Source organism: Anas acuta, chromosome 1 (genome assembly GCF_963932015.1).
Source record: "Anas acuta chromosome 1, bAnaAcu1.1, whole genome shotgun sequence".
In the NCBI taxonomy this organism is placed as follows: domain Eukaryota; kingdom Metazoa; phylum Chordata; class Aves; order Anseriformes; family Anatidae; genus Anas; species Anas acuta.
Window position 1 is genome coordinate 80987818 of NC_088979.1, and position 246496 is coordinate 81234313.

The following is a 246496-nucleotide window of genomic DNA, read 5'->3' on the forward strand; positions in this document are numbered from 1 at the left end:
CACAGCAGTTTGATACTGGCAACTCTAATATCTTTAAAGCACATGGTAAAACTTGTTTTGCATTTTAGACAACTTTTATTTAAACAACTTTTATGGTAAAATGTATGGCAAGGTGAATTAGAGATAAGTTTGCCCTTGGGGCATAAATTGTCACAGGTATAAAAACTGTGGAATCCAGGCTGCCTAACAGGGAAGCTTATTTTTGCCTTGGTTCTGGCAACAGGCTGTGATGAAACAAATAGCTTGTCTACTTTAACTAGCTCACAAAGAATAGATCCTATTTATTTATTTATTTATTTATTTTGTTAAGGTAATATCCTGTTTGCTTTATAGCAGTAAAAATTGGCCTATACTACTGAATCTAAACTTGGTTTGTTCTTTTGGTTCATGAAGAACTTCCCTTTTAAACAGGTCAAGTGTTGTTGTATACGAAAAAAAAAGCAGTGTTTCTTCTAAGATAATTAAAAACCTGTTTTTAATAGATAGACCTTTCAGCCGGTTTTCTATGTCTCATTTCATTACACAGATGGTGACCTTGGCTAGGTAATGAGGGTAATCTTGCCCTTTCCTCAAAAGGACCAGAGGGCTTGTTCACAGATAAGTAGGACCTGCAGAGGGCACGGGAGGTTAGGTACAAAAACTACCCTTGCATGTGGAGTGGTACTACCATAAATGTCCAAACAGAGCATGAGCTGAAGAGTGGTGTGAGGCTAGTGGGAGTTCAAAAGAGAGAAGAGCCTGAAGACATTGGACTCCTGGGCAAGAGGAAGATGGAATTTCCAATGATTTCTGCAAGAGAAAATAGCTCGTATGCATTCTTTAAGCATTTCCGTTGAAACTGTAAACAAGTGATTGCTAAGAAAACATCTGACTGCGTCAGGAGTTCCTACATCAAACAAAGCACAAAAGTGAAACCTGCTGCCTTGCACCAAAGAGCAACAATACATTTTTCTGGGTTCATTTCAAGGACTATTTGCCTTGATCTCACCTGCCAGTCAAAGGGAAACCTAAATGAAACTAAGTTTAAAAAGCATATCTTCTAGAGCAAAATCTAGGATTAATGTAGTTATAGATGTTCTCGGTCTTGAAAAGTTGACAGATCCTCAGGTAGGTGATGGTCTTTCATCAAGTCTGTGATCCTAACATAGAGTATTTTCAGTGGAAAGCCAGAGTGAATGTCCCAATAACAGTGAAACAGATTCTGCTACTTTCATTTCCTCACTCTCTCTTAACAAATGTTGAGAAAGCAGGAGAATCAGTGTCCTAGTTTGTGTGACTAGGAAAACAGGACCCATATAGTTCTAAAGAAACAAGATGATGAAACAGAGTGAAATCCACCCAGGAAAATGTAGGAGAGAAAAAAGACACAGGATAATACTTTTTGTAATGGAGGCACAGGAGGTTATCAATTAAAAACTAACTAATACAAGTATATATATAATACAAGAATCTCCACTCCAGACAGGGACTGCAGGAAATTCAAGTACTCCTGCTGTGCCAGCACAGGCAGCAGCCCCCAGAAGGTGGGTATTAAGACCCTCTGAGCTGCAGAGTAAGAGGGAACCATTTCCCCTTGTGAAGCTCCCCAAGTGCTCTATCTGTTTAGCAGCCCAAGTATTTTGTGACTGAAAGCAAACCTGAGGCAGGAAAGACTATTAAAAATATGAGATAATGTAAGTGTTTAGGTCATTGATGAGCTCCCAGGCACAGAGATGTCTGGGGTTTCTGTCATTATCGGTCACTGAAGAGAAGGAAGGTGGGTGAAGATGTGACCCTGGACAGGTGGCAAGCTGTGTCTGTCAGTATCAACTGCCTATAGTTAGAGGGTGCTTACTTGCTAAAGAAAACACGGACAAACTCAGGTAAGAATGAGAGACCTGGTTATCAACTATTTTCCACCTAGTCCAAAGAGGTGAACTAGCAGAGATTTGTGGCTGCTACAATCCCTTTATAGTATTGGAAAAAACAAAGGTTGATACATTTGGTGCATTTGTAGCAATTTGGCATTCTAATCCAATAAAAATACATGTTAGAACTGAATACTTCAACATCTACTCTTAAATAATTCAAAATATTGCAAAATGTGGTTGGGGAAAAAGTTGTATCTTTTGATTAGAGCAAGGCTTTTGAACTCAAAACAACAAGGTCTGCATCTTAATCATGAATTACCCAGCCCCAAGATTGCTAAAATACCCTCCTGTTCAAATATCAAACAGTGTTCAGGTGTGATGCATTACCCAATGAATTCTGCAAGTCTTTCCTTTTGACTCACTAGACTTTGAATCACGTTCAGACTTTGTTCAGCTAAAGAAAAGCAAGCATACTTCAACAGGAAACTTCAGAATTTATTATAGTACGAGTCAGGTGTGAGAATTTCATTACATTGGCTGTGATCCCACCTGTGTAAGGGATTAGCTGAGGCTGAGACGTAACAATGCAGCCTCACCCTGTTTAAATTACTGACTCCTTCAATACAAAATGTCAGTTTTACAAATGGAAAGAGTACAGTAAGGAGGAGAAAACTTATCATGGGGACTCGGAGTTACCTTTGGCACTTCGTTTTCTCTCTTCTGTGTAAGTTAAAATCTTACTATTTACTCTCGTGATATATTTTGAGGTCCTGGAGATAGATTTGAAACAATAATCTTGAGAGTGGGGGGGTGGTGGTTAAAAATCAACATAAAATAAATGCACATAATATTTACAGTTACAATTTATTTTTAAATTTCTATTGAATATGTATATTTCAGTAGGTATTTTAGTGGGGACATAAAGCTACAAGTAAATAAAATAGTGAGAGCAAAGTATGTGGAAGACTCATCTAAAAAGATGAAACACAGCATTTGACCAGATTTTCTGACGCCTTTTGTTCTTAAATTTCGTAGTTATGAGACCATTGAACACTGTTTTGCTAATCTTTCTTCCCTGAAAGACTCTTTGGGAAAAAAATGATAAGAAAATGTGGACAGGGTTATATTAATCGTGCTGTTCACTCACTGTAATGGAAGATCTGTTTGAAATACCTAGAAACTAAGAGTCCTCCCTTATTTTACTATTTCTGTCTAGCTCCATGTCATTCAATACAGATGAGTGTAAGTTTCTTTAGTGATTATCAGTAGTTGCTATTAAGAATCCAAGGGATACATACAGAGAGTTGTACAACTTAAGCTGTATTGGGATGCAGAAAATTTATTGGTCTGTAGGAGGAATTTTGCAAAATAATTTAACTTCTTTACTGAAAGGGTTGTTAGACACTGGAACAGGATGCCCAGGGAGGTGGTGGAGTCACCATCCCTGGAAGTCTTTAAAAGACGTTTAGATGTAGAGCTTAGGGATATGGTTTAGTGGGGACTGTTAGTGTTAGGTTAGAGGTTGGACTCGATGATCTTGAGGTCTCTTCCAACCTAGAAATTCTGTGATTCTGTGAAATATGTCTAAATTACACACTGTTAAGGATATACTAAATGATAAAATAAATGCCAGTTTGGTTATACAGGCATATTAGCCAAAAGAAGTTAACTAGTATAGTTCTTTGATTTAGCTACTTTAGTACACATGGTGCATGTATCCTTTATGATACACACAGCTGAAAATAAAGAAATAGCATATTAACTAGGTGTTGCTAAGGAGTGATATTACATTGAGGAAAAAAACAAAACACACAACTGTATCCATGTTTTAGAAGGGGGAAAAATAAAAGACACCACTCAAAATCAAGATAGAATAAATAGGGCAAGTAAATGAAATAAGTCTGAACTAGTCTGTATATAATCACAACAGAAAAAAGATTTGATTTTCCCTTTAAAGAAATATGAGGAGGGTAATAAATGTTACAGTCTTCATGCAAACAACAGTAGTTACTATTGATTAATAATCAGAGATACAGGTAAACAAAACAACAACAAAAAAAGAATTTTCTCCAAAGACAATTAATGATTTTGGTAATATAAAAAAACAGATTCAGGATAAATGCTCTACCATACCTGAGATGAACAGTATAGTGAAGACATTAATGCCATACAAAGGAAAAAAAAAAAAAAAAAGACTAAAAAAGACAGAATTATACTAAAAATTGCCATATTTGAAAAACATATTTTCCTAATTATTTCTCTAAAATAAAAAAAGATTTAGATTTTCTACAAGAAAAAATAAATTCTCAAAAAAAAAAAAAAAGAAAAACAGCGCACACAGAAAGCTGGTTAAAATCTATTAAATGATGTAGAATAAAAATAAACGTTTGGAAATCGATAAAATAAAAAACCTTTAAATATATATAAAAAAAGAGAAGGATGATAAAAATAGAAGGATGATTAGAGAGAATAAATGAAAATATCAGAGAAAAGAAAATGGAGAAAGTTAGTCCAAACTTAAAATAAAATAAAAGATTATGAAGTTTATTGCAGTATAGGAAAGTCAAAATTAAGTATAAAAACATGACTGCAAAGCAAAACTGTAGAGTAACTAAAACAGCCATTTAACATGGAACATGCATTATATGTACATCAATAACAAAATGAAAGGAGGAAACTGGTGAAAGGCATTATGTCCAATGGGCAAGAAATCATTTAAAATTCTCTCCCTCACACATCTTTGTCAACTGCTTCCATAGACATGACGGCAACTCGAGAAGTCAAGGCGTACACGACGACGATTACAACATCTAGGCTGGGGAGCTCGCTTGGGGTGTCTGGCAGGAGCGAGGCCACCAGCGTCGCCTACACGTCCATGAGTGGCAACTCCAGTACAACCAACATGGGAACAGCGAGTGGCAATAACAGTTCTGTCTCCCTGACAGCCAGATCGACAGCAGATAGTGACTCCCCTGCCCTTGCTGGCTCCTCAGCTGCGCCGTCCAGCAGCGGGCCAAGCAGAAGCAGCAGTAGTGCTGAGTCGAGCTTGGCAGCCACGTCTCAGCCATCCAAGATTCTCACGTCCCCCGTACCCTGGTCCCCCTCTAGAGCTACGAGCGTTGGACAGGGAACTGTGACAGTGCTCACCACGACCGCCCTCAACCAGGAGCAGGCCACAGCAGGGGTGGGGTCCACATCATCTTCCACAGCCAGCCCGTTGCCCTCTACACCTCTGGCCTCTGCTGCTAGCCCTGCCACCACTGGTACTGGCTTAGGCGAAAGTTCCACCATGGCCCATGTGAGTGGAACTACATCTGACGCACGTGACGAGACTTCCATTTCCCTCCCTTTGACATCTTTGTCGGCTGTTTCTGTGGGCACCATGGCAGCTGGAGAAGTGAAGACAGAGAAGTCGCCCACTACGCCAATTAGTATGGGGAGCTCGCTCTGGGTATCTGGCAGTAGTGAGGCCACCACCATCACCTACACATCTGTGAGTCACGACTCCAGTATGACCAGTGTAGACACAATGAGTGGCAGTGCCAGCTCTGTGTCCGTGACAGCCAGATCAACAGCAATTAGTGACTCCCCTTCCCTTGCTGGCTCCTCAGCTGCGCCGTCCAGCAGCGGGCCAAGCAGCAGCAGGAGCAGTAGCACGGAGCCGAGCTTGGTAGCCACATCCCAGCCTTCCGCAGGCCTCACGTCCCCCGTACCCTGGTCCACTGCTGGAGATACGAGCGTTGGACCGGGAACTGTGACAGTGCTCACCACGACCGCCCTCAACCAGGAGCAGGCCACAGAAGGTGTGGGGTCCACATCATCTTCCACTGCCAGCCCGTTGCCTTCTACATCTCTGGCATCTGCTGCTAGCCCTACCAGCTCTCATACTGGCCTAGGGGAAAGTCCAAGTTCGGCCCAGGTGAGCGGCACTACCTCTGATGCACGTGACGTGACTTCCATTTCCCCGCCTTCCACGACTTTGTCAGCTGATTCCATGGTTACCATGGGAGCCGGAGAAGTGAGGACGCAGACGGTACCCACTACGCCATTGAGTGCGGGGAGCTCACTAGGGGTGTCTGTTGGTAGCAAGGCACCCAACGTCGCCTACACAACCTTGAGTCGGGACACAAATGCAACCAGCGTAGGCACAGCGAGTGGCATTGCCAGCTCCATGTCACCAATGACTAGCTCGGCAACAGGCAGTGACTCTCCTTCCCTTGCTGGCTCCTCAGCTGCGCCGTCCAGCAGCGGGCCAAGCAGCAGCAGGAGCAGTAGCACAGAGCCGAGCTTGGTAGCCACATCCCAGCCTTCCACAGGCCTCACGTCCTCTGCTCCCTGGTCCACTGCTGGCACTATGAGCGCTGAGCATGGTGCTGTGACAGTGCTCACCACAACCGGCCTTAACCAAGAGCAGGCCACAACAGGTGTGGGATCCACGTCATCTTCCACAGCTATCCCGTTACTTTCTACGTCTCTGGCCTCTGCTGCTAGCCCTGCCACCACTGGTACTGGCTTAGGCGAAAGTTCCACCGTGGCCCATGTGAGTGGAACTACATCTGACGCACGTGACGAGACTTCCATTTCCCTCCCTTTGACATCTTTGTTGGCTGTTTCTGTGGGCACCATGGCAGCTGGAGAAGTGAGGACGCAGACTGTGCCAACTACGCCATCTAGTATGGGGATTTCACTTGGGGTGTCTGGCAGTAGTGAGGCCACCAATGTCGCCTACACATCTGTGAGTCACGACTCCAGTATGACCAGTGTAGACACAATGAGTGGCAGTGCCAGCTCTGTGTCTGGGACAGCCAGATCAACAGCAATTAGTGACTCCCCTTCCCTTGCTGGCTCCTCAGCTGCGCCGTCCAGCAGCGGGCCAAGCAGCAGCAGGAGCAGTAGCATGGAGCCGAGCTTGGTAGCCACATCCCAGCCTTCCGCAGGCCTCACGTCCCCCGTACCCTGGTCCACTGCTGGAGATACGAGCGTTGGACCGGGAACTGTGACAGTGCTCACCACGACCGCCCTCAACCAGGAGCAGGCCACAGCAGGGGTGGGGTCCACATCATCTTCCACAGCCAGCCCGTTGCCTTCTACATCTCTGGCCTCTGCTGCTAGCCCTGCCACCACTGGTACTGGCTTAGGCGAAAGTTCCACCATGGCCCATGTGAGTGGAACTACATCTGACGCACGTGACGAGACTTCCATTTCCCTCCCTTTGACATCTTTGTCGGCTGTTTCTGTGGGCACCATGGCAGCTGGAGAAGTGAGGACGCAGACTGTGCCAACTACGCCATCTAGTATGGGGATTTCACTTGGGGTGTCTGGCAGTAGTGAGGCCACCAATGTCGCCTACACATCTGTGAGTCACGACTCCAGTATGACCAGTGTAGACACAATGAGTGGCAGTGCCAGCTCTGTGTCTGGGACAGCCAGATCAACAGCAATTAGTGACTCCCCTTCCCTTGCTGGCTCCTCAGCTGCGCCGTCCAGCAGCGGGCCAAGCAGCAGCAGGAGCAGTAGCATGGAGCCGAGCTTGGTAGCCACATCCCAGCCTTCCGCAGGCCTCACGTCCTCTGCTCCCTGGTCCACTGCTGGAGATACGAGCGTTGGACCGGGAACTGTGACAGTGCTCACCACGACCGCCCTCAACCAGGAGCAGGCCACAGCAGGGGTGGGGTCCACATCATCTTCCACAGCCAGCCCGTTGCCTTCTACATCTCTGGCCTCTGCTGCTAGCCCTGCCACCACTGGTACTGGCTTAGGCGAAAGTTCCACCATGGCCCATGTGAGTGGAACTACATCTGATGCACGTGACGAGACTTCCATTTCCCTCCCTTTGACATCTTTGTCGGCTGTTTCTGTGGGCACCATGGCAGCTGGAGAAGTGAGGACGCAGACTGTGCCAACTACGCCATCTAGTATGGGGATTTCACTTGGGGTGTCTGGCAGTAGTGAGGCCACCAATGTCGCCTACACATCCTTGAGTCACGACTCCAGTATGACCAGTGTAGACACAATGAGTGGCAGTGCCAGCTCTGTGTCCGTGACAGCCAGATCAACAGCAATTAGTGACTCCCCTTCCCTTGCTGGCTCCTCAGCTGCGCCGTCCAGCAGCGGGCCAAGCAGCAGCAGGAGCAGTAGCACGGAGCCGAGCTTGGTAGCCACATCCCAGCCTTCCGCAGGCCTCACGTCCCCTGTACCCTGGTCCACTGCTGGAGATACGAGCGTTGGACCGGGAACTGTGACAGTGCTCACCACGACCGCCCTCAACCAGGAGCAGGCCACAGCAGGGGTGGGGTCCACATCATCTTCCACTGCCAGCCCGTTGCCTTCTACATCTCTGGCATCTGCTGCTAGCCCTACCAGCTCTCGTACTGGCCTAGGGGAAAGTCCAAGTTCGGCCCAGGTGAGCGGCACTACCTCTGATGCACGTGACGTGACTTCCATTTCCCCGCCTTCCACGACTTTGTCAGCTGCTTCCATGGTTACCATGGGAGCCGGAGAAGTGAGGACGCAGACGGTACCCACTACGCCATTGAGTGCGGGGAGCTCACTAGGGGTGTCTGATGGTAGCAAGGCACCCAACGTCGCCTACACAACCTTGAGTCGGGACACAAATGCAACCAGCGTAGGCACAGCGAGTGGCATTGCCAGCTCCATGTCACCAATGACTAGCTCGGCAACAGGCAGTGACTCTCCTTCCCTTGCTGGCTCCTCAGCTGCGCCGTCCAGCAGCGGGCCAAGCAGCAGCAGGAGCAGTAGCACAGAGCCGAGCTTGGTAGCCACATCCCAGCCTTCCGCAGGCCTCACGTCCTCTGCTCCCTGGTCCACTGCTGGCACTATGAGCGCTGAGCATGGTGCTGTGACAGTGCTCACCACAACCGGCCTTAACCAAGAGCAGGCCACAGCAGGTGTGGGATCCACGTCATCTTCCACAGCTACCCCGTTACTTTCTACGTCTCTGGCCTCTGCTGCTAGCCCTGCCACCACTGGTACTGGCTTAGGCGAAAGTTCCACCGTGGCCCATGTGGGTGGAACTACATCTGACGCACGTGACGAGACTTCCATTTCCCTCCCTTTGACATCTTTGTCGGCTGTTTCTGTGGGCACCATGGCAGCTGGAGAAGTGAGGACGCAGACTGTGCCAACTACGCCATCTAGTATGGGGATTTCACTTGGGGTGTCTGGCAGTAGTGAGGCCACCAATGTCGCCTACACATCTGTGAGTCACGACTCCAGTATGACCAGTGTAGACACAATGAGTGGCAGTGCCAGCTCTGTGTCTGGGACAGCCAGATCAACAGCAATTAGTGACTCCCCTTCCCTTGCTGGCTCCTCAGCTGCGCCGTCCAGCAGCGGGCCAAGCAGCAGCAGGAGCAGTAGCACGGAGCCGAGCTTGGTAGCCACATCCCAGCCTTCCGCAGGCCTCACGTCCCCCGTACCCTGGTCCACTGCTGGAGATACGAGCGTTGGACCGGGAACTGTGACAGTGCTCACCACGACCGCCCTCAACCAGGAGCAGGCCACAGCAGGGGTGGGGTCCACATCATCTTCCACAGCCAGCCCGTTGCCTTCTACATCTCTGGCCTCTGCTGCTAGCCCTACCAGCTCTCGTACTGGCCTAGGGGAAAGTCCAAGTTCGGCCCAGGTGAGCGGCACTACCTCTGATGCACGTGACGTGACTTCCATTTCCCCGCCTTCCACGACTTTGTCAGCTGCTTCCATGGTTACCATGGGAGCCGGAGAAGTGAGGACGCAGACGGTACCCACTACGCCATTGAGTGCGGGGAGCTCACTAGGGGTGTCTGATGGTAGCAAGGCACCCAACGTCGCCTACACAACCTTGAGTCGGGACACAAATGCAACCAGCGTAGGCACAGCGAGTGGCATTGCCAGCTCCATGTCACCAATGACTAGCTCGGCAACAGGCAGTGACTCTCCTTCCCTTGCTGGCTCCTCAGCTGCGCCGTCCAGCAGCGGGCCAAGCAGCAGCAGGAGCAGTAGCACAGAGCCGAGCTTGGTAGCCACATCCCAGCCTTCCGCAGGCCTCACGTCCTCTGCTCCCTGGTCCACTGCTGGCACTATGAGCGCTGAGCATGGTGCTGTGACAGTGCTCACCACAACCGGCCTTAACCAAGAGCAGGCCACAGCAGGTGTGGGATCCACGTCATCTTCCACAGCTACCCCGTTACTTTCTACGTCTCTGGCCTCTGCTGCTAGCCCTGCCACCACTGGTACTGGCTTAGGCGAAAGTTCCACCGTGGCCCATGTGAGTGGAACTACATCTGACGCACGTGACGAGACTTCCATGTCCCTCCCTTTGACATCTTTGTCGGCTGTTTCTGTGGGCACCATGGCAGCTGGAGAAGTGAGGACGCAGACTGTGCCAACTACGCCATCTAGTATGGGGATTTCACTTGGGGTGTCTGGCAGTAGTGAGGCCACCAATGTCGCCTACACATCTGTGAGTCACGACTCCAGTATGACCAGTGTAGACACAATGAGTGGCAGTGCCAGCTCTGTGTCTGGGACAGCCAGATCAACAGCAATTAGTGACTCCCCTTCCCTTGCTGGCTCCTCAGCTGCGCCGTCCAGCAGCGGGCCAAGCAGCAGCAGGAGCAGTAGCATGGAGCCGAGCTTGGTAGCCACATCCCAGCCTTCCGCAGGCCTCACGTCCTCTGCTCCCTGGTCCACTGCTGGAGATACGAGCGTTGGACCGGGAACTGTGACAGTGCTCACCACGACCGCCCTCAACCAGGAGCAGGCCACAGCAGGGGTGGGGTCCACATCATCTTCCACTGCCAGCCCGTTGCCTTCTACATCTCTGGCCTCTGCTGCTAGCCCTGCCACCACTGGTACTGGCTTAGGCGAAAGTTCCACCATGGCCCATGTGAGTGGAACTACATCTGACGCACGTGACGAGACTTCCATTTCCCTCCCTTTGACATCTTTGTCGGCTGTTTCTGTGGGCACCATGGCAGCTGGAGAAGTGAAGACAGAGAAGTCGCCTACTACACCAACTAGTATGGGGAGCTCGCTCTGGGTATCTGGCAGTAGTGAGGCCACCACCATCACCTACACATCTGTGAGTCACGACTCCAGTATGACCAGTGTAGACACAATGAGTGGCAGTGCCAGCTCTGTGTCTGGGACAGCCAGATCAACAGCAATTAGTGACTCCCCTTCCCTTGCTGGCTCCTCAGCTGCGCCGTCCAGCAGCGGGCCAAGCAGCAGCAGGAGCAGTAGCACGGAGCCGAGCTTGGTAGCCACATCCCAGCCTTCCACAGGCCTCACGTCCTCTGCTCCCTGGTCCACTGCTGGAGATACGAGCGTTGGACCGGGAACTGTGACAGTGCTCACCACGACCGCCCTCAACCAGGAGCAGGCCACAGCAGGGGTGGGGTCCACATCATCTTCCACTGCCAGCCCGTTGCCTTCTACATCTCTGGCATCTGCTGCTAGCCCTACCAGCTCTCGTACTGGCCTAGGGGAAAGTCCAAGTTCGGCCCAGGTGAGCGGCACTACCTCTGATGCACGTGACGTGACTTCCATTTCCCCGCCTTCCACGACTTTGTCAGCTGCTTCCATGGTTACCATGGGAGCCGGAGAAGTGAGGACGCAGACGGTACCCACTACGCCATTGAGTGCGGGGAGCTCACTAGGGGTGTCTGATGGTAGCAAGGCACCCAACGTCGCCTACACAACCTTGAGTCGGGACACAAATGCAACCAGCGTAGGCACAGCGAGTGGCATTGCCAGCTCCATGTCACCAATGACTAGCTCGGCAACAGGCAGTGACTCTCCTTCCCTTGCTGGCTCCTCAGCTGCGCCGTCCAGCAGTGGGCCAAGCAGCAGCAGGAGCAGTAGCACTGAGCCGAGCTTGGTAGCCACATCCCAGCCTTCCGCAGGCCTCACGTCCTCTGCTCCCTGGTCCACTGCTGGCACTATGAGCGCTGAGCATGGTGCTGTGACAGTGCTCACCACAACCGGCCTTAACCAAGAGCAGGCCACAGCAGGTGTGGGATCCACGTCATCTTCCACAGCTACCCCGTTGCCTTCTACACCTCTGGCCTCTGCTGCTAGCCCTGCCACCACTGGTACTGGCTTAGGCGAAAGTTCCACCGTGGCCCATGTGAGTGGAACTACATCTGACGCACGTGACGAGACTTCCATGTCCCTCCCTTTGACATCTTTGTTGGCTGTTTCTGTGGGCACCATGGCAGCTGGAGAAGTGAGGACGCAGACTGTGCCAACTACGCCATCTAGTATGGGGATTTCACTTGGGGTGTCTGGCAGTAGTGAGGCCACCAATGTCGCCTACACATCTGTGAGTCACGACTCCAGTATGACCAGTGTAGACACAATGAGTGGCAGTGCCAGCTCTGTGTCCGTGACAGCCAGATCAACAGCAATTAGTGACTCCCCTTCCCTTGCTGGCTCCTCAGCTGCGCCGTCCAGCAGCGGGCCAAGCAGCAGCAGGAGCAGTAGCACGGAGCCGAGCTTGGTAGCCACATCCCAGCCTTCCGCAGGCCTCACGTCCTCTGCTCCCTGGTCCACTGCTGGAGATACGAGCGTTGGACCGGGAACTGTGACAGTGCTCACCACGACCACCCTCAACCAGGAGCAGGCCACAGCAGGGGTGGGGTCCACATCATCTTCCACTGCCAGCCCGTTGCCTTCTACATCTCTGGCATCTGCTGCTAGCCCTACCAGCTCTCGTACTGGCCTAGGGGAAAGTCCAAGTTCGGCCCAGGTGAGCGGCACTACCTCTGATGCACGTGACGTGACTTCCATTTCCCCGCCTTCCACGACTTTGTCAGCTGCTTCCATGGTTACCATGGGAGCCGGAGAAGTGAGGACGCAGACGGTACCCACTACGCCATCGAGTGCGGGGAGCTCACTAGGGGTGTCTGATGGTAGCAAGGCACCCAACGTCGCCTACACAACCTTGAGTCGGGACACAAATGCAACCAGCGTAGGCACAGCGAGTGGCATTGCCAGCTCCATGTCACCAATGACTAGCTCGGCAACAGGCAGTGACTCTCCTTCCCTTGCTGGCTCCTCAGCTGCGCCGTCCAGCAGCGGGCCAAGCAGCAGCAGGAGCAGTAGCACTGAGCCGAGCTTGGTAGCCACATCCCAGCCTTCCGCAGGCCTCACGTCCTCTGCTCCCTGGTCCACTGCTGGCACTATGAGCGCTGAGCATGGTGCTGTGACAGTGCTCACCACAACCGGCCTTAACCAAGAGCAGGCCACAACAGGTGTGGGATCCACGTCATCTTCCACAGCTACCCCGTTACTTTCTACGTCTCTGGCCTCTGCTGCTAGCCCTGCCACCACTGGTACTGGCTTAGGCGAAAGTTCCACCGTGGCCCATGTGAGTGGAACTACATCTGACGCACGTGACGAGACTTCCATTTCCCTCCCTTTGACATCTTTGTCGGCTGTTTCTGTGGGCACCATGGCAGCTGGAGAAGTGAGGACGCAGACTGTGCCAACTACGCCATCTAGTATGGGGATTTCACTTGGGGTGTCTGGCAGTAGTGAGGCCACCAATGTCGCCTACACATCCTTGAGTCACGACTCCAGTATGACCAGTGTAGACACAATGAGTGGCAGTGCCAGCTCTGTGTCCGTGACAGCCAGATCAACAGCAATTAGTGACTCCCCTTCCCTTGCTGGCTCCTCAGCTGCGCTGTCCAGCAGCGGGCCAAGCAGCAGCAGGAGCAGTAGCATGGAGCCGAGCTTGGTAGCCACATCCCAGCCTTCCGCAGGCCTCACGTCCCCCGTACCCTGGTCCACTGCTGGAGATACGAGCGTTGGACCGGGAACTGTGACAGTGCTCACCACGACCGCCCTCAACCAGGAGCAGGCCACAGCAGGGGTGGGGTCCACATCATCTTCCACAGCCAGCCCGTTGCCTTCTACATCTCTGGCCTCTGCTGCTAGCCCTGCCACCACTGGTACTGGCTTAGGCGAAAGTTCCACCATGGCCCATGTGAGTGGAACTACATCTGATGCACGTGACGAGACTTCCATTTCCCTCCCTTTGACATCTTTGTCGGCTGTTTCTGTGGGCACCATGGCAGCTGGAGAAGTGAAGACAGAGAAGTCGCCCACTACGCCAACTAGTATGGGGAGCTCGCTCTGGGTATCTGGCAGTAGTGAGGCCACCACCATCACCTACACATCTGTGAGTCACGACTCCAGTATGACCAGTGTAGACACAATGAGTGGCAGTGCCAGCTCTGTGTCCGTGACAGCCAGATCAACAGCAATTAGTGACTCCCCTTCCCTTCCTGGCTCCTCAGCTGCGCCGTCCAGCAGCGGGCCAAGCAGCAGCAGGAGCAGTAGCACGGAGCCGAGCTTGGTAGCCACATCCCAGCCTTCCGCAGGCCTCACGTCCTCTGCTCCCTGGTCCACTGCTGGAGATACGAGCGTTGGACCGGGAACTGTGACAGTGCTCACCACGACCGCCCTCAACCAGGAGCAGGCCACAGCAGGGGTGGGGTCCACATCATCTTCCACTGCCAGCCCGTTGCCTTCTACATCTCTGGCATCTGCTGCTAGCCCTACCAGCTCTCGTACTGGCCTAGGGGAAAGTCCAAGTTCGGCCCAGGTGAGCGGCACTACCTCTGATGCACGTGACGTGACTTCCATTTCCCCGCCTTCCACGACTTTGTCAGCTGCTTCCATGGTTACCATGGGAGCCGGAGAAGTGAGGACGCAGACGGTACCCACTACGCCATCGAGTGCGGGGAGCTCACTAGGGGTGTCTGATGGTAGCAAGGCACCCAACGTCGCCTACACAACCTTGAGTCGGGACACAAATGCAACCAGCGTAGGCACAGCGAGTGGCATTGCCAGCTCCATGTCACCAATGACTAGCTCGGCAACAGGCAGTGACTCTCCTTCCCTTGCTGGCTCCTCAGCTGCGCCGTCCAGCAGCGGGCCAAGCAGCAGCAGGAGCAGTAGCACTGAGCCGAGCTTGGTAGCCACATCCCAGCCTTCCGCAGGCCTCACGTCCTCTGCTCCCTGGTCCACTGCTGGCACTATGAGCGCTGAGCATGGTGCTGTGACAGTGCTCACCACAACCGGCCTTAACCAAGAGCAGGCCACAACAGGTGTGGGATCCACGTCATCTTCCACAGCTACCCCGTTACTTTCTACGTCTCTGGCCTCTGCTGCTAGCCCTGCCACCACTGGTACTGGCTTAGGCGAAAGTTCCACCGTGGCCCATGTGAGTGGAACTACATCTGACGCACGTGACGAGACTTCCATTTCCCTCCCTTTGACATCTTTGTTGGCTGTTTCTGTGGGCACCATGGCAGCTGGAGAAGTGAGGACGCAGACTGTGCCAACTACGCCATCTAGTATGGGGATTTCACTTGGGGTGTCTGGCAGTAGTGAGGCCACCAATGTCGCCTACACATCCTTGAGTCACGACTCCAGTATGACCAGTGTAGACACAATGAGTGGCAGTGCCAGCTCTGTGTCTGGGACAGCCAGATCAACAGCAATTAGTGACTTCCCTTCCCTTGCTGGCTCCTCAGCTGCGCCGTCCAGCAGCGGGCCAAGCAGCAGCAGGAGCAGTAGCATGGAGCCGAGCTTGGTAGCCACATCCCAGCCTTCCGCAGGCCTCACGTCCCCCGTACCCTGGTCCACTGCTGGAGATACGAGCGTTGGACCGGGAACTGTGACAGTGCTCACCACGACCGCCCTCAACCAGGAGCAGGCCACAGCAGGGGTGGGGTCCACATCATCTTCCACTGCCAGCCCGTTGCCTTCTACATCTCTGGCCTCTGCTGCTAGCCCTGCCACCACTGGTACTGGCTTAGGCGAAAGTTCCACCATGGCCCATGTGAGTGGAACTACATCTGACGCACGTGATGAGACTTCCATTTCTCTCCCTTTGACATCTTTGTCGGCTGTTTCTGTGGGCACCATGGCAGCTGGAGAAGTGAAGACAGAGAAGTCGCCCACTACGCCAACTAGTATGGGGAGCTCGCTCTGGGTATCTGGCAGTAGTGAGGCCACCACCATCACCTACACATCTGTGAGTCACGACTCCAGTATGACCAGTGTAGACACAATGAGTGGCAGTGCCAGCTCTGTGTCCGTGACAGCCAGATCAACAGCAATTAGTGACTCCCCTTCCCTTGCTGGCTCCTCAGCTGCGCCGTCCAGCAGCGGGCCAAGCAGCAGCAGGAGCAGTAGCACGGAGCCGAGCTTGGTAGCCACATCCCAGCCTTCCGCAGGCCTCACGTCCTCTGCTCCCTGGTCCACTGCTGGAGATACGAGCGTTGGACCGGGAACTGTGACAGTGCTCACCACGACCGCCCTCAACCAGGAGCAGGCCACAGCAGGGGTGGGGTCCACATCATCTTCCACTGCCAGCCCGTTGCCTTCTACATCTCTGGCATCTGCTGCTAGCCCTACCAGCTCTCGTACTGGCCTAGGGGAAAGTCCAAGTTCGGCCCAGGTGAGCGGCACTACCTCTGATGCACGTGACGTGACTTCCATTTCCCCGCCTTCCACGACTTTGTCAGCTGCTTCCATGGTTACCATGGGAGCCGGAGAAGTGAGGACGCAGACGGTACCCACTACGCCATCGAGTGCGGGGAGCTCACTAGGGGTGTCTGATGGTAGCAAGGCACCCAACGTCGCCTACACAACCTTGAGTCGGGACACAAATGCAACCAGCGTAGGCACAGCGAGTGGCATTGCCAGCTCCATGTCACCAATGACTAGCTCGGCAACAGGCAGTGACTCCCCTTCCCTTGCTGGCTCCTCAGCTGCGCCGTCCAGCAGCGGGCCAAGCAGCAGCAAGAGCAGTAGCACTGAGCCGAGCTTGGTAGCCACATCCCAGCCTTCCGCAGGCCTCACGTCCTCTGCTCCCTGGTCCACTGCTGGCACTACGAGCGTTGAGCATGGTGCTGTGACAGTGCTCACCACAACCGGCCTTAACCAAGAGCAGGCCACAGCAGGTGTGGGATCCACGTCATCTTCCACAGCTACCCCGTTACTTTCTACGTCTCTGGCCTCTGCTGCTAGCCCTGCCACCACTGGTACTGGCTTAGGCGAAAGTTCCACCGTGGCCCATGTGAGTGGAACTACATCTGACGCACGTGACGAGACTTCCATTTCCCTCCCTTTGACAACTTTGTCAGCTGTTTCTGTGGGCACCATGGCAGCTGGAGAAGTGAGGACGCAGACTGTGCCAACTACGCCATCTAGTATGGGGATTTCACTTGGGGTGTCTGGCAGTAGTGAGGCCACCAATGTCGCCTACACATCTGTGAGTCACGACTCCAGTATGACCAGTGTAGACACAATGAGTGGCAGTGCCAGCTCTGTGTCCGTGACAGCCAGATCAACAGCAATTAGTGACTCCCCTTCCCTTGCTGGCTCCTCAGCTGTGCCGTCCAGCAGCGGGCCAAGCAGCAGCAGGAGCAGTAGCACAGAGTCGAGCGTGGTAGCCACATCCCAGCCTCCCATTTCCCTGCCTTCCACAACTTTGTCAGCTGCTTCTATGGTCACAGCTGGAGGTGGAGAAGAAAGCATGCGGACTACTATCTACATGGCTAAATTAAGTCCACCTGCATCCGTTCATCCATCTTTGTCTGGATCTTGTGGTAAGTGTTTTTTATTTTAACTGTGAATTTTTGCATCTTTTTCTATTATGTTTGAATTTGGTTATGTTTTTGCTTATTTTAATTCTTTTTTTAAATTGCATGTTTTTTCTTTTTTTTTTATTTCATTTTTTTTCCTGCATTGTGAAATATATTGTAACATATAATTCCAGTTTGTTTATTTTCCAATCTTCATTGTATTTCTTTTTTAGTACTGCTTTCTCTTTTTCATATTTATTCAATTTTTAATATATTCTTTAACTTTATTCCATGTTTATATTTTGTGTTATATAATAGTGTTTCCTTTCACTTTACTTCAGTTCTCTTTTTATTGTTTTATACTCTGTCTGTAATCCCATTCTTGCTGAAATTTGTCAAAAATATTTTTGTCTTTTCACAGCTCTTTTTTCTTTCATTTTTTCCCCATGCAAATATTGTTGTAGTTTTTATTTATTGTTTTCCAAACGTTTACTGTTCTGCTTCACAGAATATGCCATAATTAATCTCTTTTTGATTCTAATGGATGGAAAGGTAATCGTGGAATGAAAAGTGGAGAATACTGACCTTTTCTCCTTCAGAAATTAAATATATATTGTGTTTTGGGTATTATTTGTTTTTAATTTTTTTTTGTAAAATTATAATCTTCTTGTTTGAAAACAAAGCTATTGGGTTAATCCTACCCTAACTTTTTTTCATAATGTTGTCATGGTATTCATGATGGCATATGCATGTGTATGATGAATATGATGAAGAACTTGGTTTTTCATACCTTTATAAAAGCATTTTAGAGGTGTTTGTTTGTTTGTTTGTTTTCCTGTAGACTACGAGTTTTGCATTTATACAACATTCCTAGCAACACACATACTATAAGAACATGTGTTACAGGGATTTCCTTTTTCCTTTTTAGTTCCTGTCTCTCTCTCCATACGGCTGGAGAATGTAACAAGCACAACGATACAGTTCAGCTGGAAACCTCAAGGTGGCTCAAGAGACACTCCTTATCGCGTGCGTCTGTGGGAGGGATCCAGAGAGATTGAGAGCAAGAACATAAATGAAACCAGTATTGCATTTGGAAGCCTGCTTTCTGATCACGAATACAAAATATCTGTGGATGTTTTAACTTGCTCTATGAGTATCAATACCTCGATGACAGTTCGGACAGGTATTTTATCAGGATCTTTTCCATTTTTTTCATTAGACTGACAGTATACTGACATACACATGGCCTGACAATGAAGCCCTTTTCCATTGTGCACCTTCCTGGACATGAATAAGCTATAAACTGAAACGAATAGGAAGAGGAAGGCCAAACTTTCAGACACTAAAAAACAATCTTCAGATTTTAAATGGAGCTAAGATCCAAAGCTTCCTTTATCTTTCTGCCATATTCAAAACATTGCTGAACTAGAAACACTGTTCAACAAGTCTGTCGCTCATAGCTCCCTACTCAACAAGCCTGCCCTGCTCTTATATCTTCACATGCAAGCTGTGTCCTCTTTTGAGTTCCTGGTTACGTGGTAGACAACAGGTTCAAACACACAGTTGTCCTGTAGCCATGTAGCCTAGGAAATCCTGGAGTCCTGCAGCTCCTACTTCTCACTTCTCAGCTTCTTCTTGTGAGCAGCAGCTCTATGGCAAATGCTTTCAGTAAGATCTGCCAGTGCAGTTAGGTTCCCAGCTGAAATACCTGGAGTCTCTACCTTGCTCTGTCTTCCCATGGGACAGCATGATTTGTGATTCTAGGATTAACTGTCTGGTACATGAATCAGCATCTTGGAAGGTGCAGAGTCAGTGGGGTGCAGGTCAAAGGGATGCCTCTTGCATTTTATTCAAAGCTGCCTTGCTGTGAGACACACAGCCCAAGGGTATGGTGTATCATCCTTTCTCATAATGTCTTCTTGTCCTCTTCTCTCAGAGACGCGTTGAATAAAAGGTGAGGAATACAGTGGTCAGTGAATGGCAAAAAGTGTTTAAGAGTTATGCTTTGGCCAGCTGGTGTGTAGGGAATTAACCTGTCCACATACACCTCAGGTTTGCACTTTTCCTTAGAGGTGTTTATCTGAGGACACATTTTTAAACAGTACCTATACTTTGGCTGGTTATTCTGTTTTTAATATCTTCACAGCTGCAAAAGTCTTAAATGGAGCCACTAGGATTACTAATGAAGTTTTCTCGCCTGAATATGAGAACAAATCAAGTAAAGCATTTAAGAAGTTTGAAACTCGCTTCATTAATGAGGTATTTTCCTTAGGAATTTTAACTCCAAATTTATTTTCTGTTGGGCTCTTTCTCATGTCAACAATCACAAGGGTCCAGGTATGAATAATCTTAAGTATGGTTGTGAAAGAAGGTATGATGGTTAGAAACAAAGCAGTACTTATTGAGGTCTTACATCTCATTTATGTTGTTGTTGTCCTCTGAAGCCCTGATTTAAATGAAATTCTGTCTGGCAGTTACACGTACTCCCACCCTATCAGAGGTGCTTCTAAATGAATTATAGGCAGCATATTGCTGTAACAATTCTTAGTTTTAAAGGAGAAAAAAGATAATAACTTAAACTTTTTACCTTGCAGATAAAACAACATCTGCCAGAGGAGATGCGAAAACTAATAAATGAAGGAAAAATGCGTATTGTAATTAATAGCATCAGGAATGGAAGTGTGGTTGTGTTCTTCGACGTTGTGTTGAATGTAGGAGAAAACGTAACAGTGACAGAGATTTCAGATGCTTTTACGAAGTCCCTTAACATGAGTACAGTATTCAAAGCTGACCTTAAAAGGACTGTTATAGAAGGTATGAATGCATGCAAGACTACGAATTCAAATAGTGGTGTATCTTTAATTAATGATAACATCCAGTGAAATGGGATTTAGGTGGGATTAGGCAATTGCAAATAATGTTCTATTTATCTCTTTTTCATAGCTGATTTAAATTTTTTCTTTCTCTTCTATTTTATCTAACTGTACTGTAGCAAGGAATAGTTGTCAGCCAGGACTAAATGACTGTTCGCGATATGCTACCTGCACTGCTGAAGGAGCAAGTTATTCCTGTCAATGCAACAAAGGATTCACAGATAACAGTCCACAAGTTCCAGGGAGAGTGTGTCAACAAAAGAAGAATCCACCTTCACGTAACTATTTTTATCATATATGAAAAATAATATTAAAAAAAAAGCTTAAAAATTTGCATATAATGTCTTTTCCCTTCCTGACCCTCTCTCAGATAATAGTTTATTATGTTTCCTTATACTGGCCTTTGATGGATGGAATTTTATATGAGAATAGGTGCTATAGCTAACTATTTAGACAAACAATGGAAGCATATTTTCTGGGCTTGTTTTTTGAAAGTTGTTTATGAAAATAAATCACATAAACATGGTGAAACTAAAAGAAATTCTAGTCATTGCCTCCAAATTGCTATTTTACAGAACAGATGACTACAGTCCCTCCAAAAAGTGCTCCAGGTAGATTTACAGGATCCACAGCTAATTCTATTTTTTCTACCGCATTTGCATCAGGAGCTTGCAGTAAGTAAATATTTAATATTGAACGCCAGTATAAAAATGTTCTGAGATTAGTTATTAAAATCAGATATGATAATCTTTTTCATCAGTCATATCAGCTGTGATGTAAATTTTCCAGATATAACTTCAGAAAGAGAAACCTAAGATAACCGCTGAAAACATATAGTTACACAAATATTAGCCGACGAAGTTTCTACATCTTGGCAAAACCATTCTGGACCCAGTGAGGTTCCAAAAGGTCAAAAACGCCTACTACTACCTCTAGTGGTTTATCACTGTGTTGTCTGATTTTTGTAATGTTATTATGAAGCACAGTTGTTATATTTCTGTCTACTTCTTCAAACTTAGGGTTTCATGGTAGCTTTTTAGTGAGTCCATCCTCCTGGTTATATAAAAAATCACTATGAGTCAAATAGCAGTCTACCTCAGAACACTCATCACAGCAGCTGCCTTGCTATGGTGAAAAAGACAGAAGCAAGCAGAATGCCACCCATTTATGCTTTGGAGGCATCAAATAATGTACATTAAAGTATAATTTATCTTTATAGAGCCAACAGTTTCTTTCTGCTCTTGCAGGAGAATGGGATGAAAAGCTGAAATTAGCCCACAGAAAACCAACAAAAATTTATACTGGTTAAACTTGTTCTTTTTTTTTTTTTTATTAGATATTAAATGTTTAGAATTACATAAGTGAAATTAAGTCCCTCTCAGCTGCGTGAAACATTTTCACTTTGCAGTGCCAGTATCCATAAAAGTTGAGAATGTGACTGGGGAAGCAATACAATTCAGCTGGACCACATCAGGTGGCAAGAGAGGCATCCTCTACACCATCTCCCTCATGGATGGAATCCAAGAGATAAATAAAATCACCAACGAGACAACAACTATATTTAAACATTTGCTTCCTGGTCATGTATATACAATATCTGTAAAAGTATTATCTTGTGCTGAGAATAGCAGGACTTCAGTGAGTGTCCGAACAGGTAATTCCTTGGTCATACTGTCATTTCTTTTTAATGAATATACTCTCAGAATATCTTTTTATAGTATGGTTTGGATTTGATATCATAGACTACTGTTCCTGTAAGTTGTCTTTATTTATCTGATTCATCCCCTTACTTGGATAGAACTGCTTGGATCAAACAGGAGTTTGCAAGACAAAGTGCTTATTCTGTAAAATTTCTGTCCATGCTGTATTATTGGACCAGGTAATTTTGTACAAAAGTCAAGATATTTTGGTGGCAAATTTAACAGTAAACATTGTGGTAATGCAAAGCTTAGATTGCACATTCTTTTATGAATGCAGGAAGTCCTGAATTGCTATTTTTATCTTTTCAATTTCATCCTAGGATATAGATGTTAAAACAAACTGTTTAGTTTTGTCGCTGTACTATATCACAAAAAGTAGAACATATGCTGTATATTTTTTCCCCGAAATTTGAGATACGCCTGGAAAGCATCTTTTGGGAAGTGTGCAATCCTGACTGCTTACATCCTTTCCCTACATCTAATGCTTTGACTAAACTTTTCATATTATGCGTACAGCCTCCCAAATGACACTGCCTTTCTTATGAATCACTTAGGGACTGTATGTATTATCTGGATCCAACAGTTTAGCTTCCAGGGCATTCAGAAGGACCATCTTCACTGTCTGTACACTGATAGTTATCACGTCGTAGGTACCTCTGCAAAAAAAAGTTGCAGGCAGACAGGAACGTGCTTTAATTGAAAAATACTCCTCTGTCTGCCTGTGACCACACAACAGCTGTGTAGTGCCCTTAGAGCAATGCTGAGCCATATGTGTCTCTTAATAAAATTTGGAACAAGTGGTCTGTTAAGTATAGGTATGTATTTATAAGGTAAAAGCTATCGAGGTTTCTCATCAACTCATTTATCAGTTGTCTTGAAAGGCATTGGGCATTTTTCCTATACTATTACAAATAGCAAGCAGTTCCAGGGTTGTAATGCTCTGATGTTCTGAAAACACTACCACCTTGCCAGCCTAAAAGTCCAGGACAAATCCATATCAATGTGCTTTTATGCCAGCATTGTCCTCTAATTTAAATAGTTCCTCTTTCTTCCTTTATGGTCCTTCCCATATGGTGCTCTCCTTCCCTGCCATATTAATAAACTTTTCTGTGGACAGTGCTCTCAACCTTTGTTTGCTAGGCAAGCTGTTCTTTTACAGTTTTCTTTCCTAAGAAGAGTTCTTCTTTCCCTTGGAGGGCCACATCATTCTTCATTTCTTTGAAATGGAGGTCACCTTTCTTGAATGTGAGCAACTGGGATTACACATAGCAGTCCGGACAAGGTTGTATGAGTGCGCTTACCACGTCGTTAACATTCTCATCTCTACTGGAATTGTATTGAGCAATGCATCAGAGGGTGACATAGCTGTGATCGGCTCAGGAACTGAACCCCTTTTCTTTTCAATGCCTATAATCCCAGGTTAGAGGATTTCTATTATTAGTCCCCAAATGCCCAACCTTCAGGGAATTTTATCCCAGTTTTCAGGAAATGTCATTCCATTGCTCTTAGCTTCATCCAGTTCTTTCTGGAAGGTATCTCAATTCTCCCACGTCAATGACGCCTGCTAACCTTATGCCATCATCACATCTTATGAGCAAACTCCTGTATTTTCTGGCAAGATCTATAATGGAAATGCAAAGCAAGTTCTATGCCTGCACTGATTCTCAAGGAACAGCACATGTAATACCCCTTTAGAACAAGATTTCTTCTTTTAAAGCTACCCATTTACATCTTCCCATTAGCCTATTCCTTTAGGCACATTTTTTCCACTAAAAAAAAATATTACTTGGCACTGTATTGGGAAAGATTGGAAGATATCTTAGCCAGCTCGTCAAAGGAAGCTATTAGGTTAGCACAGTCCCCTTTTGATAAAATTATATTGTACTTTATCATACCTTATCAGTGGCTGAGAAAATTCTCATGATTTCTTTTAATAACTTTTGAAATATCTAATTTTGATTTTTTGCATTTCTTACTTTCTTCCAGTATTTCTTGACATCTAAATGTAACTCTCTTTCTAGCAACCTTTTTTTTCAGTTCTCTCATAGGTTGTCTGATTATTTTCAAAACCCTTCTAGGGCTATTATTCTAGCAGTTAACTGTGAGGTCCCATCTTATAGACTTCCCTTCTATCATCAGCTTTAGGAACACAGAGCCAAGAAATTGTCAACATAATTTTCATCCATTTTTTTTCAATGCTTCAGTCCAGTGGCTTTCATTTATTAGCTCCCCTATTTTCTAAACAACAACAACAAAACTGCTTCCTTTTGCAGTCTGAAGCCATCTGCCTTACTAGAAATATGTTTGTGAGGCAATTGAAAAGATTCATCTTGCCAATAAAGACCGAGTCATCTGAATTTTATGTGGAGTTACGGATTACATTACACAGTTCTGTGAGGGGAGCTAGAGTTGCACCGTATGAGCTAACCATATAAAAACCGCAGTACCAGCCTTTACTGCTATTTTGAACCATTATAAGTAATTCTTATTAGCCAATCTAGATAAGCATTCTGGGGTTTCGAGTCTCCTTGGTGCATATTGTTTTCAAATGAAATCGCAAATGATTTTTACTTCTGAAAATTCTGTCTACAGCTTACCCAAGTAGTACAAGCACATAGCAAAACATGTATCTTTATATCCCATAAGAATTTAGAGTTCTCAGTGTTATCTCAGTGAAGTTCTCAACTACCACCTACCCACCCACCACCTGCCTCTTTTCTGATATGCTCCATTTTTATAGTCTGCAGTTCTAAATTCTCACAGGGCAAAGGGCCTGCTACTTCAGTGATTCCTTGGTTATGATCAAATCTCTTTCACCTATTTCACTTCAGATGTGTGATGCACTAGGTAGAGTGAAGAGAGGGTTTTTCAACCCATCATTTTCTTACTAGCAATAATCACCCATGCACAGAGGCAATTCTCTTTTATTTATTTATTTATTTATTTTACAGATCCGGTTTCCTGTTTCAACAGAACTGGGTTTTGCTTATCACAGAATCGTGACTGTCCTGACTTAAAATATGTCATATGCTCAAGTAAGTTTTACAGAGTTTTACAATTTATTTGTTCATAAATATAGCATATCGTTTCACAATATAGTATCTTTCATGAGTATTTCATCATCTGTTTTGTTATCTCAATTCACATAGCATCTGAAGTTCACACTTCTTTGGTAAGAAAGCTGCCTTCATCAAACTTCAGTGTCAACTTCCATGTCTATTTTTAGACTGGACTTTTCTATGTAAAGAATACTTCTTTTGATTTAGGGCTTATCCACCTACTCAGGAGGATAGAAACATACTAAGTGTTTTGCAGAATCTAATATACTGTTCTTGCTTCTGCTGAGATCAGTGGGAGAATGGCTGTTGAATTAGGGAGTAGGATGTGCCCTAAATTATAACAGGAATGACTAAGAAGTCATAAGGATTGCGATGGCGGACAAATTTGAAGAGGAAAAGGATTCAACTCTGAAGGTTCAGAAGCCAGTACATTAGACACATTTACATGATATACTTCTTTCCTTCTATTTGATTAGTTTCTGTTTCTATCGATTAGTATTATAAGCTGATAACATGAGATAGTGAAGTCCATAAAGCAATTATAAAGTGATATCTCAAGATTCACCTAATATACATATTTTTTTCAGATTACCAAGTATTTGCCTGCAGTGCTTTGTTAAAAAGCCAGACATTTAATCATACACTTTATGACTCTGACAGTGAAGACTACAAAGCAATGTCTGAAAGTATCAAAACAGAAGTAAGTTCCTGTAATCTCCTTTGCCACTTTAAATGTGCTAAGAATTTTTTTTCAATTAGCAGCATCAGTCACTTAGATTAATTATTAAATCAAAGTTGTGACAGGAGAAAAGATAATACCACCTTGATAAAACAGCAAATGAATCACTTGCTCAACAAGGACAATCTTGACCAAAGCATGTTGTCTGATGAGGATTATATTACTTACCTAGTACTGAAAAATAAAATATTTGATGAGAAGCAATTTAAAATTATTTTCTTATAAGCACAAAGAACTTCCCATTATCTGTCAAAATTTTATTTCGTATTTTCAGTCACAGACTGCATTGTTCCCAAATCCTCCTTCTGTAAATATTGTAGTGGTACAGACAAAAATTACTGTCATTATTCAGTTGTTTGTTATTCCAAAGAGATAGCCCTGAAGAAATGATAAATGCAGAAAGTGAATATCCTGATGTGTGTATGCAATAATTCTTGCTCTGGCTCATTTTACTGACACAATGGAACAAATATCAATTCCCATTTACACAGATTGTTAGAGAAATGCGCATCAAACTTAAAGATGACCACTTTGATATTGTGATGGTTGGATTCAGACCTGGGAGTGTGATTGCTTATTTTATTTCCCTACTGCAAAAGCAAGAGCCTGTTGATGTGAACGTTGTGCAGAAATACCTAAGTCAAATATTAAAGAGAAAGTTTGGTGACCAAGTTGAAGTAACTGTACAATGTAAGTGATGTTAAAACATCTTTTCCTTGATGGTGTGGGGATTAGAGTCAGATCTCCTACCCTGCATAAAAACTGATAAATTAACTTCTTCCTTTTAAGAGATTCACATATTTCAGATAACGTATTTAAACATTCACAGAAAACATATTCCAGCTATCCATGTAGTTTATAGAGCTATCTTAATGAGCCAGTGCATGTACCTAGTTCCAGACTTAAGGGATGGATTCTCATCACATAGAAGGAGGGCTAAGAGAGCTTCTTGTCATAGTGTGTAGTCATTTTTGTACTATCCAAATGGATCCTAAATGATGGGCTTTTGGTGGAGAAGGGGATGAGGAGAATCCATATTTCTTCTCTAGTGGCAACTGCAATACTGCTCTCTGGTACAGATTTCTTCTTGTCTGATGGACAGCCCTCAAAAACCATTGGCACCTGCTTCCCTAACCAGAGGCAGTGTGTATTTACCAACTCAGAGTACTGCAGAGCTGCTGAGAGGCAGAGAGAGAAAGTAGAAAGTGTGCAGAAGGATATTTATCCAAAATACAGTATTTGTCATGCTCAAAGATAATAAGGTAAAACACTTATTACCTTGAGCTGCTATGAGCTGGGGGGTGTCATACAACATTTCTACCTAAGTTAATATACTCTCTTTGTACCAGGCTGGCTAGCACTTTTAGTCTAGCACTGTTAATCTGTGTGTCTTTCCACCATTACTACATGCATCTTTACTACAGTGATGAGATACGCTTACATGGGCTACAGGCCTTTCATTGCCTTTATCTGGAGCCTTTATCCTGGAGTAAGAAGTGCAGGTATTAGTATGGATGGCAGACTAGGTCCCAATTAATTTTACAAAGTTGCTTGTGCATGTATAAGGAGTACTGTGAGGATTACATTATGTACAGCTTCATTTCACGCTCCTTTTTCACACTGTAGAGAGACTTTTTACTGAGATATAGACTGGAGTTCTCCCAGAACCTTCCAGACACTTTCTACCAAACAAATCCACAGATCGGCTGATACTGAATGTCACTAAGAGAGCTCAAGGACCATCAGAGAGAGAGACATCCATGAAATTTCATAGTTAGCAAATCTTTACTACATACATTATTTACTACATACATTATTATATTATTCAAAAACTTCAAAGCTATCCAAAAGTGAAATGCAGCTGTCACTCAGGTCTCCAGGCTGTCTTATGCCTACTTTTTATTGTTTCTACCTAACTTACATGTAATATGCTTTACATTTTCAGCTCTGCCTTCTCAGTCATCGACTGAAAAAAGTTCCGCCTGGAGAGTGGCAGTGATTGTCCTTGGAGTTTTACTTGGAGTTGCATTGCTGCTAATTTTTGTGGTAATATCAGCTTATATTTGGATGAAGAGAAGATCGGGTAAATACATAGTTGAACCTAAAGAACTCCTAGGAAATTTTGTCTACAGGCACTTGTAATATAAGCCACCAGTTTGACTTACATATTTTGGATGGGGTGGGGTGGGGGGAATTAATATATTTGTCTTAAAATCCTTTTGTCTTTGTTAATGGTTTATGTTAACTTAAGAAAACTCTGCCCTTTCCTTCTCAACGTCCATTCCCGATCTCCTAACAACCTCTGATGAATTAGCCTTTTGACATTGCTCTTGGGTGTGGAATGGGGAATTTTCCTCGTTGAATGTGTGGGGGACTGAGGCACACAGAAACTTCTGTTCAGATGATCCCCTGTAAGTATTGCAAAGATCCCTAACCATTGGCTGTAAAGAGAGAATCTGAACTGCTCAGTACTCTCTTATGTATATTTAGGTGACACAGCAAACTGACTGATCCTAATACCTATAGCACGTCACTTGATTACACATCTAAGCCCAGAGTCATTGTGTTGAGATTTATGCACTTAGCCAAAGGTGATTCACCTCACCTGAGATTTTTATCACCATATGAAGATGCCTCTTTCTCTCCAGTTAGCAGAATGAGCCAGCCCGGGACAATTCAGCAAACGCAGCTTAGTTTTGAGTCTGAAAGGAAGAGGGATAGATCTGGGCTATACGGACTCACCATAGGAGTCTCTGGGAGAACAGACACCTGATCCAGAGGCTGCTAAATTCAAGGCTGGTTCCTTAATTCCTGGGCTGTGAAGAAACAAATGCCCATGTGTGACAAATATATGGCATGTTAGATACAGGTGTGGTTCAATAGGTAAACCAGTAATTTTATAGCCTTAACATGTTACCAAAAGATGGTACCTTCATCTAGTTTTGTCTGTCAAAAACAGCTGAGCAAGTGTGTGTCACATAGAGCCATTTTGCCTTGCTCCTTGTAATCCCAATGTGGAGTCCACTGAAAGCAGCCCAAGGGATCCTGTGGCATGGCTTGAGACCCTGTGTACTAGAGAAATGGGGAGAAACTTAGTCTGCTTTCACCGCTCTCAGCTGCAGTCCCAATGAGGTTACAGACTATTTCTTCTATGGAGTATTTTTCTCCTTGGAACACGTTGAACAAATAATAAATGGCAGTATTTTGCTGTACGTATTTTCAGTAGTATTTATGTATTTCATCTCAAAGCAGTTCTCCCTGTGTCTGTGTATTTTGTCTGTATGCCAATGCTCACCGTTCACACTGAAGCACTGAATATCCTGTGGTCTTCTGAGACCCTGCCTCATGCCCCTGAATAGTTTGTGCCCCTTGTCTTTTCAGGTTATGTTATGTTTAGTTAGCATGGCTTAGAGTAAGGAAATGCCCAGAACAGGACATCAGCACACAAAGAGCATCAGTAGAGCAGTGGCACACTGGTTACACTGCTCTCCTCAGGGTGCAGCCAGGTATTTATACTTCCTTTCCTGAGCTTGGCACCTGGATGAACCCTGTCAAGGGCCCTGGTTAAGCAGAAAGGTGAAGCCGTCCATGTGCTGGCCTCACTGCACGTAGGCTGGTTTAGTTCAGGTTGTATCAGCACCCAGATGAGGGAAGTCACACCCAGCCATGCTCCTCTCTCCTTGGCTTAGCAGCACTGTCAGTGTCTGAGGCCAATGGACACCGCTGGCTGAGAAGGGAAGGCTCTGTGTGTACCTAGGGGGTCTTTGCACACAAGGCTGTGTTGATGATTTATACTCCTGGCTGGATTTTGCATTATTTTATTTATTTTTATTTTATTTTATTTTATTGTGTTGTAGGGATCTGTGAAACAGGGTTGTTGCATGAATTGTAATCCCTTATCCTTCCACATAGTATCAGCTTGGCTCTCCTTTTGCTTAGATTTGGGATATGAAGGCATGGCCCAGCTCTGATGGAAATTCAGTATGCTTAATATTTGTTAAAATTCTTTCCTGTAGGTTTTAAACATAGCTGGCTTTGCTGTTATACTCACTGAGCAGTCACTTGACAATGCATTCTGTCAGCAAATACAGGTTCTCTGGTGAGCTGTGTGTTGAAAATACAAATGAACACTCTTGCTTATGTTAATACTTTTTTTTTCCTTATTTTTTGAGGGGTGTATTTTGAGCAGCAATCTCTCATTGTTAATAAACCTTTCAGATGTCTTTGCAAATAATGTTGAACTAAAGACCATGTACAGCAGGGTTGTACTATGGAACTCTGGGACTTGCTCCTGCAAAAATATCTTTATATCTGAACATTTTTCAAAAATGTTGTACAAATAAAACCTCTATTTTTACAATTTTGTATTTTGAAAGTATCTCTTCTTTCTGCTCTTTTCTCCTCTTCTAGCTGCAGGAGGGGAGGGTGGCCAGTACTATCAACAGCTCTTGAGCTTTTCCCTAGTGCAAGCAGTATTAAAAACCTTTGATTTTCACCAAACTTCAGTAACCTTGGTGTACTTGAGCCTGTCTTTAGAGGCATCAGCACAGCTTCAAGTTTGACCATGAGCTGCAACATTTTTGGAGGAGAAACAACTGGATAGACAGATCGGCTGGTAAGCTGATGGTCAGCCCAGTCACACAGGTCTCATCTTCTTAGAAATTTATATTAAACAACACCTGGCTAAACATTATTTTGGGAGTTACACTCTATTTCCAAACATTTCAAATGCAGCTCCCATGCTGGGGATCTCTCGTGTGACTGACAGTAGGGCTGCTGTGAAGGCTGCTGGGCAGCCTGGCTAACCCTAACAGGGGTTATTGGGGCCATCATCTTCTGGGATGTAGCACCATTCTTGGCCCTGGAGCTCTCCTGCCTCATGTCTCACTGAAGGCTGGCTGGCACAAGCAGCTCAGTCCTCTTATTACTTCACTTTGATGAAGTCAGGGTGGTGAGGCACTGGCACAGGCTGCCCAGAGAAGCTGTGGGTGCCCCATCCCTGGAGGTGCTCAAGGCCAGGCTTTGGGCAGCCTGCTCTAGTGAAACATGTTCCTCGCCATGGCAGGGGGGGTATAATTAGATGATCATTAAGGTTGCTTCCAACTCAAGTCATACTACGATTCTGTGATGAAATTTGTCCCCCTCTATGATACAGGTGGTTGGAGTGTCTCACCACTGTTGTACACAGTCTGTCACACAGGAGGAGAGAAAATATTTTCACACAAAGGAGTTCTGCAGATTGTGGTGCAGAGGGAGAAAGTTTCTGGGACAACTCATCTGTGGTACTGACAGGATTTCCAGCCCAAAGGGATTCTCTGCAACAGTAAAAATTAGAAGTAAAATACTTAAGGTTATAAATGTGGAAAAAAATAAACTAAGCAGTGAGTGAAAACTTAACAGTGTTAGAAAACAAATGTTGTAGGACATCATGAAATATGTTAGTAGAAAGATGAAAATAGAACACTGCCCCAGCACACACCAACCATCACTTAATGTATCACACCTTTTTTTTGTAGATATAGAAGAAATGTACCCAGATAATGATAATACACGTTTTACTCATGTGAACCTCTGTAAGTTGTGCCCTCTGAAGTTTTTGGAGTGGCATTCAAATGAGAGAATTAGAGAAGGTTCACCACAATCATCAAGACGCTACACTTTTTTACAACAGTTGCAAGATTTGGATGCTCCCCTTTTCAGCAGCATTTGCCCTCTGGCCTCTAAAGAGGCTCATGACATGGTATTTTTCCCATGGGTGTCAGTACTGTAAGTATCTGGAGATTTTTTTCAGCTTCCTGTGTGAGATTTGCTATGTTGCCTTAGAAGATGAGGCCCACCGAACCCAGTATTCCATCCACAACAGCTTGCAGGTAGAAGGCCATCTCTCTCTCTCTTTGGTGGGTCTTATCCTATGGTGGGTGGTATTAGCCTCGGTTAAAAGTTTGCCCTGAGCGGCTGAAGCTGCTTTGTGCTGTGCGGCCCCAATCACACCTCTCTTCAGTAGCTCTTGCTAGCAGGGGGAGAGCTGAACTTTGCATGGTCAGATATAAGTGAAATTATGCTAGAATGTGTAGTGATATACGAAATACATAGAAATAAGAGCTTTCTTTACTTGTGCGGAAAATACCCTTTTCTAAGCTTGCAGTGATCCTTTGCTGACAGCAGTGATGCAGGTTAGGTGGGATTCTAAAAAGATCATGATCCTTTTAGGAGCTCTCGGTCCTTCCACAGAACTAATTTATTGCCTACGTAGTCACTGAGGTTACTTTAGCCAAGTCCAGCTTATGTTTTTTTTCTGCAGTTCTGTGTTCTTCCAGTTTGGTTCCAGTTGTTGCAGTGCGTCGGTGTAGCTGTGTGGTTCCATGGCAGATGTGCACGGTCAAGCAAACAATGTAAAAAAATCCGAGGTTAATGAAAAAAGGGAATGGGGGGGGGACCAACTTCAAAGTTACTTTAGTGGCAATTATCCCTTCTCCTACTTCAATAAAGAAACTTCCAACTTCATAAAAAAAAGGTGTTTATTGCTTGTTTTTGAGACTGGATGAGCATAACACTACATCTGCACTTCTAAACATCATACAAAATCAAATACATTGATTAGACCTGAACAGAAAACTCTATTCGTGGAGAAACCGAGGAAATGCTGCACAGTGCAGCCGTGCCCACCAGATGGTGCTCCCTGCACCCGTCAAATCTTTCAAGAATTACAGAATTATTGCATGCAGGCTCTCCTTTTCTCCACTTCCCGGTGCCGATGTGCAGATGTGCTGAGCAGGCAGTTCGGAGAGGCTGAGCTGCCCGTGCTGAGCCCCACAAACACCGCAGGAACAGCAGTGAAAGGACACAAAGTTGATGCCCGGAGTGGGAGTGGGTGGTGGGTGGCACTTCCCTGGTAGCCCTCTGCACAGAGGGAGATGCTACCTGCACTTTTTGTAAGTCTGTTGTCTAAAGGCTAGCATATCCCCAGCAGAGCCAAATGTGCAGCCTGTATTTGGGAGGGTGGCTGGCACAACCTGGTGAGCTGCTGTCCCACCTATGATGCCATTGCCTGTGTCTCAGGTATTCCCCTGCCAGCCAAAGGGACCTGGGACATGAATACGTTTCATCATTCTGTGATGAAGACTCTGTGGCCGGGCCATCACAGGCACGAAGAGCCATTTACACAAGTAGTCACTAGATTACACTAGTTAAACTGTGGAATTGCAGTCCAAAAAGCAAGAGATGAAGGTGTCTGTGGGAATCTCAGTGTGATCCTACCTGTCTCCTTGAGTGCCTAAATACCAATTTAAAGCCTGGCCCCGAAACCCATGAAAAGATTCAAAGAAAAAGGGTTTGATTTGCTTCCTCCACTTTCTACTCTTCCGCATGTTCTGGGTTGGTGCAAGGTGCCATATCAGCAGCACGTGAAGGACTCACTTGCAGCCTGAGGCAGGGACTGATGCGTTTGCTGAACTTTGCCACTGCTGTTGAGGCATCGTCTCTGTGCTCTGATAGCAGCTCTAAACTTCAGTTCGCCTCATTTCACCATTAAACATCCTGTTCTCCCTATTAAAATGTTAATTGTACATCAAGTACATTCAAAATGTTAATTTGTTTTCTGCTCTCACATTCAGAAGCCTCACAGAACTAAATGGGTCTTTACAGCTGTTTCTCATGGGGATTTTTGCATTGGATTCACTGAGTCAGCACCTTAAGTAAATAACTATTAAAAAGATATAATTTTAAGAGCGTGGCCAAATTATCTGTTTAAAAAAAAAAATAATCCTACAAATCAAAAATGTAATTAAATATTAGCTCTCAGCTAATTAAAACGTCTGATATTCCAAGTGTCACTTTCCTTAACTATTATACTAAGGTCATTTCATCTGGTTAATCACTCCTCTTGTCTAGGGAAATGGATGGCCGCAGAGTGCCAGCTATCAGTAAGTTCACTTGCTCTTCAGTGTCACGTAGAAGAGCCTGAATATTGTGCTTTGGTTTCTAAACCCTAATCGGTGTTTAAAGAAAAGATCATTTTCACTCCCTCCTGTTGACCGGTGTGTAAACCCATGGGGCACAGCTCCCCCAAGAGCTGCCAGGATCAGGGGCAGCAGGTCTGATGTCCCCAACAGGTGGCAGGGATTTGTTGTGTGATGTTGTGATGGGTATGAGGGCATTTGTGGTGGTCAGCAGAGAAAAGTGAGCATCTTTGGGACATGTCTCATCCACCCTTGTTTTAGGCGTCTGTTTTAGATGAGCTGAAACCACCCAGAAATGGCTCTTTGTCTCCATTGACTGTGGAGAGAAACTAGACCAACGCTAACTCATGGACCTCCACATTAGGAGACAGTGGCAGGTCTCAGAGGAAACCCCTCCCCAGCTTGCATGCCTCAGCAGAAGGAAGGTCCCAGCCTTGCCCATCATGCCAGCACCTGGTGGGCTGGGTTAGCAGGTCTGTGGTGGTATAGGCCTGGGCAGGGCCTATATTGGGTGATGGAGAAAAAAAAGCAATTTTTACAGGCTTGGGGAGTTCAGTCACAGCAGCATCTGACTGGGAGCCTGCAGCTCTAAGAGGCACCACTGGCACAAGACTTTTTTTTACTCTGCTGCAGGATTTAGCCAGTAATGGCCCACAGGTCTGTTTTCCTTCCTTCTCCTCTTCAAGTGCAACCAGGATGGAGGGCTTACTGAGAAGGCTTGGGCTTTGAAGAAAGACAGGTGGGATAGGATGTATATCCCTCACATCTTTCTGTCCCATACCCCTCTCACCATGCCCGTCAGGATTCATCCTGACCCCAACACACCTGCGCTGGAGAAGATGTGCAGAGGCACCAGGGCATTACTGCACATGCCCTCGTCTCCATCGCTGTGCCTCCCACCCTATGTGTCCTGCATGTAGAGCTGCAGCTAGGCCATGTGTATCAGCAAAGACCGGGCAATCCAGAGCCTAAAGAAAGTATGTGTGTATGCGGATCATGCAGGAGGACTGGGGAAGACAGGGAAATAAATAAATAAATACATAGATAGATAAATAAATAAATAAATAAGATTACAGCAAGGACAAGCTGAAAACTCCTTTAGTCGTAAATCCAGGACTTGTCAGCGTGTACTGACAGAGCTAAGGAAAGTGGTAAAGGAGAATTGTGACTGCTTCACTCCTCTTCATGACAAATCACCACCCAGGCTTGCAAGCTCATTTTGCCTACTGCACGGGGCTCTCAGAGAGGCGAGGAAGCAGGGACGTGCTATTGCTGTGTAAGCCTGGCAGGAGACGCCTGCTCTGATTCTGGCTGCTAGCAACCCGCCTGCCTCAGACCAACAAGCTGGCAGCAGTGGATGTCTCATCCGATAGCATAATGGAAACTGGACAAACCCCTCCGCCCCTTCTTTCATATTTTTTATGGTCAGGAGCCTTGAGGTTGACCTGCCATTAATAATGAGTGTGGTCACAGTGCTCTGTGAACAATTGCCTTTATTCTTGCAGAAAGTGCTGAAAGTCCTGTTTCGAGGAGAGGGAGCGTTTCCAGCTTATGCCATGCTTGAATTCTCCATTCGCCTCGAGTTGTTCAGTCTCGTGCTAATACCTGGTACCTGCTTCGCTATGATAGCTCAGTACTTGCTGGGATGTCCTTAATGCCTTTTGCTACACAGTGGTGCAAATGTATGGAAGGTGTATTCACAGCTCAGGAAAACAAGGGCCAGGCTGTCACTGCTGAAAAAAAAATCTAGCAAAGGAAGCTCTTGGGTCACTGTAAAGGGTAATCCGATTTTATTTCACTTGTGCAATGTCAGAAGTGATCGGTATCTTAAATATGAGGAAATAGGGTTTCCTGCTTTGTCCTACAGCCTGTATTGCAATTGTCTCATTCCTTTTTATTAAATGATGTCTCCATGGGTAGCTGGGAACAGTCTCCCTTTTCATTCTTTATGTCGTACAATGCAGCATGTAATTATTTCATGATGACTTTAATTAGTCATTCTTTCATTAAGGTTACAAGCACAATATTTAGTGATTTCTTTTTTATTTTAGTTGATTTCTTGGCTCTTAAGAGAGGGGGGGAGTTGAGGGGCTTAAAAGAGAGTGAAATGGCTATTCAATTTTGGAATTACCTTTGACACAGACTCAAAGTACAAAATTGCTTGTCATTTTTTCAGCCCAAAAGCATTACACTGGAAAACTGCCAGAGTCAAACAGCTCTGCAGGAACCTGCTTGTTTTCCTGTCAGCCTGCTCAGGCTCTGGCTGGGGAGGCTGCAGGTGCTGGCCTTCAATCCACCGCACCAGCCAGGCTGGAGGGAGCTGGGAAGTGAAAGCTTCCATCCATGACTTGTCTGTGGGCTCCTTCTTTCCCTCTCTTCTCCTCACCTTCCTTTCCCAACAAAAAGCTGCTAGGCTGCCACAATCCCGGAGGGACATCTTCAATGAAAGGATGCTCAATTTTCATCAGGCATTTTCATTTACCTTGTCACATCCCTCCTGCCCGTCTTCTCCTTCTCAGAACAGTGATCTGAGTTCAAGGAATTGCAATGTCAGTGCAGGGTGTTTGGGCATGTGGTCCTGCCCCTACTGACACATCCTTCTGCCACTGAGCACCGGTTATACCGGGGGCATGTGTGTGCGTGGTTGCAAGGAGCTTCTCACCAAGGCTGCTCTACATCTGGAAGCTCCAGATGTCCACAGTGTGTGCACTGATGATGTGGAAAGCAGATCTGAATAATTGAATTCAGAAAAGGAAGAAAAGAAGAAGAAAAAAAAAAAAAGAGGGATGTTTACTGTTCATGCAGAGTGCAGCTCGATGGAAATAAAAGTAGTTTTTAACATGAGAGAAGCATCAGTAGTGAACCATTGCTGCAGATCTACAGTTACCAGTTTGGTAATGTTTAAAGCACTGTGCCTAACACAGGGACTGCTATGAACCTGACATGCCTGAAAACACTGCAGAAAACAGCAGAGTAATTTAACAAATATTTCCGTTTAGTGTTCAGAAAGGAGCTGCATGCCACGAGTAAGTCAATAAGTTCAAAGAAGTGCTTTCCAGACCCCTAGGGTGGAGCGAGATGCTACACAGCACTTGCTGGCACTAAACTTTTAAATCACTGGCCTGGACAGTTTACATTCATTTACATGAATGTATAAAATATCTCATTAGAGAACTTCTATGAAGTCGTTCAAAACTTGGAATCCTGAAGAAATTTCATTATTCTTAAAAATGTTGCACCAGAATTTAAAAAAAGGCCAGAGCAATGGCTAGACTGGGTTTGGGAGTGTGACAGCAGCTTGAGGCAAAAAATAATGATTTAATGGCTTTAACAATGATCTGTGCCATCGACCATAATACATAACACTACACATTGATAATACTGCCCTTTTTGGAGCCTGCCCTAGACAGAACGTGGCTCCCTTTTTTTATGAGCAGGCATCACAATGATTTATGACAATATATGCAGGCTCACACATGATGCAGCTACTTTCTTGTGAGGTTTAACTTGGTGTCTTATGAGAACCTGTCCAGTACTGGACAGTATCAAAAAATAAGCAAAATAGTTTACCAACTGGTAAACTAACATACCTTAAGGCAGTCATCACTGGAGAAACTTCTAATGGATATGTTTTGATTAAGATTCCTCTGGTGGTAGGCTTGAAGTGATTAAATATTTGCATCAGTGATTCGGAAGTAAATATAACTCCTTTACTGATTAAGGTGTGTGACTTATGCAGAATGGTAAACAAAGAGGCTAGGACTGTTGCACGCAATGATCTTGACTTCTTGATAAGCTTGGCCCATTTCAGTGAAATGTATTTCAGTAGCTGGCTGCACAGATGCACTTTTAGGAAGAAGAAAGAAAGAAAGAAAGAAAGAAAGAAAGAAAGAAAGAAAGAAAGGAAGAAAGGAAGAAAGGAAGAAAGGAAGAAAGGAAGAAAGGAAGAAAGGAAGAAAGGAAGAAAGGAAGAAAGGAAGAAAGGAAGAAAGGAAGAAAGGAAGAAAGGAAGAAAGGAAGAAAGGAAGAAAGGAAGAAAGGAAGAAAGGAAGAAAGGAAGAAAGGAAGAAAGGAAGAAAGGAAGAAAGGAAGAAGGAAGGAAGGAAGGAAGGAAGGAAGGAAGGAAGGAAGGAAGGAAGGAAGGAAGGAAGGAAGGAAGGAAGGAAGGAAGGAAGGAAGGAAGGAAGGAAGGAAGGAAGGAAGAAAGAAAGAAAGAAAGAAAGAAAGAAAGAAAGAAAGAAAGAAAGAAAGAAAGAAAGAAAGAAAGAAAGAAAGAAAGAAAGAAAGAAAGAAGGCCATACCCACAGGATAGGATGCTGCATCCCAACAGGAATGGACTCAGAAAAGGATTTGGTAATCAAAGGATAAGCAAAGCAGTGTAATCTCCCACAGTTATGCTGTGGCCAAAAAAGGTTAATGGGATGCTTGGATTAGCAGTGCATGAACAGGGCCGTGAGGTAATGCTACCTCTGGGTATCGCATTAGTGAGATTGCCGGTGGAGTGCTGCAAGTTTTGACATCAGCTGTTTTAAAGAGATGCTGAAAAGGTGTAAAAAAGCACCCCAAAGATTAGATAGCTGGAGAAACTGCCTCACACAGAGCTCTAAAGAGTTCAGTCTGTTTAGCTGGTCAAAAAGAAGATTGGATGCAACTTATTATGTCTAAATATCCATCTTTTGGGGATCAGGGAGGGAAAAATAAGAAACTGTAAAGTATTTTTTTAACCTGATTACACATGTAAGCAAACAGCTTGAAACCGTGGTAGACACACAAATACTGTACAAATTATTTTACAGCAAATGCCAAAATGGTGGAATAAACTATAAAAGATAACCTTCTCCTTCTTTGATTTCATTACCTTCAAATCAAACCAGAGTGCTTGTCCAGAAGGCAGCTCACATTGCTGTTTTATACAGGGTCACCGAGTGTGGCTGAAGGACTGGTGATGGACAAGGGGTCAGACCAGCAGATACAGCCACTTAATTTGACGTTTATCTGTCTATCAGTTAATTAGCAAATGCTCATCATGAAAGGCTTTCATGTCAAGCCTGTGGGATGACCACTACTGAATGCTATGGCCGTGAGGTCTGTGACGGTGACAAATTACCAGTGGGTCCCCAAGTGCACCATCCTTGAGGCTCTGCCAGGGACTCCAAAGAGCTCGTTTCTCCAAACTGACACAAGCTCTCTCTGCTAACCATGACAAACCTGAGTGTAGTTCAGGGCCTGCAGTTTGGCTGACTTACAGGTAACGACAGCTCTGCTTCCCTGGGAGGCTTCCCAGAGATCAAGCACCTCTTGTAGAGCGAGTGCCTCACGTGCTTGTCTTGTTCTGAGACGTAATCTTGGACAAAAGCATTGCCAAGTGCATGTAGCAAGCAAATAAACTTGTACTAAGCTTCCCAGCTCCTGCTATGCTCCTTTCTTCAACCATCCTGGTAGGTGGATGATATAAGTGCTCTGGCTCTTTGTTCCCCTGTCAGTCTCATGTGGGCTACTGGGAGTGAGTGGGACAACTTTCTCAATACGTCATGGGTTTTGAGGTGTTTTTCTTTTCTTTCTTTCTTTCTTCTTTCTTTCTTTCTTTCTTTCTTTCTTTCTTTCTTTCTTTCTTTCTTTCTTTCTTTCTTTCTTTCTTTCTTTCTTCTTCCTTCCTTCCTTCCTTCCTTCCTTCCTTCCTTCCTTCCTTCCTTCCTTCCTTCCTTTCTTTCCTTTCTTTCTCTCTCTCTCTCTTTCTTTCTTTCTTTCTCTCTCTCTTTCTTTTTCTTTCTTTCTTTCTTTCTTTCTCTCTCTCTTTTTCTTTCTCTCTCTCTTTCTTTCTCTCTCTTTCTTTCTTTCTTTCTTTCTTTCTTTCTTTCTTTCTTTCTTTCTTTCTTTCTTTCTTTCTTTCTTTCTTTCTTTCTTTCTTTCTTTTCTTCTTTCTTTCTTTCTTTCCCCTTCCTTCCTTCCTTCCTTCCTTCCTTCCTTCCTTCCTTCCTTCCTTCCTTCCTTCCTTCCTTCCTTCCTTCCTTCCTTCCTTCCTTCCTTCCTTTCCTTTCCTTTCCTTTCCTTTCCTTTCCTTTCCTTTCCTTTCCTTTCCTTTCCTTTCCTTTCCTTTCCTTTCCTTTCCTTTCCTTTCCTTTCCTTTCCTTTCCTTTCCTTTCCTTTCCTTTCCTTTCCTTTCCTTTCCTTTCCTTTCCTTTCCTTTCTTTCCTTTCCTTTCCTTTCCTTTCCTTTCCTTTCACTACATCAGAACTTGCAACTTCTCCCTGAGGCTGAGACTCCAACAGCCTGGTTTTCTTGCCTGGGAATCATGCTTATTATCTCCCAGGGCCTTCAGTTCTGCAGGAAATAAATGTATACATTTCCATTGATAAGGGAGGGAGCTTTATGTCACTTATTAAATGATCTTTGAGATGTGCCAGGTGCCATGGCCTTGCAGAATAATTAATATTTGTCCACCGAGTCTCGTGTGTCTCAGGAAGAGTCTGCAACCCCATATCTCCTGTGCTTCTGCTGCCAAGCATGTACAAAACCAGGTGAGGCTGACAGGGCTGGGAAAAGGGCTGTGTCTCCTTAGGATGTCCATGGCTGGAGTGTTTTTCTAGCAGGCACCCCATCTGCTCCACCTAACCTAGAGCAGGGAGTTTGAATCTGAGTCTCCTGTCCTTCGTAGAAAAGCTCTGTATGTATGCTCTGGGGTGAAAGCCCTGACTTCTTGAAGTTTTTTCCACTTCACGCTGGAAGCAAAGGGGAGGATGGCACTCAGTTAGTGTTTAGCGACATTTTCAAAGCAGAACAACAGCAGTGGGAGGGACACCTACTGCTTTCCCTGGAGAACACTTATTTAAGTGACTCAGACCTCGTCCAGTCCCACAGGCCTGTCCATAACCTTTCTTGAAACTGAGCAGAGGCTGAATGTGAGATTTGCTTTTCAGCACCAAGATGAAGGCGCAGCAGCAGGATAATTGGGTGTAGTGGGATAGGCGCTAGTTGGAGCTTTCTGTCAGACAAACACGAGGCAGTACCATGGCTGAGAATCCCCTTTGGAAACAGCTTTCAGAGACTAATCCAAGTCCTCCAGGCATGCGTCTTTCCTTGGCATTTCCTTTTGTCTAACGTTTGCTGCTGACTTCTGTGCATGCCTTTCCCAGGTGCCTGACACTCTCTTTAGGCATGGTACAGGGAGCTTAAGCTGGAGAAAAAGAGTTTCAGAAGACTTGTGCCATGTCTAATTGCTGAGTTGCCTTGTGAATTGAGTCTGCAGCCTTTTCATCAGGCTGTGAGAATATTATTTTCACCCAATCTGCTCATGACAGTGTTGCTGAAGTTTCTCCCCATGGCCATTACTGCGTGAGTACTGTCACTTGCTCCTCCCTAGTGCTCAAACCCTGAGGCTACCTATGGTCTGTGCTGCCTGACCCTAAAGGTAGGCAATTCCACCTCTTATCCCATTTCCTTTCTGAGGAGAACTAGCACGTGGGGCAGCACTGTAGGGTTGCAAAGATATGTCTGGGAACTTTTTCCCTAGAGGTATTTAGCCCTTATCTGCTTCCAGCACGATGTGTGGGAGACATTTTGCTATTTCTCCTCTCATGAAAACTACAGGAGTGTACTATGTTGACATCAACTGAAAGCACTGAGTTCATATAAATTATGCTCAGTCTCTGACAAGATAACTATTTGTTTGAGCAGGAAGAATGACGATGTGCTTTCTTGTTCCCTCCTAGCATGTCTTGGGATGAAATGGCTGTGGTAACTGAGGGCTACTTAGATGCAGAGTAATGGATCACCGTCTTCTGCAGGGCTGAGCTAATCCGTTGCTCTCAGTGTTACTTTTTTTCCAGTGTTCACCTCCGTTTGCTTGAAAGAAAAAGCTCAGACAAACAAAAGCAAGTGCTGAATGCCCTACTGATTCCATCAGCACAATAGACTGTAGAAACAGACACAGAAATGAATTTCAACTGGAAATGTTAAGAAATAAGCTGGTGTTCTGCTCTTGAATCTGTTGCCCTTGAATTTCAGAAGAAGGATGTTGGAGTACTCAGACAGAAAAACAGGAATAAAACCTCACGTACAACAAACATGTGAAGTTTCATTTGTTATTCCTGGAAATATTAGGTGAAGACAAAAGAGGACTAAGAACACAGCATCCATCTCTATAGCACTGGCCATGGATATTCCAGGTTAGCTGTCTGGAGCCTTTCCCAGTTGACTGGGAAGCCAAGATGTATCTGGAAGCCAATTAATCCCAAATCAAGGCAAATATTTAAGAAGGAAAGACTGAATTTTCCTTTGGGGATGCCATTTCTCTCCACTGACTGAAAGAGTCTGCATGACTAGCTTAGATACCAATTTTCTAGGCAGCTAAAATTAGAGACAAATCCCACCCATTATACAGAGTATACCTAACATGAAAGGAATGACTGATTATGTTCTTCAATATTAAACAGATCTGAAGGAAGATCTGTTTAAACTGACTGACTGCATTCTTCCCAAATAGCATTATGTGAGTATTTCCAGTATAGATAGGGAAGTATTAATGTCATTTACAAAAAGACATGAAAAAAAAATGAGAGGGTTTATGACGATGTTCCACTAAATAGGAAAGATAAACAACAGAAAGGGAAAAGAAAAAATCTGGTCTAGGTCATGGCTTTACTCTGTTTTTGTAAGATCCTTCTTCCAGCTCACTTCCAAAAAAGTACTGGAACTTTTTAGTTGGATACTTGCTGTAGAGCTCCTAATAATTTCTTAGCGTTACAGGAAAACTTATTATGTCACTGGTGTTTTGCTTGATTTATCATCTGAAAGTAATATATGCGTTGATGTCTTCCAAGTCTTATCACACGGAAACTTAAATAGAAAATTATCTCTTTAGTTCATATAACTCCCTTCCAGTGTGACTTTTTTTTTTTTTTTTTTTTTCCCTTTTAGACTATATTTTGCATCCCAGGTTCACTGACAGCATAGTGAAGACTCCCAGTTCCCAGCTTCCAGAAATCCAGGCCCTCAGCCTTTCTCAGAATTGGACCATAAGCTTTTTCTCAACTTCATCTTCAGGTTGCTCAAACCTACTGATATTCTTTCCACTCGTATTTCACTAGACCTACCAAAATATTTGGGGCAGGGCACAGGAAGAGAGGAAGCATAATTCATAAATCATCCAAAACAATGCATATTTTGAAGTGGCAAAGTGACACACTGTCTGGGATAAACTGTTGTTATTGGGTTTTAATTTGGGTCAATAGTTGTGTTAGCATTTTACATTGGGATATGTTTCTTTGTGCTCTCAGATACTTTGATTTTTAGGTACATTTAGAAACAGTTCTAAAAGGAAAATCCCAAATGTTTTTTCTCCAACACATATTAAAACAAACAAAAATCTGAAAAAGTTCTCAAAAACTCCCTAAGTCTTTTCCTCAGAGTTCCTTACACTCCGGCCAAACCACTTAAAATCAACAGGTTGCAAATTGTTAAAGTCAAGGAATTTTTTAAAAATGAAAACGTGAAATATTTTGCCTTTTGCATTTTACACTTTCTTTTTCTCCTCTGCCTACTCCACATTTCTCGGTTGAACTTTTCCTACATGTTGTATCTTAGCAGCTACATCCATGCTGGCCGCTGTGTTCCCCCAGGCTGTACTGCTTCGCCATGTGAACTAGTTCTTGCACAGAGATACCAGAGCTATCTATAATACACTGAAAATACTCCTGTGAATGTGCTGTAGATCTGCCCTCTCCTGCTGCTCGTATGCTTCCACTTTGGCCTGCCCTTCCCAGCTCATTTCTTCTTGTGCTGTCCTTTTTCTTTCCTGTGGGTTGCACCAATCCACCGCCTGTAATGCTTAGCCTGCTGTAAAGCCTGGAAGCTACTACTGTTTCCTTGTCTATTTTAGGAGTGAGAGTTTTGTCCCTGCCTGCTTGTCCTCACCTTCATCTGTAGCTGCCTTTTTTTTTTTTTTTTTTTTTTTTTTTTTTTTTTGTCCTGGATTTTTTTACTCTCTCTCTCCCTCTCTCTCAATGTGTGTCTTTTTTCTTCTCAGAGTTGTATGCTTGGTATTTTTTGTCTGCAGGGACCAGGGGATCACCTGTAAAGTTAATGGAAGAGTTAATGAGGGAATGTAGGAATGCAGGAGACTGCTATTTTTAGCAGTCTTATGTAATCTTTTTTTTTCCCCGTGTGATATCAAAATAGATACCAAATTTAGTTGGTAAGTAGAATTTAGTTTCTGTGAAACCTGTTTTTACGTCTCAGTGTTTTACAAGTAGCTCTGTTAGATACTGATCCAGCAGCCACTGTGAAAAAATAATTCCCTGCGATGGGATTGTGTACTCGTGCCCAGGCTAAAGCCCTGTGGGCAGTAACAGGAGTGGTGCTTGACTAAAGGCTGCAGGTCTGAGTCCTACGTTGTTTTCATCCTATGCCTCACCTGAGGAGGGTTTGTGTCTCCTTGCTACCTCATATGAAATAATGCGACCTGTCTGTCCATGTTGGGGTGGCCCAGGTGGCAGCATGGCCAGTCCCAAAGCTGGCAAGCTACACGTGCCTTTCTCTGCGGGACCCTATTGTGAAAGGCACAGTTCAGTCCTTAGTACCATAAGCTGCTTACAGCCTGAGCTAAAACTTTTGTTTGTGCAGCAGATTCCAGCACTGTCAACTGTGCTTTACTGTAACGTTGCGTTACAGCCTTCTTTCTTTTTATCTTGCTTCTTCCCAAGCCTTTAAGAAGTTGAAACAGATGAGAAACAGAGGAGAGCAAGCATTGTGCTGGGTCTGTATCGCATGTGCAGTAAGATGAGGATATTTCATGCACCTTTTCTTTGTCTCCCTCTACTTGGCAGTTAAAACATCTGACGTCTTTAAGCAGTTCGTTTAACCCCATAAGTGTCTTAAATGTAGTATTTCACAGCCCTTTTCAGGTATTGTGGGAGATAATTCAGCTTAAGGGAAAATAGAGGAAATAAAGTTTGAATAAATTTTAGATGCTATGGATATGTGTTCCCAATCAAGTAAAGTAAAACCCTGGACCCTCACTGGAATAATAGTTCATAATTTCTCTTTATTTCAAAAATTAGTGTTAATTTTATTTCTTCTCAAACACAGTTCAGGTCTCCGGTGAAGACTTCTGGACGGGCCTATCTGTGTTTTGTCTGGTACTCCACAACAGGTAGAGATTTCTTCCCCACTACATGAGTAACAAGTAAATGATTTTCTGCAATATCTGGTGATTGAATCCAAGGTGAAGAGCAGTGAGTCTCAATGCTCTACTCCTCGGCAACAAGATGTAGTGGATGTAAGAGATCACGGCTGTTCAAGGGGAAACCTGGTGTAGTTCATGTTAAGAGACATCTACTGAAGTTTATTAGCACATTCAGGAGTGACAACTATATGTCAGGAAGTCCTTGAGCCCAGAATGTCTGTGGGTTGGCAGAGTATCAAGGAGACATCTGACACACACTAGCCTTGTGCTTGTGCTCTTCTTTGATCATCCATCTCCTGGCCCTGCTACACTGGGTGGCCTGTGCTAGGCACCTATCTCCTCACAGCTCAAGAAGGATAAAATACTTTCCAGTCTTTCAGGGGCTTTGTGAGGATTATTACCTCGCTATCTGTACAATGCTACGTGAGTGCCAAGCATTATGGCAAGCTCCCTTTAGCAGACTCCTCAGGGGTAATGAATTCATGTATAAAATGTTCTGTAGATGTTCTGAATCTATTTCTCAGATCCCTGGTATGATTTATCTACCCATATATTCCTTCTAGTGCTCCCTGAGGAAAGGGAATCCCTTAGCATATGGAAAACAGGCCCAGCGGGCACACTTCAGAGGCCCTGGAGAACTGGAGAAGGTTGGTTGATGTTTCAGCATTCAGCTTCTTGGCATGGTGAAGTGCCTGGGCAGAGCTTCCTGCCGCTGGGTAGCGAGGCTAATTAAACTGACTTGAAATCTAGCTATGGATCTATACTCATCGCAGGAGTGCCAATGCAACTCTTAACAGCATCCATTGCACTTAATGGGCAAGAGAAGGCTCAGGGACAACCTTATCGCACTCTACGAGTACCTTAAAGGAGGCTGTAGCGAGGTGGGGTTGGTCTATTCTCCCACGTGCCTGGTGACAGGACGAGGGGGAATGGGCTAAAGTTGTGCCAGGGGAAGTTTAGGTTGGATATTAGGAAGAACTTATTTACTGAAAGGCTTGTTAGGCACTGGAATAAGCTGCCTAGGGAAGTGGTTGAGTCACCATCCCTGGAAGTCTTTAAAAGACATTTAGATGTAGAGCTTAGAGGTATGGTTTAGTGGAGGACTTGTTAGTGTTAGGTCAGAGGTTGGACGAGGTGATCTTGGAGGTCTCTTCCAACCTAGATGGTTCTGTGATACGTTGTTCTGGCCCCACCGTTGCTGCAAGGTAGGTCTTAGACTTGAGGAGAAAACGATGAGAGAAGAAAACTTGGTGACAACCTTCTGTTTTCTCAGAGCCTGCACCCAAACAGCTTGCTCAGTTTACAAATCACACAGAAGTCCTAGGGCCGAGAGAGGAGATTTTTGTCATCCCCGGTCCCTCCGGGAGCTCACGAGCAAGCCACCTTGCCCACGGCAGCGCCACCCCTGCCCCGCCACATGGCGGCCGCCCCGCTCCCCCATCCCCTCAGCGCGATGGCGGCGGGCGGGGCCGCGTTCAACGCGGCGGGGCGGCCCCCATCTCGGCGGAGCCGCCCTCCCTCCGTCCTTCCCTCCCTCCCTCCATCCTCTCCGCCGCCGAGCCGGCCGGGGAGGCGACACCCGAGGGCTCGGCACGGTGCTGGCGGAGCGGGAGCCGCCGCCAGCAGCAGCAACAGCAGCAGCAGCAGCGGGGCACATGGCATGCCTGATGGCGGCTTTCTCCCTGGGCACCGCTCTGGTAAGGGCGCCCTGCTCGCCCTTCCTTCGCGGCCGGGACGAGGGGGGAAAGGAGGGGTCCGTGGGGCTCCGTGAGGGCAGGGTGGGCGGCTGGGGGTGCCCGGGGGTGCCCGGTGATGCTTCCCGGTGCCCGGTGGCGGTGCTTGACCGGCAGTAACCTCCCGGCTTGAGCTGCTGCTGGGATTAGGGGGTTGTGGCAGCACGCTCCCTGCCCCGCCGCCGGTGCTTTCTGGAAACGGATTTACCAGGGGGGACCGTAACCTCTGTTTCTGGCGTAAAAAAGCTTGGGTGAAAGGCAGGCAGGCTGCGGGAGGAGGAAGGGATGGCGCGGGGAAGTTGCTTGGGGGAAAGGGCGCAGGGCGTGAGGGAGCATCGCGGTGTGGGGTAAACAGCAGCAGGCAGTTCAGCCCCTCACGGCAAGCCGGGGAATGAAACTGTGTGAAATCGGCCGAGGTGTAAGCCTCATAGGTGTGTTTGAGGTGGACACCGGTGCGAAAGACACGGCTGCACGCATACATCAGTGGAGGAGCACACGGCTTGTGCTCGTAGATCCGTGAAATCCCTCAGGCGCTCTCTGGTGCCACTTTATACAGGCTGGCGGCTGTACCAGCCACCAGAACTGCCCACCTGGTGGGGAATTTCAAGCAAAGACCCCACAGCACAGTGGCATTTCGGTCATCCCAGGTGGCAGGGGACATCCTCACCCCAGTGAGGGGACCCTGGTGAGGCTGGCGTCTGACCCAGGGCTGTGTCACGGTCTGCTGAGGAGAGGCGTTTCAGTCCGACGGGTGACTGAAATGCTTTGCTTATGTCCCAGGAACAAAAGTCTCTGGCCTCCTACTCGTGGCTGATTAAGTCGTACTGCAAGGAGCTTGTCCAGAGGATGTTTCTTTTTGAAACCATCTAAATTGGAGAAACCCCGACTGTCCCTTGAGTAGCGATGGTGGCCTGCTCATTGCTAGTTTTCGGATATTCCCTCTGGCACGTGAAGCTGCTCGGTAGTTTCTGTGAACCAATGACTTTGAGAGTGTCAAAGTAAGCCTTGAAAACATTCAGGAACATTATCAAATCACCTTATGTTAATTTTTTAAGGGAAGAAGGAGGTCCCCGTTCCTTAACTGTTCAGGTCTAAGGTGTTTCACATTACGCTTGTTATGTTCAAATTACGTGCTATTACAGTCATCTGTTTAAGAAATTGGGAGTAAGTGTTACTGGATACTTGACCTCTGAGCAACTTGAGAGCATGGTTAAAATCTCTTGCTTGAGAAAATGTGGCAAGCAGAGCAGATTTTCACATCCAGAGCTACGTGCTTGTGCAGGAAGAACTGGAAGACGCTTGGTAACCAGTGGTTTTGAAGGACTGTATTTTAGGGTTTTTCATCAGAAGTAACTGGCCTGAAAAGCACATACATAGGGAGACCACTCCCCATGACAGAGGATGATTTTGGAGGCAGTGTGACTTAGTTGCACTGGAGAGTGAGTAGGGAGAAACAGTGTCACGACCTACAGCTCCTTATTTGAGAGTGTTCAACGCTGGTGCCTTGGAAAGCAGTGCAGCAGATCTGCTTTTCAGTGGGTATCTTTTGGAGACATGTAGGTTGTTGGATACGGGTGACAGGATGGAAAGCCTGGCATATGTTACCTACAGAATTAGTTTCTGATGCAGATCTGCATTAAAAATATAAGATTTTATTATAGACAACTGTACAGATGTTAGGCGTTGCTTATGGCATACTCCAAACAACAGATGACAAAGGATGTCCTCCGAACTCTTCAAAATTCTGTTTAGCTGAAGAAGATTCACGGTTGTTTTCATTTAGGCCTTGAACATATCCTGTCAATACTGGTCCAAAGTGCCCGTGCAGGTAAAAGGGATCGAAAAAGTTCAGATTTTGTGTGCGTAAATAAAAAAGAAGGGAAAGGCAGACAGCAAGCTGCTGTCACAGTCAGGAGAGGAGGGGAAAGAGCCTCCATCCAAAAAAAGCCAAGTGGAATTGCACTGGGCACTACACTGGGCAAAGCATGGTAGGAGGCATGGCTGTGAGCAGAGAGCATTGACCTTGCAGTGTCAGCAGTGCTGTACTGAGCAGGGTTTAGTATGTTTATGTAGCTGATAAGATTTCCATTAGGGAATAGCAAGGAAGGATTTTGGATGGAAATCGCTGTGCTTTCCTAACAAACCTCTAGGAGAGAAGTTGTACTGCTGCAGGTCTCAGTCTCCAGAACTATTGCTGCCGGAGCAGATAAAGCAGAAAACAGTACATTTCAAAATTTGCAGAAGTGTAACTTGTGCGATTTCACATTTACAGAAGTATCTTCTGATCTAAAGGCGTAAGAGCTCTTGGACTTTTTGAGAGGCTGTCTTTTGACATGTCTGCGTAAACAATTGTTCAGCTAGCTCCCTTCCCCCTTCAGCTCTGTCCTAATACAAGCCCTGGAATCAGGGCAACTAGAGCCTAATTCTTGGAGGGAATGAGGAACTGAATACACCGTGACTGTACTTAGAAATTGTATTCTTCTGCTGTATTATTCTGGTGCAAGAGCCATTCTGTTCTGAAGTTAGATACTGATGTGCTGTATATACCCACTGAGAGGAAAGTGGTGCGAAAGGAACTGCTCTTTGTGTGTGACAAGCTCTTTTACCTCTCCTATCAAGACACTGGCAGAACAAACAAAAGATTACTTTTCCCTCTTTCACCTTTCAACACATTTCTGTGCTGGATTCTGTGCTTGGATTTTATTTTATATAATAACTCTTCTCATGCAGAAGGTTTTGAAATGTGTTCCTAAGGGGAAGTCTGTGAACTTTGTCCTTTCTCCAACTTTTTCCCTCTAGAACGCCAGCAGTTCTGCCTGCACGATGGCCGAGCCGAAGTCAGTGTGCGTTTCGGTGGATGAGGTGGTCTCCAATGGCACAGATAACCAAGACGTTCGACTGATGAATGGACACTTAAAAAAGGTGGACAATACTCTGACAGAAGCTCATCGTTTCTCCTACCTGCCACGCAGACCAGCTGTAAACATTGAATTTAAAGAACTCTCATATTCCATCCAAGAAGGGCCATGGTGGAGGAAGAAAGGTGAGGAAAATGTAATGCTTTAACACCTTATAGCTGAAAAGAGTATAAAGAAGCTGCCCCGGGGCTAATTGAAAGGCTAGGTGCAGGATTTGTCCCTGCTCTGGAAGCAGACACCACTTCGTTCTGAGGAACGTGGAGAGTCCCCCAAGCAGACAGCTGGGAACTTCCCAGGAGCCTGACGCTTGCGCTCCAAGAAACTGTAGATGCAGTAATTTGTACAACTGTTTATTTTTGCCTCCCAATTCTGAAGTATCTGAAGCACATACAGTGCTCCTGTGCTGCCAAGTATGTGTCCTGTGATCCTGCGTGTTTACAATTTGTTGTTTGAGTGCTGGGGGAGGACAGGTTGAGCATGCAGTAGTTTAAAGATAGGGGTCGGGGAAAAGGGTATGCTTTTTTTAACTTTTACAATACGTTGTTTTGTCAAATGGCTGTTTTTTTTCAGTACCCTTGCAGAACAGCAAGCATCTCCGAATTTCAGAAGGCATTTGAAACCAAGATAGTTATTCTCTTAAAATGCTGTGTTTTAAAGTCAGTGCTGTGGGCTATTGGCATGTCAGCACATCCGTGTCTCTTGGTTTTCTCAGATGGGTGTCTTTAAGTTTACCATTTCTTTTAACTGATGAAATGACTGCCTATTGCTAGGTCTAAATCCTGAGATTTAGTCAAGGACCAACGTGCTTTTTTGCTAGTCACTTTGCTAATACACAACAAACTGTTCACAGCCTGCAACACAGGGCCCACCAAAATGATGTGGATATTGGATGCGTGTCAAGGGAAGTCAAACATTACCACTTTATTTTCACAATACAATCTCACTTATAGCTCTGAAACATTGCTTCTGGTGCTGATTTATTGATGGGAGTTAGGAGGGCATATTCAGCTCTGTTCCTTATATACTCTTGGTCTATTCCAGTTCCGAAAGGTGGGTGTAACATGGCTCTGCCCTTTTTCATCTGCTTTGTATTCATTCTTTTTATACTTTCATTTGCATTGTGTAGCCATGTGTTTTCTGGAGAATTTCTTGTGTGTCTTTGTGTGACTAGTTGTCTCTCTGAAAGAAAAAATAGGTCATGCAGTAAATTCGTGCTAGCAAAAAGAAGGAAGTCCAAAAGAAAATACTGAAATCTTGAGGAGAATTTTGTGTGCTAAATGACATAATTGCTCTTTCTGGAGGAATTCTCTCTTAGTAGTGTAAATTGGTACGGCTGTGTGCTTTAGTTATTTTTAAGAGATAAGACCCTGCCAACATGCTGGCTGAGCCATATTTGATACCTGGACTTGCTTTGAATCTATAAATCCGCTGGCTTAAAGGTTCCACTTGAAATTGTTTCGCAAAGTACATTGCTGCTGTCTGGAAATGTTGTCATTATCATAACACCGAGGCTTGAATAGTCTAGAAATGTGTGGTATGAAAAACACTGAGCTGTGGCCGTGCAACTGCTGCCATATCAGGACAGCCTATGCATGCAGTTAATCATTTGTTGAAGGATGTGCAGTCTTGTGGCTTTAATTTTTTTTTAACATCAAAACTATATGTGTACACACCTGCCTTCTTTAAACTATTTAGTAAGATTGCATCTAGATCTGCTGTCCAGAGGAGAACAACTCAGTTTGGCAATGACTTTTGTACAAAATTATTTTTCGTCTTTCTGGAGTAAACTCAAATTTTGAAGTCTTTTTTTTTTTTTTTTTCCCCCAAGAAATAGAACTATGCTGAAGTGTCTCATGTTGGACTTGACAATTTGAGTGTTTTAACTGGTCTGTTTCTCACTGGCCAAAAATGATGAAAGGGTTCCAGATCAGAAACCCACTACACTCGGATTTGCAAGAGGAGACGGCCTCGCAGTGGCTTACAACTACACAAAGGGCAGCTCTGAAGACACTGCAGCCAAACTCCTGGTGGTAGAGCCAGCTGATACATAACAAGGGTCAGTGGCCACGTGCTGCAGTTTGGGCGGCTTACAGTGGAAAACAGCTTTTTACCAGGAGAGTGGTGCAGCGCTGGGACAGGTCACCCTGGTGGTGTGGTTTCTCCTTGCTGCGGGGTTTAGAAGAGTGGACTTGGCACAACCACAGCTGGCCTGAGTTATTGGTGGTGATCATCTTGCTTTGAGCAGCAGGCTAGATTAGGGCACCTCCAGAGGTCCCTTCCAAGCAATGCTTTTATGATTCAGCCTATAGAAACCTACCAGAAACAAACTCCCCTCCCAGCCATGTTCCCTCTCCAGAGGTTGACCCTGATACATAGGTTTTAGTAGAGAAGATTTTCCAGTAGAGAAACAAAACTGAATACCAAACTGCCTAAGTAGTCCCAAAGGAAGGTTGGGACCAAAATATTAGATGCCTTGAATCATTTTAGCAGTTGTGTGAATAGAACTGTTTGTGTGTAATTTTGGTTATCTCTGTTTAAAATGAGTAGGCTTGTAGATAAACACACTACATGTAGAACTATTCTGAACGCCTCTTACTGGTTTCTCCTCCAATGGGAAACTGGGACTTTGCAATGGGTTTTAATCTGTGTATGTTCAGGCAAAAGGTCATATTTTACCTCTAACCAGAGGTGGCTGATTTAGCTCTATACTTCTTGGGGCTTCCCTGCACTAAAAGTCTTTCTCATTGCTGTGAAGTCAAATGTTTAAATTCTTTTTTTTTTTTTTTTTTTTTTTTTTATGAGTAGCAGCGAACATGCTCCTGAAGGTACAAAGTCCAGTATTGGCAATCCAACTAATTAAGAAAAAAAAAAAAAACAACAACACAGTAAATTTGCATGTGCAAGATGGAAAAAAAAAAAAGGAAGATGTGTCTCAGTTCATTCTGTTCTTTGGTGCTGTTCATGGCAATAAGGGGTAAGGGATGCTGTTCTGAAAATGTGCCTAAGGGTGTTTCTATTCTGAAATGGAGCTGGAAAAATTCTGCTATTCCTACATCTTTCCCCACAGCTGTAATGAATTAGTTAAAACCTTTTAGGTAGTGTTGGATCACAAAGGGAGAAATATAGTTTCCTTGTGAAGACAATTTGTGCCAGTGTGCTAGAGAGGAATTGAACTAAAAAGCAACAACAGAAAAACGTACTCCCTTCAGTGAGGATGTTATTGTAAAGTAATGTTAAGGTTAGGCTCTAAATTAACAAAAGGAGGAATAATTAGTAATGCTGCCATTGTGTTCTGTACTTTGCTGCATTGTTCAGACAGTGAAACTCATGGTTTGTAACATCATTTACTTTTTATTAGCAGCACAAAGAAGGTAAGCTTGAATTGCTTGTCAACAACAAATAAGCTAAATTAGCCATAGTAGACTTCAAATTAGAATTTTTCATTGATTTGTGTCTCAGCCTTAACACACCTAATTTATCTATTAAATATCATTTAACTTTTAAGTATTAAATCTCTGTAAAAACAAGGAAGGGCGTTTCATTCTCAGAATTATCTGAGAAGTGCTGCTTGCTACCATCAAGCCTGGTCCGCTCTTTTTATCAAATGGAGTTTTTATCAAATTCATAGTGAGGATTTGTATGACTCTGGGTCTGATTCATTCGTGGTGTAATTCCTCTTGAAGTCAGTGGTATTAACAGGAGTGAACCTGGCAGATGAGGCCTTGATCAAAGAAACTCTGTCTGACCCGGTCAGGTCAGCAGGACTCCTTATCAATAAGGGAATTTGGAAGAGGTTACAGAAGTGAAATTTTTCAGAAGGTCTCACGTAACTTTGGCATTTCCTTCATAAAGCTTTTAGGGAATTACTCAGCTGGCAGAACAAACTTTTTCTTCAGTTTTGAAGGAAAGAGATTGGTAAAAATGCATTTCAGTGTTTGATTCCAGTCTGTGTTCCAGCATGTGCCAGAAGTCTCGTGCAGGTCAGCAGGACGCAAGATTTTCTTAAGAAACCTCCAGGACTGCAGGAGCAGGTAGACAGCGTGTCAAGGTTAAGATGAACTGGCAAAGCCAGAAAAAAAAAAAAAAAAAGGAAAATTCAGCACAGAAACAAACTATGCCTTCTCCTTTCTGGAGAAGCTGGATGAGGGAGCCAGCTGACTCAGCCAGGGGAAGAGAGAGAACAGGAGAGTCCTCTGTTAGATCAAGTGTGGGCTCCTTAATTGAGGAAAAGCAACATCCACAGAGCTTCAGAACAAACCTTGGCCAAGATTTCACTGCCTTATCACACAGCCATTTATCTGAGGGTTGAAAAAGAGACTGAAAGTGGCTCTTATCATGGCTTGCGAACTGTCTGCTAGAGCTGTATCTTCAAATGACATTGAAAATGTCATTTAAAATGCAAACAACAGGAACATGCATTGGGTTTAGCAGTTTATAAAAAAAAAAAAAAAGTAATGTGTAGGTTTTAAAGCTAGGACTGCCTGAAAACTATACCAGGGGGTTTTGTAGAAGTCTGTGCCTTAGCTTTTTGCTGTTGTTGTTTTATAAGCACCATAAAGAGATCTGAATAGAGTGACTGATGGAGGAGTGAAATTATGGATGGTCCCAAATACGAGGAAGTCTCAAAAAGTACTTTGGGGTCTTCTGTCTTGATATAACTCTTTCCCTTCATTTAGTTTGGTTCTGTGTACACACACCACCAAGGACGTTTATCCTTTTGTTTCCAGGTGTCTGCCGTGAGGTAGGATCCCAGGGAAATACCGCTCCCACCTAACGAGTGCATCTGGGATGAAAACACTAATAAATTGCCTTTTAAAACTCCGCCACAATTTGGGGACTGATTTTTTTTTTTTTTTTTCCTAGCGCTTGACAGTATTCGTGGTTAATTAGGCAAGAGTGTAGTTGGAGATTTCTCCATTGTTATTTTGAGGGCTGCAGTGACTCACCCGTGCCGCCTGGGGATGGAAGTGGCGGTCGGATTTGATCTGGAGTAACCTCTGGGGGAAGGGGCCCTGCTCTTCTTACCGGGAGGATTAGCGGCCACGCAGAAGTTCAGGCTCAGCAGAAAACGCCCAAATGTTATGTGGGGTTTGCTGTAAGAGCTCAGGCCCCCGGGGAAGGCGAGGGGTCGTAGAGGTCCTGTCTTTTCTTAGGAGATTTTGGGTTCGTAACGTGAGGATTCAGCGCGTGAAACGTGCAGGCGAGGTCTGACGGCGTAAAGGAGGGGGATGCAGGACTAGGACTGTTCACTTTGGATGGCCCCATAGTGTCTGAGGGGGAAATAGGGAATATTTGGCAGGTTGCTTGGTATTCGTAAAGGGCTGGAAGCATCCATCACCGCCCGAGGCGGTGTCATCAGAGCAGCCCAGAGGTCTGCGTGCTGTGTGAATGCTGATCTCTGAACGAGGTGGAAACATAGCCCCCTGTCGAGCCCTCAACACGGGTTTGAGCAGGCTGGCTTTTGCTGCTCTGTTACGAATTCCTTGTTTCTGGTATGTGTGCTGGGACAGCCCCCATTCCCTTTATTTTTATTTTTTAGCTGTCTGTTTTTTACGTTGCTGCATCTTTCCCGTCACTCCTCACCCCGAAGCCCCGAACGGAAAAGGAAAAGGGGGTCGGCGGGAGGTGAGGGGGGTGGGGGGTGGGATTTGCCCTAAATTATTTGCTAATCCTTGCCAGAGGAGTCGGAAAAAGCCTGTCCTCATCCCCAGCAGGTGCACTGCGGTAGAGGGCTGGCTGGCGGTTACTGGCGGTCAGTGCACTGCAGTAACCCGCGGCGGCGATGCTCCGCGCCGGCGAGCCGGCCCTGGTTGTGGTTGGCTGCTCCGCGAGCTGTTGCTAAGAGGAGAGGAGAAATAGATGAGCAGGAAAGAGCCCCCCGGAATTAAATAAATAAAGAGCCCGCCACCGGAGAGGGAGTTCTCGCTCCTCGCCGACAGATGGGTCGCGTTGTTTGCCGCGGGTTTCGCCCGGGAGTGTGGTCTCAGCCCGGAGAGCAGAGGGTGTGCAAATTCAGAGCTGCCTGCCAGGAGGAGTAAACAAGTTAAGCTGGTTGAAACGAGCTGCAGTACTAGTAAAAGCTCCTCAACCGAGCGTTTTGTGGCTTCTTTTTCAGTCACTTAAAACGTTAGAGGGACTAATGACAACAAAACGTGACTTCTCACAAGATTTCTAAATTCGTGCTTCAACCTTGGAAAACCCATACAGCTTCTCTCTTACCTCTTAAGCTGTGTCAAGACAGTAAAAATAACCTAAGAAGTCACTGTCACTGGAACGGTTCACAGTGCTTTATTGAGAGATAAATAACAACTCCTAGCATCCTCTGCATGGGTTGTATAAAATAGAGGCTGCTAGGGACAAATGCTGCTCAGCCCCTTTGTCTGACTGTCAGTTTCCCAGCCGAGAATGACATTCCTGTAGCAGTAGTTCTGCTGAAACAGAGAATTGCTTATTTTCCTTCATACGGAGCCCGTTGTTATTACTGTGGGATTATTTTTTTTTTGTATGCAGAGCTTTTTTTTTTTTTTTTTTTTTTGGAAATGTGTCTGAGATTGACTCAGGGAGCCGTGGTCGCTGAGCTTTTGTGTGAGTGGAACATATTTCTCTTCTTTCCCTTTGCCATATTGTTGGTAAAACAATGCCAACAAGATTGAGGACTTGTGGCCGAGGAAGGAAGGTTCAGAGAGGGACCAGTTAAAACATTTTGGGAATAATATCCCAGGGAAGGGGTGATGGCAGTGGCGATGAGCTGTTGGGAGGCTGAGCTGCCGTCTCCACCGTTTCCATCTCACCGTGAGCATGTGTTGGGGGCTGGCTGTAACGCACCCTGACAGCTCCCCACTGCGACCTTCTGTACGCCGAGTGGGATTTGATGAAGTGCTTTGCTGTCCTCTGCCCGTACGCAGTCATCTCGTGCTCGAGGTGTTGAGGAGGTACTGATTGCACATACTGTCTTCAGAGGTGGTGTGTAGCTGTGCCACGTGGGTAACCAGAGAATCGTAACATCATTGGAAAAGACCTCAAAGATCATCAAGTCCACCACTAAACTATATCCCTAAGCACTACATGTACACGAGGCCATTTTCACTTCTGTATTTACATGTCGTTTTGGAAAGTACCCTCTGGAAGCCCATGGGGTCTAAACTTACATGCGTACCAAGGCGTAAGTACCAAATCTTTTGTTCTCAAGGGATTTGAGATCTCAGAGTTCAGCTCTATTCTCTAAGAAACTAATTCCTTCACACTTCCCTGTAGCATTGTTCTTCAGTGTAAACTGGCTGGTTTGGGGAGGGCAGAGCTCAGGGAACATGATACCACTGAAAAATGTAGCAGACCCTGAGTGGGTATGCCCTGCTGCAGTGTAATTCATAGCCATACCTGCAAAACTGATGGCAACTTTTGTCCTCTTTGAGGAAAAGATGTTTGCTCTTACTATGAGAATTAACATCTCAAGACTTGCTCCAAAATATTTGCAAGGAGAATCCCAGCAGAATGGGCTAGCACACAGGAATGAAAGCACTGCAGATTGAAGGGTGGGCGTTCGGTCTCAAAGTGTCCTTCAGGCAGAACTTCGTGCAGTAGCCAAAAAGGCCATGCCTTACCCTGCAGACCTCTGTGGCTTTCACCCTCCTGAGGTACGTAAGGATGTGTGTCTAACACTTTTTGGCAAAAATAACATGGGAGTTTGGGTCGGTTTGCTGTTGTACAAAGTCAGAGGATGCCCACCTGGCCCAGTGTCCATTCCCTGACAGCAGGCAGAGGTAAATGCTTGGTGCATGGTGTGAGAAGAGGCGGGCATGCAGTGTGCCCCACGTCCCTGCAACTTGCAGCTCAGGTTTCCAGAACCAGGTTTGTTTACCAGCCGTTCGTGGGATTTTCTTTTGTAAAATCATTCACTTGCTCTCTGACCCTGTGCACACTTTTAGTGTGTATGCACCTTGCTGTTTGCCTGCTTTTCCAAATCGTTTAGGAGTAAATGCATAGCCTGATAAAAATTCCCTGAGACTCAGGGGGAAACTTTCCCCACAGACTGACCACTGTCTCCTATTCTGGTGTCTCCTCTTGCTTCACCTGCTTTCTCGTTTATTTGAGAGCCGTCCATCTACCTTCTTGTCAGGTTCATTTATTTAACAACTTCAGTAAAAGACCTCACTGAAACTTTCCGTGACATCCATGTAAGATGGCAAAATGGCCTTTCTTTCAAGACATTACTTCCAAAGGACATCACGTGCAATTTACGTAACCAAATCTTGGGTCAGAGGCTTCTGCACAAGTTCTCTCTTTTTGTTTGTTAAAAGCATTGGGGCAGTGACAAGCGGGGATGTTAGGGGTTCAGATTGCCTGCCTGCTGTGCCAGCTAGGCTCTGAACCTAGAAGCCAGCAATTTCTGTTTAACATCACCACTATGGAGAACAGCAAAAACACCAGCCCTGGCTTGAGCTGTACCATGTGGAAAGTTTATCTTTTAGTAACATCTTCTTGATATAAATGCCTGTGTTAATTAGGAAACTGAAAGACTAAGGGTCCTCAAATCCCTCCAGATGTAGTCACTTCTTCACCAACTTTCAAAGACATGAAAGGAAGGTACAGTTTAATCAAATCTGTATGGAAGAATTACTGCCCCTTTCAAGCAATTCTTTAACTTGTTCGTCCCCAAAACAATAGTTTAAATATGATGGAAAAGATCACAGCGCATAGATAGTAAGGCAAGGAACTTCAGTTGTTTCCAGTAAGTATTTGAATCTGAGTAGATTTGAATCTTATGTATTTCATTTGTTCCTTAAGTACACTATCAGGAGGCCTGCTGAAATATCCCATCGGTGATGATACAGATATTTGAAAATGACTCCCTTGTGAGTTGTGTTCTTTAGTACAGACGTTTGAGGTTAATTTGGCCTTTGGATACTTCCTCTCCTAGAAAAGAAGATTGGAGAATGAATATTTGATGGAGAACGTAGGGGGTAGTATAAAATACAGAAAGCCTAGTGTTGTGTAAGTGCCTGTTGAACAAGGGCAGAATAATTCCTTCTAGGAAATTGTATGGCTGGAGACTTAAACTGCAATATGTCTTCAGTCATCCTGCAGAAACCTTTTTAACTACGTTTCCTGATTGGGCTCTCTTGCCGCTGTTAGGCTTGTATTCTCATTCCCAGCTCATTTAGACTTTTTTGATTTTGGTGGAAGAAACAGATGCAATCTGAAGACTTAATTCTCTTCAGAGAGGCTAGGGATGAAGTAGTCCGAGTTGTTAACAGAAAGAAGGACGCGGAATTGCATAACAGTCAGACCGAGTTAACCACTTGTTTGTTGGTTCATCATTCATCCCTTATCTGTTCCAAAGAAAAATAAATGGCAGAGACCTTGGCTTTACAAGACAATTTACCATCTGCCTCTCATCTAGTATCTGCAGCCTACATCTTCTGTGTAAGAATCGCGTTTCTTCCTGCTTTGCATGTTTAGAATAATAACAAATGTTGTTTATAATTGCAGTACATCTGCTGCAGCAGAGAGGAGAAAATGGAACGTGCCATGGTCAGGTTCCTGCGTAGATGAGAGTGAGACCTCTGCTCTGCCTCATGCTGATCTTCAGAGAGCTGGCTTTCATGCGGGGCAGGAGAAGAAAGGAATTTCAAATGAAGTGATGCAGCTAGTCAATACAAAAAAAAAAAAAAAAAAAAACACAGAGAAAAAATCAGAAGGTTTTAATACTCTCATTAATCAGCAGGGTGAATTCTGCCCTTTTGCATATGTTTTGTGCTTAGTGAAGTGCTCAAGTGGATGAGGCCGCACCAACAGAGCATGGCTGGTATAATTTCTTTAGTCATGATCCAGTCACTATCTCAAGTGCTTTGGAAATTAAACACTCTAGTAGCACCAGCATTACAAGGCTAGAATGGGTAAATAAGCACACGATTAAAAGGACGGGGATTGAAGGTAAATACTTAACTTTTGGAGGGAGGACAGATTTTTTACCCGGGTCAAAATGCCACTAAGTTCAGCCAGCTTACTGAATCTGACAGTCAAGACCTGACTGTGTAAAATAACAATCTGAGGCCCATAAAACTGAAACCTGTGGCTGGCCATGTGGGAGTGAGCTTCCTTCTCCACTAAAACGTGAATGTCATATGATGGAAGGACAAGCAAAAATGCTGAGGAATGCCTCTGAGCACAGCTGCCCATGAAAAGTTGCTCGTTTGGGTCTTGGTTTCGACCCTGAGCCTTGTAGAATCATTTGAAGGAGAATTTTCCGAAAAGAAGGAATTTGACAGGAAATAAATACTAAGCATACGGATGCTGGATGGGAGACCTTGCTGAAAACCAGTTGGGTCAGATTGGGTTTGCGATCAGAAGTGCAAGGTCTTTGCAAGAAATTTGCAAGAATTTCTAATTTTGATGGCTGTAAAACAAAACAGTTTTAGCTGTAGACAGATTTTGTGGGGCTTCGGGACCCAAAGGGATTCCTCCTGCCCCAGTCCAGTGGCAGCCTCGGCTCTCTGTTTGCAGGTCCAGCTGGTAATTAGGTATTAATTAGCAAGGCAGGTATTCCATCCTGCAGCTGGTTTTGCACAAGTCCCCACTCCTTTTCCCCCTGCATGGCACAGTAAGTCCTGCTCCTCTCCAGGGCGAGAGTTTCCCCATTGATGCACCCTGGTGGGTTTTCCACCAGGGTCTGTGGTCCTGTCCTTTTCCTTCAAGAGCCTTAAAAGCGGCTGATTCAGGGGCTGTGTTTGCACAGAGTAGGTTGGTGGGGCTGATACCTCTGCTGGTGCTCTCAGCCTGGCTTTTTGTTTTTGGTGTGCCTGACCTTTTATCACATAGCTGAGCAAAGACAATTTTTAGACTTGCTTGGCTGATTTGATTTTGCTAAGCCTTCTATTTAAACATAAATGGCATCTGCTTAGCCAGTAGCTCCTCTAATTCCAGGGAAAGTTTCCTTGTGATTTAAATCGTCATTGAATTAGGACTCACACCTGAACATTTTTACCCTCCCGTGTGAAAGCATCAGGAAAGTTGAGTAACTGCCAGCAGGCAATAGAGGTGCTGCCATTTGCGATTATAATAAATCAGGGTCTGCTGTCTTTAAGGCTGAGTTATAACAATGTGTGTGAGTTGCTGTATTAAAAATAGCCAGAGGACCTTGACAGACATTCGCAAAGAAAGTTGACTATTTGATTTCTTGCCTGGGAGAATGATGATGTAAATCTCAAGGAAAAACGTATTGCCTGAAGTAGTCCCAAGTCCATGAACCTTGGGATCACTGTAAGACTCGGTGTTTGTAGACAATGACTGTGTCTTCTCCACTGGTAGTAAGACACCTGGGGACAGTCCAAGAAACATGAAACTCCATAACGTGAGTAATACTACTTATCATATTTACTCTTTACCATCTTTATTATTTATTGCACCGATTGATCTTGGAGGTCTTTTCCAACCTTTATGATTCTGTGATCCCAGCCTCCTGAGTCATGTATTCTCTAAATACCTTGTGTATGAGCCATGAAAACAAACAAACAAAAATAAAGTAAGCCTTCCCATAGCGAGCATAGCTGTGGTATTTTAACACTGTGTTTGAGTCTCATTGACAAGTGTTAAGTAAGGAAAACAAACTTCATCAAGCCAAGTGGGCTGGGACAAAAAGTGACACATGTTCAGCTCAGACACTCAAGGAGCACTACCTGAGAAGTACCTGGCCAAATGAATCTTAAAATCTCAGCAGTGGCATATTGGATAACCTGAAGAATAGATATGGGTAGTCTGCCAAGGGTGTTGTCTTACAGTAGATCATTCTGGACCGAATTCGTCCCTGTTATAAATTAACTGAAATTAATAACGCTTGATGAAGGAAGAATATGACCTACTATCTGAAAAGCACTTTTTCCACTCGTTAATGTGGTTCAGTGCTAAAACTGCTTTCTAGAAGAGGCAGAAGCTAACACAGTTCATGTCAAATGCCAGTGCTGAAAGTCTAGCAAGCAGGACTTCTGACTACCAGCGTAACAAAGCAAAGCCCATCTATATCCTACTCCCTCCCATCACCCACAGTGTTAACCTGAGAAAACTGGTCCTGTCTCGTGGCCCAGCTCCTGTCCAGATAACCAGCACCACAAATATCTCCATCATCCAATGTGGGCACGTCTCAGAAGATCAGAACAGCCCCCTTTCAGCGTGCAAAGGGTCATGTATGGCTTCTTCCCCAGATTTCTACATGTTCATGTTAGTAATCTGTGAGCATATTGTATGTGCCTTGTCTTTATTTTTATATGTATGATCTGTTAATATGTTCAATGTATTGTAGATACACAGGTGATCTAATATATTTACATGGATATGTGTAAACATAAATGCGTATGTGCACATGTATATTTTAGATATCTATATGCACATACGCCCATACACTCCGTCAGGTGTATTTATTTATGTACAAAATCTGGCTGTGTATCACTATAACAGATACTTTGAAGGTAATATTTTTATTGAGGTATATATTCCTCCTCCTTTTCCTGACAAGGTGAAATAATTATAGAAATACAGTAAGAACCTGATGCTTTTTAATGAAAAGCAAGAGAATATTGGTTGCTTAGAAGTGGCTTGAGTCTCTTGCTACTGGATTAACAGCATAATAAGCTAAAATAGCAGGAAAACTGACTGTAAAATGGAAGCTGTTTTATCCACCTGAATGCCACTGGTTTAAAGAATGGTATAAATAAAAGACAGCATTTTGCTGATGCTTTTCAATAGGGGCTTATTGCATTACATAAGTTGAGTAATTTTCTGCTCTCGGTAATTTCTGCCGTAATCAGATTGCTTGTGCTTTGTTTGTTCTTGCTTTCCTTAGAAGTTATAAGGAAGAATGGGTTGGAGCCCTTGTGTTTATCAATGGTAGGTCCAATTCAGACACGTTTGGGCAATTGTTCCTGTTTACAACTGCCAGCATCATTATCTGAATTTCCCTTTTTATTAATTCAAGCATTATTGCAGCTCCCTTTCTTGCTAGGTGTAACAGAGAGTATGCTTGTGTGTCAGATAAATGGGTTCTACTCCTGTCTGTTTGGCTGCTGGTTTGCTGGTGACAGAAAGCTGGAAGAAGCCTGCATTTTGGGGTACAGAAGGAAAATGTTAGGCTTTCATGTAAACTAATGGCAATGTGCTTTTTTAGTTTGCAAAAGATAGAGCGGTGCAAGGAATGGGAATGGAGTAGAGGTGAGCTACTGACTGATTTTCTTGGGGGCTGGAAATGTCCCTTGACTACCCTAGGGAGGGCAAATAACAGCACGAGGGTGAGCACCTGAGATCTGCAAGTGGAGGGCACTTTCCAGAAATATCTCTATGCACCCAGTGGGTGTCTGTGTTCCCCTGTGGCTACGTTTGCCTTCTGTGAGCACCTCTGATGTAGGAGGGAAGGGAGAACATCAACTGAGGACGTTGTCTGGTTGTGGTCAGCCCCTGTTATTCTCGTTGTCTTTTTTGCTAGCCACACTGGCACTAATACTCCTCAAGATCTGTGTGAATTGCCCATTGCATTTTAAAAGCTTCTCTCTCCTCTTCCCTCTTTTCCAGATCTCCTAATTTCCCATATTTGTGCCAGTGCTGATACTTAAACACATAGGCAGAAGTGACTCCCAGTGCTTCCAGGATGTTTACAATTGTACACAAGGAAAGGAGATTGAAGATGGAGTCAAGATTAACCTCTCCTTTTGTATCGCAGTATCATTATCTAATTAGATCAGAAGCAAAGCCCTGCAGCTTAGTCAGTATTAGAGCGTAGGCACCCATTTCAGGAGGAAGCCTTTGAGAAGAGCAATCTTCAGCCGTCCACCTACACCATTTTCTTTGTGGATTTGCAAGATGGAAAAAGTGACAGATGTAAACCTCCCCAAAGGCAATTGCATCTTCTCCTTGTGCATTGCCTTTAAAGAGACTTCTTCCCCTCGAATCACTGACTCGTGGACGATCCCCACAGGGGACCCTTGTCTTTGTTGTCTGTGGGTTGCTGCTTCAGGGACAGAACAGCTCCATTAGAGCTCAGCGGGTCAGGCCCTGAAAAGATCATCTGCTGGTTTTGAATATCCCCTGCTACGTTGTTGTTGGCACAGGTAGCCTTCAGCAGGGAGTTGGAGCCGTAGCGCAGATAAGCTGTATGGAGAGGGAATGGGAAAGAGCAGGGAGCTCTTCCCAGTTGCCAGAAGAGGTCCTTCACCTCATCAAGGACTCTGCCATCCAGCAGCTGCTGTACCTTACTGCAGAAAAAGGCCAAGATAGTTCAGACATATGGAGAAACTCCAGCTGGGGCTCTAGCCACATGATTTATAGGTACGATTCTTGGGGTTTATATATGGTGGCATTCATGCATGGGGTTTTCGTTCTTCAACAGTTCCAGAATGACTTTCTGGTTTCTTAATACAGCAGTCGTCCCTCTAGAAGAGCATGAGACTGCTCTTGTGCAGTTTCCCCAGGGATTCTTCCGATGTAACAGACAGTAGGATTTTTGTGGATAATGCCAAACCTGTAGGTTTGATTAAGTTTCGAACTTACCACCCTATGTGAAATTAAGCCTAGCATGAGCTTCACTTTCTTGACTTCTAAGGCTCTTAAAGCAGTGCTTTGGAGTCCTGCAGGAAACCATACTGTACAGCAAACCCTTTCTTTGTAAACTGATGATAAATTGGGACAATTTATCTCAAGTGGAAAGTGTGAAAGAGAAGAACAGAGTAAAGGAGACTTTGTCCTACCTACAGGATCTTCATATTCGATGTCGGTTCACTGAGAACATGGGACCATGAAGCTGGCCAACGCATGTAGAGGCTATTGTGATGACCATAACAAAGACTGTAAAATACTGAACTCTTGCAAATATTACAAATGGCAAAGTGGAAAGTCAACTGTTAGGGGCATACAGCAGTGCTTAAAAGGAGTTTGTTGGGTTTCACTCGGGTCTTCACGGGAGGTGGAGTGGTGACTCAGTTTTAACATGCACATAGAGAGATTTAAAAAAAAAAAAAAAGTGCTAGCATTTTGAAACTGTTGTGATCTGATGGCAGAACAATGCTCAGTGCTTGTGCCATTACCCGAATGTCGCAGCCCCTGCCGGGGTGGTGGGATCTCACCTGGTGGCAGAAAGACAAAGAAATCACAGGTGGTGCCTTCACCGCGTTCACACGGCGATCAAAAGCAGTTACCCAGCGCTGTGAAATGAACACCGACAGTATTGGAGGTGTACTTCTTTTTCCATTTGCACTCAGGCTACAGCTGTCATTACTCTCCCTTGTGCTGTCACATACACTAAGAAAAATGTGCCCAGAAAAAAACGGATTTGTGCACCTCCAGCTTGGCACTGAGTGTGTTACCTGCGGAAGGAATGCCTCTAGCCAGGTAAACCGCAGCTGCTCCATCCTGGTGTGTAATGGAGCTGTTCATCTCACATGAGGTTTTGAATTATACTTCAGTATATCAGATATTTTTTAAGACAGAAATTACACGAGCAGTTACGCTTAAGAGACAGCAGACAGCATTTTCCCTTAGGCACCTCGCAGCGGCAAGAGACATGCCTGACAGATTCATCTGAGAAAATGTAGGTTTCTACCACATGCAAGTCCGTGTCCGAGTTAGACATCAACCTCAGCACTCTGTAGAGACCGAAGAGATTTCCCTGGCAGTCAGTGGAGCTGAGGTTAGTGCTCATCTCATCCTCAGTGACCCCAATGGGAGACTCTTTCTCCACCCTGGCGAGGAGGAGCAGCTGGGGTGGGATGACCCCGGCCAGCAGCTAAGCCCCACGCAGCCGGTCCCTCACTGCCCCCCAGTGGGATGGGGGAGAGAATCAGAAAAGCAGAACCTGAAAATGTAAGGATGGTGATGAAAGCAGTTTAATAAGTGAAGCAAAGCAAAATAAGAGGTTTCTTCGCTACTTCCCATCGGCACGCAGATGTTCAGCCATTTCCAGTAAAGCAGCACACAGAACAGATACTTGGGGTGACAAACGCCATAACCCCAAGCATCCCCCCCTTCCTCCTCCTCTCCCCGAGCTTTTCTTGCTGAGCACAGTGCCATATGGTGCGGGAGCTGCCTTTGGTCAGCTGGCCTGGCTGGGGCCCAGCTTCTTGTGCATCCCCAGCTTCATGGCTGCGGGGGGCAGAGAGGGAAAAGGAGAAAAAAAACAGAAAGCCTTAATGCTCTGCAAGCACTGTTCAGCGATAGCCAAAAGACTGGCGTGTTATCAGCACTGGAATGGCTCACGTGCAAGAGTTTATTTACATTGTGGATGTTTGCAACTGGCTAAGATAAATCCCACCCTGAGACTTGGAGTTCCTGATACATCAGTATTTCTTCCAGGGAAGCTTTCCACCTTCTGATCTTTGAATACTGAAATATTGCCGTGTGTCTAGGTTGTTATGAATCCCCACTTTCAATCCCTCAGCCTTGTGCCAGCTACTCAGCTAGCATGAGCCTGTGCTGCTCTGTTGGTTTTTGTGGAGCTTCGTTAAACGTTTGGTAGCAACTGAGTCCGGTGAGAAGATGTGGTTTTTAGGATCAAAGCGTGTGTTTTGAGGTGACATGGATATTTTTCTAACTGTGTTATCGTTACAGTTTCATTTAAAGTGTCACTAGGAGCGAGGACAACCATGTAAGCAGGATGGGCTCTTAATACATTTCTTTTTTTCTAATTGTGCAGGTGTTAACAAGTGGCACAGATACATGACTTACAGAAGTATATTAAGTATAGATAGACAGTTATACAAAAATCACACAGTAAGAGAAAAAACAAATCCCAAGAGACAAGTCAATTTTCATTTTCAGGTAATGTATCCAACTGGCATTTTTCTGAAATGATGTTGTCGGTTTAGTTGGTGGTCAGAAAAAAATGGAAGCATGTCTTGACTTTGGAAAAAACAGTTGCATTTTGGAATATGGTTTACAGGGACATCTGCGAGATGGTTGTGAGAAGACCAGCTTATGTGAGCCTCTCTTCCTAGTGATGCACATAGATCTTCAGGTCATTAACATGGGTGTTAGATTTCTTTTGAAGGGGTTACAATTTGTGGATGAACCAATTGCTTTCACTACCAAATTTTTCCTGTCTTAATAGACCAGTTGGATCAGCCTAAGCCTGTTCTTAGCTTATCTCTTGACTTTTCATTAAACAGTCGAAGAACCTCATTGTGAAGAAGGACAAAAAGTGTCAAAAGTAGTTACAAGTGTTACTGGGAAGCAAACTAATACCAAAATAAGTAAATGGACTCTAAATACAGAGGATCTCCTATGAAAATCCAGCAGGAAATTGTCAATAGCTTCTTTTTGTTGGAAAATGGTAGTGCATCTGAGTAGAAATACGTTGTTTCTTCATCATATTTTTTTGTGACTGGATTTTTGTGGAGATTTGTCAGGTCCAGGACTTCGTAGTTAGGAAGAAGAAGAGAGAAAATCTAGTCTCTCCAATGACCGGGACACTTGAAAATGTAAGAGATCCAAACTGGAGTTCTTGATCTGACTCAAGGACTTAGACTTGATTCACCCTTGTGTCAGCGTGTCCCACTGGCCGCTGGAATGATGTTACAGACTTGTAAAAAAAAAACCAACCAACTCAAGACTGAATTTTCTGTTTGCCTCAGGATAAGAAAATGGAAACTTGAATGGAAATCACGCTTTTTTTGTAGTGAGTCTTTGCTTTCTGGCTTGCTTTATCAATCATTCTGTAGATGATTTAGAAAAAAACACAGGGTTTCCAAAATGCCAAATGATTTTGGTGCCTCATCTTAGCATGTCCTGAAATTGTGAATTAATTAGCCTTTTTTTTCAAAACTTCAAATAGTTTTAGTTTGTACATTTGAATTGTCTTCGCATGCTAAGGAAAAGTTAATCAGCTTGATATTTATATTGCAGTCTGAGTGCATCTGTCTAGTGAACATTTCTGTTTTGTGTGTGACATGCTAAAAAGTTTTCCTCTTGAAAACTCTCCTCTTTACATGGGCCATCTGACTGGCAAAATATTTAATTGCTTAGGAAATATGATTAGCAGCAAGAGTCAAGCTTTGTCTATGTTACTCCATAAGCTTCAGCTAATCCATAACATAAAATGTAGGTCAACCGGAGCTTTTTCAAACAGATGGAAATTGAGTACTTCATGGTGGCTCAATGGATGCCTGTCCCCACAAGGCTGCCAACTTCTCCAGTTCCCAGTTGCAGAAAAAGCAGAAATCAGCCTCCTGAAAACCGCTTATTCCAACTTGTTTTCATTCCAGAAGCAGCCATGCCCTATGTAGTTGGGCTCTCTTTGCAACGTATTCAGCTCTGACATGCCACAGAAGATGCTAATTAGTTCAGCGGTGTTTAGAGGATTTTATAGTTAGTTTGCTGACAACAAAAAGTATTTTAATTCGAGCAACTTCATTAGAGTAAATATTCAAGACGAGGGAGAAAAACACAGTTGTTTTAAGTAAAATGCAAGAACTGGGGCTAACCCAGGGTTTATTTCCATACACCTTTCAGGTCTTCCCTTGTTTTAGCATTGAGGTTCATAGTTTAGATCTGACACTTGATGTGTGCTAGAATGAAGTAAATCTGTTACCCTGTGCTTCTGTTTCATGAAAGCATCGAGGAGAAGAAGGGCAGGATCAGCGTGACTGTTACTAAAAAGAAGGATCTCCCCAAATAACTGCTCCAGCCAGCCATGGGGCTGGCCACCAGGAGATATCCCACCACCACAGCAGCTTCCTCAGCCTCAGCGGTTCTTCTGCATGTGACTCCTGTTCTTGTTCACTGAGCTTCTCTCCAGTTTTGGAGGCCAATTGTTGACGTTTCTGTCTGTACACTGCTCCTGAGTGTACGTATTGCAATTAAAGTCTTAATACCTGAGTTTAAAGTTTTCTTTAAAAACACCTCTGATATTTAACCTCTGAGTGTGTTTCAAAAGGTACTCGCTATGCAATTTGCAGAAGACATCCCCTCAGATACCAATTTAACCTAGAGTTTGTGATAAAGCTGTTTGCAATGAACAGCTTCTTAGGAAAAAACTTGTTTTTGCACATCCAAGCTCTTCAGACTAGACATTACCATCAGACCCAGCATGGAGGAAAGAGGTGCTGTGTAACTTCTGCTCTTTCTTCTGTAGCTCTGAAAAGCTCCAGAGCCTAGTTCTGTAGCCCTTACACAAATGTAGGTAGGAGGAGAGAGCCAGAGTTTTACTTCTCCCTTATTTCCTTCTTGCTTTGTGCACGCATGTGGGTGGGGAGAGGCTGGAAAGAAGATGGGAGAGAACAGAAGTGAAGTGCATGGCTATTCTGAACACCAACATTAGAAGACCCAAAGAAGTCCTCTCTGAGGGAGGAAGGTTTTCTGACTCCCACTACAGAGTGACCCAGCTGCATCTGCACTTTGAAACAGTGGCAGATGGGGCAGTTTGGTTGTTAACAGCTGCTGGGCTATTTTAGAATATCTCCTGCTTGAAGATTTTTTTTGTAAAGGGAGGGGATGTTGGGGAGAGTTCTGGTTTTATCTGTTTGTAAGACTGTGAATAATACTATTTGTACTTTGAGGTATAAAGGTACTGCAATTATGAGGAAATTGCTTTTTGCCTGACTGGCATACGTAAACAGCTTTCATCTCTAAATGTATGCATCAGGCTCGTGACTTCAGTTTGTCATTCGAGAGAATGTGTCAGCCTTTCATTTCAAATTGTGTTGGCTCTTCTTTTGTAAGGAAAGACCTTTCTTGCGCATTTAAGTAACAGAAACAAAAGAAATTAAGAAACGGCAGCAAAAAGCAATTATCAAACAAGGATTGGGCTATGGATATTGCTTTGAAAAGATATTTCCAATAGATTCAGAAGAAAGACAAAGCTGTGCGTCACTCATACATGTTTTTTTTTCCCCCTTTCATGTTTCCTAAGGGTTGAAGATAAATTAGGGTAGCAATTTTCTTTGCCGGCAAAGCACAAGCTATGCCCCAGATCTCCAAATGCTTCAACATGTAAATACTGCTTCTGAAGCCATCATGTCTCATTGCAAGTACAGATTTATTTGCATTCACAGTCGAAGGTTACTTTCGTTCATTGACCCATTTAATTGTCATTCCCTATCCTCAGTTGCAGGCATATGGCTTCGTGTGCATGCCTACGAAAGACAAACAGCTTTAACTCTCTCAAACAGAAACGTTCAGCAAGGAGACAGACAAGAACCAAATCTTGGCGTGGACATATCTGATTAAAATGAGTACCCATATATCATCGTAAGCATCCTGTAGAACTCGGTGGCAGGCTGTAACCTTGTTATAGAGCAGGCTGAAGGGAGCTATGCAAAAATGGTTTGCTTCTCTGAGCTCCCTGGGTATCCGGAGACTGCCTGCTGTCTTCCTCACTAAACCTCATTCTGGCCTTTCTTGGACTTCCTTGTGAGCGGACCAAAAAGGTGTTATAATACCCTGGAAGGACTGCTTAGGAAGAGAAGTAAGGAAGGTGTCGTGTGTCTTATTCTGCTCTTCATAGAAGCAGACGGATTTGATGTTTGGTCTCAGTGAATAAAACGAGTGGCTCAGAGCAGCTGTTCCGCTGGGATTAGTGTCACTCTGTATGAGGTGTTTCTTTAACAAGAAAGATGTCAAATATTCACCTAGGTCTCCTACCGCATTGATAGGTTTCTTAAATACTACAGCTCTTCCTGGTCATAGCTGTAAGGAGTGTAGACTTAACGGGGGCTGAAACAAAACCCATTCATCTCACAGCAAGGTGGGGAGGTCTGATCGATCACTGAAGGAGCAAAGAAGCATGCCCACGATGCTTCTGCTTCCCATTAAGTTCCTCTGCACTGCTGGGGGAATGGGATGTTCCAAGGAAGTCTGTAAACTGTGTCCACCTGCAAGCTCTTCAGTCTCGGGTTATTTGGTGGTAGGGGTTCTGTGTGCAGGAAACTCCTCGTGTTCACAGCGAAACACCGCCCGGCCAGGAGATGTGATACGGCCAGACAAGGTAAGTGAGGCTGTATAGTCTGTGAAACCTTCAGACCCAAAATTAGAGGGTTGCAGAGCTTGCAGCCTAACAGACTGTCATATCTAATTAGTTACTCTGAAGAAAAACAATATTCAGATACTGGAATCATGTGATGAGCAGCCTGCATAGTACAGAAAGAGCACGGTGCACACAGTCCTTATTTTGAACTTTCAAAAGGGAGAAATCTTTACTTAGTCAGGGATCTTTTTATTTGACTAAACAATGTGGACTGTCAGATCCAATGTCTTGCATAAGCTTAATATCTAGTCCAGGGATCTGAAAGAACAATAAAATTAAATGGTCTCCTCAGATATTATTATTTTTTTTTAATCTGGACTTTGATTTAAGATTCTCCCTCTGCTGAAATTCGGTTTCTCATCTAGATTACCGTCTTCTCGTCAACACGGTCTCTTTTATTACACAGCATTGCCTAGGGTAACTAGGGATTTCATGTCCTAAATCTTGGTTTGGGGATTCCTAATCTCTCAGGCTCCAATCTACCGCATGCTTTACTGATTTTGTACAGGAGGAAGTTAGCTGATGCATTTAGCACATAGGAAGTGTCAGGCACTAGCGCTAGCACTTAGAAATCAAATCATAGGCACCCACACAGGCAGAATTCAAAAGCTGCTTTAAAAGTTGGTTCTCAATGTTTAGCTTTTGTTTAAGATCTGACCTCCCAAAGCTGAAATGGAGTTTTCAGGCTTTGAGGTGTTCTGGTTAAGTGTGAACTGAGTGCTACCAAGAAAGTGATGTATTCTTCAGCTTTTATAGCTCAAAGCAAAAATCTCTTAGAGGTTTGAACTGCCTGCGGTTGTCAGAGTGAGAAATAAGTGCTAAATACTAATGATAAAGTAAAAGCACTGTGGCTGTTACATTTGTACTTCCTGAAGATGGGCAGGATGCCCTCCTTGATCTGTTTGTAGGAAGCATCTTGGAGTGCCAAGCCAACTACAAGATTTTAAATGTGCAATTTGTGCGTTTTATTACTGCAATCGTGCAAGCAAATGGAGTACTATGATCAGACTGACATTTAAGAAATACAGAAAAAGGCTTTGTAACCATGTTGTTTGTGACTGATACTGAAATCAGCCAAGGCTTTGTTGACAAAGGATGAGGCTTGTCGCAGCATCTAGAGATGAAGTGTCCAGTGCAAGCTGTGGCCTGAGCTCTCACTGTACACTATAGGTGAGAGAAAGAGGCTCTCTTAACCCTTCCCTGAACACGAATGCAAAATAGGTGGAATTAATTAGAGAGGTGCCTGTCTCTCTTTATTGGCAGTAAGTGAGCCCTGAACAATTAACTTAGGTTAGGTGTCAAGCTTCTAGGTGCACGTAATGAGGTAAAATGAACTCTATGAGATTGGCCGTAAGCGTGGGCTAAGCTCTCCGTCTGAGTTATGAATAATCAGTCCCGTGATCACTAAGTGGGAAATGGGCTGTGGATCAAGAGCGATACCTTTCAGCTACATTAAGAAATGCAGTTTAGTCTACCACAAAGAGATTTGCTACCCAGTGGATTTTCTTCTTGCTTTTTGGTGAAGCACGAAAGACATACTCCTAGGTTGAATGGAATAGATTCCTCCTTTTTGAGTTGGAAAGGACAAAAGCATTTGATCTGATTACTTCAAGCACTTGCTTGGCTTTTCTGCCTTCCCCATCCTGATGCTTAGGTGCCTGCCTTGCTGTTTCACAGGCATTTACATAACGAAGGTCGTTCCTCTGAGGCAGGGCACAAGAACGCATTACAATTGTAAATTCCATTAATTGTGGTAAAGCAGAGCTCAGAGCTTAGACAATGGCAAGTCCCATTGTTCTGCGTCCCCGGGATAGGTGTGAGTGGAATATAAATATACGGATGTATGGATTTTGAAGTGCAAAAATGATTCATAAAAAGGGTTATCCACTACTAATATGCAAACGATGGTTGAGCCTATGAACCTGTGGATTTACATCTAGGTTTCAGTTACCTTAAGCATATTTATTGTTTGTAGTGTGACTTTTCCCCCCAGATTTTACTGAGGTACAGTTTGGGCCAATATATAATTAGGAAAGGTCCTATTATTGTAGCAGTGTATTTTTTCACTCTGATTCTCAGGAAGGCTCCTGCTATCTCATGTGTTTCCTGGAAGTTAAAAGATCCCTGGTTTTCTTCCCACGTATTGGAGCTTGTAATCGACTTTGACTTAAGCCCGTTTGAGCCCAGTGGGGAGCTTGGGAAAGAAATACCTATTAAAATAATCCCTATCGAAAGGTTTTTCAGGTTCAAGTTATTCAAATAATATCAATTGATACAGATGAATTCCTCATCTGAGAACCTAAACCTTGACAAACTCTATCCTTACCAGGATAGCCCATGCAGCTGAGAGCAAGCCCTCCTTAATTTCCTTGGAGTGGTTTCCAGGTGGATGGGCTTGCTCTTCTCGCTGGTTGTGCCAGCTGGGGAAGTGATAAGAAGGTGGGGAGAGGGCAGAAGGACGCTGACCCCCTTCTTGAGCAGCAGCATCCTCTGTTGTTGTGAGCTGCTCCTGAATCTCCATGCTCCGAACAGCCAAAGCCCAGAACCTGGCCACCGCCTTGCGATGGCTGCGAGTCAGTCTGTGCATCTCCCGGCCTATTTACAGCCCTCATGTTTACATACACAAACCGGGTAGCTGGAGGAGGGTAAATCATCAAGAGCTAATTTACATGTACAATTAGGTTATTTATATGCAAAGAAGAGCAACCTGCATCTCTTTTCATGTTCAAGTGTATGCACGCATTCACCTTTAAAATATGGTCATGACACACTAAGCTGAAGATATTCACTGTCACTGACTTCAGCGCTCTGCAGCTGCAGCCTGCTGGTCTTCTGTAAGCACATACTCACTTATGGGGTTTATTTTCACTTAGGGCAGGGTGATGCAGAAGAAATCAAGCACTGGGAGAATGAGTTACAGTGCATGGGATGCAGCGATTCAGCAGAGCTTCCTCTAAACAGCTCCATGGGAATCTCTGCGCTGCCACTATTTGCATACCCTTGCCCTGCAGGGATAAAACTGTTAGATGACGTGGATTGGCATAGCCTCTATCAGGAAACATGTGGATGTTTTGCTGTGATGCATGTAAATGTTTTGCCACTATGTATTGGCTTCCTCTCTGGAGTGGGAACAAGGACTGAGAAACACAGGACATGAATAACAGTTTGCAAAGGATTGGGAGGGAGTTTTTGTTGCTATATCTACACCCAGGTGTATGGAATAGACTTTTTTTTCTGGTGTAAAAATGATAAAGAATTATGTCTCATAGATGATGCTCTAATATATCTCCAAATGTCTTTAGTATATATCTGACCTTGGACTGTTTCCTCTGTGTGTGTCTCATCTCGTGCTTCTCTGTAGAGTATCTGCCAGCATTCCCCAGCTGTTCAGTTTTCTGCTGCAAATCTAAAGAATTTGCAAATGAAATATTTGCAAGATATCATGAGGATGTTTTCCTGGATGGAATTCGGCAAGCTCCTTCTCTCATACACATCACTGACTTTCCCTTTAACATGAGATACAGGATCTGTTTTGCCTGTTGTGTTGTTCCTCAGGAGCTAATCCAGGCAGTGAGTGGTCTTCAGCCATCAGTGTGTGGGTGTGATGGGCCTGAGGGACAGCAGCAACGTTGTGGTTCTGCTAGGAGCATCTTTCCTAATAGGAGGACTCCTTACTGCTGCCTCAAGGGGAAAGATGTGGATGTGGGGTCTTGATACCACTTTCCCTTATTCAGGTTTTGTGTTGGAGAATCCCCTGGGCTTCACCATAGCATTGTTTTTGTGTGTTTTTATTATTAATTAATTAATTAAGAACAAAATGAAAATTAAACCTGAATTTTAGAATAGCAAAAGGCAGTGGTGTTTCTTCAATGCAACAGGGACAGTATAGAGTGACAAGAAACTTCGGAGGTTTCTGCTCACGATTTAACAAATCGTTGTATTGATGGCAGCGTAAATGAACAGATTCGTGTATGTAAATAGCTGTTTTAAAAGTCTGTTGCTTGTTGAAGGTATTGAAATAAGTCAGGATAGTAATACAGGACTTGCCAGAAGTGTCTTCTGTATTTCCAGCTGGATGTTTCTGAGCAGTAGTAATCGCATCTCATCCAAAAAAGCAGCACAAAAAGACGTAGAAATACAGTCCTGGTATTCGAATAAAATAGTGCACTTCTTTTTACTTTGCTGCAGGTAGGAAGTATGGACTGAGCAGGCTGTGATGACTTTGGCTGACTTTTAAGTGCCCAGTGCTGCTTATTTTGTAGCTTGATTTTCAGTGTTTTCTAATTTTGCCACATTTGAGCTCTCTGAGTTGAAATTTCCCACCTTCCTTATTTGCAACAGTAAATTTTCTGTGAAACCTTTGAGTAATTTCAGGCATCAACAGCTATTTCCTGCCTTCAGAAGAGCGTGTTTTGAAAGAGAACCAGTTCAGGCGTATTGCGAAGGACAAATCCTGCTCTAATTGCAGCAAGCAGGGAAATCCTGCTGGGCCCACTGGGAGCTGAGGCGGGCTCTGTGTGCCTATTGATGGCTGCAGAATTAGGCCAAGATGCCTAGAAACTTCGAGGAGTCTGTGACATTTCTCCAAATACCAGATGAGTATATTACTGGTAATGAAATGCAAATGAATGAAGCATTTTAATCAAAAACCTAGAGGTAGTATTTACCTGAGGATATTCACTGTAAGGGTAGGAGTTCTAGTTACATTTTATTTTTTTTTTTACTGATTCAGACACATTCTTAAGCATGTGCTCCTATCCTAAGCATGGGGAGGAGGAGGCTTGCTTCTCTTCAAGATTAATCATAATTTTTGGAAAATGATAGCAACTAAATCTCTCCAGAATTCCTCGTAGAATCCACAAGGATGCAGATTAAACCGTCAACATAACGTCTCCACTGTTGAATCCATTAGCAGAAATTTCGGTGAGTTAAGCAGCAAGAGCTCCCCTGGTGTCTTTATCAAATAAAAAGGTCACCCTAGATCAGTTCATCGAACAAGGGGCTGCTGTGGGCTTTGTGCTGCAATCACCCAGCGAGGGAAATCCACCTCTTGAATAGGCATCTGTTCAGGCCAGTCATGTGCTCCTGGCTCTGAATTGGCTCCAGTGTCACGGAGCTCGGGGTTTGCTTTCCGTGGGAAATCCCGACACAGAAATAAACCACGGTCCTTTCTCAGGAGAAGCAGTTGGACTCTGGAATTTAATGTTGGGTGAAATTAAGACCAAAATATTGCGCATTACCTGCATTTTCTGTTTCAGGTTTGATTCCTAATTTTTCATATCCTTTTTTTTTAGTGGATTGGATTGAGGAAGTTGCTAAGCAGTTGTTCTGGTTAGTGATGGTTTGTTAATATTCAATTGAAGTAGTTCTTGAAAACCGGTATTCAAATTCTCATGGGCATAGGACCCTAAATATATTTTAAGGGTGAGGTCACGGTAACTCTGGGAGGGGACATTGGAAAATGAGCTGGACCAGGTAAACCGGGACTGAAGGTGGCCAGAAATTGCTAATATATAGCAAAGGGATATAAAACAGTCCCCGTGCTTTAAGAATACAATCTCCTTCAAATGCATAATCTGTTTCTCGTGAAAGACATGTGGCCCAATATAGAAGTTTTAGGTCAACTGATTCAGTTGCAGATTAGCCTCAATATTCTGAAAGAGAAGGCTGTAGTTTCTTATGGCCTTTAATTCTTGACAAAGGATTATACCGGGCACCACACTACTGCTACAATGTGAAATGTTTGGGGGGGGTTGCTAAATTAACCTTTGTAATAGAAAGGCTTCTTATGCGTGTCCGGTCAAAAGAAGAGAAAGCTTTGAGATGAGAGCAATTTAGAATGCCAGTGATTGGGATTTTCATCTAAAATTATTTTTTCTTCTTCTTCTTCTTCTTAACTGTTTCACAAAGGAGTTTCAGAGATGTGTCCCGTTCTGATTTAAGCATTGCGTGCAAGATATTTAAAATAGAAACCCCCAACAGATGGGCAGAAACAAATGCAGGTGACGAGGGGGGAAAATAATATAATTAAAGGTAGACTGATTGTCATTTGTGAAGTATTGTTTGGAAAAGTGACTTTCATGGATGTAATTTTAAATCTCACAGTCGTATTGCGAGAGGGAAGTCTTTAATTTTAGGAAAAGGCGCATATGTTGATACATGTTTTTGGATGATGAGTGTGTGTTTTAGGTTATATCTCCCTCACTGTTCATGGCTGTACACATTCTTTATGGTCCCCTGTAAATTCGTGCAATATTTGCTGGCCTGCTCTTAGCCCTCATGATGAGCTACTACAGATGTCCTACAAGAATGCTTTCCCGTGGTAATCTGGGTCAGAACAAGGCCATACAATAGTAGTGGTTGTAACAGAGGATTATGTGAATGTGAGTTTTGAACTGCTTTGTGGGGCAGACAGAAAACAGAGACAGATACCAGTGAATAGTTTACCCTACACACTACACATGGGATCCAGTGAAGAAAATCCTGTCCCAGTGGAAGTTAGTAACAGTCCAGCTTTTGACCAACGTGAGCAAGAGATTCCCAGCTGCATATCATCTGTGTGTGGTGGGTGTGTGCATAATGCAAGCAAGTGCTGGTAACGTCTAATGCTTGGGCCCCTTACAAATTTAATAGGCTTGGGAGGTAGCTGATTCTCACTGGACTTAAGGGATAGTGTGAAGGACTTTATTTCTGTAGATCCCATTTAGTAAATATTGTCATGTTTGAAAGGTCTGAGCTCTTCCTTGTCCTTTTCCCTCAAATCTCAGTTGCCAAGACGTTGGCATGAGGAATGAGGTTGTTAGACCTCGTTAGGGTGCCATGGACTTGTTTCTTTAAACAGATGTTCCTTTTGACAGAGTCTTTTGTGCTTTTGTTCTTAGGACTTGCCCCATCAGCAGGCAATGTGAATACACCACTGTTTTCATACCTGGGATATCTCAGTAGCTTCAAAAGCATTGTTTCATTCAGGTCCAGGACAAAATTTTAGACTGAAGAATTAATGTTTTAATTAAGAAAGATGACACTTGAGAAAACCATTGTTTTGATACATTTGGTCATTTGTTTTTTTGTTATTGGTTATGGTTTATTTTTGTGTCCACTGCTTTCCCCCTGGGCTGGGGAATGCTGAGAGGAAAGTATTGGATTTGGATTTTGGGGATCCCATGGCAGCACAGCATTCATGTTCTTGATGTAAAAGCTTGCTCTCTGGCATTGCAAGTATGTGACCAGAGAATAAAGAAGAACATTTAAGGAGAATGCTAAGTGGGGATGAAAGGAAAACAAGAAGTGATGGAGTTAGGAAGAGAGAGATCAGAAGAAGACAATCCATCATTCATTGTCCAGGAGCTTGCAGACAAGGTGATTTTTTACAGCCTTTCAATGTTCCAGCTACAACCTGTGCTAATGATAATCACAGCGCTGGGATTGTTTACCTGTGGAATATAAATGCTTCCTGAGTATGCACCACTGTGGCAAAAAGGATTGCTGAATCCCAGCACTGCGCGTGAATGCGTCTTCCACCCTTCCATTTTTGACATGACTTAATTACAGAAACATTTTCAACATACAGCAAGATTGTTTTTTGACATCTTACTCATCATTTTTTTATGATTAGTTTAATTAAAAGCGTTGGTCTTTTAAGTGAAACAAGCAAGCAAATAAAGGGGAAAACAATTCTGAAAAGTTTAAATGCAGGTCAGGGCTCTCTCCACCCTCCTCACCCACTCATTACCCCATTAATCCTCCAGAAATCACTAAAGGAAAAAGACTTTCTCTAAATCATAAGTGGAGAGGACAAATTTGTGAATCATTATTACAGATCGTAATGAAAATCCAATTAACCAGAGATGTTTGGCAAGCAACAATCTCATTATTACTGCACTTGAGTTTTTTTAGATGTCAGCTAACTAAATGGCAACCTGTTGCTTGTTTTGCTTGCCAAAAAATGTAGTAAGCTTTTATCTGTACAGATTCCCTGTTTCAGTAAAATGCCTCTCCGCAGCAGTGAGAAATTGTGCAGCAGGGATCTTGACTTCCAGCACAGGAGAGCTGACGTGTTAGGGTGTAGTATGCCTCAAATCGTGCATCGTGCAAGAAAAACTGGATGCAGCTAACTCTGAATCTGCAATTGTCATGGGAGTCCAGTTTGTGTATGCCTGCAGAAATGTGGAGTTTGGGGCTTTTAAATGAAGGTTGGTTGACAAAGGTCACTTTCAGGAGTAAAGTGAGATGTTTGAAGTTTGTGTTGTGGTTTTTCCAGAACAGCTTTGCCTGAGAGCATGATTATTGTGGCTTGATCTTCTAAAGCGTTTTGGTGAGAGGACAGAGTTTTGGTGTTGAAGTTGCTGTGGTTGGAGGATGCTCTGCTCCAAGCCTGTGGAGTTACATTAGCTGTGGAGTATTCTGTTTTGTAACGGAGACACAAGCATCCTAAAATACTCTGAGAAGGCAATTAGAAAATGTAAGCAAGGCTTATCCCTGTCTGAAAAATTTCCTATTGTGAATGAAGAGTGTGTGTGCTTATAAATGAATTCCTGTGATCCCATCATACTACTTGTGTAGTGGGAAGAGGCTGCCGCTCTCACCCAGAATTTGGCTTTCAGTAGTTATTGCAATGTGCTGATCCTAATATCAGCCTCTCAGTACATACCCACTAATGCCTAATTGCTGTAATTTTTTAGCAGAATTAAACTTATACTGTCCACCAGACATGAGTATGAGAGGATTCAGTGAACTTTTCTTCCTTCTTCTTTCAGGTTATAAGACCCTTTTGAAAGGAATTTCAGGGAAGTTCAGCAGTGGAGAACTTGTTGCCATTATGGGTCCTTCGGGAGCTGGGAAGTCAACACTCATGAACATTCTGGCAGGATACAGGTCAGTAGCGTGAAAATCCCAAGTAAGATAAGGATCAGCTAGCCTGGTGGATGCCTTGGAGACATCAGCAGAAGAAATCTTAGCCAGTGTTTGTGGAAAATAAGTATTTCACAGATTTTTAATTAGATTCTTATTGCTTATATTTTTTCTGTTTTTCCAGAAACTTGTGATTTTTCTATTAACAAGGCAGGTTCAAGAATAAGAAGCAATTTAAAGTCTGGAACACCAGAAAGATTTCTCTTTTCTAGCTGTAAAACAAATTTGGCTCTAATGTTTGTGATATTTTAAAATCACATCTTATAAACATTTGAAAAAAAGGCCCTTTTTAATCAACACCTTCATAATACACCTTCAGGCAGGGCTGAAGTAGCTCAGCTGGGAGAGCGTTAGACTGAAGATCTAAAGGTCCCTGGTTCAATCCCGGGCTTCAGCAGTGTTTTGGGATTTTGGACCTGATGATCTTTTGAAGTCCCTTCCTACCCCTTCAATTCTGTGATTCTGTGATAATGTAGATGTCTTCTAGACCAAACTGCAACATGTGAAATGACTGTGGTTTATCAGCCTGAATCTTCTGGTTTATGGCTAACTATGAGGTGCTTCTGTGTTGTCATTAGGGCATAAGGAACAAGACGGACAAACCTAAATAAATTCACTTCAGTAGCTTCATATTTTTTCAGATGTTCATGCAAGATAGCACATATTTTGTATTGGACTGAAATTGTCAACAAAATCACATGAAGCCTCTTAAGAAAGAGAAAATAATCATGAAATAAATTCATCTCTATCCACTGTATCAGTTTTATTCCATACTAGGCAATAATTATCACCTAGGAGTTCCACATAATGAGGACTGTGACAGCTCAAATGAAGGCAAGATTCACCCCTGGTTGTTTTCTTGGTTCATTTCAGAGAGACAGGAATGAAGGGAGAAATTCTCATCAACGGACAGCCTCGTGACCTGCGCTCTTTTCGCAAAGTCTCCTGCTACATCATGCAAGATGACATGCTCCTTCCTCATCTGACTGTCCAAGAAGCTATGATGGTGATCTTTGTTTCTGGCTGTAATTTATTTGAGCAGGAGAAAATGGAAAATCTCCAATTGTACATTGCACACATGTTCTTAGTAATGCCACTAGCTGTTAGGTCTATTTGATCCTACTCAGTGGAAGTGCTTAGACTTTGATGTTGCCTTGAATTCCATTTCAGGCTCATTCTTCTGTGGGTTGTCTCAGCTTCTGTTTTATTGCCTTCAATTTGTGACTGGTGTTATGATTTAGAAGAAGGCTGTACTAAGTAGACCTCCCAGAGAATGAAGCCTGCAATTCAATGCAGAATGAGTCTTTGTAGGAAGCATCCTTTTTCTTGGGTCGCGGTTAAGTATTCTCTTCCCTTTCTCTCCATCTTCCATGCTCTGACTGAAAAGTTGCTGTTTTGACGTTAAGCATGATTTCTGTGCTACTAAACTCTTACATGACTAGTCTGTAATAAAAACAGTACAGAATTCCTTCCAAAAAACAGTAAGAATAATCCCAAGATGTACAGGCAACATAAATTCTTTTTGTTGTTTATCATAGCATCAAGAGATTTATTAATTGACCAATCAATCTAGAAGAATCTGTTGCTTAGTTTGAGAAATAAGGCTAAGGTTACTCATACTGCATGCCATCATCAATCCACAAATTTCACTGTAGTCTTGGCTGTGCCTTATGTGGCTAATTTCCTGCAGAGGCACTTCACGAGGAAGGTTTTCTCTTTTGTTTATATGAACATTGTAGTCAGAATCCCATAGGACCACTTTTGTTAGAAGTAGGCCCAGATGGTACTTTCTGTCTAATCAATCAAGGCTCTGACAAAAATATTTATTTAACTTAATAATTACTTTTAATTACAACTTAAAATTAATTTGATAATTATTAACAAATAATCACTTTTTTTTTTCTGTACTCATTTGTTGACTTCCTAGAGAATGGCATTTTTTTTCAGTTATCCTCATGATATGGAGGAAGCACAGATAAACTGTAATTCCAGCATTGCCTAGGAACTTAGTGGCTATGCAAAGACATGGGTCTCCCATCTTCCTTTCAAGTTATTTAACTTGCAGAATGGCCTTTCTTTCTAATATGATTTTTGTCAGATGCTTGAGCGATTGCTTAGGTAAGGTTATACTGTTACCTAAAGCACAGGAATATATGATGCTTGTGATTTGAACATTATAGCTCAACTTAAACCTTCCCTTCAGGGTTGGAAGAGATCATTTAAATGGTACATTGGGATGTTTTGACTGAGACTTCCACTCTAACTGGTTGCGATGCTTCAGGCCAGTTTAAAATCAAATTCCATTATGTTGCATTCCAGGTATCTGCTCATCTGAAACTTCAAGAGAAAGATGAAGGAAGAAGAGAAATGGTATGTACACAACCCGTCAACCTGAGGATTTTGGGGGTTGTCAAAGAGGTCTGTGAAGTGAGCTCTGTAAAGCTGACATTTTTTATCTAACAACGAATTGCATTGGACTTGTAATGATAGAATAAATCATAACCTCGAAGTTGACAGGTATCATTATGAGTGAATGCATAGTACTGACTGTATGAAAGTTGCTTTCAGTGTGCCTGAAGCTGACACTGAGAAGATAATTGCGAAAGATCTAGTGACATGAATTCACGGGTTTTGTAGGATTTCTTTTATTGTCCCTTAACACTTAGATTCTCTTACATGCAGGTCAGAGGGCTCAGGCATTCTTGTGTGTGGTGACATAAATAAAAAAAAGACATGTCTGGCAATAGTGATTGTAGGCCAGCTGCAAAGTTCACCTTTCCAAGGTTTAATGAAAAATTCAGTAGTTCTTGCAACTGCTGCAGAAACTTCTGTGCTCATGTTTGAAATCTTTGATCATTTTGGCTGTGCTGGTCAGCGGTGAGATATTGTTCAACTGGGCAGGCTAATGAAATTGCAGTTACGATACAGGCTAATGTATTTTGAATCTGTTTTAAGTGACCAAGGTTTGGACAAGTAAGAAACCAGGCTAAAACACGCATGTATCTTTTCAAAAACACTGGGGATGAGTTGCACAATTTATTCTTGCACATTTGCTGTATTGTCTAGCTGTGTCTAACATATGACTTTCCAGAGTGGGAGAGAAGCCAAGGTGGTGGTTTTTGGCTGTGGAGGTTTATAACTTAGCTGGATGTGCACTAAGTGTGCTCCTCTCAGCCACCTGACTGCCATGATTCCTCCCCATCATTTGATCTTACACAGTGCTGTCTTTTTAAAGAAAATACCTTGGAGGTGTGCAGCTAGACAAAAAGGCTTCTGACAGGTTAGCTTGTGCATGAGATGGCTTTCTCAGCTGAATTTGGTTACCTCACTTATACTTCCAAGGGTAGGAAATGTAACCTTTCTCCACATTTATTCTGCACTTCAGAAATCTAGGCTTGTGTATACCTAGGGCTACTCAGGGCTCAGGTGTCTGTCTGTGCTTGGGTGGAGTTAGCAGGAAATGCTGAAGCATATGGGAGGAACAGTTCAGTGCCACAAGGTGTGTTTCAAAACAATATATAGCTAGAAATTTTACGCCTGCAGCTTAAAATCAAAAATCATGGCACTGATGAACGTAGAGATGATTTGCATTGCTGAGAGATTCGTTAAAATTGAAACTGTAGCTCAGAGGGTGTTTGGAAGTGTTTTTGCTGGCTTCAAACTATGTTTCAATCCAGTGTAAGACAACACCAACAAGGAGATGGTAATTTTTCTCTTGTAGACTGCCTCCTCAAGGCATAAGCCTCAGTAATTTGAGTTATGCTGAGTGCTAGTGGGGATTATGCAATAACAAGGCCCATGGCTAAAACTGAGACTTAGCTTCCAAGAAAGCTGGCTGCTCCTTCTACTTTCATTATGGACTTGTATGTTACTCTGTACAGTTTTTTTTTTTCCTGTAAAGTTCAAGTTTGGGGTTTTCCATGGCTTTTCAGAGTACTCTTTTTTTGCAAAGATAAAGAAGGATCAGCTTTTCATTATGGTGCATTTTGTGCTCCCAAAGTCATACACTGAGGAGACCCTCCTTGGGCAAATTTGGAAATGGTGCAGGTGACTGGAAGAAGCCACCTTACAGGACTCAACTGAAATAGAATCAGAGAATCATAGAACTGTTTGGGTTGGAAGGGACCTTAAAGATCAACACCCTACCATGGGGCAGGGACACCTCGCACTAGACCAGGTTGCTCAAAGTGCCATCCAACCTGGCCTTGAACACCTCCAGGGATGGGGCATCCACAGCTTCTCCTGGCAAAAGATAAAAGTCTGCAGAAGGAAGTAGGAGATGAGCATACCTGATTGAGGCCTGACCTTGACTTGTTGGACTTGAGTATTTCAGAGGAGTACCTTATTCTAGTAAAAGATGCCTCTGGCCATAGCTGGCATTTCTAAGCAGAAGTTTATTAAGGAAAGGGTGAAACCACTTCTATCCTGTCTGGAGAAAAGTGTATCCATTGCCTACAACATGAAAATTATGGCAACTTCAAGGGTAGGGCAGCCATTTCCATAACTTCCTTTTGTCCTTATTTCCTAATTGGAACATTATAAATCTCTTCAATCTCAGAGAATATGTGGAAATCGGGAAGAACTGCAGAGAGGGAAGCGTACATGAATCAGCATATGTTTGATAGGTTAGGATTGCTTTGATTCTGTCAAGTACTTTTTTCATAATAAGCCAAAGATACTTTTTTAATTGGCTAAAATGTCTATGTTTAGAAACAGCTGTTACTTTTTTTGTACTTTGAAAGTCTTAATTCATTTGCACTTAGTAAGTTGGGCTATGCAAGCTAATTCAGTTGTCATACTGTCAGTGTAACTACAAACAGCTCTTTGAGGAAAAGACTGTGTTGTATGCATTTATACGACAACTGTTAGAAGGGCACTCGTTTTAGTGATACTGGCCTGTACTGGAATAAATCATTCATTTTATTGCTGTAAATTGTAAGGTAAATGTTTATCGTAGATAAATTTTATGAATTTATGCACTTGTGTTATCAGGATTACAGATGCTTGTTTAAAACAGTCAGGGACAAATGAAAAATGTCCAGTGAACTATACTTTATATTTCTAGTTGGTTTATCTTGTGCTGCCCATGTTCTGTTCACCCTGTCTAGAGTTGAAGAGGAGGTAGTTGAGTTCTTCTCTCTGAGAATGAGGGTTGGTGAGTTTTGTTTTTTCCCTTCTTGTGACTAAGAGAGGTAGCTCCCAAAAATCAAATCAGGACAAGTGACTATGATTTTATTCTATCATACTATTAGGAGGAAATTCTTCACTCAGAGGGTGGTGAGTCACTGGCACAGGTTGTCCAGAGAAGCTGTGGATGCCCCATTCCTGGAGGTGCTCAAGGCCAGGCTGGATGGGGCTTTGGGCAACCTGGTCTGGTGGGAGGTGCCCATGGCAGGGGGATTGGAACTAGATGATCTTTAAGGTCCCTTCCAACCCGAGCCATTCTGCGATTCATTCTACGATTCTAAGTGATTGGTCTGACCAGTCTTTACGATGTTAATGGCCCTGTCTGGAAAACTGCCTCCACCCAAACATTACTTCAGAAAATAAAAATACTCCTTCTCCTATGCTTTGATGAAGTGTTACATATCTGTGCTTCCTTTCTGCCCTTTAAGCGGTTATTTTATTAATTGCATGAGCAATACAGCAATGTAGCTTGGATTCAGCCGTTTTTATGTTTGTGTTGTACTGATGCCATAGAGCTGTTTTGCTCATACAGGGCTACAAGGTCAGATCTACAATCACTGAAACAGAAAAACTCAATAGCAGCTGGGATTGTTCTTTTGTTCCAAAGACCCTGGGACAAACTGTGCCATTCCTGAAGCTGTGCCTCGAGGAAATCCCAAACATCTGAGAGTATGTGTGACAGCTGAATTGGCTCTGAGGAGAATGAAAGTGCTTATAATCAATGGCCACACTTTAAAGAGTAGACTTTGAAGAACAGATATGAGAAGAGGTCATGACTGTATAGAAACTACTGATTTGTGTTATATATTTCCATTCCCTTGTAAATACAGACTAGAAGTTCTAATGAGAGAAACTTGTTGGTCTTGCTGTATAATGAGTTCACATACTGCAAAGGGTTTTTTTGATATCTATGGTGTATCCAAGAGATACTATAAAAGAACTGATTTCCACTCCATTTTCACAGGAAAGACTTTCTACTGAGATTGGTCATGTAGGAGAGACAAGTAGAATTCTGGTCAAAATGTTAAGTGCTAGGCAGTTAAGCCCCACTGAATCTAACAAATGTTTAAGACCCACCTTTCCTGCGTTATATAGAAATAGGCTTAGGTAGGTATACAGAAATAGTCAAGAGCTAGTTTACATTCACCATGAAAATCAGTGATACATTAAAGAGGCTCTTCTTTTCTGCTAACAAAAGAAATGACACACTTTTTTGTGTTTCCTCTAGGTAAAGGAAATATTGACAGCCCTCGGTTTGCTAACGTGCGCCAATACAAGGACTGGAAGTCTTTCTGGAGGCCAGAGAAAGCGTCTTGCCATTGCTTTGGAGCTGGTGAACAATCCTCCTGTCATGTTTTTTGATGAACCAACCAGGTATTTCAAGGCCAAAAAATAAAGACTGAACAATACTGCTTTATGTGGTAGAACAGTGCTGCAGAAAGGTTATTCACCTCTAAGTCCTTGGAAAAGGCTTGTTTTGTATTGCCTGCAAGTGCTGAGGAAGGCCCAAAGAAATCCTGTAGTTTGGGTACTTAGTGTCTGTGTCACTGCTGTAACCAACAGACCATGGGACTATACATAGTATTTAAGGGAGACATAAACTGAAACAAGAAGGGAAAGAGAGAACTAATTGTTTTCAGATTGTGGCACGTGAATTTTCTCTTTCAAGCAAAGATAGCTTGAATATAAGCATTTTGAAGACTGACTTTTAGTAATCAATATAGCATATTTAGGATCAAATTCAGTGATCAGTTTTGGAGGAGGCTGGGAGAGCTATGGATATGTATCTGTTCATTAAAGTTGGGCACATTTAAATCTGTAGTCCTAAAATGTAGAAATCCCTTAAGGCAGCTTTGAGAATACTCTTATTTTTCATTTTTGGGCATGCTTCCAACTTAATTAAAAGACTGGTGGAGAAATACAAGCGTAACGTTGGCATATGATAAAATAAAACTGCTACAGAGAGAATTTATGAAAAGATAATAGCGAGAAACTGAAGTATTGAATACATACATGTATGCTAGTTCTAAGTGGTATCTACGGACCCATGGATAACAAACTTCTTTCCTTTCATTCAGCGGCTTGGATAGTGCATCATGTTTTCAGGTTGTCTCTCTGATGAAGGCTTTAGCTCAGGGTGGCCGGTCCATCATCTGCACGATTCACCAGCCCAGTGCTAAACTGTTTGAGTTGTTTGATCAGGTATTATTCTCAAAATTATTTTCAAACTCTTTCTCTTTACGCATGGTAAATAAATTAATTAAATTAATTGGAGAAAAATATACTTTTTGATTATGGCTTTTCTTCTGCCTGTTTCCATTATTTAAATGCAATGTTTTTAAAGAATCTGGCTGATGTGTTTGTGAAATCATAATTATCACACTTGCAATTTTTATACCTTCACCTCCTGCTGTTTCTGGGCACAGGGCTGTTGGTAAAGTAAATGAGAGATAATTTGAGAGTGAGAGGACTTTAGTACAAATGTCTGCAATGTTGCTAGTACATGTTCTCATCCTAGCTACACAGGTGCAAATTCAGAATATTCACAGAATATTCACAGAATATTCATGTGAAATAATAACTGAAGTCAGTTGGAGATGTTTTCTCCCACCTGACGTAGTGTGGACCATGAATGTTTAGGTTAGATTTAAATTTACGTTAATCTTGTTAGGAGACCTAGATTAGAGCCGTGAGAGCTAAGAGAAAACCTACTATATCATAGGTGAACAAACTTGCAGATTATGAGTCTGGCAAGGGAGCTTATTTAAAGTCAATAGCATGGCTAAAAGTTGGAATAATCAAGCTATTTCCTATTGCTGTGCTGTTCCACCTCTCCTTCCATTCCTACATTCACCAGCTTTGTCTCCCAGCCAAAAATATCCATAATGTATGGAAATTAGATGGCTTGTTTATAGAGTTTCTTGCCTATTTTCAGCATGTGTCTAAGGCTTGAATTAGTCTGTTTCTAAGTTAATGCTCTTTGAGTCCTAGAGGGAATGTTTGCAGAATTCAAATCTCAAGCATTTCATTTTCCATTAGTTGTAATTACGTGCAAAAGTAATACCAAGTGATGACAAATGCTCCCAAGGTGTTTTTCGCACAGGGCCAACAGGCTTTCATTAGGTTCATGGATTGCTGTCATACAGATGGCATGTTCAGATATTATGATACGATTTCATGTTTTCCATGTTTCTTTATCTTTTCTTTTCTTTGCCTTGTGTTTCAGCTCTATGTTTTAAGTCAAGGTCAATGCATTTACCGTGGCAAAGTATTAAATCTAGTCCCATACCTGAGAGATTTGGGGTTGAATTGCCCAACCTACCACAATCCAGCAGATTTTGGTAAGGAAAATCTGAATAATTTGTTCTATTTGTTTTGCATTTGATAAGTACCTTCTTGGTAATGGAACCATGATGTGCTTACACTTTTGTACATACATATACGTCTGTGTACATACATGTACCAAAATTTGAAATAGAATTAATCAGATTTTTTCTAAGCAATTTGAGTGCCATCTAGTGGTAGAATTTGGTGAATATTTTTCTCTTATGGAAGTCCAGGTCCATGAAATAAAAGATAAAACGTATTGTTTTGTTTAATAGGAATGAATCTTAGTGGTTTTTCAGAGTGAGTCCAGTATTTATGCTTTTTGAGTTTTGTTTTGTTTTTTTCATGAACAATAGCACTGTAGTATCATACAGCTGATAAAATTGAGATTCTTTTGCATTGTTCTTTCTTAATTCCAAAGACACAGTAAAGACCATAAAATGTACCTTTGTCACTTTTGACTACCGATACTGCTGTATTCACTGTCTTTCCTCTAAAACGGTTCATTTAACTACCAGAATGAAGAGAACTCACTGAATAGTTTTGGAAAAATATGTTTAAATTATATATATATACATAAAAAATTGCATGTGGATTAGAGCCTGTTTTCAACAAAATTCACGTTTCTGTCAATGCTACAGAATCAAAGGAACCTAACAATGAAGCCTATAACTAATCAGTAGGATAAACCAGTAACTTGCCTTTTGATTTGTGTAGTTATGGAAGTTGCATCAGGTGAATATGGAGACCAGAACAGCCGGCTGGTAAGGGCAGTACGGGAGAGGATATGTGACACAGACTACAAGAGAGATGGTGGTGGTGAGAATGAGTTGAATCCCTTCCTCTGGCACCGGCCCTCTGAAGAGGTATTGTGTATATCACGAGTAACGGGTATGGCTTGAGGTTGGAGAGGGAGGAAGAGAATTTAAAATCCTCAGTCAATGGAGGAGGTTTCTGGGCTCATTCAGCTGATGAGAATGGGTTTTTGTGAAAGAAAACTAAGCAAGATACTGCAAAGAAAGAAGTTTATTCTTTCTTGTGTTTCCGCAGGATTCCTCATCCACAGAAGGCTGCCACAGCTTCTCCGCCAGCTGCCTAACCCAGTTCTGTATCCTCTTCAAAAGAACTTTTCTCACCATCATGAGGGATTCAGTAAGACTGCTTTTGTAATATTTTTGTAGCCTAAAGATCTATTCAGTTGATTCTGAGGCAGTATAATACACCTTCAAGGCATATAATACACCTGTCCACAGACCATGCATGAAGATTGACACAGAACTTCAAAGTAAAGAGACTGATCTTTCAGCCTTGCTATTAATTGTACCACCTTAATTGTGAATCACTTTTTTCTTCAGTGGAACTGAGAAGCATCTGGGCTAAAACCCCAAAGCTTAAATCCTCTCTGTACTGGCAAATCCCTCATACAATCATTTTTCCTAGTAAAAAGTGAGCCTGAAGTTGTACTGGTATGTCACTAAATTAGTCTCTTCAGAGAATTCAGGATGGCAGATACACAGTTTCAGTGTAATGTAAAGTTAATGCTTAAAATATTTCTCTTTCCTGGTGAAACAGAAAATGAATAAATAAAAAATTTGTTTCTCTGAAAGGGAAATATTTCAGTTTTCATACATTTAAAATCAAAATAGAGTAAGTGTCATAAAGAAAATCGTCATTCCCAAGGGAAAAAAAAGTATATATTTTTCACCTTTTTCCTAAAAATAAATACCCCCCTTCAGAATCCCTAAACCTGCAGTTTTCATGCAAGTTCATTAAATGTTTTGGGTGGCTAGTCTACATTAACAAAATGCAATGGGCCTTTCTTTTTTCCACTCAGGGAAGTTTTGCTTATTTTTGAAGTTTTTCTTGTTTGTGAATTCAAGAGATGGGAGTACTTACACTGTCTGAATGTTACTGCTTTGAAAGATCCTCCAGATGGGGTTATTTCTTCATTAACAAGCATGAATTAAAGAGATGAGCTTCCTCAAATAGACCTTACATGCACGCTTGTCCAAGGGACTCATGAGTATTCAGTATTGTTGGCCCAGTGCTTTTCTAGTTGCCAAATTCGCACTTTAATAAACCCAAAGAGGGTTTGTTTGCTGCTTTCCTGTGGTTTGGAAGGTTTTCGGTGCTTTACATGATGGGGGAGAAAAGGCAATATACGCATTAATATATGCATTAATGTGACATACCTGTCCTTAAGAAAGGGGAAGGCCAGACAATGAGGTGTTTTGGAACTCCAAAGTAGTTGAGCCACTTGAAGCTCAGTGTGAGTGAGTTACCCTTGCAGTAAGGTGAGTTTGGCTTCACCGATCTCCAGGTGCTGCAGCTACGCTGCTCTTGCCCCTCACCTAGTGAGGTATCCCTTTAGGACACTACCATTTATATGTATCCCAGAGGTGTACAAATCCAAAACGTGGATCATACAAACCTCTCCTCATCTCCACCAGGGGAAACTGTAGCTTATTTTCAGATGCATAGGTGGAAGAATAACATTGTTTATAAGATTTTTTTTGTGCTCAGCTGTAAAGACTTGCAGTTGTTCCACAGTTAATCGTCTTTTGTTGGTCCATACTTCTTGTAGGAGTATTGTATTGCAGAGAAGACACAAAAGGCTTATTTATGCCAGATTAAGTTAATTTGGTCTATATATGCCCCAAATAACTCTTCTGCCTCCCTTGACGGTCCCTTCTGCTCAGAGACATTCATGTTTTTGTCAGAAAGAAAGTCTGCTTCCCCTGATGAATGAGGGCCAATGGCTCAATGACGTTGTCTGACACTAAGATTTCAGATCGCAGCATTTGCAGTTTGTGCTTTTGTTTACAGGAAGAAAGTTTGTGCAGTAATAGCCTTGGGTCTGATTCACATTGGCAAGTTCATTACCATAAGCTTCCCATAGCTGAGGACCAGTATGCTAGTAGAAAATGAACATTTCTACATATGTTCTTCTGGATATAATTACTGTTTTTCTGCAAGCTGTGCTTCTGATTTTGGTGATATTGCCATTGTTTTTGAACATAGACTTTCTGATCAGAGATACTTCTGTTTCCTTGCTTGTAGGTCCTGACGCACTTGCGTATCACCTCACACATTGGAATTGGCCTGCTCATTGGCTTGCTCTACTTAGGCATTGGCAATGAAGCTAAGAAAGTCCTCAGCAATTCCGGCTTCCTCTTTTTTTCCATGTTGTTTCTTATGTTTGCTGCGCTCATGCCAACTGTCCTTACATGTGAGTACCAGTCATTAACAGTCATGCTGTTAAATTAAAGGATGAGGAGGTTGCAGCAGGTTGAGAGGGAGTTGTATCTGTTACATGTAAGGTCACATTTGACTTGTGCTTCCACTTCTAAAACCGGTATCGGGGTAAATCTTGCACTTAACTAGCTGCTGTGTAGAAATCAAAAGAGAGACTTCTCTCCACAGTTCTGCCAGTGTTTCTCAACCCTCACCGTCCAATGTTACAATCCTGGACTGGGATTTCCCCTTTTCCTAAGGAGCCAGTGGATCTCTGCTTTGTCAGGATCTTGTGCTTTACTCTTAGAGAAACTCTCTTAATTTCTCTAGGACTTCTAAATCATGACTGCTGCATGAAATCAGCACAATCTTGTGGTATCAGAAACGAACTCCTGCAGTATGGACTGCTCCCTACTTCTTAGGGGAGTGCTGTTACTTTGTATTCCCTCTTGGACCAAAATGAATAACGAAGTCCCTCATGCTTTGAAAACATTTTTCCTTCAAAAGCCTCTTTGAGGAAAGTTCAGATCATTTGAGTAACCTCATGCATACTCTAAACAATGAGCAAGTCTCAGGGCTGACATCTTACATTTTGTGACAAATAATTGAAACTATTTCTGGTCTGTCAAAGGCCTTAGAGTTACAGTTTTACTGTGGGACTACAGCAGTTAAGGATTAGATATGGATTATGTTGTTATTATATTATATTATTAGATATTATGTGCAAGAATATTACATATTGACAACCTAGCTTACAAAACTGTATTCTCTGTAGTTCCTCTTGAGATGGGAGTATTTCTGAGAGAGCATCTGAACTACTGGTACAGCCTGAAAGCCTACTATCTTGCCAAAACGATGGCGGATGTTCCTTTTCAGGTATATGCTCTATTTTTCAATAAAACAAGAATCTTTTAAATTCATGGCGAGTCCACTTGCTGAGATCAGTAATAGTATTTTATCCATTTGAATGGTGGTAAAAACTGTTCATATATATGTGCTGAATCTTCAGTTCCAAATCAGATGCACATGGATAACAGTATGCCCAGACCTGACCCAACATTTTTTGAATAAACACATTACTATCTGTGGTTTTGTGCAGAAGGGGAATCATAAAGGACTGCAAGTGAATGGGATCTGCTTTCTAATACTGAAGTAGTATGATAAATATCCCAGTCTGTGGCAGATGCATTCATTCTCCTCAGCTGAACACCACGCCTGTCATGTACCATGCGAAGCCTGAGAGCTCCGAGTTAACTGGAACTCACTACATTTTTATCTTATTGAGAGTGAGCGAATGTTTGGCTTCAATGGACTAACTACAAGTGTATCTCCTTGCAGATCATGTTTCCTGTAGCTTACTGCAGCATCGTCTACTGGATGACTTCGCAGCCATCTGATGCACTTCGATTTGTCCTCTTTGCAGCCTTGGGAACCATGACATCCCTGGTGGCACAGTCACTAGGTCTTCTCATAGGTGCAGCCTCTACATCCCTCCAGGTACTTAATGGTGTTTTGTGACCTCTCAGAAATCCTGCAGTCTCCTAGTACTGACTGTTTACCGTGACTGCTGCTTTGTCAACAAGACATTTATTAAGATATAACAGGCAAAACATTCTCTTGGTCTAGCAGAGCTATTTGATGCTTCTCGCAACCATCAACTTTAAGAGTGTGAACACCCACTGGATGTGAGGCCGTGAAATTCCTTCCCCGTATGAATGGGGCTGTGCTTGCTTGAGTGAATTGTCACTTGCTATTTATCCCTGGCTGAGCAGGTCCTAAAAACTGCAGTACTGATGCATTTGCATGCATCTACAAAGTAGAGGTAGGCCATGAAGATCAGCAGCTCAGTATGGGGTCCTTCCATGTACATACAAGAAAGTTGCAGGAGGCAAGGTGGAAAAAGGATTGCCCAGAAACTAAACCTCTGCAGAGGGAGGGCAGGAAGCAGCTGTCGGTTTGACTGCTGCAGTGGAAGCTGGCCACCGTTCTGCTTCCTGGCAGGAAGGCTGGTGAAGTGATAATTCACAGCAGAACTGTTTTGTGGTGCCTGTGGTAATAGATGTTATTGACATTAACAGGCACTGATACTATAATTTTTCTGCAGTAGAAGTCTTGATTCCCTCTCTGTGCCACCCTCTGGAACTAAGCATAGCCCTGTGCTGTGACCCCTGTTTGTCTGCTCTACCCAGAGATACTCGTATGGCCTTTTGCCCTAGAGGAGATGTAGAGAAAAGAGGCTGGAGATGGGCCAAGATCTGTCTACCCCACCAAAGCCACCCAACTGGATACAATCCTCTTCATCAAATTTTAGCACCAGTTGAAGCTTCTGTGCATGTGGGGTTAATGAGAAGGGGACTTTGTGTGCCTGCAGCGGGGAGTGAGTGAGGAAAGATAATATTTAGGAAGATGGGTCTCACACACGGGGTATGCAAGGGAATGCCAGTGCCCATCTTGCTCAGTAAATTCTTGGTGGGTCCAAGTGTCTCAAAGATCCCAGCACAGCAGTGTGGTCAGCTAGGAGCAAGGTTTAGGAAGAGAAGAGGGACCCCTTTTCCTCCACTAACCATCTAACCTCCCCACTAAGAAACCTTGTCCAAAAAAATAAGTAATTTCTTGCTATTTGGAACTGTGATAATTTGGGGGAGTAGCGTTTTCAGAAGGACTCGAGTGGCATCACTCCCAGCTGTCTAAGAGAGGAGATTTTCACTGACTTACTTGGTTTGGCACAGAACAGAGGATTTCCTAAGGAAAGTGCTTTTAAAAAAAATATTTTCTCAGTTAAGGTCAGATGAAAGAGCAAGGTTTTTTTTGTTTGTTTGTTTTCTCTGTCTCTCTTGGCAATAGACTGTCTATTCCTTCTCTCCCCAGGTGGCCACTTTTGTTGGGCCAGTTACTGCCATCCCAGTGCTTCTGTTCTCTGGGTTTTTTGTCAGCTTTGATACCATCCCAACATACCTCCAGTGGATGTCCTACATTTCCTATGTCAGGTACTGCTAGGGGGGCCATTAACCTCCCATTTTGGAAATGCTGTTTGTTTTATTTTGTTTGCCTGTTTGGTTATTTTGGGTGCCAAGGAAACTATGTTCAGAGGATGTTTCTTTAAAGTATACATGAATATGATGTAAATGAATACCACATTATCTCAACTTCATTTTATTTGTGTATGACGTGAAATAAACTGGAACATTCAGTACAGATCATCAGCCACAAGTCTGTGTAAGTTCCATTAAATTAAATGGAATTACACAGCATTCAAATCTCCTTGGATTTTGGAGCAGTGGATTTGTGAAATAATAGGAACAGTATGCCCAAATGAAAAATTGATGCCAGCGCCTCATTTTGGAAGAAAATGTTGTATAAATCACTGCAGTATCCTAGATGGACTTGTTGGATGAAGATTTGATTTCTTTAAATTTTGCAGTAGTACTGCCATGAGAAGCATGGGGTTTTTTGTTATCTCTAATCTGAACTGTTGGCATTGAAAGCACAGGCACCTTATATGCTATCTATGTCAGTCACACTCCTTGTCTGAGGTAGTAGTCTCAAGATGTGGTGACTGCCATCAGGAAGCCTCTGGAGGCTAGCATGGTGGGCTAGTTTAGTCGAGGTCCCTGAATGTTTGTGGTTGAAATTAGATAAGATGAATTCCTGTGGTGATGGTGGATGGTTTTTTTTTGGAATGAAATTAAATGATTAGGAAGTGCATGTTGCCCAAGGAGCTAAAATGGCTCCTTGTAAACAGTTCTTGGACTATCATTTTGTATATGGCTCATGTACTTGCAGGACCACTTTAGTATGAGGAAATAGGTTCCTAGGTGGTTCCTCCTTTGCCCACCCTCCTTTTCCCCACCCTGCCTGAGTTGCACTATTACTAAGAAAACCCAAGCTAAAATATCTTCTTGTTTGACAAGTGAGGTCTTATACAGAGACCAAACAATGATTGAGAGACTACAGCCCCCCCAAATTAGTAGCTAGAATTCAAGCTGAGGCCTTTAGCCATTGTCTAGCCTGTGTGGGGTCTCCTGGAGCTGGAGGGAGCTATCAGAGGTGTGGGAACCATGATACTGTATCTGCTAGCAAAGTCAGATCCTAAGCACACCCAGTCCTAGGGGAGACGTGGGAACTGTGCAATATTAATTAGTGAAACTACAGTGAACAGAAGGTAAGAGAAGAGACATTCTAGATAGATGCCGGTTTTAATATATTCTGACTTCAAACCGTAATTGTATCCCCCTTGCTTAGCTTTAAAAATGGAATTAATAATGTCACTTTTAAAAGCGGAGTTTCTGAGTGTGAGCTGAAATTAGTCTGCTTTGTATTTTAACATTTTACTTTTGAGAAATTGCACTATATGCTAACTGGAAGCAGTTCAAGGCAAAACTTATGTCGTTGTTCAATCTCAAGTAAAATGCCAGCGGCATGTCATCTGCCTGATTGTAATAGGGATAGAATTTACCTTGAGGCATGTCAGAACAATACTGTATCCCTCAGTGTTTCCAGCCAAGCTCGCATAGAGAGTGTATTGCTGATGGACTACTTCTAAACCGATCATCAACATTTCGCTTTATAACCCATCCTTCTTCTTTCCAGATATGGCTTCGAAGGAGTAATTCTCTCCATCTATGGACTGGATCGAGAAGACCTGCATTGTGACAAAGACGACACTTGCCATTTTCAAAAATCAGAGGCCATTCTGAGAGAACTGGATGTAGAAAATGCCAAACTTTACCTGGACTTCATCGTTCTTGGAATTTTCTTCATCTCTCTGCGCCTAATTGCCTATTTTGTTCTCAGATACAAAATCCGAGCAGAGAGGTAAAGGAAAAACAGCTAAAATGATAGAGTAGGAAGATCTTTAGACATGCAATAGAGGGCTCTTGACATTGTCTCACTGTGGCAGGCCCGTCTCCAGTGCCCAGCTAGATGCTGTTATGACCTAGCCCATAGAGAACCACATTGGGATAGAGGACATATAGTGTTAAGCCAATCAGTCCAGCTGGGTTGGGTCATGTTTTTATTACACTTTCTAGCTTTAACTAGGAAGAAGAAATAGAAGGGAATTTTACAACACAGAATATCGATACTGAGACAGTGTAACTGTAATAAAAAAAAAAAATGGTTGTAGGAAATTTCCTTATGAAAACCAATCATGCGACAAGGTAATACTAGTCCTGGTAGCCAGAATTGTATAATGTCATTATAAGTGACAAGGTAATGAGATGCAAAATGGAGAATGCAAAGAAAATAGGATTCTCTCATCTTTTTAAATTCAGAGTTTCATCTTTGCAGTTTTATATGTATTATTTTGCAATTATTTTCCACAGAACTACCCCTTCTGGCCAAAAGTCTGTAAATGTAATAATTAATAAGGAAAAGATATCTTTTTAACATTGACACTTTTTAAAAACAAAAAAAAAATCTATAATTATTCAAGTCATTATTTTTGTTTGTGTCTAAATTTAGAATTTTGGTGCTTTACTTGTCGAGCTGGTCTCATATCTGAAAATCTTAATGTTAGGAGGAAAAGGCAGATTCGGAGTCTGCACTGAACCTGTGGTCTGTATGTGGAAGCAACAATAGATAGCACAGACATATTCAAGCTACTGCTGAATGATTGAAAATATGTTATTTGCAGTGTCTTTTAAATCCTAAATGTTTGTTGTATTGAAAATACTGACTCTGCTCATTATCCGTTTGATCTACCTCTCGTGAATGAAAAGATCAAAGCACTCCAATGCTCTTTTTTTCTTAAATTATGAAAGCAGAATCTATCCCTAAAGCCTGAGCAAGGTCTATCCACAGCTCAAAGCTTGGGGCATGGTGTTAAACCACTAGTGACTGCCTCCTGTGGCATCATTTAAAATACCTGTAACCCACTACCTGTAGGAGTCTCCTCAAAATATGCAAAGGGCCTTGTAATATTGCAGGGTTAATTATACCAAGCAGTTCTGTTCTCATCCCGATGTCTACATGTGTGACATGGGAATTAACACCGGTGAAACCATTGCAAGAGGCATGCATTTGTTCTGCATATCTCACCTTTGTAAACTTGGCAGGGGAAATTTTGACTCCAAATCGATGTGAATTTTGTCACTGATTTTCCCGGGTTTGGATTGGCGACCCAGAATGACAGCATGGGACCAATGCCCATGTTGGACATCCTGGTAAACATCTGTGTGAATTCCACTACCTTCTGCAGTTACTGTGTGTTTTACCTTAGTGTCACAGACATCCAAACCAGAAGTACGCGTTCTATAAATGCATTATTCCTATCGGGACACTGAGGTCTTGTAGATCGGAAGCAGCTCAGTGACAGCAAACCACTCAGGAGCTCAGCAACTCGTGACAGACTAGTTGAAGAGAGAGACCTTGTGCATCTGCTGGCCACCAACAGTCACAGCTCACAGTCTGGCTCTGAGGACTCCATGACCACATCTAAATTAGCAAACTAAATAGTTCCAGGGCCTGGTCTCTGTTCTTTAGGCTAGATTTCACAGTCTGCCTTTGTCTGTCCTGTTAATCCTCAGACAGCTGGGGCTACCAGGAACAATCCCTGCACTGTACTAACTTTTAAACAGTGCCCAAACACTGTCTGGAAAAGCTCAGGTTGTGCTGAGCCACAGCTCCACTACTTAGGAGTGAAGGCAATTGTTTTCCTGGCCCATGCCCAGGCTCTATTTTATTTGCTGGTACAGACACAGACCGTGCGTATCTATTAAGCTCAGAATGCTTGAATTAAGCCAGTCTTCTAGGCTGAAGTCAGGTCACTTGTATTAGGAAGGTCAGCTGAACTTTCCCTGGAAATAGGTCGATCTGCGAAAATAAGGTCAATCTTTACTGTAAAAAAAGAAAAAAAAAAGGACAAGAAAAACCCTCCTTGTCCAACCTCTCTGCATGTTTTTGTTGCTTTTTTTTTTTTTCCCCCCCCACAAAATATCCCTGAAGCCTGTAGAGCTTTTATACAGTTCTGCAGCTTTTCCAGGTATATTCACAATCAGGCATGGGCCTCCATGGCTGTCAGATAGGAGAAATTAAGAACTTTGATTATTCTAGGTAATAATCATAACTGTGAACAGTTTTTAAACAAGACACAAATCCCTTGTTCCCCTGAAATCCCTTGGCACAATGTGCCTTGATTATTTTAAGACTCTCAGAATATTTGTGAGTATTTCAGGTGGTTGCTGTTTGCAAACAGATACAGGACTATGTTTGCCAGATTATTCTTTTGTTGCACACTGCTGGTCCAGCTGTGAGCTAGCTGAGTATGAAAGTGTGCAACATCCACAGCATGAAATAAATTCAGGGTTTGATTTGCTTTTATCAACACCATTTACCAAATAGCACACTGAGGATCTCTTGAAACTTACCAAGTGAAATCACTTTGCTGATAAAACTGGTACTTCACCACTCTCGGCTTAGACAAGGGTATTGCTGTCTCCTCCCAGCTAGACCAATTTAGCAGTAGGAGCGCTTTGGATCCTGTCTTGTTATCTGTGCCTGCTCCTGTGTTTGTAGGCTTGTTTTACCTCTTTAGTCTGCAACATTCCTGTACTGTAAGTTTGTATTGCGTTACAGTAGCCAAAAGTCTGGTTCTCCATGGGTGTTTCTAAGAAAATGAATGCTTTGGACTATTTTTGGTCACTCCTTTCTAATTAGATGTGCTTCTTCCCAGCCATCTGCTGGCAGAATTTAGCTGAAAGTTACTATGCTAAGGAACACTTTCAGACTGTAGTATCCCAGTAAGGAAATAAATGAATTCTCTCGAAGCCAGCACTAAACATAAATGAGATAATCATTTTTTCCCTCCTTAGTGGTAAAATTAACTGGTATCTCTTTTGCTGATACTGTGGGACAGAAGTATTTGAAGTCCATCCCAGTTATATTTTCGTATGCTGCAGTCTTTTAACAGAGGCTCAGCCTGGCCTTTCTCCCTTTATGTGGAAATAAGTTCTAGCAGGCTAGTATTGAACATGTCCCCATGTTAGTGGACTGAGCTTGCATGTGCTGTGGTGTAAGCAAGCCCATTACCAAGCTCTGGAGGCTTCGTGCTGAGACATAATGAGGCCAGCAGGGTTGTAAAGACTTCAAAACCTCATTTTATATAGCCATATATAAGTAGCCATAAACTGGTTGAAATCGATGCCATTATCACCATTCAAACCAGGCACAATCTGGCTAAAAATTGCACAAGAGGCACAAAAGTTTTCTGAAGTTCTCTTGAAGACTGACTGTGTGATTTCTGTTGTGACTAGTAGAAGACTTGGGCATTCCCTTGGCTTCCTTGTTTCATTTGGACTTATTTGTTCCTGTTGCTTTGGTTATTACATGCACCAATCAACACTTTATGTGCTTCAGAATTATTATTTTGGGGGCAGATACTTGCATATAATGTGAAAAACCCTTAAAGTTTTTAGGAGGAATTACTTTTATTTACAATTAAATAAAAGATTTGGAAAGTAGTCTGCACTCATAAGAAATTGAGAAAAATTCATCTTTTTGGATCAAAAGGAGTAACAAAAATATCTTTTAAAAATCTGAATTCTTAATATTTGGAGCCCCAAGTATTTATTTTATCATTACAGGAGAGGAATATATATGCACATTAAAGAAAGAGAGATGGTATAGTTGTAATATAATGAACACTTGTGTCCAGACACCAGATGCATCAGATATCTGGCATTTCGATCTACTCTTTTGAACCAGAAATTCCTTTTGAGGGGCAGAAGAGAAGGAAAATCAAGCAGAGATATGAGTGTATATTTTCCTGCATATTTACTGTTGTTTTGCATAATTGCCTTTGTGTAATTTTGGTAAGGAGAAAGATCTATTTTTTTTCTTTCTGCACCAGAAATGCCAATCCAGGACTGCTTTGCATACTAAAAATGCCAGTGTTTATTTGTACTTTCCAAAATAAGCAGGAAGGGTTCTTTTTTCAGCATTAACTTTTAACTGAAATACAGTTTTGTTCTTTTGCCTGCTGCTCTGTGATGATTAACTTCAGGAACAATAAAAAAAGGGCAGAGGGAGGGACTTAATATGCAGTGATTATGATCCTAAACAGAGATCCTCAGAAAATGGGTGCGAGAAGGGTGCAGATGGCATGCGTGCCTCTTCCACATTGCCTCTGCTCACTGAGCTGTAGGTCAGCCCCACTTGGTGGCTCAGTGGGAAGACGGTGACGTGGACCCGTTAAAGGTTGGACTAGGTGATCTTAGAGGTCTTTTCCAACCTAAACGCTTCTGTGATTTGAAGAGCAAGGATATTAGAAAACGTCATGGTCATTAAGATATTGGTTATTCTTTTTCCTTTGAGACCCTGAAAATGATCTTTTTGTGTGTGTCCATTTTCCTACCAGAACACCCCGAAAAGGTGCACTTGCTCAGGAATTACTTCCCTTTTGTTCTGTATGGAAAACATTAACAAGGTAGGATAATCACAAAGGCATTTTGAAAAGCTGTTGGGAACTAGTCCTAGTATCATGTCCTTTGTAACAGTTTGTCACAGGCCCATCATTGCTGAGCCCATGGCACAGGTCCTACTAATTCTACCCCACCACACTAGAGAGTGCAAATATTAATTGCGAGGTCTCACTGAAGTTAATCATGGGCTTTGCTATTCCTGGACAGGGGCAGTAGCATTTTCAGGGATCAACTCCTGCTGTCCTGTTCCTGAATACTTGTTCTCATAATACAGAGATAGTTCACTTGGATCCCACCGAATGTTTTTTATAACCCGGATGCGTATTACAAGTCCAGAAGCTACAGGTTGAGCCTGCAAACATCATGTTTGCTTTCAGTTGCGTGTATGTTAGCACACTTCTCTTTCTGTACACATTTCATACAGATTTTGCAAAAGAGTAATGCTACCTTAGAGCATGAAATCTAGCTTCAATGTTTTCATTATTTTGAAATCTTTTAACGAACCGTAGCTTTACACAGATGTCGGTTGTAGAAGCTTCTTTTAAGAGTGTTAGGTTTCTATTGAGACTAATTACAGGAACTGTATTGAGACTAATTACAGGAACTGTAAAACAAAGGATGACCAGTCAAAATATTTATCCTTTTGCAAAAGAAATTCCCACAACTTAGCCTGCCAGCCTGCATTCTGTACGTTATTTATGCTTTCAAGGTACATCACGATTTTATCGATCCATTTGCTTTCTTGGGGTTTCTGTACAGCTCTGGCCATGCAAAACAATTGCTCATGTCCTTCTAGCTAGTTACTTGTTGTTGTCTACATGGGTGGTTAAAATGAGCTTCTTGGGACCAGTGCAAAGGGGTTTGAGGTGAAGCGCTGACTTTTTAGACTTCTTTGAGCTACTGAATACCTCACGGTCTGGATCTGAGGATGTGCTTCTCTCCACTCTTTCAAGAAGAACAAAATCTAAAATGTCTTTTTAAGCAGATTAAAAGATGACATGGAAATCTTTACTTTTAAGGTTGACTTTTTTTTTTTTTTTTAACTTCAGTGACATCTGTGATGTCTTTCTTCTTACCCCATTTTAACTTATTTCTGTCACCCATTTAGCATAATTGTTGCACAAACTTCTTCCTCTTCCTTTAAAAAGCAGCTTTCCCACCACACAAAGTTGTTGAACAATTCTTAAAAATATCGAACAAATGCTCCTAAGTTACAGGATAAATACATGAAATTTAAGGAAAAAGATTATGTGATATATCTGAAAAGAAAACAAGTTCTGCAGTGTAGCCAAACCTTTATGTATGTCAGTAAGCCTTGTGAAATACTTTCTCTGAGTCAGTTGACCTTATTGTGAGATACTACCCTTGAATCTGTAATTGAATTATTTAACATTTGTTCTTTTGTTTTTAAAGCAAGAGTCAATGCAAGTATCATTCTAAATCAGCGTGCTGAAGTGTGCATATTCTGTATATCGAATGTCATTGTTGTCTCTTTTTTCTGTAATGCATTTGCATTACTATGAATCAATTTTATTACGCTTCTCTAGAGACTTTTGCTGCCTGCACGCTGTGATATATTTGCACTGTTGTAGATATATATATACATATATGTAATTATATTATATAAACCATGTCTTTTTCAGGTTGCTTGTTACCTTTGTAGTTAACGCTTACTGGTACAGTGGACCTGAGTAAAAATGTGGGATGTGGGGCATTCTGATGATATATGACAATAATAGAGAAATCTTTGTATATTTCTGTATACTTAATACCCGTAAGAGATTTGTATGTGCATTATTTTCCAAACTAGGGCTTTGTTTTCTGAGAATAGAGACATTTATGATAATGTAACAAAAGAAAAATCAAATAAAGTGTTATTATTTTCAGACAGATGCCTTTGTCCCTGTTCTCTCTCCAAGGGAACTGGCAGCTGCAGTGGTACAGATACATTTTCACTGCCTGCCCCTGGCAGTCAGCAAGGACAGCAAATTGCCTGTTTTAGATGTTGTTTCAGGTAACTCCAGTACAGGTAGGTTACAGATATAACTCATAGAAATTCTTCATAACATAAGTGCAGTCACATTGGCTCAGGGCAAGGATCTGTACTGCCCAGTGCTTGACAGTGGACCGCAGCACCACACAGGGAACAGTAAGAACAGGGTAAGCATCAAGAGGTGCTTGCCTGACAGTTCAAGGACTGCCTGAGCCACTGCAGTTTTCTTTGTATTTTCTTGCCTTTGATGGATTTTTCTTTCATGGACTTGTCTAATTGCTGCTTGAATCTCCTGTTCTTGACCATGCTAGCTGCAAGTTTCAGCAGAGTTTTCCCATACTCTTACATTACAGGAAGGAGTGAATGATCATTCCTGGTCTACCTTCTGCTCAGTACTCTGGAAGTTATAGATTTCCTCCTCCCTTGTTCCCAGAGAAGGGAAACCGTGCTTTATTCTGCCAGTCCCACCTGTTCCATTTCCCATTTTACCAAGCACCATGTTCCCTTGTTCAGCCACAACACCCGTGCTGTGTTCTCCTGCAGCCTCCTGTACATTTCTGTCACGTACATCATGAAAGGTCTCTTCAACTCATTTTGGCAGGGTGGCTTTCCATACTACTAATTTGTCCTCGTGCCACCCCTCTTGGCTGCCACAGCAACAAAATTAGCTGTGTATCTCACCACAGTGCAAGGCTAACAGCCATAACTTTCACAAGTTAGCTAAGTGTCCAGCCCTAGACAACATGAGCAGTGATGCTTAAAGGATAAACTCCCCAGAGGATGCAATAGGACTACATTTTCAAAACTAAGAGCAAGACAATTTTGTAATGATAATAGAGGTCATACTTCATGTTTTATAGACCTGCAAAAAATGGTGGACTGAAGACACCGTGGTCCCCAAAAGTAGATGCCTCCCCATGCCAACTCTCCATAAATCAGACAAGGAAGAGGAGGAACAGGACTCTTTTGTAGCCCGAGCAGCAACTTCAATCACTTTTATTGTCTTATATTACAGTTAATGCTATGAAATAAGCCAGCCATAAACTTCTCATTATCAACTGTACAAAAATTAATATACCTCACATGCAATTACCATCCACTCTGTTCTCTAAATGGCATCATAAAATAAAGAGCATTTGAAAACAAAGAACACTTGATGTTGCCTTTTCCCGTAGCTATCAATTTAAAAACTGTGTTATAATGCAGGGTGGGAAATGCTGGAAAGACAGGGAAGTTGCTACAATAAGAATGATCCTTTCTTTCAGCGTGGAAGGATGTGAGGAGGTGTGCAGTGTCCAGGTGAGTGATGAGCAGCTGTCATGCTGCCGGTTACCAGCACTGGGGTTTATCTTAGGAAAGCCATCATAAGGGGCTTGGCTGGGAATTCCCACCTCTGTGGCAGAAAAGCTGCCAAGGGCAGCATGAACACTAGTTGCATTTTTTTAATTATTAATTTCATAGCCTCATTTGTTTTCCCTTTTTTCTTCCTTTTTTATTTTATTTTATTTTATTTTATTTTATTTTATTTTATTTTATTTTATTTTATTTTATTTTATTTTATTTTATTTTATTTTATTTTATTTTATTTTATTTTATTTTATTATTGTGCCTTGATTTTTTCAAGATCTGTGAATTTTTTATGCCGTCAACTTCGTGCAATAGCATTACTAGGTACCTGACATTGCAGTTTTGTGCCAGTCCTTCGTCTCTTCCTCAAATGGAAAATATTAACAGAACATGAAGTTGAAACATTATCAAATTGTGACTTTGGAACAGAATTGCGTTGTTTCTCCCCTAGCACGTAGTCATTGCCTTGTCCCACCACCTTACTGGGTCCAGCTTGTCTTCTCCACCTAGCAGGTAGAATGAAGCTCCATCTGTTCCTGGCAACTCCTTGCTCATTCCTCCATATCCTTACAGTCAGATGTTAAAAACATTTCATAGCTTTATCAAAAGACTTACAGGTGTTTTTTGGCTCTCTCCTGTAGTACAATCGGAAAGTAGCTCCAAAATTGTTGCAGAAGTAACAAGTTAATCAAAGCTCAGGATTTTGCTGCTGCTGTTTGATGAAAGCTGTATGTCGTCGTGGCAATGCCCCCCTTGGGCGTGGTGTAATGCCAAGTCTGAGGAAGGGGAGGTAGCCAGGGAAATCCCACTTCATGGCAGGAAGGATCACGGGGCCTTTGGAGAGCTTGGTCAGGTTTAACTTCTCAGATTCATCTTCCATGAAGCTTCCTCAAAGCACAATAGACCCAAATGATCCAAATGATGGTAGCTGCTTCAAACCATCATCATTCCACTCCGATCTTTAGTCAGACCTGTGTAACTTACACAGGTCTTTTAAAGCCTGGTATTTCCCTGGTATTCACCCTGGGTATTTCCCAGAGTTACTGCAAGAAGAAAGTTCAGCAGTGAGGTGTTTGGCTCAGCAGCAATGATATGGTTTGATGCAAAGATTCTAGTTTCATTTCAATTTTTGTGATATTTCAGCATTAAATCCTTCAAAAAGTCCATTTTTCGGCATTTTATCGGCACTGGCAGCTTTCATATGCTCTAGACGGTTTGGATGGGGAAGAAATAGGCTGTGGTGCAATAAGGAACTCTTCTGCCCAAAGAGGATTATTTTTCTGGCAGAGAGCTGCTTGGGAGGGCAGCCCTTTTGGGACTCAGCCTGCCAGTGAGGGCGGCCTCCTAGAGACTGAGTCTGGGTCTTGATACCATCATTCATGCTTGGTCTAACACGGTATCAGATGTAGTTCTTGGGTCTTACCTTCTGCTTTCCAAGCTGTTTGAGGGCATCATGGTCAAGTTTTCAGGCTCTCCTCTGCAACCAGGAGTCTTGAAATTCACTGGAAAATATGGGCCAAGTGTCCCTTATATTTACTGAACCCCAGGGATGAAACTTTTGGAAAGTAGCTCATCGAGAGGCAGAACTGTGTGATTTGTCTGCTCTCAACAGGAACCTTTCAGTTTCTGTATTCGTTTTCACTTTGGCTTAGCACCTTACCTTAAATCTTCCTTTTGAATGGGAGCTTTGCCAGGGGAGGTGTGAGATACCAGCTCAGACAGGCAGCATACCCTTTCCAGAGATACTTGGGAATGCGATCTGCAGTAAGTGGGCATGTTACAATATACATCTTCAGAGGTGTTTTCAGACTGCTACAGGTTTCTTCTTTGTTGCTAGCACCCATCTGCACTCTGAGCTCCTTTTCTGCTCCAGTTTTTCCCATTAATTCTGCATGTCAGCCAAATTCAGCTCTCTTGCATTGCTTCAAAACGTTTGACTTCTGAGACCTTTACCTTTGTTACAATTGCTTTAAAAAACAGTCAAATATCCTCAGTCACTGAAGACCCATGCAGGGAATCAATCTCTATTGCCAAACAGTTTCTTTCCAGCCTTATTGGAAGCTGGGGCATGGGCTGCAATCAGCAGTCTTGATTACAGCCAGCTTAGGACCACCAGGCATGCGTGGTTTTAAACATCACTCATTATCTGCGTAGCAGCCTCACCAGCACAACCGCTTTGTGTCACAGCATCGATTCCTATTACGGTAGCACCTTTGTTGATGAAAATCCTGTAGCTGACCTACTTTCTTTTTCCCCCAGAAAAATATTAAGCACTTTGCTTACTTGTTCATCGCTGTGCAGCGATGTGGGTGTGCAAGCAAAGACACGAAGGGTGAGTCTGCATTTGTGCTCCTCATGTTTGCTCGTTAAAACTGATTCACGTTTGTGACAAGAGCTCTGTGCTGTGTTAAAAAAAGCAGCCTTGTTGTACGCTTATCCTGCCCCTCTCCCTGAACAACGTTACTGGGGGCTGGAGGACGCAGGGCTGGATGAACCTCTGAAATGACCCAGTGTGGCCACCCATCACTCTCAGGGTGTTATGGGTGCACTCGGCTTTCTTTTTGTTTGGAAGTTTAATTGGGGTAGGGTAGCCAGCCTGAAACACTAACAACAGCTTTGTTCAAGTTTCGACTTGAGTCTCTTTTCTCAAAGTAAGTCAGGGCTCCATTAAAAAAAAATAATAATAATAAAATAAAATAAAATAAAATAAAATAAAATAAAATAAAATAAAATAAAATAAAATAAAATAAAATAAAATAAAATAAAATAAAATAAAATAAAATAAAATAAAGAAAGAAGGGACAGGAAAGGACAGGCTTTACACAACCCAATCATTTGAAGCTGTTTTCCATTGTGCCAGCTAGTGAAGCCTGTAAATCTATTGACGCAGACCGAATGGACGAGCTGTGCGCATCTGCTCATGTCCATGTGCTGGCCAACGTGGGCTCTGAAACGCAATCGATGGCCAGCAGCTAGGGCCCCTCGGCTGGGCTTGTTTTTTGGGGGCCTCAGCCACTTCAGTATTTTAATGATCACACTGTGCTTAACCCTCCCAAATTCACCTGGGCTAGACCTCCAAATCTTCCTTAGCAGGTCTTTGAAGGTCTCCTTCAAAGACTTTCAGAGGACTTGTCACTTTATTTGCTTCTATTACAACCATATTTATATCCTGTTACTGAGCCTGTTTTAATTGAGAGATAATGGAGTTTCACGAATGACTGATTTTTGCCCACTTGGATAACTTCATCACCATAAAAGAAGGCTCTAAGGAGGCTGGTGTATTCATCATTTTCTCTCCTTGCAGCACATCCCTGCAAAACTGCTCAACTGCTCTTTCCTGCAAAGCCCCCGAGCACGGCATGCTACTGCAGCAGCCTCGTGTTACCCATTCTGTTCCCAAGGGAGCTCTTAGGGACTCATTATCTCAGCCAGAGCAGAGAAGCATTTAAGCTGCAGTGCCAAGCATTACAGGTGTGCAGAGGAGAGCAGTCACACTCGCCTGGAGGCCCAGTGCTCCTCCTGTGTCTGGCAACACAACACAGCGTATAGTTCAGGTGTAGGTTAAGGCCAGGGGCCCTGTTTCTTGCTTTGTTTTTAATGCTGCTGAGCTGAATCAGACTTTTCCTGCACCCAAACCATGGGACCCACTTGTGAGGACATGGGCTGATTGTACAGGTGCTGGTTTGGCTGCTGGGGAGAGCAAAGGGACCCTTCCCTATGTCCTGAGGGGAAAACACAGCAATCCCACTGCTGTCACTGTAAAAAGGGAAACGCTGGGTATTTTCAGTGTTCAAAACAGAAAGGTCCATGCGTAGCCACCCATCAGCTAGCACCTGCAAGCAGCTATTCTGTGAAGTGTAAGCTCCGCACCCTGCTTCTTACAGAAATATCAGCGACCATGCTGTCATCTGCAGGTTGCTAGGATGTCTGATTTCCCAGGAGACTAAGAAATACACGGTGTTAAAATAAAGACAGCAGAGGACTCGTGGATTGTGTCTTGGTTCCTTTATTACATTGAAAAACTGTGTGGTACTACCCTACTGATAGAATAAAAGCCGTGGAAAACTTTTCTTCAGAAAGGAGAAAAAAGTGACATAAAAACCGTTGTTGTTACAGATGATGAAGTTTGGTCTGGGACGTCTGGCTGTAATTTCCCAGCTGAGTAGGCTCTTGATGGAAGTTTCTGCTTTAACAAGCTGGGGAGAAAAAGGAGGAGAAACAGATTAAGGGATTTGTTTCTTCCACAAATTTGAAAAGATGCGAGGAAGTGTTTGCCTAGATGAAGGACATTAAAAAGGTTGTGTGCGTCCAGATGTCAGATTTTAGTAATTACTCTCCCACCCATCCTTACATGTGTTTCCTAGCTATGATTCAATAAAACTGAATTATGGGGAATTGTTCCAGATGCAAAATAGACCATGGAGTGTGTTGGGAACAGCCGGGGGTATTTGTTACCTGCACTAGGTGTGCTGCAAGACCAATTACAGAAATGGAAGGAAGGGATCAGAAATTTCTGTAAGGTGCTTTCCACATTTCTAAGTGAAGCCTTTTGCCTCCTGTGATAATGTAGATGTGGGTTTGGTAGCCACACCTTTTCCCTGGTGTTAGCCGAGGACTTGTGCTCGCACCAGAGCCCTGTTGCCTACAAGTCCCTGGCTCTGGTGGGCCATGGACACCACCCCTCTGTGCAAGAAGCCAGTCTTCTTTGGGTTTAACCACCTCTTCCCACTCATGCCCTGGGCACTCTGAACCCCGACTGGGAAGGAGAGGAGAGCTTGTCCTGCTTTGGAGCTGCAGGGCATCCGTGGGGACACACGGGCAATGTCTTGTGCGAGATGTTACCTTCCTCGACCGTGCGGTGGTAGAAGCACCAGGGGACACCAGCAGGGTGTGCACGGAAGCAGCACTTCCTACTTGTGCACTCCTTGGCTGTGATGCCAGGGTAGCCACAGTTCACTCGGATCCGAGGGTCAGCAGGACAGACTTTCTTAACTGCAGAAAGCAAAAAGGAAGGAAGGAAGAAGGCTGCGTTACTTCATGCTCCACGTACCTGGGGGCAGGATTCACAAATGGAAGGCAAGTGTGGCCCATGAGTGAGCACAACAACCACAGTGACCTTCTCCACACTGATTTCAGGCGGCAATACCACCCGAGCCCTTGCCATACCTGTTAGGCAAAACTAAATGCCAACAGATGAGGAATTGCTGTCACACCAGAGGGTCTAGAGGGGCCAAAATTCACCCCTAAAAGTGCCTGGCAGGCAGCATTTTAACCTGTCTTCCATGGTGGTACCATGGACACTGGCCTCAGCTCCGGGGGTGTCCCTGTCTTTATTTGTGCCCAATCTTTAGATGACTGTAGCCCACCTTTGCATGGCAGCTTCAGTTGTGGAAGGGAGGAAAGTCATCTAGGAGAAATCGCAGCTCATCGAGAAAATTAAAATTAAAATCAAAAGTACAGAGGGAGCCTTTGTGGGGATGCAGCCAACAGATAGGAACTGCAGCTGTAGGGAATCTATGTTAAGAGTCCCCTTCCACAGCATTAAAACCTTGTTTTTAGTGGTTTCACCACACAGCCTGAATAATTAAGTTTTCCTCTCCTGGAAGAGTTCTGCTCTGAAAATCAACTCTGTGAAAACGACACTTCAAGATGCAGCCATTTCTTTTTCAAGATTTTCATGAAATGCAAACAGCGTTCAAAGGCAAAATCACTTTTTGTCCTCCAACAATTCGAAGCCTTGTTGACTGATCTTGATTTGTATCAACTTACTTTATTTGCTAACATTGCCACATTGCCTTTGTACTCCCGCTTCCCCTCATTTCATGTTCCAAGGGCTGATTGTGCAACTGCTGAAGTTCTCCTAAGACGGGGTTGGCACTATGAGTATAGCTCATGCTCAACAGTTACATAAAATATGCACCTGGTCCTTGAAGGACTTGGGTGAGCAGCTCCAACCCTCTCTGAGAACACAAGGGCAAAAAATTGAAGCATTTGTTTGGAGTTTGGATTTTCCAGGGGGTCTTTAGAAGGAAGAATCTAATAGGAAAAAAAAAAAAAAGATCCGCCCTGGGATATGTTGGAGATTTCATTGGATGAAGACTGCGAGCGAAAACAGGAGAGGAAGAAAAGAACCACCCAGTGGAATTATACTGGGAAACACACAGAAAAGGAAGGGAGTGGCAAATATCAAAAAAAATCTAGGGAGAAAAAAAAATAAGAGGAAAAACCTACAAGTTACAGGGTGCCTGTGGTGTTAAACAACCACAGATGGACTCGTCTGCTGAGGACTCTTCATGACTCTTCATGATCTCTTCAACATGCAGTGCTAAAGTCTTTGTCAGCCATGCAGAAAACCCATTTAAGTAAGTGCAGAAGATCCCATGTTCCACTGATCAACAAGACCACAACTGGCAGTGAAATGTTTTTAAATAATCAGGACTATTTGAGAACTAGAAGCCTGAAGGAAAAAGAAATATCTTGTGCAGAGAGGACGAGTTACAAGCCCGATGGACAAGCAGGATTTGACTTTGTACTTTCTTACCAGAGGTCTTCTAACAGAGGTTTGTGCCCGCTTCATTGGCCTAAGAGCAAAGCAGAGCTACTCCCTGGTTGTCCACATTTCTGTATAAGCAAACACTAGGTAGATCGGTGTTCCTGGTGGAGATATTACCTTTCTTTGGTTTAGCGGTGAAGCACCAGGGGACTCCAGGGACTGAGGCGTTGAAGCAGCACCCAGCTTTCCTGCAGTCCGCTGCTGAGATTCCTGGGTGACCACAGTTCTTCCGCTCCTTGGGGGCTATTTTACACTGGCATTTTGCTGTTGAGGACAGAAATCCTAAGTTACTGGCTGTCAGGTTGCACATTTGTTAGTGGAGGTGCATTTATGAGGAAGTTACTGAAAGCAGTGTACTTTCCTAGACTCTGTCCATCTTGCAAGTGTACACTTTCTGTCACTTGCTAAGACCAGACATTGTCTGTTTTAAGATCTGCTTATGGTAAAAGATGGCAGGGGAAATGCTGGCCCCATTATGGTTGGGGTGAAACTCCCTTACAGTAAGGTCTGTACTTCACCCAGTAAGTATCTTGTGGTCTCACCTGCAGTCAACCCAGCCCAGCACAGCAGGAGGCTGTGGACTTCAAACAGACCACATCAAACGGTACAAAACACAGGTTTGGATGTTATGCTAGTAAATGTTTGTTTGTTTGCCTATGTCATGTGAAGGAAGAACGAGTAAAGGGTCCTGTGGACATAAGACAGGTGTAAAAATGCAAAATCTTTGCTTTACCTTCAGTTAACGATAAAATCATAGGGTTATGTGAGAACAGTCACAGCTATACTTTTAATATTCTAAGGCTACTACATGGTCATCCACAACCAAGAAATTCTCAGCATGTCCCTAGGTGCCTGCCGTTGAGCTACTTGCTGTCTACTTCTTCAGTTGTCTAAATGCCTTCTATTGTGGAGGCAGATAGACTTCTTTGAGACTGCATTCACATAGAAAAGTAGCATAAAATAGATGTCAGAAGAATACTTAGGCAGAGCTAGCTCCTGTTCCAGTCCCAATCTTGTTCTAGCGAGCTCCTGAGCATTTCTGTCCCTCTACCTTTGTGGCAGGTTCCCGGTTATGCCACCAGCATGAGAGTTCACCTGTGGTCTTTTTTTTTGCTGTTGTTGCTGCCATAGCTTTCTCTGAAAGACTTTTTAAAAAGACTCCAGCTTTGGGAACAGTGTCAGAACAAGACATTCACTGTCTGATACACGAACTGGAGACATGCCCATGCTGCCAGTACAATCAGCAGGTTCAAGCCCACATACATACCTGCAAAAGCAACAGCAGATAAATGTACTTACTTGGTGGTGTCTTCCCTTCTGTCGTGGCGATGAGGGCTACAACAAGGATGACAGAGAGCACGCAGATCCCTTTCAGATCCATTGCTCCTGGGAGCCCTCAGGCCTCTGGCTGTTCTGGCAGGGCAAGTTGCTGGAAGAAAGGTGCTGCCTTCCCTTGAGCAGCTCGTTTTATACGGTCCTCATGTTTGCCTGGAGAGATCTGATAACATTGTTCCCTATGAAGCTTCACCCAGATGTTGGCTTTTTTTGTTGCTGTTTAATTAGGAAATGTTGCCATGCATATTTTGATATCCCTGAGATAAATTTCTAGGCTCCCATGATCTATTGATCACATAGCCGTTACGTACCCATAGATCACGTATCTATTACGTGATCCCATAATCTATTAATAGGACATTACTGCATCTCTCTGGCAGCCCGAGCTGATTTCATCGCTATTAGAGTATTTCAAAGCTCTGAGCAGCTTTAAATGGTTGCCACCACTAAAAAATAAATACACATATTTTCCTTCCAAGTGTGTCCTCTCTGACACAGATTTTCCCTGGCCTTAATTTTGAGTTACACTTACTTTGAAACCAAGTAAGGCAGGATAGCTGAAGGTGTGACACCTTCGAGGTATGGCAGACTTGGGAGAGAAAAGGAGAGTTTATATGGGATCTCAGTCTGACCCACTGGGGTTTGTAGTTGCTCAGGGGCTGGATGTGAGCAGCCCACATAATATTTTGGAGTAGTTGTCCTGCACGAGGATGTTTACCTCATGGAAATCTTGCTTGTTCTTTAAAGAACAACTTTTCTTCTGAATATTTTTTTTTCTCTTTACCAGTCCCAACTAGGTGAACCTAGCTACAACATAAATATACTATCAGTTTCAAGGGTTTGTGACTTAGCCACCAGCAAATTCTTCCTGCACATCATTTGATAAGGATTTAATGCATTTTTTTGGTAGAATTATGTCTTCGTGCCCTTGATTATTATAGATGAGTTTGTTTTCTGCCTCTTTCCTCAACACAGTTCAAAGCAAGAAATTTAAAGTTCTGTGGTTGTGTTTTGAAGGCAATTTATTTGTTGAGAAGCATTCTGAACCCTACAGGAGGGATTTGGGTCTACCAGGAAAAAATAACGGAGCTCATTTTCCTGCTGTTTAACTTATTTGATACTTCATTTACATCCATCCCTATTGAATATGGCTTTTTCTCACCGAAAGCCATGGTTCAGAAATCAGACACTGTGTATGCTTCATCACACAAGGTACCAAGCTGCAGGCAGCAGACAACCATGCGCCAGCCCTCACGCCTCTCACCTCTATCCCCAGGAGGGAGCATCAGACCTAAAATTCACCTCTTTTTCTCCATGGACACAATGCTGACCGCACTCCCAAAGGTCAGTGATGATGCCTGGCCCTAGGGAAGTCAGGAGGGACTTTTCCACCGTCCTTCCTCAGCAGGTACCAGGAGGGATGGGCTGCAACATTGCCTTTCCACGGCAGCGGTGTGGTGTTCGTGCCGCTGCAGCAGCTCACGGGAGATTATCAGCCCACGGCATGAGTCAGGCAAGCCGCTGATAACACCTGTCCCTCCTGCCTCTTACAGGACATTAGTTAAGTCCTTATCTGCAAGCTGTCACCTCCTGGGCCCGATCCCACCGCGCACACAAAGGCAAATCTTCCACCGAGTTCTTGCTGCGGAAAGGCTGCATGATTGGCATCTTAAAACAAACACCCTGGAAGAAATAAGCTTCACGCTTTCTGCCAGCGGATTACTTTAAGATCTTTGATATGTTTATATAGCAAAGCGTTGGACATTATCTGGGGTTTCTCTGCAAATGTTTCCTTCCCTGAGACTGGCATCTACCCAGACCTTTCGGTAGCTCTGTGCTGAGCTCCCGAAGGGGGCTAGAAGAGCTCCTCAACCCATCAACCAACAGCACTAATCAGGTTTTCATCCTAAAGGGAGTTTGGGATCCTAAAGGGAATTTCCTTCTGTGGTTAGAACGAGTGCTCCATGAAACATCTCTCATCGCTCAACACCACTGTACATTAGCCCACAAAATAAATCCCAAGTTTTTCACATTTGTTGAAATTAATAACCATAAAAGATAAAAAGTCAGAGGCGGAGCAACAAGGAAACTCCAGTTCGTGGATTTCTGGGGGGTCGTCTTCGGCGATATTGCTCCTTCAAGCTGTGCAAGGGATGCTCAGCAGAGGAGAGGACCCAGGAGCAGTGCTGCTCTCACACCACCACCTAGGCAAAGCGCGCTTCATGCTTTTCACTGCTACTCTGTTTTTTAGGAGTGTTTATGGAAACCGTAGGAATGAGCAATATTCTCCTTCCTTATCATGAGGCTTGCTGTTTGCCTTGCTTCACAACAGCTGCTGGTGCCCTTGGCTTCTCTCACAGAGCTTCTTTTCTAGCTCAAGTAGGAAATCCCTGTGGTTTTGAAGCTAAAAGGTCAATGCTTTGAGTGGGTGTGGGAGGGAACTAACCAGGCTTTGTGTAGATGTAGGTCTGCTGTAAAACATGCCCGAGAATTTTGTTTCCCACAAAGCAAGCAGGAGGCTGTTGTGCAGACCTTGTGCTGCAGCTTGGAGGTGGGCAGCGCGTGGGTGCTGCTCGCCTGTGCTGGGCACAGGCTGGGGCTGGGTTTTCCCTTTCTCTTTCAGGGAGAGACCTGTTTTGGAAGCAGTCAGCCACGCCAGGCTTCACAGGGGAGCTGAGAAAAGCTACTGCTGGGAAAACAAACTAGCCAAACCTAACTGCGGAGGTGCGGGTGAGACTTTGGAAAAATCGAAACACATATTTACACACACAAGCCCCTGGAGTCCAGCTGAAGACTTTGCTGCTCTCCGGTTGCACAACTGCTGTCCAACTTATTTTTCAAGCCATGCCACAGAGAAACCTGCGTCTGTTGCTTAAAAATGTCAGACATCAGAGCAGGGCTGGGCGTTTTTCCCTAAGGAAAGCAGAGCGAGGCACCAAGTCAGGAGCAAACGGAAACAGAGAGGAGCTGTATGACCCTCACATACACCCAAATTTGGGTGAACATTTCTGCAGGAGGAGAACACGACTACACTCTGCTTTGTGTCTGCTAAGCTCACCCTCAGTGGGACCAAAGCCTGAATTGCACAGGTCTGGAGAAAGAACTACAGAAGGAGGAAGAAGCCTTGAGCTGTAAAGGGAAGAGGAAAAATAATATTAATAAAAAAATAAAAGAAAAGAAAAGGAAGCAGTAAGGATAAGGGATACAACAGGGTCTCTGACGGGCCTCTGTGCTGTTTTGATGCATACACTGGGAGCAGTGAGAAAACCCTGGCATTTCTGGAGCTAACGAGGGAGAGGGCCGTCAGCTTCCCACATATTTTAGCAAGATGAATGAGCACACAAAAGCCCTCAGTCCAGGTTGTTATTTGCCTATCTACCAAATAACACTGCGGGTTCAGAAAATAAATAGAGAAAACCTTACATCTTAACCCTGGGAACGAATGGTTCAAAGTAAGCATTGAGAGCCATTCAGTCATATCGCTTAGATAAATACACCTCCATGAGATATATTAACATAGGTGTCCAAACCAACTTTAACTTGGTATGTAGAAAACTTTTCAGGGGAATTGTTGAGAAGAATACATAGTTTTACAAATGAGAGGCAGTGCTGGAGAAGGGCTTTTGTCACATTTTTGTGGTCAGCATCCATACACAGTGTAAACAGAAAAAAATAATTATGTGAACTTAATGAAATATTTAACTCAGAGTTTAGTTAGATCTAAAAGTCTGAATTTCAACATCCAATACACTGCAAATAGATTTGTTTGCAACTGCAAAGCTCAATGCCAAATGAGAAATATAGATTTGAGCGTATTATTTTTCCTAATGCTTTGAATTTTCACACATTTCTTGTATTCACTTTTTGGAGGGAGCATCAAAACATCAGCAAACACTTACTGCTCCTGAGATGAGGTGAGGACCAGCCTGTGGAGAAAAGGACAGAGTGGCTGCAGCCAGCAATAGGGAAAGACACGTTTCTTCATTTCTTTTCTAGAACCTGTCACTGCCATGACCCAGAGAGGGGAAGAAACTTCTGAAATGGGCCTGAGAAATCTGGAAGATCTGGCTCAAGATGTAGCTGTTGATAGGACTCTTTATGGTAATGATCATGATGTATTGCATTTTAATGTGCCCCAAAGAATAAGAAGGCCCAAATCTTGATCGATTACCTTCTAATAATGGAAATATATAAGCCAGGGAAATTTATTAAAAGGAACTTAAAGGGTGAGTAAGATGGATGAAATGCTCACAAACAGCGGGGTGCTGTTTAGAGTCACAATATGAGAAGTACTTATCACCAAAAATATATATATGAAAAGGATATTCTCATGCCTACATGTAGGCCCAGAATAGTTAAGTGATGGAACAAAGGGAGCTACTGGAAGAAAAAAGGCTGTTTGTTTCAAAGCCAGATAAAGAAAACAGAAGAAGACTGACTACAGGGAAGTAAAATCAGAAAGAGGTAAACAAATAACTTCTTCTAAGATAGGAGAAAAAGGTCAGTTATCACAAGGGGGAAAAGAGGCTCCTTGTTGTTCAACGCACTCAGAAATGATGTGGAAATGTTGGTGAATAATGTGGTGATGAATATGCAGATGATTCAGAATTATTTTTCATATTTTTTCAGAAGTGCAGGTAACTAAAGAGTTGCAGAAATTTCTTACAAGACCGAGTGACTGAGTGATAAATGTCAAATGAAAGGCAGAGTGGGTAAGTGTAAAGTAAAGTGCATGGAGGAAAAATAACCTAATTATATGTAAACACAAAGATGGGCTGTAAATTAGCTTTTGTCACTCAGAAAGGGATCTTTGCATCACTTTGGATACACCAGTTGAATATTCAAAGCATCAAGCAGGCAAATTAAATTTTAGATGTTGTTAGGAAAGGGACTGAGGACAAAGAGTTTTGACACCACTGCCATCCCCACTGTGCCTACACCTGCATCCCCTTGTGAAGTACTGGTTGCCCCCAAGTTAAAAAGGAGAAAGTGTAATTAGAAGAGATGCTGAGAGAAGCCCCCTGGCTCATGGAAGCAATGAGCTATGAAAACAAATTTTGAAGAATGTAAAGATCTTAGAAAGTATGTTGTCACAGGCCAGGAGGGGAAGTTTTCTCCTGGCTAAAGAAGAAGGTAACAAGCAAGGGGTGGGAGTCAGTGGATGGTTTTCACTGCAGAGAAAAATCAGGAGGAGTCTCCTGCAGAGCTATGCTGAGATCTTTGCAGTGTAACAAACTTGTAAATCATCTGGAAAAGGAGACGAGAGGGTAAAATTTGTTGACAACACAGTGCTTCCATGGTGGTAAAGATATGAGCTGGTTGTGCAGATGGATTTTGCGGAACTGAATAAGATGGCAGGTGAAGATTTCCCAATGCATGCCAGGGAAAGGAGCGACCCTACCTTTTCAAGCAAAATGATGAGCCCTGAGCTGGTTATTATCACCTGGGTATGAGTGAGTGCAGTGCATGATATTAGCATTTGGAGTATGAGAGAGTTTTATGAAAACACCAGCTTACTGCTTAGCAACCATGAGAAAATCAAATGACAGGTGAACAGTTATTAGTGAAGGGATAGCACAGAGCATAGTGAAAACTGATATTCCATCTTATAAACCCTCTTATAACCAATCTTGTAAAGCAGTACATCTGCTTTCTCCTTGCCCTATCCTCCATCTCCAGCCTGTAAAAGGTCCTGTGATGGGGATGAAGGGAAAGCTGGCACTGTGGGACAGCATTTGCACCAGGGATGACCATGTACACTGGGTATCTCCAGGCTACAAGGTGTATAAAAGTCACAAGAAGCAGAAGAAAATACCATTAGCTCATTGTCTCACCTAATATAAAAGTTTAACCACCTGACTGACACATTCAAAGCAAGCGAAGGAAGATGGTGTTTCACTGAGCGTGTGGGTATGATGTAGTTCAGCTGTGGAGCTCCCTCCTGCAGGATGTTGTGGATACTAAAACTTCACGTGGGTCTGGAAAACAATTGGATGAACTCATCGAAGAAAATTGGATTTGGAGCAACAGGTCTACCTCAGAAAATGACTAAGCTGCAAATCACTGGAGTTTGGAAGAGTAATCTGGGAAAGTGTCACTGCCCATTTGACTTGCTCTTTGACTCTTTCCATGGCACCTACTCTGGCTGCTTTTAAGGACAGGATGCTGGCTGGCTGGACTTCAGCTAATATTACTCGTCACTTCTCAGAATACTGAAACCAGAAAGGCAGTCAATGAAATGATGAGGCAGCAGGTGTACATGAGGAGAACACGGTGTATGACTACACTGGAATTCATTGCTCCAGAAGCAGAAGGTTAGAGGTATGAAAGGGCTAGAAGAGTACCCAGAGGAGAGGGCCATTGGCATTTTCTGTTTATGGTGGTCGAGGTATAAACTCTCTTTCAGAAGACTAAATCTCTGGCTATTGGTATGGGAGAACCTACCAGGAGAAGGATTGCTCCGTACTCCGTCTTAAAGCTTTTCTGTAAGCAACTGTGACTGGCTGTGCCTGGCACAAGTGTGGGGCTAGAAAATGATTTAGCCTGGCTTAGTCTGGCCAATCGCATGATTTTATCATTACTTCTTCTGATTTTTGGTATTTTTCAGGATCATCTTTTTGAACTCTCCTGGACTGATGAGTTTAATCATCTGGTGAAAGTTTAGAGCTCAAAATCAAGAGAATCTAGTTTGGATTTAATCAAGAGAATCTAGTTTGGTTTTAATTCTGAATCTGTTAAAAATGTCCCAGTTTGGAGAACGGAAAATGCCGTGATGGGTGGCGTTTCACAGATGCTTCTGAAACTCACCCAAACCCAAAGCAAACCCACCCCCGCATATCGGTTGTGATTACTGGAAGAAAGGCCCAAAACTAGCACCACTCATGAAGGGGGTGGTGGTGTTTTTTCTGGCTTGGTTTCCTCCCATAGTTACTGGTGGGAGGGAGGGATGCTAGCAGGTGCAGAGAAATACATCGCGGCCAGTGAAGGGTATGAGCCGGCCAGCACCTCTCACAGGGAATGGGAAGGCACCAAGGCTGGTTGGTGGCTCCAAACCGCAATGTGCTGAGGGCAATTGCATGGTGCAGCTGATAAATATGGGCTAAACTGCATAATTTTAGCATAATTCATGCATCAATATCATGGCAGCTGGTAACATAAATGTGTCATCTATAAAGATGGTGAAGGGTCTGGAGGGCACGATGTGTGAGGAGCATCTGAGGCCCCTTGGTTTGCTCAGCCCCAAGCAGAGCAGGCTGAGGGGAGGCCTCATGGCGGCCTGCAGCTCCCTCACGAGGGGAGCAGAGGGGCAGGCGCTGAGCTCTGCTCTCTGGGGACAGCGACAGGACCCCGCTGTGGTGGCAGAGAGACTAGTTGTTGCTTTTAGCAATTTTCAGTTATTGTTGTTTTAATTGGTAACAGTGAATGGGCAAAGCGTTTCTTCCATACCAATTACATGTTGTTAAAAATAGAGGGAGAAATATTAAGCTCTAATGCTAGCAAGAGAATATGAGGATAGATGGGAGAACTACTTCAGGAGAAAACTCTCTCTATATATAGTAAAATTCTTCAAAAGTGTTAGCAAAATAATGAAAGAAATAAGTATTATTTTTTAAATTCAAATGAAAGAAGAAAGCTAGCTATAAAAATTCTTTTAAACTTTCCTTCTAAGTGCTTTAAAGAGAGTGAGCATATGAAGTAAACTGTGAAGATTTGGAAAAGTCAGAAAAGAAAAAAAAAAGGAAAGGAAAAGAAAAAAGATTTTCCTCCCCTCAAAGCTAGATAAATAAATAAATAAATGCAAACCCACCAAACTTAATAAGAACTTTTTTCTTTACTGTATTTTTATCATATGTCGCTGCAGGTTCCCATCTGCTCTCTCATTAGAGAAGCCATGAAGGTCTTCCTCTCAGGTCTAGAGGAGCATCTTGGTGGGCTCCAGCAGTGATGAAGAACACCATGGCAGATGAAGTGACACCTGAATGAATCCTCAGAGTCCCAAATACCCAGTGGCTGGGAGTATGCTGGACATAAATGCTTGTCTTTTTGTTGTGACCATGGAGGTTGGCATATAGGGCTCCATTGTGAGCCATTTCCTTTTACACATGGTGCAGGCTCCAGCTCTCAGCAGCATGAGGTCTGTGTTGGGTAGCCCATTGGCTTGGAAAGATGGATGATAGGTCGGGTCTGCTGGACACCACTGTCCTAGGACATGACAAGGCTATGACATGAGCCCTCATGATGCAAACAGTTCTCATTCTCTGTGCGTAAGACTGAAGATGACAAGCGGTGATGGAGAAGAAGGGTCTTTGGATCTTTGGTTACTGTATCTACACTAGTATGGGGCTTCAACATCATATGAGAAGGCAGTGAACACCTGAGAGAGAGTATACTTCATAATTAATTGCAAAATGTGTGATGTTAGTTTGGTCCCTCTGCTGATGGATTCAGTGACTAAGCTTCTGTTGATTTCTGTGCTCAGGAGTGCAGCTCCTGAAGTCTTATGAAAATGAGCACCAAGTCAGATCATGTAAGAAACCTGTTTAGAATTGGACCATGCATTATGAAGCCGGAAAGATTGTTTTTTATTTGAGTGAGATACTGTATCCAGCTGTCTACAAAGTTTTTTCTTTATGATCAGAGCGATCTCATTTTTCTCAACACCTGTACATTTGTTATTGGTTGAAATCCTCCTAGAGTTTCCTCCATCCTCAAGTCATGTCCTAACTGAAATAAATTGTAGCTACTATCACTGTAGTCAGTGTAGTATTTTGCAAGTATGTTGACTATAACCCTCCATAGCTGGATCGGGGAACCGTTAGGAACACTTCTGGGTATTGAAACAGTAGAAATTCAGGAAGGGACACTTACTGCAGCACAGGCCTCAGTGCCCAGGTAAGGTGACCAGCATCAGAATCATCCCGTTACAGAAATGGAAGAAGGGTCCCTCAAAGGGCAAGTCAGAGCTCTAATTGATGTGTCCCTTGCTGAACTCCAGAAGAGTTGCTTCCCACATATGGTCTACAGAAAGAGTTTGGAGAAATGCAGTCAGGCCAAGCTGTGTGGTGTTTTATTTTCCTCAAAATCTGAGTGGTGTGTATCAAAGAATTCACATGATGGCTTTTAATTCAGTCCTAGTGCTGCCAGTTTTAATGTAGGAGAGAAAAAGTGGGCTATGGGAGTCAACACATGGAGGTACAGACAGTCCCTGAATTGTCCTCCGGTGCAGAAGCAGCAGTGCTCAGCCTCAGTGAAGGCAATGCACCTTCACCCTTTCATACTTCTTGCAGAGGTGGCTTCAGCTTGATCTTTTCCTCTTTCATATAAGGCCCTATCTCAGTTCTGACAGGGCAAAATGAGAGCTAAAGTAAGAATAAAAAAAAAAAAAAAAGGAATAAAAGAAAGAAAACACAACTTCAACTTCAACGGTGAGAACATATAGCCCCTTTTGTTGCAAATATGAAAGCAATCAAATCTGGATGATAACAGATATTGTTCACATTTTCTGTATATGTCGTGCAGACAATACTGTAACCCAGGAGGACTCTCATGCTGGATCACTGGTTTAAATCTCTCATGTGTAGTACAATCAAGCAAATTGTCAAACACACTTCTGGCCGCAGCAACAAAACAGCATTTGATTCATGCCCATAAATACGAGGATGAAAATATTGATATTTCAGTAAATCAAGCAGCTTCCATCTCTATCATACTTTGCTTTTCAGAAGCGAGACCTGAATTCTCAATGTCTCTCTGCTAATGGAATTTTTCTAAAACCTAATTAAAAAGTCTCTATTCAATGGGCTGTGGAGAATTTATAGCAGTGAAGCTGTCTGTGTCAGACAAATATGCTATTGATAGTCCTGTGGGAAGTAATGATGAAGGGACTACAAATAAGAATAGAGAGAGAAAAAGGAAATACGCAGTACACTGGGCTCATTTTCACACAGCTGGACGCTGGTGTGAGGGAAGGGCAAGGAAGGGAGAGGGCTGGGATGTGCTGGTGTCAGCACAAATGAATGCTGCTCTGGGAGAGCTTTCAGTGGAAGAATCAGAGATGTCCCATGGGCTTTTACCCCTTCTCAAGGTAGGGGATTCATCTGCTGTTGTGAAATGGCCTCAGCTTTTACACAGAATCATAGAACCATAAAACGTGGCTTACGTGGATATTGCCTGCAAAACAGACCAAAATAGCCGCCACTATGTGAGCTCTGGGATCACCAGCCAGTGCTTAGAAATCATTCTCCCAGGGTGAGAAGTGTTGTGTGCATGTGCATGTTGCTACTTTCAACCTGCCCCAACAAACAGTGCCAGAGTGTCTGTCCAACACTCAAAAGCGCAGCAAACCATCCCACCAGGCATCACTGCCCAGTAACGCCACAGATGCCTCCTGAAGGGTGAAGAGAAATGGCACCAGACCATCCTGGACACTGCCACCACTGGTGACAGTCAGCCAGCCACCCAACAGGGAGCCCTTCCTTTACAGCACGCACAGCAGGCCAGCTGGGCTCTAGCACCATGTGTCCCTAGAGCCCTGCTGTGTTGCACCCTGAGCTGGCTGTGCTCCCAGCCCCACAGCCCCAGCACCCCAGCACTTTGCAGCCAAGGGTGTTGCAATGGCAAAAATGCAATTGCATTGTTGCCGGGAAGGTCGCTGAGATTTAATTGTGTATAAACTGAATGACGAGTTTAGAGTTGCTGGAACCCACTGTTGCCTTGTGCATTTTACAGATGCTGTTTCTACATTATAGCCTCGAGCTGGCTGGATTTTGTTTGGAGAGGTTTGTAACCTCTTTAGTCATCTCCTCAATAACAAAAGAGAGCTTTAGAAATGTGGGAAACATGAGGCCCCTATACGAAAGGGCCTGATTTCTGAGCAACAAGTCAGCTGCCCTTACATTCCTGCCAAATGTCCTTCTCATTAGGCAACAGAATCAGCCACATTCACGTAATGCAGATTTAACTGCTTGCGTTAATGAGGCCACCTGCAAGAGGAGAAACAGAGGGGGAGCTACATGAGTCAGAGGGAGGCCTCAGAAGCTGGAAGCCCCGGCCAGGTGCCCGAACCTGAAAGTTTTTGGGTTGGGGTTTTTCCCCCTCAGCCTCTGCAGAGTCCAGCCTGGACTGGAGGTTAATTCCTGGCTCAGTCCCTCTACTCTGCTGTAACACTTTTCTTTAGTGAAATTACACCAGTAGCGAGAAAAAGTTCTGCCAATATTTTAACTCAAATCATTTCTTGCCACCTCTATAACCCTTGATGATTGCATTGGGATCTATTCAGAATAACCGTAATTTAGTAAATGCTATGTTTGCCATTCCTAAGTGTAGCATTATACAAACTTAGATTAGATAATTCCCTGCCCAGTTATGGGTGCCAACAGGCTGGTCAGAAATTTTCAGAGGTGTTTTTTTTTTTTTTTTCTTTTCTTTGTTTCTTTTTCACATGCTGTAACTAAACTTGGCCATTTTAACTGTATAAGTAACAAACTGATTGCTACTTTCAGGACAAATTTGGTAAATTCTTAGGTATTACATTAGTCTGAGAGATCCTTCTACTGCTGGCCCTTGGGAAAAGCAGACCTGGCAATGGTGTGAAGCAGAGACCCTGATAAGACCCTCAGCAAAAGTGCTCCTGAAAAATAACTTCCAAGGAGAGATTTCACATGGGAGATGCCACCAGGAGGTGGCTGAGGGGTGTTGCAGAGGTCAGCCTTAGAACTGAGGCTTGTTCCTTTCCTGAGCTCTCTTCTGAAAGAGACACAGCAGGAGTGGGGAAGGTGAGCCTCAGCAGCTTTAAATGAGCTCTGTGGCACACCGTGAGACTTCACCTTCAGCAGGTCCCAGCACAGGTGCTGCAAGAGGTGTTGTCCCAGCATCACCAAGAGGGAATGCAGGAGCTGTGGATGTTTTTGTCCTCAACACATGGGATTGCCCTGGTACTTTCCTCCTTTGATAAAAGCAGGTAAGGCAGTTGCCTGAAAAACGCTGGCTAACCAAGTTAGTTGGCTACACAACAGTGCTGCTCTTACACTTTTTGATTGCATTTTATGAGTTTCCCTATGTCTGCTTAACTTTCTATTGCACGTATTCTACTGGATTACACAGACGTAAGTCACCTGTAATTTTCCCCTGTACAGATGGGTGCTTATGTGACTTTCTGAAAACATCCCATGCTGTTTTGTGTGGTGATGAGCCATCTCTATCAAATTGCTTAACAATATCAAGCATTTCAGTTGACCTTTGTAGTTACCTCTTACTTTTATTTGTTAGCATGTGAACATGCTATTAGATGTAATAGAATGATTGCTTTGTTTTCTTCATGAATAATGTCATTGGGGAAAAAAAATGTAGACAAATTTTATCATCAGTTGAAATGGTGGCTGGAAACTTGAGGCCAGAGATGGAAATAGTAAAATGAATAGATTGAAAAATATTTGATAGTTCTTCCTTAGAAAGACATTTTAACCAGCTTAAGTGAAATTTTTGCCTTCATCAGCCAGAAGAATGAAGTATTTTCTTTCCTTTGTTTTCTTTCTTTTTCTTCTTGGTTGGTTAAATCAAAGCGGCTCTGGGCATATAGATCTCCATGAAGCAGAAGAGTTTTAGATCCTCTGCTTTGCTACATAAACAGTGAGGCTGTTCCTGTCTTGAACTCACTCTTCCTTGACACAGCCAGTGACTGGAAGGAGGAGAAAGTTTTTTTGAAATAATTTTCTCTTCGTATCCATTTGCTTCTTTAGACAATTAAAAATATAAAGTCTGCAAGGAGTACTTGCTTCAATGGTTTTGAGTTCCCAGTTGCACTACAAGCTACCTTCTGATCCAAGCTTAGTGTGGCACAGAGATGGCTTCAGAGGGCCTGTTGTGACTACACTTTGCCACCAGAGAACAGCCCAGCATAATGCTTATGCTGACATTGTTGGCTTGCTCCAACATGGGCTGGTGGTTTTTAATCTGATGCACCCTGGATGACTGCCCAGGCAGAGTCATGCATGGCCCTGGCAGTCCCACCAAAAGTCCCCAGTTTGTACATGCTCTTTTTGTGCCCTGATCCCTGCAGTCCTCGCTGCACATAGGGAAGAAGAGGGGCCAGGGTGTCCTAGACCTCTCATGTCCATGGTGGGCCGGTGCTTGCTCTGAAGAGGCAAGGCCACACGAGCAGGGTCAGCCATGTGGCCTGGGCTTATGATGGCAGCCTTCCCCCAAGGCCATGCCCAGCCACCCAGCCCAGGTTGCTCACAGGGCACAAACAGCAAGCCCCCTGTGCATCAAAGCTGGAGAAACTGCTTTTGAAATCCTCTTCCACAAGCTCTAGGGTAGGGTTAATCATCCAGAGTGGCAGCATAGGAGCAAGCCCCCCTGAAATGTAGGAGATGGGGACAGAGGGGTCTGTGGTGTTGTCCTGCCTCAGACCCGGAATGCTGCTGCCGCCCCAAAGCCACTCCTGCCCTGCCAGCCCTCTGGTGTATCTAAAACAGTGCTGGCTTCCTGCTTTTTGTTCTTCAGCAATAAGGGACAGGAAATATAAAGGGAATTATTACTGGAGGTAAACATCTTCATTTTTTTTCCTCTGTAAATTGACTGCCTGTGAACCTTGGGAGTGCTGAGATCTTCCAAAGCGCTGCACCCCGCTTTGTGAGTGAGCCTTGCGCTCCCTCTTCTGGCATGTGGACTGGGTGCTGCAGAGGGAGGAGGAAGAGTAGGGATGGTGGTGGTGGTGGCTGTCCTCTGCTCGCAGGTGCTAGCAGCTGGGGCCCTGTTTGCCCTCAGCTGCTCTCAGCCCCACTGGCACCAGCCCAGCTCTCCCCAACCATCCTCACGCACCCTTTAATGGTGCACATCTTTAAAGACACATCTGCCTCCTTTAATGAAGAGAAATCCCTTGACCCTTCTGTGCCAGGACCCTCCTGTTTGGACCTCAGGAGGTGCAGACCCCAATGGGAGAGTGTCCTTTAATCAGAAACCCTGCACTGTAGGCTGCACTGGGGAAATGACTTTGACAGCGCTTTCTTGTGGCTTTGGGCACACCATAGCCATGCTGCAGCCTTCCAGTGGATGACAAGAGAAATAAAATAGTTGTTTCTATGCTTTTGTGGTTCTGCGGTTTCTAGTTCATTCACATACCTAATGGATTCAAGATATAATTGTTTCCCTTTGGCTTGGTGCAATACGCAGATACACCTGAGTTCCTCTAGCACTTTTTATCGCTCCTCAGCAATCTTGTGTGAGCTCAGAGTTCACCATTGGCACACGGGGATGGATTTGTCTGCTTGGTGAGTTGTGCTGGTGCCACATACACTCACCTGGGACATCTCAGATACCTGCACAAAGGTGGTAGGACCTATGGGAGACCTCTGCCCTGCTGGATGGGAAGTTCTGGATGCTGCTCTTGGGTTGTGTGGAACGTCTCACAGTGTAAGATTCAGCCCAAACCAATGCTACTGGCACTTTCACACATAGGTGCACAGTGCAACTATGTATGATAGGTACCTATAATATATCCAGAGATACTCACAGCTGTTTAGGTCCTTACTTACAGTTGTCCACAGGTGCTAGTGGTCCAAATGTTTATTATGTCCAGAGGGGTCTAAGACATGATGCAGTTGCCTGCATCAAGAACACAAGTTCCCTGCAAGTCCTTCAGGTCCTAGAGCAACTGAAACATGCAAAAGTAGTTCTTGAACTAAAAGGTATATATATGAAATAGAAGCTCGACATTCAGAAATATAAAAAAAAAAAACTATTTTTCAGGGATCATTTTAGCAAATAGTTTATTTTGCTCAAAGCTTAAAATCAGTGATGGTTGAATTGAAACTTGTAACAGAGCCTTTCCTCTTGCACATCATCACAACATTGCTTTATTTGTTCTGATGATGATTTAGTCTCTGGGAATTCAAGAGGCTTGCTGATCATTTCCAGTTGTTTAGGTCATTAAAAGGAGCAGGGGTAAGCCCTTAAACACCCAATATTTTATTTTATTTTATTTTATTTTATTTATTTATTTTCTTGTTCAAGTTGACTAAATAACTTGCTTGGGGGATGCTTCTTTGCCTCCACAGAGCCAACCCAGGGTGGTTTGCACACCCACCCAGCTGGGGACGGGAGACATAGCAGCTCAGCCAAGCCCAACAGACTGATAGCAGCATGGAGGGAAAACTGCATTTCTGAAAGTTGCTGCACCGATCATGACAGTAGGAGAAGGGGATGCTGGAGTGAAGCTAGCCAGGCTTTGTGTCACTGCTATTAGTCAGGGTGTCTAAGTAGAGACAAGCTTCTGCAGGAAATCTATTTTAAAGACAATGCTTCGAATGGAGTCACAAGAAAAAAAGAAAAGTTGAAAAGTAAGATTGCAGAGAGCTCATCCTCTGCTGCGACATCCTGCTGTCCTGATAAATGGAGCTCAAAGTGACCATTTTGTTCATTTTCCCTCTCCTATTGCTCATGTAAACAAACCTCTTACATGAACTCTGAACGTGCTCACATGAAAATACGCAGAAAAGTTGATTTTGCATGGTGGGGGAACTGGATAAAATAAAGGAAGACGGGGAAGTATTTGTAAGATGTTCCCATGTGGCTTCTTCCATGCCACAACCCAGGGAGAAGAGGTGCTGGGGTGGCACCACATCTCCGGCTGTCTCCTTGGCAGGTCCTGGATGCTGCATGTAGGCAAAGCAATGCATGTACAAAAAAATGTACATACACAAAAGATGTGTGACGCCTCAAAATCCATGGCCTTACTCTTGGGCACACATCACATTAGTTAGAGTCTATTTAAAGCAAATTATAAGGTAAAATATATATATATGTGTATACATGTCACAAGCATATGCATACACATACAAATATATGTTGTATAATATAGACATATAAACATAACCATAAATTCATATTTTTTCCTATCTGCCTGGTGCAGCCACTCCAGGGTCACAAACCTGCCTGTCTCATACCAGATGTACCTGTGAACTCAGGGGCATGTTGCCTTACACTATAAATAGGCCCAGCATGGGTCTATTTAATCCGTTAAGCAAAGGGCTGCTTAGTGATGAAGGCTGCGGTCTTGGCCTGTCTTCAGAAGTGCAGAACGCTAATCTTCACTGTTTAAAGAGCTTTAAACAGTGGTGTCACCGAAACCGGGGGCCATGTGATGGGAAAGGTCTGTGTGGAAGGCAAGGGGGAGCTCACGCAAAAAGCCTCAGCTCCAGTGTGCCAGTGAAGATGGGCTTGCAGGGTGGGGAAACCTTCCTTCAGCCCATTCAGGCAAAAGTAGGGCTCTTTGCCTTCGAGTGCAGAATCCAGGCAGATTGTCGTGTCCTGCCTGGGTGCCAAACCCCTACCAGCAATCCTTTCTTTCTCATTTTGCATCGTCCTGTCCATGCACATTGGACTGCAGTACCTGGGAGACTCTCAGAGTGACCCCGCTCCTCTGCCAGGTGAGCTGCAGACACCTGCACAAAGAACATTTCTGACCTATGCACAACAGGGATTATACAGGATGATGCCGTAGAAACTCATTTAAATAAATCTTTCTTATATTATTAGCACTAGATTAACTAAACATCTCAAAAATCTCCTTTACTTCTGAATATTGGCTTATTTTTGGAGTTCATTTAACTTGGAGAATGAAAATCGGCTAGCTCTTTTGTAATGGGAATATCTAAGGATGTTCCCATTGCCACTTCGTTTCTCCTGGTGTCACATACATAGCGGAGAGGCACCCGTGCATGACTGAAGGCAGCAAATAGCTTCACCCCCCCACACCCCACTTGTGCCTGCAGAACGGTGCTGCTTCCTTTGAGCTGCTGACTAGTTAAATTAAATCTGCTTACTGCTAACCCAAGAAAGAAAAAACTGTGGTCATTTCTGACCAGGTTCAAAGAAATGCATGTTTTGAGCTATTCATTCCTAAAACCAGCTCACCCAGTGGGGAACACGAAAGTTGACTTTACCAAAAAACGCCTCTTCACTGCCATTCCCTGCTACATAAGCAGTCGCCGTGTGTGTGCTGGGGCACGTTTGCCTCAGAGGCAGCATCACGTTCCCTTGTCATCCAGACTGTGTCCCAAAAGACCACCCAGACCTGGGATGAGTCCGCTTGCATTGCTCTTCTTTGTCTTTAACCTTCAGGCAGAGTGTGTGCCTGCAGGCAAAAGCACGGCCAGGGTTTTATTTTCCATTAGTTGTGTTCGTCTAAATTCTCTGATTTACATTTGCCTAAGGAGGAGCTTTTTGGTTGTTTTATTTCTTTAATCACCCTCGATGAACATGTTTTTGGCACACCTGGTGTCCCATGAACAGGCAGGTAAAGGCTGGAGAAGATACCCAGAGCAGTGGGGGGTCTGTGTGGCTGACAAGTTTGACCATCAGGCATTCACCCTGGCTCTCGCCTGGCTCTCCTTTATCACAGGGTGTGTCCTGCCCATTGCTGAATAAGCTGTTTCCAATCTGGTGAATCACCAAATCAGTGCATTTATGTGTGTACAGCAATAGTTTTATTGACTTCTTAAATCACGCAGGTAATGGGGAGCCTTCAGATAATGCAATGATAAACACTCCAGAAGCAAAATGCTGCAGTGCTGCGCAATTTCAGGGTGGGAGGGGAAGAACTGGGGTCTCTTATTTAGCAAGGGACATGTGCACAGAACCAATTGCAAATGGATATACACAGGGGTGTGTTATTCCCCCCTTTCTTTTAACGATGTGGGGTAGATAATGTGCAGCCAGGTAAATGTCAGGGGAGAAGTCGTGCAGCCTCTCTGCTCCCTGGGGATGCCCCATCCCACATCTCACTGCCCTCCTGATAACACACACGGGCTGTGTTACCACAAGTGGGTCTGCACGTCTCTCCTTCACGCTGCTCAGACATCGTCTCTGCAGTCCTGCAGCAGGAAAGAGATCAAGGAGAGAGGAGGCAGGGGCTGGGCATGCTGAAGCCGGTGTTGTGGGCTGGGGGCTCTGCTCTGCCCCCTTGTAGGCTCTGACCTTCTCCTGGGAAGTCCTCGGCTCTGTCCCTGTGCTGCACATTTCCAAGTGTGTTGGTGGGATTTATGTCATTCTGGTGAGTGGCAAATCCCCTGTGACATGCAGGTCTCTGTAAGAGAGGCTGAAGGACGAGGTTGGCCATCGGGGCTGTGGTGGCCCCAGGAAGGACGTGAGCTTGGTGTCATGGCCAGCTTTGGGGCCGCACATGGCCCCACTCCATACGGCAGGGGACTGGGATCTGGGGGGGGGTGGAGAAAGCAAAAGGCTTATGAGGTGAGAGGGAGGTCCTGAGAGGTAGAGAGGATCTAGGGGCATTGAGGTGGAGGTGCTATAAAAAGCAGGGATTACGGTGGTGGGGGTGGAGGTGGGGACTCAGCACCACTGAGGGGCAGGGATGGAAATCCTGGCTCCAGCCTCTCAGTGGAGAAGCAGGAGGATGAAGTGAAGAAAACAGATTATAAATAGGCCACCTGCTTTCCCTCCATGCAGCCTACGTAGAAAAAAAAAAAATAACAAACTTAATTGATTTTAGTTTTTTGACAGGAAAGCAAGGTATGGAAAGTATTGCTGACCATAAAGGTCTCAGTATAGCACAGCCCAGCAGTTTACAACTGAGGCTTGACAAGCAGGAAGTTTCAAAAGGGATGCAAGTTGTACATATTAACTGGTAAGGGTAATTAGGCAGGGTTTGGGTTCATAACTGGACCCTTGAGGAGGAGCTACCTTACACTGCAGTGTGTTGTATGGCATGGGCACTATGGCTGGTGTGCATTGGCCTTCTGGGGTGGGTGAGCTGAGGTGGTAAGCAGAAAAAGCAAGCATAAATTTGCTTTTGGTGGCTTATTACTATAATAAGGCCATATTTAGCTTTATATGGTTTCCACAGGCAGAATTAAGTAATTGTGCCAAAATATTCAGTCTGTGAGGGTGAAGAAAATGCCCACGGTGAGGTGAAGTAAGATGTTTTCTGGAGAAGTTTAGCTTCCGTTTTTCCACCAGCTTCAAGAGTTTCTTAAAATCAAGCTATCTCACAGCACGTGGCTGTAAGTGCCCAGCACTGGGTGCCTGTACTGAAATACATTTTGTGGCAGTTGTGTTTTGGCCTGAGGCCTGTAAGGTGTGATCCTGCCCCAGCCTGATGCTAGTAAAAGGGAAAGTTGCTAAAATTGTAAATAAACCTTTTTTTTTTTTTTTTCTGCTGTTGGTGAGTGACACAAAACATTTTGTAGGGAAAGGGGACATTTTCGTTGTTATTGTTCAATTACAGCTTCAGACTCAGCTGGGAATAGTCTAGCCGGGTAGTTTTAGATGTGGATGATAAGCTGCTCTACAGATCTCTCTGGATTAACAGCAGCTCCGCACTGACACCTTACAGCTATTTTGCTGTAGTCCTTCAATATTTAAAATATATCCTGTATGCCAAAGCAAGAGAAAGCCTAGGTCTCCTGGGTGTCCCAGCATGGCCACACAGCTTCACACGACCAGAGGAGACCTGAGCAAGGTGGGACATGCTGCCCACCCTGCTGATGTCTGGGGGTCCCCTCCTCTGCCAAGGCAGTGGCATCTCCCCCATCACCTCTCCCCAGCTGGGACCATCGATGTCTTCTCATTAACCACTTCTGGTGGTCGAGGCACCCTCCAGTTTGGTATTTATTTGTCTTTTTTTATCATTTTCTAAATGGAGGCCACAGGCAAAATTTTGATGTATACTGCCATCTGCTGTGGGCTTAAAATCGTCCTGAGCATATTGCATCGGATGCTGATGGCAGCGATGCTGCTGAGGATGTGGGTGCTCAAAGAAGTGACAGCATGATGCAGTGTGACATAGTTGTATAAAAAGGAGCTAGAGCCCCCATCCATTCATTTAGGCCTCTGCTAAGGAATTAAAGCAGGTTTTGTCATTATTTTTTTTCCATATGTCCGCTATGCTTCATATATTCATATTGCTCAGACTGGCAACTACCAAAGTGCTCTTTAGAAAAATGAATGAGGTTCAGAGTCAATTTTCTTTTAACCAGCAAAAATTGGTATGACTGTTTTCTGCAATACCCAGAGCTATGTTTTTACTTCTCCCATGCCAAATTTTGAAGCAAAGCATTCAAAATCCTGCCTGGGTAACCAATGTCAATGCTGGGAACACAATCTTGCTGTCTTGCACTGGGACAGGAGCTGCACCAGTAAGAAAGCAAGTGGCAAAAGCAAGAAAATGAACTCAGAAGCCTCCACTCCTGTAAAAAAAAGTAAAAACAGAGATTAAAGGCAATGATCAAATGTGCTCTTTCATCTGAGATAAGAAACACTTCCTTCTACCTTCCCTAAAGTTAAACAGCTGAAGTAAGCTCGTTTCTTACTGTGCTTTATGTAATCACAGCTTTCTGCACCCTACAGGTGTGATACTGCTTCTCACGGGGCTGTTTGTTGAAGAAAAGAAATTCCAGCTGTGTATCTTGAAATGCACTACATTCAAGGAGATACTGGAGAACGTATCCTTCACCTTTCAGTGATCGACCTAAGCCTGTCACCACAACAGTAGGTTTTACAGTGCAGCACCTAGATGGTGGATGCTAAAGACCACCAAAAATTGGATGATCCAGATCTGTTCTTTTTGTAAGTGTAGTGTGCAATTTGTGTATTTGCATTTACAGCCTTATAAGAATCTCCACAATGAGAAAGCCCCTACAAGCCCAGCTCTGCTGCATACGTCCTTCTCTGTGCAGTGCTTGCTTCCTGGTGGAGGATGTGCTAGCATGTGAAAGCATGTAAAGTCTCAGAACGCTCTTTTGCTTACTCATATATTTGTTCTTAATTAATCTCTATATTTTTACCCTAATTGCCTTTTTACTTAGGCATCTCAAGTTAAAAATTAAAAAATTAAAAAAGAAAAAAAATTCCAAACTGGCCAAGAGATTTTATTTGTATGATGTTATCAGAGCATCTGTGGGGGGGAAAAAAAAAAAAAAAAAAAGTGTATATAGAATAAAAATCCAATCTTATCAGCTTTATCTCAATTTCCAGACAATTCTCATGATGACAAGAACAGGTGTTGGACAAAAAAATACTATTTTTCATGTGCTGGAAATTTCTTGGAAGTTATACACTGGATGAATTTTCTGAGAGTCTAATGCTTGCTGCTGATGGAAGTTTGCTCCACAGGTGATGCAACAGGCAGGTTGTATTTCTAAGGGATACTATGACTGTAATGTAATCCTTTCCCAGTGCATCTATTTTAACCAGTGATGGGAGCTCACAAGCTAGAAGCTGTTTCATCATCCTCTTTAATAATGTAGCAGATACATGTATACAGTCCTCTAGTATAAAGATCTTAAATATTTCCGAGGTGTTCACCATGAAACTCCTAATCAGAGTGAGTTAAATGAGAGCTGCCTTCTCCCCTACCTAGTTTGGCAGGCCTCTGTGCATACACATGCAGAGTAGCTAATTATTTTCATTGAAGAGGAAGAAGAAAATCCAAGGAAAAGGACAGGCATGGTCACCTGCCCTCATACCACCTCTTTGAAGTTCCTTTACCGTCTACCAGTTCATTCCAACTGTAACACTGACTACCTGTAGAGACTCCCTCATTGATCCTACCTCTCTTTGAACCAAAGAGAGATAGCAATGGCCATCTCTGCACAAAACCCTTCCCACAGCAAATGTCCTAAGACCCCACATACCTCCACCTGGGTTAGTGCAAAGAAAATGCCAGTATTGTAGTTAAATTCATTTTTAAACCTCCAGCATGCTTGTTAAAAGCATAAACAGGGGGAGGAAAATCCAGCTTTATAGAGTGAGACCACGTTCTGCCCCTGCCTATGATGCCACAGCAAGGGGAAAAACAAATCAGAAGAGAGATTTGCAGCTCTGAGAGCCTAGGCTAGGTCTGCCCATCAGTAATGGTCATTGACTTAGGGGATAACGTGGCTTCTTGTCTAGAAGACTCCAGCTTTCTGTGTTTTACATTGGACTTCTCTTAAATATAAAGGAGGCTTACAATGCATGCTTACTGTGCAGTCTTTTTATGGAAACAGAAGGAGTTCAAAAGGAATTTTCAGGGACGTTTTCAGAAACATGAAATTACTACACTGTGATCTGAGAGCAGTCCCCTCATCTCCAACTGCTGATAATACCAAAACATGAGCCATACTGGGGCTGTGAAAGCGTTATGTCTATAAACAGTGAGCATTAAAACTCTTCCAAAAAAAAAAGCTGTTAGCTACACAAGGGTTCAACATACTTCATTTTAATGCTGTCACAGTTCTGTCAAGTTGAAATTTCCCATTTTGTTCCAACTTTCGTATCAGTTTTACAATGATGCTTCCCTCTTCTTTCCAATATGCTGTTTCTGGAAGTGTTATTCACATTGCACTGCAGCTCCTTTTGCCATGGTGAAAGGTATCAGTGCAGTGACCCATGAGACTGAAGTGAGCATCCACAGAACAACAGAGAGGTTGCCCATTCGTGATGGTTTGTCGTTCCCTCTCAATTTTCACCCCACGCTTTGCAGTCAGCATGCAGTTCTGATTTCACCAGTGCTTTCTTGCAGCGGTGATGGATGACATTTGTGATACAGATACGGAGTTAAAGGCAAATAGAACTGCCTCTAAAACCACATTTCAAGCATATCATCAGTATTTGATCAGATGATAAGATCAGTTTTGGCCGGTATTTAAAAACTCTGACAACATTATCTGTTATTCAGCCTATCCAGCCCCTAGCACTCAATTCTACATTGATAACTTGCATCCCAGTTCTTTTTACAAAGAGCAAGTGCAAAATGATCAGACATTTTTCAAACTAACAAGAGGCTGTTGCATTAAAATGGCTTGTAAAGCAGGAAACCACAGCAGCACTTCAGATATTTTGTCCCCAAATTAAATACTTGCGTCGCTGCCATCAGTTCACCGGCACCACTGATGTCACTAGGGGGTACAAAGGGTGTGGGATCTCACTAGCTATGTCTGCAGAAAAAGGGAGAGAAAACAGGGAAGGCAACTAAGTATGAGTGCCTTAGTGAGCCGTACTCCATGATGTAAGCTTGGGAGCATTCGGTGGATATTGTACTGTGTGGTACACCATAAATAGAGCAATGACTTTGGCTTTACAGCCCGTCAAAAAGCAGTAAAGAAGTTTCACTTCTTTTTAGGACTGTTCAGTAATCTCAGATTTTTTCAGTACAGTTACCATCTATATATTGCTCATTTCCAAGCCATTTACAGCAAGAGCATGCAATTTTTATGGATTTTGCTCACGTGATAAAATGCTAGAATCCAATGATTTTCTTTTTTCTAACAAAATTAAGAGTACTTGCCAAGTGTGGGCCAAAATTTCCAGCTGCTCACTTCCTGTGTGCTTTATGTCTATAAAAAATCCCTGTGCAACACAGTATGGACCTTATACATGAATACTTTCAGGGAAAAAAAAAATCTTTTTGTAGTCTGGTTCTTGGAAGGGAAGTACCAAAATAGTAACAAGCAACCTGAAGTTCCTGTAGTCTTATACCCATGGTGCTTGCAAAACTTAATTGCAGCATTCTGGGTTATCAGTCTTAGCACTTCTTCTGTGTGAAATTAGGAGGTGACCGTAAATGCTTGTGTCCATCGTGCAGAATGAAACTGCCTCTTCCATTGAAAAGAAGATGAATGTGCAACAGTTTTCATTACGTACAGTTACCAGTACCAAAAAGAAATGGTAAAAAGTAGTCCATGAAGGTACAAAGCTCAGAACAGACATCCAGAAGAGTGCAGTAGGTCCTTCTGTGGGGCTGCATCTTGACATGGGTGTTCAGAAGCCCAGCAAGTCGCCACTCCCTTCAGGTCTGCAGCTCTTCTCTCTAGAAAACAAAGCAAATTATGCAGCTATTCAAGCATTCATGTTGCTGCCTGTTGAACCCTGGAAAAGAATGACATTTTTTACTGTACTACAGTCACCAAAGGCACCAGGGGGCTACTGGAGACAGTTCTGCCTTAGGACTGGCAATGCTTGTTCTTCACAAAAATACACCAGCTCCTCAAAATAGACGTGGTCTAATTCCCATCATACAGCATTGTAAACCTGAACGAACGCCATCAGCTTCTGTCACCACTTGGGTTCACTGACTGTCAGCATCACATGGGCTGAGACAGGAATAGACGATTCGTAAATAAATATGGCTATGGGGGAAGGAGGAGTATATTAGTAACTGTGCTAGACACTGCATGTGGGATAAGTGCATACAGGAAGCTAAGAAAGCTTTGAAGGGGTTTATTTTGTTTCCTCCTAGTTGTTCCATTGCTTGCTCTTCCTTTCTTCCTTTCTTCCTTTCTTCCTTTCTTCCTTTCTTTCTCTCTCTCTCTCTCTCTCTTTCTCTCTTTCTTCTCTTTCTCTTTTTCTCTTTTTTTCCTTTTTTCACATCTGGGCTGGGAACCTTTCACAGTATATCTCAGACAGTAATGTATGTAGGTCACCGGTACTCCCATTAGCACTACAAACTTTTTTGCTTCCTTCCCTAGTAGTTGATCATCAGAATGGAGACAGGAGAAATTCTGCTCATAATATTGGAGAAACATCTTTTTAAATGACACCAACTAATTTTCACCACCTAGAGGAAAGCGATAAAAAACTTCCCTTTGCACTTAAGGGAAAAAGCCATTAGCAAAATATTATCATGCTCCTGAAAATCTGTGAGACATAAATGCTTTACCCAGTTTTTAAGCCAGGGAACAGAAGATCAGAAAACACAAATACCTCCTCTTTGATCATGCTCTGCATTAGATGACTGGCCCTGAAAAGTGAGTAATTATAAAGCCAATCTCCAGAAAGAAACCATTTAAGGGCAAGCTGATGACCAAATTCCTTATCTTGCAGTTTTGCATCCCTTAGATCAAAATGGATCACTTTCTCTTTGCTGAGTCTTAACTACAAGAGCTAATTTAGAGTGAAGAAAGGAGAAGAACTTCTGAAGAGATCAAATGAATCCCAATCCACAGTGAGCAATAGCAGTTAACAGCAGATCAGGACTGCCATTCCCTTGGTCCTGTTTTCAAAGGTATATTACCTTTCCTTTCTTTTGGTTTCTTTCATTGTATTAAAAAGTGTCTGTGCTTCTGTGGTACAACTGAAAGTCCTTTTTAGGGGGGATAAATAAATGTTTAATCTGAAGGATGTCTTTGTGAAAAATTGTAACGTTAACCTCTAGCTAAACAAAGATTCAGCTGTATTTTTTTCCCTTGACTACTTCATTAGATGTGGCATTTTCATACAAAATTCTTGCACTTCTCTTGCATGTGCAAAATATCAGCCATTTCTAGAACCTATGGTTTGATGTGGGGGAACACAGTGCCAAAGATACGGGGAGGAACAGGGGTGGGAGTGACATGAGAAATAAAAAAAGAAATAAAGAGTACCAGAGCTCTTAAAGCTTTGGGCATATTATCTTGTCTTCTCTAGCTTTGTTGTGTGGCAGATGTGCATGTGATAGCGTAAACCTTTGTGTGTGATATAGGCTGTGAAAACGGCATGTGTCATACAGTATATAGACAGAGGACTCAACTGAAACTGTGCTTGTAATCTCACGGTGGGAATTTCCTTGTCTGTGAGTGCTTGACATTAGCACTTCAGTTTGAGGAGGAAGTCTAACCTATTTCACATACGAGATGAGGGCAGGAGTGATTCCAGCATGTGGCAGCATGGCAGCACAGCTGGGGCTGAGGGCTGTGCTGCTGCTGCTGCTGGCATAGCCCCAGTGCTGTTCATTCATTCATTCATTCATGCATTCATTCATTCACTCCTTCATTCCAGCAAATTGGGTGCTGGAATAGCAGTGCTGGATCCTCTGCCTGTGAGGACCAGGGTGGAGGAGGATGGGATCACTTTAATTGGTGATTAGGGTGGTTTTGTCTTGATGGTAGAATAAAATTTAAGAGCCTGTGCATAGGTACATACCTGTAAGCTGTGAATCACCTGGGGCAGGTGAAGATGGCTGTAATGTCCCCCCAATTCCTTCCCTCTGCTCTCATCTCCTTCCAGCCAACACCCTTCCCCACTCTCCAGTTTATTTCTCCCCCCTCAGCTTCCACAGGACAAATTTGCTCTCAGATCACACATGGCCCTACAGCACCAGTCAGCTATGACAAATAGGAGCTGAACCCTGCATGGCACACATGGAGCAAAGCTACAGCTAGAGATGGAGACAGGGCAAAACCACACCTCCATCTGCTCGTGTATCCAGTCCAGGAAGGAGGTGGTTCGGCTGTAGACGCCTGGCTTGTTCTCTTCTGCACAGCCCACTCCAAAGCTGGTGGTCCCCACCAACTTCCAGATGCTCATATCTTCGCACGCTAAAGGGCCCCCACTATCTCCCTGGAGGACAAAGAATTAAAACAAATGTCAGTGCCCCAGAAAAGGATGGGAATATCTGTTTGGCAGGGTGAGGGGAGAGGCATAGTCCAGTAACTCAAAGTTTCCTGTTTCCATTCTGCTCTGGGTCCTAGGATAAGCATATGTTACAGCAGAAATTGGCGACCTTTTAGGGGCACTGTTAGATCCTATTTTTCTTTCCCCAGCTAGGATACAGTACAACAGAAACAACATCCAAGCCACCACAACAACAGAAATTAAAAAGGGAATTCAGAAAGAGCCAAAGGGTAGGACCATACACTGAGCATGCTGCCTTTGGGCAGGTCTGCGGGCAACAGCAATGTTCTGGTATTGGGTACCTTGCTGGGGAAGTTGTGCAAGCAGGTGTTTCAATGACAACCAGTGCACCTCATGCCTTGGTTTCATCTCGTTCCTCATGTAATTGTGACTAGGTAACTCTGGGAACATGAAGTGCCCCACAGACCTTCCCCTTCATCCACAATTAGCTTGGTGATCCTGCATTACTGTGAGTAGGCATGAGTTATTGACAAGCCTCTGAGTTACTCAAACCCTTTCTTCTTCCCCCTGCCTCTACTTTTTCTAAAGTTGCACACTTTGCTTCTCTTCTGATAAATGTTTTGGCTGCTTTTCACCACAGGGTTTCTGAACCTTGCAGTTCTCCGGAGCTGTTCCCAGTGCAATTCTGTGCAGCGCTGAGGCCATAGCCAGGGCAAAGAAAGGATGGTACCACACTGTAGCACATACAAGGAATTAAAAAATATCTTAAGTAAATTTGGCTTCAGAAGTAGCCGATATGGTCCACAGAAGAAATATAAGAAGGGAATTGTAGCATATGAATGTGTGCACAGTCAGTGCTATATATTCATGGTGAATGGAGTAAATGGCACAAGAACAAATGTTTGCCCAAGAAAAGCCTGGGAGTGCCTTCTGATAGCTTATCACCCATGTTTTTCCATCGTTGCTGTTAATGAGCACACTTGCAGTTTGGAAACTTTCATACCTGGCAGGTATCTACCCCTCCCTTTAGGAAACCGGCACAAAGCATTGACGGAGTTATGATCCCACCGTAGACATCCCTGTGATTGCAAATTGCGTTAGAAATCAAGGGAACACCTGCATAATTCATTGTGTCGGATGTATCACCTGTTCAAAAACAGAACAAAACCAAAAGCAAACAAGCGAGAGCTCTATCTTTGAAAGTAATCTCTAATTATACACAGAAGGTGTTTTAGTATGTGAAGAACTGGCAGGCAAGGATGAAAGAAATGCAGTTAAAATGACAACATACAAGTAAGGCAACCAGACGTCTCATCATTTACAAATTCCAGTAACTAACGACTGCATAGAGCTGGAAATTATCACAGTATGTAATAAAAAACTGCAAGCCATATGCTTCTGCCTCAAACTAAATAAGCAATGACAATAGTGATCTTAAAAGCTAGATGGGCACTCTCTTCTATTACCAGTGCATAAATTCGACATCTGCAAATATCTGATTTATTTTGTAAGTATTCACGAGAGTCTGAATGACTTCTTCCAATTTAGAACTTTTTTTATGCTGTAAACCTTGCTTTCTGTTTTCTCCCACCTTTTGCTATTATCTGTAGGTCAGGTAATATTGTTTTGTTCTCTGAACAACGGGAACATTTTAAATGAGACAAATGAAGAATGAATAGAAAATAATGACCTGAGCATTCAAGCACTTTCAACTGAAAGTGGTTCAATATTTATTATTGACTAACATGACCCGTGAGTCATGCTAAAAATAAAAAAAAAAAATCCCTTTTTGTTGTAACATGATTCACAAATCCAATTTCTTTATCATCCAACCTGCCTGAAAATACATACATGCTTTCACTGGAAAAAAAATGAATGTTTGATTCTTGCCTTCATGCTCCGCTTTCAATGCTTGAAGTTATAAACAACACAGCTGGTTTGGTTGAGGTCTCAGTACAACACTCCGGATGGTGCTGCTGTCTATTTGTAGTTTTCATCCTTTTCATAGAGCATGCCCATCCATTCCTTGCGATAAGGGTTTGTACAGCACTTTTACCTCATCTGCCCCCACGTAAAAGAATGAATTCCCATTCTAGGATGACCATAAAATTTAGGAACGTCATCTTCCCCCCCTCCCCCCCCCCCCGATATTCCACAAAATTGAATGTTGAACAAGGCTCCAGCCAAATCCTCTATTTACTGTATGTGAGATGTTTTAATGTACTGAAATTAACAGCAGACATTTAAAATACCTCCTTCAACAGTTGCTCCCCATCCTGACACCCAACACATTTTCCCTTCTGGGAACTGTTCACCAAAATTAGGCAGACAAATTGGCTCTATGTGACCTATTTAAAAATAGAGAGAGAGAAGACGGAACAGCTTTTAAAATTTAGTAAAAGTTACATGACTGAGTAAAACTTTCAGGGTTTGTCTTGCCACGAACTTACTATGAAAACCATCCAGTCCCCACATAAAATAGCTTGGCAGTCCTGTAAGTTTTCTGCCTTGTGGCCAAAGTTTGAAACAATACCTATGCCAGGCCTCATTTGTTTCAAGTAGGAAGTAATAAAGAAGGTGTTGGGATGTCAGTAAAATGATGAATGAGCAAACAAGAAATACACCTTGTAATCAGTTGACAGGCACAACGGAGCCCCCATGGCATGCTGCTATGGCAGCAAAAGGTCCCTCGTGTGGTGGTACGGCACCAAAGGGAGGGAAGATATGACATTATAGTGGGTAATTCCTAGCAGTTCAGTTCTCCAGATTGCAATGGTCCCAGCTTCAAGCATCAAGCCCCCACGGTGGAGCCTCCCTGGCTGCCCCTAGCCCCCAGCTCAGGTGCAGAGACTTTGCTGTTCTTGGCAGCCTCACAAACTTGACCCTGAGCAAAATTAAACAGCAGTAGCTGAGATGTGAAATAGAATAAATCCAAGCTGAATTTTCATTTAAACTGGATGTTAGAAAGATTTCAAGAGTATTGATTAAGGAATGGACAATCTAGATGTGTCAGAGAGAGCCAGCCTCCCCTTGGTCTTGGTAGGTGATCATTTACATTCACACAATATTATTATTTATAATTTCCATTCACGAGCTGTGTCAGCTATAGGTGGCACTCTGCTGAGTGGTTTTAATTTAAATACATAATTATGTATGAATTGTTTTGACTTCTCTTTGAAATTTAAGTTTGATTTTCTGCTCTGGGTACTGCTGGACCTCCCTGTGCTCACAGGAATAGGGACAGCAAAGACATAAAAATCTCCGTGACGTCCAAAAAAAATGAGGTGGGGCATTTGTTTTAGATAGGCAAAATAATTTAGAAAGACTAAAGTTAATGTTTGCCCATTATTAAATGCCTTCAGCAAGCCAATACCAGAATGGATTGGAAATTTTCTGCAGCACTTGTGATCACGTTCTCCTTCTCTGAGCCTGGAAATGGAGCACAGAGGAGTTCCTGATGCTGGGGTCAGAGAGGGCTTTCTGCTGCCACGTGAGGCCAGCACCTGCTGGGGCAGATGAGACTTGTCCCATGGCTGGTGACATGGGACCACTGGGGACATGGCCATGTCGTTTCAACAGGGATCCCTGCCTTGCCATCACAGCAGCACTCTCAGTACCTCTTTGCTGCTCTTCTCTCATTGCATTAAGAGGATGCACCCAGCTGGCCTGGGTCAGACCTAAGGAATTTCCTTTTCTCTGCTAGGAAAGACCCTGCCCACTCTTAGCTAGAGAGGTGAGAAAGTCAAGTGGGAGCCCGCAGAAAGAGTTACCGTTGAGAACAAGCGGTGCTGCCAGTTTCATCAGTGCTATATCATTTCCCATTGTCTTGGGTTTATAATTTCGATGGTAGATAATTTTTTCCACTGAATATGGGTGAACCTGGGTGTCCTGCTGAGTCACAAAACCAACTTGCACGCTCCATGAGCTCGGCAAGTACAGGCTGAAACAAAGAGGTAAGAGAGGGTGAGAAACCTTCAAGAAAACTCTCATTTTTTCTGCGTGTCTCCTGAGATTACAAACCACATCAATCTCTGCAGGCAAATAACTACAGTCCACTGCACTGGCTTACTGATCTACTAATATTGGCTACGTTTTGCATCTAATTTCAAAAACACAGAAAAGGTGACTAATATTAGCATCACACTGGCTTACTGACATGTTGTCTGTGCAACTTCTTACAAATACATGAGAGCTTTGCATTGGTATAACTTGAAGAAAACCGTCTGTCTTTCTATGTCACCCCACAGCTGCTGATGGTACGGCCTGGCATGCCTCTGCTCACCCATTAGGCAAACTGAATTGGCACTCATGGCAAGGTATTTTCAAGGCAGAGCCAAAGGTGCCTCTGTCCTCAGCTCACGAGCAGCCCCATCATTCAGCTGCCAGCACATGAGTAGCTCCTCTCCTCTTGGCTTCACCCCACCACTCTATCTGTAGGCAAGTGGTGGTTCCAGGAAAAGTCCCCAGGAACATGCCTGTGTTGCCAGCTCCCATCTCCATCAGCCTTTGAACACATCACAGCCAACTGGGTTGTAGGGGACAAAGCTGGGGACAAAAGTCCTAAAACGCTTAACACCTAAGTAATTATTTTCATGGCAGCATAGGGCTCTAAACAGAATCTAGGAGTGGGATTTGTCTGTCCTGTATCCACTCTCCACTGGATATAAAAGTACCCCAGAGGACTTGCTTGGAAGAGGGCATCCATGCTGAGGGCACCTAGAACTGGTCAGATGAATCCCATTTTAGTTGCCTAAATGGCTTTGGTGGCAGTGCTCTGGGGCTTGTAAGAACTAGAAGAGCTCACCTGCATCACAGGCAGCAAGCAAGACTGCAAAAACAGACAATAGCCCTCATGATAAGTAAGAGAGGACCGTGTGTATTACTACACAACAAAGGGTCTAAACAATTGTTTAGCATCTATTTACAGCTCAAAGACTATCTGAAAGTAGTCTTTCAAAGAATATGTGGTAAGGGGTATTAAGCACACTATAGCTCTTAACTACAGCTGTTTGATCCTGTCAAACTGAAAAGAGTCTCGTGATTTAGTTTGGATCTTCTGAGTACCAGAGCAGGCAAGTACAAGTTTCTCCTGAGCTATTAATTCACATGCAGCGTAGAAGAGTTGCTGATCTAGTTTCCTAAAATCTGATTTTTATATGTTTTTTAAGTAGTTTTCTGAGGCAGCTGGGAGTGTCCAGAATATTTGAAAACTGGGCCTTTTTATTTGGATCACTTTTTGGTGAGACTCTTTTTCATAAAGATTTGCACTGGTGCAAGAAAAAAGAGAGAGAGCTTAAATCTTGTGGATAACCCAATCTCTCCTGCAGTTTGTTGGTTTTTTTTTATGAAGATAAAGCACAGTGCGTGAGCCCTTTTCTGTAGTGACCCCAGCGATGTACTGCAAATAGAGTCAGTGGGACACCATGATTCAGGGACTTACTCGTAGACGCAGTGGGCGGCTGTGACGATCCAGCGAGGGGTGATGACGGACCCTCCGCAGAGGTGGTGCCCGTGAAACTGCAGGCTGACCTGCCAGGGCCACTGACGGGGGGAGGATGCGTTTCCTCCCACAATTCGTGGCCCGTAGCTGGCCCGTGTCCCACATGCTGCCAGAAAGCAAAGGTTATGGTTTACGGGGTAAACACAGACATATTTTTTTGTCACCTTGAGCCTTCCTCCTCCCAGTTCTCCCAAGACCAGGTGGTCTTTGCAGCAGGACCATCCTCAGGCCCATCTCCATCCCCATCCCCTACCCTACGGCCCACGTCTTGGTCTGGGGCTGCCCCAGAGGTTTCATCTCCACCCTCCTGTTCCTGCAGCACTGTGCCTGGCAGCTGATATGGAGTTCACAGCTTCTCTCCTGCAGACATAGTGCTCGGCTGAGCCATGAAGCCCACTGCTCTGCCCACGAAATGTATAGGTGCCCAGGAACCCACATAAGCAGGCTGAAGCCTCTCATCTCCCTTGGTGATTTTTTTGCTGCTGTTTTTTTGACTTTTCATATCGTAATTTGGGGCAGGGGGGGTTGGAAAAGAGTTGGAATTGTGGTATCAGCCCACTGACCAAACTCACAATCCTTAAATGTCTGCTTCCTATTCTGATTCTCACCAAAATGCTCCTACTGCCTAATACTCCAAATCTGCCCTGCCAGCTTATTCAGCTTCCTGAAATTCTTTGAAACGTTATGTAAGAAATTCAATATTTTCTTGGGTGTGAAAAACTGATGGTGTTCGCCTTTGTATACAATTCTTCCCACCTCTTGCCCTGCAGTAGATGAAGAAGGACAGATTTATTTTCTTATTTTCACTTTTGCTGATACTTACCCAAACATTTTAAGACGATTACATTGCCAGAAGTACATTCCTCTCTAAGATGAAGACACAGTGCAGTATTAGTTTCAGTTTAAGAATACCATTTTTTCCTATACAGTTCTGTGCACTTAAATATACGTAACCCATAGAATCACAGAATCATTAAAGTCGGAAAAGACCTCCAAGATCATCTGGTCCAACCAATATTACCCACTAAACCATGTCCCTAAGCACCACGTCCAACCTTTCCTTGAACACCCCCTGGGACGGTGACTTCAACACCTCCCTGGGCAACCCCTTCCAATGCCTAAACACTCTTTCTGAGAAGAAATTTCTCCTAATTTCCAACCTGTCCAATGTCATATTGCATCGAGTAACTGTTTTATATATTAAGAGAGACACAAGGTCATATACTCATCCAATCTACATGTACTTAAGACATTTAGCTGGAGTAAGGTAGGAGCTTAGACACCATTGGGAGTCTGCAGATCATATTCTGTCCTGCTGAAGAGTGGTTCACCCTTCTGTGAGGGGAGGCTCATCAGAATGTGATCTGTAGTCTCCTTGGATCCATAGTTTGCTTCTCAGAGAAAACTAGCTAAGAAAAGCAAGCAGCTGTCAAGATAAAGAAATGCACCATAAAGGGTTCATATGCCCACTGGGAAATATCTAGGAATCTGTAAACTGAAAGAAACTGCTCTACTGTAGAGAAAGATAAGTGCCTGGTGTCTATCCATTTGCTGTAAAGGAATGATGGGACAAATAGGCTTTTCAAATAGAGCATTATAAAGCCTGTGTTTGAATGTAATGGGCCTTGGATTGGATTTTTAATTAGTATTCCAACTAAACTGCTACTGAACCGTGGTCTATGATGCCTGACATCACAAATCATAGCACCACAGTATCAGAGAATATCCTGAGTTGGAACGGACCCACAAGGATCATTGAGTCCAACTCCTGGCTCCACCCAGAACCACCCAAAAATCAGCCCCTATGTCTGAAAGCATTGTCCAAACATTTCTTGAACTCCATCAGGCTCAGTGCCATGACCACTGTCCTGGGGAGCCTGTCCCAGTGCCTGACCACCCTCTGGGTGCAGAACCTTTCCCCAACACCCAGCCTGAACTGCCTCTGTCACAGTTTAATTTATGAAGTACTGCATGCCAGAAAAAATAGGCAACAATCTCAAACTATTAGTAGTTCTCTTTCTATTAATTACTCTCTTCCTGTCATTACAGAAACAGCCTGGTTTTCTGCCATTCAACCAAGAAGATGAAGTGTACCTCAGGTTTGTTGCATTGTGCAGGGACGTCACTTGGTCAGCTGATAACCAGTGGCTGAGGGATACAAAATGTCTTTGAAACTGTTTTTCGACTGCAGTCACCGGCAGGTAACCTGAACTCACATAACTGCAAATAAACCATAAACACAGCTCCGTCAGACAGACTTTCAGTAATCCTTCTGAATAATTCAACACTTCTTCTAGTGAAAATCCAGCTCAGCAACCACAGTGACCGGATTCTGACACTTGGGAAAGCAATCCTACCCTCTCCAAGAAGCCCTTTCTGTAACGTGTGTGTACTATTGACGTAATCAGGTGCGGAAGTCACACATACCGAGAGGCATTGAACTGATAGAGAGGGTAAATTTTAATTCTAATATTGTGGTAAAGTTCTTGTTGTAACTGCTTGGCACATTTCCTGAAACACTGCATATTGTCTCCTTTTCCTAGAGTTATATTTTGCAGGAGGAAGGATGACTTTTTCTTGTCTGTTGCACTGAGCAATTGAGATGTACCTTATCACAAAGGCAAAAAGAACATATTCAAAGAAGCTTTATATTGCAAATATAATATGCAGAAATGAATGTGACACCACCATAACGCAACTCACAGCTCCAAACTCTTTCTCAGTTGTGTGAAAATTTTTGAAAGAAATGGTGCTTTTTTCCAGGAATCAGGTCAGACCATTAAAAACTATTCAGTGATTCTGTGATAACTGCCTCATCAGGCTCTTCCCTAGCGCAAGGTGGACCTAGCTTGGGCCTCAGTAAGGGAAGTGGAAAGCATTTCCTAGCAGATTTAATGACAACAATTCTAAATGCAATTTTTCTGCTGAGGAAGTGAAAGAAATGGAAAATGCTCATACATCGTTCAGTGCTTTTCCAACAGGTTGTAGTTAATACAGAGACGGGTAGGATTCAGGTACCTGCAGCCCATAGAGCAGATTTAACCAAATCATTGTAGTTAGCTGTCATCCAGGATTTATAGGAGTAAATGAGGAGTAAATGTCATTTTTGATGCACAAATATTCAGGACTATTTCCATATCAACCCAAACCTCCTCAAACATAACCAACTAACCCAACCTCCTCAACTACGTTGTTGAATACTCAACTATTCACAAAGGCGGATTGTTAAGTCACTTTTTCTTTTATAGCCCAGACCAACGCAAGGTTTCATTAGAAAGACTGCAAACCTCAGAGTTTGTTCAGAATGTCACGTAAAGTTTCTTCTGTTTTACATTCATACCTTGAGAAACCCAGGTGTTTGCAGATAGTATTTCCATACTCTGCTTTCCAGTCATCCGAGCAGACGGTTCGCCAGGATCCAGAGGTGAACACCTGTAGCACCGCTCTCTTGCCGCTCAGCCTGACTTTGAGATGCAGAGGAAGAAAACCCTGCATGAGCTGCAGAGGATTACCACAACGTGTACACAGCCGTGCAATGCACCACTGTGGCATCCACATTTTTTGGTTCATGCAGTTTTTACTACTTGTTCTTTTTATCACTTGGATCCTTTGATGGAATTTTCCTATGCTTTCTTTTTTTAAAACAACAGCCCCAAGGCTCCCATGGAGGTTTCTGCACCCTTCCCACTGCTGCAATGGGGCCGGCACATCTGAGCTGATGGGCAGGTAGGGGCTGGGGAGAGCTGGGGAGATGCTCAATATGGCAGTAGCAGTGTTCAGCAACCATCCATTACATTTATCCTAGGAGCAGTCTGATTTCTCATACGCTGTCAATCAATACCCCAAAGAGATCATTCCCCTTAAGTCCTGATCTAGATAATCCATCAGTCTCTATCTTCCTCTGTCTCACTGAAATTCTTTACAACACATATCTCAAAATAATATGCCAAACGCTACAAGAGGAGGTAGGAGGGATTTATAACCAAATCTGAATTACCACATCCGTACTCATCCTCTCCTTCTTTACAGTTGAAGACACCATTGCACCTGGCTGACTTCTGGATACACTTAAAGGATGACCGGCAGCGAAACTTCCCAATGCAGTTGTATTGGACTAGCAAGAATGAAAGAAAACAAGGTGATGAAAACACACTTGGATATTAATTTAGCACTTCTGGCTTTCATTATCTGTCCATATTTCTGTCTTGCTGAGGAAAAGGCAGCTCCTGTTCTCTAGGAACTTCTGAAATACAACCTGAACATTGACAGTGCTGCTAAACTCATCCATTAGTGATGAAATGCTGGATGAATAGGCCTTGCTGTCTATGCTGGCTCCTTCACAGCTGCTTTAACCCAGTTTACATTCCACTCCAGGGTATGTTTCTGTGTGCCTTGGCTCCTCACCAGCAAAGCAAGAAGACCCTCGCTCATCCCAGCTGCAGATGTGAAGCCACTGCTCTGCCACCTACATATTTGGCACCAGCCCGTGGGCAGGTCACACTTTCCAGCCACAACTGAGCTCATCCTGTTCTCTTTCCTTCATTGAGGTTGTTTGTTGTAGGGGAAAGTTTGGTAATTCTTTGAAACCAAACTTAAAGAAAGTGATTCACAGGACGAAACTATGCACATTACATTAAATTGGTTTCTCAATTCTTAGGTCACCACCCAAGACAAATCAGTGAAATTTGACTGAAGAAAGATTTCTTAGGGCTGCAGGTTCCCTTGTGTCCTAAATATTACACCAACCCTCTCATGAATGGTAGATCTATTTTACTCATACATGTAAATAAAATTTAAAGCCATCAAAACAACAAGATTTTTTACTTCAGTAAGCATGCCACGGTTGCAGTTTAATTCAATTCTAAGTAGAAGGCTCATGAAAAATTAAGAATTTGAATGGTTAATCGAGAACTTAATGAATAACTAATTGTACTCACCACCCAGGCCAATGGCAACTGCTAGGATTACTAGAAGGGATGTAACACAGACATATGGAAGGTATTTTGGGGAGATTAAAACATGGCACATTGAAGGTGGTTCGATATCTCCTAGAAATCAAACAGAGACAACAGATTCTGTGACGTTAAAACAGCTTGAGTTTGCAGTGAAGATTTATCTAACATTCAACTAGGTGAAGCTGTAACTGCCCCATTGCCCTTTGTGATTTGAATAACACCCGTACAGAGCTTGATTGCTCTGTCCTCAATGCCACCAAGAGCGTGAGCTCTCAGTTTTGGTTATCACGAGTTACATCACACTGAGAGCCTTAAAAGTATGCAAACACCTCTCTTGAAAACATGAAACCCTGAAGAAAAATGAAATTCTGACCTGCTTTGTTTGTGTAATCAAACCTGTGCGCACGGTACTGATATACTTGCTGAAGAATTCAGAACACTCAAATGGGCTAATAAACTCTTTAAGTGGAAATAGCAAAGGATGAACTGGTTTGATGAGGATGAAAGGATGAACTCTCCTTGTTATGACCTTTCCTGTGTGTGACATCTGATTCTTGCCTTTACCAAGTCGTGGTCCTGGTGCTCCCTCCAGCCACAGCCCCTTTCAGATGCTGCTCTGACCACTCCGTACTACCTCATGCACCAGCTTTGTTCCTCCAAAGTCCTAAAGATTCAAACATGAGCAGGCATACTGGAAAGAAGACAGGACTAGCTAATAAATAGTATTCAAGACAGGAAGGAAGAAAGTTGCTTTTGGACTTTGAAGCAAGGTTAATTGAAAATGGTAGGAAAAAAAAATAGTTGCAAAAATAGGACCTCCAAATTATAAGATAGCTTGAAAAATGTGGGAAAAGGTGATATGGCCAAGGTTTTTCTATAATGAAAAGGAGAGAACTAAGTAATGGCTCAAGGCTGAGATTGAGTTTTCAGGAAAAAATATGCATCTAAAGTTAAAATAGACTCCAACAGTAATTGCCGAATACATCTCTTGAGCAGGTCCTGCTTGCTGTTCACCTCCATAATTGACCTCAACTTAGCAGCATTGTGAATCAGGAAGAGAACAGATTCCAATGAAAATAATGAAAGGTTCACTTGTGTGTAATGTATTCTGATATTCAAAGTGCAAACTATGGGAAAATAGCACACACAGCTCTCTCATCTGTACACACAAGTACACAAAAGAGCTGGCAGAACCTTTCCTTCAATTTTAATTCACGCAGCTCTTCACCCACTTATTCTTCAAGCTTTGAGTCTGAGATAAGCAGAAACTTAAAATCAGTCAAGGATGACGAGTGTCTCCCAGTGGTTATAGAATCGCAAGTAAATCCCAGCCTACCCAGCCCCTCCCAGCAGCAGCTGAGTAGCTGTTTTTGACAATGGAGTTGGTGTCTAGTATGCAAAAAATTTTAGACAATTGTATTAGCTATGTACTGTAAAATTAAATTGCTTCATCTTCACCCTTGATGCTCATCCTGCCTCTGTTAAGGTTACTGGGTATTTTTGCTGTGAAACCTATGGGAAGTAGCAAACACTGGTGTTATTCCTCCAAGGCCAATACATTGTATATTTGGGTTTTGTAATGGTCTTGATTTCCAAGTTGAGAAAATTTCAAATAATCCACTGAAAATCATGTCAGAAAAGTGTGGGCAAATATTTGCTATGTGGCTGAAGCGTTTGAATAATCTGGCTGCGAAAAACACTTGTGCATGCAAGCAGACACAAGATGTCATCACCTGCTAATACGGTGGCAAATCTCACAGCTGGGGGTGTGAGGTTGTGTTTCTTCCTCTAAGTAATTGCTTTCTCTCAATGAGTGTGCAAGCGTAGTTTTGCAAGGCTACATTAGCTGTTCAGATTACAAAGGTCACAAAGCTATGCCGTGTCCTTACCAGATCCATCTGCACTGGGGTCAACTCTCACTTGTATGCTGAAAAATCTTTTGAAGGAAAAGTGAATTTCTGGTACTGGAGGTTCATCTTCTGCAACAGAGATGATTTCAAGACTTCCAGTAGTGGGATTTGTCTCTTGTGCCTGGATCAACAGGAGAAAAAAAAAAAAAAAAGAAAAAAAAGACAATTTTTAAGCAATTTTTTTCTATCACCCTAAAAAATTTGATGGCCTCCTCATTATAAGAAGGAACATTTAGTTTTTTTCATGTTTTCTTTGTTAATTTTTTAATGTAATGCAAATACAAAGTGAATCCAGGGAGACACTTTCAAGAATGCTGGTTTTGCCCAAAATAAATCACTTCATAAAATTTTATGTACTTCATGAGAGAAGCTCTTATAATTAAGTAACCAGCAAACCACTGAATTTAAATTATTTTCAAGTTCATCTAAGCACTGTAGCTAATTTAAATAACTTATACTGGAGGTGTTTTCCCTTAAATTTCAATCTATTCCCTGTGAGGTGCTCCTTAATCGTAATCAGGAACAAGAGAAAGATGGAAAAGTACATGACACCTGTACAGCACCTGGCAGCAACCTCATGCATGGGCCCATTGAATTTTACCCGAGAAAACATTAGATCACCTACTACACACTGGAAAATGATTAAAATGTGCTGCACGAGTACTTAGGGTAAATAGCTTTGAAATTCTGATTTCTGGCTCTAGTTCTGAGCACTATCAGTGAGAAAATGCTTTTGAAATCACAGTGGTGTGAAATAGGTCCAGGCTTGCTAAAGACAGTGGAGTTGGTAAGCTGTAAAAGCACTACAGGTGCTTTCAAGGTCAGTCCCAGAAAATGTTTACAGTGACATATTTTAGTCAAAGTATATGCATTTGGTTGGTGACACAAATCTTTAATCACCTGGAATGTCTTTTCACCTTTCAGCAAACCGCTGCAATAAGGTTTCTACACTTTCATTTGATAAATTTCAATGGACATTTCAATGGACATAAATGAAGTTTTACATGTAAACCATTAGCTTTAAGGCAGAGAAAAGGACAGCTTGCTGTGCATGATTTTTAAATATTTAAAAACCTTGTCACTGGTGCATAAGTTGTTCATCTGGAAGTAGAGCAACATTGAGAAGTACACTACATGAGAGCAAAACACAGATGTGTCACTTATTTAGAGGACATCACGCCCTCCCAAAGCTTCACTCACCTCTTCCTGAGAAGCCATAGTTTAAAGCAAAACTGTTTTCTCTCTTCATTATCAAAAGAAGCCGAAAGGAAGTCCCACGCTTGCTAAGCCAGTCTCCTCTGGAAAGGTTTCCCCCAGGCTGCCCATTCAGTCACTGATCAGATGCAGCATTGTAGAGGCAGCCTGTGAAACCCAACCTGGGGATGGGTATCGGGTAGCCCTGGATGGCACAGCTATGGAAAGGGGGTGATAAAAATTCAGCATGTCTTTTAATCAGTGAAAGAGCGTAAGGTAATATTGCAGTATTTGCGAACCTTGCTGTAACCTCCCAAGCAAAGAAACACCACAGAAGTTAAACCACACCGGCTTGGGCTTGATCATCTTTTATCAGAAATCGTGCAGCTGAGGAGTCTGCCCGCAGCCCTGAGTGGCAGGAGGCAGAAGCACCAGGTGCTTCTTCTCATCCACACACAAGGTCCTTGGGCAGATGCTGCTCCTCTTTCACTTCTTTTACCCTTTTGTTTTTTTTTTTTTTTTGGTGCACTCATGGCAAAGAGCACATTTTAAGAGGGGTTAATTAAATATTGTACAATGTTTTGGAAGTACTTTGCTAGCTGTAACTCATTCCTAAAAACGGTGTGCCTGTACTGATACTGTTATATCAACTTGTAGTCCAAGATTTAGAAAATGAAAATGTATGTTCAGATTCACAAAATACCCAAGAGAAGTCCAAATATGGCTTGGGGTATTTTACTAAATAAAGAGAGGTGACTGAGGGGAGGGTGGAGGGAAGATGGGGGAGGAGACATGAAGCAAAAGGCCACAGTAGTATACAGGAAACAGGACTCCTGAGAGGCCAGGGAATAAATGAAGGTTTTCCATGAAAACATCCAGCTCCTGGAACTTGTCTGCAGTGAGGGAAGCCAGTCAATCTCTTTGCTGTGCATGATGGAAGCTGGCACTCCCAAAGGACAGGGCACTGCATCACCTTCCTATTAACCATTCGCCCCCAGGCTATGGCATCAAAAGCTTCTCCGCATCTCTTAAGCCACTTTTACTGTAGCCGTGTAAGAAAGTAAATTAGGATGTATGGAGAAGGCTGTGTGAGGGCTTGTACTGTGAGCCCAGCAGCTGTGGTGACTCCTTCATCCCCATCCGCCCCGGGAAGAGGCTGTACCTCTGGCTGGGGACAGCCCAAGCCAGGGAAAGCTGCCTCTGGCCATTTCACCTGCTCTGACCACACTGTGAGCCCCAAGGATCCGCCAGCACCACTCCGTGAGGGCTCCTGTGGTGGCATCGGCACCACCAGGAAGGACAGGCTTCCCCCTGCTGCATCTCAGGACCAGACCCTGCATCTAGGTGGGACACTGGGTTTGGCTTTGCACAGTTGGCCAGCTTGTGGCCTTCGGCTGAGAACACAAGGGGATCCATGTACAGGAGATGATGGTGAACATGAATGTTGAGCCCAAGAGGAATGAGTTCAGCCTACAAACTAACTTACATGCCACCGGACATCCCCTCTCACCTCCCTCCCTCTGCGTTAGAAGCTCAGGTGGGTTTCTTGGCTTCAGGAAGATAAATTAAAATGAAGAGCTGAGCGATCCTGTGTCAAAACCTTCAGCCAGTCCAACCTGTCTGTGGTGTTTGTCCCTGGACTGCTAGTCATGTTCTGCTAGGGCAGACGGGACCAGCCTGCAGATCCTTTCTGCTCTTTTAGCTACCCTAAAACAAAAACTCATAGGTGCACATGCTACGAAAACAGGATGTCAGCTTTTGTCAGAAAAGATCACAAGAGGTTTGAGGTTATCTTTTTTTTTTAGCTGCCTCTTTCTCTTTCTCTCTCTCTCTCTCTCATTTTCTTGCTCCTTCCTTCTCTTGCTCCCTCCTCCCCCCTCCCAATATCTGTCAGCACTGAGCACAGTCAGAGGGAGAGCGGAGATGGCGGTGGCCGAGACGCAGCTGTATGCAAAGGTGGCCAACAAGCACAGGAGCAAAAGCCCCTCTGTACTCCTCGAGTCTCTGCTGGCCAAAGGATTCCCAGCTCACATCGCGTGAGTATTGCTTTCGGCTGCCTTTGTGCAGTACAAGGTGTTTATCTTAACAACTTGAAAGCAGACAGCTTTCCATCAAGAGAGCCTGTCACTTCTCGGGGGTTATATCTCCACATGGGGATCAGGCTTGTCTGGCTTTGAATGCCTTGTAGAGCAGCATGTGTTTTTCCTATTGCTAAAACAGCCTTCTCTGGATCCATTTTTAAAAATACTGCGCATATCAGAAGACACACACCCTTCCGCATCTTGAGGTTGAGAGGCTTTGCAGTGAACTAAGTCAGTATCCGTAGTTCACTCCTGGGGTATATCCTTTCATTTTTTCCACATATCATTGTCATTACAAGGGAGCTACATGTGGATGTAACTTCTACCCAAAGTTTGCTTCAGGCCTGGCAAAAATCTCTTGCTGAGTTGTGTCACTGGAGACTGTTTTAAAAGAGTAAGCTCTTGTGGCAAGATGCCACGTAAGTGTCACTTTTTCTTTCTGTCGTCAATCAGGATCTCTTTCCAAATGCATGTCCTATTTGGAAAATGTCAGGCACTATCCTTGGCAACTCTATAGAGGGGAGATAAACTGGTGGCAGCACTTAGAACCAGGTTAATGAAAAAGAAAGATGTTGGTCAGTCCTCCTCCAGGCATGGCACTGGTCAGACAGGGATGTTTCATGAGGGATTTGCAAAGTTCTGAAGGGCAAATCTGGACACCATGGTTGCAGCCAGTTGTTGTATCTCAGACTTATCAATGCCAGCTGTTCAGAAAATGAATCCTTTTATTTGAATGTTAAAGGAACCCTCATACGAGTATTTGAAAAAGAAGACCAATATCTATGCAGCCTCCATTTTGGCTCTTAATTGAAAATTAAAGAAGTGGAACTGGCTCTACATGTAAGTGCTGTGTTGAATTTCTAGTCGATCATCTTTAGACACAATGGCACAGCTTATAAGGAAGCTGTGGGTTCTTTATTCCTGGGGTTCCTAAAATCCCAGTGGAATTTTAGCTGTGGAGCTGAAAATCTGGCTCATGATTTCTGTAGCAGATACAGTAAATTTGGTCACCCCAAAGTAATAGCTAGTTTTCACTTTTTTTTTTCTTTTTTTCTTTCTTTTTTTTTTTTATTCTATATGTGGTGTTCTTCAAATCCTCTTCAAAAGACTTTCTGCTATTACTGACATGGCTTTGTGCTTTCAAGAATCAAGAAACTGTGGACAAAGTGCAATGCAAGTCGACATAAATTGACAAAATGTTCAAAAGCACTTTTTTTCCTTTTTTAATTTGTCTTTACTGACTTTAAGACATTCAAAATTTGGATGGCATTTTATAAAAGCTTTTAGCTGTCTCTTTAGTTCCTGGATTCAACCATAAATGAAAGTAGTTAAAATTTGTTCTTTTGTGATGTCCTGGCCCAAGAAAAATAGGGTTTGTTGGAAATATTATGAAATCTTTCATAATGTAGCCGCATGCAAAAGAAACATTTTCAGAAAGAACAAAAAAAAATACTTGAAGATCAAGCCTAGCTTCAGATCAGAAAAATTGACATCTTAGACAGAACTGAACCATGTCAGCAGTTTTCTGCTTTAAGGAAGAGCCAGCTTATTGTCCCTGTAAAGATACCATTTTTAATATAGATTTTCAAGGATTTATTCCTACTGTTTATCTGAAAGACTTTGGAATATACAGAACTTATCTTAAGCATTATCTTTCAATTGTTCACCTTGAAAGCACAGGATGTTTAGTTACAACATAATGTTCTGCTTATAGTGAAGGCTGAATAAACCCTGCTGCAAGGTACTTACAACCAACTCATATGATGGGATGCAAGACAGGAATAGGCACAGAGGGGAGTACGAGGGAGCAAGGTGTTGCTGAGCATCATGGCAGGCTGTGGTCTCAGGTCACCATTTGTCTTATTACTTTTATAATCGTGCAGGCCTTATGGTAAAGAAAAGCTGAAGTCAAGCTCTGTTTGCAAAGCCAAGCTCTTTCAAAAGTGCTCGTTTCTGAATGGAAGGAGCAGCACGGCATGAAGTGATAAAACACTTGCACTGAGGTGTAGCAAGTGGGTGACAAAGGCTGGCATCACCAGCAGAGCAGGAAAGGCTATGTGTGGAGCACAACAAAAACACCAAACGTTTGTGTTTGATGTGATGGAGAAAGGGGAGTCAGAAGAGCAGCAGAAGTGCAGGTGCTACTTAAACACTGGGGATCCTTTGGCTTCCAGAAACTTACCATTAGGCACAAAAATGTGTTCATATGAAGAATATAGTTGTCATTTTGAAAGATCTAAGGAGAAAAGGAAATGTAAATCAAATTTGATCCCAGAGAATGACAGTTGCATAAGTGAGAGAAAACTGAGACATTGTCCCTTATCTTAGATTGAGCTGTTGGCTCAGATCTCGCTCTCTTCTGGGCTACATAAGTCCTCGCTCTAGATTTTCAAACCCCAATGTAAGTATGTTTTGCTTTAGTTGTATGTGTGGACCTGAGCCTGACATCTGAATCTGGGCTTATCATTGACAAAAACATTATCCCATGAGCAGAGCAAACACTGCTCTTACAGTACGTGGAGGGATGGCTTACCCAACACTAGGGAAATCCACGTAGTGAGTAGGACTACTGAGGAAACATCTCCAGAATACATCCTGTGGGCATTGTGTGGACAGGTTACCATTCTTCAAGGCATTAAAGACTTGCAGTGGAACAGACTGTCTGGAGGGCTTCAAGAACATTAACATTAGCCAGGAGTAACCTAGTCATTACAGGTCCTGTCTGTGCTGGAAAATAGACCCAGTGACCACTGCATGTCCATTCTTCTTTATTTTCTAGAAGTCATAGGAAACAAAGCTTAATGTATTTTGTTATTCTGATGAATCTGTTTTGTTTTCTTCTAGGCAAAAAGCCTTGGCTGCTACTGGTCAAAAGACAATAGAAGAAGCTGCAAAATGGTAAGCGCCAGTGATTTCTGAGGTGTGCTTTCACATTAAAGCTGACTAAAAACACTTGTTCACATGCTGATTCTGTCACTCAATTTAAAGTTAGCCTCTGTTAAAAACCCTGCGTATGAGGTGGGCGTTTTTTGTTTGTTTTTTCATTTTAATTCATGCAAAGAAAGAAATAATTTTATTTGTGCTTCTTCTGGAAAGCTAGGTTTTTTGCAGAAAGCCTGAGGTAAATCAGGAGCTGGGTAGCACAGGACAGTCTTGGGCACAAGCAGCTATTTTTCCCACAGTGACGTTCATGGGACCTGCTGCTCTGGACAGACACTTGTCCTCAGTTTAACCTCCTGCTTAATTTTGGACTTGGCTGCCAAGTTCTGCTCATTGCAAAGGGACCACAGGCTCCTTGGCTGGGGGCATGCATTGGGGCATGCCCAGGAAGGCACTCAGAGATGTACCAGGGTAAATATCCATCCTGGCACAGCACTTACTCCTTGTGGGACCTCCTGGTGTGCACCCTAGGGCAACAGGTACGGGGTCATAGGGTAAGACCTGTCCTCTCCATCCCTAAGGAAAGGAGGAAGGAAACAAGGAAAATACCTGTAAAAGAGTGGCTGCAGTTACAAAGCCATGTAGTGCCAACGTGGGGTTAAATGGCAATGACTGAAGGCAAACAGACCACATTCTTCCCTTGAGAAAGTGTCATTACAAAATAAGCTGAAAGGCTGATGGTCAGAGGGAGGTGTCATTAGAGCCAAAATCACTTGTTAGCCTTGACAATCCCCCTTCAAGTTTTTTTATTGGTCTGTACCAAGGCTCCCAGAGAGTGGTCACTCTGTTATCAGAATGTTGATAATTCATTTTTTTGTTTTAATCCATTCTCAAATACAAGCTAATCTTTCCTGGGTTTTGTCTTCCTTTTTGGGGGGAGGTGTTTTTTGTTTGTTTGTTTGTTTTTAGGTTGTTTGGTTGGTTTGATTGCTTTGTTTTTGAAAGCTAGATAAAACATTTGAGAGTAATATGTTCTTCCCAACGTTTTGTCAAGGATGCCACCAGGCTTTCTGAAAAACACCCCCAGTCCCAAAGCTGTGAAGCTAAACATAGAGCATGTGCAAGGCAAGGTGGAGTATATCATCACCTGGGATACAAACCTCTGATCTTTGCCTATGCATTTTCTGATTTGTCTTGTTTGCTGTTATTAGGACTGAACCAATATGACAGATCTTTTTGAGTATTTTTTTAATCTTTGAATATTTTTCATTTTGTCATCTTTCTACCCACTGCCTCTTTTCCCTCTTCCAGTCCTCTGTTTCCAATTGTGAAAAAGGGGGAGAAATAATCCTAAAGATCTATATATATATATATTTTCTTCTTTTTGCTTTCACACACTAAAAGAATTGAAGGCACTTAATAAAAACAGGGCACACACACACAAAAAAAAAAAAAAAAAAAAGCCGAAAAAAAAAAAACAAAAAACAGTAAAGGCCTTTTCAGCTCCATTGGTTAGTATACGAGAGGAATGTTATAAGAAGCTTTCATTTTAGCTTTTCATTTGTCAGAAAGTACCAACTTTGTATTTCCTTTTTCTAGTTTCTACTTTGGACGTCTTCAGCCAAGGAAGGAAAAGTAAGCAGTGCATATGCTTACACTGTGTGACATGCTTTTAATTTCAGGTTGCACTCTCACTGCAATGATCCCTCTCTGGATGACCCAATCCCTCAGGAGTACGCTCTTTACTTGTGTCCCACCGGCTGCTTCTATAACCGCCTGCAGGAGTTTTGGAAGGAGAGCAAACGCCAGTGCGGGAAGAACAGAGCACATGAGATTTTCCCTCACATCACTCTCTGCGACTTCTTCACGGTAAGGCATGAAAAATGTGCATCTCCTTCTTGGAGATCTTCAAAAGCCTGGGCTTGGCCCTGGGCAGCCTGCTCTGGCTGGCCCTGCTTGGGCAGGGCTTGGAGCAGGGGGCCTCCGGAGCTCCCTGCCAGCCTCAATCAATGCTGTGCTCCTGTGATCCCACGATCTGTGATGTTAAACCTTCCTGCCTAGGGTAGCTGTGTTCAGACAACTGTGCAGCACGGACAGCGTTATCACTGGATGCAGACAACTTTAATATTAGGCAATCTCAGGAAAACTCCTGCCTCCCCAGTGAGCCCCAGCCAGTAGGTCATAGCTGTGGTGGGGTGAGCCAGCTTTTACACTTGCTGTTGAAGCTTGTGAAAAAGAGAGAAGCAGAATGAACAGGGTCAGAAGGAGCAAGGGGAGCTGGAGTATAGTCCGGCAGTGCAATTAAATCATTTTCTCAATAATTTTTACATGGAAATTAGGCTCCTGACCTGGACTTCTGGTTGGTTATTTTCTGCTTCTGGATGCTCCTGTCCTCCTGCATGGTCTTCTGAATGCTGAGTAACCCTTCAGCAAACATCTCAGCAAGGCTGCTTCACCTCTGGGAGTGAATGTGCCAGTATCAGCAATGACCAGCAAGGAGTCGCTGGTCTGGACAAACTCTGGAGCTACCTGGAATCCAGTTTTTGCATGTTGTTGATGCTGAACATGAACATCAGCTGCATCCGAGATGCACTGAAAAAGAGATGAGATAGAGCAGCTGCACAAAATCATTATGTTAATTATATTTTCATACTAAAACAGGCTGCTAAGCACAGACAGTAAAAACAAAAGTATTTTGTTGAAAAATATTAAATAGCATAGTATTCTGTGGCCATTAATCACAATTATGCACAACAAAATCCATTAACTGATAACGAATGCCATGCTTATGAAAGCTGTCAAGTTTAAAGGCCTGGCCCTGGAAGATATGATTGAAATCATGTTTCTTGCCTCATTTCAGATTGGTTAGTGCACACGTGTCAGCTGGTAAAATCTTTTGGCTCTTTTCTACCCTGGCTAGATATAAGTAAAGGTAAAAGATCATCTCCTATTATAGCACCAGGTTACTGTGCTGCCCAAGCTGCCTGATATTAATGATTTTAATGCCAGGAATTTCAGACAACTTTGTAAGTGTGTTGTCTTTCTCAGGAAATAATGTCTATCCTGTTTTCTGGTGTTACTGTACGAGACAGTCTACCAGAGCAGCTGTTGGTCTGGTGGGTGAAGGATGTTCCTCTTCTGTTTTCTTTCAGTGCGAAGACCAGAAAGTGGAGTTACTGTACGACATCTTAAGGCAAATCGTCAACAACTTTTCACAAAAATTTCCACAAACTATTTCCCTATCACTACATTCATCCACCAGCTACCTTGGTTTCTTTATCAGCGACAGCCACGCAAATATCCTCAAAGAGATTGCTGTGGCCTTCTCTTCAGAGGCTTCAGCCCTGGCAGGTAGGATCAACATCGGAGGGAAAATGGGTGGCTCGTCACACAAATGCTTAGACATGACACTGAAACCAACTCCTGTGTCTCCGCAGCAGCCTAGCAGATGTTTTACTGCAAGTTTCCTCCTACCGATTCAAAAATAACTTGGCATGGGGAGATTGTTGTAGACTCTGAAGATACAATGCTTTGCACTAGAAGGTTTCGTTTTAGCTGAACTCAATGAGCAAGAAAAAAGAAAAATACTAAAGGCTTTTATAAATTTCTTCTTCTTTAAGAAATCTAGTCAAAGGTTTTACATGGTTTTGTTTTGGTTTACCTTTATTTTCTTGATCTACACGCTGAAGTGTTTGGCTGTGTAACTGGAGAGGCCATTGATCGGGATGTCCAAGACAAGCAGGGATTTAATCCTCCCTATCTCCAGACCTCCAATACCCACCTTTTCTTCACCACCGACCAGTGTCATGATTGCGAGGGGACAGAAGAAAAAGAGAAAAAATGTGTCTGGAGGAAACAAGCCAAATCCTAATTATGCTTACTTCTCCATCTCACATGCAGCCTTGGGAAGACAGCAGACCATCTTGGGGATGTTCAGCTCTCTGTGGTCAGGCTGAGAAGGAAGGCAGAAATGAAAAAGCAAAGAAATGCAGCCTGGCAGGCCTGGGTTTTCCCTAGTGCTCGCATAAGTCCTTCTCCTCCTGAAACTGAGTCACCCATCTCCTTTCAGTGATTATGTGCCAGCTGGGGATCTCCCGCACCCCCGTTTTTTTTCATCCGAAGCACAGCAAGGGCAAACAAATATTTTACACTCATATCACCAGTGGGTGAAGTGCCTTGTGCGCTAGCAGTTGTCAAGGTAACAAATTAAATAAGGAAATAGAAAAATATATTTAAAATCAGGCCTGCAGCACTAAAGAAGGGAGACCTAAAGAAAAGAAGTAAAGCCCTAGGAGCAGGCACATACTTCCAGACACTGGTGCAATGAGCACTGTAGATATTTTCCAAACAACACCGAGAAACTGCATCTTCAGTGGAGACTGAAGGGGTGCTGCCCCAGAATAACTAGGTCTGGGAGAAGAGAGTTTGGTATATCTTCGGCTGGGAAAGGAAATCAAACATTTATTGTTTTGTTTTGCTTTTCTTTTTTTCTCACAGCTGAAGCTAAGGGGCAAATCCAGTCCAGATTTCTGATTTATTTTGGTATTATTAAAGCCATGACATGCAACAAAGCAATGATTCAGTAAAACTATGGTCCACTCTACTACTAATCACTAAGATATTTCTTGTATCATGCAAAGCATGTAGGATAAAACAAGAGGAAGAGCTTTAAATGACCTTCACTTCTATGTTGTGATGTGAAGCTGATTGCTTTATTCCTAGATTGCCATGTGAAGCCCTGCCTAAAGCAGCTCCACCTTACCTTGGCTCACAAGTTCTGTCCTCACCACCAGAAGACTTTGGAGCAACTAGCCAAATGCATTAACCCAGGGGAGACCTGCCAGTGGGTAGCAGCTCTCTATTCAAGAGACATGCGTTTTGTGCATTACCAGGTACTGTCATCAGATTCATTTAATTTTCTGAGTCTGTGGTTAGAATATTTCCTACACTTGTTTTGCTTTTTTTTTCTTTTTTCCATGAAGAAGTCAGTACATGCACAGTACAGTCCTTCAAAATGCATGGTTGTTTCAAGTACCTCTTTGGGCTGAAAAACTGTGCTCTTGAGTCTGTAGGAGATAAGTTTATGGTTACCTGCTTAACCTGCGTGTCAAAAAGATCTAATTCCAAACTCCATCAGAAGAACTCATCTTACAATTAGCTAGGAGAAAACAAAATACTGGAAGTGATGACCTTTGAACATTTGCTAGGACTTGTCAGATCACAGCTCTGCAGTAAAATTTTATTCAGCAGAATTAGTTTTCTTGGTTGTTGAACCATGATGCACCAGTGAGCAGGGCACAGTTGTCCTTGGTGATCTTCAGCTTAACAGACTCCCAGTTAAAAATAGTCAATATTTTTCTGTTTTTCATTTCCAAATTTAAACTACGGAATGATAAACCGTTGGTATTTTTCAATCAGATCAGTGTTTCGTTTTATTTCAAGTCTCATATTGGGTTTTGGTCACACTCAGGAGAGCTGCAAATAATCCCCAAAATAGCTGATAAAGATTTTGTTATGTTTGCTTTCAAATAAATTTGTACCAGTTACAGGAAAAGCAATTTTATGAATACCAAGTGCCTATTTTCACATGCACTTCGTATGCATCGTTATGTATCTGCTGAATTGCCATGAAAGAGCAAGCTGCAATACAGGAAATGGTGGTGGTGGCAGTGTCCAGTGCAGGGTTGAGCACATGTCCCCCATTTGCTGCCACCCCTGCAACAGCCAGCGCCAGCCTGACCAAGCTCTGCCCTTCCCCAGACACTGAGGGCCCTCTTCCAGTACAAGCCCCAGAACATCGACGAGCTCATGATGAACGCCGGGGACTTCATCTACGTTGATCCAACACAGCAGTCTGATGTCAGCGAAGGCTGGGTCATTGGGACCTCGCACCGGACTGGCTGCAGGGGTTTTCTTCCCGAAAACTACACAGAGAGAGCCAATGAGTCAGACACGTGGGTTAAGCACAGGTTGGTCGTGATCCTCTCCACAGGTGCTAGGGCTTCGTGGGTGCTTCTTGCTTTATGCAACTGGTTCTCCTCCTTGCTGCCAGCTGTGGGCTGCCAGGAGAGAGCTGGAGGTGGGGTGGGATGTGGAGGGCAGAGGGGGTCCTCAGGGTCTGGTTGGGAAGATGAGATTTCTGAGTGGAAAGGGAGAGGACACGCACCCATGGAAACCCAGAGTCCATCTGCTCAAAGGATGGCTTCTCTCTGCTCTCGAATAACCTGAACATCCTGATGATTTTTAAAAGTCCACATTCTTTAGAGTAGACTGGGCCTTCAGCATGGCTTCCAGCTTTCTTTTCTTTTTTTTTTTCTTTTTTCTTTTTTTCTTTCACATCTTTTCAAGAGGTTGCAAAGCTAACTTGAAATGAAACCACGCGAATGTTACTCTACCACCACGCGCCCACCCTTGCCTTGTCAATTCAACCTGTATCAGCAGGCATCTGCCTGGCTTCCTGCACTTTGCTCTGCAGCTGACAGCGTGGCTGATGCTACTTGTAGATTAGAGACAGCTTTTCGGAGCAGGAGGTGTAGGTGCGGTCCTTGCTGAGCTCTCAGAGGCAGAGAGGAGGCGAACAGGTAGTGTTTCCTGCTTGAAGCTCACGCTTAGAAGGGTTACACCCAATACATGCCATCACTTCATATTATTTTAGCCTCATTTTTACCAGACAGACCATAACCCAAGAGCAAAGTGGTAAACTAGAATGCATGTCTGCAAAAAATATTGAGTGGAATATGCATTGTGGCTGTCACACCTGTGTACAAAATTGTGACTTAAAAATCCCTTCTTTTTTTTTTTTTGTGTACACCCATATGTTTGTTTGTGTGTGTATTCGCGTGTGTTGCTTTTGCTTTTTTTGCAGGGAATATGCTTTCATACCAGGTTCAAAATTTGTGACCCAATCAGCAAATGAACCTAATGTAAAGCTGAATGGAGAAGTCCATAATCCTGTTACATCAAGGAGTGTAACCAATATTCTTTCACTTCAGGTAGTTGTTATTTTTTTTTTATATCTTATCTTTCCCACATAGTTGTGCAGATATGCTACTAAGTAAAACCATTTATAAAATTTAATAGTTTCTTCCTGGTTCTCCTTAATATTTTCATATCATGTTGTAATATATATATATATAACATTGCATATTTAAAATTAAATATTAAATTAAATATGCATACACTCACACTGCACATTATAATGTCTCATATACATTTTGTAGTATATACAATGTGGTATTACCCTTGCCTTCTTTCATAAAACTCTGTTGCTGTCATAATAGCCCAGCACACGAATTCTCTGTGCACAGATGCACAGCACAGGCTGTGCAGAGGTATGGTGACAAGACTGACAAGTAAGGTGCAGGCAAATCTTCCCCTATCTTTCAAATGGTTTCATAGCAGAGTAGCTAGAGCAGTATCAGGGTCGTTGTTCATTGTTACTTTTATGCCCAAATTCTGCATATGACACGTTGGGGGGTTATGTACTCAGGGATCTTAGCACATGTAAATGTTTCATCTTCTTTAATGTTTTAGGTACATAGCTAATGCAAATAACTGCACAGACCTGTAGAAACAACGGCTACTTGGACAGGTTAGCACCACTGGGATTACATTTTTGTCGAGTTTCAAAGCCAATTTATCAATTTTTCCTAGGTTTCCCAAAGAGCTCCTAGTAGGAAGAGTAAAATAGAGAGGAACTCTGGCTTTTCCCTACAGCATGTTTGCTCCTATACTGCCTTATTAGCTCTGACTGTCAAGGTGGTCAAAACTGTATCTTACATCTCAGATCTTTCCTGACATGCTGCAGAGACCCCTTTGGTCTTGCTGGTCCTGCAGAGAGTCTTCTCCCCATGCTGGGGGATAAGCCCGGGTTCCTTTGTATTAATGTCAGAGAAACTTGAGAGCACCCTGAGGGAACTTCCATCCTGGGGCCCCACAGGACAACTGTGCATACAGCTGTAAGACAGACACTTCTGCAAGAGTCACATCCTCTCACCAGCTCTCGAGTGCTCTTGGCCCCCTTATCTATCTCAGATCTGTGGCAGAGGCACAGCTTGGCCTGAGGAACACTTTTTGCAGATGTGCACGTCTTCAGTCTAGGAGCTTCCCCAGCCTCTGAGCTCCCCCCAAACAGAAAAGCAAGACCACAAAACCTTAGTTTTAAACTCTGACCTCATGGCGGTTGATTAGTGCTGTATGGCAGAAATGCAGTGGTGTTTAGTAAAATACATATATCTCGTACCACTTCATAAGAATTCCCTTCAATGCTAATGAAGATACACATCACTAACCTCAGCGTTGCAGCAGTAATGCTGCGAGGGGTTGCTGTTGAAAAGGATTTTAAGCCTTTGAGCAGTTCCTCTTTATCTTTTCATCTCTATGTTCATTGTAAACTAACCCCAAAACATTTAGAATGTAATTGTAGTTCCATGCGGACTGAGGAAAAACGTGGCCTTACAGGAGATCTGGGTTCACTGCTAACTTGACCACACACCATCAGAAAAGTGTGAAACTAGTATTTTCAGTAGGAAAAGAAACACTTAAACCACTTAGCTAATTTCTCTCTTTTGTTTATACCAACTACACGATATAAACTAGAATTATAACCCCTTACCACACTGGAATTAAAAGATTTAGCAGCACTACCTTTCACTAGTGTAAACAGAATTAAAACCTAACATGAAGATCAGGGATATTCTTCACTTGCCTTCAACAGAGAGCCAGTCAGGGTTACTATTTTCATAAAAAATATATTTTATCAATTCCTTTCTTTCCCCTTCCTGTGCTTGTTATAAACCTCTTGGGACAGCACTGCTGTTCCTTGCTCTGTTGGGCAGCATCCAGGAACCCAAACTTTTCATGCAGGTTATATATATAATGTTGTAATGGAAAACAATTTTTATACAGCTTTCTCAGAATGCTACTCTGCGAAGAGGTGTGCTGGTGATGCGCCACGGGGAAAGAGTTGATCAGGTCTTTGGGAAATCTTGGCTTCAACAGTGCTTAACTGCAGATGGTGAGTAAGATAATGGGAGGGTCTTAGCAAATCTGAACCAAATTTACATAGCAATGGGTAAAAAAAATTCTGTCTCCTAGGTGTAGATGTAAATGCTGACACAAAAGAGTGACTAACATTATACAGTCAGGCACAACACAGCTTTGACCTGCAAGTAACCAGTACTTCATAATGTCCTACTGCCTTTCAAGTTTATGTTGGATAAACACCACAGGCCAAAAAAAAAAAAAAATAATAGTGGTACTATTCATATGTCTCAGTGGGAGATGCATAGAACATGAAACCTCTACCACTAGTTACTCAACTGACCCAGGTGGTGTTTATCAGGTCCCTTCACATTTCTGTGCTTGACTCAGTGTCAATGATCTGTTGATACAGCACATCCCTAGCCAGACTTGCAGAGGAAGAGCAAGAGTAAACCATGGTGGAAACGACACATCAACACGGAACTAAATGAAATGTTGAATTTCCTGGCGCTCTCTCTCTGTCTCTGTCAAAAAAATATTTGTGGTGGAGACAGCAAACCTAGAGTAGGGAAGTATGTATTGGGAGGAAGAAGGGGAACAAGAAGGAGGGGGTGTTCAGAAGGAAGCTTTGTGTTGACAGTCTCCTTCGTTATGCTGGAGATTTCTTATATGTGTGAAATTCATACTAGATAATGAGGCCGGTACCTTCCAGCTTCATAATCAATTCATTAGTTTCATTTTTCTTCAATGGAAATGTTTTTGGCAATGGCAAAAGAATATTGATAGGGGCTTTTTATTTCATTTGAGTCCCACAAGGCCAAATTCTCATGACTTTTTGTCCTCTTTTTTCTCTACCCCCTTCTTTATCTCCTTCAGAGCTTGCATAAGAGGTGCTCTTTTGTTAGTACAGGTGATTTCCCAAGTCAGTGTTGTGACCTTAAAACATGTTCTCTTGAAGGTAATGGTAGTCACTGCGGGTTTTCATAAGTGAGGCACTATGTCCATACTGCTGAACTGATCCATTATTCAGGCCCTGACCCATGATCTCCCCACGCCACTTAGCTATTAGCTCTCTCCTCGGCATGGTCTTGGTTGATGGCAGCTCCCCCTCACCCCCAGTTTCTCGGCAAGTTTTGGAGAGAGCACAGACAAGGATCTATCCTCAGTGTTCAGTGTGGGTGTTGGAGGTAGAGGGAAAGGAGATTAGCTCTTCATGCAGGTGCCCTGCTGCATCATTTGCCCTTGTGGCCAGAGAAGGGCCCCTGGCCTGTTCTATTTGCCAGCAGAGGTGTAACTCTGGGCTGAGAATTCAAAAGAAATGGAGCCCTTACAACGAAATGCAGACTGTATGTATGACTGCTGCCTCCCTCATACCACAGCAAAATGTTCCACCTCGTTTCAGGAAAATACTACAGAGCAGACCTCAACTTTCCTCCCACCCTACCAAAACGGAAAGACAGCATGAAGCATTTTGAGCAAGATCCTCCTTTATCTTGCTGTGGTATTTTCCAGTCAAGACTTATAGGTAAGGTGGATAATATCTTAAAGTAAATGTAAGGATTTGGGAAGCAGGCTTTTAACATCTGCCAAAGCTCACATTGGCTTTGTCGCAGAAATACTTCCTAGCAGCACTCTTTTTGGTAACATCTTCAGTTTTGCCGTCTTCTTGATGGGCGACCACTGCAGGATCTTGTTGAATAGTAAAACAGAGAACAAGGCTGGTTGCTCATCTTGGAGATTCAGACTGCTAGTTACTGGCAAATAAATTCAAAAGAAAGAAACTGCAGTACTAGCTGTGTCCTGCTTCAAGTCTGCAAGGGACTAACGCCTTACTCAGTTGTCACTAAGTGAAGGGGCTGGCTGGAGGACGCAGCTTCATGGTCAGCAGACTGTGGTCACCTCATCACAGATAACTGCCTGATGGGTGATATGGGTTAGTCTGACTCGATTCACTCACCAGACAAAGTTGTTTCTGCTCCCTGAGCTTGCATGCCTGACTTTGACATAGAAATCTGGTGCAAGTGCTTATCTCTGATGGTTCAGACATAAGGAGACCGCCAAATACCTAACTGCTACTTGCGTGTTTGGAGTGCATCTGCTGTAATTTCCCTTCCAATGCTTGGTCCCAGCAGTTTTTTGGCAGAAAACATTTTGCAGCAGTTTCTCATCTATGATGATTTGTAAAAGAGCACCTCACATTGCTGTTCCCACCAGGGGAAGCTCTGCTGGACCAGGAGGTGGCAGTCAGCTATGTCTACTCGTCACCTGCCCTCCGCTGTGTGCAGACAGCCCATCTTGTGCTTCAAGGTAAGGCAGAAAAACTGATCGCGTGCGTTCACCACTGTAAGAAAGTCTTTGTCAAACTTCTTTGAAGTCTCTGAGATGAGCAACTAAGAAGATGTACAACTCTGTGTTTATTTATTGTCGTATTTAATCAGGGAAGACAAGGTGTTTTTGTCTGGCTGGTAATATAGGCAGCAATAAATCTGCTGCTGGGTGTATGATCTGAAGAGCTCTATCCTATTAACTCTAACCCTCTCTCTTTAAACTGATGTCACTTGAAATGGAGGCATTTCACAACAGGTTGAAGTCAGCACTAGGAGCCACAAATCAAATTACCACTGGCAGCTCTTTCAGGAAACTTCCTGAGCCAAAACAGAAATGTTCCCAGTGCTCTGAAGGATACCTGTTTGAATCAGGGAACATGGCATTCTCCTCAAAAAGTTTGCCTTTTCGAGCCAAATTATTTTACTTATTTAGGGACATGGTTTAGTGTAGACTTGGCAGTGCTAGGTTAATGGTTGGACTTGATCATCTTAGAGGTCTTTTCCAACCTAAATGATTCTATGATTCTATGATACTTCATATTTTACAACCTCTGTCCTTCGTCCTCTCCCATCCCCTCTGCTTCTCTTCTTTTCCCTTTTCCTCACCTCTCCCCTCCAATAGGTCTGTTAAAGGTTCACAGGTTATCATCTATACGTCAATATTAGTAAGAGTGTGCATTTCTTCTGAGAACTCATGCCACTTAGTAGCCTCTCTTGAGAATGATGAATAAAAGAATGCATCTTTTTACATGAGAATTCAATTTTTGACACTGTAGGATGATTTATTGCTGCAAAGAGGGTCACTGAGCAAAATGCTATATAAAAAAGGTTTTAAAAATCCTTTATAAAGTTTATTCAGATTGCAGCATTTTTGAGATCTTTTCTTCTGTTCTCTTCTGTACCTTGGAGATCCTTACAATAGAGCTCCAGGAATAACAACAGTGTAAGAATTTTTGGTGCCTTAGCATCTGTCAGACAAGAATATGTTGACTTCACTTGAACAACACGATCTCTTTTGTTCAACAATAAGTAATTCATTTTAGTAATGAAAATATTACAGCAAACAAGGCAGAATGTGCTGCCCAAATGTAACACTTTGTGTGTACCTTTCTCTTTTTAAGGAACACTTCCTTTTTTTTTTCAGGGCTTAAATTAGACCAGAAAGTCAAAATCAGAGTGGAACCAGGACTATTTGAATGGACCAAGTGGGAAGCAAACAAAGCAATTCCCAACTTCATGACTCTAACAGAACTGACAGAGGCCTCCTACAAAATAGATACAAGTTACAGGTAATTGCTCAGTGTCTAGCTGATAAACCTGGTTCTTTTTCTCCTGAGGTACCTCCTCATCTCTTCATATATTGTAAACCGTTATGAATGTTGCAAAAAATGGGTCATGCTGATCAATTTCAAGCCTGCATGATCTGTTCTCAAAGAAAGATATGCTGTTTGGGGTCTTGTGGCAAGAGTCAACTTCGCTGTTCCAATGTGGAGTCACACAGGCAGGTAGCACGTGCAAACATATAGCGAGCAGGCTCACAGGCACACATCTGATGCTTGTGTATGGGATCAGCCCTGCTCTGATGTCGCCTTTAATTCTGCCATGGGGTTGAGAGAGGTGACTCCAACACAAGCCAGCTGTCCACCCGGTTTTGGGGGCAGGCAGGATAACAGCACTTCACTACAAGGAGTGTTCATGCCCCATTCTGTTGGGGAAGGGGGTGTTATGTTTTGACTTGCTCAAAGAGAAACACTGCTCAGAAAGGATTTCTGGGGGGGCCCCCACAGCTCGGGGAGGGGGGTGATGCCACCTCTGAGTGCTCACAAACCACAGTGGAGCAGGAAATGATCAGCCTCCAGTTCAGCCCAGCTCCTCGCCCTGCTCTCACTCAGGCTGCTCCGTACGTGCAGCACACAGCCCGCTCCAGGAAATTGCTCAGCTAATAAAATTTTGTGTCTGGGGTTTCTCACAAGTATAAGAAAGGAAACTTCTAGGCTCTTAATGTATGTCTTGCAATTAAGCGAGAATCTTCATTTGAAATTGCATAATGGAATAAAATTCTTCATTTTCGTGGGTCATTGTACATGCTGGTGTGTTTTACCACCAACAGACTGTTTTCCCTGTTTATTTCAATACAGAATAATTTGCCTCAAACTTCCACAGAGGAAAGGGTGCAACTGTAGAGCAGTAGAAAGTGCAGAGGAAAGCTCTGAAGCAGCACTAACTGCAGCTTTCAGCCCCCTTGCAGCTCACTCGGGTCCAGGCAAAAACAGAGCAGATGAGCTGTAAAATTGCACACATTATTCTGCTTTCTTCCTGTCACGTGCAGGGTGCAAAATCCTTGGGTTTCGGGGGGTGGCTTTACCATACTCACCCACTGCAAGGGACAGCAATCAGTTGGGTCCAGTCCCGGGCTGTTTCCTGTCAGTGGACTTAACCTGGCCAGAATTAATATTAGTTATGATTAACAATATAGTAGGAGCCTGCCACCTGGTTTTACCACTTATTTTCTAGCTCTGCAGTTCGTGCTGACGGAATGTACTGAGGACTCACCTGTAAAAGTACACTACGATACCAAGCCCTACGACAATATGTTAATCTAATCTCACTCCTGCCTATTCACTGAATAAAGAGACTATCAAATTGGTGGGGCAGTTGTTTGTAGAAAGAAATTAACACCCTGGGAGGCCAGCAGGGCCTCTCACCACCAGGAATTTGGCCTTCCCAGCTGCCTACCCTTGGCACCAATGGACACAAAGCATCAGGGCACCACAAACTATTCCCCTACCTCCCAAGGACAGACACAGCTGGGGTCATGGAAGCTGCTGAGAAGCCTTGTTATGTGTCTGGGCAGGATACATGGTGTTTATCAGGTTTCTAACATGGTGTTTTGCTTAGGCGTGGTGCATTTTGGTTTACATCCTTGGAAACATACGATTTTTTTAAATCTAGCAGTGAGAGCCTTTCCTATGCATTTGTCCAGCTGATATTGGCATGCCTTTTCCATTGTTGAATTTGATTTGATTTGCTTACTAAGGAGGTTAATACTGAGGGACTATCTCTTGAAAGCATTCATGTCATCAGCATCTTGGTTTGAACCCGGTCAGGATGGCTGGAGCTGGAACACTCCGTGTGCCTGCAGCCACACAAGGACAGTGGTCATTATCAACAGAACTGCTCAAAGCACAAGTTTTTCTTAGGAATTAAATTTTTAACAGCATTCACTGTGAACTACAGGTTTAATTAAAGCACAGTTTTCCCTGCATCTGGTGCTTTATGCACTACAGAGCGTAGTCATAAGATTTAATGTAAGTTATTGTGGGGGAAGCTAATGCAAGCTGAGATATCAGCATGCCAGCTAAGTCAGTGGATTATCCAAGATTCTTTTAACAAAGTCTTTCTTCTCTGGTATACTCATTCAATAGTGCTAACAGTGCCCAAGTATTCATCTAGATTAACATACATTTGTGATTTTATTGTCAGAAGCAACATACCACTCTCTTCTCTGGTACCATCAGAAAGTTATGAAGACTATGTAAGCAGAAGTTCTGCAGCTATAAAACAGATCGTCACTGCTTGCCCCAACAAAGGTAAAGGTTTCAGATCTTTGTATATTCTATTAGACACTTTCAATACCAGGAACAGGCAGAGATTTGCCAACATAAACACACTTATCATGGGTAGTTTGTATTGCACAGAGTTCAAGGCAGACTTGTAGTTCTTGGCCTCATCTATACTAAATCAAAATATATTAAATTTATGGGATAGGGAAAAAAAAAAGGCAAAATTAAACAGAAGACTGCTAAATTGCAAGAGTTTGTACTTTTCATGGTCATTCTACATCAGGTTGCAGCTCAGCATAAGATAACCTATTTTTTCTGGAGAGCTGTTAAGAAATGTGTTTTCTCACTAGCTGGCAGGTCTACAACAAGTTTGACTTTTTCTGAGCAGCACAATTCACCCTGCCACATTGTCAAAGATGTCTGCAAAGCCAAACAGCCCCTAAACAACCTTATAGCATCAGCATGGCAACCTGACAGTGCTTGCTGCAACCCCCTTACTGCTTCTCTTTGCTTACTGTGGTGTACCAGGTGTCATCCTCATCGTGGGCCATGGCTCCTCCTTGGCATCTTTCACCCGGCCTCTGATAGGGCTCCCTGCCAAGGACAGCAGCGACTTTGCCCAGGTGGTCCGAAAGGTAAGACGCCTTTTCATTCAGCTTGAAGCTTTCTCTTTGTGTTGCTGTGCTTTTAATACGGAGATTTCTTAAGCAGCAAGGCATGTGTATAACTGCATGCCAATATCAGTAACACTAGCTTTCTCAGTACAAAGGGGATCTCATGTAGTTTTAGCATAGCACTGATGGATAAGAGAAGCACTTTGTCCTGTTGAACAGCATGTACCTAGAGGCTAACTCTTCGGAGGAGATTTTCATCCAACTCCCATGGGAAGTCAGTGCCAGGTAACACCTCCACATGAGAGGCACATGTGGAAACTTCTCCCTCTGGCACAAGCCTCCTTGATATGGAAGCAGAGCTAAGAGCCTTTCTTCTCCCTGTGGTGTTGTGAGTGTGAACTGCAGCTATATTCAGTGACTCACTCTAAGCTGTATGTTTTTTGGGTCACTGCAAGTTCACAGCTTAAGTGCTCAGCTACAGAATGAAGTGGAGGAGGGTTTTCTGCTAGCTTCACAAGTGAGGCCTGCACTTGAGACTTTGTCGCAGAGGTTTTTTTGTTTGTTTTATTTGTGCATTAGCACCAGTGGCAGATTTTTTCACCCCCATTTTCTTTACCATCTGCCTTGGTATTACCAACAGGAGAATTCAGTTGTTAGATATATTTTTACCACCCGCTGTCAAAGCATAAGGAGTGAACACATCTTGATCTTCAAATCCAAGCATGAGTGCAGGGTGATGGCACAGGCTCAGCTATTGCACCACATGCCTCCAGTCTGTTTTCAGTGTGCTTCAGAAGCAGCAAAATGTCCCATTCTCTGTTCCCAGAATGGTCTCAGGATCTGCTCTTCTGTTCTGCTACAATGACTCCTTCGTGCCAAAGCAATGGCCGTGCCGGTAACTCCTGCTTGTGTCCTTCTTTCCTAGATCCCTTCACTGGGCATGTGTTTCTGCGAAGAGCTCAAAGAGGGGAACAAATGGCAGATGGTTAACCCCCCAGTGAAGACATTAACTCATGGAGCAAATGCAGCATTCAACTGGAGAAATGGTATCGTGGAAGACTAGAAAGCCAGCTCTGTCGTAGCAGCTGTCAAAAATGAGGTGGAGACAGCTTCTGGTTCAGCACAGTCCGTCAGTTCATCCAGAAAAGTTACAATGGGTGGAAATTGCCCTCTCTAAGTAGTCAAAGCACAGAAAACATTTCCGAGTTTGGTGCCTAAATTTTGCTTTTGCTTCTGTGACTGAGAAAAGGAACCACGGAACTGGCATACAAGAGAGCAGTGATTCTTCTGGTGGTGATGAAATTACTTTTTAGCCTTTTTTGAAGGTACCATGTGCAACATTTAACACATACAGAACTACCTGATTATAAAATCTATTGGTAAAGGCACTAAAGTAGACATTGTTGCATTTTCTGAGACCAAAACACAGCCAGTCAGAATTGCTTTTGTTATTTGGATATTTTCAGACAAGAAGAGAAATTGGGACCAAATAAAAGCCATCACCTACCCGAAGAGATCATCTCTACCTAAAGCCACTTGGTTTCCTGTTGACTCCTCCAGTTCTGCAAGAGCACAGAAGGAGGAGACATACCATAGTGACAATTTATTTACCTCTGCTACAAAGGAGGTTCATTTTCTTCCACAACAGCTCCCCTACTCAGTGATTCCACAGTGATCCATACTGCAAAAGGGACTACAAGATTTCCTGTGGAGAAAACTGAACTGATTGCTTTACCGTTGCTGGGGCAAAGATGCCCTGCATTACTGTACTGGTGACAAAACCTTGATGTGAGCAACTCTAACTTCTGAACGCTTCCTGAGATGGCACTTGCAGGACAAGAGCTTTGCTTTGTGCTGTTCTGTGCCAAATTATATAAATGGTGACACAGCTGCCAAACCGGTCGTCTGACAGGTCTCTGTAGCTCTTCTCTTGGATGTTAGTTTGCTTAAGGTAGTGTAGCCCCAAAAATTTATGCACAAACAGGAACACGTCTTGCCACAGAGTCAGGTTTCCTTTCTAAATGATCATTTTGGGTAACTACCTCTGGGAAAGCACAAATGTTTCTTTCAAAGGGAGGAGAAAAATTGAGGTTTCACTTTCTCTCTTAGCATGACCAAAAAAAAAACAGTCTCATTATCATTCTTTTTCTCCCTGCACCTTCTTGACACCTCTTTGCCTGTGTGCCTTTAGCCTGAGAGCATGCAGCAAAGCCCACCCAGTATGTAGGCTGTGGGGTGTCTAACAAGCACCTTTATCTCCTGTCTCAGTCCTGCACCTGAAATGTTCTGTTTTCACTTCCCAGATCTGGCAAGGAAGCTTGGACTCCTGCTTTTCTAACAGCAGGGGGTATGACAGGGGAGTGGGGGTGGCATGGAGCAAGGACCTGGCCCTGGGCACGTTGCTCCCTGGAGCTTCCAGCTCTATTTCAACTGAGGCGTCAGCTCCCACCTTGCAGTGCTCCCTTGGGGCCTTCCTCTCTGTAACTAATTGCTGCTTTTGGTGTGACTTGCTCTGATTTCACCAAATGGTTGCAAGTCATAGGACAAATGCCACTGGAGGAGGTGCAAGACCAGAGCTACTGCCACAGACTGAAGGCCCAACATGAGGGATGGGTCCTGGAACTCCGACTGGGGCACATGTGGCACCAGGTGTGTGAGGGCATTACTGTAGGTTTCTGGGTCAAGCTTTTGCTAGAAATACAGCCTCTGGGTGGGGACTTGGCTCTGTTTGAACAGATGGGAGCGGCTGCACGTTTTATAGTTCATGCTACTGTCATCCCTCACCTCTGACAAGTTCCCTTTTGTCCGCAAAGAGATAACTGAAGGACTGTATCCTGTATCTCAGGCTTAAACCTATTTGCTTTTGGCCTTTCCAGCTGCTCTAACCCAGGGACAATCCCTCCTCCCTGCGGAAGAAGAAATGCAAGTAGATCACAGGCAGTGTCTTTCTTCTCCCGTGGGACACGTGCCTGTGCATTGTGTAAGGGGAGAGGCCTTGCACTTGGTGGCCTGGCCACCATTGCTGGTCAGAGCCAAATAAGAGCCCGGGTGAGTATAGGGACAGGCAGGACTGACAGCGGAGCTCTCAGTTCACATGGCAAGGGAGAAGCCTTGCTGCTGAAATGACACCTGGTGAGAGCAGGGCGTGATGGCATGCTGCCCACCCAGGGACAGAGCCAGGAACAGCAGATCAGAGAGGCGGGTGAGAGCTGCACCCTGCTTGGACACAATGTGCCTGCTTGCTGGGAACACAATGGCATGAGGAACTTTCCCTTTCTTCTTAGAAATAAGCTTTTTTTTTATTATTTTTGTGTAATACCTCAAACATTAATCCTCAACTGAACTGCAGATGACATTCTCATTAAGAATCTGTGTCTTCCTTCAAAATGATAAAATAAAACACAGAACACCTCTCCCTTCATCCAAGAGCATCAGATGCATTTCCAGTGTGGTTCTGTTGTGATCAGTGACCTGCAAAACCAGTGTCTTCTCGTTGCTTTGAACAGCTTTCCCACTCTGCAGCCACTGTGTACAGCATCACAAGCAAGCACATCACTTTGTGTTTTTACTCCTACCCACCTGCAGAAATATTGTTCCTGAAAGCTAGTTTATCATCACACTCTAGTCTTCTTGATATTAAGCTCCTATCCAAAATAAGCATGTGAAGGCTGCTTGACAGGACCTTTCTTACAGGTGGGGATAAAGAGGAAGGATTCAACCACCTTACCCAGTCCTGGTATGCAATCAAAGGGCCCCCAGAGCACCACCACTACCCTTTGCAAACTAAACAGACTTGCTAAGAAGATTGCTAAGACACTTAAACCAAAATCCCACAATGTTTTTGTTATTTTTTTCCCCACTAGACATGCACTCCAATGAATTTTCAATTCCAATGAATTCAATTCCAATGAATTCAACTCCAGTGAATGCAATGAATTAAACCTCAGTGTATGTGGGAAAGAGGGTTTGGGTACTTAAATATTTCCCTTGCGGTGGTTTCTAATGCACACACTGCAGTGCTGAGCAGGTGAGGAGAAATACTTTGTCAAAAAATACTCTTTAACTTGTGAAAACTTCTCAGTTTCTACCATCCAAATTAGCTGAACAGAAATAGCAAGCAATTAAAATTGTATCTCAGTAGGATCAGAGCTGAAATTATACCTTTAACATATGAGGATTCTTAGTTGCAAAAACTTAGCAGGGAGAGAGAATTCCTGATGGGATGTGTACATAATATGAATTAAATTGCTGAACACAGGTAAAATGAAGAAAATGTCCTTGGAAGCTTGGAAGTTATTTTTGAAGTAAGCAAAAGAAATGGGAAATTCCTTTTCATTTTTTTTTCAACATGTATGCAGCTTCAAAATTAGATATTATTTTACTCCAGTGTAATTTTCTTTAGTTGGTTCTATTTCATTACGAAGTTATGTACTTTAATAGATACTCTTAGTACTACTTAGAGAATTTGAACGTTTCACTTATGTCTTAAAAACTGAAAATGTAAATTCTTTCGATAAAGACCTGTAGTGAAGTTAATCTATGGTGACACCTTGTGGGAAAACAAAACCTCAAACTTACTTGCCTAATAAGATCTTCAGGTGTGATTGAAGGATATGGGGGACACATTTTCTGATTTTTAACACTCAGTTTGTCAGTCCTCCCATACTCCTTGATAGGACAATAACACAGAAATTTGTCATCTAGCAAGTTTGTGGCTACTTTTAAGCAGAACAACATGAAGAGACACTTGAGTCCAGTTCTTCTGAAAAGCCAGAGAAAAAACAAATCTGTAACTGTTTTTTGCTCCTGATTTTTCCAAAGCCTTGTGCCAGCATTGACAATAGTACAAGGCAAATCTGCTGGCTCAGAACAGTGGTTATTGCTTGATGGGGTCTTAATCTATAGCGCTTTCTTTAATGGATGATTAAAAATTAAAATGTTCACACTTCTTTGAATTTGAGAACAGCATGAAATATTTGAACAAGCAGAAGATTGTACTGTGGTGCATAGGAAGGAGTTAGTGAATCATTGCATTCTACAGTCCAGCTTTTTGGGGAAATCTGATACTTCTTATGAAGGATTCAGAGGACACTCCGGCCTTTTGATTTTTACACCATGTTTAGGACCAGTCAGCAATTTCCCTGTCTATAATCACAATGCCAAAACAATATCTCTGTGAAGCTTGAGAAACTTTGTGATTAGTCTTGGATTCACAGCTTTTGCTGTTTCCCCCACTTCTTGCACCTTACCCTCCCAGTGGGTCTTGCAGCCTCCTCCTCTGCCTAATCCCAGGCTCCCACAGAGTCTATTTGGAAAGCGAATTCCCAGCAACCTGCTACGTTTAAAAGTGGCTTCGGCTTCTTGTGGCAGCAAAAATTTTCCATTCCCTTGTTCTCATCCATTTCTGCAATTAGGATACTACAAACTAGTAACCCATCTGTAAGGCCATGTCTGCTGAAACAGATGTTCTCATATCTGCTTGTGATCCTGCCACTCTGTATTCAATATTCTGACCCTTTACTTAAGCCTCTGGTTTGACCGAAGGGGGATCAACCATCAATATCATTGTCTGCATTCAACAGAGGTTGGCTGGTCTGCTTTTTAACATTAACTCTCAAATCTGTGTCCCCAGCTAAGCAGGAGCAGAACAGTGCAGATGACAAATTGAAAAGACTCTTAAAAGCTATGAATAGATCATAACACCCTGGTGCTTAGCAATCTCTCGTAATGTGAAGTCAGTAGTGCTGTGTACCTGTGCAGACATGGCCTCTGCCTACTCCTTCAGAGAAAAACTGTGCAAAACCTCCAGATGGCATCTTCCCGAGCTTCCTTTGCTTTCCTTTTGTTGGGGAAACTTGGGACACAGAATCTCCTACCTCTAAGGATACAGAGAATAAAAACAAGAGCATGATGCTGAAAACATCCAGCCCAACCCTCCTGAAGGTGCCTCCTTAATGGAACTATACTTGTGTAATTAGATGTTTGGAAAACACAGGCTTAAATCTGTAGCACTTTGGTGTTCAAATACCACTGGAGGGGAAAAGCAAATAGAGATGCTACCAACATACGTATGTTTTCTAATTCACAGCAGGGATTTCTGCTGCAAATCTGTTTATGCAAATTCACTAATTTGGTTTTGACAGAACACATTTAAAATACAAGGACCTTATTTCTGTCTTTCAAAGCTCATTTGAACCTAAATTTGTTTGATGCTAAGACGTCATTTCCCAGCTGTTCTGTCAGGTTTCTCTTGCCACTGGTGGGCTTGAAAGCTGAATAAAGAATATGCAGAATGGAAACTACATGCAATATAAATGATTATCAAGTACTAACTTGTTCATAATAAGCTTGCCCAAGCATCAGTCTTTACAAAAAATAGGAAGCTGGATGTATTTAAGAAATGTGGTTTTACAGTCCCACAGAACTTGTGCCAGAAGTTGTCAATTTACTCTAAGCTGTGGTGTTCAGCTGAACATCATTTGGTACACTACGTTACTTGAGGATGGTGCAGAAACTGTTCAGCATATGAGAGTAGCTGTTATTTTAGAAACCTCTGAAGAGTCATTTGTGGAAACACCTCTGCCAGTGAAAATCTCTGTGATTGTGTGGGCTGGCAAATGAATTGCAAGCAATTGCTCTCCTTCATGAATGGAGCCACACTGTGTATGCCGGATGGGAGAATAAGGAATGGGCCTGCAAATCTCTATTACAGCTTTGCTTCCCGGTTTATATACACAATAAAATTTTAGACTCCGCAGTCATCTGTGCTGAAATGCAAAACACCTCCTTCCTTGCTGTAGTTTCAGTCTTCACTTGCTCTCATGGCTCAGCAGTGATTCGTGCAGAGATCTTTATATCCATGCCACACATGGAGAGGTATTGTCAGCTTAGAACAATGCTGATATTTTTGACCTTAGTTAATAATGGTGTTAATTAGCTCAGGCACAGTAGTGTGCTAACGTGGCTACAACTTTGTGACTCTTAGCTGTTACCTGCAAAGCACTGGGCTGTGTTTAGTGAATATAAGAGCACCTTGGTGAATATAAGAGCAATGTGTGCACTGCATTCCTTTACAGAGACTAGCCATGTCCTTCTCCATCTCTTAGGGTAACATGTTACAGATAAACTCCTTGCTGAGCCTACTCTCTGAACAAGGCAGGTTTCCAAACACCCTTTCAAGAGTACGGGGCCTTTTGGGATGTATACATAGGGAAGTTGTTGCAGCCTTTCAGTACTTAAAAGGGGGCTTATAAGAAAGATCCCTAACGTTTGATTTCTGACATGATTTCTCATTTGGTAAAAGTCTCCAGGCTGAACATGTTTGGAAAGTACACAGCCAGTTAATAAATAAATAAATAAATAAACAAAAATATTTGCCTTCAAAATGGAAGGGAAAAAAAAGACCTCCTAGAAAAGAGGAAAGATGTGCACTTGGGTTCCGCTGCATGTGAAGGCTTTTTAAGAGAGAAAATAGCTATATAGTGCAAGGTTTTCCTCCTGCAGCCTCACAAACATAAAGAAAGCAAGGATTCATAAAATTAGGCAACAGGGATGTTTCCTACAACTTGCATGCATAGCGCTCTGGAAAATGGCTTAAATTCCCTACGGATGATGTGGATGAAAGAAGAAAAATGCAACAGCTCAAACAGGTCCTTTTCCCTTTATCATTTGTAAATGTAAAATAGACATCTCTCTGTGCGGTTTTAAAATATTTGCACTTTTGGGTGGAAGTAGGTATGCATGGATTTAGCAAGAACTTGAGAACCCCAGGTGTCTCCTTTAGTTGCAATGAACTATCTTGACCATCCTTTGCTCACTGAGGAAAGAGTCCCATCTCTACGGAAGATGTAGCTTTGAAAGGCAAATACAAAAGGGTTTTCTGATGTTTTTTTCTAAGATATGTGGAGCACAGATATTCTAAGCACCATTTTTTTCATAAACAGCTTTGGATTTGTGAGAGCATTACTGACTTTTAACCTAAAACTCTCATTGGCTAACTTGCCATTGATTTAAAGGCAAAGTTTGGGCATCTAAACCAACATTAGAGGCATAGGTTAAAATGGCCTAATTTTTTTAAAGAACCCTTGTGCCACCTTTGGAGAAAATTGTTCAGACACTACAATGGTAATCTAAGGACCAAAAGCTGAAGGGAAAACTTCAAAACCTTAAGTTCAATGTCATATCCTTGCATTCAGCCTTTTTTTTTTTTTTTTTTTTTTTTTAATTCAGGAAGAGGTTTCAAATATGACTATTCTGATGCTATTTAAAATAGTCTTCATTACTGAAAAGTGAAGAGACAGATGGGTGAGAGGGGCTTGCACACCTCAGTGCAACACCTTTTGGTGGGGGTTCCTCTCTTTCCAAGATAGTGATGAAGAAACTGCTATTCACTGATTTACAAATTATCCTTGGGGTGTCCCTGTAAGTTAAAGCGAAATGAATTGTCTCCTCCTGAAAAAGCACCAGTGGTTTCCAAAAGGAGTAAACCACTGGAGCACTTCCTAACACAGAGAGGCTTCCAGATGTTCTTAGCTGTCCTCGACTGTATTCTATAAAGGATGCACTTTTTGCTGTTACGCCACTGGAGGTCACTCATGTACTAACAAACAGTACAGTACTGGCTGCTGCAGAGAAAAAGGTAATTTCATAAATCAAACAAGAATCAACTCATCTTGAAGATTACCTTAAAATGAAAGTGAATTAGGATAAATTAAAGGAATGGAAGAAATATACGTTGTGATGATATTTCCCAATTTTACAGTAGAATATAGTGAGTAAACAGCTAGTAAACTAATGATCTGTAGGCTTTCATTAAAAAAAAATAATAATAATAAATTAAAAAAAAAAAAAGCCAAGTTTGCTTTGATCATGCTACTGGAATAATGGAAATACAGCATTTCTCTTTGCCAAAGCACGTCTCTTTGCTACTGAAGTCACACAGGTGCGACTAGGAAAGAAAAAATAATAAATAAATAAATAAATAAATAAATAAATAGGTATGTGAGATAAGAGGGAAAAGACTGCTTGAGAAATTTCTCACTATGACATTTCTGATAGGAGAAAAAATGTGGGAAGTAATAAACTATTTTTTTCATATAATTCATCTCCTTATCACTACTCTCTGTATAATCCATTTTTATCACTAACTTAAACTTCTGGGCATATCTTTGCTGAAGCTGTGAGGTGCAGAGAAAATGTTTTCCCTTTCTCCCCTGAACCTAAATTTTAGGATAGATTTAATGAATAAAAATAATATTTTTTTTTTAAATGTAAGCCCTGTAAGCCCAGTAACACTGGTGCTCCAGGCCCATCAGCATTCATACCGATATTCTCACAAGTATGAGGAAGTCCATTAAAGTCATAAAGATGCATCTGGTAACAATTAAGGCATTGTTTGCACATTATCAGGAAAACAATGTTTCAGAGCAGCTTCTTTCACCTGCAGAAGAAGAAAAATATATCTATGGCGTTTAGTGCTTGTACAGTATTTTGTGCAGCTCTGCCTTGCTCTGGCCTTTTGACTTTCTATATATATAATGACATTTGATTCTGGCAGCTTCCAGAAGGCTTCTTCAGCTGATACCTCCTGCTAGCTGCCTTCTGATTGACAGTTTCTTGATTTAAAAAGAGCAGCATGTTCATAGCTCTCTGCCTGCCCATAAGGGATTGCTGGGTGTCTGTCTTTTTCTTGCTGTGTGGGGATGCCTGTTCAGCTGGGAGATGGGAATGCAGCAAACAAAACTGCTGGGGGAAGGCAGAAACTTTCCTGCAAACAGTGTGGGGCTGTGCAACATCAGTGTTGATGAGCTTCTGGGCCTGATCTCCAGCACCAGTGGGGAAAGTACCACTGGTGTCAGTCTAGACCTGGTTTGGGAAGCAGGATGTTGTGTCCAGGTCTTGAGTTGTTGTTTCTTGATGGGGCTGTGGGTAATGAGTTACTCCCCTGTGGGAGGAAGCAAGAGTCAGCCTTGTGTTCTGGCAGCAATCAATGACAGCAACACACGGGATTGTACAGAAAGCACTATAGTCAGCAGAATAAAGAAAGGGACTGTTTGGCACTCATTAGACTCTGTCTGGAATACTGCATCCAGTTTTAGATCCTGACAGTACCAGAAGACTTGAGCAAGTCCAGCTGGAGGTCATTGAGATGGTCAGGGGATGGAACAGTTAACAACATGACCTGCAAGGAGAGGCTGAGGGAACAGAGCTTGGTTAGCCAGAAGAGGATCCTTTAGGGGGACATACCAGCAGCCTTCCCATATATATGTATGTATGTAAGGTTATATATAGCCAAGGGTTGTCTTCTTTTTTAATTGAGGTACAGAGTAAGAGAATTAAGAGAAGGTGATCATAAACTGGAAGACAGGAAATTATAACTGGATATAAGTAGAAAAAAGTATTTACTCTGAGGATACCTAAGCTTTCAAATACATTGCTAAGAGGTTGTGTACCTTCCATCCTTAGAAGTTTTCTGGACTTCACTGAAAAAAAAAAAAAAAAAGAAAAAAGATACTAGACCTGAATTTAATGTTGACCCTGCTTTGAGCAGGATTTTGGATTAAAGAACTCTAGAGTTTACTTCCAAATTAAAAGATTCTAAGGTTGCCTTCTAGCATGTTAACTAACTCCCAAGATGGACACCATCTTCTGAATTTTGGGGCAATATTGAGGTATTCATCAGGTTTGAAAGACATCTTCCTGTGAAAAAATGAACATAGATCTTCAAAAGCAATGTACTTGCCACAGGCACTAAGGGGTCTGATCTGTTGCTGAAGGCATAATATGTTCCATTTTAAAACTACCATGACTAGTGTTTCAAAGGTTTGATTCTGCAAATGTGTAAGAACACAACTTTATGGACCCAGAGTAATCTCATACTGAAATCAACAACTGACTGCCTGCTGCGTGGAATAAATTGGTCTTGAGACTGCACAGTCTGAGATCATAAAAGTTTCAGAGAGATATATTCCAGACAGAACAGTGACAGAAATGTTTATTCAAAATATCTTAACTAAGGTTTTCATTAATGAAAATATTTCAGATTTACCATAACAAATGATTTACTCTGATTATTTTTTTGCCTGTCTTTGTTGTTGGTTGTATCCAATTACTCTGCTTCCTGTGATTCATCCTCCTTATCCTCTAAATTAGCAGTTCCTGTGGAAGCAAAGAAGAAAAAAAAATGGGAAACTGAAAAATAATAATATAAACTACTGGAAAATAATCCTAGTAACCTAAAACATAACTTTAGGATCACGCTGTCTACCACAATCCTCCTTCCCACTGCCTTTCACTGCCAATACTTGAACTTAACTGTTATACATTGTTTGTCAGCTGCCAGACAGACTCAGTACACACAGACTGACTGCCAGCCCGTCCATATGTAACTCTGGAATAGCCAAGGAATGTCTCCTATGTAGAGAAGTAGCACAGAAACATGGAGTAAGGATGGAACTGCTGTCTGGAAAAAAATGATGGTAATGGGACAGAGAAGGCAAACCTGCAAGAAACCAGATTTTGTTACATCTGCTCCTTACAGTTTGCATATTTTCTTCAGATCATTTTCTTTTACTATAACTTAATCTCGCTAAATATAAAGATAGGGGAAGAATGTATAGCCTAAATAATTATGGCTGTAGACTTATGCTGAAAAATATGTAAACTCCGACTCTTTAATTCTAGAAATAAAGAGCTGGAAAGACCTTCAAAAACACTTATCACATTGCTATGTTTACATGCATTACAATATGCATCTGTACTGTCTCTGAGAGGGAGACATTTGTCCTTAAAATATACAAAAAACAATGGGGATACCAGAACTATTTTATGGTAGTAGGCCAGAAAATTTGTTAGAATCGAGTTCAGTCAAAAATGACTATTTGAGTCCAAAAGACTTTGAGACAAACCAGGTTCAATGAACTTTTGCCAAATCCAAAGCAGAGCTATTCAGGAAACCTACTTAGATTTCTGCTGGATTTGATCCAAACCAGGGGATCCTGTAAGATATCAGTCCTACATACCAGATCAGCTAGTTGGCTAGTCTGCCCTGAGTTACAAGAACTCTATGCAATTTTCAAGTGAATAGTCTTTCAGATCTCTATGGATAGTGCTTTGCTTTAATTTATTGTAAAATGGATGAATAACAAATGGAGAAATTTATCTGATGTTTTCCTGCATCAGAAGCTTGTAAATGGTAACATTTAACAAATGCAAAAAGCATGGTTGGGTGGAATCTTATCTATTAAATATGGGCAAGCATAGCTTTTATGTTGCTTTTTAACAATTTTGTTCAAAAATAGGCTTCTAAAGTCCCCGGTAGAAAACCTTAGCGTCCAAATGCCAAACCAATTTGCTCTGCAATAGGAAAAATCAACCAGACACTAACTTGTGGCTATCCAAATCATAATGTAGAACAATAGTTAAGACTTGTTTCTTCAGAAGATTTTTTTTGTCTGTGTTTCCTGAGAACAGGAACACACATTTCCAGTCACGACAGAAAAGTGGTGTGCTCAAATCCCCGAATTCTCCAGGGTCAAAAATCTGCTCTCTCCGTTTTGTACAGAAAGAAGCTTGCAAGTGCAGTCACCTCTAAACTCAGTTCAATCAAATTCAATCAAATTGAATTTGAATTGAATTTGAAATTGAATTTGATTACTCAAAAACCATTTATATCTTTAGAGAACTGGTCTCCTTACAAAGGGTGGAGCTTCCCACTTTCTCTTCAGCCTTAAAATGGGCCTTCCAGCAGGAGCAGCATGTCCTCAGCTCATTGACATGCACCATTTCCAAACCTGTTTGCTTATTGCAGAATGAGCATGCACGCCCCATTCTTCACCTTGCTCCTCCTGAGCTTCTTTGTTTTCTTCTTCCCCTCTGCTTCCCTCATCTTCCTCCTCTGCATGCTTTTCAGAGCTAAAAACTTCACTGGATACTTCATGAGCAGGCTCATCATCCCTACCGTCAGCGGTCTCATCAGTGACTGAAATATGAAAATTAAAAATACTGAATAAAATTAATTCTTACAAATTTGCACTCATTGTTTTCATGCAGCAACTAATAACTGACTGAAGTCTACAGTCTTCACTCACATGAGAAAACCCACAACATTTTCTGCAACTGTTTATATTGAAGTTTGTATTACAGGCCATGTAGACTAAAATGATTCACAGGCTTCCCAAGACAGTTGTTTCTTATTATGCCATGTGAGATAAAACTGACGTATATATATATTGTGCCATTTATGAACAGACTTGGTAGCTTCCAATACTGAATATATGGTAAATAATAGGGAAAAAACATCTCACACTACTTGAAATTAAATCTGAAAAACATGGTTTCAGGGGATAGTCAAAGCACAGTTTCCAGCTGTCTGTCAGAACAAACCTGCATTTGCTGGCATTGTCTCCTCTCCCTCTACTGCTCCTCCTGTTTCTTCCACTGCTTCACCTGCTGCTGCTGCCGCCTCTGCTGCTGCTGGGGAGGCTTCACTGGGAGGTGTTTTTTTCACACTGGGTGTCCAGAGTGTTAATTTAGTAATTTCTGTTGCTTTCCATTTCAGTGCAGCAGGTAATGAGGGCTCCTCTTCTTCTTCTTCTTCCTCCCCTTTATCCTAAAAGACAACTCTTAAAATCCAGGATCTCAACTTACGGGTATTAAGGCAGTAGCTAAGATGATGTGTGCTTATGTACTAAGATTTCTTTACCTGGGCTCAAAATGGCAATAAGACAGACTTTTAAAGCACTGACAGCTGGAGGAACTTCAGCAGTTGCACATCTTGGAAGAGAACAACACTTTGAACCTTGATGAAGTCAGTTTATCAATACTACTGATCTGTGCTTTCCGGACTTCTTTTTTAAAGGTAAAATTTTGTCTCCCCCTCAAACAAAATGGCTGTGAGGGGCGCATTGACCATGTCTCCCCTTCTATGCCTGTCTACAGCACAGCAGTGGCAAATTAAGACCTGATGCTCTGTCTGGTAGATGCTCCACTGTCTTTCTCATACAGGAACAGAGTGGTAAAACAGCTCATTCTGACTTTGCCTTTGATTATGGAAGACTTTGGAATGGATCTAGGTAAATTACTGCACAAAGCTTATGGTTTTGAACTTTGAAGATAAAATTTTTCAATTAAAAAAAAAAAAAAAGCTTTATCAAAATCTGAAGGAGCATTAACAATAAAATCACTACCTGTATTGTAAGCTAACTTCTCTTAAAGTGTTCTTTATTTTAAATGGGCCTTGATTTGTAGTTACTTCAAGGAAAACAAAAGGCAACATTTAATCTTACTTTAGTGACAGCACTGCTCCTTGCTCTACACAGTCACTGCAGTATTCATATGAGAAGAGAGGACTTTTCCTGAGAGTAATGATTTTCAGAATTTGGATGCTTAAACTTAGGTTCTTAAATTCGTATTTAAACTCCCACACTAATGGCCTAGTATTCCAAAATCAGGACATCCAACAATTCCCCATTGCCTGGGAATATTAGATACACATCACATACTCATGCCAGCTGTTGCCAGGCACCTAAATACAAATCTGATACTTGATTAGAGGCTCTGTTGCTTTTAGCCAAAAAAGCAAAACAGCCTCTGTGTTTTGCAAATCTCTATCACTAATGACTTTTATTATTATTATTTTGTCCTGTCCTAGGAATATTTTTATGTTGTTTTACATAATATTTAAAAAATAACAATTTTGAAATTATTTAACTAGGACTTAGAGAATGGTATTTATGTACAGCTACATTTAGTGGTGGAAATATAGGAACAGGTATCATTACTGCTGTCAGAACAAGCTGGCCTAAGAAAGCACCTGGAACAGAACCAGGGCTGCACATACTGCAGAATATGTATTTCTACTAATCACTCACTGCTCTTCCACCCACCAGAGAAGAGGGATTATGTCTCCTCCAGAGGCATAGTGTATCCAGCAGTACTTCCCAAAAAGCATCATTTCTACCACAGGAATATCATTCTGGTTCTTAAAGCTAATAGCCAAGCACTATTGATATAAAATTAGGGGTCCAATGTGGAGAGACAGAAAAATAAAAAGTAAATCTTGCTTGGAAAAGGTAAAATATACACAACATAAGAAACTTGAAACTTAGTGAGATTATGTTATAAAACAATTGTTGCATTAGAGAATTTTTTAAGTTGGTATTGGGAACTAATGTAACAGAGGTAGGAAACTCTGAGGTAAAATGTGGCATATTTTATTGAAATCATAACGGTAATATTAAAATATTTTTCTTACTTCTACAGTTATTTTGTATCATTTCAGTAAGAAAGTTCACGCTTGAAGGAGAAGGATAAAGAGGCTGTGATACCAGTCGCCCCCTATGATTAGTAGCTGTGACTATTAAGTTTCCAACAGGACCTGGACAATGACGGGACATGTTCCAAAACGAGAATCTTCTGGAAATTACCTTTTACAGATATAGCATCAAGCAATTCAGAAATATAATAAGAAATGATTTTCATTGTTTTCTGATGTGCAGAACAAAGTGGAATACAGGTTAAATGTACAGACAGACATTTAGGTTCGTTTGTGGTCTGAAACCACAGAAACCTAAAAATTTTGGGGTAGGTCCTGACTCTTTTCAGGTTTAAGGTTTAAGCAGAAAGCATTTCTGTCTGCAAGCAAGGCAAAATCACACCTTTTAGTTGTCAAAGTTTGTATAGTAGAGAAGCTAAAGAAAAATGTAAAATGAAACCTTATTTAGTACTAAAGAAAGCATAAATTTCCACCTTTTTTGACTGGTTAGATCTAAGATACTTTAACATCAGTATCTATAAGGCCTTTTATTAATTACTCAGCAGTATATTCAATTTACTGAGTTCTCTGATATTCAGTATAACTTTCGTTATTTCATTTACCTCTGCTGACTGAATGTATTCACCTTGCTGTTCACATCCAATATCAAAGACATATTTTCCTTGACCTACAGGCTGCACAGAGAGATACAAAAAGGTCAACAGAACTATCAAGTCCGTAAATTCTAAGCATATAAACGTAAAATATGCTTTACTACAAAATTCATATAATAGTCAATAACAATATTGTACAAGTACCAGAGAGACATGGACATACTAGAAAAAGTCCAACACAAGGCCACCAAGATGAACAAGGTACTGGAGTACCTCTCTTGTGAGAAAAGGCTGAGAGAGCTGGGACTGTACAGGCTGGAAAAGAGGAGGCTCAAGGGGATTTTTTCAATATCTATAAATACCTGAAGAGAGGGTGCAAAGGCTCTTTTCAGTAGTGCCCAGTGCCAGGACAAGAAGCAATGGACACAAACCAGAGCACAGGAGGCTCTGTCTAAATATCAGGAAAAACTTCTTTACTGTGAGTGTGCCAAGCACTGGCATAGGCTGCCCAGAGAGCTGCGGGGGCTCCTCCTTGGAGATTTCCAAAAGCTACCTGGGCAGCCTGCTCTGGGTGGCCCTGCTTGGGCAGGGAGATGGACCAGATGACCTCCCTTCCCACCTTAGCCATTCTGTGATTCTGTAATACTGTTTAAAAGCAAAATTGCAGAAACTTGGCTTCCTGATCTGCAGATCAATGCAGTTTCATCTGCTACATTTATCGTACAAGAAATACTCCACATGAACAGGAGCCTACCTTGTCATTTTAAATGCAAACAGATGATATTAAGACAATTCTATGCTAACTGTTCAAATGAATAGAGAATTTTCCAGCACACTTACATTTCCATTCAAAAACTTGCCCCTATATCTGTGGTTTAGGTGAATAAGTTCAGCTTCTCCTTCCTGGTTTCCATTTACCCAACCACCAACATACTTAGATCCAGTGTCTTTATACACATATGTACCTTGCCCATGCCTAAGGAGAAAAAAAAAATCTTGCTTTATATTACCAAATAAAAAGAATGTAGGATGTTGTTTTACATAAGGTATTAAGGCTTAATACCAACGTCATCCAGTAACACTTGATTTGCTGCAGTCATCTACATTTTGAAAATAACCATCATTTTGTAATGCTACTGGGTGACTTGAAAAATCACTGTAAGAATGAAACAAACCTATAATTGTTAAACCATTCTCCAGCGTAGGTGTCTCCATTTGCATAGGTATATTCTCCATAGCCATGCTTCTGGTCATTCACCCAGCTTCCTTTAATGAGAACACATCATGAGATGTGGTATATTTCATTGTGTTATATGGTGGCCAGTTTATAAAGTTATCATACATGGGTTTAGCTAATTTCTAAGTGAGTGGAAGATGCAACTTATTAGAGAAGGAAAAGAAAGCTATGACAGCATAATGACTGGCTACTAAAAAAAAAAATTACCATTTCCTACCACTAAACACAAAAAATCTCAAATGAAAGGAAAACATGTCTATTAAACTCTAGGCATATCTCATTTGTCTATCAACCAAAATACATTAAATCAAAGAAGTACTGATACTCCTTGGCAGAGAAAAGTTTAATTTATCATGCATCTGACAAATGGGTGAGAACCCCAACAGACAATGAGAAGAGCCATCAGTGGATGTAACAGAGTAGACAACAGCTCCACGTGCAAGATTATCCAATAACTTTCCACCTTCTGATCTGGGAATGTGTGTAAGAGTAATTCTCATTTAGGGACAAAAAAAAAGTTTGAATGTTCTCACTTAAGATGCTTTTGTTTCTCTATTCAGATACTGTCTTTGCTCTTTGCTGCCAAGGAAAGACTTCCCCATACACAGAATTTCCAGGTTCTGTTATCTGTCTTGGAAGTTCTGCCTTGTGATTCCCTGCTCATTTACCTCCTTCTCACAACAATCCACATAAATCCCCATTAATAAATTTAAAAAAAACACACTGTTCTCAGAGCTTGTGAAAAAGGGATAAAAGGAAAATGTTACATAGCAAATTTATCTTCTTAAAATAATACACTCTTCGCCATCTCCTAGTATTCTGGGGGCTGCAGAAACATGTCTTTCAGTTACAGAAATCCTTGCAACTGCATTCTGTGTTTTACCTTCATATTTTGATCCATCTGGGTAAAAGAAAACACCGTGGCCATGCTTTTTGTTTTGAAGATACTGTCCAATGTAGCGAGCACCATTTTTAAATCTGTACGTCCCCTGAAACATATTGGGGATAGATAAAATACGTGTCAGTTCTCGCTCTTGTTTCGATAGTGACCAGACTGACAGTACTGTGGAAACGTGAGGCAAATGCTGTCTTGGGTGATTCTGCCTCCACCCTACCTGTCCGTTCCTCAAACTGTGCTCATATTCCCCATCGTACGTATCACCGTTGGGCAGCTGTGCTTTCCCACGTCCATGTCGTTCCCCGGCTGAATTGCGCTCACCATCATACTCCTGATGAAACGTGATAAAACACAGGTTTGTGAGGGACAGCCCTGCCACCACACACACCGCTCAAGACCCCATGGCAGGCACCACCCGCCCTTTCCTTTACCTCCCGACCCTCCCGCTCTGCCCCGAGGCCCCGCACCCCGCCGGACCCCTAAATCGGCCTCGGCCTCCTCGGCCTCGCTGTCCTCGGTCCCCTCGGACTCGGACTCGGTCTCGGTCTCCTCGGGCTCGCTGTCCTCGGCCTCCCCCTCGGAGCTCGGCTCCGACATCTTGCGGCCGCGGCGCCGCCGTCACCCTGGCAACCGCGGCGCGGGGCGGGGGTGTGGGGGAGGAGGGGTGCGCTCCGCCGCCATGTTGCTGCCGTGGCAACGGGCGGGGGCGCGCTGCTGTCCCGGGTGCTGAGGGGCGGCGGGGCAGGGGATTGCTGAGTGAATAAAGGATTAGTCTGCCATTCCCTGCTCTGTGCTTCTTCCCTTTGCCTGGGCGGGGTGGGCTTGCCTGTTTTGTGCTTCTTTTGTTTACCTAAGGGTTGTGAAAGCGACTGGTGAGCTCAGATCTTTCCCCGTGCAGGGTGGTGGGTCCCACTGTAAACACACTTCCTCGGGTGAAGCCCAACAGCCTTCAGCCCCAAGGTCTGAAATCCCTCAGGATTTCACTTTTCACTTTCTGCCTGCTCCACAGAGCCTGCAGGAGCCTGCTGGCACTGGGGGCCTGCCAGTGATAGCAGGGCTCCTGCACAGGGTGACCTCCTGAGGTCCCTCCCAACCTCAGCCATCCTGGGATTCTGTGGCACAGGCAAATCACCTCACTGTCATTTTGTGAGGTGATTTAATGGCTAAGGTTTCACAACAGGGGGTTTCACAACGTGAGGGTGCGCGTGGTGAAAAGCAGCTAGCTAGCTAAGCACCGTGCAGAGGTGGCGAGGTGTCTGAGGTAGGCAGCAAAAGGAGTGGCAGGTGGCTGGCAAATGTGTTGTAGGTCAAAGATTTACCACCCAGAATAGAAGAAAAACAAGACCTCTATACAAAGATATGCCATATATCCGGGTCATTTTGTTGATTTTTACAGATAGGAATCTGAAGAGCCAGTATCGAGGTGTGTCACTTTTGTAGCATGTACATCTTGTTTTCAGCAGGGCAAAGATGAAAAAGGCATCCTGTTCTTAGCTAGGAGGAACCCAGTGGGCTCCCCAGTTAGCACTCAGTCGTTAATTTGAGAGTGCTTTCTGTCTGAAATATTTAAGAGCACTGAAATTACTTTTTGTTAGCTGGCAGAGCATTATAACGCAGCTATATTTTTTATTAACTCAAAATGATGTGGTTATTTCTGTTTCATCCACTTCCCCAGCATTTGACAGGGGAAGTCTGATTTGCATAATGGCTGCAGTGTTAATAAGTAACTGCAGAGTATGTAAATTACTACTCTAATTGCTTACCTCCTGCACAATTGGATCTGAGTACACCTTCCCGAAGCACTGGTGTTTTCTCCTTTATCACTCTTGATACCTAAGTTTCTTCTTTCACCTAAGGAAGGCTAAATGCCTTTATCTACAATAAGGTAATGTCTCTAACTACAAAAGCACTTACTTAGTCTGTGAGTGGCACGTTAGTTGGAAGCAGACACTGTGACTCAGAGCTATAAGGGAAAACATGTTTGGGATGCCTATAGAGGTGTGCCCTGCTCAACCCAATGACAGAAATAACCGGATGTGTGTTGTAGCTTCAAAGTTCACGTAGCCAAGGGGACAGCTGTGACACACACAGGAAGCAGGGACAAGCTGTCAAATACACTCCCCTTCACTGTCACTAAATGTTCTTGCTGGATGCCTGGTTTCAGAGCCGTGAAGGAGGAAAGGATCTGAGGGAAAAAAAACAGTTCACTTGGCTTGCGAACCAGACAGGAGCTCTTTCTTTATAATTTCTCTAGAAATGGCAGATAGCACAAGCATCTGTATTGCAGGATCACACAGCTGACCTCAAGCACCATTTGAAGTTTTCTACAGCTAGCTCTCCTGTGAGGACAACTACAGCTTGTACGAATGCACATAATGACAAGGAGGGTATATTTTGTAGCTTCTGTTCTTCCAGCTGCATTTTGGTGTATTTCAAAGTCAGATGAAAGTTAAGCTCTAAGTATGAAACTCTTGAAAAAAGGGCTACTACCATCCTTATTTTCTTGTTCTTTTTCCTTTTCTGTCAAACGACTGACATAATACTGTAAGTGCTCTTAAGGTCCTGCTGATCTTGGACCTCTGGAGAGGGAGCCCCAGGGAAGAAACCCCCGAGGCTGTTGCTGCCAGAGATGTTTGCAAACAGGGAGAAGTAGCAACACAGCAAAGCAAGAAGCTGTGAGACCCTATCAAGTGCCTATGGCGGGAGAGGACAGCCTTGGCTTTCCCTTTAACCTGCTTTGCAGTCCTCCTTTTGAATTTAGCCAGTGCCCTATGGGGAGGAATGGCCAAAATGTACGCGTAAAGCCTTGCTGTGCTCCTGCCTGTCTTTGGACTTTATTCTCAGTTAGGAGAGGGGAGACTCTGGGCAGTGCAGGGACTTGGGGAGGAAAATGTTGTGCCAGGCCTGGCCTCAAGGGCTCAATTCCAGCATGGGCTGAGCTATGAAACCACAACGAGCGTCAGAAATGACGGTATGTGCTACCTCTGATGTGGTAAAGGCGGCGTGCTCACAGATTCATGCTGGGCGTGTTTCGTTTTCTCTGCCCGCTGGGAGCTGCCTCTCCCACCCCCTGTCCTGCCAGGCGTCCTTTCCCCAGAGGCAAGCAACACACTGTCAGTCTGCTTTTCTCCACCCAGCCAGGGACATGGCTCCAGGGGCTCTTCATTTTAAATCCTGCCATCAAAATAAACAGGGAGAGTGGGGGTAGCTTCCCTGGTTGCTGGTTTCAAAAGTTGCTGTCCTTGCTTTCCTACTGATAAACTGAGATTCTCAGGCCCATGCCTGGGGATGCTAAGTCACTTGGAGTTGTGCTCTGGGCTAAATTACAGCTGCAAGTGAGGAGTTATTTCTCTTGTTAGGGGAGGGGAGGCCCAGGCAAGATTATGGCTTTCGCCAGTTATTTGAAGAACAGAAATCTGCAGGGAAATACTTTGTTATTCCATAAAATATCTTCATTTACATCCTTCTCCTTTTAAAAGCCCAAACCACAGTCTGGTATACGGCATGGTCAGTATCATCTGCTTGCAGACTGTAACCTGGAGTTGTCAGAAAAACTTAATGAAATCAGCTCACTTCCTCCTGAAACTGAAATATAAAGCAGGTTGACTTCATCAGCCTTTCAGAGGAAAAATGTGGGGTTAGGGAATTAAAATAATATCTTAAGGGGAGTTCTTGTTTCAGAATATACATTTCAGGTCTTTTTGTTATTCTGCCATATATACTGTCAGATGCAATTAAAGAATTCAGAATATTCTGAACAGAATATTTTCTTAGGTTATGGGAGCAAAGAGTGGACAAAGTAGAATTTGCTGTCATTAACTTCTGTATATTTTTTTCTCTCCAAATCAGAATGAATCCAGATTCGGAACTGTCAAAGTCCTTTGCAAAATGGGAACTTCTCTCCATACAGCTCTGTTTTAAGCCCTTTACAGGCCAAATGAAAGCTGCTGCTTAGTTTGTTCGCATGCCAAGCAAAGATAGCCTCTTTCTGTGCTTACAAGCAAGCCAGAAAAACAAGTAAATGACCTTTCTAGCCACTCAGTTCACAACTGCCTCCTCCCACCCAGTACAAGTAACATTGGGATATCCTGAAAGCCAGATGATAAGGAAAGAAAAGATTGTGTGAAGGCTATTGTTGAAATACTGGCAGTACTTCTTTGTGTCCTGGCTAAATTTAACCCTTCAGCTCCTTCCTGTAAAATGGCCAAGGAAGAGCGCGCTGTTGTATTTATACCCATATTTATACTGCCTCCCACTTCTCTGACCTTACTGCTAATTTTGAAGTATGGAGTACAATCTATTCTTCAGACATATGGGAAATTTTTCAAATTTTTCTTTTTCTTTCAGGTTTTCCTTTCCACTGAAGTGCAATTAGGATGCATACCTCTGCTACTCTATTTAGGAAATTATTGCTAATGTCTTTTCCCAAGCCTTTTAAGACAGTCAGCGTTGCTACTTCTACCAAGAAAACAGTTGGCATTCATGAGATAAAACGTATCTTTTGGTCAAGTAGAAGAATAAAGCAGTGTTAATATTAAGTTTTTCTCTGCAAATGAGTTTGTTTATTTAAGGAAACAAACAAAAAACAACCAACCAAACCAAAATGAAACCGCAAACCTAAGCTTCTTGTTTATGCACAGTTTATAATGACATAAAGATAAAACAGCCCAAACCTTTTTTCTTTTTTTTTTTTCCTTTTTTTTTTTTTTTCCCCCAAACATCTGAAGTTCTAATCTGGTATCTCAGAATGAATTCAACAGAGAAGAATGAAATGATTGAGGTAGATGGGACTACTTGGCTACCTCCTCATTCCTGTCAGCTTGGATACCTTCATATTTTATCTTCTTATTCATGACTTTCAAGGAGATTGCTTTAGTGTAGGCTCTCCTCTAGTCTGCTTTCTATTATACCGTGGTATTTGTAACTGTTCTGGTATTTGATTTCTATCTCAAAATGCCACCGTCCTCCATTCTCATATGACTACTCTCCAGTGATCAAATCCACAACCAAGGGAAATGAAATCTATCAGTAGCCTACCTCCCTGGTTTAATCTGCTTACTCCTCAGTAATTGTTTCTATAGCTACTTCTTGCACATTCACTCAGCCCTCTGGCCAATTTAGGAAGGGTAGAAATAAGCGTAAAATAACAAAAGAAAGTCTCCTGTTTCCTGATGGAAGCAGAATGAATTCTTCAAGATAAGATCTTCAGAATAAACGTTTTTCTTTTGTAATGTTAGATGGTATATCTCTTGGTTTGCATATTCCATTTATAATAAAACTGCTTGATTATATGTATTAATTCGGCATTGTCAGCACATTCTTGACCATTTTTTTCTGTGAGCAGGTGGCTGAAGGTACAATAGAGCTGTTTGGTCTCTATCCAGCAATCTTCCATCCTAGCCACAGATCATCCCCATAACAACAAGACATATGCAGTAGATTTGCCTGGGACTTCATCCAGTAGGTCTTACCCTAATAGACACCCATGTTGCTATAAATGCTTTTTTTACAGGTCCTTCTTTAGAAAATATGAGGTGATTTCACAGTTCCACTCTCCACCCCTCTGGAAAGCCCCCACAAGTGTCAAAGTAGCGTCCTACCAGCAAGACTGACCCAATTTTTCTGATTCTGAACTGACAGGCAATTCTTGGGCTTCAAATAAATGCCATATTCCTAAATGTCTCCCATAGTTGCAGCAATATCTGTCTTTAGCTAGGAGTCATGGTGACAGTTTTACTGCCACCTCCATGTTCTACTGGCTACAGATTTTCTTTGTAAGCAGCCTTTAGTACCCAGGTACTGACCTGATCTGGTTGGGGGAAAGGCTGTGCTGGCACCGAGGTCCTGTCTGCCCATCTCTTTTCCCGAAGACAACTCCTGGTGTTTCTCACGAGCTTCGTTGAGAGCTAGATGTGGTGATAAGTACCGGTCTGGAAACCGTGTAGTCATACTATTGTGGCACCGTGCCAGAGCTAAAAATTCCCATCAGCAGGCAGGACACGCCGTGCCAACTCAGCTCTACGGCTCCCAGCCCAAAGCTGGCCTACCTCCAGCCCTGTCTGAGGATGGCTGAAATGGGGCTCTACCTGTCTGCTCCCGTTCATACAGACACATCCTTCACAGCCTCTTTCTTTTTTGTCTCTTTGGGTACATATATATGTATATATATTTGTTTGCCAAAGCCTGATATAGCCGGGCTATATTTGGATTGCACCCAAGCGTTGATGTGAATTGCTTATACAATATCCCAGCTGCTCTGTTGGGAAAACAAAGATGCAAAACCAATAAAGGCAACTAAAAGCCATGATTATACCAGTCCAGGGAATTCTGCTACTTGTGTGGAATAAAGTCTGAGTAAATATTACTTCCTATGTAGTAAAATGCTATCTAAAACCCATTATTATGCAAAGAAGTTATGAACTTTTTAGATCCCCTAAGACAAAGAGGTTTCTCGATGGCTATACAGATTAGCCTTTCCCATCTGTGCAACCAGGAATCATAAAATATGCTCATGCAATTTGCTGGAAAGAAAATAAATACATTAATCAGCTAAAGGATGCAATAGTTTGTATTCAGACCTCAGTTCGGCCGACGTCACCTGTGCAGCAAACAAAAGACTGTGCTGACATCCATTGACTTCAAAGTGTTTTGTGAAGTCGGGACTGGAGATGTTAAAAGCACCACTCTTGTTCAGCAGAAATACAATCTAGCTGTCCACCGGGAAATTAGGTTATATTTTCAGAAAGAAGTGCCAGCAGAGGTGTAAGTAAGCATCTGTCGGTGCATATACCTTTTCTTTTGTTTGGTTTGGCAGAAAAAAGCACGCCCTTTCCTATTTCTTTTACTATGAATGTTTCCAGAGGCTTAAAAAGCCAAGCTGCTGCCACAATTGCTACCAATACAACTATTTACTGGACCATATCCTTCATTTGTGTTTTCTTCTAGAAAGGAACTGGCAAAATTCCCTTTCTGTTCTTTTCTGCAAGGCTCTAGATCATATACGCTATTTTTAAAAATGTTTTTTGTGCCTTACTTTTTAACCACTCCCTCCAGGCCATACATTTCTGTCTGTCTCCAGCTGATGTCTGGCCCTGCTTTGCTGCTCCCCACCAGCACTCTGTTGCACAAGCAGCAGCACAAAGCTCCCGTCACCCATTACATGCATATTCTTACCCTTTTTTGCAGGCTTCTGTCAACTTTAGCTGCTAGTGACCAGTGCTGGCACAGCAGAAAGCACCTGTGCCAAGTGTAGCAGCCAGCAGGACTGGGAGAGTACCTGTATTTTAATGGGAAATGCAGTTTCTGCTTTAAGTAGGAAAAATACAAGGTTTTTTATGTTGCTTGGCTTGTGCTTTTTGCAAGTTGCTTGTAATGGAAGACAGAAAGATACTTAAGCAAGGCTAAATTCTTTAAGGAATTAAAAAGAGCCAAGCCAAAATACATTTTAAAAATATGAGGATCCTGCATGATGATGGTAGTTGCCATGATAATTTGGGGTGAATAGCCACGTACACAAACAAATGCACCGTGATGGGACTGCCCTTCTCTGCTGTAAGGAGGTAAATCTTCATTTTGTGTGTGTGCTGATTGGGGTAACTGCTGCCTGGATGCCTTCCTGTGCTGGTGCAGAGGTGCAGCGACATGATTCATGCAAGCCGCTTCCTGGGGAGCATTCGCTTTCTATTTTTTTCTCTGCTGAAGAGCTGTTCCAGCAGAAATGCCAAGCATCAGCATACCCAGATGTTCTGCTCTGGCTGTAATTACCCCCTCTACACCTGATGCTCGCCTGTGCCGTTCCACCTCGGGGCACAAATGCCCGCTTAGTGAGACAAGGGCATTTCCATGGCACACCTGCACAGCATTAGGAGGCCTGAAGTCCTTCCTTGGTCTGGTTCATGATGGTAAATGTGGAGGGCAACTATAGACACAGACACCAAAAAGTTTTTTCCTATGTGTGTGTCGTGTTTGTTTTTTTTTTGAACCTCAGCTTCAGGACTCCCAGATCACAGCCAGACAGCCGTGAGCCTGAGCAGGAGCCAACATCTGCTGGCGACAAGCAGGAAAGCAGCAGGAAAGCAGCACCCAGCGGCATTGGCGATGGTGCAGTGTAACCCCGAGACCCTTGCCCTCGCAATTTGAAGGGAGAAAGGCTTGGTTGCTCAGCGATGAAACCACCAGAGCAGGGGCCAGCTTCTCACCCCTGCAAGCCGGGGACGGCACATCCCACGGACCTTCCCCCGTGCTTCCCCTTCCCTCTCCTCAGCCCAAACCCCAGAACCCAGCGGCAACCCCACGCTTTCCCCGTCAGTTTCCCGAACCAGCCTGCCCATGGGGGGGGGGGGGGGCTCCATTTCCCCCTCAGGGCCCTCAGCGGGGCCCGGAGCCGAGCCGAGCCGAGCCGGGCCGTGCCCGCCCTGCCGCCGCGGGGCGCTCAGCTCCCCCCGGCATGGCTGGGCTCGGCTCGGAGCTCCGGGGAGGGGCCCGGGCGGCCCGGCAGCCTCGCCCGGCCGCTGTGGGCTCGGGCACGGAGCAGGAAGGCGGCGGAGGGTAGGCTCCGAGGGACACGGAGGGAGCGGGAGGGGACCGGGAAGGAGCGGGGGGGGGGGTGCCGTCCACCTGCCGCGCCCCCCCGGGGGCCGATCGGGAGGCGGCGCCCGTGCCCCCGCCGTGCCTTTGTGCTCGTCCCGGTGCCGCTGCTGCCTCGGCCTGAGGCCGGCATGAGGCAGGCCGGGCTCCCTGCTGCTCCCCGGAGAGCCCAGCGGGTCGGGGTGGTGCTGGTTGGGGTGCGGGGTCCAGCGCCTGAGGTCTGTGCCTCAGGGTGTCTGCAGCCCCTGCCCCCATGAGGAACTGAAGGAGCTTCGTGTGGTGCCTCCCAGCACCCGAGCCAAGGCTTTCCAAGCATCTTCAGTGGGAAAAGCCGGTCCCAAATGACCCTGTTTTCCCTCAACAGGGGGGAGCTGAGCTTCGTGTGGGACGCCTTGAAGGAGCAGCGTGAAGTTTGGGAGGTAAGTAGGGGCGCAGAGGATGGCAGCGTCGCCTCACGCGTGGCAGGAGGAAGCAAGGCTGCTCGCCTGCCACCAGGTAAAACGGGTACCGAAAATGAAAGGCCACGTCAAGAGGCTGAATTTCGTCCTCAGCCTTCGTTAGTGAAACCAAAATACAAAGGGCGCCCTGGTTATTTGTTGTGGCTGCAGCAGGATGTGTGCCTAATAACCCCTTCGCCAGTTTTACTGCCACGAGTTTCCTCGCTGTGTTGCGTTTATTTGTCAATAAATGCACAACCTGCACGGCAGGGGAGCTTGTGGAGTTACGGGGATGGAGACATGGAGCTGAGAAGTAAGTGAGAACTTGGGTCACGCAATGCTCTCCAGACACAGTAAGGCCAGTGTCTGCGTCCCCGCCTGCAGAAGATAAGATGAAATCAGCCCCTGCCAAGTAGAGTTAGGGTGTAGCTCCCAAAAGGCTGCTGATAGTTCAGCCCTTGGACTGCTGGGGCCTCCGGACTCTGGATTTACAGTAAGGAGTTAGGAGGTGGTTGTTGGTGGTGTGTTTTTTGGTGTTTGGTTTTTAGAAAAAGCAGGAGGGGGCGTGAATATGCGCTGTGCAGCAGGTGCGCAGCCTCCTGCGAACACCTAGCAATGAAACCTTTTGTGAGATGGGTGAAGTCTTTTTGAGACTGTTTACACTAAAGCTGTTAAATAGTAACCTAATAGTAACCTGTTAAACAATTCCTTTTCTGTGATGGCGATTGCCTTATATTTAAAGGGAACCATTTGAAGAGGCTTAAGATATCTTTTTTATTTATTTATTTTGCTAGCTTCTTGCTTTTTTTTTTTTTTTCCCAGTAAATATTTCTGCCCCCTCACTTAGAGTAAGGTCACTTAAATAATAGCTCTGTTGTTTGAGTTAACTGAGAGAGAAGGTAGGGTTGGGATTCTGAAACAGGTGTGCTACGGGTGGAAGAAGCTGCTCTGTGGTGGCTGGTCGTGCCCACCTCTTTTTTCCTCCTGCATTTCTTCTCCCACTGGAGCTATCTCAGGGCAGGTTGTCTGATAGATCAGCTGTTTGGACCATCAATGAATGGCTGTAAGGTCTGGCACGTAGGGAGTTGGGAAGCTATGGTTGGGCTTGGATGAGGGGTGAAAGGTAAGGTTATACTCTTCCTAGCCCTAGCAGCCACAGAGAAGAGGTAGGAAACTCGTGGCAGGAGAGGTGGGAATGATTATGGGGTTTGCTGATTAACTGCACAGCCTGATTCAGGGCAGGGGGGGGAGGTGGAACGTGCCGAACAAGATTAGCAGGTCTATTCGCTTCCGGAGAAGGGAGATGTCAAGGACATTACGAAAAATTAAAGGTATGACAAAAATATGTGTCTGCATAAGGGACCAGACCCTTGGGTTTTTGGTGTGATAGTCTGTTACGTGAAGAGGTGGTAGTTTTCTCCCACTTAACAGGAAAAAGCCTGTGTGGATACTGAAGTTTCCAAGTTGCCAGCGTTGACACAACAGAATTGTGTTCAGTGTTGCCACTCAGCCGGCTGCGGACAGACAATCAGCTTTGCTTTCTGCAATAGAGGAGAGGAGAGAGGCTCATTCATCTCCCTGTCATGTGGCAGCCTCTAAAATTCCCAGGTTAGGACAGACCCTTAGTTTTGGCCAGTGTGTTGACTTCAGAGGTTTCCCTTTAGCTCGCTTCCCCTTGTTTGCCGGGAGAGCTGGTCCAGGAGCGTGGCAGTGGCCGGAGCTGGCTTGAAGCCTACCAGCTGTGCTGCCAGCAGGGTAGGAGTTACGGTGCTGATCCTGGTCAGGGAGACTGCTGCTGATGTCCTAGTCCTACCTCGTACGTCATTTACCATCCTGCTGGGAGGGCTCTGCTGTTGGCACACAGGGAGGCTAGGTTTGCTGGCATGGGTTGCAGGCACTCCCTTTGCCCACAGCGCCTTTTGTCATCTTACAGCTGACTCAAGACTTGCTGCGAAGTCACTGCAGCCAGTTCCTGTTGCAGTAACCTGCAATAAAGGATACACTGCGGTTTTGTTTCTGATGAGGGGTTTTGGCCAGAGTTTGAAGAAGCAGGAGGAACCTTACGATGTTTTAAACCAAACTGGATCAATGCTGACATGGTCTCACAGTTGCCCTGCATGTCACATCTGCACGCAAGCCTGCCTTCTCCTTTGTGCTGCCTGGCCCCTGGGTGAGCTAGTGGGGAAACTTTTGGTTTGTTTTTCCAGGTTTGCTGATGATTTGGTGCTTTGTGCAGCACTGGTACTGGGACAAGGGAATCAGGCTGGAGGAGGGAGTGCCAGTCAATTCTTGCTGGCAGCATTGTTCAGCCACACAGGACCTCAAGCTGGAGGGTTCTCTGTTCTGGGTTGAAAACACTACAGTCACCTTTGTAGCAAATTTCAGCCTCGTGAATGTTTCTGATATGTTAAAATAGATCTTTCTAAGGTGGATAATTACCTATTTGTACTCTTTTCTGGGACAAAAGCAGTGTATTGATGTCAGCAGGCTTTGGAATCATGTTCTAAGTGCATCTTTTCCTTCTGCCCCTGTTACCTTATCCTGTGCTTGCTTCTCAAAATAGATTAGCCATGATAAAATTCAGAAAAGGCTGCAATTTTTCCTGGCTTAGAGTTCTCCATTACACTTTCGATATCTAGAAGTTATGGTAATGGCTTTTATCTGGAATAGGTCATTGCAGTTGAAATATTGTGATTAGAAAATTTTATAATACCTTGATGAGAATATTTACTTACCAGCTTTTCTTATTTACAGATCAGCAATTAACAGAAACAGGGTAAAGAATTGGAAACGTAGTGACTGAAGGTGAAAGAAAAGGATCTAAAGAGAGATCTTCCGAGTTTGTGAACAGCCTACAGTTGCACAGCTCGGGGAGGATCTCTGTTACACATTCTGAACAGGAGCTAACATTTTCACAAGCGCGTAATCGTGTCGCCTAAAATTTGATACCAGCTGTAGATGGCTCAGCTTCCTCCTGGGATTCGCTTCATCACTTCATTTTCACGAGATCAGTGGTAAGTCTTCAAGTATGGTGCTGCTCTTTATTTTAGACTATATGAGTTTGTATCTGGGGAAGATGATTCTGTTGCCTTGCTCTGTTTTTGCCTTTTCATGGCTGGGTATATACAGCAAAAAAATGTAGTCAGTTGTAAAATGTGAGAAATACTTACTTGTTATAAAAGTATTTGTCAAGTATGCTAGACAGTAAATTCTTTTGTCCTTTTCAAGTTGTGCGTTTGAGGAGATAAATTTCATCGTTCTGCTTTCAAACTCATAGTTGAGGGGGATGCTCGAGATTAGCCTTCTTGTATTAATAAGAAGTACATAGTCTTCCCCATAAGTTGATGTGTGATACAGACCTTTAGAGTTATGATCTTAGTTCTTGCTACTGTAATATTTTTTTTTTGAAATATTTTGAAAGTTAATCCTTGAAGGTGGATGGCATTGGTTCTTGTTCTTTTAGAGAGAGAATACTGAGTAAATTGTGTGTGAGTAACAAAAAACAAATGAAGGACCAAGCAATTCCCATTGGAACAATTTATCACTTACTTTATTTAGTAAAGCAGCAAGGACAGAGTCATTGTGTTTTTATCACTCACAAAGATGCCTGCAGTAATGGGAGTGAATAACCTAGCTTACAGGATAACTCACTTAACCCACCTTTTTTTTTTTTTTTTTTAGTGTCTTTATGAGTATGCCTGAACTATAAGACAAAACACTTGTTATGTAGAAGTTTATTAGGCAAAAAATGATTGAAGATTAATTGACAATGAAGGACCTTACTAAGTTATCAGATTGGTATATAGTATGTATATATGCGGTTTTATTTGCAGATTTTTACATTAAGATCAAGGCTAGAAGGAGAGAGTAGATTTGCTCTGATCCCATTGTATTGTTAAAAATAGAAATCCACAAAACTCTCCTTAAACAGGGAGGGAATAGAATAGATCAGTTTGCTGTCTTTGCCTAACCCTTGCAGTGGCAGGGAGTATGAGATTCCCTTATAATTCAGGTGAACTGCAGGAAAAAAAAATGAGTGCCAGCAAGGTGTGAGGGGAAAAAGTCTTTTCAATCCCAAGGCTGGATAATTATGTTCGTGTGCTCCAGTACACACTGTCAGTGTCTGTCTGTACCTCAGTCTCTAGAAGTGGTTGATTTCTGTTGATGCAGAAGAAGGCAAAAATAAAGCAAAAATCCACAAAGCAGTAAGGAAAGAAACAAATAATAATCCATAGGAGCTAAATTGACAACTCAGCCATTATTTATGTCTTAATTGTAGCAGAAACCTGGGTGAGACTGTGAAAAATGAGATCTGACTGTGTTTAATGTTGAACTGCCTTTTAATAGCCCGCAAAGAAAGGTTGTAAACAAGGCAGATTATCTCTGTAGTATATCACAAAACTCCTGTCCATGTTTGTACATCACAAAACTCCCTTCCAAAGCCGGAGCAGGTGTTCTAAAGCAGTGCTACTGCTAGGGTGGTTCTGGCTGTTAGAGAACATGAAAAAAGTTCTCAAACTATTCCAAGGTTACAAATGACTTGTGTAACATTTGTATGTAACAGCAGTAAAATCCAAATAAAATCACTTTCAAATATGTATCTATTTTTTATATTATAGGTATAGAGCCTTCATTTTCACTCTCACCTTCTTCTTGTACGCCAGCTTCCATCTATCAAGGAAACCTATCAGTATAGTTAAGGTAAGCAAGGTTGCTATGTTGTTATTTAAACATCCTTCAGCTGTTATCAGAAGAGGAAGTAGTCTTCTTTTTCAGTGCTTCCTTTTGTGAAAGACAATGTTAAACTTTAACTTGGAATGATTTTAAAGATGAAAACCTGATAAAGTTGGCACACAGTGACATTTACGTAGTAAACGTCAGTGACACCACTCCTAAAATACTGTTTGTACTTCTATTCTTTGGAACAGCTATGCCTACACTTGAGACTATTCATGCGAATTAATCTAAACTCTAGGTATGTAAGAGTTTACAGCCTGACATTCTTATGTTTGAGAAAGGCTCTTGTAACTGATGAGTTAAATGTGATAAAATTGAGTTAAATACGATAAAATTTTACCGACGTTTACAAGACTGTTCCAAGTGCTGTTGAGCATCATATTCATAGTTGTATATACACTTGGGATTTTTTGTACATTGCTGCACACTCCATGGGATTTCTTTTTTTTTCACTTCGGTTCTCAGTGAAGCTGGTGACAAGATATTATCTATACCTGTTTTTTTTAAATTATTATTATTCTAATCTCATGCATCTGTAACTTACCAAACACAAATCAAATCGCCCAGGGTGGTTATATATAACTGATGAGTAAAAATGGGCAAAATAGCTTGATGTTAGTGACTAATTTTGAAATCCTGCAGTGTCAGAAACGCCAATTCACTGTAGCATATTACTGGCCAGGTGATTGCTTTTAGATGTAATGGTGGCTTCACTCAGCAAAATACCAAGCAATTAATGACTTAGAATTTTACTGGTTTTAGTGGATTTGACACAGGTTCATGTAGAACTAGAATTATTAATTTTGTTGCTGAATGGAGTTTAACAGGGTTCTATCACGAATAAATTTTCAGTCTCAAATTTCCTTTCTATATCAGGGAGAGCTGCATAAGCATTGTGCTGCTTCGCATGAAGTTGAGCTCAGCTCCTACAGAGAATATGCTGCCCAGATTCAGCCTGTCAAAAAGCCATCTAATGCATCTCAGTGTGGTTGGGAACCATTTGGTAAGGCGTTTTTTTCCTTTTTGTTCCATAACAATGTGCTGATATTAGTAATTAGGTTATCTGTCTCTTGCTATCCTTCTTATGTGGAGGGATTCAGATGTATATGGGAAGGGTATTTTTTCCAATGTTCTCATTAGTTTTTCCAAAACAAGTTAAGTCAAGACTTAATGTCTTGCCTGCTCTAAAAAACTGACATTATTTTACCTGTTAGAGCTTTGAGATGGTTTCGGTAGAACACTTTCAGTCAGTAAATGGGACTATGTAGAGGTTTAGATATGTCTTTAGAATGTTTATTAACAAAGAAGAGGGGACAGAATAAAATAAATCATTATGATTTTCTGCTGTGTTAGTTCAAGGTTCAGCAGTAATTTAAATGAAATTACTTAGTGTTTATCTAAACTGGAACTTTTCAGAGTCTCTCTCTGCCAGAAAGATTTTTTTTTTTTTTGCAGTTTTAATGAAAAAAAAATGTGGCACTTTATTACAGAACAGAGTTGCTAACTTATAAACCTGGTCTTTTACTTTAAAAAAAAAAAAAAAAAAGTGAAGTTACTTACAAAGTAACTTCAAATTTCATTATATTTGAACTTAATAGAGATTTTGAATCATTCCTTGGTACTTTCATCTCTGCCAAGAACATCAGTGGAGTGGAGTAGTCCATTCTATCAGTGTGCTAGTTCACTCCAGTCTATCTGGCAATCAGTTAATCCATTCTAATTGTTCTTTAATTATCAAATTACAAAAAAAAAAAAATCCCCCTCTTTTCCAAGGTAATTAAAGATCTGAGCTCTTGGTTTTCTGTGGACAGAATTCTATGTATTAACTGCCTGCTGCAAGGTAGTCAGTGTACTGAAATGATGTAGTTTCACACGTTTTCCAAATGCTCTGGGTTGCAGTAAAACTTGATTGCTGTTTCTTGCCTCTCGACCAAGGGGAGACTGCACTTGCTTGTCTAAACCACAAGTTAGCTTTCCTAATTTTGAAAACTTCTGAGCTCATGTCCTTCTTTTTTTCCATGAACACGTGTGTTATTGCAAAGCTGCCCCTTGGGGTGTGCCCTAGACTTGTTCTTTCAGCATAACTGGCAAGCTGGTAGCACCACTGAAAGAGGAATGTTTTAATAACTTTGCCTTTATTCTCTCAAAGTCAGTGGAAATTGTGGCTCCTTGCAAATACACAAATTGTCTGTCTTGGTATGAGCTCAGGTCACTTGAGACTAGACGTGGTGTTTCTAACTGGGTGGAGTTCCGTCTGCTGCATCCCTGCCTCTTCCAAGTGCCGTTTGCTGTGATTATGGTCATTTCTTGTACAGAGCTGGACTTCTTTTTAAAAAACAACAACAACAAAAACAATACTTCTATCACTGTGCTTTGTGAGAATTTGGGGATTGAAATGTGAAAGATTAACCATTCTATAAATTGTATTAAGATGACTACTTAAAAGCCTGGATGATGATGGATTATTTAAGCTGTTTTGGCTTTTAGGACCACACATTTGAAACATATCTTTCCACTGTGCTTTTAAGAAGGCCCATTAAAGTTTAGGGCTTTGTTTTGTGTTATTTGTTTGTTTTGTCTAAGGAGCTGTAAGAAGAGGGGACCTTGTTAATAACTGTTGTTTCTTCTTTCCTAACAACTCAAATGAATAAAGTGGAATTAAGAGTGTGCCTAGCAATATGTTTCTAATACATTACAGATAACAGCATAAATTGTAGATTTTTGTTATTGTTGTTAAATGCATTTTGCATAATGCACGCTTAAGTCCCTTTTAAAAGTGTCCATTTAAAATTAAATATCAATGCATATTCACTAACTTTTTTTCCTATATTATGTAGAAATGTTGGCAAGTTACTGCTATGTTTAGACTGATGATTTGTTTTGAACGTATATTCTTAGATAAGAATAACTACAAGCAGTTATTGGGAGCACTGGATTACTCATTCCTGTGTGCATATGCAATTGGAATGTACTTAAGGTAAATCTCTCTCTCGGAAGGCTGCTTTATCACTCACTGTTAACATAAGTGGCTGTACTGCTTCTGAGATGTTGTCCTCTCTGATTGTAAAGTTTCTGATGGAGAGAATGAGAACTTGGATGTCATTCTCCCATTTCTGTGCTAGTTGCTGGGGAAAAAAATGCAAAATCCTGAGTTCCCAGTGGTAGCATACCTGTTGGTATGTAGAAAGATTTTTACCCCCATCTGACTGCCTTATACAGGAATGCTTTCCAGCTTGTGGTCTAGCCTGTCTTCCTTCATGTTGCACTGGAGCTAGGATACACATCCCCAGACTTTATCTGTGTCAAACGTGCATATGTGGACAAAGGTGACTGTCCTGGCTTTCTTTGTAGTCGAAGAACAGTACCAGACACCTCATAAAAATGCATCAAACCCATCGTAAAGTGTACAATATTAACTCCCATTTGGAGATGCCTCTTTTTATTCACTAAAAGTGGGACCTTCATAACCAAAGTCATTAGCAACAGAGGTAAGTCTCACTTTAAATGGGTTCAGATGTACTATGTCATGGGTCATTGGGAAAATAATTCTCCAAGTAGTCACTTCCAATGTGCTGCAGGTGAGTAGCTCCCTGAAAGATGGTTGTGCAGATGACAGCACTTGTCAGTTAATGAACATGAAATGTTTGCTGCTTTATTCTAACAAGTGCTAAAAAAACCCATTTGCTTCTGTGAGGAAAAAAATGAACTACCATTAAAGCTTTTCCTCAACCTGAATTAAGCAGCACAAAATATTCTTTCTTCCTGAAAGCTTGGGGTGTGATCTCATTTTTAATTATAGCTTTTCTTTTTCTTTCCTTCCACGTTTCAAGTGGGATAATAGGAGAACGGCTACCTATCCGCTACTATCTGACAGTCGGAATGCTTGCCAGCGGACTCTTCACTGCAATGTTTGGATTGGGTTATTTCTATAATATACATAACCTGTGGTTTTACATAATGGCCCAGGTAGGCACAATGTTACCTAGACACTTGAGTTTCCATGGTGTTTTTTAGTGTTGTATTGTTTTTCTTTCTTTTTTTCTTTTGAGTTGCAAATTGTGATTAGTGGTTAGATGGGAAGATCTGAAGGCTGGGATACATTGCCATTGACAACAGTCGGAAATGATTGAATGGATCACCTCAGGTTTTATTTTTAAAAAATGTTGTTTTTATTTTTTTAATGGAAGAAATCTTTGAAAACAAATTAGTGTTTCAATCTGTGTCAAATCATTGATCAAATCTTTGCAAGCTTAAATGTGGGCGAGTTTTAAAACAAATGTATTTATTTCTGTCAGTCTGCCAAGACCTGAGTGACGCATCCTGGCTTTCTGTGCAGGAAAATTACATTTATGCTGCTAATGATGAAGTCTCCCACCTTCGTGTGGCTGAGAACAGGCAGCTCCTGTAATGAAAATTCATCGCGTGGGATTTTTCAGAGCACTTGCAGATCTAATCAGGCATCACACAAATATTTATGATTGATCTAAAATGGAGTTTAGGTCGTGACCAGGACATGACTAGCATTTGAGTCATTTTGAACAGGTCTGCATCTCGCACTGCTGCTTTCTTTGCGTTATCTCAGTAGCACTTCCACAGCTGGCATGTTTGCATGGCGTTGTGCGACATGACACGCAGCAATACTAACTTGGGCCCTGAAAGCTTTAATAACCATTTCACTAAGTCACCTGTTTAACCATGTCACTGCCCCCAAGGCTTTTGTGGTTTCCAAGACCAGAGCTAGCACCCTTAAGGTTTGTCTAAGTGAGCCTAACAATGCTGCGCCACGTGATGTGGACAGTGAATCCTGTAATGCAAAGGACAGCCTCACGCCACCAGCCTAACTGGTAGATGCTCGTTGTACGTGTGAATTATTATGCTGTCATCTTTGTTTTAATGTGTAATTCTAGATAGGGAGCTTTTTAGGAGTTGAGTTAGGATTTCCTTACGAACTTTGCAACATGCAGGCTGAAATAGTTCTCACTTCAGCCAGAATACAGTACGTTAAGTTTCTCCTCTCAGTTTATTTGCATATGTCTTTTAATCATTTTTAAACTAATGTTCAGTTGTCCAGTCTTCCCTAAAGCTTTTCTTTTTCACTTTGATTGCAAACGTGCTTTGCCATATGTTCAAACCAAGCAAAGCTTTATATAGCTCTTATCATAAAGGGAATTGGCTTGTCTGTTCAGTTCTGTGAAATATGTTTTTGGATAAGCATGTGTTTTATTTTTTTTGGTGTGTTTTACATCATAAGATAATTGGAAATATTTAGGTAGAGGGAAGAATATCTGTGAAATACTGTAACCTGTTTGTTTCTTGGAAAAGAATGCTTTTGAAACTCCTGTACTAAGTTTCTAAATTCGAAGCAGTTGCATAGGCTTCCTTTTCCCAGCACAGCACCCAGCAGGAGTTCTGTAGGAACCTGACTTAATACTGGGTATGTTTGTTTATTATTATTTCTGTATACTTTCAGATAGCTAATGGGTTGGTGCAAACTACTGGCTGGCCAAGTGTCGTTACATGTATTGGCAACTGGTTTGGAAAAGGAAGGTAAATAATCCGTAATCCAAAATTTCGGAAGTACAAATCAACACATTTTGGGGCTGTAATATTATAGTCAGTTTAAGTATCTATATGTTGCTTCAGTGATTTGGTGATAAAACATGCAGTTAGGTGGATCCTTGAGAGGAGTTATCCTTGTTATGCTGGTTTGCTTGCACAGCAGTTTGAAATATTCTCTGTCATGTCAAATGAGTGTTCTCTGGTGGCTCCTTAGTCTGATGTTTATTTTTTCAGAGGAAGTATTTTGGAATTGAATTGAGAAGAATTCTTGCAAATATCATCAATCTAAATCCACTTTTAATAAAGGCTGTAATTGTGCCTTTTTAATATAGGATTTCCTGTGTTTTCATTTGTGTTTCAAAGCAGTTGTTAGGCTATAGCTCTAAAAATATCTTTTTGTCTAATATTAATCTTTTTCCTAACACACTTACAAAAACTTGAAATTTAGTTTAAAAAGGAAAATAGATGTGGCAGCTGACTTAACCTTTCTTTAAATACATCCACTTTCTTTAAATCCATCTTTTTTTAAAAAATCCTAACTAGAGGTCACTCATAATGCTTGTTTTGTCATACCACACAGAAACTTTCCATAAATTTTGTGAGAGCTGCGTGCTGAATTCATTGTCTCTGATAATGGTTGATGCCTGTAGCAATAATGCTGCTGTAGTGGTGTCCACTGTAGATATCACTGAATGAAGTTACTGTCAATCGCTTCAAGAGGAAGACATGAAAATTCAGTGTGAGCTTTCTATATAAAATCATGGGACAATTAAGAAAATACAGTCTCAAACTAGTTTTCTGTAGTCCCTGAAGCCTCTTTAGTTACAACATAGAGAGAATGATAACCATCATAAAATACTGAACAAAATTGGTAAGTCTGTGTACAGCAGACACATTCAGATTGTTTTGTGCAAAAGCAAGAGTCTGTATAATGGATTTTTAAGAGTTTGCATAATGGATTGATGTGTAGGGCTCTGGTCTGAAAGTTAGTGAGCTGGTTCTCATTTTCATTTTGCCGCGGATTCCTTGAAACATGAGCAGACCTCTTGGATCTTGTCTTCAGCCAAAGAAAAAGACTTGTTTTAGTTAAAATTAGGTTGTTCCAGGTAAACTCTTGGGAAAACTGCCTTGCCTTCAGTAGGACTTAAAAGGATAAAAACCACTAACTGCTGTGACTTCAGTAGGATTTTTGTGGTTTACATTAGTCCTGCTGCAGCTATTCTACAGCAGCTCTACTCTGGGATTTCCAGGCTGACAATAGTTTGATATCTTGGAGCCAATCTTGCACAGGTGTTACCTTAAACTAGTGCCTAGCAAGCCCAGGATGTGATAAGAAATCACTGAATTTGCTTTACCTGTCCTGTACAGATAGTTTTCTTCTGTCTAACATATCCCCAAAGCATCAGATTACTTGTGCAATATGCCTACGGGACTTCCATTCACAGAAGCATCAGACTTAGCATGTATATGCTACACAATATTTGCATACATGTTTTTATCAAAGAAACTCTGTCCAGGAATGTGGAAGCCCTAATGGTGTCTTTAAATGCCATTAAATGCAGGATGAGCTCTGTCATGTACAGAGGAGTACTTCGAACACTTCTATTAATATTTAGGTGCTTTGAAAGATGAAAGACGTAGAGATAAAGAAGTGTTTAGTTGCAGAACAATAAGATTTCAAGTATTTCACAGACATCACAGTTGAGCAGTCTTTTTGATATACTTCTCTCAAGATAATAATGCTTATTGTTGGAAAGATAAGAAATGTTTGTGGGGTTTTTTGGTGTGTTTTATTTATTTGTTTGCTTGTTTGTTTTCTGTGCAGGAGAGGATTGATCATGGGGATCTGGAATTCGCACACTTCAGTGGGAAATATCTTGGGATCCTTAATTGCTGCTTATTGGGTGTCTACGTGCTGGGGTCTCTCCTTTGTGATGCCCGGTGTTATCATTGCAGTGATGGGAATATTTTGTTTCCTCTTTCTTATTGAACGTAAGTGCTTTAGTGTAATAGAATCGTGGAGGGGCTCCTTATGGTGAAAGAACACCAGCAGTTTAAGCAAGATGTTCCAGGGCATAGTTAAGGAATATTCCTCAAGGTACACCAGTACTGAAACACCTTACTCCTAGAACCAGATGGAGAAAAACCCGTGTATGTCAGAAGAGTTTATACACTCAGACTCTGGCATACCTGAGAGAGAGAGTAACACTACAGAATTCAGTCCACTGCCCTGTCTTTACTTCTCTGTCTTTATAAATCCTTCAAGTGAGGTACATTTGAAAGTAGAATACCCCACCTAGCTGTACTGTATGCTCAGTGCTACCATTCAACCCATGGCATCTATATCCTGTACTACAAAGTACAGGAATCAGCCAATAGAGCATCTTCTGTCACCTTAAATAAGAAATTAAAAAGGAATGCCTTCTCTTTTTCCTCTGTGGACTCAGAGATACTATGAATGCTTATTTTGCTGTAACTGTCCTATATGAGGAAGGAAAAAGCTCTGTAGACACAACTAGAGTGCTGCAATGAGCTGGACTGCCAGAAGAGTACTTACAGTGGTCTTAGGATGGGAACGGTACCATGGAGCTCTCTTTTCTTTTCCCCTAAATATACAATTAAATGTTTATATCAGGACTACTTTTGTGTTATCGGTACTGTTGGCATATTAGTGGTAAATGACACTACTGATAGGTGTTTTAAGACAGGTTCTTTGTGTTTACATTCAGTTTAACTGTGTGTGTTACTGTGTTTCAGATCCTAAAGATATAAGTTGCTCCTCCACACCATCCAGTGTAAGTGAATACATTTTCTACTCTGATTTTTTGCCTTCTAATATACAGGTTTATGGTAGTTCTGGTAATCAGATAATCTGCATGGCCCTTATGCGCCAGGTTGTTATAACTGACCCAAATTTGAGGGAATGATTTGCCCTCTGTGCTTCAGAAGTAAACCAGGAGCTTCCTTTCTATCAAAGCAGTATGAATCAAGAAGGTGAATGAATGTATTTTAGCTAAGGTTTTGTAACGGATGAACTTAGTACAGTGAACCAAGTAAAAACTGTTCATCTTTCTTTGAGTTACCTTATTTTCTTCCACTCTTCCTGTACCTTATTTTCTTCCACTCTTCCTGAGTATATTCAGATCATTTTGACCTCAATATTGACAACACAATATTGTATGTTCTGTGGAATCAGAAAAAATCAGGTTGGAAGGGACCTCTGGAAATCATCTGATCCTACTTTCTGCTCATAGTAGGTCTACCTTTGCCATTGGATCAGATCGCTTAGGGCTTACCTAGTCAAATTTTGAAATCTTCAAGAGTGAAGATGCTATTTATACGCAGATGATTTATTTTTAAACATCAGATGAGTTTTAAGAATGTATTGATTACACACTTTACTGGTATCAAGACAATGAATGTTGCTGGTTTAGAAGAGCTTATACTTCAAGGGCTTAAGTTTTGGCAGGATAGTGAACTATTTTGCAAGGTAGCAAACCTCACTAGGCTATAAATGCATTATCATACACACAAACTGTTTTCTTTTGTGGGACACATGCTGCCTGGATCACAAGGGCACATACCATGCAGGAGTTTGAAAATCCAGTATCAGAGATTGACCACTCAAGGCAGTGGTGAAACAGGCTTAAAATACGTGCCTGAAGCTTTCTGAGCTTTCTTTGTGTTGCTAAACATTGCATATATGCTTTCTCGTGACATTGTGGCAGCAAAGTTAGAACTTTTATTTGTTTTCAAAAGGAAATCCTTCTGCCTTAAATATTAGTACAAGGTTGTTCAAACACTATTTAAATGTAGGTTGGGAGGTAGTTACAGGCTGGTATTTGCCCAATGTGTTTTACACAGAAGATCACAAGACTTTTTATGTGCTCAAAATTAAGTAATGTAGAGAGCTATGTCAATGACAGAGAGATGTGCCTTAGAAAACTTTAGCTACTACATGAGAAGATGATTCTTTTCTTGCCTTGTGCTGCTATAACCCAGGAGGAGGGAGGCCATTCAAGCAGAAAAAGAGAAAAATAATAGACAAGAGAACAAAAAGAACATTAGGAAAAGTAGCTGTGTAACAACCAGTTCTTTGGAAGAACAGTAGGGCAAAAGAAGGTCTTGGAGTTTCCCATGCATGAGAGAAGTGTTGGAGCAAAGGTCTTATGTGAATCCCACGTGTGTTTTCCAATACTAGAGGATTATATGTGAAGGTTGTTTGCATGTGTATGTAAACGTGAACTATGCCTTCGCATTGCAAGAGGCACAGGTAGATTGTTCAGGGATAATTTCTGTGTCTTGCTTCCCCCCCAGTAGTTTTAGACAGATGGCTTTTTACATTTTAAATGCACTCAACTGAAGGTGACTTTTCTGCTCTCTGTTACTTCTTCTTCTTTACCAGTTAATGGACTTTTTCCTCATATGGAAGGCGTCTGATAAGGCTTCTGATTACCTGTAATGGGCTGTGGAAGTCCTATTCTTAGTTTCTTACTGTGAGATAAGCTACATTCACTCTGTATTTTTCATTTAATTCTCTTTCACTTCTTAAAGGTAAATTCTGCTAAGTATGAGAATCTTTTATGTGACTCTTAGAGACTCCTAACAGGAGGCATTTTTTCCTCAGCTTTTCTATATTTTGTAGGTGCTCCCATGAACATGTCAGCTGCTTTTTATAATACCTGGAGCATAATGTTAACAGAACTCACTCCTAAGATTTATAGAATTAAATGTTTACTTTTCATTTCAAATACACTTTTACTGGAAAGCACAACTACAGAGTTATGCACAATGGTTTGCTTGTATGTCTTAAGGATCTGCTATGGAAAACTTTGACATTCAATATCTACTCATCATGATGTTTTAAAAAAATCCAGTATTTTAGGAGGTTTTTCCCCCCTTCCATTCATTACACTTTCCCCAGTTCCCAGGAAGAGACTATCATTTGACCTCATCTTCTCTAGGACATCAGCAAGATCACTGCACCATGTGCAGTCTCATTGTGTAGCAATGCATTTGACGTACTGTTTCCCTGGAAACCTTGCTCTCCAGAGCAAGAGGCATTACTTCTTCCTTCCCTGTTGCATATATTCATAACTATGAATCTTTAAAAAGGGGGCTTTAAAAAGTACTTCTTTGCCTGCCTTGGTCGTTTTTCAGATTAAGACTTGTCATTGTCTTGGGAAGCTGTACTCCATCTGAATTGCTTAAGTATCTCACTTCAGACCTGTGTGGTCTGCAAAGTACAATAGGTAAAATATAAAATCTATAAATCCTTTAATAAATATGGCTCGCAGTTTCTGTTCACTGGGGGGAGGGGGATTGTAGAAGTTGAGGAAGTGAAAAAGACTAGAAAAGAAGTTCAAGAAGATCCGGAAATGCAGATGTGGTAGTGATCGTGTCTGATTGCTAAATTAAAAATAAATAAATAAAAATTGCTAATTGAAGGAAGGTTCATGTAATAAAACAGACTCTGTAATCTCTTATCACTGGCAACAAAATTCCAGCCTTGCTGAACAAGAGGTAAAATTTGTTGGCAGCCCTAACTGCCCTTTTGTGCTCAGTCATATCAGGTAACACACTTTTGGAAATAGTTAGAAATGTTTTTTGTTTGTTTTTTGTTTTTTTTTTTTCTAAGAAATTAAAAAACATACCTATTTGCTTTGCTCATAACTCTGTAGCAGGTCACTTCAGACAAATGTTTTGGTTATGTACAGGCAGCCATGCCAGTGGGTGCCAAAAGCTGAACCTCGCAGTGGAAGAGTGAGGCTGGTTTTGTTTAAAAACAAGGGAAATAAATACTCAATGCAAGGGAATAATTTAAGGTAGATTCATACTAAGATGTAAAGATTAGATTCATCTCTCTGTGGTATCACTATCTTGGATGAATTTGGTCTACTGTTTGTTTGCAGCATGGTCATGAGCCCAGTATTTCTACAGAGTTTGTAGTGGTGAGTAATTTGATTTCACTGAGTTGTCCAGAAGAACAGATGGAGAGACAAGCAGAGATCCTTGGATGTGCAGTTCTCATTCTTTTTTCAGTGATTCCTTCAGCTGTGCTTTCTTTGCTAGTATTCACGTTGGCTCTAATTTATGAATTTGAAATTTGTTTCAAAACATTTAATGATGATAAAGTGATTTTAATGACTAGAATTGGAAGTTTAATCTGCAGCGTTCCAGAAGGATATGCCCACTACAAACGCAAGCAAGGAGTCAGTGTGCCTTATTATGCGTTGGTGCACTTCTATCATCAAAGTTGAAGAGAAGGTTTAATAGCATTTGTAAAACATGATTATTTAGAACTTTTTTATTGCTTCTAGTCTTTTCTCCCTGTGCTTCTTTTTCATAAGTACATGTGTTCATTGCAGCATGCTCATACAGACCTGTCTTTATGTTCTAGGAACTTTCTTTAACCTGACTTTGCATTTCCAGGAAACCTACATCTCTTAAACTCCTGTGGCAAAGTGCTTGTGCATTTAGAAGAAACCAGACTGCAGTTTTTATCTTTCTGAAAAGAAGAAAGAGGTCTTAAGTATTAAATGTGCAGCCTCTGAGTCTAGTCCTTATCCCCAGACATTTCCTCCTTACCACAGTAAATCTTACTTTTGACAGGCAGATGAAGAAGTCTTTCTCTCTCTCTTTTTTTTTTTTTTCCTCTGCTCAGCTGCTGGTAACTTTTCTCTAGGTGATTGATTTTCTTCCCCACAGATTGTTGTAAATCACTTTCTGACACGAGCTTAATTTTCTATAAGATAAAATTTTAAAATCTGTCATTCAGACCCTATGCCCTTCAGTGTTGTTTGTTTGTTTTGGAGAAACAAGATTTTTATGCCCAGGATTGCTTGTGCCTCAGCTCTGCATTGAGCAGCACCAATTTTGAAATTTATTCCCACCTCTCAAAAGCTTTTTGTATTCTTAGAAAGATCTGGGTGATGAATGGCAGTTTGTGTAAAGAAAACCACAATATATATATATTCTTGTGTTTGTGTTGGGCAAGAATTACTTTGTGATTCATTTCAAATTAAAATACTCAGTGAGGATGGGCGATCTTTTCTGATTTGTGGTGGTTTCTTTTTATCTATTTATTTGTGGGTTTTGTCTGTCTGTTTTTAATGTGGCATTCAGAATGTGATTTGACACATCAGGAGCAAATATCTCATCCCTAAGGAATGCACAGTGCTTCTTGTGGTCTTAGCAATAGGTTGTTCCTACCTGACTCCAAACCTCCTTTGAAGCTGTATATTTATTTCAGCGCACAAACTGTAATCTCCCTGGCAAATCCTTTTAAGCCAAGGATTTAAAGATAATGTGTTCTAAGGGATGTAATTTTGGTGTGAAGCGATACACTAATGCACGTGGTAATAAATAATGTGTAAAAAAACAGTGGGTTAGTTGAGGTCCATCTGGGACCTAAAATACAGCTTGTTGCCTTGGTTTCTGTTCTGAGCACCCCAGAAGCACTCTGACTTTGCTAACTGTCTAGCCTATAGGAGCATGGTCTCTTTCCCATTTCTGGGTTAGAACGGTGTGAGAGTAAACTAATGGGATAATCTTATCATAAATGAAGAGAAATGAAGAAACAAGGTTTTCCTGGGGGCAGCGGGGAAATCTGTAGTTGCTACTAGGATTATCTGCTTATGAGAAAAATTGTTAGCACTGCCAAGAAAAGTTCAGTAGAGGAAAAAGCTGCTAAAGATGTTAAGAATGGCACAACTGTGCTCTGAGTTCAGTATGCTGCTGCTCTATAACAGCAGTATAAAGTAAGCCTTCAAATATAGCTGTAATTGCATTTTTCTGTACATTGCCATAGGTCTGCATAAAAGCTTAAAAAGGCAAAACAAAATGCACAGTCGTTTAATTAGAGATGCATCCATTTATGTTACGATGCACAAAGACTTTAGTTATAAAGTAATGATTAACATTATGTAATCCTTTAAAAAAAAAAAACAAGCAACAAAAGTATGGGGAGGTGTTGTTTGTTTCTTTCAGAGTTCTAACGCCTTCCTGAATGGTGCATCTCGATTCAGAGTCCACATGCCAACCTTAAATGCTAAGGAAGCCAGCAAGCCTCAGGTAAAATGCAATGTGTTATTGTAAAATAGCATAGTAGACTTCCTAAAGTTCACGTGGAAAGTTTACATTAGATTTATAATTGGTAAAGGTAGATCTTTATTTTATAATGCTGAAAACTTCCTCCCTTTTCATATACTGGTGTACTGTCAGACAAGAAAACAAAGCATTACCTAAGAGAAATACTACAAGCTGAACTGAGTAAGATAGCATGCTTACTTTTTTGGTCTTTAATTTGTGATCTTCATACAGTTCCAGCAAAAGTAAATGCTGCAAGATATTTTCAAGACAAAGCATTTGAAATCCTTTAACTACTTCTGTGGTGTCTGTCCACTCCTTACAGTATCATGTCTTCTTTTTTTGATGTACTAAAAGCATGCACTTAGTATGCATGGAGGCAAAGAGTTGTAAATAGGAGCAATTATTCATGGGAATCATGCTTAAAGCTTGTAACCGTCAGTGCTGGTGATTCTCACTGGAAACTGATCTCTGGATTTGCTCTTTAATGGGCAAAATGATTTTTTTTCTTGTGATGAAAATTAACTGAAAATTTTCACTTGAAATATTGTACACGTTTGAAGTATTCAGTGCACTTGACACATCATATCCTGAGAGGATAGGGTAGGGGAGAGAGCATTTTTTTTTTTTTAACACTTCTGCTTCTTTCAGACTGTTACAGGAAAATAGAAACTTCCTGTTCTTTTCGTTCTTTGCCCATAGATTGTTTCCCAGAATTATAATCAGCAGGGATGGAAAGGTTTTGAACTTTTTAAGGAAAGGCTCGGCTAGTAATTTTGGTTGGCTCTCTCTCTAACCCCTGTGACCAGTCTAACTTCAGTGACTCGGAATGAAACTCAACACAGAAGGTACCCTGAGTTTACTGAGCGTACAGAGTTTATTCCTGTTCATTTTGAGCTGCCCAAGAGCAGACTCCAGCCCAGAAATCATTTGTCACAACTAGCGGAAAGATAAGGGGAGAAGACATAAGAAGATAAGTAGGTGACTGTAGACAAGTCATGAAGACAGAGCTAAAATACAGGCAGCAAATCAGCTGACAAAGTTTCCTCTTCTAACTCTGCTGGTACCTCAAACTGGCCCCCTCCCTGTCAGCCTGTGCAAAGAGCCTGCAGAGCCAGTGGGCAGGGAAGATGTGCCCCTTCCCACACTGACTGGTGTTCCCTTGTGGGCACAACAGGAGGACAATGCTGACAACAAAGCCATAATCAGCCATAGCCAGCTAGGTTATATGCTTGTGTTATGGAGCTAACAAGCTTTTAAAACAAAAATAAAAACAAAAAAGAAAACTTTTTTGTTACTGCCTAGGACCCCCAGATTTTTTGCCAGTGACAAGAGATAGTCTTGCTCCTGTCAAAATGGAGTTGAACACCTTTTTGCAATGGTTGCGTTACGGCTGTGCTGAGCTGGTGATCACTGTCAGCTTTTGTGTTTGCACAAGCAACAGATGTTCTGCATTTATGAGCTGGTCTGCTGCAAGGACACTGGGGTGGCAGCTTCTACTGTTTTGTCTGTTTGTTTGTTTTCCTGACCTCTTCAATTACTATAAAAATAAATATTCAGGATAGGCAATGACTGGAAAAAAAAACAAACACCTGTTTTTGGCTAAGCGACCTGAATACCTCCATGTGTTTGTTACCACTTGTGTCATGTTGGCCTCTTGAAAATTGTACAAAATTGAGGGATAATGAGTCCTTCCCCAGAGATCAGTAGCGTGCCATATGCCTAATCACAGCCCATGACAAACTGACAAGGCTGAACAATGTTATCCTTGCTCAGTACAGGCTGATGTTTTTTATTTATCATTTAGCTACATGCAGTACAAAAATTGTTGGTAAAGGTTTTCAGTATGAGTTGCTAAGTAAGTTATTTGGATTTTGGTTGCTTTCACTGTTATATTTAACCCTCTATACTTAAATAAGTTCGGAGCTACCTGTCTGGGAAATGAGCAGCGTTACCTCAGACAATCCCGATTAGGTTTGCTGAGTAAATTCTGCAAGTGCCCTAAGGCATTATCTAGACTTACCTTCCATTGACTTTTTTTAATGTTAGTAGCTGGTATTTTGCTTTGCTACTGTTAAAATAGTTCAAATTTTGAAGCTGCTCCAGTAATTCAGAAGATGAATGCTGCTCCTGCTGGAGTGACTCATGTACCGTAACACAGATTTACAGTGCCGAGCTAGATTTCTGTTTATTTTTTTTTTCCTGTCTTCTGGCTCCTGCTTCGTCAGAGTGTAGGGTCTCCCATAAATCCCACACCCTGTCTATGAACTCTGTACAAACATTTTGGATAATATCACAATGGATAAAAATAATGAGATCTGTCTGTGGCTAGACTGGGATGGCTTATTCTTGTTGAGTGATAACTTGTTCCGCAACTGTTCTTAGCAGCCAGTGGAGTTACTATTGGAGTGAAATCATTCCTAGTTTAGACCTCAGGATTGAGTTCTCAGGTAATATTGGTAAGCCTCAGACTTTTTTTGAATTTGTGGATTGCAATGCTCAAACGAGACAGGTGAAAAATTCATTATTGCTTAACAGAAAGCGTTCAGTATCCATAACTCAACTGAAAATACGGCTTTGCCTGTACTTAAATTATTGAATAAGATGTTACAGAGTCTGAAAAACGAGCTTGGTGTTAATACAGGAGGAGGATAATACATGGTTTTATACAGAAATGTGTTGTAGGGCTTTGGAGGTTTTAATTTTTAATTACACCACGTATAAGTAGTAGTGCAAGGGAAGACTGGAAATTTTGTTCCTTTAGACCGTACTCTGTATGTAGTTTTGTTTTTTTTTTGCAACTTGAAGTAAGTCACTGTAGAATGGAGACTTGATTCCATAACGCTTAACACACAAGCATAAATGACCAGGCTCATTTCACCCCATTTTCTGCATATACTACTTTCTCTATACTCCATTCATCAAAATCAAGAGATTTTAAAAGCTGTAACTTTCTGTAATAAAATGAATACTTTTTTAAAAATAAATTATTTTAGAATGATTTGATAGTTTGATATGTATTTTAATACATTGTTCTCTTCTTTTGTATATGGGGGAAATTGCAGGATCCAGAGATGCAGCATTTGCTTATTGACAGTGAAAACTGCACGGCGTCACAGAACTCGAGCAGTGCGATCACTGGGGAAGGCAGACATGGGACATCAGCTATCAGCTTCCTTGGGGCCTTGCGAATACCTGTGAGTCTGTGCTGTTCTTCCTTGTTCCTCCAAGAGTCAGGTTTTGCCTTCTTGTTTCCGTGAGGTTCTAGACAGAGTGCTAGATGACATTAACTTTGCATCACAAGCTTTGATTGGCAGTTCTGGTATATGTAGGCTAAAGCAGATTTTGATACACAAGACAAACATCTAGGCTCCAGTGGCTGTATAAATTGCTTTTTTTAACCTCATTATAATTAATACTATAGCAGCCTGTAATGTAAAAAATCACTGTTCTTGGTTATTGATATGAGTATTGAGAATGGAAGAGTAGGCTGAACCTGTAAGTACTTTTCTGTGTCAGATTTTTTTTGCATGGCTTCTCTTTTCCACTCCTCAACATTGTTTTTATTTCATTTTTTATTTTTTTATTTTAAAATCTCTTGTATTGTTTATATGGAGAAATATGAGACAGACCAAACATTTAGATTGCTGCTAAAAGGAAAGGAAGTAAGTTTCCTGTAGTTCAAGGAACTACAGTTGATTGTCCTATCAGCTTGAAGTCTATCAGCTTCAATACAATGCACAAGTAGAAAAAAATATACTCAACTTGATTTGGACCAGGTGTAAAGGTAGCAGAAGAAATCCACTGTATTCCTGCATTCTCTCATTCTGCCAGTCTGATCCTCTGTCTCAACCGATCTTCCTGTGGCAGAGTGGAAAAATAGGTAGAAAAATTGCTACTGCTGCCTCTTTGAATCTCTGTAACTCCACAGTATTTTTCCTGCCAGCTTTTGGGAAGGGTCACGGCTGTATATGAAGTGGAGCCAGCTGCGTATGTGTGTTGTCCCTGCAGATAACTGCAGTATACCATATGAGAGATTTAAAAACACCCATCTCCAACAAAAAAAAAATATATATATATATCAGATGATAAGGGGAATGAAGATAGGTTAATTTGGCAGTTTAGTTGCAGCTCTGTCCAATATGTAAACCTTTCATATACCCAGCACGAAAGAGGATGGAACAAATTAGTGTTTGAAATAGGCATCTGGCCCATCTGCAGTGTGCTCTTGTCACATACTAACGTGAACTGTGTCATGCCAGTGAACGGGCTGTTTGTATAGAGTTAATAAGGGAGAGATCTTTGACCCCATCTGAAGGGCAGTTCTAAAGAACATAAAAATACATCCATTCCTCTGGAATATGCTCCCATACAATGCTGCATAAAAAGTCTCTAAATGAGGAAAACAAGCTATGCAGGTGTTCCAGACAGAATCAAAACCTTCCTGTTCATTTTGGTGTTCTCTCTGTTCAATTCATTATAATTAAAAGAATGTATATAAGTAGAATATCGCAGTCAGCTCGATTATAAGCTTTATGCTCTCAGGGGAAGAATGCCTTCAGGGATTTTTTTAGAGGAAAAAAAAAAGGGTAAAATGCTTCTTAGAAACAATTTCATAGTGATCTTTGAAAGCAGATAACAGCCTCTGTTAAGATACTAACTTCGTGTTTCCTTTGTTATCTTAGGGAGTCATAGAATTCTCCCTTTGTCTTCTGTTTGCAAAACTGGTGAGCTATACTTTCCTCTTCTGGCTTCCCCTCTATATCACAAATGTGGGTAAGTATCACAGTAAGGAGAAACAGAATTATGACTACAAAGTGTGTAGAAATATGAGCTTGAAATAAATAAGAAAATAAACATTACTGCTTCTGAAATGGGCTATCTTTGCAATAGTAGCAGGAGTTTTAAGTCACCAACAAACATATTTCTGAGTTTTACGAATTCAATTTTATTGGAAAGTATTTTCAAAAGGGAAAAAAAAAAAAAGTGGTTTATCATCAGGAAATCCAAATTGCAATGCTGTGACTTCAGCCCTTGCAAGCAAACCAGAGAAGTATACTTTTTAAAATAATGTTTTAAAATGATCAAGTGCCTAATTAAAACATATACCAAAAATCTAAATGAGGTTCTTTATGTGTTCAGTAGCACTGCGTTTTCGTTTGTGCTGTAGAGTACAGAGGTAGGAGTTCTCCCTAGAGAAATTACTGTTCTTGTGAATCATGATGTGACCTTTAAGCCCCCAGCTAACTAAAATGCTGTGCTGGACAAGTGTTGCAATAGCAGCCAGTGGAGGGAGACAGGTTAAACAATCTACTGAAGTGCACATAGCTGAAAATACTACAGCTAAGGGCTGTTCTGTGGACTCCAAATAAACAATAACCTCCTGCAAGATAGGATACCTTGAAAGCAGCTGGCTGGCAACAGAAGGATTAATGAAATTTATCACGGTTCTCCAGTGTGTGCTGTAGCAGATTCATTGTTGGTGAGGTTATGGTAGTGCCTCTGACAGCACTATTTTAGCAGATACTGTTCTATCAAATGTATTTCAGAAACTTTTAAAAACTACCAAAGGTGTTTAGAAATGTAGCTGCTTTTGAAATGTCATACTTAACTTGGTTGCCAAACTTCCTGATACGCTCTTGGAACCCTGACCCCATAGCGCATGAGTTAGACTAGACATAAGTATATGCAAACAGTGGTCCTTGCTGCCCATGGCAAACAGTGGACTTGATGAAATTGTTGTTTCTTCATATTCCACGTAAACTGCACGGTGCATGTTACACCGAGCACACGGCCAATAATCTAATGGCTGACATCACCATCACCTGTCTGGTGATGGAGGCCTCCAGGATGAAGCTCTGTAGGTAGTCCAAATGTATACTAATAATCATTTTAGAGCCAAGAGCCTCACTTAGGAGTATATGTTAACTGTTCAGGACTCTGTGGCTATTCACAAATGGGAATATTGTTAAGCCAAACTTGAACAATCAACAGCTCTATCAGTTGGGCTTTATCTATAACTGAAGTGTTAAAGTGTCCTGCCATGGATATAATTGCATTTGAAAGATTGTATCACTGAATAACCAGTTATGATACGTTCTTGTTTGCTCTATGGAATGATACCTTACAACACCTTCTGTTAGCTTATTCCTGTGAACAAACAGTGCTGATGTAAGATGTATTTACCTTAGCATGACAAGACTTGAGATACCTGCTTTTTGTGGTTTGGAAATTATGGAATTATTTTTTTTTCTCTTGCTAGAACATCTTGATGCCAAAAGAGCTGGGGATCTTTCTACATTGTTTGATGTGGGTGGAATCTTTGGTAAGCTTGAATATCAATCCTTAATCAGACCAGTTTATCAAAAAACACCGGTACACGCAGCTTATATGTGTTATTAGTCTTGTACCTTATATAAACGGAAGAAGAGTAGCAGTAAAGGTACTAAGTAGAGAGCTGGATTGGACATTGAGAATCTAGCATAATCGTCTCAATGCCCAGCTGACCCCTACCCTCTCCTCCCCCTCCCTGAGTGCCTTTTGGAAATAAGCCCTCTATCAGTCTATTGGAAAACGGTGCTCATGGTGGGGAAGTTTCACTGGATTAAGAACGATGTAGACCCTTGTAGTTCAAGATACAGGTGTCAAGGTGGGTTGCATTTACTGTTCCGGGCTTGTTCTGGATGTCACTTCTGCCATTTTTCACTGCTTATTTCATCCCAGAGTCAGAGTTAGACATCACCTTAGGGATGTGAATGACCTCTTTCAGCAGCATTTCATTCAACTGTGAATACAAGCTTGTGCTTGTGCTGTTTGGGCCCTTGGCATTTATATTTAAATCTGAGTGGGATGTAGGCATTTTGGAGATGGGCAGCTGGAGAGGGAGAGGCAGGCCCAGCAATACTGAGGAATCTGGAAAATCCAGAGAACTTCCTTTCCTTCTCCCTTTATATCATTGTGGCAGCTCCTTTCCCTCAGTCCGTCCAGCCTGCTCCTGCCACACACTCCAGTTAGTGCTTCTGTGTACAGTCATTGCAAACACCAGAAGGGGAATTTGAAGAGCCTAGAGTGACTGCCTGGAGATAAAAACAAGTATTTAATTTGCCCTGGGATCTAAAATAGCTCATTTTCCCTTGTTGGGAAATGAACAGAGCACACTACAGCTAAGTTTACTGTTGCATGTGGGGAGTTAAGGGACCAGTGACCAACTGGGCACAGATGGATCCCAGAATTCTAGGTAGAATGGGACCACCTGGTGCAAAGGCATTTTGCATTCAAAAGCAGCAGAACAATGATTTCTAAATACTTCCACCTCTGTTTTATCCCCGTCCCTACCAGCTTGGAAATTCAGTTGCAATAACCAGTGAGGCAGAAAAACTGCCCATTCCTGCCTGACCTTCCAAGTCAACCCTGGTTGGGCTAATGGGGTTGTTGCTAGGTGCAAATGGTGTCATCAGGCCCGAGATCTGTGCTGCTGTGTGCAACTGTACATTAAAAGTCCTATTACGTTGTTTTAATCTGGGTTGGGTTTCGTTAAGTATAGTCGATATCTTCTAAAACATGCACAGAGTATTCTCCTCACGTACCTGTCTCTGCTTTCAGGTGGAATTTTGGCAGGCCTGATTTCAGACAGGCTAGAGAAGAGGGCATCGACCTGCGGAATGATGCTGTTGCTGGCAGCACCCACAGTAAGAGTTCGCCTCTCTCTGACAGCTGTGGCTGGGGCTTTGACAGCACTCAGGAAGTTCTGCAAGCGGCATTTGCTAAGTTGAACTTGTAGTTCAGGCCAGGTTAAAAGCGTAAGAAGTTGAGCATGTGAACAAATATGGACATTTGGGCTGCCTCTACTAAGCAATGAAACAAGCCTAATGCATTGCTTGTTACAGGATTATGTGAAAAGTTTATTGCTCTTTTGTAAAATATGATGTCCAGTTTTTAGCCAGAATTTTAGTTGCTCAAAGGCTAAAACTGCTGCGCTCTTTTTGGAAAACTGACAGTTGGACACATGAGGTGCATTTTTCTGTGAGTTTTGATTCTTTTGTGAGCTCTATTCAGTGCTTTGTCGAAGTTGGCAATTGGAGAGTTTAAAATTGAGTGTTCTCATAATATAGCCCTTTATCCTGAAAGAACACCTGGGGAAGAGGAGCATGCTCCTTATCTCCCTGATCTGTCTAAATCAAACAACCATTCTGCTGTGGTCTAAAAAGGTTTTGTAAAACCTAGGATGTGAGAACTACTTTTCACATAATACCAACAGATTTTTTTAACTAAAATGGGGAAAATAGGGATTTTACCATTAATGAGGGTGTTGGTATTATAACACGTCTGTGTTTTCATTTTTGCAGTTGTACATGTTCTCTGCAGTCAGTAAAATGGGCCTTGAGGCTACTGTAGGTGAGTATTTTTAAATTATTTTCTGCCTCGCTTTATGTGAACTTTTCATTTATGATCCTTTGCCCTTTCATTTTTTCTTTTCCCCTGAGAGGAGAAAGTGTGGAATGAACACTGTCTCTTGGATGCTTTTTGTGGGATAAGGAAAGAGAATAGGGAATAATTCAATGGTGACATGATTTAGTTAACAAATAACGTTAGTTCATGTCTGCTAATCACTGAGATAAGAGATTTAGGTAATATCATTAGTCTTTTTTATGGAGCTTGTTTATGTCTGCATAGGCTTTATTCTATCCACTTTTCCAAATATCAGACACTTTAAAAGACTACTTACAGTGGTTTAAAGACTACTTACAGTACTCTTGAAAATGACTTAACATATGTAGACTGAATCCCGTATCTATTACGTGAAAACAGAAGCTGAATCACAAGAGCTGACAGTAATGTCTCACCTACATAAAGGCCTTGATAAGTTTTAGGGCTCTCTGGTGCTTGGTGTGTGCGTATGGTTGACTTCCTGTGAGCATCCTCTGTGCTTAGAATCAGTTTGGTTAGACTTTCCTCTTTCTCTGAACTACCATGATCAATAAGGGCCCTGGGAAGTACTTCTAACTCAGTCCTATCTCCTGTTATTTTTGGAAGTTTACACTGTGGAGCAAGCATTGCAGGGAGATACAAATGTATGTTGCTTTTCTTCCTGTCCCCTGTAATGAGGCCAGGGGAGCCAAGGAAGGATTAAACTGTTCAAAAACCACAGGCTGACGTTTCCTGTTGTTACAGTTTAGTCATTCAGGCAACTCACATTTTCTGTTTTTGTTCAACTTGCAACAGTGATGCTGCTTATCAGTGGTGCCCTGGTGAACGGACCTTACGCACTGATCACCACTGCTGTCTCTGCTGACTTGGTGAGTTTAGCTTCCCCTCCGCTTCCAGCATAGCAGCTTTGGCCTCCAGAGAGAGCCATTTGACTTCTGTAGGATTGTCAGTAAAGGAGCTGCACTGTCCTGAAGCAAAGTGAGGTGGATAAGCTGTGTTGAACTCAGCCACTGAGATTGTTTTAGAGGTCCTGTATTAAAACTGGTTAGTATCCTGCCTGTTTGATCCTTAACCTTGTTGAAGGGACTGCTAGCTAGAGAGTGGGGTCTGACATTACAAAATGCCTACCTGTTGGTTGGGAAGAAGATTGAAGAGGCTAACTGATTCCTCAGGTGTCAGCAACCAAACATCTGACCTGAGTGAGGTCTCAGTTTACATAATCACTGCTTACCTGAGTGTATTCTCCTCAATGTACGAAGATAAGTCTGTCTGATTAGCAGTTCTCTGAAATGTCTAGTTTATCTATCTTGTTGCAAAGTCATTCACTTCATCAGTTGGTTTTTTTGTTGTTGTTGTTTTTGTAGTTCTGAAAACCTGACTTTTAAAATTGGGACTGAAGGGCTTCTTTTGGCCCACAGATTCTTTGAATTAGCTTTTCAGTTTATATTTAAATTTCTGGTATTCTAGTATTCTCGTCACAGCAGAACCTTTTTTTGTTCTACAGAGCTTTGCTGTATTAGTAGAAGAAAAGATGGCCATGGAAACAGTCTTGCAGCATAATGCAAAGCGATAGTGTTGTCCTTGTTGCTTGAATCCACAATACGCAGAAGAGAAAGCTTCACAGCTATTGTTGTTTAAACAAACTGGTTGAATAAAGGAGAACACTGTAGGCAACCATTTGATTGAGTGGAGGGTTTCTTTGAGTAGCGATAAAAGGATCTGAGCTAGGATATTTTAGGCAACTTCACAATGTGCATCTCACATAGAGGGTTCAGCTCAGGATGGTTCTAAGCAGTCTTTGTCTCTTTAGGGTACCCATAAAAGTCTGAAAGGGAATGCAAGAGCCTTGTCCACCGTGACAGCAATCATCGATGGAACAGGATCTGTAGGTAAGCCAGAGCTGGAAGGTAACCTGCTTTTGCTGGGGTAGGTTAAAACAGAAGATCTTTGTGAAGCTAGGCTCTCAATGGTTCACGCTTTGCCAAGACACAGTACAGTTTTGGAAATGGGGAGTACAGCGAACTTAGCCATAAGCCTCCCTAATGTTCCTATATCTGAGGGAGGGAGGGAGAGGGTGATAGACTGATACTGAGTGCAGATATAAAAAGTAGATACCATGGAAGCTGTTGGTGAGACCTGCAGTCACGACCTTGGCACTGGCATGTAGAAGGGAAAATTTGTTAGGATTTATCTTGCTGTGGGATGGGCATTATTTTTCTGTGAGCCAAAGAATGGCATTTCTCAAACTTCTAGCCTTCCAGCTTCCCCTGCGTTAGAGTCCCAGCTGTACCAGTTATGTTTTACACTTTCTGGGACATTTTAATCCATAGGGTAATACTGAGTTATCTAGGTGGATAAATTGATACTCTAACTCAGAATAGCTGTCTTTCAGCATAGTAAGTCTTACATTGCATCATTGTGACAGTGTCAATATTCAATTTTAGGTGCGGCTTTGGGGCCTCTCTTGGCTGGTCTCATTTCCCCTTCTGGTTGGAACAATGTGTTTTACATGCTCATGGTGGCAGATGCGTGTGCCTTGCTAGTAAGTCTAAAAGCACTGCTTGGTTGCTATGTATTTTCTTTATGCTAAACTATGTATATTAAAATGCACGTTTTCCTTTTGCAAATTCAGTAGTCCATCATAACCAACATCCAAATGCGTAGGAAATTTTCAATAAAAGAGCAAAGCAGCTCATTTTGAAATTCTTATTTAATTTTAATCAGAAGAGCAGATTAGTTCTGATGCACTTCCATTTCTGAAGAAATACACATCTGTTAATTACTGGCTGAGCTGATTACAGCAGGCCTAATTGTAAGCAAACCTTCCTATATAGAGCTGGAAGATGCATCAGATTCCACTCATGAAAGAATTACTTCTGTTTTCTTTAAAGCTGGTTTACTGAAGTAGTAACAACTGTTTAGCTACGTTGCTGTATCACCAAAAACACTATGATAATGAAACTGCTGAAAGTTAATACATCACATTCTCCAGATAGGCCCCAAAACTGCTGTACTAGGTTAAACAAAAACTGGCTTCCTCGCTTTTGACAGTAACCAGGCACAGATGCTTAGGGAAAAGGAGCGTGACACACATTGTGAAATGGTACAGAGCATATCCACTTTCCTCCCTCCTCCTCCTGTTTGAGATCCTGTATGCTGGATGGGAAGATCTGAAAAGGGTTTTTACTCCTTACATGCCCTGCTTTGCTTTAAAGACCAAAGAAGACACAAGATGAGGCAAGGAGTGTCTTGTTGTACCTTTTGAAGTCAGTCTTGCTGCAGCCACCTGCAGGTTAACCTGTAGGTTATGTTTTTGTGTTTGCCACGGATTTCCCTAGCAGGCATCTGTACCAGCTTTGTCTGCTCCGCTCCAGCAGAGCAGAGTGCTACTATAACTCTACCTCAGAGATGTCCTGAAGTGTCACTTGCTTATCCTCTGCTTTTGAAGTCCTGGATGGAAGTGCTCATGAAAGTGTGGGGTGACTGTGAAACACTTGAGAAATACACCTTCCTCTCTACTGGCTGTGCCCAGACCAAACCCTGTGCCTGCAGGGTATTCCACTAAGCCCTGTAGTTCTGCAGAGGAGCTGATGCTCAGTGTGTCAGACCACTCTCTGAGACGAGCAGAATTTTTTGTTTTGAGTTGGGATTGAGGCTTTCTTTCTAAACTGAAGCCCAAATTTGTAAACTATGTATTTCCACATGTAAGACGTGAAATCCATGGAAATTAATTGAATAAGTTAATATTCAAAGTATGTTCCCTCTAATAGTCAGCAGCTCTATGGTTTGCACTGTTTTCGGTATTAGCCATTCTGTGCTGCAGTGGGGTTTGGGAAATTGTAGTTTCCCTAAGTAGACTTAAAACTCTGCTTTTTTATAGTTATTTATTAAAAACAAATGAAAAAAAAAAATCCCACATTTCTTTGCTGCATCATTTAAAATGCATTTTTAAAGCACTGTTATTGACAGGATTGACTGCTCTTGTAAAGCTTTTTTTGTAACTCCTTTCACTGTTATTTTCAGTGCAGAGTATAGATGCCTGTATTCAACTCCTATTTACTCAAAGATATCTGGAGGGGGGTTAGCCTCATACATGGTATTCAGATCAGTCATGCTTTGCTGTTCACATATCTCCAAAATGTTAGGTTTAATATCTTAAACCTTAAACCAGCAATACTTAATAATATTCTGATAATAACGTTGAAGAATATTCCATTTATAACAGTGAAACTCTGAAGGTAAGGGAACCTTTAATAGTGAGGAATCCTGGAATAGTTCTAATTCTGTCTTTAAGGTATGTGGGAGTCCTCAAATTTTGTTTCTGAAATCACTTTCCTGGGGACTGTCTCCACAAGCACACCTTTTAAAATGCATTTGAAATTCCTGATCCTGCACATGCAAGTAAACATGACTAACATCACTCATCTTGACTAATTGTGTGATTAAAGCTTTTCACACACACAACTCTTCTTCAGAATAGCAGCTGAAATCATTTTAAGATCCAAAATTTCCATCTGCCATGTTTTCTTGATCTTGAAGTCTTGGGTTCCCTCTGCTGGTTTCTTTACACATCTGCTGGTTAAATAACTTTGGAAAACCATTGTTGTTTTTTTTTGTTTTTTTTGTTTTTTTTTTACACAGGAATTGGCCTCTCAATTGCAAAAAGGAAATTTATTTTTTGTTACAAGTTCATTGTGAAAACTCCTTTTCCAAACATTGACACCTATATTAACACCTATAATTTTCGTATTTATTTATTTATTTGTTTTTTACTGATTTCAGCATTGCAGGGTAGTGTTTCAAATGAGGAACTCTTTGAATAAAAGTGTGCATCTTAGCCAGAATTTTAACTTGTTGGTATATCTGTACAGATAGTAACACAGATACTGTGACTCTCTTTACAGTTCTTACTCCGTCTCATTCAGAAGGAACTTCGGTGTAATGCAGATCATACCCTGTAAGTGTTATGTAAAGCTGTTGGTCTTTAATAACAGTTTAAGAACATGTTACTAAGCTAGTACCCCTATGTAGACAGAATATACTAAGTTTTGTATATGTCCATTTGTCTCTTTCAATTTTTCTTTAAAAAAGTAATCTTTTTAATGTTCTTAAATCATGATTATTTTTCTTTAGAACCTTGTATTTTAAAAAGCACCTGAAAACAGACTTGTCATGGTCTCTTAGTGTTTGTTTTTTTCCTGAATATGGAATATTTCTGATTTTCATCACGGAGCGTGCAGGTGGGGAAGAAGAAGCTTACTCTATTGCTTGCCTTCTGTGTATTGTTTGGTAGTTTCAAATGTAACCTTTTCTAAAAGGCCTCTCTAAAGGAAAGGGTGACTGAAATTACAAGGTTTTGAAGAAAAAAACCACCAGTGAATCACAGGGGTTACACTTACCTAAGCAAAATCTAAATTGGGCTCCTTGGCTGTTTTGGAGCAGTGAAATAGAATACAAAAACACATAGCAAAAGGCAAAACTTGCCTTTTAAGTTAGTGGCTGTTACACCTCACACCTAAGGCTCTCCTGCCTGATTGCTCTCCTTTCCCAGGTTCAAAGAACACTGAGCTAAGAGACCAGATTTGGAAGAACGACTGCGTAAGTGACCAGAGCTCTCCCCTGAAAAAAAATCTTCACGGAATGTGTTATTCTATACTTAAGAGACTCTATTTGGTGAAGAATTTTTGCACGTTTACTGGAAGCAATTTGAGAAACGCAACTGGTAAATCCCTGAAGCTCTTATTTTTGCACATGAATAAGTACCTCAGGATGGCAACTATTCATCAGATGGAGGGACAGGAACTTTGGGAAGCTTTTAGTAGAGCGCCTCAACTGAGCCAAAGAGAAATACCAAGTGCCTTTTCATTTCTTTTGATAGGATGTTTTAATTAAAGCGCTGTACTGTGTGTTTTCCAAAAACAAGTCAGAAGTAGAGCAGAAGGATGTTGAAATCATAACAGACAGCCTAGCAGTGAAATGTCCCTGTGTCAGTGAGCAAAGTATCCCTTATGTTATTGTGTGCATCACTGTGATCAAGGGCATCGCATTATAGAGGGCAAGACCAGCTGGTTATTAATGTACACTGCTATTAGGATTTCAAAGCTGCTCAGACAATAATAACCTCACCATATTATTAGTTTTTAACTATAGCACAAATTCTGCTCCCAAGGACAACATCCAACCTTGCGGTAGGTAATGAAATGGAATTTACAGCTGCAGTGTACCACAGCTAGCGGTTTCCACAGACTCTCTGGGTGGATGTTAGCCCACAGTTAGGATTGTGCAAAACAGAGTCCCAAGCAACAAGAAGTAGGTTATGAGTCAGAATTTCCTGTGGGGGGCTCTAACAATTTTCAGGGCATTATAAACTGGTAGTGCAAACGTCGTGTAATTGTTGTGCTGCTCCTCTAGGCTGGGTTGAAATGACAGGTGGTTCCTTTGGGGTGGCAAAGAACTGTGTGCTGCCACACTTCAGCATTACAGGATTGAGAAAGAGTGCTGCTTTAGTGCCCAGTGCCACAATGATCTTTGTTGGGTACTCCGGTGGTGGTGTGTGCGCTTGGAAGTCATTGTCAGATCAGGGCCTTAATAACCAGAAATCTCTTTCGAGTGGCTAATTTCAAGTGGCTTTGAGTTTCAGATTCAGAGCCAAAATATGTATGTATATAAGAGAAGAAAAATTACCTAGGTGGTAGGTTGTAAGAGAACATTTCAGTAACTAGTGTTACCCAGCAAATAGACAATTTAATGTCTTCAGAACATATCATTTCTTCATACAGGTATCTCCTTTGCAAAACAGATGCTTCTGTGATCTTTTTTTAAACTTGTAAAAAGTAAAAAGGAATTTTTTGTATGAGGTGTTTATACTTAGATTGTGAAGGTTAGATAATTTAAACTGTGTACTGTTCTTAAGTGTATTTATTGAAGTTCTAGGCACATGTCTTGTTCTGAACTGTGCTGTAAGTTCTGTGAAACAATGCAGTAGTGTTTGTACTTGATTAACAAAACAGCACTCTAAAATAGCCTGGCAAAACACGGAGAAATGTCTCATCGGCTGCTGGTATTATGTTCCATGTGTTGGCACAATACTTAATTTCCAGGACTGTTTTGTAATTGTTCAGTCTCTGATCAGTTATTTCACTGTTTTGATTCAGCATGTGCTTTATGCTTGATTCGAACAGCATAAGAATGTGTTTATTTTTCACTGAATGGAGACATAGGGAAGACCTCAGTCCCACAAAGATTTATGGCAGGTACCAAAGTAGGCTCTGAAGCTGCAGTTACCTAGATCACTGGTTAACTGTACACCTTTTGAATAAACCTCTTGAGACCGGGGGAGACACTTGGTCTGTACCGGTAAATCCATGCTGCATTTAGGCTTTAGGATGTATTTAAATGCCACAGAATTCTGCAGCAGATCAGGGCTGAAGTCTTTAGTTGGGATGCTTTCAGTCATATTTAACAGCTACACGTTGTAAAGATGTTTAAATGTGTTTTGGATTTTACATGTTTTACTTGTTGGGGCTGCTGCTGTTATTTATTTATTTATTTGAATAGCTGTTGTGCTGAAGTGACTTGGATATGGGACTGTGAAAACATTTGAGGTGCTGGGCTGAGTCCTTCCTTCCACTGATGGCAGGAGGGATTTGGGACTCCTGCTGCACCGACGTCTCTTTCCTTGCTAACGTGCCACATTTCAGTTCCTCCCAGCAACGAATGTGTTCAACGAAAAGATGAAGATTGCTGCTCTTTTGTAACAACCCTAAGGGTCCCCCAGGTTGTGAACAAACTGTTTTGTTATTACTGGGTGTCAATATTCATTCATTCATTCAGCAAGACTGACAAAATTTTGTCTATGGAAACGTGAATGACCAGTAGGTAGAGCCGAATTGGAATAAGACTGCAGGGTTTGGTTTTTGTTTTTAATGCCAGTAATTGTGAATTTTATCTATTTATCTTCTGTGGAGAATAAAAATGGGTTCTGCTGTAAAGTGAGAAATGTTGATTACTTCATCTTTTACATCTCCATGAAGAAATGCTCCATTTATTGTTTGGAGGGTAGACATCCCTGCTGAGACAGCGCTCCTGTCTCCTGTGAGGGTAATGAAAATAGTTCATTAAGAGAACAAATTAGAACCTTTTGTTTTGATAACAATACCCTTCTCAACTTGAACATGTATTTATTTTTTTTCCATTTAATGGGATTGTGGGTTGTGCAACATCATTATTTCCAATCAGATGGGTATATTCTGCCTCCTTATTTTCATCTAGGAGGGAAGGAGGACAGTCACCTGCGTCAGGGGAAAAACTGCTTGGAAAGGAAAACAATCGTGGTTAAAACTATGTGTCTAAGGGTCTTGGACAGAATTTCCGATCAGAAAGTGCCCAAAGTGCCTCCAATAAATAGGCAAGTAACAGCTTGGGCCTTTATGTATAAGAAAGGAGACTCGGGTACAAGCTTCTGTTCTGCCTGATCTGGAGCAGGAGGCTCCACCAGAGTACCTGCACCCTCACTTGGCTGTCGCTGGAGATGCTGCAGTGGAGGTTTGCCTCCTTTGTGCATTGGGAGGGTTTATAGGGTGGGGAAGAGATAAGCAGGTAGCGAGGAAGGTGGCGGTGTATTCACAGATCACTTTTGTCTTAAAGTTAAGATCACTTAAAGATCACTTTTGTCACAGATTTCTTTTGTCTTAAAGTTAAGCTGCTGAACCTACTCCATGGACCGAAACATACCTATTCCTGTATATTCTGCCAGCTAGGAAACTCCAGAAGGGATTCTGCCCGCCACTTCTGAAGGTTACTGTGTGTATTTCTTGCATAATATCCTTGGAATAATAATGGGAATTCATTATGTGTCTATGCCAATGTCACACTACCTCAGACCTCTGCAGCAGCACTCACACTTGAGCATCCGTTCGGCTGGTGCTGGTGGTTTTCTCCAGTGATTGATGCCTGGAGTTGTTTGTATGAGAAGTGCTGCTCAAAGTTACGTAGGCGTAATATGGTATAAAAGAAATCAGAGGTTATTTAGAGCTGTTGGAGCCTGGCTGTTCTTCATACGGAGTTCAGCTGAGAAAGATTGTTTACAATCTGATCAAATTATTAGGCCTGGAACTGGTGATGGTGGTATTCTCTGGTTTGAATGAAATTTTATGGCCCGCATATTATATGGGAGGTTAGATTAGATTATGTAGTGATTTTCCCCAACCTTGAAGTTTATCTGATAGGTTGTTCTCATTCTGAACTATGTCACTTTCACCTCACAGCAAATCTATTTTGATTTTGTTTTGCTCTTCGCTAAATTATCAGGGTGATAGCATGGATTCTTTCTCCTCTCTGCTCCCAGGCTGCTGCGCCTGCAAAGTGACCGCAGACACAGGGCTTCATTGCTCTCACCGGGAGCTCTGCATCTCAGTGCTCTGGGGCATCAGTAACCTTGAGCTACATCTTCTGCCACGCTCAGTTAAAAATCTGACTGTCCTCCTTACAGCTGGGAAGGGAGAAGGAGCTGCTCTAACTGCTGCTCTACTTCAGCCTGGCGTCCAGCGACTTTTACAGCATGTTATGTGTCTCACTGCTTCAGAGCTTAATAAACTTCATTGCTGTAAAATGTCCTTATCCCCTCTTTTGATTATGAGTTGGGAATAAGGAGAGAATTAACATCATTAGCTGATGCTTGTTTTTTATTTTCTTCCTCTGTGTTTCTCTGTTGACGTATACATGTAGCGTAATTATCCTTCTGCTGCAGTGAAACTTTCACGGCTCTGTAGTCTATGGGTACAAGAGCCAAACTTTCTTTAGGCTTATTTCGGGGACTCTGCTCATCTCCTGCACCAGGATATTAACTGTCAAATATATGTTGAAAATCGTCTTTGACACTGTACTGAAATAGAGAATTTAAAGGATGTTTTCTTCACCTCATGATGATATTGGGGCTGGTGTTTCTCTCCCTTCTTCTATTACAGAGGCAAGTTACAAATATTTAGCCACGTTTCTGTAATTCTATCAGTGGTCCAGACGTTTCAGGCAGCGGATGACACTAAGCTGTGCATGTACTGCCATGTAAGTGTAAACACAGGAATGCTGTTAAAAGGCTGATGCTCCGAGTAGTGTGTTTCACTTGGATGGGATTCCAAAAGCATTTCCTTCCTGGTGGCTGACAGCAATATTCACGGCAAGTTTTTCAAGCCATTGAGAAATGGAAGATGTTTAAGATCCCTTTCCACAAATGGTTTACACCACAACTTCACATTGTAAGGGACTGTCTGTCCGGTTGTATTCTGTGGCATATAATAAGGGTGCATACGCACACATCCATAGAATATCCTTTGTTGTGGCTGTTAAATAACTGTCCAGATAAAAATAAATACAAATGAGTCATTTTTTTCTCCTGGAGAGGTATATCTGCGTGTCACAGTTTTAAAAAAAAAAAAAAAAAAAAAAAGCAAAGGTAGTAAAGTATGTGTTAGCATAAGTAAAGACAACGGATGAGGAAAAAGGGCAGTTGCTGGAAACCAGTGAGGTAAGTGAAAGGTTGGCATCAAATGCTGAATATCTCTTGCCTAAAAATAGCTCTTTCCTGTGCTTCTGTAAATACTAGGAAAAAGCCAAACTGCACAAATGAAGTGTGTTGTTTTGTGGGTGAAATGTCACGGTGAGAGCAGAGAGGATCACGTAGCGGCTGGTCATTCTGCATCTCCAGGAATCACCGAGTCCCCCTCTGCCTTTACAAACTGTGTATGCAGGCTTAGGAAGAGGACAAGGAGAGAAGAGAGCAAGCGAAAGGCTCTGGGATTAGGCACATTCCAGCGACTCCGCAGAAGGCTGCAGTCAAGAGCTTGAACAGGTTTCATCTGAAAGAGAGCAAAGTCCTTTGCCTATGAAACATTAGCTACAGATTGAGAAAAGGCAATGCAGAGACTGAAAGGTAGTTTGATACTGGAAATGAAAGATAAAGGAGGACATCAAGTGATGATGTAATTGAATGCAGGGTACGGCTGGGGTGCTATAGAAATGTGAATGTGGGATTGGTACTAGCAAAAAAGCCAAGACTGCAAAGTGCAGAAGACTGAATTGACTGAGAAACTACAAAGAAAAGTGAAAATCTGGTGTTGGGATAAAAAGAGGGAGGGGGAGGGCCATTTCACCCCAAAGGTCCTTACTGGCACCCCATAGTGCTGAGCAGCACTTCCAGGCTGAGGTGAGAGGACTGCTGTCCCCATATGATCTTCTGATTTTTCAATTGCCAGAGGACTTATTTGAAGCTTGGCACTTTTGTGCTCACATCTATAGTTTCTCCTCTCCAAAGACCAGTTAGTTGATGGATGGAAGGGTGGAAGCCAGGCTGGATGAGCATCTAGTGAAGAAACCAAGGGAAGATGACATTTTCCAAGTACTTTTCAAGTAAGGTGCAAGGTGTCCTCTGTGAGTCTGAGTCCCTCCATGATATTTAGGTTACCACGGCTATTTGAGTCTAGAGTTGTGGGTAGAGTTCATGCTTCAAAACTAAGCATCGTAGAATGTACATTATTCTGATAGTTGCATTTATTTACCATCATACTAGCTGATTCTCCTCATCTAATTACATTCATAGTGCGTCTTCAAAAATGCAACAGGAAAAAAAGAAAGAACTAAAACTTCTTCTCATTTTTCCTCATCCCTACAAATCACTTTCTGGCTCTGACTTTGTAGTTTTTCCTTGCAAGATTGCAGGACACCGATTTCATGTTTGCTAGATTTTTTTTTAATTTTTATTTGTGGCCTGCGATCTCTGACCAAGTTAATTTCTGTTGTTTGTTGCACATAAAGATTCACAGCAGGTAAAACCGTGGAGAGATTGTATTAGACAGATGAACTGTGGCAGAGTGGAGTTACAGTGAGATGCTCAGCCTTTTCTAACTGTTAGTACTTTAGCAATTGTACTGACAGGCTACAGTAAAGATCTAATACCTCGGGATGTTTTTTCTAGGATGTCATTCTCCTTTCACTTGTGTAGCTCAGGAGCAAACATTTGGAGAATTCAAAAATTTTAAATGTCCTTGCCATCTTGGGCACTGCAGTTTTTAAGTTTATCTGGTACCCAAATCCTTAACAGGTGGCCTGAATTTCTCAGGTTATTCAGAAACCAGCAGCAGCTTGCATTGAGGTCAGAACTCAAAGCAGCAGCCTGAGTTCATATGCTAAATCAAGAGGGATGAAGATGCATTTCTGTGTGTGTGTGTATATATATATACATGCGTTACAGCATGAGTCAGGATCAAGCTGAAAGATGGACTTCACTGCCCAGTAGGTATGGGGAAAAAAAAAAAAAAAAGATGGGGTTACAAAATGGTTGATAACTTCTAAATTCTGGAGCAGCCAAATAACATCCAGGGTAAAGTTTAGGTTTAGGAAGGAGTGGGTTTCTTCTGATTCCTCTGCCAAACACAATGCTCTTATTTCTGCTGCAGAGGACAGAGTATTATGTTTGAGTCTGAGTCATCCAATTTTGCTGCAGGCCACGTGAGACTTTAGCTTAATAAGTACAGCAGGTTCTGAAGCTATTATTAAATCATTCCTATCATCTGGTAGGAAACATCTGAATGTTGTGTTGTTCCATGACAGAATCTGCATGTTTGGTTTTCCACTGATATCTGGGGCTAATAACCATGTAACAGAAGGTTTTGACTTAGCTATCACTGTTGGGAATCCTTGTTGGGAATCCTCCCTCTTCTCTGGCTGCAGCTTTCCAGTTACGTGAAAGCAAAAAAGCATTCTAGCAAATAATAGAAAAGCTCATAAAAATGTATTGAACACATACTCTGTGTCCTGAAGTGATGTGCAGCGTCCTCTGTGCTGGAGTGACTGTCACCCCATCAAAATGTGGGCATATTCAGCTCGGTGCCAGCACGGAGCAGCTCTGTGTGAGGGGGATGAAATCCCTCTTCAGCTAAACGCCTAACAATGACAAATTGATTAAATTCCCTGATCAGTCAGAGTAAAGCTAACACGCCTGGTTCTCGGGATAATTTCCCCATCGCTGTTGTTTGAAATAAGACCTCGTGGTAGGAAAGTTACAGATGATGTAAGCCATTCAGCAGCAGGGAAAACAAAGCTCCTATATTTGCCTGCTTGAAATCCCATAATAATGTAATGCATCTGCTGAAGCAATATCTAAATCTCATTCCAGAGTGTGTCACCGGAAAGGACAGGGTATTCCTCAGCACAGACTGGTTCCTATACACAGTTTTATCAGTTTTCCCGGGCCCATAAGAGCAGACAAAATGAATGACTAGCATCCAGTATGCTCACCTACGCATCCCTTCTGTGTTGCTTTTGCTGTCTGTGTTTTCCAGGCGGAGTTGAAATTGCCCATATAAATGTGTTTTGCTGAGAATAACAACAACAAACAACCCTGTGATCAACTATATCACTAGTCTTATTTTTTATGCCAAAAAATGGATCTGGTAAGTGCTCCATTGCTGCATGCCTTTCCAGCAATTTTCTTATTCTGTGACATGTGATTGTTTACAAGCAAGTTTTCCCAAGCAAATCCTTCATGAATGTTAGTTTGGTTCCCCCAGAATTAAATTCTGGATCTATATTATGGTGTACAGCCTTTGCTGGGCCCTGCCCATGCAGGTACCACAGCTTCCTGCAGCAGCTGATGCCCTCCATGGGGGATGTGATAGCCAGGCATGGATGCTAAAGGCAAGAAGTTTTCATACAGTGATGCATGGTGATGGATTTTGAGTCTCTGGAGGACTTGGCTGAGCTTACATTCATCAACCTTTACCTTATGCAGTGGAGCCAGTTGCTGAAGCTGGCCAACACGAAGCTGCAGGCTGCCATGAGGCCTCCCCTCAGCCTGCTCTGCTCGGGGCCGACCAAACCAAGTGACCTCAGCTGCTCCTCATACATCGTGCCCTCTACACCCTTCACCATCCTTGTGGCCCTCCTTTGGACGTTCTTTCATGGCATAATAGTATTATGTTCTTCTCATACTGTGGTGCCCAAAACTGCACACACTACTCGAGGTAAGGCCGCACCAGTGCAGAGCAGCACGATCCCCTCCAGCTCTTGGCAAGGCCTCTCTGCCCTCAAGGGACTCAACAACTCCTCCAAATTTAGTTTCAACTGCAAACTTAGCATGCCAAATGGGACAACATTTGCCAGCTTCCAGTTGCCTATAGCAATACGTAATCTATGGTAGCCAGCGCACATCTCAGCTGTGTGTGCAGCGGTGGGGTGTTCATAACCCACGGCATACCTTAAAGGCTTGCAGAGACTCACCCAGTCACACCTCACGCAGAGATGCACACTCAAACCAGGCACATTTCTTTAAATACAGCTCCCGTCTTGGTTGCTCACTGCATGAGCATGGTGGTGGTGGCCTGGAGGAGGGGAAGGGATGTGTAGAAGACAAATAGAAACAGACCAAATGCACCGTTTTATTAAGAAAAACAAAGTGATGTATTGCCTTTGGCTTTCTCCCTAGCAAACGCAAGGGTCAAACTCTCATAGGCTCCAAAGCAAGCAGGACTTGGCTTCTCTGTAGGAATCCTATTTTACTGATAAAGTAATTCTGGCTCTGCAGCTTTTTATCTGCTCTCTAGCACTGTGCCTTGGGCAGAGGGACAGAGGAGAGTGGGGCTGCACCGCTGGCAGGAGAGACTAATGGCAAATGGTTGGGAAACTGCATCCCTTGGATGAAATGGGACGAGGGAAGAGCATGAAGCACCCCCAGCCATGGTGGAAGGTACCAGGACAGGTAGTGAGGAGCACAGCCCTGGTCAGAAAACATGATGAGAGAATGAGCAAGAGAAACAAAAACAGAGCAAAAGTATGGGGAAAAGGAGTTGGTTGGAGAGCAGAGCTGGCCACAGAATTTTCCCCTTTATAACAGAGGGCTGTTAGGGTTTTGCTTTGTTTCTATGTGCTCAGAAAGTTTCTTGATCTTCTCAGCTTCTCACCAGAAAACTTGTTTGCTGTCTGTGAAAAGTTCATTCCTCTCTTATGAGACAGCGGCCGAGAGCCAACAGTGCATTTCCATCAGACGCTTGGGCAGAGGGAGAGACTCAGGGAGGGGGAAACCTCCCTGCCCAGTGTCCAGACTGTGGGGAAGAAACTGACAATGAAAGGATAAGGATTTTTTAAAAAGAAAAAGAAAAAACAAAAGAAGAAGAGAAAGGAAAAAGAAAAAGAAAAAGAAAAAGAAAAAGAAAAAAAAAAGAGCCCAAGGTGAATTCAGGGAAATCCACTCAAAGGAGAAGGAAAAAGAGGAAAGAAAGGAGGGAAAGGAGAGAGCATGAAAAACTAGCATGGAGACATAGCTTTGGCTGTGTTGGAGAGTGGCAGGAGAGGATCCAGCTACTAATGAAACCTCTCTGGGAGAAGTTTCTCACTAAAGGCCAGCAGCTGTGGACTATCAGGGACAGCATCAGGGGTTGTCCCTGGTGATGGTCCCCGAGGTGCTCTCCTGGCAGGGTACCCAAAAACCACCACAGCGGTGCCTCTGAAGGGGAAGGTTGCTCTTGGTGGTCAAGGCTTCCCATGATGGCCCTTGTCAAACCCTGATTTCCCTCATGTGGCTGCTGGTCAGTCCAGGGTTGTGCAGTTTGCTGTGCCCATAGCTTGTAGGGACACTGCCATGCGGTCGGGACCCTTGGCCTGTGCTACCCATGCAGTTGTGAGAAGAGAGGAGAGGCTGTGGGACAGCCCCAGGGGAGCCAGGAAATGGAAGGGGCTCTCCAAATGGCTTGTGATTCATGGCATACAGCTTAGCAGGTCATTGTGATACTAGGACATCTACCTGTTGTTACACAAGGCCATGGGCTGAGACCCAGGCCTGGAGGTGAAGAGCAGTGATGAGACCTGATGACTCCCAGAGGTGGGACAAGGGCTGGAGAGGCTGATCACTGCCAGCCCCAGAAGGGTGCAGAAGACACACCCAAACCTTGCACATGGCCTCCAACCCAGGAATAACCCATGAGATGTGAGGAGGACTTGGAAGCTAGTATCCCTTGTCCTCCGTGTCATTACAGCTGGTCCTGGGCCTAAAATCTGGGCTCAGTCCATGGCATCTGGCTGCTGGGCAGGTGGCCTGGACGCACTGCCCTGGTGGCTGGGTGGGCTTCTTGGACATTGCACGTGCTTGCTTGTGTGGGAGGTAGGAAGGGAAGGGAAGCAGTTGTGAGCTGCTTTTCTTTACCTCTGGCAATATCTTGGACTTTAATGTTGAAATAAATGTTATCAGTCTTGGGGTTCACCTGGCACCACCCATACGAGCAGGAGGGTGCAGGACGGGAAGGAGGTGTGGGATGAGACCCAACACCATAGTGAAAAGTTAGGAGGAGGCTGTGTGGGGCAGAATCAGATGGAGATTCATGAGAGACCCACCCTCACCATAAGCTGCTTCCGTTTCATTTTCTGTAATTCTTCAGTGCTGCCCTTTCTCCTGACCATACCATTAATTGTATGACATTTACTGTTTTCCTCAGGAACTGGAGCCTTATTATGGCATGAAAATCCTGGTTCGATTTTGTTCCTTGGCTAACATCTCTGGCTCTCAGAGTTTTAGACGAAAGCTCACGTACATGACCTGGATGAACAGCCAGGTTCAGAAATCAGGAGGCAAGTGAAAAGAAAAATGAGAAATGTGTTATTTGAAAGCAGGCACTAATGATCTCTCATCCAATCTTCTGACTTGCTGTGGCCGTGACCTGTGACTGTCAGAAATGGTGACAATGCTAATGGAGAGGCGCATAATGGGTGATTGTCTAGGTAACACTCCCGGGGAGCAGCGTCACTGAACTCAACATGGTTTCAGAAACTGCAGGAGTGTTAGAAGTTTCCGTATTTCGTACAGCCTTCAGCTCTCTGGTGAAGCAGGTCAGACACTTTCTGTACTACCTGGGCCTACAGTCTTTTGTCATCCGTTTCACACGGTATCCATGGCTCTCTTCTGGGCTCCCACACTAAAAGATGAGTCCCTTTAATCTGCTGTATGAAGAAAATACAACGGGCTTCTGCCCTTTAATGGCAACAGCACCGAATGCTGTATGCAAACAGGACATATATCAGCAAATATGTACATTGTGGAAAAATTTTATATATGTGTGAGGTATTATCCTGCTATCTATGAAAACATGTATTTTAAAAATCACGGTAAAACAGAGTGTTTCACTTCTTGTGTACTGCAAAGGGTTGTTCAAAGTCCCTTTTGTTCACGTGTTCACTTGGCCACTCAGACCTAAACCAGTATCAGTGGTTGCTTGTCCTTCTCTGACTGCTCAAGGTGATGCCAAGCTCTCTGCCCAAAGCATCCCTTTCACCAGACCCAAAGGCACACAGACCTCTTTCCCCCAGACCCCCATCCCATGCATATCTTAGGCATGCTGTGCCAGGCTGGCACCAGCATTAGCAACCCTTCGTTAGTCCTTGAGCTGTCTCCAAACTTCGGGGATGTCTGAGGTCTGCTTGTCAGAAAGATGGAATGAGACGATTTGCACTGAGCCGCAGCGCAGCACTGAGCTGCTCAGATGGCTGCCTCCCAGAATATGCATCTGAGGTAACTTCGCTTTCATGTGATTTGTAAAATGCCAGGCAGTTTTCTTTAAATAGAGCCGTGTGTCGCTTACCTCCTCTTTGGGAGCACGGGCTCTGGTCCCCCACTCAGGCTTTCTTGCCAAGAGCGTGAGCCAATCTTGTCCAGTAGAGGGAATTTACTTTTCCACTCCTTGGCTCCCAGCCCTCTGAATGATCTCGCAAGTGACTCCAGACACAGTTAATTTCATTTATTTTTTCCCCATCAGCTATTGAAGGTTCCAGTTGGGCCTGCTAATTTCTTCCACAACCTTATGAAAACAGCTTTTATAGCTGGGCTTTCCCAGAAGCTCTGCACCAGGGCTCCAACATGCTGGCTACATCTACCATTAGTGGTCAGCTAGGGTCTGTGTGTGCGCACATGGACTGCATGCCTCATACGGCGGTGCTGACAGCAAGATTGCAAGGCGCTTGGGCACTCTCGACTCCATGAAAATACTTTAGATGAAGGGCTAGGAACAGGGAGCAGGGTTACAGAGATGGGAGGGGACTGAGAAATTCAGGGAAGATGTGGAAAAGGGAAGGTAGAGAGGGACGGGAGCCTGAAAAAACACAGGAGAGCCTGCTGGGTTGCAGCAGTCAAAGAGGATGCAGTCAAATCTGTCTGCAGGCAGCCGCACATCTCTGCGCCCGCAGTGCCCGAGGCCCTGCTCGCCCTGGCAGGCAGAGGGAGCCAGGAGAGGTGATGCAAAGTGCCCTGAGCAAAGTCAGGACCTGGGGTCAACTGTGCTGCTGTTGTAGGGCCTGTGAAAAAGGACACGATGTACGAGTTTGGGACCTAACAGTGCTTCCCATTTGTCTTCCCCATGCTTTGAGCTGGCGAGTTTTGAGACACGAGCAAGAACCACTGCTACAAAAAATTTTTAACAATATTTTTTACCATAATATGGGCCCTATTTTCACGGCAGTGGCCAGCACTGTTGTATTAAGGAGCAAGACTGCACCCGCAGTGAATAATGCCACCTCTCCAGCCCACAGGGCTGTGTGTCTCACACCCGGCCCCCCTGGACCAGCCATGCCAGGAGATGCTGCAGATCCCTTTCAGCTCATGTTCAAGAGGGCTTGCCAAGGGCACTGGGACACCCGTGGCTGCACAACGTGGTTTGGGGATGGGCTGAGGTGATTGAGAAATGGGGCTGGGGCCAAGAGCGAGGTGGGAAGCTGAGCTGCTGCATGGTGAATGCCTGAATGCAGGTTTTTGGGGCCCAGATCGGCAGATCATAGAAAGGTCGTGGTATTAGCAATCACTCATTCTGTGATTAGCATTAAATATGATCATTTCCAGGCCAGGTCCTGTGGAAACCTGGCAGTGCATAACAAAAATAAACGTGCAAAGAAGCAAGCTGAAATTTCCGTATACAGAAAGTCCTCCGCTTCCCGTAGGAGTATGAAAGGGAGTTAAAGCTGGAGTGCAAAAGTCAGCCGTGTTCTGCCATGGACGTGACGGAGGAGCTTACGCTGGTATAACCATCAGTTTAGCCATCAGCAGCTTTACTGCCATGCAAAACTAATTCCTATATTGACTTGACCCTGCCTCATGTTTGTGGTGGAGAAAAGTCCTTCAGGAGTGGCAAAACTCCCGAGGAAAGGAGAGAGAAGATGGGGTGAAATAGGGAGAAAAGAGGAGCTGAGGGAGCAAAGGGAAAGCCATCACCACCCCACGGGCAACCAGGTGTTTCTGTAGGTTTGAGGGGAGCGAGGTGGAGAGACCAAGCAGTAAGACAAGGCTCTGTGGGAGTGTGGAGCAAGGCAGACACGTGCAAGAGACGCTGCAGATGAAGGAAATAAAAGGTTAGTGAGCCAAGGAGGCAGCTGAGGCTTAAGTACGGAGTAGGTAAAGAAAAAAAAAAAAAAAAAAAAAGACTTTTTTCATTGTCTGCTTCTTTTTCTTAGTTCAAAATACATGACTTTCCTTAAAATTGAGTCATCGTCCAGCCACCCATCAGCACCATGAGGCCAGGCCACACACTCCCAATCCCAGTGGTTCAGGAAGCATCTCCAAACACAACCTTACACCCCCATCACTCCCCTCCAAGGGCACTGAGGTACCTCCTACACTTTGCACAAAACCAGAGGTTTTTCCTCCTTGTCCTTGCCCAAAGGCACTTCTCCTGCAGGGCAGGATCTAGCCCAGCTGATGAGCTGTTGTAAAATGTTGAAAATGGAGAGGCAGGAATGGGATCATCAGCTTGATTTTGGAACCAGTCTTTTTCCTGGCTGGAGAAGCTGGTCTCTTTTTCAAACAGAAACCAAAGGGCAGATGCTTACTGGTGTGAGGTTCTGATTGTTAGATACCTCAGCAAGTGCCATCAAACCCTGCAGTGGGTTTGTGACCTTGTCTGACCACCCCCAAAGAGAGAGGGGCTGCTTGCAGGGTAGCCTATGATGTAGCTGACGGGATAGTAAATGGGATAATTAATGGGACAGCCTGTGAGATAGCTGGTGGGGTAGCCTGTGGGATAGCCGTACAGGACTCTCTTCTAAAAGGACTGCCACATGCTGTGGAGCCTGCAGAACCTCACTGGTCTCCTCCATGGGTCGGCTGGTGCCAGGCTTCAGTTTGGGCAGGGAAGGCAGCCCCGAGCCCCCATCGAACCCTCTCCCACAAGCCGAGCTCTGCCAGGCTCCGGCACAAGGGACACCAGGACATCTTCCTGGAGCTCCTCCATCAGCAGCCTCGGAAAACACCACTAATGGTGCCAGAACGAGCTGGTCCTGGCCGCTCTGTGTGCTCACAGCCGGACACACCGCCTGTGCCGTGCGAGGGCAGAGGAGCAGCTGTCCCCAAACCCGCTCCCCTCCGTGACCCAGCCTCACCCGACGCTG

General features: G+C 42.8%; 7 protein-coding genes, 1 long non-coding RNA gene and 1 other non-coding gene across 13 annotated transcripts; 6 read left to right on the forward strand and 3 right to left on the reverse strand.

Moving 5' to 3' along the window:
* The first annotated feature begins 5232 nt into the window (after positions 1 to 5232).
* Positions 5233 to 30170, forward strand: LOC137855914 (pneumococcal serine-rich repeat protein-like). The gene is made up of 11 exons (XM_068680969.1): positions 5233 to 17479; positions 18384 to 18638; positions 19602 to 19714; positions 20050 to 20269; positions 20448 to 20606; positions 20904 to 21002; positions 21737 to 21982; positions 24980 to 25063; positions 25675 to 25787; positions 26318 to 26516; positions 27772 to 30170. The coding sequence occupies exons 1-11, from the start codon at positions 5233 to 5235 to the stop codon at positions 27966 to 27968; spliced, it is 13932 nt and encodes a 4643-aa protein (XP_068537070.1). The 3' UTR covers positions 27969 to 30170.
* A 16305-nt stretch (positions 30171 to 46475) lies between these two features.
* Positions 46476 to 101274, forward strand: ABCG1 (ATP binding cassette subfamily G member 1). The gene is made up of 15 exons (XM_068684826.1): positions 46476 to 46663; positions 49499 to 49742; positions 79369 to 79486; positions 80396 to 80528; positions 81842 to 81892; positions 85938 to 86083; positions 86788 to 86911; positions 87936 to 88050; positions 88754 to 88902; positions 89087 to 89188; positions 91097 to 91265; positions 92046 to 92146; positions 92609 to 92767; positions 94139 to 94257; positions 95861 to 101274. The coding sequence occupies exons 1-15, from the start codon at positions 46622 to 46624 to the stop codon at positions 96087 to 96089; spliced, it is 2001 nt and encodes a 666-aa protein (XP_068540927.1). The 5' UTR covers positions 46476 to 46621; the 3' UTR covers positions 96090 to 101274.
* Positions 79847 to 79919, forward strand: TRNAF-GAA (transfer RNA phenylalanine (anticodon GAA)). Its single transcript has one exon. It is a non-coding gene; the product is annotated as a tRNA-Phe (tRNA).
* Positions 101275 to 108019: 6745 nt separating the features above from the next.
* On the reverse strand, positions 108020 to 112040 carry LOC137857806 (trefoil factor 2-like). Its single transcript, XM_068684841.1, has 4 exons — positions 111882 to 112040; positions 110700 to 110846; positions 108872 to 109021; positions 108020 to 108225 (listed from the first exon to the last, which is right to left on the reverse strand). Exons 1-4 carry the CDS (start codon positions 111961 to 111963, stop codon positions 108218 to 108220), a joined length of 387 nt encoding a protein of 128 aa, XP_068540942.1. The 5' UTR covers positions 111964 to 112040; the 3' UTR covers positions 108020 to 108217.
* Positions 112041 to 112181: 141 nt separating this feature from the next.
* Positions 112182 to 120646, forward strand: LOC137857811 (uncharacterized). Its single transcript, XR_011097286.1, has 3 exons — positions 112182 to 114641; positions 115914 to 116018; positions 119779 to 120646. It is a non-coding gene; the product is annotated as an uncharacterized lncRNA (long non-coding RNA).
* A 13462-nt stretch (positions 120647 to 134108) lies between these two features.
* On the reverse strand, positions 134109 to 152141 carry TMPRSS3 (transmembrane serine protease 3). Its single transcript, XM_068684865.1, has 13 exons — positions 151811 to 152141; positions 150590 to 150731; positions 148683 to 148793; positions 147743 to 147859; positions 147086 to 147209; positions 145840 to 145965; positions 144569 to 144612; positions 143686 to 143851; positions 142016 to 142185; positions 140498 to 140593; positions 139249 to 139391; positions 138078 to 138230; positions 134109 to 135723 (listed from the first exon to the last, which is right to left on the reverse strand). Exons 1-13 carry the CDS (start codon positions 151826 to 151828, stop codon positions 135703 to 135705), a joined length of 1431 nt encoding a protein of 476 aa, XP_068540966.1. The 5' UTR covers positions 151829 to 152141; the 3' UTR covers positions 134109 to 135702.
* A 1476-nt stretch (positions 152142 to 153617) lies between these two features.
* UBASH3A (ubiquitin associated and SH3 domain containing A) lies at positions 153618 to 175672 on the forward strand. Its single transcript, XM_068684878.1, has 14 exons — positions 153618 to 153840; positions 156730 to 156783; positions 158448 to 158634; positions 159918 to 160116; positions 161488 to 161657; positions 162526 to 162734; positions 163631 to 163757; positions 165673 to 165781; positions 167150 to 167272; positions 167962 to 168054; positions 169219 to 169363; positions 171558 to 171664; positions 172166 to 172272; positions 173177 to 175672. The coding sequence occupies exons 1-14, from the start codon at positions 153728 to 153730 to the stop codon at positions 173312 to 173314; spliced, it is 1881 nt and encodes a 626-aa protein (XP_068540979.1). The 5' UTR covers positions 153618 to 153727; the 3' UTR covers positions 173315 to 175672.
* Positions 175673 to 183203: 7531 nt separating this feature from the next.
* RSPH1 (radial spoke head component 1) lies at positions 183204 to 196371 on the reverse strand. The gene is made up of 10 exons (XM_068684893.1): positions 196058 to 196371; positions 190731 to 192438; positions 190471 to 190584; positions 190239 to 190344; positions 189294 to 189384; positions 188959 to 189094; positions 188128 to 188199; positions 185635 to 185860; positions 185087 to 185230; positions 183204 to 183408 (listed from the first exon to the last, which is right to left on the reverse strand). The coding sequence occupies exons 2-10, from the start codon at positions 190848 to 190850 to the stop codon at positions 183359 to 183361; spliced, it is 1059 nt and encodes a 352-aa protein (XP_068540994.1). The 5' UTR covers positions 190851 to 192438; positions 196058 to 196371; the 3' UTR covers positions 183204 to 183358.
* A 2510-nt stretch (positions 196372 to 198881) lies between these two features.
* Positions 198882 to 234078, forward strand: SLC37A1 (solute carrier family 37 member 1). Of its 5 annotated transcripts, none has more exons than XM_068684924.1 (22): positions 198882 to 199258; positions 200708 to 200884; positions 202031 to 202290; positions 203896 to 203977; positions 204890 to 205016; positions 206912 to 206990; positions 207844 to 207979; positions 209484 to 209560; positions 211398 to 211564; positions 212330 to 212367; positions 215485 to 215523; positions 217562 to 217645; positions 220726 to 220857; positions 222346 to 222436; positions 223923 to 223985; positions 225263 to 225348; positions 226006 to 226054; positions 226883 to 226956; positions 227898 to 227976; positions 228532 to 228629; positions 230992 to 231044; positions 231639 to 234078. In XM_068684924.1, exons 3-22 carry the CDS (start codon positions 202235 to 202237, stop codon positions 231652 to 231654), a joined length of 1626 nt encoding a protein of 541 aa, XP_068541025.1. In that variant the 5' UTR covers positions 198882 to 199258; positions 200708 to 200884; positions 202031 to 202234; the 3' UTR covers positions 231655 to 234078. The 5 variants fall into 5 exon arrangements, with proteins under 5 accessions (XP_068541025.1, XP_068541017.1, XP_068541007.1 ...); XM_068684916.1 differs by lacking the exon at positions 200708 to 200884 and adding an exon at positions 201210 to 201446; XM_068684906.1 differs by lacking the exon at positions 200708 to 200884.
* Positions 234079 to 246496: the final 12418 nt, after the last annotated feature.

Coding starts and splice junctions, on each gene's coding strand:
- LOC137855914 (XM_068680969.1), top strand. CDS start 5,233: ATGGCAGCTGGAGAAGTGAAGACAGAGAAGTCGCCCACTACGCCAATT. Junction 17,480..18,383: donor ATCTTTGTCTGGATCTTGTG/GTAAGTGTTTTT, acceptor TTTCCTTTTTAG/TTCCTGTCTCTCTCTCCATA. Junction 21,003..21,736: donor ATTTGCATCAGGAGCTTGCA/GTAAGTAAATAT, acceptor TTCACTTTGCAG/TGCCAGTATCCATAAAAGTT.
- ABCG1 (XM_068684826.1), top strand. CDS start 46,622: ATGGCATGCCTGATGGCGGCTTTCTCCCTGGGCACCGCTCTG. Junction 79,487..80,395: donor AACATTCTGGCAGGATACAG/GTCAGTAGCGTG, acceptor GGTTCATTTCAG/AGAGACAGGAATGAAGGGAG. Junction 80,529..81,841: donor CTGTCCAAGAAGCTATGATG/GTGATCTTTGTT, acceptor GTTGCATTCCAG/GTATCTGCTCATCTGAAACT.
- LOC137857806 (XM_068684841.1), bottom strand. CDS start 111,963: ATGGATCTGAAAGGGATCTGCGTGCTCTCTGTCATCCTTGTTGTAGCC. Junction 110,847..111,881: donor AGAAGGGAAGACACCACCAA/GTAAGTACATTT, acceptor TGTCCTCAACAG/CAAAATGCCAGTGTAAAATA. Junction 109,022..110,699: donor CACCGCTAAACCAAAGAAAG/GTAATATCTCCA, acceptor TGCTTTCTGCAG/TTAAGAAAGTCTGTCCTGCT.
- TMPRSS3 (XM_068684865.1), bottom strand. Junction 144,613..145,839: donor CACAATGCAACAAACCTGAG/GTACACTTCATC, acceptor TCTTCATCTTAG/AGAGGAATGTACTTCTGGCA. Junction 140,594..142,015: donor AGCACCGCTTGTTCTCAACG/GTAACTCTTTCT, acceptor ATTTTTAAATAG/GTCACATAGAGCCAATTTGT.
- UBASH3A (XM_068684878.1), top strand. CDS start 153,728: ATGGCGGTGGCCGAGACGCAGCTGTATGCAAAGGTGGCCAACAAGCAC. Junction 160,117..161,487: donor AGAGGCTTCAGCCCTGGCAG/GTAGGATCAACA, acceptor CTTTATTCCTAG/ATTGCCATGTGAAGCCCTGC. Junction 165,782..167,149: donor ACAGTGCTTAACTGCAGATG/GTGAGTAAGATA, acceptor ACCTCGTTTCAG/GAAAATACTACAGAGCAGAC.
- RSPH1 (XM_068684893.1), bottom strand. CDS start 190,850: ATGTCGGAGCCGAGCTCCGAGGGGGAGGCCGAGGACAGCGAGCCCGAG. Junction 190,585..190,730: donor AGGCCGAGGCCGATTTAGGG/GTCCGGCGGGGT, acceptor ACGTTTCATCAG/GAGTATGATGGTGAGCGCAA. Junction 189,095..189,293: donor GAATGGTTTAACAATTATAG/GTTTGTTTCATT, acceptor TTTTCTCCTTAG/GCATGGGCAAGGTACATATG.
- SLC37A1 (XM_068684924.1), top strand. CDS start 202,235: ATGGCTCAGCTTCCTCCTGGGATTCGCTTCATCACTTCATTTTCACGA. Junction 225,349..226,005: donor TGTTGCTGGCAGCACCCACA/GTAAGAGTTCGC, acceptor TCATTTTTGCAG/TTGTACATGTTCTCTGCAGT. Junction 226,957..227,897: donor CTGCTGTCTCTGCTGACTTG/GTGAGTTTAGCT, acceptor TTGTCTCTTTAG/GGTACCCATAAAAGTCTGAA.